At 51.7% G+C, this 254,742-nt stretch overlaps 1 protein-coding gene and 2 long non-coding RNA genes across 4 annotated transcripts; 1 reads left to right on the forward strand and 2 right to left on the reverse strand.

The window, feature by feature from the left end:
• Window positions 1–41,606: 41,606 nt before the first annotated feature.
• Window positions 41,607–45,067, reverse strand: LOC147598082 (uncharacterized). Its single transcript, XR_015260910.1, has 2 exons — window positions 42,519–45,067; window positions 41,607–42,421 (listed from the first exon to the last, which is right to left on the reverse strand). It is a non-coding gene; the product is annotated as an uncharacterized LOC147598082 (long non-coding RNA).
• Window positions 45,068–45,443: 376 nt separating this feature from the next.
• On the reverse strand, window positions 45,444–159,310 carry GRIK3 (glutamate ionotropic receptor kainate type subunit 3). 2 transcript variants are annotated; one of them, XM_086764890.1, is made up of 16 exons: window positions 159,151–159,310; window positions 96,220–96,396; window positions 94,844–95,101; window positions 93,332–93,513; window positions 89,134–89,187; window positions 85,287–85,460; window positions 82,874–83,017; window positions 79,462–79,569; window positions 75,571–75,684; window positions 71,084–71,287; window positions 62,415–62,638; window positions 57,150–57,268; window positions 54,222–54,439; window positions 47,247–47,469; window positions 46,758–47,008; window positions 45,444–45,721 (listed from the first exon to the last, which is right to left on the reverse strand). In XM_086764890.1, the coding sequence occupies exons 1-16, from the start codon at window positions 159,263–159,265 to the stop codon at window positions 45,527–45,529; spliced, it is 2,760 nt and encodes a 919-aa protein (XP_086621016.1). In that variant the 5' UTR covers window positions 159,266–159,310; the 3' UTR covers window positions 45,444–45,526. The 2 variants fall into 2 exon arrangements, with proteins under 2 accessions (XP_086621016.1, XP_086621015.1); XM_086764889.1 differs by having other exon boundaries at window positions 93,332–93,576.
• On the forward strand, window positions 138,659–143,759 carry LOC147598083 (uncharacterized). Its single transcript, XR_015260932.1, has 2 exons — window positions 138,659–138,789; window positions 142,869–143,759. It is a non-coding gene; the product is annotated as an uncharacterized LOC147598083 (long non-coding RNA).
• Window positions 159,311–254,742: the final 95,432 nt, after the last annotated feature.

Here is a 254,742-nt window from a genome sequence, read left to right on the forward strand (position 1 = left end):
GGTGAGGTCCTCCGCAGCCGGGTCACTGACGCAGTGAATCAACTCCGCAGCCAAGGAAACCCCCCTCCCCGAGCGCCCCTGCTCAGCCAGGCAGGTGACATGAGGATCTCTCCCCAGGAGAGGACCCGTGCACGTCCCAGGCGCTGGCAGCACAGGTCCGCAGCCCAGACGGGGTGAACTTAGGGGCTCCATCAGTCTTCTCTGCTTCTCTTTTGGATCTCTTGAGTTTGTAGCCTCTGAGACAAAATACACCACGATGAGGATTTTTCAGTCAGCTCTAGTCTGAATTGTGGATTTTTGAGAGGTGCTGTCTCTGGACTAAAAATGTTGGGATTGCTGCAGAAATACTTCTGTGAATCCTCTGCCTGCCTTGCGCATGAGAAGACAGTGCCTTTCCTCCTGCACAACTTCTGTCCTTTTCAGCCTCAATCTGTTCCCAGCGTGCTCCGTAATACCCATGTGAAGCAGAATATCCTCTGTAAACACGGAGCCTGCTGTGACGCGTGTCCAGCACGCTGACTTTTCGATTCAACAGAAAATGACAGAGAATTGAATTTAAGATGCTTTGGAGGAATTCCCCGTTCCTTTCCCCTAAGCAGGCCAAGGAATGAAATTTCATTCATCATGCACTCAGTTCAAAGGACCATTTACTGCTGAAGGATTGAGCAAATATAATTTAAGGTTCCACTGTGCATGTGACAGATTTAATTAGTGTACATGGGAGCTCAAAGTTGTTCAGAAAGTGTTTGCATAAAAATAGGCTATGTCTGCAATTTAAACTGGAATAAAGTACTCCAGTTTTGAAGAATTTAATGAGTTGTTGTGTAATGTTCTTTATAAACAGCATCTTGGATAGGAAATTGTATTAGGAAATAAAAACTAGGTTAGTAAATGCAGCTAAATCCAGCCTTACATATCCTCGTGCTTACCATAGCTGTAATTTGTTGTTAATGCCATTCGGTTAATCTGAATGGGAATTGTGCGTCTGCAGTGGCTGTCAGGAGCTGGAGTGAAAATCCCTCATGCTTATTATCTCGTCTCTGCGCTCACTGGAGCATCGCTCCTGTAGCCGGCTGCGACACAGCGGCGTGGGCTGGGACGGGCGGACAAAGCTCCACCTCAGGTGCCTGTTTGCGGGGTCACGCTGGCTCCTCTGGCTCTGCCCTCACCCGCCTTGCTGGGAAAATACTCATGGAGAACCTGTTCTCTTACGGCATCTGGAGAGTTTGTCCTAAAACACTGCAACTTCTTATGCAGAACTGTCAGAAAACTGTTGATCTGTCAGCTCAGAGGCTGGCACAAAGGTAGAAGCTCTGTTTTTGCTGCTGTCTTGTAGAAGTCTGTTTACCACAGTCAAACACTGTTAATAGTAAAACTGCTGGCAACCTGCTTATTACCTGCCAGTGAAGCTGGTGAGGATTCAGGTTGGAGTGAAGTGTGATGACACAGCACACCTTTCTCTGAGGAAAAGAGAAAAGGGCTTGTGAGGGGATCCAGCTGCTGACTCCGCGGGGAGATCAGAGGATTCACAGGCAAACCGGAGGCTGGTGCTCCTAGCAAGGTGCGAATGGAAAGAATGAGCCATGCTCTGCATCTCAGCGTTCCGTAACCTTCAGGTATTGACCGAAGCCAATACTATCTAGCAGGCAGATGATTTTCTTCCGTCTCTCCCTTTGGGCTTCTGCTCCCTTGTGTGACAGGTTGGGAGCTCGGCCCCGTTTGCAGCCGTACTCCGGAAATGAGGATTTCCGAGCAATGCCCTGCTCTGCATGTCCCTGAGCCATAACAGGTCACTCTGTGGTTAAAGGGCACCTCAGCCATCCAGCGCTGAGCATCCACACTTGGAAAATATTTTAGTCTAAAGGAGAAAAACAAAAGGTTTCCTTTCCTCTTCTACCTAGTGCTGCACAGAGAGCAGTCAGCCTGGCTCCCCTGAGCCGTGCCGTGTGCTGGGCTGCCAAACCCCTGTGCGGGGAACAGCGAGGTCCCTGAGGAAGGCTCTGCCCGGTGTCCCTTGTTCCCAGTGTAACTAAAATTGTTAGAATTATGTTCCTTATTCTGTTCCTTCAGCAAACATACTGGCTGTTTATTAAGAGGGAGACCAGAGCATTGGGTATTTGGCTTTTTAAATCTGCTGTCCAGCAGCCTGCGATCACCAGGATGCTGTTTCAGAGCTGGTAGAGCTGGTGGCAGGCGTGGGAGGAAGCTCCGCTTAAATGCGTAGCAGATTTAATTAGCTTCTTTTTTTTTTTTTGTGGGCAGGCTGCATGGATGGGGATGTGTGTTCTGTTCCAATAAACTTGGTTCAATGGAATTTCCATGTTGTGCTTCTCACGTGAAGCCCAGTGACGTACGCCTCACGGAGCTGCAGTTAGTCTTGTGGGAGTGAACGCTGTCATTTCCGACTTGGGAACGTCAGTTGATACCTAGTACCTCTGGAGGTCACTGTAACAAAGACAAAAAAAAAAGATACTGGAAACTGTTTTAAGGTTTTTGTGACTGCAAGTTTTCTGTGTTACAGCATGTGCACGTGTGAGACCCGATCAGTTCGTGCAGATGTTTTAATTGATTTCTGCATGGAGAGGTCTTGATCCCTCAGCCTGTCCTTCCTGTTAATTACAGCAATCACCTACCGTGCCTGCCCAGTTTGAAGGTTTTGCCACTGTTTAGAAATGGAAGGTCTAACCTGGCACTTCACATCCTACTCGTAATGGTTTAACAGATGCTGACCTGTGTGAAACCCCTAAAAGCCCTGATCTTTCCTGGAGAGCGAGGAGATTTTGCTGTAATTATATTCAGTGCTCTTTACACTGACACCAGAACTGTAACGTTGGTTTTTTAGGAGACATAGTCTTAAATGGGAAAAGTCTTAAGGCAAACGAACTCACGATAGCACCTAATCGCATCTCCAATATGTAGTGTTTGCCCCTGAAGTATCAACTGGTCCTTAATAATGTTAAGAGGTGCTGACAAATTGCAGTGTAATTTAACAGCTGCTAATAATTTTTTTTTTTTGTACTATGCAGTAAACCAAGAAGGGGCCTGATTCTCTCAGCATTTAGGCTCTGCTCTGTGCTGCAGGGTGCTCTGAAAGAGCTGGAATGAACAGAGAAGCTCCTGAGGAGCAGGACCCATCCTGTGCGCGTTGGCCAGACGTCAATGCTATTTTTCAAAACAGACTCAAACCTGCATTTTATTGACAATGTTCCTTGAGCCTTGACTTCGGCTTTGGCATAATTGTATTTTGAAAGCTCCCCTTTTAACCTCAGTGGGTTGCTGTATAACAGAAGAAAATCCTAATTCATGACTGATGAAAACATGTTTTCCATGAATAGCTGAATTAACAAGGCCTGTGTATTGATTCTTGTTTATAGATGTACTTCTTGTATTTGGGTTCTCTGCAGTCTAATGAGCCATGAGCTCTGACTTGCAGCCTGGAGCTTTCAGAGCATCCCTCCTTACTCTATCCTTCGCTCCTACGGCTTCTCTGGTGTTTGATAAAAGCCTGGAGCACAAGCTAACTGCTTTCTTTCCGTAGTACCGTTATTATCTCTCTCGCTGCTTTACACAAACATAACTTCTCATGAAGTGAGTTGCAACAGAAGTTTGATATCTCTATTTTGCACCAGATGTGGCTGAAAAAGGCTAGCAAATGAAACGGTTGCGGGAGGGGAGGGCGTGAGAACAGTCCCATAAAGCACAGTTGCATTGCCTGGTTTCCCTAGCAGAGCAAAAATAGCACGGAAGACCTGCGTGCACCCCTGGGTGCGGGTGTAAGGGGCCACTGTTCCCTGTGCAGCCTGACATCTTGCAAGTCTCTGACACTGCAAATGCCCCAGGCTGGGATGTTTGCATTGTGCCTTCCCTACGTGTTGGAGCAAATTCTTGGTGGGATTAGACACGTGAGAGGGACCTGCATTCAGGAGGATGCTTGGTTTCGTGGCTGCGCTGCTGATCTCTGTGGCATCGTTTAGAGAAGGTGGGACGTACAGGAGGTCTGTACGAACGGGGTGTCGGTGCAGCGGATGGATCTCATCTCAGATTAAATAGCATAATATAATGATGTGCGACTGCTGCGGCATCTGAACTTGTGCATGCGTGAGTGTACGGCATCGCTGTGGCACAGGAGACCCTGGGCGAAAGAAGCGTCTGTGTGGTTATCTTGGACACATCTCCCTCCTCTCCTTTCCACGGCATCTCTCCCCCGTGCTGGGGGGAATGCAGATCAGTCCAGGAGCTGCTCCCAGAGCCGCAGAATGCTGCCGCTGTCTCTGCATAGTGAGACAAAGGAGGACAGTGACAAGACCAAGGATACGATGGGGAGAGTGTGGGAAAGCCTGGAGCACTGAATTTGGAAAAAAAAATTGAAATATGCCTACAAATAGTTTCCATTAATATATTGTCTTTTAATGCAGCGTAGACAACTGCAGCATCAGTCAAAAGGTACTATTCTAGGACTTTCTATGACAAATAAGAATTTTTCATTCTGGTGACATGCAGCATGACCTTCAACTCTTAATACCCTAGAATAAAATTTGTCTGAACTTTCCAATTGATGTTACCAGACTGCAGTATAAAGCGTGAAGGCTTCTTGTGATCTGAAGCTTGTGCTCTCCAGTTGTTTATTACCTGAAAAGTACAATGTATATTCCCTGATATGTCAGGATATAGACATTATTTTTTGTTTGATGGCTCAGCTTGACTTTTCAATGACTAAAATTTACATCATGGGCTTTCAGTCATATAAGTTAGTTCTTAGCCAAACTTCAGATGCCTTTGATCTCTGCCCACGGGTTAAGAGCTTTGAGGAGTCTCAAAATTGTTGGTATTCTTAAACAGACAACATATTTTTCTTTAGATTAGACATCGAGGTTACCAAAGCTATCTGCTTTTCAAAGTTATCTGAGCAGCTTTCTCAAGTGCTGGAAGTTTACCCTTGAATATGACAGGTATAAAACGTGTTTTCTGTGTATCTTTCAGTCAAGTGATTGATCTGCTACGTTAGCGCAAGCTTCAGCTTTGTCACCCTGGCACTTGCAGGCTGAGCTACGCGCTCTGTGAGGGGACACGACCCAGTATGAGATTACTAAGGACACCCCTAGGATGGAGTAATCACTGGTCAAAACCTCTGCATCATTTGCAAGTACATGAATTTGGTTTGTATACGAATAAGCACAAAAACGTCCGTAACAGAAAGTGTTTTCAAGGGCAACCACAGAGGAAACACTCCAGCTTGCAACCTGAGTCATGTCTCTTGGCGTCTTCTCTTCAGTGTGTACTAACTTTTCAGAGGCGTTATCAATCAGCTGGTTAAAAGCCCCTGCTAATATTATTTCAACAGATCTGTACGGACAAACAGCAAATACATGAAGAATGTGGTGTGAGCTGGTTTTTGTAGTTTTCCCTTAAATTAATTTTTGAAAAGAATGCAAAAACGATGAAGATACATTGCAGAAGTAGGACAGGGTGGCATACTCATTAACTTTATTCGGGATAGTGATAATTCCTAATGAAGGTAGGCAGGAGAGCAAGGCCGTATCAATTAGTCCCAATAAAGCGTTAAGTATAGATTCTCCTGTGCAGAGTAGATGTGGCAGGAGACACCCTGACGCTGCCTCTTCCTTAAGTGCTTTCTGGAGGAGCTGCTGAAGGAGCCGCATGTTGTCAGCGCGCAGGGAAAGGGCTCTCTTGTGATGCAGAAGCAGGGGTAACGCCGTGGCATTTCCCCTCCCGGGCAGCGCAGAGGCGAGGAGGCAGCGCAGGGCTCGCCGCTGCTCTGCTCCCGGCTGGCAGCCACAGCTGAACCGAGGGGCACTGAGTCCACAACTGCGTGAGATTGCATTTTTGCCTGAAGAGGGTGTTAGCAAAATACAACTTGGCTTGGCAAATCACCAGTTGGTGTGGAATTTGCCGTACCCCGGTTGTGCCACGTGCCGTGTTTGGGGCAGCGTCCTTTGTGTTGTGCACTGTGTGCTGGGTACCAACCAGAGCGAATTTATCTGCAATTTTTTCTTCAAAGAATTGGTCCTGTGTCTCTCAAGCCTCATGCTATTGCTCATTCCCCCAAAAGCAGAAGGGAACTACTGTTAGCTCCAGGATCTGGTTAGTAACCCAATTACTGAATTGCAAGACTCTAATGAGCCCTAAGTATAGAATAACCTCTTTAGTAAGAATAGTCCCAGTACAGAGGAACCGGCATCCGTTCAGTGTGGGGAGATTATCTCCCTTGTTTTGCCTTGTAGTCATTACGTGCAAAAAAAGGAGGAAAAAAACCTCAATAAGAGTTAAACAATGGTCTGAACACCTGCAAAGTTAGGAAATGGTAAATAGCAATTATAGCTTTAAAGGGTGGTTTTTACAGTAGGATTTGAAAATGATTTGTTTGGAAACGAACACTTAAAGAGAAACAAAACTTTCTGCATAGTAACAGAAACAGAATTTTACACAGAAGACAACACTGCGGTATGTGTAACCTTGATGAACCAGGCGGAAACAGACACAGAGCATCCTTCCCTCACCATTTGCTAATGCAGTGCCTGGTCTCGGTGCGGCTGTAACATTAATTCAGGATTTGGGACCTTTTCTCTAAGTCTGCTGGTGCCATGGCAGCAGGTGGCATCGACCTGTTGGGAACCTGGCAGAGTGAATTCCCAGGCAAAGGTGGGGAAAAAAGATATTTTGGAAGTTTGAATGGCAGCTGTCAAATGTGCAACTGAGAGCCGTCTCTCTTTAATTTGCCTCAAGAGATGAGAAATTCCTTGGTGACATTTACTTATGTCTCCAAAGGTGGTAGAGGTTAGGATTTTGGAGACCACTTCTCTGAAGTGCCACAGAATAAGTATTCAATTCTCTTTTCTCCCAGGAGACTCTGGGCATCCTGTTGAAATACCAAGAAGAGAAAAGGAGAAAGGCATAGAAAGGTCGTTAGAAAAACTTAGTGGCATTTAGCAAGAGTAACAGACTTGCGTGAGATGAAATGCTAGCCTTTACACTAATTGTTGCACGTGAAGATCACCAGGAGTATTTTTTTTTTAGAGGACATCTCAGTGAAATGTTGCAGTTCTCATTTGTCAACAGACTTTTACTAAGGGGCTCTTCATGGAGTAAAACGCAGGATGCAACGTTCCTCCTGTATTGCAAGATTGCTAGAGTAGATTAATTCCTTGAAAATGATAACAGGAATTACAAATGCTAATAGGTATCTCCCAAATTACTTAATTGCTAGAAGTGCCCATGGGGAGGAACCTCTGGAGAAAGACTTTTCTTCATGAGTGGTTGTGTGTGGTGTTTCCAGAAGCACAGGGGTTTCCCTGACGAACCTCTGCCGCTCGGTGCTGACACCAAGAGCCTTCTTCCAGAACCAGTGGCATTCGCTGACTTGCAGCTCTGTGCGTTATGAGAGGGCATCTTCATTAGCAGCCCCTGGGAAGAGCAGCTCACCCCAGTGAGTGCCGAAAGCGTACCGAGACCGGCACTGTGGAGTCAGGACTCTGGTTCTGCTCCTGACCCGCTTCTGAAACAGCAGAAAGCTGGGAGCTGCCTGTAGCGGAGATTTGGTTGTTCCTGGGTTTTGTTTGTTTGCTTTTGGAATAACCCTGCTGTTGAATGCTGGGGATGGGTGGCTTTTTGTAAAGAAAACAAACAAACAGGTATTAAAAGAAATTCAGAGGTTTTTTTTTTTTTTTAAATCAGTATTTTAGTGTACCACCCTCCCAAGTCAAGGCGCTCTGTCATGGGTGGAATGTTCCCATACGGGATTATTCCCTGGTGCCAATGTGCTGACTGGCTGAGGGAAGCTTGTTAGGAGGATTTTTCCTGAGTTCCCCCAGCTCTCCTCGTTGGCCCTGTTTGAGGTGGGCAGATCTGGTATGAAGACAAATGCACCTTCAGTGCTGAGGAAGTGCCGGTATCTGCTGAAATAATGAATTGAATTACTGCCACGAGGCTTGTTTCACCTTGCGATGAGCATGTTTAATTATTTGACAGGTTTTGATAGAAAGGACAGCATTTAAGTGTCTGTATACTCTTAGCGTGTGGTTCAATGAACCCATCTTTATGTATTCATGCCTTTGAACGCACGTCTGCCGAGGGACGGTGTTGGGGATAATAGGGTAGGTACAGCGAAACAGAGAATGTTTCAATTGGCGTCTAAAAGGCAGCTGTTTCTGTATGGGATGACAGTGTGAAAGTGCCTCTTAGAATAACCCATGGAAAATGCAAGAGATGAGTTAAATGTGAACCCGGGAGGAAGGTCTTGAAGATTGTGCTTGCAGCAAAAATCTGATCAATTGAGAACAGAAAGCGAAACAATGGTGAAGCCTACCAGCTAAGTAGGTCACCAGTTAACAAGGCAGTGACTCATGCAGAGAGGGAGAATTTAATTTTTAAGCACCAAATCCTGAGTTTGCTTGAAATAAAACATGTATATAAATTTAGCGGCTGGTCAAATAAGATGAAAATATTTTATTTATATTATTTCATTCTACTAGTTGCAATCGATTATGTTTACTTATAGAATGTTCTAATAACTTTTAACATTTAAGTCTTGATTACATACCAATTCTTTGTGTTGCTGCTGTTCATACGCTCCCGGCTCCGGTGAACCAGGAGCTCCTTGAACAATGGCAGCTGTTCCAGGTGGTGCAGCGACACACCGTCTTCCAATTTAAATCACTTAGTATGCGAGCGAATGCTTGGCCGTGAGAAGAGACGCATCGTTTTTCTGCCGGTATTGGTCTGTCTCATTCTTTGGACGCTGGACTGAAATGTCTGGGAGAATGGCCTGGTCTGTGTTGTCTGCAGCCACGGCCCTTCCCGAGCGTGACAAAGCTCGTCCAGCTGGCCTCTGTCCTACCGCCTGGCTTTGCTTCCGCCGGCTGAACGAATGCCACAGCGCTCGTTTCTCTGCGACGCACAGTGATGTGAAGTTGATAGTAGAGTTCTTTGTGCCCTGTCTATTCATAGACGTAATATACAAATATATGTGGTGTGTGAAAAGCATGGTGTATAAAACCACTGATGTATTGCCAGAAAAAGTGGCTGCCCTATCAATTTAAATTGGGATTATATCCTTTACGTAGCTTAAAGGATGTACAAAGTGTAATTAAGGTGACATAATTCAGATCAATGCTTTCCTAACGTATTTGTTACATATGAACAGTCAATATTTTTAATGCATTGCTTTTTCTCCAAGAACAGCCCTGTGTTCACTGAAACCCCAGCTAAAATCTTTCTGGGTTATAATTAGTATTTTATCTTATTGATTAATGGAGAAAGATGTATAAGGCATATCTTAAAATCATTTAGCAATGTGTAACAATAGTGTCTTTGTAATATTTTTAATAATGACACAAAGAACTTACTCTTCCTTCTCAGCTGTCACCACTGGATTTGTGTTAACGAGAGGGAGATTCACTGCCGATCTGTCTGGCTGCAGTTTGCAATTCTGGTCGTCCCTAACCTGAGCAGTGGAGCTGTTTGCAGCTAAGGATTCCGTCATGGAAGGAAGCGCTTAAAAATCATGATAAAACACTAATGTATGGTGTCTAGCCCCACAGTTTTCTTTTGTCTGCTACACAGTTTTGTCTTAGTGGAAAAATATAATCAAATTTTCATACCTGTAACTTTTTTCACAGAGCAATTTTTTTTCTATAGTATTATTTTTAATTGTTATATCTGCCAGCTAGCAGAGGGTCTGAAACAGCCCCTCGCTCTGAAGACACGGGCAGCAAAGCGAAGTTATCGTCCGTGTAAGTCCGGAGGAGAATACCCCAGTGCCCATTTGTCAGGGCGCGCTGTTTTAAAAGTGAACTAAATGGAGGATGCTCCTCTGGTTTACAGAATGATGTATCTTGTTCCTTTTTAGTCCCGAGCTGACTTAAGCCTATGTCATTGCCTCTTAAACAGAATATAAAATGTCCACATGAAGCTGTGCACCGATTTAATCAGAATAGCTCTTCCGAGCTGTTGAATTCTAAATTGCAGCCAGCGACTAAAAGGTGAAATTCTTGCTATTGTGCTTAGTCTTCTGCGTTATCCAGACCAACTTGTTCTCATGAGGTTTTTGAAAGCATCCTTGAGAGATGAGCTCAAATTCTAGCCAGTGAAAGGAATTCAACTAGCAGTAAAATGCTTTATGTCAGGAAAACGTTTGAAAAGAGAGATTTGAACCCTCACCAAGCTGTGTTAGTGGTTGGGAAAAGAGAGGTATCTGAAGAAATCCTTCAGCAGGGAAGGAATGGAACAGGAATCAGTAGAATGTTTTAAACAAAAGCAGAGTAATTTTTCACAAAAACTTCCAAAAAATTTGCATGCAAGCAGCTTCTTATTTGAACCTTTCCAGTCAAATTGATGTCTTGTGTTAGCCAGACCCTGGGCAGATGCTCCACTTGTCTTCCTGGCACACAGCAATGCCAGACTTTCCCAAATCACAGGTTTCTTTCAGTGGTGATCTCTTGCTTTTTCTCCATCACACCTACACTGCCCGACAGCGGCTCCTGCCCAGTACCGCCATCGCTCTTTCCCGGTTTGGTCTGGCAGTTTTGTGGGAGGACAAGGCCCTGTCTCCTGTACGCGGGCACAAAGCTGGAGAGTGCCCTGTCCTGATCCGAGAGCCGTTCCTGCCTGGATCTGCATGGCCAGAGGTGATGCGATGCTGCTTTGGGCCCTTGCAGAGCTTCAGACGGGCACTGTGAAGGTGGGGGCCGTGTTTGCTTTCCCTTCCAGTAGATGTTTTTGCAACTATGTGCTTCTAGGCATTGGTCTAAAATAATGAGATGTATATGAATTTTTAGAGATGGTGTGAATTTTGGATTAATTAAGAATGTAAGTTCCAGGCTCCTTCTTTAGATGTGAGCTCTTATTAATATTTATAAAAACTATTACATATTAATACATTCATAACACATAAGGTATATGGCACTATCAGTTTTAATAGATTTTTTTTTTTTTTTAACATTGTTGTAACTGTGAGGATGTTCTCCTTTGTCCTTCTTAGAGTTGAAAGAGTAACCATGTGGATTTATTCTCCTGATGCTTATACAAGATTTTTTTGAAAAGCCTCCTTTTTAATTACCTTGCTAGCCTATCAATAAAGGGCTGTAGGCAATGTAATTTCAGCTGCAAGTAGTTGCAGTCAGAAAACTCAAGGAGCAAAATGGCTGTAGGTATGACTGAATCCAATATACGGTCCTGGTGATGGAGAACGTGAATGAATGTGGGGCTTGGGCTGCTCTGGAGGTGACCGGTGGAGGTTGGGAAGCCTCCTTAGAAGCACGGCGCTGTCCTGAGAGCAGCGCGGGAGCCTGTGCCACGCGGCACCCCGTGCTGGGCGGGCTCAGCTGGGGCCTTGCCAGCGCCGTGCCCGCTGATGGACCGGCGCAGGGTCTGCTCTGCGTCAGCTGTAAGAGCGGGCAGGGGCTATGGCAGCGTCACTGCCAGGCGGGGAGATGTCTGGCGTGCATTGCACAGCAGAGCCCGTGGTGCAGGAGGGGTGTCCAGCTTGTAACGTGCCTTCTTGCACGCTAGAAATTGCTTTAGACTTGTTAGCTGGAAGTGAGTCACTGTTCTACGGAGGAAAAAGAAGCTTCTATTTTTCAGTCCTTTAGAAAGTGTCTGTTTTAAAAAATAGAGCAACTGAGGTCAGGCGCTCTGGTACCGTGGTTTCCATGCGTGTTGGCACTGGTGTTTGGCTCAGCTTCACCAAGCTCCTTTCTCTGCAGTGATTAGGATTACATACTTTTTGGAAATCTTTTTAGCATTCCTCATTTAAAAGTTAATTTGCTTTCAGAATAACCCAATTAAAGGTGAATCACTCTATAGATGTGCGATTCTGCACTAATTGCTTTATTTGATCATTTTATATTTATAAGGTAAATGCCTTATTTTCTTTCGAAGTGAGCTATCATTGCCTCCCACCTATTGCGTCCCAAGGTCTTTTCCATTTTCTGGCTGGCTATTAGCAATAAAGAATAACGTCATTACGCAGTTGTTCAGGGAATGATGTAATCTGTAAAAGAATCTCACTAAAGCCATCACGTACCGTTTGAAGGGAGGCTGCACGAAGGGCTTGGCAGACTGGTGCGGGGAGCCACGCTTGTCCTGTTTGGCATCACGGGAATGGGATCTTGGATCCTGCTGTGGTACCTGCCGGATCAAAACCCTGGTCCAGGAGATGAGATTAAGACTTCAGTCACTTGAAACTGGTTGTGTGTGGCACTGTAGAGAGATCTGATACCTCTTCCTGGCCTCAGCTGATCAGTGTTCATGCTGAACTTTACCTGTACGCATGATCCCGTGTCCTGGACTGAATTATTTTTCTGGATTGAAATATCTCTCTCTCAGTTTTGCAATAAAGATACATAAGTAGTTAAGGGCAAGCCCCTTTTTTTTTTTTTGTGTTGTTACATGAGTTAAGGATTAATTCTGAATGGGTCCATAGTGGTCTTAAAATAAAAATAACTTTAAAATATTTTGCTATTGGCATATGTTGGCAAGAATAAGCATGAAACCAGGCCTGGGTTTCGGTCAGCCTCGCAGTGCGAGAGCTCTGGCTCTGAATATTCTCAGCGTGTTCGTTAAGCTGTGTTAATATACATCGGTTCTCACAGACAGATTAACACTGAACCACTGCAGTCAGAATGTTTATTAGCTGGGTCAGCTGCAGTAATCTCATTGTAAGTGTGATCGCTCTTGACTGGTTTTACCCAAACCTTTCCTCTCACTCCTGGCTCTCCTTGGAGCACGTTGTTCTGACACTGCACCCGCACCTCCCTTCCAAATGTGTCAGGTCAGAAAAAGAGCGAGCGCGCTTTGAGTCCAGACCGAGGAAGAAAGAAAATCTAAATCTAAAATTTTGAGCAGTTGGGGGTAAAAATGAAACACAGAGTGGGTAAAATGCCAGATTGACTGGTGAAGCAGCTAATGAGCCAGCCTTGGAGAGAGTCGGATGAATACGGCAAGCCTTTTCCATGTGACACTAAAAATACCTATTTCCTTAAAAGACAGCGCAATAAAAGATGATAGCGTGTTTTGAAGCCTGCAGCGAGTTTTCATGGGAGAAAGAGAAAGTTCTATTTTTTAAAATTAAATGAATAAATTAATATTCAGTGAGTTTTCTGGTGATATTTACAACACTGGCACTTGAACTTTTGGTTTATTTATAATTTCAAGGATACTGTAGCCAAATTAGTAATATAAAAATTGCTGTCTTGTAACATTTCAAAGTTGCAGGCAGCACAATCCATCTCTAGCAGAATCCCATCTAACAAGCCAGCAGCAAGAAAAGAAATTGGCACAAATTCAATTCATTCAGGCTGGAAATAATAATGAATTAAGGTGATGGTATTTCTCAATCTTATTTTCACTATGTGAATTGTAATCTTGTCATTATCCTTTATGCCATCCTTAAGATAATTCTGTTCTCCGGGGAGCTTCAAGTATTTCTTGCCAGGTAGCGATGCTAGAAATCCGTGTTACATATCGGCGCGCTGGGCGCCGTGCGATAATTACAGGGGACATACAATCTCATTTAAAAACCTGGGGAGCACCCGCATAACCAGGGAAGGGTGCTGTGCTTGTTATACCGCATGGCAGCTGCTGATGTTGTTGTTACACAGGTGTATTAGATTAAACTGTTTGCTCGTTCCATTATGCATTTCCCTGGTAATCATAACTACGGGCACAGAAAGCTCCTGGGATACGAGCAGGCCTTAAGAAAGTATTGAAATGGGCTTCCGTACCGCCAGCTGTGTTTGAAATAAGAAGCTTTTCTGAGTAATTTCCAAACCCAGTGGACCAGACAGCCAAACGGTGAGACCCCTGAGCCTGCCGAACAGGGAAAGCTTAGGAAGCGCGTTGGAAACTTTTGTTCTTTAGGCTTTGATCCGGCAAAGCGGGGTGTGTTTGGAGAGGCCGGCTCAGGGTCCCTGCTGCCGGGGTCAAAGCCCGGCCCGTTCCCTTCAGCCCCCAGCGAGTGGGGATGGCGGGCGCTGCGCAAGGAGCGGGTTTTGTGACGCAGAGCGGGTGCTTGTGTTCGAGGTGACTGGAAACAGATGGTTTGTAAAACGAACACCTCTGCACCCAGAGCTCCTCGCAGGCAGCAGCGTGGTGTGGGGACCAGCTGGGCAGGGAGACAGGCGGGAGGAACTGACCCAACCCTGGCCTGTCCATAAATAAAACCTTCCTTTGGGGCCAAAACTCTGTCAAACACCGAGTGCTTCTGCAGCCTGGGGCAGATGTTTCGGTGGGGTGTGGAAGGGCAGCTGCTGCCCAACGTGGGCCCTGGCTCTGCTGTGGCCGGAGCCTCGTCCCCTCCCTCACGGCCACTAAAGAGCAGAGTCCAGGGAGCAGGAGCGCGGGTGGGCAGCGCGGTTTGCTCCTCTGGCACGGTGGAAGCTGCCTGCCTGGCTGGAGCCGGGGCGGCACTGGAGGTGGGTGCCTGTCTGTCCATCCCTGCCTTCACCACGCCTGACAGTTCTGTCCCAGCTTAATAATCAGAGGCGCTGGGCTGAGGCAAGGCTTGACAGTGTGATGAAGAGCACATGTTGACATATGTGACAAATTGCTGGAGCAAAGCTGTGGTAATAGCTTGTAATGCAGAGGGAAAATAGAACAAATGCCACCTGGAAGCTGCTGGCAGGGCGGCTGTCCCTGCAGCCCTGGGCTGAGACCCTGCGGGTGCTGCTCCATGCCTGCCCTGGGTCCCCACCGACCGCCAGACCCCCGGCAAACAAGAAACTCCTGCGTCTAGATAGCTGTAAAAATACATGATGGGGAATATCTGTAAGAGCATCAATCTTCATGAGTGAGGAGAGGATGGAGTAGGGGAGTCACAAGTGAGTTATCCTGTCACTCCTGACAAATGAAGATAAATTGTGTGACACTGGCTATTTATTTATGTACTTTGCTGGGTGTGCATATGGGTATGAACAGGAGAAGCAGCCGTGTGTCACACATGTAACTGTGCTGCAAAGGGCTTTTGTGAGGGTGAGCTCTGGGTGGTTGTTGCTGCGTACGGTCAAAGCAGTCAATGGCTTGTCTCCACAGAAAGCTCCAGATGGGAAATTTCTCATTAGTGGGTGAGGGAGGGCAGTGGCTGGAAACAAGCCCTGTAGCTGCAGTGATGGTTTTGGTCCCTCGGGATCCTCATGCGGGGCAGCACGGCAGCTCTGTGCCCTCCTGTGAGGCTGGAATGGGGATGGACCAGTCCCCTTGCCCTTGAAAAAACAAGCAGTGGGTGAAAAAGGGGTGACGTTATAGAAATACTGTTTTTTCTTTGTTAACCAGCTTGCATGCAGGTTTCTGTTGGTTTGCAATTAACCGGCCCCCGGGCAGAGGAAAGATCGTGTTTGCAAACACTGCACTGACATATGGAATTTGATTCCTTTGCTCACAGATACTCAGCCTGGTGGCCTAATACATCACTTGTAGGTGGAGATGAGTGGGTGAGAGAAGGTCTTTTGAATGGATACTGTGCTTGTATGAGTCAGGAGGGGATTTCTGAACACAGAACGAGCACAGGTTTCTGCTGGGGACAGGCTCGGGGAGCAGCAGCGGGGCTGAGCATCCCCAGGAGCGAGGTGCAGGGCTGACGGCTGAGCTGTTTGGCTGTGCTCTGCCTGGGATGACGTTTTTCAGTCTCGTGGTCTCGTGCTGTGCTGCGGTACGTGACACAATAGAGGCTTTCTGCCGAGACCGGCTGGGATGCTTTATAAAACATTTCTGAGCAGAGGGAGTTGATGAGGGAAAAAAGTCTTATAGTTGTGCTGGATCTATGCTCTCAACAGAAATAAATTGATAGAGTTAAACTCCTGTTGTCTCACATCTGAGCAAAAAGCAGCTCCTTTTCTGCAGATTACCCTCTCAGAATTGTAGATGCAAATAACGCTTGTCTCTCGTGTCCTGATTGTTTTCAGCAGCTGACTAGCTGGAGTATAAGCACCCGTCAGAAATGAGCATCTGCATTAGTTGGTGACAAGTTTTGAAAACTGGGCCCATAGCATTATGAGATGTTTTCTCTGCTACAGCGGCGGTGTTAGAGCTTTATCAGTCTTGTGGCAGTGTCAGGAGAACCGATGAACCTGATGGGCTAGTGTTTACCCTGCGGCCTGGGCGCTGCTAGGCTGGGGTTAGCCGTGCTCTTCAGCTGTGGCGTGGCCTTGTAGCCCACCAGCATGGTTACACTTGGTGCTCTTCCCATGCCGGAATGGTGCAGCTGGCTTCGGAGAGCAGAACGCACCACAGCTGAGCTGCGGCTGGGCCACGTCAGAGGGCTGTGCCCCGCAGAGCTTATACTCACGGGTTGTGTTCCTCACCTCGTCTGGAGCATCTGGCACTTAAACTGCATCCTCCCCTAGTCAGCCCTTGGAAAGGCCAGCCGGCCCACGCATGCTGATCTGTCTGCTGTGCCCAGGTTTGTCTCTGTCGCGCCAGGTGGTTCCTCCAGCCGCCCTGCGGGTCAGACAATGTACTCCTGTCCTCGCAGGGGGAAGGAGCTGTTGGTTGCTCTGGGTGCTCAACCCTTCCAGGGGTCCAATCCGAGCCTATGGATCACGGCAGCCTTACAAGCGCCGAGGTGCTCCCGTGCTCAGGCTCTGATCTGAGGCTGTGGATCACAGCGGCCTTACGAGCACCGAGGTGCTCCTGCTCTGGCTTGGCTCCATCACTGCTGTGAGGAGCCGGCAGCATGCGCTGCCTGTGGCGCTTGAAGAGTTTTAACTGTTGGTGGCACTCTGTTTTCGCTTGTAAGGCGCTGCTCTTTTAATAAGAGTTATGTTGATAATCTGTTTCTCTGGCTGTCACGGGACCGCACGTGACTTGCTGCCCACTCAGTAGTGACGTCGCGGCTCCGACGTCACCGCCCGTGTATGGGGGGACATGGTGCTCCCGGCTGAGCTCCCTTTGGCAAGCGCCAATCTGGGGATTGGTTTTGGCTCCGGTTTGGTGAGGGAACCCCAGGCTGGGAGCAGGTCAGTGCGTGGCATTTTGGGTTGGGCAGCCTGAAGGCTTTGGCACAGACCGTGAGCAGGAGAGAGCTCTGAGACTGGAGAAAAACTTAAAAACTGAGGTAAAATGGCAGTGCTGCCACAGCCTGCCTGTGGGGTGTTAGGCAGATCCTCAATTATTCTGACAAAAAATCAGCTATCCATCAAATGAAATGAGACCAAATAACAATAATCCTTATTTTGTTGAATTTGTTAGTTGAAATAATTATTTTCTTAAGTCACATTTGTTTGGATGGAAAGCATAATATAATAGATGGTTTCCCCTGAAAATTTGTATATTTTCTAAAATGTGATGAAAATATTTTCCCCCAGTTCTCCTTAGTCTTTTTTACTTAGTTACATGTGCATATTATGGTCTCATGTGGTGTCTGAAAATTCTCAGCTTCCTTAGTCAAGCAAAAAACCCCTTAGAGCTGACATCGTTGCTGTCAATGAAGAAATTGAAATAAAATGGGAATAAAGCTATTTGAACTCCCAGGTAATATTGATGTGGAACAAATGGGTGTAAACAGGCCAAGAATAAGTTTAGATGAAAAATGAGAAAGAAGAATCGGCCTGTCAGAGGAGACAGAACCTGAAACAGCCTTCCAGAAGACATACAGGGAATTAAAAAAAAAAAAAGCATCAGCTATTATCAAGTGTATCTTCACTTTATACATTACGTGTCAGGATTATGTGGCAGGTCTGAAAGAGATCATAGGAGACTTTTTTTTCCCAGCTGATCTTTCTGGGATGGATCTCTTTGTTTCCCTGAAGCCCACAGCACTGTGAAGAATAAGATCTGTAATTTTGAGATCTGTATTGTTGGAACAAAGCACGGCTAGAGCGTAATCCCTGATGGTTTGCAGTGTTTGCAGCACATATCTAATTGAGGGAGTCCTGAAGATGCAGCATGTACGGGCCTGGGAGAGCGTCACGATGTATCTTTATAGATGCATATTTATTTTCAAATTAACCCTCAGCTCAGTGGGATCCTGCTAATCCTTTTACAAAGGCACGAACCGCTAATCCAAGTCCTGCACTGGGCTTGCTGCTGTTTGAGCAGCTACCTAGATTAGTTTTCATGTTTGAAATGAAAATTGTATTATTTCTATCATGAGTGCAGTTTAAATTGGCAATGACTTTTTACTACTCTGGAGACGCTTCCTGGGAGAGAGCTGGTAGGAAATCTTACTTCCACATTGCTTCCTGAAATAGAAAGCCGTAGCAGATGAGGTAACGTGTCCTTCACCTTCCTGGGATGTGGATTACAGATGGCTTCTGCTTAGGGAACAGTAAAAGGTGTTGTGCTAATACCGTGTCATGACTTTTGCCTGTGGCAGACTGCAAACGGGGACCAAAGCCGGGGAGAGGGACTGGCGTGGTGAGGGCCCGGAACAGCTAACAGGTGACGTGCCGAGGAGGCACGCACGTGGCCCGGGCTGTGTCTGGTGGTTCCCCATTATCTTCCAAAATATGTTGATAAACTGTTATCACTAAATTATCCTCAGTCTGATACAAGCTCCACATCAGTCGGCTGTGAAAGCCATTACTGTCTGTCACGCCGCCTGGCTAATGGAAGGAAACCCTGTTTTCTCCATTAGATTTTGGTTGGATCCCTTTATCTGCCCATTACTTCTCCTGTAACTCCTTCTAATGGAATCGGACTAATACAAAATGACAAAGAATCAGGAAAAAATGACACTGAAATTGAGGGAGCTGTGAAAGCCTGCATTGCCCCTACTTGGCCTTGTTAAGGAATGTGTCTCTGAATGAAAGATTTGTTCCTTCAGTGACTTATCCCACGACCTGGTTTCTTTTGCTTAAAATACAAAAAGTAAATTTTGTTTTGCAATCAATTCAGTAGACAAATGTCATGACACAAAAAAAAAGTTAACTGTGATCAATGCCATAGCTTTCTTGACCCCTTAGTCTTATAAAAAGCACACAGCATGGCTGCCTTATTACTTAGTCTTCTTTTATTAATTTAATCTCGCTGTTCCTCCAGCAATCGTTCCTATCTTAAAAGGGATCCTGCCTTGCTGCAGGAGCGTCGTGCGGGGTGCCATGCCAGGCAGTGCTGCTTCCAGATGTTCCCAGGCGTTTAATGTGAGCTGCTGGGGCTGCCGCCCGGAGCAGGCACCCATCTCCGAGCACGGAGGGAGCAGGCCTGTCTTCGAGGGTGCCGCGGGGCCCAGCTGCGGCTGGCCGACAGCGTGAGGGAGAAATGCACGGCAGGCAGATCTCAGCAGCTGTGATTTACTGTGAGTAACGCATACAGGGTCTGGTAAGAAACGGTTAGGGAATACAGCCTGTGGGGAAGGAGCCCTGCTGTCCTTGTAACAAAACCACTGCCTCTCTTGGCAATCCTTGCCTCTCTGTTTGAGTTTTTTCCTAACATTGCTGGCTGGGGATCTTAAAGATTTAGCACTTCTTTTTTTAATATTCCATGGACACATGAAATGAGAGCAGGCTGTATAATTTTCTTCCCACTCCCCATGTGCAGTCACTGAATTCGTCTTAATTTCCTGCACCAGTGCCCGTGGACTGGGAGGTGGTTTCTGCCACCTGTGAAGTCAATGGTGCTGTTCACAAGCGTGGGTGATTAAAATGGTCAGGCTCCAGCTAGGCACAGGAAAGTGCATTTCTATGTCTGTTCTCAGTATAATGCAGCAAAAAGATGTGGGCTTGTGGATTGGTGCAGAGGGCTGGAGAATGCCTTTAGAAGCCATCACCGTTTTGGTCTGTGAGCATGGGAAGATGTGGCAAAGCAGAGCCCCGGAGAGCAGCTATCAGCAGGCAGAATGGCCAGTTAGCGCCTGTTGGTGCTGGAGCGGGCTGCTGGCCGATCCCGCGGGTCAGTGCGGTGGTGTCCAGACTGCCCTGGGGCCTGCTCTGCTCAGCCGTGTCAATGAAGCCTTTGGGTCCTGGTTCACTGCCCTGTTCAGCATTTTTATTGCGGCAGATGAAAGCTGTGAAGCCTCGAATCCTCCCAAATCCCAGGCCATTGGGCAAGGCTTCCTCGTCCCTGTCCTTTCTGTTCCAGCACTGCTGTCTCCTCTCCCAGTGCCCCACTGCTGTCCTTGGACACTGTTCTCCAGCCGTTCCTGTAGACTGCAGGTTCTTGAAGATGGTAGTTTTGTTCCGTCTCTGGTTTTCACTCTTAGTCTGTTTAGCGTGTGCAGAAAAAAAAGAGACAAAAGAACCTGGGAAATCCCAAACAAAATCAGATGTGAGAAGTGTGCTTCATTTCCAAGGTGCAGTGCTGACCCTGGGAATTTTTCTTGTGCTCACTGATATGCGCTTCTGACTTTGATCTCTAAAGTTTGTCTACATGCTGGCTCTGAACTGACTGCTTTTTCTCTTGTGAATCACTAACAAGCTCTTGCTTCCTTAGCGAAAATGTAATCCTGATCAAAGTTCCCTTCTTTCTCACTTGATCAGAGGAAAAAACCCACTCTGACAAACCAGAGTAGCCCCCGCTTCCTCCCTTTGTGTACCTGATTTCTTCCTTTTACAAACCCTTTTCTCATGCCCCAGTGTATTTGTAGGGATCTCCAGGGCGCTTTGGGTAGGGAGTCAGAACAAGGCTCGTGCAACGCTTGCACGCTGTTTAAATAGGTGTTGGCGCATCGCGGCTAACAGCAGCCACAGCAGGCTGGGGCCGGAGGGACGAGGAACCTTCCCCCTTCCCATTGCGGGAGGACCGCTGCTTCCCTCTTCATCCTCAGGCTGCTCGAGCGCTGAGCGGAGCCCCTTGGTGTGCCTGGGCCCTTGCAGACCGAGCCGCCATCTCCTGAGGAGCGGTGGAATTTAATAGGAATAAATGAAGTAAGTGAAGAGTTTTTCATGGCAATTGAAAGGTCAGCACGGATCACGCTGTGTCATTTGCCTGCTCTTCAAGCATCCTCCTCTGTCTTCTTGTTAGTCCTGGACAGACAAGCCACAAGTGCGTTAGTTCTCTCTCTCCCTCCTTCCCTCCTCCAGCCAGCACCCGCAAGGCCCTGGACCGGCGCTGCTGTAACCAGCTGTACGCTCTCTCTGCTGCAGATATTAATTTTTTGTTTATAGAAAAATCCATAAGGTTTGAGTTATCAAAAGCTGCGTGCACTAGTGGGAAAGACACAAAATCAATGCTGAAATATTGCCTTATTTCATGGCTGCTGTAAATAGCTCTGTTATGATTCTTTAGTAGAGGTAAATTATGGAAGCACCGGAGAGGTCAGCTGAACGTACTTGTTGCAGCCTACACCCCAGCAAGCCCTTCCAGTTTACCTTGTCCCCTTGGGCACTGGCTGACAGGAGGCTGAGGTACCGTAGTTCATGGGTTTGCCATCACCATGTGAGAAAACAGAGCAGCGTGGGCTGAACGCTGTGGGCTCTCGCAGTGCTTTGCTCTGTGTCTGCTGCTGGAGGAGCTAAGCCGGTTCCCTCTGGCGGGATGCTGCCGGTGCCAGCCGTGTCCTGGTGCCAGCCGTATCTGGTCGCTGTGTTCCGCTCTCGGACCCTGCGGGAGCAGAGGGCCCCGCCGGCACAGCCCGCTCCTGCCGTGCAGGGCACCGGCTCGCTGCGGCTGCTTCCCAGGGTTTTCACTTTCCTGGGGGACAGCACGGCCCTGGGAAGGGATTTCATCTTGCATTGCTTCTTACTTTCTCCTTTTCTAAGGTGCGTTTTGGGAAACCTGAGCTTGTAAATGAGGCTTTAAAAAGGTTTTAAAATACCTGTAATTTTTAATGGTTTATTTCTGCTGTTGAATGTAATTATCTCCAGTAGCAGTTCTTTCTAGAATCTATTTAGGTACTTTGGAAAACACTGGCATTTCCCCCACATTCCTGGAAAGCCAAGTCCTGGGTTGGGGTTACTGTGGTAAGCCAGCTGTGTTTCCACCGGCAACAATAATCACTGAAGACAAGAAAAAAATAGCGTTCTAGGATGCCTTGCTTGAGAGTCACAAGGCATTAGGACATCCTGCTCTGCACAGCTCCGTGAAGGTCAGGCAGGCTCGCTCTGCGAGCAGTGTCACTCAGTCCAATCGCATCTGCAAACTCCGGCGTCTGAAGGGCTCCCGAGAGCTGATCGGAGTTTTCCCCGAAGTGCTGCTGCAGCCAGTCGCGTTGCACCGGTATCGCTTCCGTCAATATTTAACTCTGGGTCAACACCGCTTGATGTTTGGCTTAACAGAACTTAATATCTGCCTAATGTCAGCAAAGTTCTAGCAAGTGTACTGCTGCCCTGCCCGATTTCTGTGGGGAAGGGCTCTTTCAGCTGAGGAGCCGCAGAGCGCTGGGCCCTCCCTGCTGTGAGGGGTGGTGAGAAGGAGCCACGGTTCTTGTTGCTTGCAGGCAAGGGCTGCGCGAGCGACTCCATCTCCTGTTCACCCCAGCCAACGGGAGTGCAAACCCAGACTGGCTTACTGGGGCTGTGCTGGTAAGGGCGAGCTGAATACTGGGGGACATGCCTGTCAGCGGCACATAGGACTGATCATAGAATCATAGAACAGTTTGGGTTGGAAGGGACCTTTAAAGCCCATCCAGTCCAACCCCCCTGCCAGGAGCAGGGACATCTCCAACCAGATCAGGTTGCTCAGAGCCTCATCCAACCTGGCCTGGAACGTTTCCAGAGATGGGGCATCCACCGCCTCTCTGGGCAACCTGGGTCAGTGTTCCATAAAAAATAAAAAAATTTTTCCTAATATCTAATTATTCTGATTCACTGGACAGGTTTTGCTCTCAGGAGGATTCCCCGTATCCCCAGCCTGCAGTGGTGCGCTGAGGCTGGTGCAAGCTGCTGGCACGCGGTGAAGGCACGCACCGCTCCTGGCTCCGTCCTCCCCTCGAGCTCCATGCCGTTCCTTCCTCCCTGCAGGCTGTTTCCTTGGGCAGCAGTTAGCCAGTGAAAGTGTTTTCTTTTTATTATGGTTTTAATATTCATGACACGTGCAAATTAGGAAAAAAGGTAATTGTCCCAATTAACACTAAATAGGTTTTTCTCGCACATCTTGAGTAATTTGATGCTTCTGCTTATCTCATAAAAAGTTTCCTAGTGGAACTGCCTCAAACTCAGTGTTCATACAAGAGCCTGCTGAGCTCCTGTAATTAAGCTGTGATTAGCCAGCTATAAATACATGGCTTTGAATACAACACTGCACTCTTAGGGCAACTGGCGATAATAAAGTGATCAGATCAGCGCACACCTAGGGTGCACCGGCAGTGATGAGAAGCTGTCGCCGTTAACGGCAGGTCGGTTGCAGGGGTTCAGTTCCCACAGGCTCTCCTGGAGCCGTGGTTGAGTGCTGGACCGAGGCCACCACCGGTAGAAACCGCTGGCGTGCCCACGGTCCTGCTGCTCTCCAGGCAGGTGCTGGGGGAACCTGCCTCTGCGGTGCCGTATGGAATCGCCTCTCTGCTCGGCTCTTCTGACGGAGCGGTTAACTTGACCTAAAAATTCCTTTGCATGAGGATGACTGGTTCCTGTAGCAGCTGGGTGTCCCTGGCTGTGCAGAAATTCATCCCTAGAAGCTCTACGGATATGTACCTGTGCCGGGAACACGAGGGCTCAGTCTGGATGCCTACAGCTGTTTTTCACTGCCAGATGTCTGGGAAGATCACTCCCACTGAGCACTTGGGACCCTGTGCCACCCTTTCTATTTGCGAGCAGCAGGAGAGCAGTGGTAAATTCACTTTGTGAGGGCGGGGGGCTCAGTGGGCCCCTCTGCTCCCCCGTGACTGGGGAGTCCAACAAGCCAGGTCCTCCTTTCCACCCAGAACAGAGCACGTCTCCTGGGCTGGAAACCCAGGGCCACGAGGTTGTGTTCATTCAGCCAGAGACACCATGTATCTGGTGGCCTCTGGGCCCAACTGCAGCTGTTTGTAATGTCAGGGAACAGCTCTCAAATGAATTAAGGCTGATATTTCATCACACACGTTATTCGGCTAAGGAATAAACTGGAGGAAGCCAGGACGATTCAGTGAAGAAAGCAAGCTGACAGTTCTTGAGTAAATGATTCATTATTCACTTGGCTCTGGCTGTTTAGTGCACTTGCTCCGACTCCCGAACAAAAGTTAGCTCGTTTCAAACCCTGCTGCATTTCCATTTCTCTGCTGTGACTCGACGTGACAGATGAAATGTTCGTGAACACACTTATCTTTGGAATTAGACGTTCTGTCAAATCTGATTCTGTGAACTGCTCGCAGAAAATTTTTATCAGCTGCTAATTTTCATCCCCTTACATCTCAAATACCATTTGTGAGCTTTCAAACTCAATGTTATTTCCGTTCTAAACGCACTTCAGGAAAAGCAGTGTAGGATTATTTGGCAAAAGAGGCCGTTGTCTAAGGCGCTTTGTTCTTAGCAGCCTCTTTCCTCCCTATTACTGTTTGTACTGGGGTTGTTGCTGACTTGGCCCCTTTGGGCCAGGCCCTGGAGAAGCAACGTGCACAGAATCCTGATGTCCCTGAGCGGCGTGGGAGCTCGGTGGTTGCCTTTGGGTGTAGGTGGGTGACCCCGCTGCCCCTTAAATGTGTGAGAGGTGGAAATCCATGGACGGAGGCAAGTGCTGACTCCGTGTGCAAGCCCCAGAGCAGAGCTGCAGCTCCGAGTTAGGCTGCAGTGCTTGAAAATGTTTCCTTCATACCGGCAGAAACATCTGCCTGCCTTTCTTTGGCACACGTGTACCATGCCAAGTCCCTGCTGTTGAGCTGAAGGCAGTTTTTAAGGGGTTGGGAAGTGTCATGGGTTTTGTAGGGTTTGACACACTGTCATGGAGGTGTTCCAGTGGATGTGAATGAGGAAGCAAATGGGGAAATTTGAACCTTCAGAGGACTGTGCAGGTGCAAAGAGTGGCGTGAAAAGAAGTGCGGCACCAGGGAGGGAATTGGCAGAGCCCATGTGTAGATGGAGGGGGAGAAATGGAGAGGTGGAAGAGAAAACCATGTAAACATTATGCAAGATCAGAACTGAACACAATATCCAAACAAAGATGATGATCCCAAACAAAATTTGGAAAAAGGAAAAAGATTTGGAAAGGGGTCTGCACTCTGAGCTCTGTGATGCGCAGGCAAACGTGGTGTGTTCCACACCAGCCCCTAAAAATTGGTGAAAATACCTGTGAACAATTAGATCCGAGCTGCTAGGAGGAGACTTCACTCCGAGGGTTGTGAATGCATCCCACATCTTTGCAACAACGCTCGCTTGCTGTTCTAGCCTCAGGTAGTGCGAGAAAAACCACAGAGTGCCAGCAAGTGTTAGCTTGGGTTTGGGTTGTTTTGCACAAAGAGCTGTGTCCGTGTACGTGCTTATTCAGACTGGAGGAAACACACGGTGTAGAAGGAAAAGTCTCCTTTCATTGCCGATTTCTCCATCTGTTTTCTGTCTTTGCTTTGTTCGCTTGCAGTACTGCGTGGGTGCTTGTTGGAAGAAGGGCGTTCCAGAGCTGTTGCACAGCTTTCCTTGGTAAACATGATTTGATAGTCACTTCAAGTAGGGCTTTTGCAGTAATTCTCACATTTCATTCCTTTATGCTCTGCCAATCTAGCTGAGTCCTGCTGCTCCTCTTTGTCCCTCTGCTATTCCAGTCCAACCCTGCCCCCCACGTGAATGCACAGAGAAGTATTTTTTCCAATTTAAAGCTGTGCAATTTTTATTTGTAGCTGTAAGTGGGTCCATTAGTGCCGGTCAGAGGAAAGCTGAAGAATATTTGGCAGATAATTGGATATGGGTCCATCAGAAGGTCTCGATGCGGAGCCTGCTGCACTGTGTGCTGGTGAAACATCTGTGTAAATAGCTCTGCAGCTGAGGTTTCATTAGAACTGCCCATCACGACAGTCCTCCTAAAGCACTAAATGCACCAGAGACTCCTCTGTGTCTCCCAAAATAGCAAGCTCTCCACTTAGCGAGCCCTGTACTAAAACTGGGGTCGTCTCATTTAAATGTTCCCAGCTATAGGCATGACCTGAGATTCTCTGTTGTAACGTGCTGAGCTATCAAAGCCTCGCTCTTCATAGCGTCTCATTAGTCTTGGGAGAGGCGAGGCTGGGGAATGCATCCAGCTGTGCCCCTGAGCTGAGTATATAATTTTCCAGCCACATCTGGAAAGAGGGAGATGTGTAATTGGATGCAAATGGTCATCTGTCACAGTGCAAAATGTTATTTTCAGTAGGGTTTTCTTTGGAAAAAAGAGCATACCTTTGGATGAGAGGAGATAGTGTTTGTTGAACTGAGCCAACAAAGTCAGATATAATCTGACTTCTTCCCCAACTCTGTTCAAATTCTGCTCATTTTCAGCCTAGCGTACCCATACGGTGTTTGTGGGGCCCCTCGCTACGGCCTCATGCCTGACCCTGTTTTCCCCACGCGTTTGCCAGCCATGCAGGTGCCCAGCTCCGCTGTTCACCCTGCTCCTCTCAGCTTGTGCCTGCTGATGGCTTGAGATGCTTCTGCATCTTGAGGTTTGTCATGGCCTAATGCTCACTGCAGCTCAGGACTTGCTTCTAGGAGTTACATCCTGTTTATTTAAGTGAGTGTCAGAGGATCAGAGCGGTCTTTGAACCAAGGCAACGAACTTCCCCGTGTAGTCTCTTGAAAACATTTAACGCTGAGAGAAGATGCCAAACAGAACGCAGCTGATTGAACCCCTTCTGCCTGATGCTGCTCTGCATGTCTTGCGTAGGGCACAGTAAGTTCCTCCTGGGTCTCCATCACCGGTCTGTTACAGTCTGGCCGTACCAGACTGTCCTTTGGTCTTCCTAAGGCGTCAGCTCTTTGACAGTCATCCATCGGGATGGGTCGCTCTGCTCTTGTCACTGTCTCCGTACAGCGCGGGAGCGTGCCATGCAGACGGGATCCCACCTCATTGTCCATCACCAAACACTGCCCATGATTGTGATGTGAGCCTCGGCTGTGGAGGAGGGGTGTGGGGTTCCATCCCTGCTGGGTAATCTCTAGGGGATGTTATTGAAGATTATTGTTGTGTCACTAAGATCAAGTTGGAGGACTTGCTGTTTGCTTGCCGAGATGTGCGTTGGTGCTGTACGGGATGAATACCAACGGAGCAGGGAGTTTTCAGACATGCAGATTTGTTTTGTGAATCATCATCTGTTCCTTCTGTGTGCCACTTAAACTGCCTGTTGTTATGCAAATCTGGTAATGTGTTTGAGTGCTCTCCAGAGATTTCAAATGGCATCTAATCTGGTGAGTAGATCCATTCTGCAAGAGACCTGTGTAACGTATTCAGCTAAAGATGAAATACCGGTATTCTATGCATTTGACTGGAGACAGAAGCTGTTTTATCCCATTCCCCAGGCATTACGATGCTCTTACTGACCTGAAACCCATGTAACTACCAGGAAGAAGAATAAACACAAATAAATGTGAACAAGCATGTGCAGCATATTTACAGCTCCTGCTAGTGTCTGCGTCAGAGTCACTGCCAACTGTGAACTCACCTGTTCTTGTGAATTAAGCATGGCTGGGTTGAGTCTGTACCTGGATGAGAAACTCTGGGAACCATCGCTGGTGACTCAGTAGATGGCAGTGCTCTTCCTTTCCGAGCAAATCCGTCCTGATGTCCAGAAACTTCTGGAGCCCAGCTGCCAGCACAACCCACTCAAACTTTCTCAAACTTTAGACCCAAGTTCCTCACCAGGACATCACGTCCGGGCTGTGCTGAAGTGCTGTATGTGTTTGCTTAGCATCCTTAAGCTGTGTCTCTCCATCTGCATCACTGCATTCATCCAGGTTTTCATTGCTTTGTGCGCAGATCACTGAAACAGCTCATCCACAGTTGCTGGTCAAGGTGATCTTGCTCTGCTGTAGCCATTATTTTATGGCTCATAGCATCTTCTGTCTGCTCCCCGCTTTCCCCTTGCACGGAGTTCAGTGTATCGGCTTCACGTGCCCACTCTTGTCCCCGCTCCTCCTGCAGCTCTTCCTTCAGGGTCAGGTCAGCCCCTGCTTCTGTTTGGCTGAGGATGCTGGATTCAGTCAGTTACTTGTTTGGTTTGCAAACACGGAGTTTTTCCTGGTGCTGCACCTCACGACTAACAAGAGCTCTGTGTTTTCCTCTGGAGTCCCTGTCCCAGCCTGCCCTGGGCAGGGCGATGCCCGGGATGCCCGCAGGAGCGGGGTTGTCCCAGCGTGCCCACGCGCCGTGGCCGGTTCCTCTCTGGCATCCTCCCGTCTGTCTGCTGCCTTCTCCCTTGGTTGCAGGGTGTCCGATAGCAAAGTGATGCGTTTCTGTTCCGTGTTTGATTAATGTAATTACTTTCTTGCAAATAAGTGTTTTTACTGGCTAAACTTAAAAGCTGCACGCATCCTCTTGGAATGTTCCTTATTGCCAGCCAAGATGAAAAATGACAACACAGCCGTTTTTGATCAAATGGCACATTTAGTTTCTGTTAGTTGATACAAATGTTTCTGGGGTTTTTTAGCGCTACATTAGAATTAGCTTGAGGGAAATTAACCTAAAACAATCTTACTGAAATAAAAAATGTTAATTTAAAAAGTCTCTATGTTTTGACTGTAAAAATAAATTTAAAAGGCAAATGTCTTCAACAAAGCAGCAGAAGTGTTTGAATAACTTTGATATACATTAAACAATGTATCAAATTAATCTTTCATTTGAAGACTATAAATATGATAAAATTCATAATCGTCATTCCCCCCGTCATCGCGTGTTCTAGCAGTGCAGAGTTGGCACGGTTCCCGTCTCCTGCGTCTGCGTGGCCGCGGGATCGCCCGGCCGAGGGGGCCCGGGTGGGCACGGCGTGCCTTGGAGACGCCGCAGAAAGCCCCCCGCTTCCCCGCCATCGCTTCCGTCCCTTCTTCGTGCCCCGGAACCGGCCCGCGCGCCGTTTCGGTGTTCCTTGTCAGGTGACAGATTTCAGGAGAGCATTAGTAATTAGGAACTGCGCTCTCATCAAGGGAAATAATTAGTGAGAATGCATGCGGTTTACAAAAGCAGTTCAATTAAAGAGAGTAACAAGCTTTTTACGGCAACAAAGGAAGGGCTAAGGAGACCTCAGTGAGTAAATAAAGCTGTAATCAGTGTGATCAATTTAAAATCTCAGGAAGGCAGGAATTGGATTGATTTCCAGAAGTCTAATACGTCTCATGGGACCACAGAAGAAATCGTTCCACGTTTTAGGGGGAATATGAAGTCTCACTAATTGTGAACAACAAGACAAAGAAACAAACTGACAAATGTTATTTTGCTGTAAATTTCTTTGGAAACACAGATTTTGCGTAGTGTTTTCTTCATGAGGCTCATACAAAAATCTGTGTTGCCTGGCTAAAATGAAATTAAAGGAAGGTTGAGAAATGGATTGGCTGGCATTTTACCCAAGATCCGTAAAAACCTCCTTCGTCTGAGGGCAGTATCACTTCTCCTACATCTGAAATCTGGCTTTCCTCCGTGGTTGGTTCTGGGATACAACAAACCCTGAACAGCTGGGCAAGAGCTTGGGCTGTAAATTGTAACCAGCTTTAACTTAGTTCATTTCCCACAGGTGACTGATGGCTTTATGGTGCTTTAATACACTTCATAATAATTTACAGCAGATATTTAGCACATCTATAAAATCTCTTTCACAATGTACTGGGGAAGGAAAAGCAGTACAACTGTTCTTCTGGCTTTTGGTTGAGTTGCGAACTGTTGACAGGTGAATCTGAAAAACAAGCCGTTCCTGGGGGTAGAGGACAGGGTGCTGGGTTCCCGCAGGCACAACGGTGTGGGCGTGCTGTGTCTGGGCAGCCCTTGGCGTACGCAGGGTTGGAGCGTCTTTTCCCAGGGCAGGGCAGGTCCTGATCGGTGAATCAGAAGATTTCGATTCAGCTGCGTGGTCTGTATTTGCGTGGCACCCCAAGATGTGCGTCGGAGGTGTTTGCTGCGGGATTTCACTTCTCTGTTAAAATTGCGAACGTGCAGTGAGTGCTGACGAGCAGACAGCGTGGCAGGGAAAGAACAGGCCGTTACCCAGCGGTCCCTCTGTCGCTGCCGGGCAGGAACAAGTCTGCTCTCGGACACCTTCTACAGACCTGGGCATTTCTGTAACCGCAGCTTTACCTGACAGGGGCCCAACTGCCGGTAAGGATAAGGCCGTAAGAAATTACTGTGCTCGACACAGCCGTTCAGTTCTCAGGGATGCTGTTGTTTCTGAATTAATTTCAACCCCCACCTCAGTCTTTATCCTTAAATTCCCTGCTTATTCCTCTCCCTCTGTTTCTTGCCGTAAAAATGCCCCATTTCCTTCTAAACCCAGGTGTCTCTCCTCCTTCAGGACCTTGCGAGGGGCCCTGCGGTCTCCTTGTGCTTTAGTGAAAAGAAAGAGTGTGACCAAGCGTTGGAACGGTGTCTGTACAGGAGTGGTTCGAGGTCTCCACCTTCACAGGGGCTTCACTGTGCTCCTCGTTATTGAACCTCTTTGCGTATAGGGAACCTTTGTTTATGGAGATTTCCAAATTTTCTCTGGTTAGATCCAGACAGGCTTAGTGCTGAAACCTGTCTGTGAGGCTAGGAAACGTCTTGATGATGTTTCAGTCTAGAATTGTCACCACTGTCCTAAGACAGACAATTCTCGAGTCTGCTTTTGCTACAGAACACAGGGATTTAATTATTTTCTTTGATTAGCATTTTTTATTCTTTTTCATTTTCCTAGCATTTCCAGTATGCTCAACTTTTCTGCTCGGTATTTTTCAATGGAAAAAGAAAAATCATTTGAGTGTCTTAAAATTGATGACTTACACAATTCTCACTGAATAAGCACCTCTGATTACTGGATCTTTCGCTTCAGGCAAGGCGGTGCGTCGCAGAGAGGTTCTGAGCAGTTAAGTGTACAAATCCAACAGCCCACTCCGTTCCCCTCATCTCGCAGAGCCGCGAAACCTTGGTGTGCATCCAGCGCGTTAGCTAGGCAAAACCTCCTTCTCGGAAATGCAGGTTGGTTTCTTCTAAACCAATTATGTTTCTCAAAGTCTCCTCTTGCTAAATGTGGTAAAATTGTCTCAGCTGAAGAAAACAAATACTCCAGCGCTGTGTGCTGTGTATCTCTTGTGGCACCCCGGAGAGAGATGTGGTGTTGAGAGCAAACATCTGAACAGGTAGAAGCAAACATACCCTAATTAAAAATCCAACTGGATTTGCAGAGAGTTCTGATGTGGTCCTGGCAGCTGCCGGAGACACGGCAAGCTGAAATCCGGTGGGTGGGCAGTTGCATGAGCGGAGTGTAGACGGCTGCAGAAGTGATGGTATGTGACAGGGCTTGTGTCAGTGCCTGCTGGAGAGCCTCCGGCCCCGCTCTGGTCAGACAAAGGTCGGTCTCCAGTTGGGAAACCTGATAAAAACTTGCAGGAGAAGCAGGATTCTAAAACTTACTGGTGTTGCCTGGACAGGATACAGCTGTTGAAAACAGTGTGCCCAGGCAATCCCAGATTGCGTACGAGTACACGGCATCTACCAAAAAACTGCGGTGTGCTGCATAGACATCCAGCCAGACCTGCGACGAGGACTGCTCCATCAGCCCCGGGCCCTGCCGTGGGCAGCGTCTCCTCAGCGAGCCGGTGTTCACACGTGCTCACCCGTGCTGCGGTGCTGGCGCTCAGCCGGTGCCACGAGCACACACCAGACCCTCGCAGCTCCCCACGGCCGGCGAAGAGCCGCTGCTGCTCTTCCACGCGAGATGGACCAGGGTGTAACAGACTCCGTCAAATACTGAAACGGCTTGAAAGGGAATTTCAGTTTGTACTTCTGCAGGTTTTGGATTGTTTTCCCCCCAACTCCCTGTGGTATTATGAATGATTTTTCAAATTTAAGCTTACTGTTTATGTGAACCTTGTCTGTGAACTCTGCGGTACCTGCTATCGTAATGTGAAGGCTAGCAGGACAAATAAATGCTGAACGCCGGGGAGCACCTGCAGCCTGGATGAAAAATCGGAGGTGATAGGGCTATTCCAGCAAGTTCAAATTCCAGCCAGCCTCTTTGCAGCAGAGGAAAATGCTATTGCAACACCTCCCCATGCTGTTCATTTGCACTGGAGAAGGATCAGCGTTCGCATTAAGTTCTCCAAAGTTTCGATAACCTTATTTCCCCTGAGGGAGTTTTCAGGCAGGATAATGTATAGCCCGTTGTTGTACGTTCCGAACTCCATTTGCGAGAGATCAGTATTTTATTGCCAGACTAGCATTTAAAAATTGCTCTCTATTTTCTTAGCGTTGTGGGAATTTACAGCCCCCAGAGTGGAAAGAAAAGGATTTTTTTTTATAAGATTTTTATCTATTAGTTTTGATAGGAATCTTTACCCCACAGATTAATCTTGCTAGTTACAAAAAGTAGTTATGGAAAGTGCCCGGCTTGCTCCTGCGGAGGTGACGTAGGTGAAGCTCGTGGCGTGTGGCCTGGTTCCCCAGGCGCAGGATGGCTTTTCTGGAGTTGCAGGCACACGGCTTCAGAAACGCCTGCTGATTTGAGCGCCCGGCCACCGGCATCGCGAGGCCCCGCAGTTCCAAAGGCGAGTGCTCAGCTTTTCCTAAAAATAGGATCTCTTTGAGGCGTTTCAAGTTTCTTCCTTTATTCCTGTCTTTAGCCATCCTTTAGCAGTGGCGGGGGCCAGCCAGGCATTGTACTCTGGTACCTCCCTCTGGGCTGCCTTTTGATTGACGATACAGTGCCTTCAGATCCCTGCTGCACCTCTTTGCTCGTTCCTGCCATCCCGTCAGTCCCTGCAGAGCTGCTGTTCATCCAGAATCAGCCAGATGATGTGCCCCAGAAGCTGGAATTACCTCCTCCTTCTCATCCTCCTCGCGTCCCCAGCTGCCACCTTTGCGCCGGCCGTGCTCCTTGCCCTGACGTGATCTTGGAACTTAACTGCGAGCCGCTCTCTCTAACCCGGGATTTCAGAGGGCCGGCGGTCTCCAGGGCTTTTCAGCCATGCCTTGGCGAGGTCGGGGAGCCCCAGCGTGTGAGCGGCTGCGGTCCTGCCAGGCGGTGCAGCACGTGCTGGGTGCCTGCTGCCGTCGGGGCTGCGCTGGGAGCCATCTGCGTGCTGCCTGCGGCCGCTGGCTGGGCTCTGACTGCCCACTTCAGAAAGGACATCAGCTTGCCCACTGAGTTTTCCACTTGTTCTTTATGTGTCGAAGTGGCCATCAAAATGTCTCCTGTTCGCCGGTCTCCTGAAGGATCGAGCCTTTGGTGCAGGTCACAGACATCATTCTGGGGATAGCGGTTTGGGCTGCGTGCCACTCCAGCACAGCTGTGGTCTGAGATCCTGGAAATGCACGGGCTGCTTTCCTGAAGCATTAACAGAGAAGCTCGCTAATTGCTGCTAATTAATCCTGTATAGGGTTTATCATGTTTATGAGCAGATGAAGTATAACTTTCTTCTCCTCCTTGACAACCAGAGAACATTTAAGCTTTTTGTGTGGCTTGTTACATCGTCACATTTCAAACCTCACAGTTACCAAAATACTTAGCAATTAGCTTACATCCCTGTGATGCCTGATAACTATATGGGTTTGTTTTTTTTCTAGTCCTGTACTACTCCATGTGTTTTTATGTCATATGGCAAATTAATTCATTTTAATTTCTAGATTTTTCTCTGCATACTGTGAGTCATGGTCCCTGGAAGGCTGGTCGCTGGTCTCTCTGCCCCCGTGAGGTGACATTTCCGTGCCTGCGCACACTCATGCGTGTTCCCGGTGAGCGTGAAGCTGCCGCCACGACCGGCTCTGCCGTACGGCACACGAGGAGGTCTGGCAGCTGGTGGCCACTACACCGCCTTGTGCTGAAGGAGCTCCCAGGCTTTTAAGCTCCCTCAGACTCCCCTGACCCTTTCCATGCTGGGAGCGGTGTCAGTGCCCGTGCACACCGCAGCCGCGTCGTGTTCCCGGCGGTTGCAGGCTGTTCTGTCTGTGACTGTCAGTTGTACGTCACTGCCTGGAGGTGCCTCTGCTCAGCTTTGGAGCCGATTCCAAGAAGAATCTCTTTTATGCTCTGAGGAGCTTGGATAAAACACCGCTAACCAGAGTTTTGAGCCTGCTTGTGCGCAGCTGTGCTGTGGCTGGGAAAGAGCTGCTGGTGCTGGGGATCTGCCCAGTAAAAGCCTCTTCTGAGTCCCGATGCCAGCGCTGGTGGTGCGGTTAGACTGTTGGTGCTGCTGAAACAAACTGAGTTCTGAGGTTTTCTTGCTCTTAGTAAATAGAGGGTATAGACATGATTTTCTTTAGCATTTTATGACCTTATCTTCCTGTCTGCTTGCAAGGAAAACAACCTCTTTAAGAAGTGTTTTAGTGCAGCCCTTCTCCCCGCAAAGCTCCCTTCTTCTAAACTGGCCGTGGAACAGCAGCGCTGGCTCTGCGAACGTCATGGTACTTGTTGCTCTGGACAGCAACACCCGATACATGGATCTTCCTTTCCCTCCAGGGGTAATGACAGCTTAAAAATGCCCCGTCCTGCCTCCACTTCCTGCATTTGGCAGATTTTGGGTAGTTTACATAATTTGGCAGTGATTCTCTGTCTAAACCATGTCCAACATTTCATGCAATAAACTTAATGGACTTTTCCGTCTTTGAACAGCTGAATTCTTTCTGAGCAGCTGCTCTTGGGTTATTGATGGCCTAATTAGAGCACTGCCTTGGGCCTGCCACCAGCCTAGGAACGACTTTTTTACATATTCCAACGTGTAACAGAAACAAAGCGTTTCCAAATGATGATGCTGAGAGGAAGGGAGCACCCACGGCTTGGATTGCAGTGGTGCAGACGTGGAGCCCGGGGAGGATGAAACGGCCAGCGCAGGGAGAGCCATCGCGGCCGCTGACAGGCGAGGTCCTGGCTTCTGCTCGGGACGCGTGCCGAGACGTCGGCCAGCCTGGCAGAAATACTTCTGAGCGACTTCGTGCAAAATTTTTGTCTTTTTAGGGTGGAGCACTGTGTGGAGAGGCCGAGCCATCGGTCCGTGGGTCCCTGCATCCCTGGCAGGGAAAGTGGCATTTCTCTCACCGCAACATTTTGAGGAAATCAAAATGATTTTAGATTGTTTTAAAATTTTCATTGGAGGCTTTGTAATGAAAATTATCCTCCCCCCCCCCCCCCCCCCCAGCCAATAATATTGCCCTTTCCACGCAGTTTTGGTTTTTATTTCATCAATCATCCTTGCTTGGTAGCTCATTTCAAGAGTGCCATGACAGCTTTCTTGGGTGTGAAAATTGAAATTTCAGTTCTTACGCTTGCATACAGCAGTCACCTGGCATGTGTCCATCCGTGAGTTAGTCCAGACTGTCTCATTAGACCTCAATTGTGAGGGGAATAAAAATTCCAGCTCTACCTTCTGGGACCATTCTGCAGCATCCACTTAAATTGCTCTGTGCTAGAAAACATCTGGGATTGTAAATTTGTTTACCAGACCTTTCTAACCATCAACATCCACTGGGAAAAAAAGCCTAAAGGGAGCACGAACAAATGCAAGTTTTCAAAAATCTCGGATTTAACATTCATGGCTATTTAAATAGTTCTTTAAGTCCAAGTTGGAGTGCTCGAACCTCGCAGAGCAGGCCCGCGTTTTGCAGACGAGGGTAGAAGAGGTGAGAGGGAGGGAAGGAGCCGTGCTCAGCTACTCTGGGAGGGCCGGCTCCTCCGGGGAGCTGCTTGGAGCGCAGGCTTTGAGATAATCGCGGGTCTGTGTTTGCAATGCCAGAGGGCTGCTCTTTCCAAACTGCTTTTAAACCCAACGTGCCCATGGTGGGTACTGTAAGTCCTGTTAGAAATAAATAAATAAAACCACCAACAAGCGCTTCAGCGTCAGGATCTCAGACGGTTTTGTTTGTGTTCTTTTCATTTGCCTGGGTAATCGAATTTGTTGGAATTAGGGGTTTGTCTGGATAATAACATTTTCTAACCCTCTGGAACAGAAGAGGGCTGTGGTGAATACCGATGTATGGAGCGCTGTATTGATTGGAATAAACTGGCCCCAGATAGCATCAATTACCCACTTCTGATGGATGTTTGCTCGCTGGCTGCCAGGCTTGGATTGCACAGTATTAGCCGCCATGTCCGCCTGCTAGAAATGCTCGACAGAACCCGGGCCTCCGCCTCTGCTGGGCTCCCTGGCAGGCGGGGAGCCCCGCGGCACAGCGGTGCCGGGGGAGCGGGCGCCTGGCATCCCCGCTAAAGCGAGCGGCGGGCCTGCGCGTGAGTCAGTCCGCGTGTGACAGCAGCGGTCTGCCTGCATGTCTGTGGCCGCGCCGCCTGGCTAATTGTCTCTTTCCTATTAGTCTTTGGTGATTACTAAAGTCAGACGCTGGCGGATCGCTGGTGACAGGAGCAAGGGCACTGGTACTGGTCTGCAGAGCCCTTTAAAGACTGGTCCCCGCCTGGCTCTCCAGCGTGAGGGTGGGCAGGCAGATGCCGAGCAGTGGCCGTAGTTTGTAGGTAGTGTGGTGACAGCTGAGCTGGGTTGTATCTGAGCCAAATCCTGCCCTGCTAGTGGTTAAGGATCTGTACTGTAGGTTGTTTGTGTTCGTGTATAGCTCTCTGTAGAGGAAAAAAATTCAGGCTGTATTTAATTTTCCCAGTTTCTCTATGGTTGTTCAGCCCAGAAGCCGTTTGGGTGGTGTTCCCTCGTGCTCAGGTGTCCGGTGTGTCCAGGCTGGATCCGTACAGCCCTGGCAGCTCTGCATGCACTGGTGACCCCACCACATTCACACCAAATTCCCAACAAGGAGGGGAGCAGGGACCCCGCCATCCCCATGGGCTTGCTCCCTGTGCTGGGGAGTCTCTCCCCATCCACGAGCAGCCAGGGACAGCTGATCCTGGCAGGCTCGGAGCCTTCCAGGAGATTTGGGGTTAGAGAAACAGTGTTTTGTGCCGTGGTAACACCAGGGCAGCAAGGCAACACAGACATTTAGACACGTGTGTACGAACAAGCTAGAAAAGCCAGCAGGGCTCTGGGGTGTGATTACGTTGCAGTGCATCAAGAGGACTAGAATTCACGCTAAAAGACAAACAGTTCCCGTGGTATTACCTATTGTAGCTGCGTGATCGTCTGCAGGATAGATTGGGATTAGCGTTGTAGTAACAACTTGCTGCCTCACGCCCAGCTACTCAAGCTTTTGTGCGCTGAAGGAGTCCTCCCCCACCCCGCGCTGTGCCCGTCTGCGCAGACAGGAGTGGCAGCGCCGTTAATGTGGCATAAGCAGCTAAAGAAGATGTATTTATGCCCCTTCATTTGCAATTGATAATCTCAAGAGTGAGAGGCTGGTAATAAATTTTCTCACTGGGGCTTCTCTCCCTCTGCAGCCCGCGCGGCAGAAGGGAATAGACAGCTCATTTACATAAGATAATGAAACCGCAGCAAAACAGTGAAATTGCAAAGCAACTTTGTTTTAATAATGACAGATGCTTCTTAAATACTTTAATTATGTCTCAGAGCAGTTTTAGCTAGGCCACAAAAAGGGAGAGCAATACTGCTGAAATACTGGAGATTAGCTGCGTTGGCTTTCCACAGCTCGAAGTTCCTCTAAACCAAAACTTTTCTGCTTTGCTCAAACGCTTTCCTGGCTCAGGGAATGCCTGGTTTTGGGTCCTGAGAGAGGAGAGCCGAGTCCTCGCAGGCCGATAACCAGCCCCAGCGTGGGGTGGCCTGGGCTGCAGGCAGTGAGGTCCCAGGCCCTCGCTGGGCAGTGGGACAGCGTTTGCTGGAGCTCTGAGCAGGAGGGACGCCAGCTCGGACAGGTCCATGTCCCACAGACACTGGGGTGCTGCCATCTCTTGTGCTGGCCCACCTGAATTTTTGGAGGCAGCTGGGAGCAGCGCGGCTCTCCGGTGGGTTTGCTATGGGGGCCCTGCTCTGCTCCCCGGCCCCGCTGGCTCTCGCCGCAGGACAACGTGGGGGTACCCCGTGGGCTGGGTCCCCTTGGCACCCCAGCCCTTCTGCTCCCTGGCACTGAGGAGCGCAGGGGGCTGCCTCCGACGCTGTAAAAATGGTGCAAATCTCCCTGGTTAATGATAGGCACAAAAACAATAGCGTAAGCAGCAGCCTAAACCTCTCTGAGCAAAATTCACTGTCAAAGTGCAGCAGACAGCTTGCTATGGAGAAGCAGTGAATGGTGCGTCCAACAAAGCATGGGGAGAAAGATAAACATGTTAATGGGAAAAAATCCATAATGTGAGTAAACAGCATGCATGTAGAAAATGGAAAGAAATTCAGGGCAGCAGGGGAGGATGAAAATAATCTACTGAAGGGTAAAAAGCCCTAAAAGGATAAGATAGTCTGTGCCTGAAATCTTTCTGCAGCATGCTTTCGGTCATTTTTGCAATGATTCATCTCGCTCTGTACTCTGCCATGTGCCCCTTTCCTCTTGTAATGATCCCCCTCTCCCTTCTGCTGGAGGTGGTGTCCTGGTTCCGCCCGCATCCCATTAACGCCCGCAAAAAGGAGCCCCCCAGGCCTGGCACGCCTTTCTCTGGGGCTGTGAGCTGCATCCCAGTCACTTTGCTCATCTACAAAACCCATTTTGAGGCACATTATGTACAGAGCCCATATGTTCCTCCCGCGCTGCCAAAAGAGTTCCTGTTTACCACGATCATGCTTTCAGTCGGTGTTCAGCGTGTACTAAACAGCACCGCTGATACTACTCAAAACAAAAGGTGTCAGCACCCTGGCTGCCCCAGAAAATTGCTCAGCACTTCCAGCTCTGAAGACGTCCCTGAGCACCACCGTCTCCAGCTCCGCTGCTCCTGCTCGCTCAGTCTGGCGGCGGGGCCCGATTCTGTGCCAGTCCTGAGCCGGCCGTGCTCTCTGAAGGCCATCGCCTTCGTGCGTCGGGGAAGAGCAGCATGGGGAAAGTTGTTCTTAGGTTGGGGCGGGGGATTGCTTTTAAAATTTTTAAAAATGTTTTTAATATCTGGAAATGCAGAGAAAAGCCAAAGCCGTACGTCCATAGGTGCTGGTGCTGTAAACGCCTGGCAGGAGAGCAGCTCCTGTGGGGTGTGAGGAGCAGGCACACAGCCTGTCCCTGTCACCAGACTGCTGGGCTGGCCTGGGCTGGCGTGCCCCTCCGGCACCGGACTCCTGCTCCCCTCCCTTTCCTTGCCCCTCTGGGTAGGACGTGCCTTTCAGTTTTCTGGTGTCTCCTGCTTTGTTTCTTTTCCTCTGTTTACCTGAGCTCCTGTGAGATGCACAGCTTTCCAAGGCAGAATCACAGATTTTTCTCCTTAAAAGTCGAACCTCAGTGTACAACACTGGTTTGGTATTTCAGTTCCTGGCTGAAAATACCAGCTGCAGAAGTTACACAGAAATTTTTGAAAGAAAATGTAACCAAATTCTTCCAAATGTCACAAGCAAGTTTAGATTCGGGCTGGGTGTCCAGCAAAGGCTCAGGGTAGGTTTCGTTTTGTGCCGGCTGCTTTGCCGCGGGCTGGCGAGCTCGCTTTTCTGCTGGGTTTCACCTCTCGTTGACGTTACCTTCTGGTTCTGCAGGGCCCAGCCTGCCCTGTTCCCACTTAGTTCCCCCTGGAGAGGGCAAGGGCTTTGTCAGGGGGAAAGTGATTTTATTAGATGTGGTTACAGCTCTCTGTTTCCGTAGGTGTTACGGGCCTGTAGGTTAACGATGTGTACCCACTTCTCCTGACGTGTGATGAGCGTCTCAGTCTGTTAAACCCACCACGTGGTGCGTTGGCGGAGAAGCTGGATTTCCCTCTGTCCCCATTCCCTCTGTTCCGTCCCCAAATTTTCATTAAGGAAATCAGATGTATTTTGCTGATGAAAACAGCAAACTTGCCTGAGTCCTACCTGAGTGACCGAGTTCTGGTTTGGTTTGAGGGAGGAGGAGAGGGTTGGTGTTCGTGGCTGCTGAGTAGAGAGGAGTCGTGGCGGTTCGTGACCGCTGTCCTTCCCTTCGAGCCGGCCCAGGGCTCCATCAGAGCTCTGACATCCAGGGTCAGGAAAACGCTTGCTTGCAGACGTACAATTACTGCTTTAAAATGGGATTTTGCTGAAAGAATACAAGTTAAAAATCATTCTCTCTGCTGAGCTGGAAATCTGAAATGTCTAAAGGTGCCTGGGTGGAAGAGGGAGGGGGGAGGTTGGGCAGAGGCGCCTCTCACCGTTTCCCAATTCTCTCCTGCTTTTGCCCAGAGGGACTAATTGGTGCTCAAAGGGAACCGATCTCCTTTTTTTTTTGTGAGGGAAATCTGTTGTCTGATTAATTATTCATTTGTAGCATGATTGGCAGCTTTGAGGTGGTGGGTTCCCAGTCAGCAAAGGGTGATCTGCTGACTGACAAGGTTAATTGCTGCCTGGCGTTATTGATGATAATGATTTATGTCGACAATTCCTGGTATTTCTAGCACAGATGGAAGTTTGCCGCGCTGGGTCAGCCGGCGCTGCCCTGTCCTGCCCCATGCTGTCCTCGGCAGCCGGGAGCAGCCGGTCCCTTGCTGCGACCCTTGGCGCACGGAAAGGGATTTCGTTCCCAGAAGCAGATCTCACGTGCTAAGCAATGCAGAACCAGCTTTGCAAAGGCATCAGTCGCTTTTACCTTTTTTCCTCTTCTTCTTTTTGACATGTTCTCTGCATATTGATTGGGGTTCAGAATGTAGAAGTGAGACTCGGCTCTGCTCTGAAAATCCCTCCTCGGAGGCAGCGTCAAAGCTGCCGTTTTCCAGGGGGCTCGAGTGAATAGAGATGAGAAAGATTTATGAGGGTGACCCTTAAAAATGATTAAAATAGGAAGGAATTATCTTTTAAGTCTCAGAATACGGGAAATGGCAACTTCTGGGGATTATTTAATAAATGCACATCCACAGCGCTTCAAACGCTGCCCTTCCACCCCAACCATGTCTCCAGAACGCCGCTCCGCAGCGAAGGAGAGCGGGACTCGCGCGGCAGGGGCCCGGAGCTGGGCGCGCGGTCCCCAGGGCTGTGCTTTGCTCTTCAAGTTTGTTTTATTGTAGCCTCGAATGGCACAATTCCAATCGCTGTCATCGTTCCCATCCTGGAAACCGCAGACATTTTCTCCCTGCCTCGACGTAATAAAGTAGAATCATAAAGATTTCAAACTAATAAACATTGGCCTTTAGGGTGCTTTCAGCTTTTATCAGGCTAATAAGATTTTTGCCGTTCATGGAAAGGGAGAGCAGGTAAACAGAGCTTTTATGAACCTTGCAGCCCGCTGGGGACCCGCGGTCCTGTCGGAGGAGCTCGGGCTCGGGCACTTTTCCGTAATGAAAAGCACACGCAGCCTGCGGGCAAACCACGTTGGGAGAGCGTTTCTGGAGGTGGCTCTTCATGGCGTGTCTGGGCTTAATTATTTCTGTGATACCTAACCTCCCGTAGGTGTAGGAGGACGGGGAGCCTTACGCAGTCGGAGCCTCATCATCCGTCTTCCCCACCCCTGACCGAAGGTGAAGCGAACGGGGATCATTCCTTCCTCTCCTGGGGTTGTGGTGGAGCCCGTCATCACCGCTCCTCAACGCGCACGGATCCCCGCTGGCGATCTTTGCCGTTAGCTGTGAGTTGGGCTTTTTTGTGAGTGATTATCAGGAGAGACGGGGGATGCCGTTAAACAGCTTGGTTTTAGGTATAAAATTTCAACAAGGAGGAAGGGAGTTGTTCAGTATAAACAAGGCATAAACGCTGTAATTTTCTAGAAATTATTTTTTATTTAAAATTTAAAACCATATTACTTCATACAGCAAACTGTGCACTTTGATATATCACAGTGTCTTTAAAAGGAAAATAATCGGAATTTTTTCTTTTTGTTCTTTTTTTTGGAAATTTTATTTACATCAGCCTAGAATGATCAGCAAGTAACACAGTTACTATGAAACCAAAATTGTTACAAAATGTTTACAAAAAACTATATTCATAGAAATTCTGCATGTCCACAAAGGAAAATCCCCTGAATGTCACGGAGACCATTTTTCCTTTTTTTCCACTCTTTTCTGTTTTTTTTTTTCTTTTTCTTTTTTTTTTTTTTTGTCTTTTTTTTGAGAAACATGTCAAAGTAAGGTACAGACAGCAGAGGGCTTGCGACGCCGCTGCCCGGGAAGGCTCCAGCCTGAGCAGCGCCCGGTGACGCCCGCGCAGGGACCCGCCGTCGCGCCCCGCAGTCGCTGGGTGTTGGGGCTCGGGGTCTCCCACAGTTTTGCCACGCGTGGCTCAGGTTGGCGAGCGCTGGGCGACAACTGCCCAAATCTGTGGGGTCTCTTTGCGGCAACCTTCCCAGCGACCACCCGTGCTGGCACCCGACCGAATCCTGCTCCTCAGAAGCACCCACCGAGGGGGAGCAGTGGTTGCCCAGAGCTGGAGCTGGTTCCCCTTTGCGTATTCCATCTCTCTGTGGGTCTGTCCTCTCGACGTCGTACCCAGCACGCACTGTTGGTCCACTCCAAACAGAAAAGCAACCCCAAACCAAGCCACCCGCTTTGCCCCTGCTCTGTCTCACAGGGGAGCTGGAAGGAAAAAGCAAGTGACAATGGGACAGTGAACTGAGGTGACAGCAGTTTAGATACAGTTTCATAGCCCAAATGTGTTTTTTTTCCTCCTTACTTTTTCAGTTCCACTGCCCACCAGGTGAAGAAAGGAACTGATTTAAAGTTGGAAGTCAGATGATTTCTAAGACGTGAGTCATCAGTAGTCACAAACAGGTCCCAAAATAGCTGGCAGAAGGCTTTGAGGCTTTGTCATCAGGTCTGCCCCTCCTGGTCTCCCAACACATGGCTGCTGAGTGTCAGGCTCCTTCCTCCTGCTCTGTGGTCAAACACCCCTGGCCCCCGCGCTCCGCAGGACAAAGGCAAGGAGCACACAGGGTACGTGGGAATAACGGGAGACTCTGGTCTCCGCTGAGCAGCACAGCAGCAGGCTGATTAACGCTGGCGCTGGGTGAGCTGGCCCTGGCTTCAGCAGAAGGCTGAGGTCTGAAACCGGCTCAGCTCACCTCCCCTCGGTTCACGGAGAGCGGGAGCCAGCGGTGGCCCCGGCTGCGTCCCGGGCAGCTCCCCCAGCTCCGGCGGTGTTTTGAGCGGTACAGAACGTTTCCTTGTTGTTCAGTGCCAGACGTTTTAACGACCAAGATTAAAACAAAAAAAAAAAGATAACGTAGATGCACGAAGTGAGCTGCTGTTCCGTGGTGGATTTATGGGCAGTGTGGAGAGGGAAGTGGGAGGGTTTATCTGCAGGGTTTGGTCTCGCTGGCACGTAGCACCAGTGATTCCAGGTGCTGCCTTTTCACTCTGGGACGTTTGTGATAAAATCAAATCAAACTGGTGTCAAAGATGAATAAATGGGGTTTCTGGTATTAGTAATTATTTATTTATTTTTAAAAAATCTGCCAAGAAGCAACATGAGTGCTATTTTCTGCGATATTTTACTCTCTGGATGTTTAAAGCCAGTTTCAGACTTTGTTTTTATCTCTGCCTTAACTGTAAAAATCTCTGAGAGTTTAGAAATCTGCAAGGGAAACAAAATCTACTCTTCTGACAGGGCTAAAGACTTGCAAAGAGATGCAGAAAGAATGTCACCAGCTTTGGGAAGCAGACCCGTACTTCAGTCTATCCTCTGCTGTAGGGGTCTGGTCAGCAATCGATGCCCACTGAGACGGCAGCTTTCACCCCTAACTTGTCATGGTTCTATGAAAAGGTGAAAATTTAACGTGAATTCTTTGCATATCTTTGCTTGAATTAAAATATGACAAATTTCTTTTTTTTTGTTTGTTTGTTTTGGATCATTCTGTTGCTTTTTCACATCATGGAAAAGCAAAATAAGGACAAACGATGTTCTGTGATGGGAGGGGGGGACACACACAGCTATCTCCCTTTGAGCTAATTTGCTAATTCTCATCAGCTCCAAAGATAACCTTCCGAACTGAGCCTCAGCAAGAAACAGGTGGGAGGAAAAAGCCCTGCAGTCAGCTACAAACAGGTTTGTTCCTGTGGGCGTGGAAAGGCCTCACAGCTCGGGGAGGGCAACCGGGGTCAGTTCAGCCGCTGGTTCCCGTGGCGGCTGTGGCACCTCGCTCCGCTCGTGATGCAGAGCCGAGTTTTGGGATGCAGAGCTCGGGCACCGGCTGCTCCGTCGCCACGCTACCCCGCCTGCCCCCCCCAAAGCAGGATTTAGGTGGTGGGGGGCAGGAGGGGTGTCCAGCAGCAGCACGCTCTGCGGCAGGTCGCTGTCATCCTGACGCGTGCGAGGGAAGGAGGTTGCTCTTTTCTTCAACACCCGTGTTTAAACCAGAGCTTTTAAGCACCTTTGCAATACTCTGTGTGATGCTCTGGGTTACAGTGGGCAGAGCCATTTCTGTTTGTTTCATTTTGCAAATTCCCCCGCAGAGCGTCCCCCTGGCCACCCCTGCGGTTCCTGGGGGAGGGATGGAGCCGAGTGACGCTACTCCAGCCTTGCTTTAGGTCAGCAGAGAGGTCTTTGGTAATTCTGACTAAATTATCTGCAGGACCAGCCTTCTGGGCTAAGCAACCTGAAAATAACACAGTTCATGGAAGATTTCTTAAAAACATTTTAGCGTGTGTTTGCTTAAACCACGCGGAGATGCGGCCTGAGGGGCTGCGGTTCACCAGGCGGAACAAGAGGGATGTCGGGCTTGGGTCCCGCAGCGCTGCTTGTCCCAGGCCAGCCCCGGCCCTGCGCACTGAGACTTCACTTTCAGGTCTCTGACGCCACGGGGAGCGTTCAGTCCCAAACCAGACTACAGTCCTCTCCCTGGACCTGGAGATCACGGTGTCACCCTGGGCGCGGGCTGGGGTTTGGTGTGGGACGTGTGGGTAGTGTCGCTTGGAGATGGCAGTGGCTCCCGTGCACGCCGAGCTGTCCCATCCCTGGCCAGGAGTTCGGCTCCGTCCAGGCTTACTCGCCCTCACAGTCAGCTGTGGTGGCTCTGCCGGTGACCGTGTGTGCTGCCTTCTCCCGCCGCAGCCCCGCGTGGACTTCCCGCTGCGGACGGCCACAGCCAGACGGCCGTGAGGTGAAGGGCCGCCGTGCGATGCTTCGAGGGAAGGCACAGCCTTGGCCATCGCGGCGCTTCACAAGTACCTTCCCAAGCATGCTGTGTGCGTCGGCGGGGAATGGGTGCTTGCGCTGGCGGCTGCTCACGCTGCACCTGCAAAGTGTTTCTTTTTATTGCCATGCTGAAGAAGCCTTGCTCGGGGGCTCCTCCTTACCCGCCGAGGGTCGGTTTGGCTCAATTCTGTTTCGCCTCCATGTGTTTTCAGTATGTAAACATCAGACTCCTGGATGGTAGCGTGTTTGGACTCCATGAGGCCTGTAGGATCTAAGCGTTAAAAAAAAAAGGAATGAAAAAAATAACAAAAACAAAACAGAAAAGCCCCAAGACCCATGTTGTAGTCCGTGCTTTGAAGTTCTTCTTCTGTGCCAGTGGTCGATGCAGCTGTGTTGTAAAGGCCTTGTTCTTGAAATGAACCAAACCAGGCTCTTTTTTTTTCTGTTTTTTTTTTTCCTTGTTTTTTAATCCTTTCTTCCCTAGTTAAGAGTGCATCCAGCCTCGTCTGCCGCAGTTCGTCCCCTCCCGCCCCCCCCGTTCCCATTCCCTAGGGAAACACAGGTGTCAATCCAGTGTTGCAGGTCATGTTGTCCTTCCCTGGCAGCCGGCGGTCGTTGAACGTGTGCATGTTGATCACGGCGTCCGTCTTCACCATGACGGGTGGCTGGGGCTTGTGCTTGACCCGCCGCTGGCAGGTGAGCGACAGCCGGATCTCGTCAGCCATGGCGCTGCAGAAGGAGCGCTGGGGACAGCAGGGACAAAAAGCAGCGTTACTCCTGGCAAAGTGTTCTGCTCGCCTCTCCGTGAGCTGCAGGGTGCTGCAACTAGGCTCTGCAGAGGGCAAGCATGGGGTTTAGGCTGCGTTTAAGGCATCAGCTGTGCTCAGCGGGACTTCAGCGATGCACGGGCGTCTGGTTGAACCCTTTTCTTTGGCAAGAATTGTACCTTTGAGACGCTAAAGCCTGCAGAAAGGCAGAGCTACGGGCGGCTGTCGGAGTGGCGATGCTTTGTGTGATCCTTGCTGGGGGTCTGGTAGGTTTATGTGCTGGGAACCAGCGGGCTGTTGGATCCTGCTGGGCTTGCCAGTGGGCAGTTTTCCTTCATCTATCTACTCGGTCACACACGCAGCTTGCTGTGATTTCTGGTTGTGCACGCAAGTGCACTTTCCCCTCACTGCACCATGCCGTGCAAGGAAGAGGGAAAACCATAAAAGCAGCCCTCGTTTCAAGAGCAGTAATCAGCCGCTGCGGGCGAGATGGGCCGTTTGTGTAAGTGTTGTGGAAAGCTGAGGAAATAGCATGAGTTCCTGGTGGACCCTGACCCGTTCCTTGAGGCTCTTTGAACAGGAGTGGGGAAGAGAGATGGAGACTTCATGTGTGTATAGGTTATGGCTGGAATATGCAACGCGGTTGCACATGATAGCGGTGAGCGGATGTAACAGCTCAGAAGGCTCCCTCCCAGGGCCTCTGTCCATAGTTTCATGACTTATGTGTTGACTTTCTCAAAATTACCCCATAAATGTTTGCTAGTCTAGATATTGCAGCAGCAGATGACCCTGATCAGGGTAGACACGATTTGCCCCCTGACCGGAGGCTGTTGGGGCGGGACAGGAGTAATGAGCCTTAGGGGACAGAACTTTGGGGATGCTGCATTTCAGCCCTTGGGGGACCCCCCTGCGGCAGGGGCAGGGCCGAATCCTCCTGCCTGTCTCTGGGGTCAAAGCAAAGTCCCCAAGGGCTGGGCTAGTGGTGGTGCAGGGACACTGAGGAAATCAGTACCTGCTCACGCTCCGCCGTTTTGCGCAGCTTGTAGATGAACTCCACCATGGCCACGAAGACCGATAGCACCAAGCCTGCTGCCAAAACGATGAAAATCCCGCCGATGTTCTGGATGCCCAGAGCGCTGGCCTCCTTGTTCTCATCCTCAGGGCAGCCGTTCCCTCGCCACCACTTCTCTTTCATAACGTGGAGCTTGTCCTCCTCCTGGAGCTGGAGGATGGCGATGGTGATCTTGTCCCTGTACGGTGACCCTGGGGAGGGGGAACACCATTACATGCAGAGGGAAAGTGGGACAAAAATCACGCAAAGCAGGGAGTGTGTCTGCGCTAAGCAGGGCTGTTCCGACCTCTCTTCAACAGGCAGACAATGTAAGCTTTGGTATTTGGAAATTTGCTGCTGGGAGTGGATTATCTTAATCCTATCTGTTGTATTTGTGGTAACTAGCCCCCCTCCTGGGCTACCTACAGAAACCCTATGGCTGTCACTTACCCATGGGAGTCCCAATCCCGTAGCCTTTGGAATCGATGAGCCCCCCGATCTGCGTCAGGTTGCAGTTCCGCTGGGTGATGTATTCGATGGTGGTTGACTCCATCAGCAGGGCGTAATCGGCTGTGAGAGTTCGCTGGATTCCTTCCTCGTTGTTTTTTACCAGTGCTGTGGGTTTGCTGCTCATGAAAGCCCACATTTTTTCAAACGTAGAAATTTTGGATTTCTGGAAAAATGATACACCCCACCCCCAAAATAAGAATTAGTCTTCTAATTGCTGCTCTTGTCTTTACAGTAAATGATAAAATACCAGTTTGAGAACAGATCACTTTTGGAACCGTTACCAATTTGACCTTGTCTTAAATATCTCTCTGCTTTCACTACACAACGTTGTTGGCATCTCGTTGCTGTAAGCAAGAAAGGTTCCAGCACACTTAGCGTTGTACAGACACTCAGCCCAGAGACCTTATCTCTTAGATGGAACTGAACTATTCACTCCCTTCCATGAGGTACAGCAAGACCCTGCCTTGATGTCCTGCAGAACTTGCCAGTGTGACAGGCTATTGGGATATCTGTTTAATTTCCTAACCAGAATTTTGTTTATCCTGTAATGTTTCTGCACAATGAGAGAAGACAGAGAACGTTTCAGAGGGCATGTTTTCCTTTTTGTACACGCTCTATTATATTTTTGTCTTTCCTCAAGCATTGCAAGGAAGCATGTCTCCTCTGAGATATGTGCAACTGCCAAATGAATTTAGCGTATCCACATAAACAGAGGCATAGAAATATTCAAGAAGATTGTCTTACAGCTAAAAATAAACATGGATATTCTTTCACTATCAGCAGGCATTCTGTTAAAAAATGAGGAATTATGTTTTCTACCTTACTATTCACATGAGTGTCTTTTTTTGTCTTTTAGAAAATGTATTGGGTGAGAAGAAATACGGTTATTTGATGTCTTTCCATCACGTTTGAAATATACCATTTATCTATGACCACTTTCTGAATTGTCTCTGTGTAGGTTGTCACAAAAGACATAACTGGCTTTAGTCTAGGAAGACTCCCCAGGAAAGGCACATCAGCTTTCTTGAAGCACGTCCGTCGCTGGTCGCTGTGTTCCCGTGGGTGAGCGTAGCTCTCATCATCCCAGCTCTACACGTCCAGTTGAGCTCTGGAAAAGCACTTGGATACCGAGGCTTGTGTTCATGCTGCTGCCTGCTCCTTTATGTGCTATTCCTCTTTTCTGCCTAATTTCTTGTTTTTCCTAGGTCTCTTTTTGCCTTCTTATTTTGTAAGAGGCAGCTTAGTCAGCCAAAACCTCCTCCTTCACAACACCACTTAGCGAGAGCCTGAAGCTGGCTGATAAGTTGGAGGGGCTGATAAGTCTTTGTGCATTGCCTTGAATGAGGGTAACCTCACCTGCGGCTGCACGAGGAGTTGCTGCGGCAGAGGCTGTGCTTTCTGGTCTAGCTGTCGTTTATCTCCGTTCGAGGTCTCTGTCCTTCCGTAAGAAAGCAGGAGATGGAGCCCCAGCACATCCCAACTGCTGCTATCACATCTCCCTCTCATTTTTCAATATCACCCAAAACATGCTAGCCTAGTTTCTTCTCATAAAAACTCTATAGATAAGGGTAAATTAGCTAAGAAAAAGTCAGTCCCTCATAATGCTTTATATTTCACATATTTTGCCCGTCTACCTCCTTTTTTCGGCATATTTAACAAAAGTTGGGACGTGACTTAACGCCCCAAAGTTGGTTGGTGTAGCGCAGGGACAAAGGCTGTTCCTCTGTCTTTAACCCTGTGGGCTCATTCTCCTGCCTGAAATAACCACGGACTCATTTCTTCTCCGTTAAAGCCCGTGCTCGTTATAATCCACTTGAACGTGCAGTAGCGGATGTGCCAGAGCAAACTTCATTCAAGAGGCAGGATTATCTCCCTCACTTGAAAATCTGGGCCAGTGCCTGTAAGGTGGATTTGTGGCATCTGTCAAACCTCAAAGAGCAGCAAGAAATGTAGCCTCCAAAAGGATTATTAAATATCTGTGCATTACAATGGGTAATTGAAATGAATAGCGCACTCGACTTGCTGATAACGACTTGTTTAACATTTATATAGTTCACATCAGAGGCCTCTGGGTTCACTGCCCCTCCCTTTCTCTCCTTCTCTTCCTCCATTTAATGCTCCTTGGGTGTTGACACAGAGCTCTTAAACAACATCAGTGTTCTCCCAGTTTAAAGCATAGAGCAAAATAAACTGGCAAAAAATCAATAGGCTGCATTTAGTGAAGCTAATAGGACTTGCATGAGGCATTGTGGCTCTTCAGACAACTTAAATTACATGAGACAGGGCTCTCTGGAAGAGAAAAACACTATTCTCTTCTCTTCTTAAATCACTGCTCCCCGCCAGCTGAAAGGACTTCATTGTGTTTTGAAAAGCCAGGAGGAGTCCAGCTCCCTGGGCTCTGGTTGCGGCCTCCAGCCCCTCAGTGTCCTGGGCCGGGCACCCTCTCCGGCCAGAGCACCTCCAGGTGAGCGCTGGCCACCAGATCACAGCGACCCGGCTTCCTCGCTCCTTGTGAGACAGCCGAAACACAGACACGCCAACCCCGGGCTGAGACCCTCCGCAGAGACGGGCCGTCTCCTGCAGCAGAACGCTGCTGGTTGCAATGGCCTCGTCTTCCCCAGGACAAGGCTGTGGTGGCTCCTTCAGCCAGGGCAGCTCAGGCCTCGGGTGCAGGCAGGGCGGCTCGATGCTCGTCTCAGGTCAAGGCAATCTCAGGCTCTCTCCGTAGTCTAAAACCTGACATCCCTCACTGGGAATTTATTTCTTATTAGTTTCTTTAACTTTGCTAACGCTCCTTTTCCAAGAGAAAATTCACCAACTGCAATTCTCAGCACAGCCCCAGCAGTTTGATAGACCTGGCCGTTTGTTACAAGTCTAATTTAGAAGCAATTGTCAGTCATTGTGAGAGCAGTCATCAATCAAAAATTGCGGGAGTAACCGCGGTGAGGAGCGTACGGTGCCCCAGCTCACACCTAATTCGACTGCTATACATTTTTTCCTGTTAGGGGAAAAGTTGTTCCTTCCTCCCTCTCCTCCTCTCAGAATACTTCAGCCCTGCTGCAAACACGGCCGCTTATTTCATAGAATCATTAGGGTTGGAAGGGACCTTTCAAGTCCATCCAGTCCAACCCCCCTGCCAGGAGCAGGGACATCTCCAACCAGATCAGGTTGCTCACAGCCCCGGCCAACCTGGCCTGGAATGTTTCCAGGGTTGGGGCATCCACCACCTCTCTGGGCAACCTGTTCCAGTGGGAATTTGTGGGAATTTGGATTATGTTACCTGAGAACATACCATACAAATAAGCAAAACCGTCTTCATTAGGCACAATAATTTGTTAGCAGCAATTTAGTAGTCAGTAAAGAGTGCACGTAAGCTGTGGTTATTTTGCTGGACTTTTTTGGTGGACGTTCTGTTTTGCCGGACCTCTGATTTTACAGCTTAAGTAGTTTACCTTAAAAAAATCCTTATTGGCGTTAGTTACTGGTTTGAACTGGTATTTGCTGTGCTGTGGCTAGGTGCAAATTTCTTCTCTATGCAGTCACCATTTACTTGTCTGGACTGCATAAAAGGAATCTGAGTCGGTGGCAGGCAGAGACCCTCCTGTGCCCCTGCATCCTCTGGAGGGTCCCCAGGCCCCCCCTCAGCCGCAACTTTGCTTTGCTGCTGAAGGCAGAGGAAGAGGAACTGCTTGGTTGCTCCAAAGCATTGAGATAAATGGCCTGACACCGCCTTCCTCCTGGCAGAGGAGTTCCAGAGTTGGGAACTCGTGAACATCTGAAAGGATGGAGATCCTCGCTAATAAACGAAGGCGGTGGTTTAACGCTGCTGATCGCTGCAGCCATGGTTCACACCACGGGGGCCGTGTCTCTCTCCTGCTTACACCGCTCCCACCGGTTCACTTGAGTGGAGCTTCTCCTCGTTTTGGTCGGGATAAATAACATCAGAATCTGGCCCGCTGTCCTCTGCATCTTAATAAAACCCCGCGTTAGGACTAAATGAGATGCACACAGGGAAAGCTGCCTGCCAGCCCCCCTGAATGCAGCAATTGCAGTGACACCGGGAACGCCTCTAAATTCATTCTTTGGAGTCACAGCTCAGAAGCTGCCGTTAATAACCGATGCTTCAAGAGCAGTCACCCAAATAAATTAATGGAATAGTTTAGAGGAGCCGCTGCGAGGCACCTTGCCAAGACATAGACGCTTTTTTATCAGTGAAATTGGCAAGAAAGTAACTTTCAGGCTTAAGATTTTCAATTCCAGCCTGTATGAAAAAATAAATTGATTTTCACCAACTGAAGATACTTACTCCTGCGGACTTAACATTTCTGTACAAGAGAATATATGTGTACACACGTACACGTGCTTCCACACTCGTACTCCAGACTGCCTGTTAAACCCGGCGTTTGTTCAGAGCCAGCATCCTTTGCAAGGTGTGAAGGCCTCCTGGCGTGATTTATCATGACCACTAGATGCTCTTCCTAAATTAATTGATCTGTGCTTATTCCTGTAACTCGATCTGCATTGCCAGGGAATAAATAGCTTCTCAGAATTTCTTATCATGAAGTCAAAATCGACCAATACGGTCGGTAAAACTCTCTTCTGCTTCCCATTTGCTGTAGCTGGATGGTTCAACTGCACAGGCAAAAAAAAATGGTGGGAGCACGATCGCTCGCTGTGGGTCTGCCCCAGAGATGTGTTTGGCTTGGTTCACAGGGACCTTCTGCAGTCGTGGCCCGGGGGTCAGCGTACGTGGTTTGCAGCTGCATTGACGCGGGGAAGCGGAGGAGCGAGTGCCTGATGTTGAATATAACTACTCGGGAACAGTCACGCAAGGAGCACGGTGCGATCTGGGCTAAGTCCTAGTGTACAATCCACAAATTGGGTACAGTCCCCGTCGGGACGCTGCCGTCAGCCTTTTGTCCCAGCAATGGCAGTGCCGTTTGGCAAAGACCCCGCCGAGGGGTGGGAGAAGCCCTGGCTCTCCCACTTTGTCTGTACACGGAGGAGAAGCGAACACAGCCTCCCACACGGGCACTCTCGCTGCTCTGGTAACGGAAAGGCTTGTCAGCAGGAGCATCCCTGAAAACTCATCTCCAAACAACAATAATAATAAAAAGGAAAATAATACTGCATCAATAAACTCTGCCAAATGGCCGTTAGAAGCCTGAAGAATGATTCTGATGGATAATGATATGAAACAATAAATGTACTGTGTTCTTGATTTTTAAAAAAGGCAGTTTCCTTTTATTCCCATGTAAAACTCTTACTGGAAAGAGCAGTTAAACACAGCAGTAAAAGTCTGTCTTTTCCTGGTAGCTCTTCTGGGTTTATATCGCTTTTGGAAGGTAATGCCATGCATCTGACCACGCCAGAGACAGAACTGCATGCACCAGCTCCGCTGCAGAAAGCAAGCTAACCAGCAGCACCCTGCTCTCTGTGCACCGTTCTCGTTTCCCAGAATTAATTAACGATCCGACCAAACCAAATGCTCCACGTTTCTTTACCAGTCTGTGTGGCTGCCTGACAAAGGGAGCATGGGGATTCAGAAAGTACAGTGGTTCCTTAACCAAGTCATAGCCAAGGCAAGCTGCAGAAGAATGGTGCTGTTCCTTGTTGGTAGAATTCAGCACGTTGGCTTCCTTTAACGAGTCTTGGCAATTAAACTGCTGACGGCCTGCTCTCGCTGCCTTTACCCCATGCCTATTCAAATTATTGCAGTATTCCAGGCATAACCTGTTTTTCAATGCATGAACTATGTTTGTCGCACTTTGGCCCGTATATTTCCTTCCGAATTAGGGTGACGGGAGGGAAGGAACGTTCTCCAGCGCCGCTGGCAGCAGAGGTGGGGGGGGGCAGCCCCCATCTGCAGCCGGAGGCTCTGCCCTGTCCGCGCTGCCGTTGCCTGGCTGATGAAGGGCCCAGGGAGAGCATCTCCAGCGGCCTCGGTCGCGCGCTGCAGCCAGGCCTGAGCGCTGACCGGCGTGCCCGGGGACCACGCGCTCCAAACCCTGCCTGCCCTGAACACGGCTTTTTGAGGTCATCGATGAATTTAAATTCCTCTCCAAGCCAGGGTGATCATTCCTTAGATTAATCACCCCTCATTTCTGTTCCTTTATTCTCTCTCTCTTTTTTAAAAAGTGTTTTTTCTTGGCCAGCTGTGGTTGCAAAGGTCTTTTTAAGTCTCTCAGTTTCTTTCAGTTTTTGAGGCAATAGCAAAATCTGAATGCTCTTAGCACCTCCTCTGCGGTATTGGCTAACTTCTGACATTAATTATGCCTTAAAGAGAAGAAATTAATGTAATTTGATTTTGATTCATTGGTGGTGTTACCTTGCACTGGGTTTCAGAGGTTAATAAAACTTGACTACATTAGCATGAATACCTGAAGGACAAGAAAGATACGTCTGCTGTAAAAAACACTGGTCAGGGAGGGCACTTTGCAACATCTGTCCAGGTTTAGGAGTTATTTGTTCTGTCCTCTGTCCCCGATGGCTGGCGGGGTCAGGCTCGAGGGCTCTGGGGAGCTGTTATTGCAGAGACAAGGAAGGAGGTGTGATGGGCAAGATGTGGAAATGGGGAAGATACTTTAGGGAACGTAAGATTTTTCTGTAGGGCTTTAATGTAAGATCCACCTGTCCTGTTGTGCCTAACGTGCTTCATTTTAGGGTGTCTGAGTATTGACTGGGTACAGTCTCTGAACCTGTAAAATCAATATAATTTTGTAATTCTGACTTCAGCTAGCAATGGGGAGAGGGGAAATTAGCCACAATGTGAATCGAGGTAAGCTAAATGGACAGGGGTCAACATCTTGGCAGAGATGCGAGACTGAAACAGCCTGCTTGTAAGGAGAACCAGTCTCTGGTTCTTTGTTCTCACTCCTGTTGGCCTGAGAGCATTGCATTTCTGCCTGGTCTTACCTTGAAGAAGGTCATGGTAGCTCCATCCTTCACTGCTCCGTACTCTATTTTTGTCTGCTTTGCCAAGTCATCTGCCGAGTCGATGGGGGATTCCATCCTCTCCACCGTCAGGAAGGCGGCAAGGTTGGCGGTGTAGGACGAGATGATAATTAGGGTGAAGAACCACCATATGCCACCAATGATCCGTGTAGACAGCGCTTTGGGCATCAGCTCGGAGCCTGGGGTGGGCGAGGGGGAAGGAGAAGAAGGGAGGAGGAGACAAACAGAAAGGACCTGTTTAATACATACACGCGTACATTATATACGTACACACGCATGTATCAAGGATTAGGTTTCACTGTCAAAACTGAAACAGCTACGCAATTAAAGCTGACTGGTTTTGAAGCAAATTATCCAGACATCTTGCATGCAAGGAAATCAGTGGGATTTTTGTAGCATTTGCAGAAAAACCCTCTCCCTTTATTGCTGACCTTGGGTGCAGTGCACAATTTACAGGAAACATTCAAAGTGAAGTAATTAACTAGGCTGCTTCTATGAGATTTAAATAGCAAGCCATTTATGAACTTTTAGGAGTGTTTTGTTCTGCTATTTAAAAAGTGCTTTGCTTTTATACGGATTACTTTTCAAAGGACTCACTCTAGGGAATGTGTTCAAATACACAAGGTTTAAAAAAAAATAATAAAAAAAAAATCAAACAGCCAGAGAAAGGAGCTATCAGGGTCCAGTACTTTGAATAGCGGTTAGAAGCAGGGAAGCAGGAGACGTTACAGCACAAAAGGTGTAACAGGTCTGGAATGGCTTTTGTTGGGCAGACATGAAGGACTAGATGGGTTGTGCTATTTTTGTATTTGCCCAAGACAACTTTTAAAGGCAGGAAAGAGCTGTGGGTTTGAAACCACTGCGTTCAGAAGATATATCCAGCCTGGAATTTGCAACAAAGATCGGGCTTTGCAGAGCAATTTGAAGCAGTGTGGCATCAAAGCGTGGCATGGAGCGTTGCTTTCTCCGATCTGAGTGCAGCGAGGAGGCACCGGGAAGCAGAGGAGCCGTGGATGTCGAGGGCCACTTCGCTGCTTCTCCAGCTCCTGCTTCTTTCCCGTTCCATCCCTTGCCCTTTGATGCATGGGATGGTGTGACATCAGTCTAGCTTTGAAATATTTTTCTTCTTAGATGCGGAATAGAGTTAAAAAGAATACAGCTCTTTTCATTTATCAGCATGCGATAAAAGGATGATTCATCCTGCTAAATCCTCTTGCTGGGAACTGTCACTGTCCATCAGGGCAGCCGAGATCTGGGAAGAATTTCCGTCGCCCGCTGCGGCAGGAGGAGCACGGAGCAGCGGGCTGTGCCTGCTGCCGGGCTGGTGCTGCGCTTCCTTCGCTCTCTGGGTATAACCACTGATACATGGTCAATTAAAGTGTGACGAATGTTTGACATTTTCCACTTAATTCTATTCCTGGATGTTCTGCAATTAGATCACAGCTGATTTTCATTCCTTATTCAGAGCTGCTCACAAGCTCCCCCTCTGCTGTCTTCCCATCGGATTTACTCTGCTCATTCCATCTCTGTTCCATTTGCTCTGTTCCCTCCATCTGTGAATGTAATCCCATCCACATCCCATTTCTACGGGGCCTGTCACTGCGGTGTTTTACACCAGCAGCACCGAACACGTTCTGTCTCGCGGGCAGAGCTGCCTGGAGTTGCTCCTCGCCATCCTCTTTGCCCCGGCAGCCCTCGCCCTGCGCCGCAGGAAGCTTCAGGCTGTTTCTCAACGTGCAGAATGACCGGATGAGGATGAGAATGGAGACAGACCAGAGGGCAAGATGCCCCGTCCTCTGTAAACGTTGATTGAAAACAGAGTGAGCCAGGACAGAGATCCTGAAATTAAACAAATCGCTTGAATTAACAGAAATAGGAATTTACAGATTCTGTGGAGTGCTGCTGAGTTTGGTGAATTAAACAGCTGAGGGAGACCGAGGCAGCGTTCCTGCTCGGGACATGGCGGGTGGGTGCTCCTCTGTGCGCCGCTGCAGCGGGACGCGTGCGAACATGCCACTGCTCCATCACCAGCCGCGTGCTTCCTGCTGACAGACTGGGGAGCTGCTCCTTCTGACACCTGCCAGAGCGTGCACGCTTCGTTAGTAGTAATTATTGTTAGCAGTGGCACGTGTGTGCTGGCAGCCAGCTGCAGCTATCGGGGCGAGCGATGAGTCTGGCCCTAGAGCTGTGGGGTGGGCTCTTGGGATGGAGGCTTGGACCCACAGAAAGTACAAATAGAGGCAGGTGTCAAAAGAAAAAGACTGAAAAGCTCCAGCCTGGGCTCCCACAGAAGAAATCAGATGGCTTTCTTGGCAGAAAAGCCCTAGGCCTTTTCCTGGGTGCGCCGGACAGGGCTCGGCGCTGGCGCGCGTCCTCCTCCGTTTCCCCATCCCAGCGGTGCAGGCAAACCCGCTCTGCGCTGGGCGTCTGCGCGGAGATGAAGTTCAAAGTGAGCGAATAACAGCAAACGCAGGCGCCAAGGCTGCAGATCACAGCCGCTTCCCCCCCGGTGAGATCCTGGTTTCATTAGCCTCTTGCTGGCCGTGGCCCCAGCCAGCGGCTGCCTGCCGTGCGGGCAGCTCCCCGGGGAGCGGTCCCTTGGGCACTGCGGCACCGTACGCGCGTCTCCACGGGGAGCAGCGGGCGCCCAGCGCTTCCCAGCACAGCGGGTCCCAGGAGGTGTCGGAGCGCTGCTTCCCCTCTCCCACCCCTCGCTGCCTTGGAGCGGGAGCCAGCAGCTGGTGCTGATGAGCGCTTCTGTGCCTGTTCGGGTGTTTTTATCTCGTTCATCTCACAAACCAAACACATTTTAAATTTAAAAAGCCACGACGAAAGGCCTGCACTGGGGAACCAGCGGGAGGGCGTGTGGGCGGAGGGGCACCCCCGTACCTTGCTGCATCAGTGCTCCCATCCCAAACCAGAAGCTGTTCAAGAGGGTGAAGTTGTTCTCCACGATGTCTGATCCTGGGTTGCAGGGGTGAGCATCGTACCACTCGTATGGGCTGAACCTGCAGCGGCACATGGAAAGCAAGAGCTCGTTAGTTGGGATGTGGCATGCATTTCAGGGGACTCTCCCGCTAGCGCACGTAGGAACCGGGGCGGGATTTAGGGAAGTGAGAAGCAGAACTTTCCACTGCCCTGCCAAGCAGGAATCCTGCAGGGTCAGGGCACCAGCACAGCAGTGGAAATTGGTGCTGGTTTGCTGTGAGCTGCTGCGATGCTTGGCCCCGTTGCAGGTGGTGGGAGAACGCTTACTCCCTGTGGGGACGTAGTTCCATGGACAGCCTGTAGTTCTTGGGGAAAACCGAAGGAATTTTCTACAATCATCTCCCTGCAAGTCCTGCCTAGGGTTGGGAAGCAAGCACTGCTACGAGCGTAGCTCTCTTAGGCGGGATCTGGGGAGGATGCTCAACAGGAGAGCTGCTAATATTTTTAGAGCTGTTTGTTTACATTTTCTAAGAGTCCCAAATTTTGCAAAGATTAAATTAAAAACATAATTGTTATAATTGCTTTTGAACTAAGCATTAATTATCATCTCCGCTTCCTTCTGAAATCCCTGTAGCTTCACAACAGCCCTTTCTCAAAGCCCAGCCCACAGCCTGTATTAGGAGAGATTTCTCTGCAGTTCTCTGCCAGCCGCGCTGCTCCCCAAGGAGATGTCTCGTTGCTTCATTCCACGGGCGCCCTCAGTCAGACAGCTGGATGGGTTTGCAGAAAAGAGCCACAGCTCTCTCCCAGGTTCCCCTCAGCACAAACACTCCCCCCGGCAGGCAGCTGCCGCAGGCTCTGCTCTGCGCAGGCACGCCGTGAGGCTCCGCTCGGAGCCCGACACGCGGGACGTTCCGTGAACACGGAGCCACGGTCCTTGGGCACGCAAAGCAGAGGAGGGGGTCTGTGAGAAAGGTCCCATCGTAGGGTGCAACGCACAGGACTTGTGGTTGTAGAAAAGTTTATCCTGGGTACATCTGTCCCAACCTTTGCTTCTGTTTTCCACATGCAAGATACAGGGGAATGACCTCTCCTTTCCCCTCCCTTTTGCCTTGCCTTTCCGCTGCGGGGACCTCTGCCCACGCTGCATTTGCAGCGTGCAGCACCAGAGCCCTCGCTCAGGCCGCGCCCTGCCAATCCTACCCCTTCGTCCAGTGACACCTGGGCCATCCCTGTTGCCCTCCTCCCTCTGCTTTTTGAAATTAAAAAAAATCAGAAAGGAAAGCAAGAATATGGCTGAATTTAGACCGGACTTTATGAGCTGCGTATTCCTTTAAACTTGCTGTAAAGTTCTGCCGGAGGTGTGTAAATGATGGCGCCTCAGCTCTTTCTGTCCAATGAAGCCAGGGTTCAAGAATTAGATGAAAACTTCCTTGGGCTGCCAATGAAAGAATATGAAACAGGAAGGGAGTTGGTAAGATCAAATGAGCCTGACAAGATGACACGCTGAAGAACTTCAAGGGCTCTGAGTGAAAACCTACTGGTGCTGCTCAAATTACAGAGAAATATTCAGAAAACTGCAAAGCAGCGACAGAATCTTCAGTGCTTGAAAAGCGAGTGGGACCATTAGAGGAACCAGAGGCGTAATGAAGGAAGGAGCGAGCGGAGCTCGTTGACCCCATGCAGCTGGAACCATAATAAATGGGGGTTCAGGATCCACCATGGGCTGGCTTCTCCCTTCCTCAGGTGCAGAATGGGGTCTGAGAAATATTTAATCAAAACCTACGATTATTTCCTTGTCTCTTCTTGGCCTTTTTGGCAGGGCAACAGGGGAGCATTTCAGAGACGATTTAAAGATCTAAGGCAAAATACTTTTGAGTCTAAATTGCACCTCTAAAGAAATTTGTTATGGACGACCCAGTCGTCATTGCAATTAAGATGGATGTCCAACCCACCTGCCCCATTGCGCACCCGGAGGTGATTAGCTGTAATTTGAAGGCCGTGTGAGGCTGAGGACGGATGGCAATTCAAACCAGCCAGCGGCACAGCCCACGTGCAACCTCGCACCAGAGCCACCGGACAAATTACCCCCACGAAGGCCTATGAATTGCTGGTGTTTATGGCTCTTTGGGGGCTAGGGTGGTTAGGGGCAGAGCTCCATCAATAACTAAGACTGATTAAAAGGGGAGATGGATCAAATACATCCTTTTTCTGCCTCTAAATAGTCCCTAAGTTGGTTTTAAGTGGCACTGACCTATGATTATAGCATTGGCAGAGGACTCTGGTGCCTAGTTCAGGAGACTCATGTTTCTGAATTAAGGCTTTGCTATTTTCACCGTGGTTTTCTCCTGAGAATTGAATTTTAAAGGCCTCACTGGGGTCAAAAGCAGATATTGTTTCCATTACCTCTGAATGCAGTAAATATTTTCTTGCTTTCCATCTCTATGTGTTGAAAGATCATTCCTGCAGAACCTTAATTACACCGAATACGTGGTGTTCTTTGAAAGAATAGGAAGACAGAAGAAATGTCAGGAGCAAAACATATGAAAAAGAAACATTTGCAATATTTTATAGGTTCAATTTAATCCGAAAAATAGCTTGATAGAGAAAAACTGTTGTATTACATCATACCTGCTATGATGTAGGGAGATTATGAGGCTCATTTCAGAACAAAACCAGAGACGAAAACACAGTTCTTCGGGTTTCCATCCCTCAACGCCAGGCACAAAGCCCAGCACAGCCAGTGGTTCAGACCCCCTTGCATTTGTTGTGCCGGGGCGGTCACAGAGGGGTGTCAAAGCAGACACCGGGCTCCTGATCGCGACTGTCGTGCGTTTGGCTGCCCACCTCTCTGGGCAGCGAGTGCCCTCCAGCGCCGGGCAGGGCCAGGGGACGTTATCGGTGGTACCTGGCTGGGGTGCCTGGGTGTCCGACTCGGTGGGTGGGGGCAGGCGCTGCGTGCGCGTTGCTGCCGACGGCGGAATGGGCTGCGCCGGGGCCCCCGACACTGGGCAGCCCGGCTGCTCTCTCAACCGAGCGCCTAGATTTTCCTCTTCGCACAGCGGCACTTAAGGAGTTTTCACATCAGGGCCGGTCCTTGTATTTCTTTCAGCCTTCCCTTAGTATTTACTGCAGTGAATTTCACGTGCAGAGACAATTTGTACATTCAGCATGCTTTGAAAGTGAGATCTGGACAATTTGGGCTGGATGCGGCCATCATATGAGTCGGGAAAAATAAACTCATGAACGTAAAATTGTGTTTGAATTGTCATTCCAAGCCGCACAAGCAGTCTAATACTTTATGGCATTAAAGCCGAAGACGTTATGGCTGCAGAGCCCATCTAGCTGTGTTCTGCATGGCTAACAGGACATAAAGCGAAGGAGTTCTATCAGCCATCGCAATATTTTTCCTTTTCGTAATTGCCTTGGGTTCATTTTCCCAGATAAGTATCATATCCTGCTCGGAGCGCCTGGTTCTCTCTCTGACACAAAGCAGAACCGCTGAGGACCTCATCCTGCCCCGCTGGGTCCCCCCCAGCCTTCCCAGGGGCTTCAGCGAGGCAGGACAAAGCCAGCGGCGGGGTTTTGCCGCACTGCCCTGCGTTTTGGGCGGCCCCTGCCTGCCGCCAGCCGCGGGGGTCTGCGAGGCAGAGCTGGCAGGAGGGTGCAGCGATGGGTTAGCGGCAACGTGACTCGTGTCCTCGCGTGAAATAGCAGAGATAACAGGTGCCGCCGTTTCTGTGCGTTACATCTCCTCCTCGTCAGGATGAACGGCGCTTTGCCGTCCCGGGTGACTCGGAGCACTGCTGCTGTCTGCTAGGCTGAGTTTACTTAGCTGCTGTTACGTGTAATTAGGATATTACATCGTAAACTCAGGAAATCATCTCTAAATGCTTCCACGGACCTGAGGGATGTTGAAAATGGCAGATTTGTTGTAACATGAGGGTTAATGGATTCTGGTTGCTGCAGTTTGGTGTTTAATCTTTACTTTGACTATCTGGCTGATGTCAGTGGATTAAACAGAAGCTGGTTTCTGAAGGCGGCTCTGAGGAAGGTCCAGGACAGCGGCCCTTGGGGGAAGGGGGTCTGCACAGAGCCCCAGCCCAAGGTAGGGGGGCAGCAGGGAGGTTTCTGAAGGCACCCCTGGCACAACTTGAACTGGAAGAAATGAGAAACGGGTGTCTAACTGCAGGTTGTGCTTAGGAGACTTCCCCGGGCGCGGTGTTTACACAAAATAGTTAAGCATCCAGCGAGGGCTGTGCGTGGGCAGGGAGGGCTGCCCAGCCGGAGGGAGGAGAGTGCTTTGTTTTGGTTTGAAAAGGTGGAATCACGCATTGAGAGCAGCCCTGGACTGCGTGTCCCGTCAGAGGCTCTGTGAAATTAATAACGCATGCAAATATATGCAAATCCTGCCTTTAAATATAGAGGTTTAAAACATGCTAATTAGATGCATATTAATTTGGTAAACAGCACATTGTCTGATCCGTAGCAACGGGTTCTCTGTTCTTTTGCTGTGGGGAAGGCTTTGTGGGAGCTTTGCTGGTGGAGGGTTCAGAGACAGGAGCTGAAAACGGTGTGGGACACGGGAGCTTTGTGTGCGGGATGGAGCGGAGAGGCTGGGCTTCTGCCTGGAGAAGGTGGGTGAGAAGCGAGCTGACAGGGGCACAAATGGTGAGTGATACAGAGCAGGAAAATTACCCTTCGTTATACCGGGGAGGTGCTAATGAGATGGAAAGGCAACAAAATTTTTAAAATCATAAAAGAAAATGCATTTGAAAATCTGCTAAATCTGTGGAACCGCCTGCCCTGATACGGCAGAAGAGGCTTACGGGTTTGTGTTAATAAAGCAAACAAACACCAGCACGCTTAGTGTGCTAAAGCAGTACAAAGGGTATAACGCAGGCTCTAGCTAGCGAAGAAGGAAGCCAATTTTCCCTGTGGATCACTTATCTTTTGATTTTCACCGTGGGGTTTGCATCACCTCCGCAACCACTCTGTGACACAGGTCCGAAAGGGAACAGGGCACAGGATTTGGGCAGTCGTGAGCAGCCCCGCGGCAAGAGACCAGCCTGCCCTTGGGTAGCGCACCACGAGTAATTCTATCAGTGACATGGCGTTAATGCTGCGGCTCCTGGGTGCTTGGATCCCTGCGACACAGCAGGCAGCAAAACGGATCTGAGCGTGGGGAGCGGGTCTTGTGGCGGGGTGGCACCGGCGTCCCCTTACCTGGCGATGACAAACAGCACACAGCTGACTCCCAGGTAGGCGAGGAGGATGTACATCCAAATGTCAGGAGACAGCGGGTTGAGGAAGGAGAAGACGCTGGGGTTGGTCCCGTTGGGCTTCCGGTACAAGATGCTGACCCCCAGCGTCATGAAGGGCTTGGAGAAGTCTATGGCTTTCTCCCGAACATGGGTGATGGTGAGAGGAGCAACAGCCAGGTCAGCTTTCTGTGTGCAATGCAGAGGGAGGGAGAGAAAGAAGGCATTAGAAACCGAGGCGCTTCTGTCCCCTTAGAAACATCCACAGCGGTCACGCTGCAAAAAAAAAACAACCCCAAAGTGCAGCCCTGGGCTTCCCCTCTCCCTTTGCAGATGGGGTACATCTGCCCTGTGCCCCTGCCAGAGCCGGGCTGGACCTCCTGCCCCCGTCCCGGTGCCCGGCACAGGCTGGACTCCACGTAACTGCTTCGCTTTGGAGTGCATTAGGCACAAGAACACCTGAGGTACGACAGGTGGAATGTGGAACTGATTTCATATGGTCCAGTTATTGCAAATATTTTCCGTCATGTAAACAAAACCCCGTCACGGATGCAGGGTCTCCAGAACACGCTGGGCGAGATCTGGGAAGCGGTGGTGTGGATGTGTTTGCCATCTTTAGGGGAGGTGTTCCAGGGTTAAGTCAGTGGGCTGGAGAGCAAAACGTGGTCAGTTGTTGCTCCCCAGGACTTTCATTGCCTAGATTCTGGGTCGGTGTTAGCTGGCAATACAGCGTGGGTTTGGTTTTTTGGCCTCCCTGTCACTGGTGCTGCCGGAGGAGCAGGTCGCAGAGGGAAGCCGCTCCAGAATGAAGCTGCAGGCAGCAATACTGCAGCAGCCTGAGGTGCAAGGTTCCGTTTCTTTCCCCTCAGTCGACTCATGACACAACCTGCAAGGCTCCTTCAGGGGAAGCTGAGCCGTAGGGTCGGAGTGCTGCTGTTTGGGAGTGGGCAAAACCTCACACGGTGCCCTTCGGCCTTTCTTCCGTGCGTATGGCTGCGAGCCCCACCAAGGGAATGATTCTGCTAATTAGTGGTGGGCTTCGCAGCTTATCATGCTGGAACTGCCCGAGCTGCAGGAGGAATTTCAGCTGAGCGTGTTCTTCATCCTGGCCTCTTGTATGAACTGCGTTTGTTTCTATTATTTCTGTTATTTAGTAATTTCTGTGCTGGATTCGGTACGGCCTCTTCCTGTTGGTTCGGAGCTGCATTAATTCCTCTCACTAAATATTCATTCAGGTTCTTAAAAAACCTCTCAGTAAATACATCCAGGGCTTGGGGTTTGCAGATCACTCTTGTGGTATCCTTGACTTCAGAGGAAATGCAGGCACATTTTGGAAGCTGAGCAGTGCCTCCGCCTGTGCCAGGTGCTTAGCATACCCCTGCAAGATTTATTTAACATCTGGTTTGAAAATTAAAATTCTAAATTAACCATGAGTGATAATTACCTAGAGATATAGTGGATTTGTCATTACTTGCAAACCTTAAATCAGTGTTAGCTGTCCTGCTAGGACATGCTTCATTCCAACAGAAACTACGGGTGCACTGTAGAAATTAGTGAAGTTCTCTGGCCTGGGTTGTGGAGGATCTTGTTTGACCTTGCAAATCTGTGATGAAAGTCAGTGGAATATTTTTAAATATGGGAATCTGGGCCTTTTTCTCTAAGGAGTTTCTACATGAGCCTGTATCCATCACATGCATATATATGTGTGTGATGAAAGGGCCTCCTCTCCCAGAAACCTAGCTTTAGGGGTCCTCAGCAGAAGGCTTTCAGGAATTCTCTAACAAGGGGATAACTATGAGGTTTTTTCTAACATGGTTCTTTAGCTGGGCTCTGCTTAGTTCCCTTTCCTTGTCGCTTTCCGAATGGAAATGTATTTAAAAATCAGCTTGGTACAGAAAGCGTCCATCTCACTCGCTAGCATTTGTCAAAACTTAGAGAAAATCTGTTCCCAGCGAGCCCTTCTGTGCCAGCTCTGGCTGTGGGGACACTGCTGAAAGCTGAAGGACAGTGGGTTTTAGAAGCGGACAGGCAGCGCTGGCTGCCCAGCTTGCGATGGTGCAGTTCTGCGCCTCGGGAGCAGACCCTGCGTCGCGGAGGATGGCCGGCGGATTTGTAGCTCAGCTGCTCTCCCCACGTTACAACACACTTGAGAATTTTGGCTCATCGGTCTCCGAAGTCACAAGGTGGAAATGGCAATAGAAATGCAGCGGCTTAGCTCCTCCATCACTTCTGCGTGGGTGTCCTGACTCAACAGGGAAAACCGAAGGAGATGCGGAAGGATTTGGCTATGGATTTTTCCGAAGGAGAAAACAGATGAGCAGTTCTGTGGTCAGCCCTCGCTAGCAACTGCCTGTCCGAGAGATGCTAAGCCAAATTTGTCAAAATGATACAGCAAGGTAAATAACAGCTCGGCGTTTATGCTTCACTGCAGAAAACAAAGAGAGAGAAATCTGCATGGATGCTCAAGGATCAAAACGCTTTTAGAGCAGAAATAAAATTTTACTGTGTCAGTTCAGCAGCTCCTGTGAGTTGATCACAGCCCCGTGTCCTTGGCAGTAAATGTCACAGGCAGGCGGGACGGAGCGTGTGTCAGGGAGCCCCGTCTGCTGTGGTGTCCTCAGCTATTAAAGGCAGTGCGGGACTGCACTTCGATAGCCTTTTTATCAATGCAGATTTTTCTGAAGGTGGCCTCTAATTAAGGGTTTGCTGACTGGGAGGATCTAAATCAAAACCCACCAAGGGTGACGCTTTCATTTGTCACGCTCTGACATTACAAATCGGGAAGTCAATTATCAAGCCCTGACTGCTTCCTTCCCTCAGCCCCAACTTTTATGCCGTTGCACAGAAAGATGGGTTTTATTAAAAATGAGGAATTCTAGCGAGTGCCAGTGGCTTAAAGGCCCTTATCCAGCAAAACCACTTAAGCGCATGCTTCTGTTTTACTGGAGCTTGCACACCTTCCAAGTCTTATGTATGGTCCTAAGTGTTCTGCTGAACGGAGGCCAAAAGGGTGAATTTTGCCAAGGCAGCTCCGCACCAAATGCAGCCACTTCTCTAACACACCTTGAAGGCTTTGAATCTCCTTACTCACCCAGTGTTACAGCGTTTTCACTTGGGTGGAACTGATGCGAGTTCACTAGGCGTTCAGTGGATGGAGGATCGTATTCTCTGCAGAGATATTTGGCTTTTATCAGAAAATGCTAAGTCTTATCTCCAAGTTCTCAGTTAGCACGGGAACGTGGCCTGCGGGGCAGAACAGCTCTTGCACAGCCACGGCCACTGTGGAAATCCCGCAGCATCCCCCCTCCGCCGGAGGAAAGCTGTGTGTGATGGCCGGTCACAGCAGAGCCCACAAACAGCATAAGCACCAAGATAAATATTTATTCGAGGAAATAAGCTGCCTCGGTGCTTATTTTGCCAATCTGAGTTAGGTATTTACATAAACTAATTACGTGTGTGCCTGAGGCAGGTAAATAGTGCATATTTTACGTATTTACTTGTTATTCAGGTGTCTGTCTGGCAGCACCGACGCTTTCATCCCTCAGCCTCTTCTTCCGCCACCACTGCCCGCGCAGGGACTGCAGCGCTTTTCCGTCCTCCGCTCCCACCGCCCTGCCTCGGGTCCCCTCTCTGCCCTCCTCCCGGCTTCGCTTGCTCGGCTGCGGTGCCCTGCTCCTGCACCCTGTCCCCCCACGGCAGCCCCTCCCCTCTTGCTGGCCAGGGCCAGGAGAACGCGCAGCGCGAGAAGTGATGCTCGGGGAGAGCGAGGTCGTGCCCGGCAGCATCCCTTGGCCTGCCGCCGCCTGCAGCGTGCGCAGGGGGTCAGCGCTAATTGTCTGACTCCGGCTCTTAATGGCTGCTCTTACAATTTCTGTCCTAATTTAGACATAATTTTTGTCAGTGAATTTATTTCAGTGGTGAATTAAGAACGGATGTCGACAGGGAAAACCTAGCGGTAAGCCGAAGAGGAGAAACGAGGCCCATGAAGTCCTGTTGGGCCTCTGGTGATCTTTTCTTTAGGGAAGGTCTGCAGAGAAGGAACTGCCGTTAATTGTACCTGAGGGATGTCAAAGGCTGCAGGATCCCACTGAGAAAGGCTGTATTTTTAGAGAGAAGCCCTGGCCTACGAGTGAGCAAGCCGGGGAGGGAAGGGCAGGTCCAGAGAGACCTAGAGAAGCAAGCAGAGACTCGGGCTCCCAGCGTGCGCTTCAGTATGCTTCCATCACCTGGATCACTGAATATGAGAAATACGAATCCACCCAATTAACGATGCCGAGCACAAAAGGAGAAATTGCAGCCAGCTGTTTTGGCTTATTTCCACCTCCTCCCTAACGCTGAGTTCCTGCAGTGTGGGAACAAGAGACGGAGCACACTTCATCCAGCAAAATTGTTTTTTCCCTGTTCCTGGCCGAGGGACTTCCAAATGAATCCCCAGCTCACGACACTTGAAATAAACACCCACCAGTGCAGGAACATTAATGGGAACGTGGCAATGCGGTGCAATATGTATTGCTGCCAGAATTTACTGTCAATAAATGCCCATTTATTGTGAAAGTGTTAAATCAGCTGTCATAAATCGTCCCTAAGGGTAGATATTACATCTTCTCTATAGTTACCAGTGGCAGGGATTTCCATTAGAAACCCTGTAATTTTTCATACCTTTTTTATTCCCACATGAAGTTGCAGATTGAATAGAAATTTGATATGCACTGTCTCTGCAGAAGACAAGTTTTATTTGTGAACAAGTTTGTGCAAAATGTCCAGAACAGCTCATTCTGCTGGTTTTATGCGATTCTGCCCATAAACAATTGTGAAGATTTGCAGGCATTATTTCGCCAGACAACTAGAACTGATAACTCAGAAGGGATAGGCCACAGCGCAGTGTAGTTTAGCTTGTATCAATAATAATTTCTATGAAAAACCATCAATAGCAGTTCACTGCTGATGGAGGGAGGCGATTTGGCAGTCGCCAGGTTCCCCATTTATTATGGATGCAGGGCACAGGAGCTTCTCTCTGTCACTGGGTGCCCCCACCCTCCCCACGTGCTGGTGCTGGGAGCCAGTTCAGCGTTCACGGCCCGTCTGCAGGACTGGCCAGGGAGAAGGACAGTAAAGAACAGACCGGGGCGAGGAGTCTGGTTCTTCAGGGATGGACTGAATTCCCTCCCAACACGGATCTTTTTGTGATGGAGGACGAGCAGCCGATAACAGGCAGCGGGGCAGGGCTTTTTGCACCTGACTGCGTGAGGCTGTCTTCTCCAGATCTGCTGCTGGGGACCTGGGGGACAGGGTCACGCTGTGAGCTGCTGCAACTGCTGTTGCTTTTCCTGTTTATGCTTAAGGCCAGACTAGAAACAAGGCAATTTTACAAAGGATCACAGCCTCAGGCGCTACTGCCTATGGCCAGGCGTGTCTGGATCACAGAGGACAGAGGAGGGAGGACACTGCGAGACTCCAAAACAAGCCATGGCGCTCGCTGTGTAAACAGCCCGTGCTCCATCACGCGGGCAGTGATTTACACCTTCTGGGGCGGGCACCACCATCCCTGACGCGCTGTACTGATACCTCTACCTGGGCTACCCTGCTGCCGCCTTCGCCCGGCTCCCCCCTGGCTCTATTTCCCGGCCCTGCGGACCGTCCTGAGTGATGGGCTGCCTCTTGCTTCGCCCATCTCCTTTTCACCAAATTTCAGCCTCGGATCCGGCTGTTCCTGGTACAGCATCTGCTGCTCTCACGACTCTCAGACCTCCTGATAACAGTCACCGTTTTAGCCTCTTAGTTCACCTCAGGAGTGCCCTCTCCTCTGCACAGTGAATTCAACCAAGCCCGCATGTCAGCTGGGACCCCAGAGCTGGTGCCTCTCAGCAGTCATAGAATCATAGAATCACGGAAAGGTTTGGGTGGGAAGGGACTGTTAAAGCCCATCCAGTCCAACCCCCCTGCATGGATTAGGGACGTCTCCAACCAGATCAGGTTGCTCAGAGCCCCGGCCAACCTGGCCTGGAATGTTTCCAGGGATGGGGCATCCACCACCTCTCTGGGAAACCTGGGCCAGGGTTCTGCCACTTAACGTGAGTTAAACGGATCTTCAGCATCGCACAGACTTTCTGTGTATGGTTCATCCTGGCCTGGATGCTTGGACCTCACAAAATCCTACCTGCTTTATCCCACCTGAATGGTCCCAGTTCTTTTATGAGAAGGAGATGCTGAATATGGAGGAAAGCCAGCCCAGATATCAAACTCGCAGTGTGGGCAGCCCTGTTTTCATCACTACAACTTTGTTTGAATGCTGTCTCCAACACTTTTCCTACTAGGTGTGAAATAAGTTTGAACTTTCCCATCGCAAAGTGCCAATTAGTTGTTCCTTTCCCCACACGATTCGAAGATGCTTTGCTGCTGAGGAAAGGCCCCATCTGGTTGCAGTTTCACTTTTTAATGCTTTACATAAACACTGCTATAAAAAGCAATGACATGCAGATAAAGAAAATAATGGCTTCATATGGGGTCTGGGCAATGGCTATAAATCACTCCAAGCCGTGCACCCAACCACACCTGTTAGAAAATGGGAGTTCAAACTTGATGCTACAATAAAACTTCTAAAAAGAAGGGATTCAGTCCTTTCCTGTGGCTGCATATTAATTTGCTTTCTAAATAGTTAGCCAAGAAATACTTTAATGCAGGCTGACCATTAATTTTGTGTTACTGAATGAGGTTGTTCCCCATACCGCCTTCTCGGTCCGTCTCTTTTAGCTGACCACAGCTTTGGGAGCGGCTGAAAGCCTCCTGAGAGCCCTGTAACATCTTGCAGGACATTCAGAGTGACACGGTTCAGACTAAATCATGGTCTGGCTTCTGTTCCCTAAATTTTATTTCCTGCTTTGGAGCGATTTACTTCTTCCGATCCCTGCACTACAGATGCTCTGCGGTGAGACCCCAGACTCTGCTGCTGGCAGCGGGTGCGGGAAGGCAGGAGGCCGTGTGCCCGAGCGTGCTGCTGAAGATCGCAGCCTGTGCTCTGCGTCTGTTCGTATCCGTGTCACACACATCACTCGGTGCGGCAAAGCACCGGGCTCTTCTGCCGGGACACTGTCACTTGTCTAACTTAGCAGGGCTGTTGCGTAAGAGACGACGAAATTTGTATTTTGAGCTGTGTGGAGTTTTCTGGAAGCAAAAATAGAAAGGCAGGTTGCACAGCCTGTGGCATGTTCCCCTGTGAGACACGGCGTCCTGCTCCCCCAAGGGCTGTCCTTGCACGCCCTCGCCGTGCTTCCCGCTGCTCCAGGGTGAGCCATCTACAGTGCTCTTCGCAAACTGATTAAGCATCACTTTGTCCCTATCAGGGACATAATGAGTATCATCTGCATTTTACAGTTGGAGGAAGCATTGCACAGAAGCAACTTGTCCAATGTCATTTAGGGCAGAGAAGCCAAATCTGGAAACACAACCTCACCGCGGAGCCCCAGCTCTGCCATTTCACTGCAGACAACGCTCTGTTATCCGTCCTCAGCGCAGCTCGTTTGCTGAACTGACTCACCCGGCAAATACGTTCTTACAAGAACTGCAAGAGCATCACAGCTGCTACGTACAGGGGATTATTTTTGTCTCTTCTCTGCTTAGGCAATGTTTTCAAAACGTAACTGAGAACTGGAGAGGTGGTCCAAGGGCTGCACCACCTGAGCGGGATGTTCAGGAGAAGAGAGCTGCGTTACAGCTCCAGCACTGTCTACGCTGCTGCCTGCGCTGCGGGGATCAGAGAATAATTTTGTCCTGATCTTTTCTTCCGGAGACCTTTTCTGGGAATCCGAGATTCATAAAAACACCAGCTTTCCTCACCTCCCTAACTGGGCTTCTGGGATCACAGGATGTGCTGGAGGCAACATATCTCATTAGGAAGCTGAGCAACCTCTGGCCGCGAGTCGAGGTTTCAGACAAGGTGACTTTTTGGCGGCTGCGAGAGTAAAGCTGCCACCACAGTTTCACTGGTGTTTAATGGGCTTTTAGAAGTGGCCGAGGAAACAAAAGCACAGAGTGCAGCTGCTCTGTCGCAGGGGGAGCTCCATGTCCCAGAAAATTTTAGCAAATAAGCTGTGTTTATTAAAAATAGATATATAAAACTGTCCCCTGCACACCTGCTCTTGCAGTCTGGATCCATCATCTGGATTCAGCTGAGCTGTGTCTGGGGCACGGCTGCAGTCCCCGAGCTGCCTCGGTGTTGTGCCCTGGCCAGTTTGTGGGGGGCAGAGCAGCAGCATCCTCAGGGGATGAGAGGACTCGGGACCCTCGGGAGAGCCAGCGCGCAGCCGGGCCTCAGAGAAGCCTCTTGGCTCCTCTCTGCCTGCCCAGCCTGCGTCGCGTCGGGGGGCCGCGGCCCAGCAGGGAGGGTCTGTGGCTGGAGCCACGGAGCCCATCTGTGAAAATGCCCATTTTCAGAAATTCCAAATGAATATTTGGAAGTGTCAGACAAAGACATATTCTTCTGACAAATCGTGTGACACAGAGCCCGGGCGGGGTTAGGAGCTCGCTGCAGGTATCCCGAGCCAGCGAGCAGCAGGCACCCGTCCCACCCCAGGCAGAAAGCTCCAGGGACAGCCTGGGCACAGCCGCCCCTCCCTGCCGCGGATGGGCCTCACTCACGTGGTCGATGAGCTCCTTGATCATGCCGTTCCACTGCCCCTTCTCGTCCTGCGCGCCGTACTTCCCGTCCTCAACCAGCCGGATCTCGTAGGTGAAGCCCAGGATGATGGCCAGCTCCTTCAGCAGGTCGATGCAGTAGCCCTCAAAGCGGTCGTTCCCGAACAGGGCCGTGTCGGACTTACGGAACATGACAAAGGGCTCTTCCTGCACATGGGAAGGCAAAAAGCCCCGTTAAGGGTCCCAGCTCCCACTGGAGGCAGGGCCGCGGCTGCCGGTCAGCCTCAGCACGAGGCCCAGGCTCTTTAGGTAGGGTTGGCACCGTGACACGCTGGGAATAAATTAACTTTGCGCAGCACATCAGCTAATTGGCAACCTTGTTTACCCCACAAAATTTAATTTTGTCTCTTCTGAGCAGCCAACTGTTTTCCATTTGGTAGGATTTCAGGGAGAAAAATAACCATTTCATGCTCTGAAAATGAAGAGTGTTGAGAAACAATAAAAGGGAGGAGGACAAATTGAACCCCACGTCCCACGTAGCAGAAATGCGGCTGTCCCGCGCTGCGGTACCTGGCGCTCGCTGCAGCGAGCAGGAGCCTGGTGGGTTCAGGACAGGGCGAGGGAGCCGTGCGTGGCTGGTGGCCAGCCCAAAACGTGCCCCATTTCAGCTCGCTGTCCTCTTTACCGGCACTAGCTGATGGGATATGAGGCCCAGAGAGTTTCCGCTGTCTGCTCCGGTTATGGCTGCCGTGGGATGGTTGGGGGGCGTCTTTAATCGCAGCAGTGCCGAGTGCCAGCACAAGTGAAAAAGAAACCTAATAAAGTGCTTCACAGCAGCTTTGCCCTCTGGATCCCTGCCTCGTTAGTGAAGGCTGGCAGGAGAAGTCAGCGAGCACACAGCAAGCTGCACAGCCCCTCAGTGGCTATCCGGCTTGGGCAGTCACCGAGGACGAGGGACACTGGGGAGCCCCGGGCAGAAAACGTGTGGAGGACAGATGGAAATGGCCAAAGATGGTGGGCAGCAGGCAAAAGCTGGAAGGCAGGGGAGGACAGATAGCAGCAGCCGCTAATAGATGGCTCACAGGTACCTGCAAGGCTGCTGTCCTTGCCCGCGGGGTGGCCGGGGACGGGAGGGCTCACGTTTTGCTCTGGCGAGCGAGCCGCGTTGCTGGAGTCCCTGTGGAATGGTGTGGGGATGGGATGGGGGCTTGAAGTTGTGGGAGGGATGGTCTGGAGGCCCAGTTAGAGTTCTGCCGAGATGCTCGGTTTGGTGGGGTGCAGGCACCCTGCCTCGGGTGGGTACGCTGAGGAGATTTGGGACCTGGAGCTGGGCTAGGCCAGCTGGGGGTTGGTGGTCCTTGTCTCCCAGTAGGATCTGCCAGCCCCCACCTCTGGCAGCCCCAGGCGGGCAGGAGGGGCCTGCTTGGCCTGAAAGCCAGGTAGGGAGGGGACGAGAGCGTGCAAAGCTAGGTTTGTTAAGCAAAACTAATAATAGAATGCCTATAGAGTTCAGTTTGGCACGTGCAGCTTGGTTAAATCCTGCTCTCCCTGCCCGCCTCCTCAGCTTTCTTCTCTGGGATTAGTGCTTTGTTTGTGGATCAGCTGAGTCTATGGATCTTGATAGAAATACGCCGCTCCAGAGCAGCCATAAAGCACTATTAATTTTGGGAAGCACTGGAGGGATTACATACATATTTAACAGCCAAGGCACTGAACATTAGGACGCCGCTTGCTTCGGTAATGTATCTCCGGGTCTCAAACATTTCCTAGGGGGTAATTCTGAACTCTGTGAACCACTTATTCACGGACTATTTCACAATTTATTACTGAAAATGGCCAGACATCCAATTCACAAGCTCTCTCGGTTTGCTAATCGATTTCTCAGTGAAGGTGCCCTCAATTTCATAACTTCACAGCTCCCGTATTGCTTGGGGAGAGCGGCGCTGGCTGCTGGGGTAATATTTCTCTTCCAACAAGTCACTGCAATATGAGCAAAAGGGGAAAAAATAACCTTTCATGCTTTTCCTTTTAAAGGTTCCTCCTATGGCTTTTCTACCATCATTTACACCAGTGCGAACATACAATGAGGTGTTGCAAATGCAAATCAAATTTAGGGTTGTATTTTCTTTTTTAGAATCCAGATGTGAAAATGCAATTATTGCCGAACGCGAGCCTAAGCACATCTCCTCCTCCTGCAGGCAAGGGAATTGCAGGGAGCCGTGGTTTCGAGGGAGGTACCCCATGGCATGCGTGCAGGCCCAAGGAATGGCACAATTAATAGGAACTGATATCACCCTTGTGCGTTATGTAATTTGTACGTGCTTGCGGAGTACGAGATGAAAACGCTGCCCCAAAAAAGCATGTCAAAGGCAGGTGGCTGACAGGCCTCCTCCTGGCTCCATCAGTTTGCATTACGCTGTGGTCTTTGAGGTGCAGTGATTATTGCACCCCAGATCCAGGCGTTTCCACAGCTCTGGCCGTGCATCTTACCCCTGACGAGATGCATCCTTTCTGGTTTCCCTCAGTCCTGTCCGTGCAGCTCTCACCGATATTCCAGTCCTGAACTGATCTGTCCCTCAGCCTCACCCACGGCTGGGTGCTTCTCCGGCTCTCCGTGCGGGCAGCCCCGCTGTCCCTCGAGCCTTCTCCCCCGTGCTAGCAGCCGTCCCACCCAAGGAATTTACCCAACGTGCTGCACACGGTTTTAATTAAAGAGAATGGGGGGGTCCAGGACTCGTCATGTAACTCCTGGTGGGTTTTATCCAGCCAGAGTACGGGTTGAATGCGTCCCTTAGAGCTGATCCTGAGCATCTGCCTGGGACTGACTTGATGTGGTTTGTTATTCACATTGCCCTAAAAATTTGCATCTCCTCTGTACGGGTACTGGCAGCACTTTAGGTTACCTTGCTAAAATGAGCTAAACCCGGCATGGCAGGTCTCTCCATTTGGCCTGTTAGAAAAACACTGCCTCAATTTCTGCTTTCTGAACACACCAAGAATACTTAAATCCAAAGGGGAAAAAAAAAGCAAACTGCGTGTGTATCATGCCTGAGCGCACGCACACTGCTGCAAGGGTCTCGCAGAAGCAGTCTGACAATCTGATGCACGTTGAATTGTTAAAGTGCCTTTTGCTCTGCCGCTTCCCTACTCCTGCAGCAGCTCCTGATGCGACGATGCATTTCCATAACCACAGCCAGTGGGGAACCATTGCTGCCGCTGGCTCTGGTAACGCGCGGGGCACAGGGGCACCACCCCGGGCAGGCTCTCCCCTATGCATGACCCATCGCGGTCTCACGGGACTGGCACAGTAGAAAACTTTTGAACTGGGAAGGGAAAGAACTTTTCCAGTCTCCTCTGCACGTGTATTACTGGGCAGTCAATGAGCTAAGCCTGTGCGTGACTCTTGGAGAGAGGGACACAAATATTGTGTGATGAATGGGAAGTTTGTTAGAAGGGGTGACTAATTTGCAGGGAAAGCTGCAGCAGTGTCTGTATTTATCGCGTTCTGCCCGCTTCCATTCAGCTAACTTCTTGGTGAGCGATACCAGCCCTTTGGTTCCAGTCCTCCTCCTGCCCTGGGCCAAGAGTTTCCTTTCTCTGTTCTCCTCTGGGCGCTTCCTTGGTCCCATTCCTTCTATGACACAAACCCCCACCGTCAGGCCATGTCCTTTTGGGAAGGTAAGGACATCACCAGGGATCACGCTGCTCTGGACTGGGAATGCATCCCCAGCTGTCCCTTTATGCTCCCTGAAAATATGGAACACAAAAGGGCCAGGAACTTCCCACAGGCAAAACCGAACCTCAGACCCAATGCTGGGTGGGCTGGCCAAGGGCCGATATTTTTTCTTGCTTCCTGGTGAAGCCATGAGCCTGTGCTTATAGAGAAACCAATGCCACTAGTCGTAATTCATTAGATAGTAAATAAAAATTAATTCTGATCTGATGCCTGCCATCTAATCCAATAGCGAATGTAAGAACAAAATGCAGCGTGGCAGTTGGAGACCTGTTAAGCAACCATAGTTTGCTGGATAACGGCGTTACTCTTAGCTAGTTTGTCAAACATGTACTGATGAGGGGGAAAGAAACACCGTTGTCACAGCTAAGCCAGGGTTTCTGGTTGTCCTTAGTATTTGCGCCCTCCAGCATGCAGGGAGCAGGGCGGACAGGGGACGTGGCCGGGCAGCTGGAGCTGCCGGGATGAACAGCAGCCTCCTGGGCATGGCGAACGCGCGTGGTTCCAGCTGGAACCGTCCGCCACGTGTTGGCTGGCAGCCTGCTTGGGAGCAGTGGCATCGGGGGATGCCGCAGGCCACCTCGGTGCAGGGACAGCGCGGGTCCCTGCCGAGCCCAGCCCGCACGCCGGGGCTCTCTGCGCGCTCGCTTGGCTTTCCGAGGAGCTAGCAGATCCGTACTGGGATGCTGTGAATTGTCAGAGACACAAGGTGTCCCTGAGATTGGCGGGTGGAGGAAAAGGGCTTGCAGTCTCCTACCAGGACAGTAGTGACAATGAGAGATCTGTTGCTCAGCGAGTCTGTGACGTTAGGTCCTCGTCCTTTGGCAATTTCCGTGATGTTCAAACCGTCAGAAGGGCTCCACGCTCCAACCTGAAAGGAAGCAAGCAAACGAACGCGTGAACACCTAGCTTACATTCCTCGCTTGCTCTCAGCATTCTGCTGGCCTGGAAAACTGAGCTTGCTTCTTTCATCTACAGTAAACAGGAGCAAAGCTGAAATTATCATTTTGTATTGCCTAAAGAGGAGATTTGCATTAACCCTTCAGTGGCAGGTCACTCCCACCGCACACGGACAATAAATAATCCCTGTGCTGCCCTCTGATGTCGCTGCGTGAAAGACGACTGCCATGACTGGAATTCAGGGGCTGCACGAACAATTTGCAAATGTACTGCGTAGTGCAGTCAACCTGCGCTGAAGAGTCAGCTCTGGGCAAGGATAAAGCAGAACAAAAGAAAACAACCACAAATATGAGACTGTTTTTTCTTTTATTTACTTCCCCACCAATTTGCTTTGGTGGGGATGATTAAAAATGACTTGACCGGCTCTGCAAATCCCTGGTAGGGACCGCTCCTATCCTCTGCACTGTGGCAAGCCAGATGGATGTTTCTAACGCATCTCGGTCACCCCGGTCATCCCAGGCCCCGGTCATCCCGTCCGGGAAGTCCACCGCAATGGGAGGTCTCAGTCCCGGTAGCAAACCTGAAGCAGCAGACTTGTTTGGGCATGGGCACAGGCACGTGCAGCCACGTTCCTCATCAATTTGAGGTGCTCTGTTTTTCTTAAGCTGCCAATTTTAATCAATTATGGGACTTTGAAGAAGTCTATTGACCAGAAATAGCAAAACATGTTTCTATTTCAGAGAAGTCATGTGGGCAACTCTAAGCCTGTTAACCTGATCTCCGCGGCGCAGGGGAGGCTTCAGAACAAACTCTGAAGGCAACACCGGCTAAAGGACTGTGACGGTGAGATAAAATGTCAGGAAAGCTGGAGGAATATGGGATTGCTGCCAGCAAATGCAGCAGGGTGGCCATACAGCCAGCCTGACAGTGAGAAAAAAGAAAGCCCCACATGGAAATGGGAACAGAACGATCTGTAGGGTCAAACTGTGAGGTGGGACTCAGAGAGAAACCAAAGGCAGGCAGCTCAGGCCCACTGGGGAGCCAAGAACTTCCAATATTTTATTTATTGCTGTTTTTAAGATTCTTCAACCTCTTCAGCAGTCCAAGGAGAGAACTTGGTTTTACTGCATCCCCAAAAAGAGACTTTGTAATGAGCAACGCTGCCTGGCAAAAAAAAAAGGTCATAAATTCTAGAAGAGTTTCCATGAACTTTGTGAAAGGCTTTAAATATTTCAGGTGAAACCTAAGCAATCCCCCATATCTCCCTTCGATCACGCGACGGCTGCAATGTCAAAAGATTATTATTGAGCATGGGAAAAGAGAAGCAAGTTTAAGCAGCCCCTGCTAGCAGCGCTGCCGTCTCCGTTAACGATGCCTTGCTAAGTTTTCTTTAAGAAAATTAAATACATGGCACTTAAGACTGAATTAATGAGTTTAAAATATTAAAAAAGGAAAGATAAAGGAAAAAGAAGTGCATTAGGAGAGCTGTGCAAGTCAGATAGCCAAACTACATGTAATTAGGTTTAGTTAATGCTCCTGTAATCCCTGGAACATCCAGGAGGTATAAGGATCAGGAGTTCAATCCTAAAGCTCAACAAACATAAGCTATTCTACGTAACGCGCAATCCGTATGGGATTTGTTTGTAGTTCGGCGTTTTGTTATTTCAGATTAAGTATTGACAGAAACCCAGCTTCAACAGAGATTTGACATCGATGCTTCAAAACCCCTCTAGAGCTGACAAGAAGCTTTCCAAAAATAATAGTGGGAACGGTGAAATCTCTGAATTGCTGGAGAGAAAAGTTGAATGGCTGTGTGGAGTATGCATCAAGGTTTGGTGGCTTCCTGTGGGCTTTATGTGACACACGATAGCAATAAATCCAGCTGGTGCCAGCTCCTCTCCAGTACCCCTGAGCAGTGTTGGTTTGACAGATAGACGTTGCGGTCGTACTCAAACATTTGGATGCACGTGGTATCCAAGTAGTCGCACATTTTTCTATTTCTCTACCAACACAGCTCTCAGGCAGTCTGTTGGTGCCACTGCACTCCAAAAAGACGTGTTGGTTTTTTTTTTTGGTTAAACTCTATAAACAAAATATTTTGTAATAAAAGAAGTCAAGCTAAATAGATCCTCTCCTGCTCATTTCCTATGAGAGGGGGGCATCTTCCCGGCTCCTCTCCTGCCTCCTTCCTGCTCCAGCTCGGCTGATGGCAGCTGAGACCAAAGGTCGTTGGGTTCATTCGAACTGTTTTCCTCATTCTGTATTTGACACCAAAAAACACCTACTAGAAGAGTGCTGCTGTGACCTTGAGATTTTTTACATGAAGCAAAGAACTACTGCTGTGGTGTGAAAGCGTGGCAACAATTTATTCCAAAGCGAAGGAAGAAGGAACTGTAAAAAAGGGGGATGGGGAAGCCAAGCTGTTTGGTCCCAGGGAGCCTCACCGCGCAGGATCCATCCCCTCCAAACACCGGGTCGATCAAACGGCTGCCTCCCGCCTCCGGGGACTGCCTACCTGCGCTCTTTGATTAATTCCCCAGCCTTAACTGGAAAAGTCATCTGTGCATGTTGGGCGGCTTGCCGCATGGATAATTGCAAAGCCCCTGTCCCTGCTCCGGCTGGCGTTTCCCGCGGCCGCAGAACCTGTCCATGCCCACAGGTCACGGCACGCGCGCGTCCCCAGCTGCCAGCAGGCACCTTGTGCCTGTCGAAAAGCAGACTGCTCTAGAAAGGGATCTGCTGCCCAGGAGCCAACTTTTCTCCTGTAAATCTGCGAGACACGTTTAGCAGAACGGGGACTCGGAATGACTCACAAAAGGGGTCAGGCTGGGAGCCCTGCGTTGTTTGGAGCCCGACGGGAGCGCGGCCCCTGGGCGCTGCTCGCTGCTGGGATCGGCTGTCGGCCGTGCAGGGCTCTGCTCACTTCAGGCCATGCGCTGCTCTCTTTTTTCTTAAACGAACTGATCTCACCTTGAAACCCTGCTCTAGGAGCTGTAATGCTTTGCATATTGCCTTTTTTTAGAAAAAAGGAATTGAAGAAAAGGAAATGAATCCACATGGATTCATTTGCACATTCAGATTTGCACATCAGGGTTGTTTTTCGGTGCCCGGAGATCTGTACTGATGGGGAGGATCTGAGGCTGCAGCCTCTGTGCCCTGTCTCCTCTGGGTGGGCGACAACACGGCCACCGAACCAGACCCCTCCAGCCAGCCAGGCAAAACTGTGCCCGAGGTAACGCAGAGAAGAAATGAACGAAAACGCACAGTGCATCCTCCTCCAAAAGCTAGGCTGGAGTAAGCCAGTGCCGTTTCCAAGCCTCAGGCAATTTTCGTTGTGGGGAATCACACCGAGATGATGCTTGCAAGAGCTGTTGCCCCCTCAGGGAAAAATCAACATTTTGTACGCAAGCCCAGCAAGATGGGGGGTGGGACAGGCTTTATTTCTTCCACCTTTGGCCTGGGCAAGAAGAGGTTAACGGCTGCTCGGGAAGTTTCTTCTGCTTCCACTATCCCAGGAAAGTGCCACAAGCACTTCTGCAGCTGGTAACTGTAATCCCACGCACATCGCTTCGGGGCGAGTGAGTCACGGATGAGACACGGAAAAGGATCTGAGAAACCCCACAAAGTAAATAGCCTTTTATATAAAAACCAGAAAACATGGAAACAATACAACCAGCAACCATTTTCTCTGTTCCCTGAGCATCAGAGTTAGACTAAGCCGTATGCAGGCAAGACAAACCCTGCCTACCTTTTCGAGACCATCTTCTTTGAGGCTGATGATATCCAAATCAAAATCTGTCCGTAAACCGCTGGTTTTATTAAAGACGATGCGTCCCGTTAATCCTTCCCATTGCGCCTGTGGAAGGGAGAAAAAGTAGCAGGGCTGTTACTCGGTATCATAAATAATCTTTTGCCCTCCACTCTATGTTCTTTTAATTAGTCCTTATACTTGTTCTTTCTCCCCAAAGAGCATGATTAATTAATCATCACCTCCGTCACTGTTCAGACTGCAGACGGAGCTGGAGATTTTCTTAACTCTCTTGCAGTCCTTGCTACAATTTTTGTTTGCACCTTTTGTGTTCACCAGCTGTTGCAGGACATGATGACTCAGGAGAAAACTGCGTGCATTTATCACGGCATCCTTGCGTGCCGCATTTATCCTTGTGGTACTGATAAATGCTGGGCTGCAGGGAGCCTGCGGTTGGGACAGCTCCAGTCAAGCTCGTAAATAATCCTTTTTTTTGCATGAACCTGCTGATGCCTCCAAGGTGCGTGGAAGCTAAAATGTCCTGAACGCTTCTCTCCCTCCTTTCAGATGGAAAGTGGAGGAGAAGAGGCCAAGAGCTTGTCTGTGCTAGCAGGGTCTGTCATTTGAAACAGAAATCTGGTGGGCAGGGGGTGCGTCAGTACCCCGGTTCAGTTTTTGGCAGTGTAAGCGCAGGGCAGGTGCCCACTGGGGCTGGGGAAGCTCTGTTCCTGGAGAATTTCAGCATTTAACTGGACGAGGTCCTGCACAGCCCGATCTGGCTTGGGAGCAGGAGCTGGGGGTAAGGATGTCCAGATCAGTTTAAACCAAAATTACACTATGACGCTGTTTCTTTTCCACTGTACGCTTTGCAGCACCACCAGAATTAACATCTCTGGTTTAGGAGGTGAGAGAGCCCCAAGCATCAGGCGCTGGCTGTGTCAGCAGAGCAGGTGCTCAGGCCAGTGTGGTGTACGGTGCCTGCTCTGCCCAGGGACGGTGCTGAGATGTGCTGGAGGCATCCGTCCCGAGGAGGACGCTCCCGTAAGAGTGCCGGGCTGCTGACATGGGTAGTTACTTTGCAGTTGCATCTCAGCCGTGGGAGAGCTGGGACCTGGGTTCTGTCCCCCGAGCGGTTCAGCGCGCTCCTTACTGATGAATGTGCTTCCTCTGGGGGCGGGGGAGCTTGAAATATCCTAGCGCGATGAAGGTGCTGTAATGTATTCTCAGGGGGTATGAGTGGCATATTTATCAGTAAATACGCTCCTTTGGCTCTTCCTCATTAATTCCTGAGGAGTAATGACAGCCTCTTCCCAGCCTCGCCACCCTTGAGTTTTGGGGAAGGCTGTGCTCCGTTTGCTCATTTTGGCATGCGGGTGGTTTGCCCGTGGGACGTGCAGCCTGCGGAGCCCCCGGCAGCCAGGGAAAACACAGTGTGTTTAACGTGCCTGACTGGAGCGAACACGGCTGTGTGCCGAGCCCCGCAGCTCCTGTGGGGCTGACGGGCTGCGCGGCATCGCCGCGGCCCCCGATGGGCTCTGACCCGCTGGCGTCGGCCCCATCTCTGCAGGCAAACTCCAGGCGCTGCAGTCCTGGGCTCTGGGCAGGCTGTGGCTGCAGAGGAGCCTGTCCCCTCGCCTCCAGCCCGTGCCCTTGGCCCTGTCCCCCAACTTCCCTGGGAGCCCTGACGGCACACGGGGTGAGGGTGGCCTCTGTGGGGCTGGCAGGGCCACCACCCGGCCCCTTTGCCCCTCGGCAGGTGGGAACGAGCGGGGCTTCCCCCCAGCAGCGACAGCTCCGCAGCGGCCGGGTGCAGCGGGCGCCATGGCCTGCACGCGCATGAAGGGCGAGCGGTGCCGACGTCTGTGGGGAGCCTGGGGCCGAGGGAGCGGGTGTCCGCGGCGAGGCACCCCTCCGCGCGCCGCTTTGTCTTTGCGGGAGTTTAGCGAGACCAGTTACCGTGTGTTCTGATTGCAGTGGGGAAGAAGCTTTTCCCTGCAACGAGCTGACGCCGTGCCAGACAGGGAAACAACAGGCAGGCACCGGAGTGTGAGGCTCAGGGTAATTTGCAAAAGGAGCCAACCAAACAAATTATTTACACTCCCTTTTGGCAGCCAGCTGGAGCAGCTTTCTGCAGAAGTGAACAAAACACGAAAAAGGAGAGAGAGAGAGGGAGGCAGAGAGAGGAGAGATACCATCTTCAGTGCCTATTAAGAAAAAAAGTTCGCTCTCTCTCTGCCATGGGAATCGTTCCTCCTTTCTCCTCCCCTGTGTCCGTGCGCTGCGTGCAGCTCGCGCAGCAGCTGGGGTGGGCTCTCGCTGCCCGTCTCTGCCTGCGTTCGGGGTCTGCCGGGGTCTGCGGGCGATACTGGAGCACAAATCACAGTAACGAGCAACAGCGGGCTGCTGCTCTTTTCTATTTAAAAACTTCAGGGGATTTTATACCCAGCCTTGTAAATGGGGCCCACTCACGTATCCCGTCCTGCAGCCGGTTTTGTAACTTCCCTTGTGAAGAGCCACAGACATGGAAGTTTAAAAAGGCCTTAGGGTAAATAAGTTTTTTTCTCACAGAGACATATCTGGTGGGGTTTGCAGTGTCTCTCTGCAGCTCTGCCTTCATTTTTTAATTATGTGAGGGCTCCTTTTTGCAGAGAGAGCAGAACCCGGGGCGTGAGTGCAGGGGTGGGTGCGTGGGGGCTCTGACGGGTGGGCTGGCCGCTCGCTGCCGCTCCCCTGTGCCGCGCTCCCCCGGTGAGCTCACGGCTCCTAACGCCTATGGGTTGAACCTGCTTGCATGGCTAAGCAAGATGCAAACAAACAAATACGTGGGCTGAACAGGGGGAAATCATAATGACTGAAAACAGAGAAGGAACGAAGCTGCATCCTCGCTCCCCTGGCTCCCCGCTTGCTAAATCCACCACCCTGCCAAAGCCGTTCGTCAGCGCAGGGCAGAGACGCGCGGCGCTGCCAGCTTTGCCGCTGGGATTCAGCGGCACTGAATGCCCTTTGTGCGCCCCAGAGCAAATGTTCCTGTAAAAGGCAAATAGCTATCGCTCTGCTAAGAAACGGCCTCGGAGAGAGCGGTCCAGCTGCTCGTGACGCAAGAGGCGGCCAGGGCAGGTCTCAGTGACAGCATGGAGGTTTCAGCTTGGCTTGGATGTTTTGGCATGGCTGCAGGGATGTTATTTTGAAGGCAAAGACAGGAATTTTCCTTTCTGGGTGCGCTCAGCAGCCTGGTGTGTATCAGTGCTTCCATCCAGATGTACCTCCCCAGGCGGGGGGATTTTTTATGACCCCGTACCTGCCAAGCCTCTGCCACGTGCCCCCCTACCTGCGCGCGGAGCAGCTGCGCAGCTCCTGCTGGGGACGGTTTGCTTTAGCAGGGAGCAACGACGGGTGCAAATCACACTTTTACCTCTTTTATAAAATTCATGAAGCGGCCACCGAACCTCCAGGCTTTGTGCCGATGGCACTGCAGGGAGTTCACGGTCATCTGAGGGGCGCGCTGGTAGCAGACGGAGACCACGTGCACCGCGTCGTACAGCAGGGCAGCGTCTGTCTAAAGTAAAGGGGAACAGCATTTGTGTTGATAGCGGTTCCGGAGCAGGGGAGCATTCAGACAGCAGCGCGGCGGGTAGCCGTAACGTGTCGCAGGAACCCCCTCTGAGTTACCCCCTGCCCAACGCCCGCCGGACCCGAGGGATTCACTGCCCCGGTCCGTGGCCGACCATCCCACCTCCTGGGTGTGTGAGCCCGCAAACAGCGCTCCGAGGGCACGGCTGGGCTCTCCAGGGATTCACGGGCATCTCAAGAGATTGCCGTAAAAACAAACCAGCTACAAACCTCCAGGCTGACCTCCATGGAAACACGTCCTCTGAACATGTAGCTCTGCACACGACAGCGCCTCGCGAGCGTGTTTTTCTGTTATGTGGCTCGTTAGACTAAAATGTCACAGTTTTGTCTTAAAACCAGAGATTGTGAAAATGTCATTTGTCTATGTGCATCTATTCTGGTTATTTCTAGTGCGCTTACTGCCGTGTTGTCAAACAAGGAAGCTAGCTGGTTTTAAATGTAGAAGATAGTAACAGAATTTTCTTACTTAGTCTGTTTTGTCTGGGTCTAAAAAAGCCTATATGAGAATATGTTATCCACACTATTTTATACATGGGGAAATAAGAAACAGAGATGTTTGTCTGTGGGCATGGAATTTTCCAAAATGACCCAAACTGCCACTGAATTCAGGACCTCACAGATTTGTAACATCTTCCCACGTTTCAGTGATTTGAACTAGGGAGAATTCTTTTTTTTTTTTCCTCCCATATAACGTGATGGTTTTAGATTCAATTTGAGATGCCCCATCTCACCTCCAAGTACTGATGAAGAGAACTGGATTTATTTTTCACTCTGATATGGTAAGCCCTCCTTGTGAAAATACGTTATTTGCTGGCTTCAGAAAGCTACAAACCAGATGTGAGCATAGCAGCAGCGTAATAAAACACAATAAACCAAAATAAAACAGCAAACAACTGGACAAATGTCTAACAGGACGTGGCCAGGGAGAAAATCCTCCAACGCTGGCAGCCATCCCCGTCACCTTCCCGTCCTGCAGCACCCGAGCATGAAGAGCAGGCACCCGACCTGCGCCCCTGGGCTTGGATTTAGGGCAGCAGGGATGAGGTTTTGTAAATTTGGGGCTGAGGGAGAGGGAGTAAGAGAATACGTCCAAGCAATTTTGTGGTGAATTACACACCGTAATGCCCAGCTGAGATGAGGGCCCGGCTGGGACAGACACCAGGCAAACACAAAGAAGAGGCAGGATCCCCTCTGAAGAAGCAAACGGGGGCCGGGAGAGGGGGCAGCGGTGGTGGAGGGAGCCCAGCACCACGGCAGGCAATGCGATGCTGCGGTTGCGGGCAACGCTGCAGAAAAGCAGAGGGCTAAAGGAGAATGATGGGGCTCTCCTCTAAATAGATAAAAAAAAAACACAAAACAGGAGGGATAGAAGGAGCCATTTCAAGGTGAAAGTCTGGGAGGCTTTGCCACTTGTGGAGGGAGTTCTGGCATATCTAAAGGGAGAGGGAAGGCGGGAGCCAGTCAGCAATTACGGGGGTCGGAGACAGCCTCGCGGGAAGACAGATGGGCGAGCAGGTGCGGTACCTTCCGAGCAGTAACTCAGCAGAGCGGAGCTGCCATCACACCCTAAAAGGAGTCATCAAAGCTGCAGCAAAGCCCATCTCTGGGCATAGCTTTGGCTGTTTCTCCCTCCATCAACCTCAGTGAATTGCCTGGCCCAGGCCAGCCACGTGCTGTGCTCCCGGCCCCTGCGCTGCTCTGGGGCTGGGGCGCACGCAGCCCGTCCCCGTCCGGGTCGGCGGGTGCTCGCTGCAGGGGCACAGCACCCAGCTGACGGGACCTCCCTCTCCTTGTTCCCAGCATGAGATAGCCAGGGTGCTTCCCCACCGTGCTCAGCCCTTTCTGGACTGGAAAGCTTTGAATTTTGCTGGTTCTGGGGGCAGCTTTTCCTTGGCAAGAAGGGAGGGAAGGAGCACAGTCTCTCAAAATTATCAAATCTGTTGCAGCTGGGCCTGCAAAAGGAGCGTGTTAACCTAGAACTGGGCTGCAAGGGATTAACCAGCCGAGCTCGCCACATTTGAGGGAAAGTTGTTGAAGAATGCAAGTACCTACCGTGGGAGATACCATGGGATGAGTTATTACTAGTACAACAACCCATAACGATAACGTTTAGCCCTTAATGAGTGTTCCTGCCTTCCCTACGGCTCTGGTCTGCTCCGCAGACTTCACCCTTGCTTTGTTTAAACTTCTCATACCATCATGACGCCGTCGAGCAGGCCCAGCTCCGCCTTGGGCGCCGACTGCAGCCTCTCCATGGACCACTTCTCGATGATGGAGGACACGTGTGGGTTCTCCACGTTGAGGATCCGGAAGCCGGTCAGGTTCACTCCAGAGTAGCGATATGGTTCTAGGTCTAATGCATAAAGATCCTTAAAAGAGAGAAACCAGTTTAAACATTTTGTTTAGCTTCGTTTTGTTTGTCTTTTCTGCATCGGTTCGTGTCTGTGTTTGAAGTGAGAGGGCAGAGCCCGCAGAAGGTGGGGGGTGGGACGATGCCCTCATTAATTTGATGGATTGTACTGTGTGGCCATCAGTCACTGCTTGCAGAGACTCGTAGGTGTCAGTGGAATCTGGGTGTCGTGTGTGCAGGTTCACCCACGCAGAGCAGAGGGAAACTCCTGCCAAAGAGGCAAGTGAATGGCGGGGAAAAAAACAGAATCGCTGTCTGTAACCGTGAAAAAAAGAGGCTTGCGACCAAGGGGGAGGGGACACGGCAGAGTTCCTGTCTCCGAAGCTCCCTGGGGCCTTTCCGTAAAGGATTTGCTGTGAGTGCTGAAGCAGGCAGGGCGCTGCAGACGACAGAGTAACTCTGGCTACAGAATGCCAATTTGCAGACGGCTATCAAAGAGGAACTAAGACGCGTTTCTTGACATTACGACCAGCCTACACAGTCTGCAAGTGAATGAGAGTGCCCTTTATGCGATTTAAAACCCCGCAGCCAGGCAGCCCTCAGCTCTGCTGGCAGCCAGCCCGCCAGCATCACTTGGCAGCGGCGAGAGAGGGGCGTTCGGAAGCCTCTGCGAATGCGCTGCTTTAATGCGTCTCTTGGCTCTGCCGCGCGTCTAAATATTAACTTCAGCTCAGGATTAACTTCACTGCTCGGTGACTAGTCTGAGTGGTCTGGGGCTAGACAGCACGGCAAGAGCTGATCTGCTCAGCAGAAACCCATGTGGTGGAGCACGGCAGTTGGGAGGGGACTTCATTAATGGGAATAATTTGTTGGATGGGACATATTTAATGAGAGTTTATCCTGAACAATTTCTGCGAGTGTTCAACGGTAGTGAAAATGCGGAGAGACGGAAAGGCAACACTGCTGTCTTCTGTGATGGAGGGCGGGCGATGAATATGGGAACGATGTCCATTGCTCTCACAAGGGATTAAAAAAAGGAGTTTAAATACAGCGTGAGACGATGCGGTTGTCACTGCTTTGTATAATGTGACTGTGCTGCAGGACACAGCCACACCGTGGGTTCACCCAGACACGGCGTCTGTCAGCAGCGAGCTCTGTTCTGCCCACGGGGGAGCTGGAAAAGCACTGGTCCTAAAACACCGCCCTAAGCAAAGCATAACAAAATCAGCACTTGCCAGCCACTGAGGCTTCATTCACAGTGGGAGAGCTAGGAACCCTTACAGCTGTTTTGCTTTAATAAGCTTTGGGGGTTTGATCTTTTCCGTAAGCGCTGCCCTCTGACGTTGCAGCCCCGAGGCTCGCTGCTGATGGATGCCGTGTTGTAATCTGCAGGTGCGGCCGGCGACCGAGTCATTAATCACACCCGCAACAGAGTTCAGGGTCTTTGTTGTTTGTTGGTGGTTTGGTTTGATTTTTTTCTGAAACACTGCAAGTACAAACCTCCACGGTTCGTTAAAGGGCATTGTGAAAACCAGGCCATAATGGTGACTTTTAAATGACTTGCGGTTAAGGGCAAATGCAGTTGTTTAACCTCAGACGGATGCTTCTGTCATCTGGATGCGAGGGCGTGCAGCGGTCCCCTGCCCGACCCACTGTAACAGATTTATTTTTTCAGGATTCATAACTTTTTGTCAGACACTTCAGTTTGCACTCTGGAAGTTGCTGTGGGGAAATAGAGAAGTAATTTTTGGTTGCAAAAAGCAGATCATTTCCCTCTCAGAATGTGACCGTACGTGACGGATCTGATCCTCTGAGCTCCAGAGCGTGTGGTCTCCATCGCGCAGCTGTCACACCGCCAGCCCTGGCCACCTTTCAGATCCTGCCACTATTTTGGGTGCCCTCCCTGTCCTGCTGCTCTCCACTGCTTTCACCAAGTGCCTGTAGAAGCCAACGTCCCATCAGGTCCCCTCTTGGTTCCAGTTTAAATCTCAGCCGCAACCTCATTTATCATTTCCTGGGATTAGAGGATAATTAAGAATACAAGCCGAGTGTCAGAACATGGAGAGGTGTGTGTGGAATTGCCGTATCAGTATCTTCTGGATTTTCTGCTCCTGCGCAGCCCAAAATTGAAACATCTGGTTCTATTTTCCACCTCATCTGCATTCCTTCTCACTCATTATTCTCTGTACAGGAGATTAGTTCTCCCCTCCATCCTGCTATCTTTAGTAAGGTTTTATTCTTGGTGTTTCTGTGCAGCTCTTTCTCTTTCTTGCGCATGCTCTCCCACCTCCCCAGTGGAAATCCCCAGCTTTGGATCATCACTGGTAAGAGGCAATTCAGAGGTCTGACCCTCACCAGATCCGGCATCATCAGTCATGAGTACGTTCGTGTCATGAGCCTCAGGTACTTTGAGTTTAACAAGAGTACCGGATTATCAGCGCCACTGGAACACTGGACTGGTTTGGTTCAGCAGGAGAAGGCAGGCGGGGTGTGTAATTTCTGTTTTCGTCGACTCAAAGCACGGGAAGAGATTCCTGCTTCTGCCTGGCTGTAAGCGGCAGAAGGGACAGCAGGGAAACTTCGGTATTTGCAGGGACTCATTTTTGCAAGCTGCTGAGAAACTCCTAGAAGTGTTGACTTTCGGGGGGCTGTCGCTGCGCGGGACTTTGCGGGATGTACAAGCTGCATGCGCGTTAGGCGGAGTTCCTCCTCCGGCAGGAAAGGCTGACGGGGCTCTGCGTGCCGAAGCCGGTGAACTGTAGTCTTGCTGCCTAGCAAAATGTGGAAGCATTTCACGCCGAGTGTTGATACGCTGTTCTCGGTATTGACTAGGGACCTTTTAGAAACGTTCAGTATAACATAATAGACTAATTCATTAGCACCCCATGGGCCTCGTACTGGAGAAGCTGAAGCACATGCATTGCAAGCTAGGAAAACATTGCCTTAAGGAATGACAGATTAAAATATCTTTCCCATGATATAACTGTTATTTCAGGAAAGTGGCATTAATTGTGATTGCTTATCTATTAATTTATTATAATTCTTCTTTCCCTACCTCCAGGCTGTACCTACACATGAAATGTACTCTAGGCTCAGCTGGGGCTGATTAATAGGAGGTTATCTGGGAAATGCTTAAAGCTGCCTGGAATAGATAATGGCAGCAGGGGTAATTAAAATGTCTTTTGCATTTGAAAAATAAATTCTGCAGTTTTTAAGGGTTAGTTTAGTCTGTTTCTTTCCTAAAGGCAAAAAGATAAATTGGATTTTCAAAATCACACAAAATTCAACAGTGTACTAGACAATCGCATTTCCTAAACGGAACAAAAGTGGCATGCCGAAAAACCCCAAACCACAATGCCTCCTGGAGTCGGAGGAGAACTGGCCCGTGTTTAATGAGTGTGGAGTTAATTTCAAGCTGAGCTCTTCTCATGCAAAATAAACCTGCAGTACTGAACTATTGACCACAGCAGGGCTGCTCCTGGCCCGCAGGGGAGAGCGGGATGAACACACAGACACATTCCCAGCTCCCGCTGAAACTCGGTCCCATCAAATCCTGTCTGAGGGACTACCCGGGGCCTGCCCCGGCCGGGACACCCAGCCCGCTCCCCTGCCCCTCAGCCTCCCGCCTCCTCGCTTTGCGTTCCGGCTCGGCAGCGAGCAGAAAAGCTGTTCGCACAGACTGGATACGTTACCAGAGTGGTGAAGATGAAGTGGTAGTATTCTGTCATCATTCCCATCGCCATGGCCTTGAGGAGAGGAAGGAAAGGAGGTTAGTGAGAGCGGATACAAGACTGTAACAACAGTCATGCGACATCAACCCCGACAGAGCTGATCTGGTAAATGAGGCAGGCCCGGAGCGCAGAAGCTGGGTGCTGGAGCAGTCCTGTGAAGCGGTTAAGCACGTGCTTAGCCAGCCAGAGGCGTGTGCTTAAATGCTGAGCTGAACTGCGCTCCTCGAACCTTTCCGAAAGGCCCGCAGAGGCCGGTGGCATTTCTGGGTGTTGCTGCACCACAGAAAGCTGGGGCACCAGCTGCGGCACGTCACTGTGCTCACGGTCACACAAAACCTTCCAGGGCCGCAGGCTTGCCTCTGTCGGCACGGCTGGGAGAAGGGGAGTTGCCTTTCCTTCTCAAACACCCAAAAACGAGTGACGGTACGTAAACCTGTGCAGAATGACCATAAATCAGCCTGTCCCTACGGTTACAAGTCCATGTACTGGCTAAGAAGCTAAGTAAAAGGCTTTTTATTTCTTACATGTGTATTGCTGGTGCTCTGCATTGCCCCCCTTCAGTGTCCATTCGTGTAACGAGTGCATATCGTGCTCTTGTCCGTGTGTCCCTCCTTCCTGTGCACAACAGTAACGCAGTGCTTGGTTTAGACATGGTTCAGTAAAAGCAGAGGCACAGGGATGGGGAGCGGGGACATCTCCCATCCCTCACCCCTTGGAGATCGCCATCCGGACCTGAGGGCTCTTGGCCAGCCCGAGCTCTGGGTGTGCCAGTCCCGACACGAAGGATGGTTTGTGCAGATTGCTGGGATGTGCATAACTGAGCAGCGGAGAGAACATGCTGTTCTGTCAGGTTTGTCAGAGGATGGCTGTGTGCTGAAGGGACCTCGGCTGGGTGACCTTGTCCAGGCCCTGCACAACGCGAGGGGAACACGTCTCTGGCTATGGGAAGGGTCACCTTGAAGTCGGTGGTTGGCTAAAAGAAAGAGATAGCCATGTTTTTGACTGTGGTGCTTACTCTATGAGCGTGTTTTCTGGAGAAAACACATGCAAGAGCACTTCAAAATCTCCAGCAATGGGAAAGCGACTTCAAGTTCCCCTGGGAAATGTTTTCTTCCCTGTTTTTTGCTAAAATTACTAGGGCAGAATTTATCTCTGAGGAAGGAAGTGACAGTTTGAAAAGAAGTGAGATGTCAAAATCAAGGGAAAAGAAAAGGATCTAGATTACAAGCCTAGATACTGTGACTCTCGAGCGTGACTGCGCCCCGTGCTCCTGGCCTGGCAGCACCCGTGAGAAAGCCTGGCTGCTGTCTTGGTGCGGCAGCGCCGGCCGTCCCCTCCTCCCTGCCTGGCCCACGGTCTGCAGGGAACGATACCTCCGTGTGTGAAGCATCAATTAGATGATGTGATACCGATCGAGAGTAAATCGTGAGATTCCAGTTCAGATTCTACAGCTGGATCAGCGGGAGATGAGAAGTCCAGACCTGCCGTAAGAAGCAAGCCCCAGCTTCCCGGTACTGGAAGCCCGTGTGCAGGATACATCTGAGTTTGTGGGGAAATGAATAAATAATAAACCTGGTGGATAAGCTGCAGGCAATCACCAGGATGAGAATGGGAGCTCCATTAAAGTTAAGACAGGCACATCTGTGCGCTGCAGAGAGCAGCAACTGTTCGGAGACAGCTGCCAAGGAGAGCAGAGGAGCTGGGAAGCCGGAGAACAGATGTAAAGCATTAACAAGTGACCAAAAATGAGCAAGGCCAGCGAAGCCGGGGTAGGATGGGAAGGCCTTGGGAGCAGCCCTAGCTCTGTGATAGGTTTCTGCAATGATTTGTTTGTCCAAGAGGGTAAGATAATGAATGGTTTGATGTCTCAGTCGCTCCAAGGAATCCAGACTGGAGCAGCATGTGGCAATATCATCTGCACATCTTTGTGCCAGCTCTTGTGTTGTTATTCATGGATTACTAATCCATGAGGGTTTTTTACAAATCCAGTTTAAAAATACTGCCCAGATTGTCAGTGAAGCGCCTTGCTACTGTGTGCTGTGGGAGCATTTTACCTTAAATCACTTGGGAGCAAGGTCTGGGCTGGCTTGATGCAGCGTGCTTAGTCAGAGCTGCTTTCGTGAGCCTAGGCTAGAGATGCTCAAACCATTTTGTGTTACCTAAAGATGCACAGTTAGAATCAGTACCAAGGGGTGGAAATTTTAGCACGAGTCTTGAGAGAAGCTTTTTGCCATCCATCAGTGCTGCACTGGGGTGGGCATTCCTCCCGTGTAGCTACCAAAATGTTACAAAAGGCAAATAACAGCAGTAAAATAGGAATGTTACTCTTTCTGGGATAAAGAGAAGACTGGGCCATTCTTCCCTGACGGTTTTTGTAGTTCAGTTTTTTTTTTCTGTGTGTTTTCCTGTGTTCTTCTAATGCTGCAAAGCGAAAGCAGACTCCTCTCCTGAGAAGGTTTTGGCTTTCCCCAGCTCACGAATGTCCAAGGCAGAGCTTGAGGAGGGCAGAGTGGAGGAGGGATTTGGAACCCTGTTTTTCTGTCCTGTCCTATGGAAAAGCAAAAAGCTCTTTCACACGCGAAGGTGGCACCTCTAGGTGTGCGTTTCTTGGTACAGGTAGAAAAGCTGGGAAAAGATGAGGTTTCTGAGCTTCCTAATTCTTCAGCCAATGCGGGTGTCAGCAGCGGGAGAGACAGGGGCGTCGCGGCCGGCGCTGCTCGGAGCCTCCCCGGGGTCACACAGCGGCGCGTGCGAGTGTGCCGAGGCCAGTGGGGATGTGGTTTGGGTTTGCGTGCCTCCCCAAACTCTGAAAGTATTTAACAGTTTTTCCCTGAGTAAAAGTACACTATATAATATTGCTAAGCTGAAATCCATGGCTTTGGGTCCTGAAAAACCCAGCGCACACACAAACCCAGCCAGAATGCCTTAGAAAGGCTTCCTTCCCCCCAGTTCCCCCTCTCCTCCATCTTCCTCACTCTGCGCGCACAGTGACGAGCAGAGCAGATGGCACAATAAACTATAATAAACTGCATAATAAGTGAACAGCACCAAACACAGCCAGCATGTAAAATAATAGGCAGGAGACAATGAGTCTCTTTCATGGCTTTCTTTAATAATCCCTCCCAGGCTTTCCGATTTCTCTGAGCACTTCCCTTCAGTTTGCATCAAGCAGGCTGCGAGAGAACTCTCGATGTGCTGGCTTTCGCAGCCCTTCAGGGGATTTATTTAATCTATGTGTTAGCATCGTGCTGGGCTGATATGAGCAACACTTCCACCAGCTGGGTTTTAGCATTCTTTGTGAGAGCGTTTTCCTCTCCCTCCTATTGACCCTGAAACCGAAAGGCACTTGGAAATGAGTTGGAGCTGGGGTGAGCAGCAAACCTTCTGGTCTGTGAAAAATGCCAGTGGCGGAACTCGAGGAGAAGGGAGAGAGACCAAACAAATGGAAAATCACTGACATCTGGCTTAAAGTCCAAGAACTGCACACGGTGCTCAGGAAGGGACGAGGATGCTGTCCCTGCCCGGCCGGCCCGGGCCTGGCTGCTCGCAGCGAGACGCAGGATGGCGTGTACGACTCGGAAGACAGCTAACCGAAACGAAGCCAACCAAAACCCTGCCCTGCATGGCGTGTATTTGCAAACCTGGGGGCATGACGCAGCGCAGGGGGGAAAGAAGACATTTAAAATCAGCAAGCATGAAAAGCTCATATGGGGCTAAATGAGCAGTGACAGAAGTGGCCCAGAGCATGGTCCTGGCTGATGCCCTGGCTGAGCACGCGGAGCGAACGCGGCTCCGGACGGCTGCGGGTGGAGGGCAGAGGGCTGGGGCTGCACTGCCGCAGAGAAGCGGGACAGGAGCCTGGCCACAGCACTGCGTTCAGCACCGCGCTTGGCGCTTTCTCCTCCCTTGACATTTATTTGTTTTTAACGACAGTCGCTTTTTGATACTTCCAGTTTTTTCAGTGCAAATGACATTTTCTATAGAAATCCAATGAAGAAATGCATGTGTTGTAGCTTTTAGTGTAGCTGTGTGTTGTGGACAGAGGGAAAGCTGCGAGTCTGCACCCCTCTCTATGGGGCTCTCCCTGCAACACGGCCACCCCGTACCCGTGGGTCCCTCGCTGGCCACTTCTGCTTTGCCCCCGTCGCCCTCCGCTCACCTGCTTGAGGATCTGAGCCGCCATCAGGTGGCTGCAGTCGAAGATGATGCGGAATTCCCTGCCCCGCTTCATCTCCTTCAGCAGCGGGCGGGCGTCGTCGGTGTCCAGCGGGAGCTGGCGGATTTTCAGCCGGATATTGTACCTTGACGGGGCCATGATGAGCTCCTGCAGCCGTATCAGGCCTTCAGGCGTGGCACAAAGACAAACCCACAGTGTTACAGGACAGCTTGCCTTTGCCCTGCAGGCTGGGCATCACAGCAAGTTATTTCTTCCTATATTATTTTATGGAATTCAATCAAGACTTCCCTCCCTCCCTCACATGGCCACTGCTAAAGGCGTATCAAAGCCAAAGTGGCATGTGTCAATCATTAAAACCCCAGATATCTCTAGAGCAGTTGTTCTAAGGCAGGACGGCTTTTGGTGTTTCCCTGCTGCCCCTGCATCCAGCTATGGTCCCTAGGAAGAGAATGGCAGATTGGTCCTCAACTTTGACATCTCTGGGATCACGGCGTTTTTTCTTAAGCAGATATGCCCTTGAGAAAGGACAGAATGTGATAATGAGCTATACAACAAATCAGAATCTGCAGTATTTACCATACACAGCAGCAAAAGAGAAAAATGAATATGCGCTTAGATTTATGAATAGCATATTTCATAATGGTCACTTAATCACAACCTGTAACTTTCTTACTACCCTTAGAGTTAATTTATTTTTTATGCAGAAGGTACAAAGCCATGCTGGATGCAGCTGAGCAGGAATTATTGGTATCTAATGCTTCAGGAAGAAATTCAGCAGATGCCTGTTGCAAGGAGGAAAAGAGAAGCATGTCCCTCAGCATCGTGGAAGAAATACATTAGAATACTCCATGATGGGAACATACTGTGACCCACATTTGCAAAACAGGAACGTCAAACTGTGTTCTCATCAGCCCTCCCCTAAAGAAACCATTTGGTTTAGTGGAATTAGGTTGGACAGGCTATCCAATGTGTCTTTTGTTTTGGGTTTTTTTTTTTAAATCTGTAGTGCTGTGCAGTGCTTTGCTTTGTTTAACCATCAACAGCTTGCTTTATGTGAAAAACTTTGTCAGCTATGCTTTATAGAATTAGCCAGAAAACAAAAAACTTTCCAGAACTGCTTTTGCTTTTAGCTGGGAAACTGCACCCGCAACGGCAGCCACGGACCAAGGTCTTTGCTGGGGTAGACGGGCACCGCAGCGCCAAACGCAGCCGAGCTGAGCCAGATCACACCCGCGGACAATGGATCCTCCCCTTGACGCTCCGTCAGCTGGGGTGGTGCTGAGGGCTGCCCACTTTCTAAGCGCTTTGTGCATGAAATGCTTCAGTAAGGATCCCAGGGCCTTCTACAATGCTGGCCTGAATGCTTGGGAACCGGCACGGATCCCTGCGTGGGCTGTCATTCTGCCCCTAAAACGTTCATTAGAAAAGTCCCTAAATGGGACCCACAACAAAAACTCTCCTGGATTCCCCCGTTAAAGCCCCTCCTTTACCTACCTGTACTGTCATCGTAGACCACAGTGGCTGACCTCCATTTCAAATACTGCACCAGGTCCAGAATGGCATGGCTAAGAGAAGCGTAGTCGGGATACAGGTTGACATAGAAAGTGTCCTTGTTATCCAAAGGGTGGTGCTTCCATCGGAGCTGTATGTGAGGGACTTCCAGGGCGTTGCAGATAGACTGGACGGCATTGGTACAGGAGCCTTGGGAAGGTCCGAATATTGCTACGACCCCCAGAGCGAGCTGGTCACAGGCTGGAAAAGAAGGGGAGGGAAGGGAAGGATGCTGGCAGTAAAGTACAGGGCGCCTCTGCGGAAGGGGTGGGCGTCGGGGCAGCCGTGGGGGCACAAACGGCTTCCTGACCTGGGCCGTGGAGCAGGGGACGGACAGACAGACGTGCTTCTTGGCACTAACAGCAGCATAGATATCAGGGAATTACAACAGTGAGGAGAGGCAGAGGAGGAATTCTGGCAGACGGGGGTCTGGACCAGTGGTTAGAAGCCCAGGGACGTTTCCAGAGGAGGGAATAACGGTTACGGTGTGTTAGAAACGGCTGAGCCTCCGCGGTTATAAAAGAAATACCCGGAGATGATCAGAATCACCCTGACAAATATATCTTTCCATCAATTTTAACAGATTTTATTTTCCTGCAAAGTAATGCCTTTCATAGCTTTGTTCAAGCTTTCACTGAGAAATGAAAACAAACAACTGCATTTGGGGCTGCATTTCTCGGGAGGGGAGGGAAGTGCCCAGCAGCCCCGCACGGAGCCGGGCCAGGCAGAGGTCTGAGGAAACCTCCACCACAAACCAGTCTTAGAACAGGACAGCTGGGGGCGGGTAATTCGCCTGTCAGCAGACATCCCCTCTCTCCGGGGACACCCCTGGTATAACTGCGAGCTCCAGCAGCAGGTTTTGTTTCTCCCGAAACAGAAGCAAACTCAATAAGCCCTCAGGTCACCAGCCCCACAGCCTTTGCTGCGTGCTCCCATTTCTTCCCTCCCCTTCAGTAATTTCAGTGGGCTGCTGCTATCCGATCATAAAAACTGTCTGGCTGTTAGGAAGAGAACAGCATTTCCACACCAGGGATGTGAAAACTGCCCGGGATACAGTAACACAAACAAAGGCATGGCCTACAGACCTTCGCTCAGGATTAGAAGCAAACGCTGAAAGGAGTGTTGTGAGGTTTGCAGAGGCAAAAAAGAATAATTGTTCCCCTTACATTAAAATGCCTCCGGAAGGTCAGCTCCTGGAGGACCTCTCATCTAGATCACCGACTAGAGCAGGACAAAATGAGCTGCTGGGTCTCAAGCCAAAAGTGCCTTTTTAAAAGGAAAAAATGGCCACAAAGCTGCCAAGTGCACTGTGCTCTTACCTTTCTTAGTTGCTTCAAAGCTGTCGTGGAAGTGTATCCTCTGAATGTCGTAGGTTAGTGTTGTGTTAGGCAACAACGTTCTGTTTCTATTAATAATATTGGCAGAAAATCTGAAGGCTTGCTCCTCAGCGCTCATCACCTGGGTGTTGGGGCCATCTGCGTACTCGAAGATTCCTCCTGCGAGACAAGACAAAACCAGCATTGAGCCAGATAAAGTCTGGTTATTAATCTTACGTAGCGAGGACGAGAAAACTCTTGGACAGAGCTGTGACATTCGCAGGCTGACCAAGACTTGCTCCCAGGACGTCTCCTGGACTGAGATAAAGACATGACAACATTTGGGGGTTTGTTACATGCTGGTCCGTGGACGTGTTCGGATGCCAGCCTTGGAGGGCAATAGGGGACAAATTTGAAGTATTGGAATGTTGTTATGAGACAGATGAGTGGCTTCCCACACCACTTGAGGAGCAGACCTTGGGGAGTGCGGCCAGGCTGTGGAGATGCTCTGGGTCTGTGCTCTGAGGAGCGGCTGCGGCGCGAAGCTGGCGCTGCCCTTCGCTGCGGGCCGCACCGGGCCCTCCCTGCCTCCTCCGCCCCTCTCCAAGTCCTCGTGCAGAAGGCAGGCAGTGCAGCACTGCTGCTTGCTATTTTTAGTGCCATTTTTAGTCCCCTTCTCATCTTTTATTGTTCCTCATGTTTAGTTATCCAAGTTCTTAATTCAGACCAGCAGAGACTTCTGAGTTTGCCTTCCCTACAGCTTATCTGCTCAATAATGCACGTCCTGAATGCACGCTTTCGCGTGTTCCAGGGTTGTTAATGCCATTGCACCTCCCCAAGGGCAACAAGCTCATGTCACAGTATCGCTGGGTTTCTTGGCTCTGTATCTGTGAGGCTTGTCCTCGGTTCCCCACTGACAGCCGCTCTAATTGCAGTGACTCAGTGCCGGCGTAAATTATGTAATTGCATCTCCGTGTCTCCGAGATGTAGGCACCGTCCTGTGCCCCTTACAGAACCAGGGAAAGACACAGAAACCTTGCTCTAGCTTATTAAAAAGTAAACCAAAATAATTAATGGATGAACGAGATAAGCAAGTGCAATTGGTAACAGATGGTCTCTGGGTTCATTAGCAATAGGAAAATCTTCCTCTTCAATTTAAGGTAGACCTAAAATGTTTTCTTACAGACAGCAGATGTCTTCTCAGCCCTCCTAATTTTCAAGCAACTGCATGAATCCTCCTCCAGCAGCCAGAACACATTATCTGTGGTTTTTGTGGCAATTTGGTGTAAGCCAAGAGTGCCAGTTTGGCGAGAGCCGAGCTGGCATTCCTGCTGACAGCCACGTTCTGCACCTCCTCGCAAGAACCCGACCAAAGATATGGACGGGGCGAACCACAGTAGCCATTCTGGGAGACTTTCACCGCAAGGCTGCACAGAAAGCTGCAGAACGCTAACTGTTCTGCTCCCCATGATCCCAGCAAGTCGCTTCCCTCCTCTTTCCCTGTAGACTTTGTGTCCCTGGTTGTAAAGTGAGCGTGGTAGTTAATTGACATCCATGAACATCCGAAAATGTTTGAGCTGTTCACTGCGTGTCTCTGGTACAGAAAAATATTACTGATCTCAGTACTAACTTGGGTAACAGGAGGAAGAATAAAGAAAAAGAGGCTGAACGTTCATTCTGGAGAGCCATTTCGGTCCCGCACGACCTTCAAGCAAGTCACTTATGCCCAGATTTTAAATCTAGAATGCCTAGCAGTGTAGGCAGGAGCCTAGCAAAAATGTCCAAGTGCCTCATTCTCACTGGATCATGCCAAAACATTTGGTTTTTTTTGCTTGTGCAAGGAAAAATATTCATCTGTATGAAAGTTTGCCCATGTTTGTAGCTCAGTCTAAGTTTTTTAGGGCAGAGAAAGTTCATATACAATATCAGATCAGAAACCACGAACAAAACTAAAATGAGGGTGAGATTCATTCCTGTCTTTCTATTCAAAGCTTTACTGTCCGGAACATTTTACAAAGGATTTTTTGTTTTCTAGCATCATCCTGAAGTGATAACTGGGTTCACGTTACATTGATTATTAACTAGCTGACATTAGGCTTTGTCTTAGCCCAGAGCTTTCAGGGTTGCGTTGGAGCATGTCTTGTTATGATAGAGTGTAGAAGGACTGGGTATGTGGATTATTGGTGTTTGATCCCAAATAAATTCATGTTCCAGACATCCAACTGGATATAATAGGCTTTTTGACAGAAAAGAATTTTCTGTGCAGCCACCCAATACCTTGAATTTAGTGCCAGGCAAAGGGAAAGCAGGCAGACAGAAGTAACGGATTTCTGGTTATGCTGCTGGGAGCCGAGTGTCGTGGGACAACGTGGTACCTGCTGCAGTTGCTGCGGTGTTGAAGAGCAGCCACCACATCCCACAGCCTGCTCTTTCCTCAGAAACCCAGGGGATGGAGAGCGCCTGAGGGCAGATCTGAGCACAGCCTCGTCCCGCCGGCAGCGGCTCCCCGCTCCCAGAGATGCCGTGCTGCCGTCCCTCTTGGCTGGTGCGCCTCTCCTTCAGAGATGTTCATTCTGATCATTATTTAAAGAGCCTAATAACCAGCTTGAAACAGCTGATTAATGCATAATCTTCATCGTGATTACATAGCATAACTGGCATTAATTTGAAAAGCCAGCTAATTATGAAAATAATTGTTGCAGCTTTTTCATTTGAGCAAAATGGAGAACATCAGCTTGTGCAGTTGAGAGGCTGAGGGATGTGACATCAGCTGGCTGATGCCCGGGCTGGGGGGGACCCCATGCCTCCCTGAACCCTCAATGGGAATGATGAAGCAATGCAAAGCTGGGCAATCTGCTGCAAAGCGTTTGGACAAACAAACTTGGTCAGCAATCCCTGTGCTCCCCAGAGTGATCGCGTGTGGCTCTTACAGCAGTAACCTCACTGTGACTTCACTCTTAGAAAAACAGAAAGTCAATGGGCTATAAAAAATCAACAACAAACCAGTTTCCACTTTTATATACTACCTATAGACAAGTTTCATCTGAGATAGTAAAGCTAAGGGTCCTTTAGTGTTACTGTCTGTCTCTAAATCACTTCTGCCTCCGCCCTGTTTTTGAAGTTACTCCGAATGTTTTGGAGGTTGATGGATGCTGCTCACTTGACCTGGTGCCAACAGCCCTTTCCCAGCATTGCCTCTGCCCGTTCAGGTCCCAGCGTCCCCTTTCTTCTTTCTTTACCTCCCGTAGCTTTGCAGACAGATAAAAGACGGCCGTGCTGAGGTCTGTCACGCTTTGTAATGTCCTCCTGAGTTTCGTGAGAGTACTCACTGCCTAATTTATCCGGGAACGGACTGCGCTGCTTCCTTGACCAGTCAATACAGCCCACAGACTCCCTCCTGCAACGCCAGGTGTTGTTCAACAATCCTGAGGTTTAACAGCTTCTGGTTGAGTTTGGTTGGATATATATTTTTCCTTTAAAACCTTTTTTTTTTTTTTATGCCATATTTGTGCAGCCTTTAGTGCAATGGGGTCCAGGTTTGGGAATCAGCCTGGTAGGGATCCCTCAGCACAAGCTGTCGAGAGCTTCTCAGGCAGGACAGGACCAAACGCTATCAACCGTTATCACTTACTGTTACATGGGTTTTGATGGAGTAATGCATTATTACATCTGACTTCTTGGATTTTAATATAAATTACCAAGCAGATTAAATTATTATTCAGTTGTCTTTTACCTTTAAAGCAGGCTAATTGCTCTCCAGAGAATGTCAATCAGCATATGGGAAAACACACTAATTAGAATCAACTTCACATCTTATTATTTTATGTTATTTCATTTGATGACCACTGATGTTGCTGCTGCTGAGGTGGGGAGGTTTAAAAATTCAAAATGAGAATCCAAAGGGAACACCTGAAACTCTCCTTTGGATCTAGACCAGAAGAGCAATAGCGGGGCCGGGCCGCGGGAAGGAGACTGGCGCTGCTCATGAAGGGAGGTTCAGCTGCAAAACACGGGGGATCTCACTCCAACTGAGTAGCAGATCAGTCTCTCTGTTCAGAGTAAAATCTGGATCCCACAAACGCCCCTAACCCCACTGATGTCAATCAGAACAGGCCTGAGCCTGCCTGCATCAAGCAGAGACGCGCTGCGCTCCTCCCATCTCCAGGGAGACCTTTGGAGTGGCCCTGGGAGGGAGCCAGAAAGAAGCCTGGTCAATGGGATGGGAATCCTTTTCCCATGCTCTTGCTTATCCCGAGCCATGGCTGCGCAGGCTGAACGCAGTCGGAGTTATTTTTAGCTCTGTTGAAAGCTAAGTCAAGAAAGTCAAAGTATTTTAGGTTTTCACTTTCTCCCCTCTTCCCCTTTTTAACAAAACAAACAGCTTCATTCTCGGAAATGAAATTCCAGCAGCCCTCAGTGTGTGGTGTGATTTCTTCTATTTTACTCCTTATAAAATCACGGAGTTACTTAGCTTTGAAGAACAACTATTTCTGATAACACTTTTCTCTCCCCCGCTGACAGTGTTGTTAACACATTGAGACAGCTTTCTGACAGTCTCTTTCCATGTGACATCCTGGAAGAAAAACTTGTTTTGAAATCACTCTACTGAGGATGGAGCCAGCCTGAGCTCCTCCGGGGACGTGAGAGCTCCTGCCTCCATCTCAAAGACCTTCCGTGCCCCAAGATCTGTATTTTATGTATTTTTTTTTTTCTGAGATCACAAAACATCTTTCTTGTGGAACAGCCAGCAGTGCTGGCTGTGGCACAGCAATTTGTCCTCTTCTGACGGGCTCTGTTTTGGGGATGGTACTAGCAAACGTGCCGCAGCACTTAGTGCCCGTTCCTGCAGGATGCTGCTCGGCAGCTCCCCGAGGCAGGAGGATGCGAGACCCCTTCCTCGCAAGACGTGCCTCCCCCGGGAAGGCTCTGAGAACTGATGCTTCTGCTTTCCTGACCAGTCCAGTGGAGAGAACGTCACTGTCATGGTCCAGGTCATTCCAGGGCTCAGTTTTATACTGATAAAGAGAAATGAGATAACACTGGCGGGAAGCAAAAGAAAATTCTCAGGAGCACAGGATTGTGCGCTGGGAATGGAGCTCAAACTCCCGGAGACTGACCAGCAGCATGGGACACTTACAGGCTCAGATGCAGTAATACTGCCGTGAAAGTAGCAAAATCCAGAAGGCAATAAATATCACTCAGAAAAAAAAAAAAAGGAAAAGCAATGACAGATTTGTTCACAAGAAGTCTCTCCTTGCCCTTTCCCCCAAGCAGCCGCTACTATAAAATGCTCCACAAGTAAATGGAGCTGAAGCTGGAGCTGGTCCCTCGTTCAGCCAGGCGTCGAGCGGAGCCCTCGGATCTGATGTGGATGCCAGCTGGTGTTCTCCAGCAGAAACAACATCATCCTGTAAGCTGACGAGTGAGGAGGGCACTGCTGAGCAGTGCTGGGGCTCCCACCCTTCGGTGCCTGTCCCATCCAGAGCCCCCTTTCCCACCCAGGATGGCCTTGCACCCCGGCGATGCGCGGTGGAGCCCTCTGCCCTGATCCTCCACAGGCTCCCGTTGGAGCTGCAGCGGCCCCGGGTGCAATCTCTGCGGCAGGACCGTAGACCGGCTCAATGCAAAGGCAGTAAACAGAACTTGTAAACTTATTGAAACAAACCTTCTGGGAAGGAGCTGAAAATAATTTTTTGGGTCTGTCAATGTGTTTCTGATTTTGACGGAACAACGGCGCGGCAGGATCTGAGTTCCTGTCCCCTTAAACTGCTGCTGATCATGCATCAGCCCTGTCACTTCAGTGTGGCACTGCTTAATGTGATGCAGCGCAGCCACGTATCCAAAGCAATTTCAGGCTTTGTAAACACGCATCATGCAAGAGAGCCCCTGCGCAGGAATCTGCTGCTGCTGCTCACGGGCCCAAGCTGTCCCCTGCCCAGGGAGGCTGCTCTCTCTCTGGATGCTAATTGCTAAAAAGCCTGGAGGAGGATCTGACTCGGGACGCAGGAAGAGGATTAACCTCAGAGCCGGTGCGTCCGGACTGCTTATGCTCACACGCTGGCTGTATTCATTACGCATCTCTCTTATAAGAATTAAAAAGGAGCTGGGCCTGTCCCTGAGCAGACAAACATTACTCCCCTGGCAGTTTCTTCGGCTCTCAGGACCGGGGTGTTTCCCTCTCTGAGGGACGCAGGGTGCGGACTGACAAAGCCCGTGATGTCCCTGCCCAGCTGGAAGCTTCCCCCGCGTCCACGATACCCTTACGGCGAGAGGGAGCGAGGCGGGGGCTCAGCGCAGCCCCTCTGAGATCTGCCTGCCCGCTCGGGTAGCCTGGCTGGAGGCTTCCTGGATGTCCCAGCTTGGATTGCTGGATTTGCTCCCTGATGCCCTTCAGAAGAAGGCAGACATGTTGCATGAGCCTCCCGGGAGCTCAGAGGAGGGAGAGACACAGGGGACCCACCAGTCCCCAATGTGGCCAGGAGCTGCCAGTCTCCCCAAAACAGTCAGAAGCAAATGTGAAAATTCAGATTTCTAACTCTATCGGCAGCCCCGAGGCCGATTTCGGAGGGGCTCCCAGGTGCCCACCCACAGCCTGGCTCCCCCAGTGCCTTTCTGGGGCATCCCGGGGACCCCCCAACCGCTGGCGGGACGAGCTGGCGTACCGAGGAACGCTCCCAGCGCTTCGGATTCCACCGCATTTGGCAGCGTAACGAAAGGCCAGGTACCTGCTGAGTAATGCCAAGGAAATGAATTCAAGCAGAAAATCAGATACGCGATTCTGTGTGTCCCGCAAGGAGGGATTTTCCCGCCTGCCAGGACAGAAAGCCTGCCGCAGCAGGTTGATCCACTCCCAGGAGACGGCGTCTCCCTCTTTTCTTGTTTTGATACTGAATATGCAAAATCCTATTTCATTTGCAGTGTATTAGGCACTTCACGTCACAGGGGGTGACATTCTTCTCCTGCGTGTAAGCTCTTTAACAGATGAGCAGTCAAGTGGCAAAGAAATACATTATTAATGTTTCTGGTTAAATTAACTGATTAAAACCACTGTAGCTAAAGTGTACGTATCAGCACTTTACTCGCACTAAATGAGAAATTAATGGAATATGGCGCCTTGTTTTTGTAATGAAAAGTAGATGGGAAAGGTCTGGAAACACCCCGTTCGGCCCGTGGGCCCCACGGGTTTGGTTTGTTCAGCACGCGCGTTTGCGTCCCCGCCGGCGTCCGGGCGCGGGCCCGGCTCGTCCCCGCGGGGCTGGGGCACGGCTGGCCGCGCGTGCAGGGGTTGCAGCTTCTAGGAACAAACTTCTCCTCGTTCGCAGCTCCTGCTCGCCTGGCCTAATTGGCGATGTTTCCTCCGCCATTTCTTTGAACAAGCTGTTCTGGTGTTGCGTGTTTTACATCTGAGAAAGAGCATTTACCACAGCCGCGGTGCGTAACCCCGACGAAGGGAGCGGATCAAAGCGCTAATCTGAGATCAAAGGCCTTCAGCAGTGCTCCAGCAGAAATAAATTAAGTTAGCAACAGATTTCTTAATGATATTTACATTTTTAATTTGCATAATACATGATTAGAATGAAATGGGCTTTTTATTTTTTAAGCAGGCTCAATTAATTAAAAGAAAAGCAGCATCATAATCTCGTAGGAGTCGGTTCCCATCAAGATACGGCAACAAAAATGCCAAGAAACTTTAAATTTACCGTATAGGCAGCTCGCAGCACGAGGCAGGTCTCCCCTGACCAGCGAGTTGCAGCCCGAGAAGCCCCCGAGGCGCAGAGCCACCCGAAGGTGCCCAGTGACACCCGTCCCACCGGGTTCCCTTGGGCTGGCTGGGACGGGCTCCCGCCGGCTCCACGGTTTTATTTGAGTGGGCTTATTTCTCTGGAACAGGGAGATCTTGCGAGCTTTCGGTTCCTCACATTTGAATCGTTCTCACTGTCAGATACCTCACCTTGGGCTCGCTTTGATTAATTAGCAGCTCAGATTTTTTTTATGCGGGGGTTGCCACAAGTACGGACTGAAGGCGCCGTACTGATTTGTGCCTCCGCTGTACGACCCCGCGGTGCTGGGGAGGAACGGCCGCGCTGGACCGTGCCCACCGGCGCGGGTCGGGTCCGGTGCCCGGACCCAGGAGAAGCGGCTGAGGGAGGGGAGCCCGCCGGGCTTTCACCTGCTCTGAGCGATGAGAGGCTCCCTCCCCAAACCCTGCTGAGACTGTGGGAACTCAGCAAACGTGTCCTGGAAATCGCCGATGACTGAATAAATCAGGCGTACTTGGGTGTCATCTTTATGACCGTGCTTGGGGCTATAAGGATGTTTTAAACTGCAATATATGGAAGAAAAAAAAACGTTTGAAAGCTTAAAATTATTAAGGCTCTATAATACAGGGTTTAGGCAACCCAGCTGTAAGTATATTTTTCTATTGTGTTTTATTGGCCTGCAGTGTAATGTAGTGTTGGATGTGATGTCCATCTGGCGCACAGCTCGAGCGAAATACGAAGCAGAGAAGCAAGGCTGCAACTGAAATAAATCCATTTCTTGACTGAAATAAAGCCTGTGATTGACTGGGCTGGTAAGAAAACCTGCAGGGTGATAAAACACTTCAGGTTTGTCTGTATTACGTGCCACGCAGCTCAGCGCTGGCGCCGTGTCTCCCTGCCCACGCTCCCGCGTTTCGGACCCGGCCTGGCACCGCCGCGCAGTGATGAGCGACGGGTGCTGCAGCAGAGCCACCGCCCGGGCGGGCAGGCTTCCCAGTGCACACTGGGTCCGACTGGTTAATTTGTGAAAATTCACTGCAAACCGAATACAGGGCGTTGAAAATTGAAAATGCTTTTTTTTTGCGCTCTTCCCAACAGCGGCTCAGCCTCCAGCGCGGCTTGGCTGGCCCTGGGTTGTTATGTTCTCTGTCCATTTTCCTTCCCTACTCTGTTTTACTTGGAAATGGAAATACACCTGGTATAAATATTAAATAGAAGGTGTCCTGCAATCAAATGAAGTCTCACATAAAAATTCAACCCAATTAAAATTACAATTATTGCATGTTAATTAAATTCTTCTTAAATATTCATTGCTAAGCCCCTGCTAATAAATGTTAATATCCACCTGGCATGTAGCATATAATATTAGACTTCAGACATCTAAATTAAATCCTATACTTCATTTACAGTGTAACCAAATACCAGCAGTCAACTGATTGTTTCTCATTCTTGTGTTGATGCTTCCAAAAATCAGGGCTTTAAATAAGATGATGCGCTGAATAGCAAATGCAATTCTACAAATATTATGACATATTGTTTATCATCTGCCCTAAATATTTAACAGTTCAGTTTTACAAGTTTTTTATGCCACATGCTGAGAATTTGCTCCTGATAGACGCTGAATTTGATTGACAAAATGGATTCCGTTCAGGGGCTGGCAACCCCAAACCCTCGTCGGGGTCTTTGCTGTTAGTGTCCTCTGGTTGTTTCCCCTCTTAAAAGAAAGCAGAGAGAGGGAAAAAGCCCACAGAGTTCTCTAGAAAAAAATTGTTTCTGCTTAATCCCATCTACTCTCTACAGAAAAGCCTTTATGTAGGAGAAGGTCAAAGGTCTGTAATAGATTTCAACAGGTTTCCAAGAGGTGCGCGGTGCAGAGAGGAGGGCAGGGCCCCGCGTGATTGAAGTGCCGGGTGCTGCTGGTGCTCAGCCGCCAAAGATGTAATTGGGAGATTGGGACGCCTGTTTCAGCCTTTTTATCTTCCTGGTTTAATGTTGTTAAATAGAGAGAAAAACCAGACTTGGCCAGGCTGTGGTGCTTGTGCACGCTGGGAGCGGGAGGTGGCGGGGAGCAGGGGGGCTCCCAGACGGGTTTGGGGGGCTGCGTTGGGATGTGCCTGACCCGCGGCCCGTGCTCCCCGTCCTGCTCCGGGCCGTGCTGGGGAACATGACTTCAGAGCCCGTTTTTGGTGAGATGGGTTTTTCCCTGTCGATTCCTAAATGGTGACTCCTCGCAGCCCGAGCGGGGATGCAGGACCGAGAGGTGTTTCTGGCAGCGCAGGCAGACCCCAGAGCATCCCGGGGAGAGGGCGGCCGCTGCCTCTGCACGATGCGGTGTTTAGCGAGAAAAAACAGCTCAGGATTTTTTAGATATTCCTTCAGAATCTACCTTGACTAGCATCTTTCATGGTGGGAAAGATCTGCCTAGGGTAGGCATTTTGTAAATGTGCGATGTTCACGATTTTTTATGAATGGTTATTTTTCCTTCCTTCCTTTTTTTTCCCCGATTTCTTAATTGTCAATTCTGAATGACCAGGGTAATTACAGCTGAAAGATTTGCTGACTTAAAAGCAGCACTTTATTCCAGGGAATGAAAGAAAAAAAGGGAAAGACAAAAGGGTCTGCTCTGAAAAATGCTTTCATTATTTTCCTGTCATCTGTACTCTCCATTTACAAACAGCTACACACAGAGCAGGAGATGCAAAGGGATACGCTGGAACTACCCGGCAGCTCGACTGCAAAGGATTTCCAAATTCCCCTAAATGATCAAAATCAACCATTAAAAATCTTTTCCCTCTCGTAAAAGAAAACGATGCACATGAAAGAGCAGCTTGCGTGGAGCCGTGCCGGGTGCCGTTGGCAGAGCGCACCGCTCGCTCTGGGTCCGGGTGAGCGTGGCTGCAGCGCAGGGTCCCGGCCTGTGCCCCAACCACGCTTCCGCTCTCCGGCCTCCCCGCCAGCCGCCCCCGCGCCCGGAGAGGTGGCGAGCAGCAGTGCCACGTACGCCGTGTCCCTACGCAGAGCGGGGAGCGGCGACCCGACCGTCACACTGACAGAGCTGAATGCGTTTCAGTATGAACTGAACCGAAGATGTGCTAATGAAGCTGAATATTCATTATTGTGACTAAACAGACGAAGTGAATCACAAATTAAAGAGGATAAATTATTAGTTTGGCTGCTCAGAAAAGGGAAAATTTGAAGACCGTTCCAATTATAGAGGAGGTGGAATAGGAAAACTTTATTAGTAGATTCAAATCTGATTAGAAATGCGTGTTAGTCACGGCATGGAGCTTCACACCGCTGTCACCAACGACAGTGGATGTCGCCGTGCCGCTGGTCTGCTCGGCAGTGACCCGACCACTTCATTGTTCACACCAAACCCCAAAGCGTTGATGTTTCCACGATTTATCATCATGATCACTGTTTATTTAATGCTCAGGACACTGTTTCCTCAACTACAGCATTATGAATTACCAAGGATTATGTGTTCAGGGGCTGCTATTGATTCATGCGGAGCTAATTAATGAGCTCCATCAGCCAGTCATAAACATGAGCAATAGCACATGCCTCGTTAGCACAAACGAGGAAACAGGGAGCAGGGAGGGTGGGGGCAGGTCTCTGGAATGGTTGATGGGATGGTATCTCCTGACTGAAGTAAAACTTCGGCTACAAACTCTTCAGGCAGTGAAAAGCAGCACCTGCCTGCGGTCACACAGCTGGGTCATTGCTTCCCTCCCACTGCCCTGGCCCGGGTGGGGATTTCTGCTGTCCTGGGGCAGCTGCGGCCCCTTTCTGAGCGGTGGGAGAGGCTGGGGAGCTGGAGGAGCGATCGGAGCGTAAAACAGACCTGTAGCTCTAAGGTATGTTTGTTGAACTTTATTTAAATTAAAAGGTTTTGTTATCTGGAGTGTCTCCTGTAGGTGCTACAGGAATTAGCATGTTCCTCCAACCCTGGAGCACGGCATGGCTAAAGAGGTCTTTGTAGGAGTCTGGTTTTGGCCGGGCACTTGGTAAAGACTGGGAAGGTGGATCGGGTCTGGGAGGTTCCCCTGCTGCCAGGAGCAGAGCCTTGCTGCTGTCAGAGCACAGCGGGGCTCCGGGCGGAGATCTTGTCCCTCTGTGTTGCTCTCAGCTCTAGGTCTGTGGTACCCAGAGTAAGAAGTTGCAGATGAGTCTGTGAAAGATAAACAGACTGGCTTCCTGTGGGATGTTAAATAACCCCTGACTTCATTGCTTTCTTCTAGAATAGGGGTTTTTTTTTAATGCCATTTTGCTCATTTTGAGTGAGTTGGTATCTCTTGTGTAATGATTGATTGGTGTAAACTAAACTGGGAGCTATAAACTGAGAGTAGCATGAATTAAATGGAAAAATATTTTATGTAAGTTAGGAAAGGAAGGGATACTTATGAGTGGGAGATGTGAAGGAGCTTAAAATGCAGCTTAGCTGAATTTGACTTTAATTAAAAAGCATCCTCAAGGAAGAGATTTCTGCCAGGAAAGCTTGAGGAGTGAAGGTTTCCTATTTCCCACCCTATTTATAAACCAGCGAAGAGGAGCTGGTGTTCCTCCTCTCCGCAGTGGGTCTCCAGTAAGCAGATTGTCTGTGGGGAAACCACATGAGGTTGGGCACAACAATCCTCCCCCTCTCCCTCCTGTGCGAGGGACGAGCGGCCGTGGAGCAGTCTGGTGATGGTTACTGCTGCCGCGCCGGGGCCGTAAATCTGAGCTGGGGACAGGGTCCCTGACTCATCCTCTAATTTACAGGTGGCTGGTGCTGAATTCAAGTGATATCTTCAGTTTCAAAGAGCTAAGTGAGGGAAAACAAGATGAACAAGGGAACAGTCCGTCTGAAAGCAAACTGGGAGTGGCTGCTGCAGGCGTATACCCTACTGTAGTGCTGAGCATCGCTGGTTTATGCATCGCTTTCTTCTTGATGCCTGTAATATATTTAAAGGCTATTTGGAAAAGGTATTTCTAGCATCTTCTAGCCCAGCAGTAAGTGGGACTCTGCTAGGTAGCAGCATGTGAATCTGATGAACTGAAGTGTGGGGTCACTGCCACGCGCCCTGCACGAAATCCTGAGTTAAGCTACTGCAGATGCGTCGGTGCCGGTGATGTCGCGAGGGTGGCTGGGGGAACCTGCGCTGATCGCGCTCTAGAGATTTTCTGTTGCTTGCAACTGTACCCCCTGCCCTGCGCCGCTCAGCACAGCTGCAGAGGTGAGCACGGGATGGCAGCGAGGTGCGCAGGCGCTGCAGGGCTGTGGTGGCTGGCGAGCGTGCTGTTGTGGCAGGGCTCCGTAAGCACCAGTGCCGCTCTACGAGCAAAGCTGATGCCCAGCGAGCTGGGGGCGCGGGGAGGGGTTTGGTGTTGCGCGTGTCCTGCTCTCTGCCGGGGTCTTCTAAAGCTGGAGTTGCAGCTCAGCTGCTCTGCCAGGGTGAGGTGTGTACAGTCCGTGCGCTTCATGGGATTCCCCTCATTAAAATCAGCTAGTAACATCTTGGGGCTATAATAATGAAAATACACGAGTTAGCATTGGAAATCAATAGTGTTGCTTCTGGTCGAGCTGTGGACCTTGCTGCTGAAATGTAGAAACAATGCAGAAAAGATCTGAAATTAAAACATAAAGGGAGATAAAAGGCTTCCTCATGCTGGTGTGCTCTTCCCTTTCTCTCCCCCATTGCTGTGCAAGTGCAGGGGTGGGTGCAGCCCGTGCCCCCGCAGAGCGGGGGCAGGATAGATCTCTAGGCTTTGCTCAGCTCCCTCATCGGCAGCTACTGACAAGAAATGCAGTGTGAATTATTTTACTTCTTAAATACTGTTTATGGAGATATTTCAAGGCCTGACCTAAGTCACATCTCACCAGACAATGAGTTGGAGTAACACTACTGCTTGGCGTTTCACTCAGCTTTGGAGTGTAAAGAGAATACTAGAGCTTTATAGTCTGAAGAGAAATCCCAGACACCAGCTAGAAGGCAAGGGGAAAAAAGACGTGATTTGTAAATCTTGCAGATGGTGGGATTAAGGCGCGGACAGATGATTCTCTGTGCAAGATCAGCAGCGAGCCCTGGGTGCCCCCGTGCCACGCGAGCGCTCTCCCCCCGCCTTGCCGGCAGGCCTGGGTGACTCGCCGGCTGCAGCTCTGGGCCGTGCAGCACCTGCCTGTCCCCTCCTGCCAGACGAGAGCCGCTTCGGTGCCCACAACGCGTGGAGACATGTGCTCTCGTCCCAGGGAGCAAACCAGCTCGGTGTAACGGCATGTGGCAGCTGCTTTGGGCTTCACCCCACAGGCCCTCCCCGCTCCCCGAGGACAGGACCGAGCTCGGCTGGCTGAGGACTACGGCAAGATGTGACAACTGTCTGCATCTGTTTAGAAAGCATCAGCTCTTATTTGCACAGGTCCCGGGAGGGTGAGCAGAGATGGCGAAGATCAGATGGAAATTTTAGGCTGGACTTCAGAAAGAGCTTCCTTGCCGCAAAGCCAACAGACTGAAGGCACAGCCTCTGAGGATGGAAATCTTCCTGATGCTGCAGATAAACTCCCATTGCTGTCCCCCTGCTCTGGCTTTCTCCTGGCCTGTGTCCTCAGGAATGTCCTGCCAAAGACCTTGCAGGATAAATCAGGCTCCTGGGAACCACTACAGCCAGGAAAAACTGATTTCAGTTGACAGACAATCCTAAATAGCAGTGAGTGTGCTGCAGTAGTTGTGACAGGCTCAGGAGCAGTGCTTCAATTTAGACGTTCATCTCAGCAGAGCTGCGTAGGGAGGGCGATGGAACAAGAAACCTGCAGGGCAGCAGAGTCCTGCTTCTTCCCTGGAGACTAGGCAGTGTCCTGGCCTTCTGGAGAAGTCATTTCAGATGCACCAGGTGCACCACAACTATTAAATAAACCAGCTTTCCCAGTTGCCTCTCTCTAAACCGACTGTGAGAGGATTAACCTACAGGCCAAGCTGGCCAACTGGCCACTGGGTCACAAAGTAGGGGGATGGTTGGGAGCTCTAAGAACTGCTGCTTCTTCTCTGGCATCCTCTCCTCCTGCAAAGCTCCAGCTCAGATCTCTCCTCTTTCTCCCCTGGGCTTTCAAGCCGCGTACAACGAGCATCGCTTTCCTGTTTGATGGTCTGCGTTTGCCGGCAGGAGGGCAGCTTCTGCCGGCGTGGCTCCCGCTCTGACCCGCAGCCAGTTCCCCTTGCTCTTCATCTCCTGTATCACCCCCGGCTGAAATCTGCCTGGAAATCAGGGGGGCTGCAGACAGATCCTGCCGGACGGAGGGCACGGGCAGGCCAGCAGCTCGTGCTGCTGACCCCCGTCCTCGGCTTTCCTTTGGGGCTAGGCGGCCGGCTGCCTCCCCTCTCGCTCCTGTCCCTGCAGCTTCTCAGCCCTTTGCAGGGGACGGGGACCACGGGGGCTGTCTGGGGAGGGGTACCTATTTTAAAAAATAATCTGTCGCTTTGCAGTGAAAGAAACCCTCACTTTTATGTTGGAAAGGAAAGGAATGTTCTGTTAAATGTTCTCCTGGTATGTTGTAGAGCAAACGAAAGGAGGTGTCTGGAAGCCATGCTGTAATGACCTGTGATGCTTTGCCACCTAGGAAAGCACTTGGAAAATCACTGGGTGGGGAAAAAAAAAAAATCTTAGTTTACCCTGCAGGAACCCTGGGTTTTATGCCGCTCTTCAGTTAGCGTGAGGAGCTTTAGGACACGGAAAGCTCCACTCGGCTGAAGAAAGGACAAATGTTCCCAGGGTGGAAATTTGCTCCGCTTACTGTTATTAGTAAATTTATAGCTCCCTTCCTCGTGTTATCTGTGACCTGCCAGCAGTGACTAAAAACTCAAGGTCCCCATCAGCCAGGTCTCATCCTGCTTGCTGGAGGTGGGCTCTCAGAGGGGGCTTTGCTCTCCTCTGGCTGGAGATGGAGGGCCTGCGTTAGCAGGCTGCAGCGGTGCGGCTGGGGGATGGAGGCGGTGAAAGCTTTCCCCAAATGACAGGCACGATGCAGCGATGTGAAGATTTTCTGAGCTTTTCTGCTTTTCTCAGATGAAACAGCAGTGGGAACTGGGAATAGAACTGGTGCCACGTTAGCACATCCGAGCTGGAGGGGATCCCGTCGTGCTCGTGAAATGCAGCAGGGCCCTTCCGCGGGCTGCGAGGTGTTTCTTGCCTTTGAGGAGAGGTAAATATGGAAGAAGCTGTGCTTAATATTAAATGCCTCCACTTCAGGGGTGTTTCCTGAGGAAAAATGACTGAGAGCATTGAGGATATGATACAAGGGGAAGCTATCGACTGAGAGAGCGAAATAGCGCTCTTGCTCAGTGCTGCCGGCTCTGGCACTGAGCTGGTTTGCAGCTTTTCTCTCTCAAACAAAGCTTTTGGGTGCTGGCGCAATCCTGTCAGATGTGCGTGGGTCCGGTAACGGCAGGGTCTTTGTACACATGGACAGGTGACTGGGTAGCAGCATAATGAGTTGGGAAGGGGCTGGTTTTGTCACTGAAAGAGTTAGAAAATGCATCAGAACTTCTGGAACTTAATCCAGACTGAAGTGCTGAAATCTGGGGAAAATGCACAGAGTAGCAGAAATCGTATTTTCTTGCCTGCTTCTCAGCAGGAGTGATCTGACTCCTGAGGACGCAGAAAACCAGAGCGAGGGTTTGGCGTTTGTCCGTCTCCGCTTAGCCCAGGCGAGCCGTGCCCAACCCCAGCTTGACGGAGCAGGTCCTGGTCTCGTCGCTCCCGGCCGTGCCGGCGGGTCCGGAGGAGCACTCGGCAGGCTGCCGGGAGAGCTGCCGCCCTGCTCCCCTCCCAGGCTTCCGCACAAAAGCGACTTGCAAATCCTCCTCTGCAAAGCCTGTGCTGTAACCTCGTGGTACCCTACCACGCTCACTTCAGAGATTTAATTGCCATCATCCTTTTCTGTGTTGTAGTAATGAAGTGCTCGCTTCCCCAATAAACAGGAGTTAGTCTGGGTGCATTCAAGCTCTGTGTTCAGGTTTTTTTTTTTTATTTGGGAGGCTCTTCCTCAAGCATTCATGTTGAACTAACAAATTTTCATTAATGCTTTCAAATGGAGATGAAAATGATGTGTTATCCTGGCGATGTCAGGCTTGATGAAACCAAAAATCCCCCTGGTTCAACCTCTGCTCCTTCTGCTCTGTGTGGCTGAGCCTCGGTGCAGTAATGGTATTGCAGTGCCCTCTGAGAGGAGCACAGAAACCCTAACTGGATTAGCACGCTGAACTGTGTATTCCAGCTGGGCTTTCTTCGCTCACAGGAGCTTCTCTGCACTTCATTCATTACTGTGCTGCTAAAACAAGTGAATGGGTTTGAAATGTAAGTTTGGTCTTTCTATTTTTCTTCACCTAAGCAGGCATACAACTATTTATTTCCTCCTGTGAGTAATCCAGACACAAATCCTAGGAGCAGCCAGGTTAATCTCTTTGGCAATTGAAGCTGGTCAATAGAATCCAATGGAAGCGTGAACATATTGGATTGGGCAGCGGAGATAACCCACTCCTTATTTTCTTTATCCCTTAATGAAGGGATGGCTCGCCGGCACTCTCGTTTTGAGGATCGCCTTGCTAGCGCAGTCAGCCCAGCGGTTTGGGAGCTGTCGGGGCAGCGGCTTTGGCCGCTGAGGATGCAGCAGCTCCCGCTTCATGCGTGTCCCTGGGCAGCCGCTCTGTGGGGACCACGAGGACATGTCCCCATCAGCTGGTGGCCCAGCTCTGCTGTGTAGGGATGGGGCAGTTATGATGATGGGGCATGAGTGAAGTGCGTGCTAATGAGATGTGTGCAGCCACATGCCTGTTTCGGTGGTGGTTTTTCCTTCTGCGCAGATTTTCCTGTTAAAAATGCTATTTTTGGCTTCCTTTTCCAGAACTCACAAGCATGTATTTTTGATCTCTCAAATATATCTTGCTCACAAATCTGAAACATGTTCTTACAGAGTACATTGCATGAACGTAAGAAACTTATTTTTTCCTTTAGAGTGCTTCAAATAATCCTTGCTTGTTAAGTGCCAAAACAAAGATAGGTAGAGGTGTAGTTCTGCAGGAGGAACGTAAGGTAAAGGTCGCAGGGAGGATGTATGAAGGTTGCCCATGGAGCTAAAGGGATAAATGCAAATGCCTTTCTTAATTTCTCTCATCCTCTTGATGCTCACCCACCACCGGTGGAAATAATGCAGCCTTTTCTGTGGGGGGCGGGGGAAGCATCTTAGCTGTGCTTAATCTCCTTCTGCAAATTTTCATTTTTTAAAGTAGTATCAGATACTAATAACTAAGCCTTTTCCTGGTTTAATAATAAGGAATCTTCCCAATGTCAAAAGCAGTACTAGAAACGACGGGGCCAATTAACTCCCACAGTTTTCCTGTGACCTTTGAAGTCTGCACTGAGATAGACTTAGTATAAATAGACTGAAATAATATTGAAGGATGACGGTGGTTTCTTCAGGTTAGAAGCAAAAAAAAGACTTTCCTTAAACAAACACGGCAAGTGTGTGCGGAAAGGTCGGCAAACGGAGTCCCACAGCCAATGCAGAGAGGCTGGTATTCAAAACCCACCCCGTTTCAAAGCCGAACGCCGCCGTGATGGGTGAAATCCCTTCAGCAGTATCCTCGGGTGCATCCATGGGGAGTTTTTTCTGTGGAGCAGCCAGTTATCTCTGGGAAGTCAGGCGTCGGGAAGGGGAACAGCGGTCGTAGGCTTTGCAGCTTCTGGCAGGATGAGTGCCTTGCTCCAGTGGTGCCTGTGGGTCTCTTCACTCGGTCTCGGAGATGCCAGTTCCGCCTCCGGATCCCCCCGCGGTTGATCTGTTTGTTGGGTGCCTTGCAGAGCAGCCCCTGCATGTCCCCTGCTCCCTGGGTGCTCGGCCAGGCAGCACCGGGGTGAATGCCACGAGAGCCCTGAAAATGCCCTGTCCTCGCTCTGGTTGTTCCTGTTGGTCTGTGAGCTCCTCCGAACGTCTCCTCCCTGCTCTCCGGGCCCAGTCCTCCCAGAAGGATGAGAGGTTTCTGCAGGGAGAAGGTCTGTTGGGAAATAGTGCTGGGAGCTCTGCTGAAGTCCATGTAACCCTGGGTATCTCGGTTGGAGCCCTTCTTCCCCAGCCGCGGAGAAAGGATGCAAGTGTTTTCCCACAGTCAGGAGCGTTGGGATCTCCGCTGGCCCTGGGTTGTCCCCTCAAAGCTCCCCCACCGAACGGGGTCCAGCCCTCATCTGTGTTACGGCTGCAGCTTGGGCAACACGCGGCACCTCCCAGGCTTTGCCCTCTGGTTGTGTTTTGCGCCGGCTCTCTCAGACCAAGGCAAAGTGTAGGAGCAAACGCTCAAGGTATCGGCCGCCTGCTCCCCGGCCTGTGGTGGGGTTGACCAAGCCCAGGACAGCCCTCCACCACAGCAAAGCTTTGTTCTGCGTGTGTCACCGCTGTCCATGTGCTGCCCATCCTGAGTAACGAGGAGGCATTTTGGGGCAGAGCACCAGGGTCTTGGCTCAATTACCAGATTACAATGTATTTGTGCTTAAATTAATGTGGCTCCATTTTCCTCCCGTTACAGAAACTTGGTTAAAACACCACTGAATGTTGCAGACATCTAACAGGTTCTCTAGTAAGTGGCTCTGACTTTATGGACTGATTAATAACCACAAGCTGGATTGAAGGTCATGGTGTTACGTTCTCCACGGGTGTATAAAAATAAACCCGTAAGATGTCCTTTCAGTATTTCTGTGCAGGCATTGTGCAGAGAGCCCAGAGCATAAACATGGCCATAAAATCATCGTAACATCGCACAGCTCAATGACAATATATTGTCTAATTATGGAAGGCTCAAAGACATCCTCCAGAAGATATAAAGTGGAAATGTAGGCCTATGGATGGATCCAAGATGAATTCTGAGGAAACTGGGTGAAAGAAATGGGCATCAATGAGTAGCACAGAAATAAGGACTTGAGGAAATTCAGCCAGGGGTTTGTCTATATAACTAGGAAGCAGCTAAAACAACAGACCAAAAGGGAAACATAAAGCTGGAATGGGGTAATAAATCTCTGCCCTCATCAAAGAAGAGACAGTTCTATTGGAAAATAAAAACAACATTCTAGAACACAACAGAGTGGAATTTATAGTCCAATTAAAAATGCACAGCTAAAAAAAGAAAGCCTCAAATACTTTTGTTCTTGCTTGAGGTAGAATACAGTGAGAACACAGCATGTCTGGGGGAAACAGGGCTGGTGGAAGCTGCAAGAGAATAATAGCTTGCACGTGCAATTGATGAAGGACTGCTCTCTGTCCCCGAGGCGTGCTGCAAGGTCAGGCTGCTCCAGAGCTGCTGCTTCCCCTGGACTTTGGTTCGTTTGCTCTACACCAGTTGAACGTCTGGCTCTGGTGCTCCAGCCTGAGGTCGAGAGACCACGAGAAATGGAGATGGCGTGAGGTGGTCTCACCTGTGCTGTGCCTTCGCTTGGGGTTTAGAGAGGACAGCTGTACTGTACGCTACGGGATTGTGTGGGAATCTTGTAGATGTGATTTAAACCTGTCACTTTGAAGCTATTGAGAGATGGAGCTGGAGACTGGGGACAGGATGGAGGCTTGTTCCTGGGGTGGCATCCGTGGAGGAAGCCGGGACAGGAGAGGAGCAGCCCTGTGGCTCTCATGCCAGGAGGAAATGCTGTGCCGTAGCACTAACGTGGCTACAGACCTACCGCAACAGCCCACGGCTCAGTGACAACAGCCTGTCTAATTAGAGAGGCCACAGAGACGTCTTCAGGCATCATCTGAACCAGAAACGCAGATCCGAAGATGAGTCTCTAACTCCCAGAGAACATGGAAAAGGGAGAGAAACGCTGACGTGCTGCACAGGAGGACGCTTCCCTCCCTCGGCTGACACTCTGTCGTCAGCGGGGAGTGGAGAGGGGCCCCTAAAGTGCTTCAGTGGGGATGGAGCATCCATGCATCGACACAGGGAGAGGGAGAGCAGAGCAAACACCGCTGTTACTGCAAACGCTCCTGAAAGCTCAGGGTAGCTTCTGCATGAGCGACAGAAGCCGCAGTAGCCACACAAACCATCTGGAGCTCCCTGTGGGGATTCAATAAACTTCCTCAAATTGCTTTAGACGTTTCCCGCTCTCTCCGCTCATTTTATGCACAGGGTTTAGCGAGACACCGTTTCCTATTCAAACACCACTTGTCACTTATATTTGGGCCATTTTTCTTCTCCCTGCCAATACGTTGTGTTTTGGCTCTGGAGCCTCTCGTGTCCTTCCCGGTGCCGGCTCTCGGCACAGAGGGGCTGCGCACCTTGGCGCAGGTCACGCAGCTCAGAGCAAGGCGCGGTCGGCCCCGTCGCGCCGTGAGGTTACGCAACCTCCCCTTGGGCTGTCGCAGCAATAAGGCGATGATTGCTGGTGCGTTTGTGCACCAGGGACGTGACTCAGCTGCCTGCCCCCTTCTTTCCTCTCAGGCAGAATCGCCGTCTTTTTTTCTTTTTGCTCTTCCCCAGCTCCCGTCCCGCTCCGTCCTGCCTGGGCTCCAGCCCCGCTGCAGTGCAGGCGGCGGTGCCAGCAGCACCAGCTGGTGACCACGTTTCTGTCTGTCTGCTGCTTATCAGGAGTCAGGCCGCAGACGCTCGCGCTCCAGCAGTGAATTATGATATAAAAATAAGCATAGGCCTGATTATTGGCTTTGTCTGCTTTTTGCAAACAGATGCTCCATTGTTTATTGAGCCTGTTCTCTAAATCCACTGACACGTACATGGTATTTTAGATTTGCAGGCACTCTTATATCTTAATTTTTAAAGTGCACCCTTTAAAATGCCCGGCAGATGCATTTTGCGTGTTGTTGTGACCTCCTCCCACAGGAATGGAGTTAGCAGTGACCCACGGCCAGAAGAGCTTTGTTTCTCAACCCTACCAGAAAAGCAGATCCCACCGCAACCTCCATCTAAAGAAAGCATAGACATGTATACGGCTATCTTCCCTCGCTGATGTTTGGGATTCGTCTCAAGGAAGGAGGAACTTTGTTGTGCTGGAGCTGACCCCCGGCTCAGAGTCTGGTTGTTTTCTTTTAGAAAGAATATGAAAAAACCCTGAAGGAACAGTCATTAATCACTGATCACTCTGGCTCGCAAGATATAGAAAACTGGACTCTCAGGAAGTTGCCCAGCACATGTTCTCTGCTCTGTTAGGTGACCACATAGGTTCTTTGGGTGCCTATATAGACTTAATTTGCTCAAAAAACAGTCTTCTGTGAATATAAAAGCTCTCAGGATGATAAAATCAGCTTGCTGTGAAATGCCGTCCCTTGTCTATTTGCAGACATGGCGTATACATGGCAGGCAGATTCATTTGAAAAATCAGTTTTACATAGGGAATATTTTGAAATATTACGCCTACCAGAGTTGTTATGCACACATTGGATAGAAAAGAACCCCTGCCTGTTCATCATGCTATTTGTAACATTTTCAAATCTCAGCCCTGTCCCGTCTGCCAGTATTGCGGGAGTGTGTCCTGAATAAGGGGATTTAGTGAAGCTCTGCAGTACTCAGCAATTTCCGCTCCCACGGATACAGAGGAAGAATTTTCCTCATGCCCCTTGTCATTTCAGGTTTCATTTCTGAAGAAACTTAAGGGAAAACTCAGCCCAAATTACTCTGTATTTGCCTCCCATCAGAGCAAAATTATATGACCGCTTTTACTTGATTTCTGCACGAAACCCCGTTTCTCCGTCACGCACTTTTTGTATGTATCCTACTTAATAAGAAGGAAATGCAGGTGCTTGAAAGGGTAAAACTCAGCCTTGAATCCCTGGCTCTGGGCAAGTGTGGCTTGCATTCAGCTTTCCAGCCAGCGGAGTGGCGGGAGGACGTCTCCTTTCTGAAGCCATTTCGCTCCAGTTGGAGCTCGCCCTGCACCGGCTCTTCCTCGGCTGCTGCGGGCAGCCAGCGAGGCTGCAAATAACCAAGACTTTTTCTGAGCACCTGCATTTCCAGTGGGCTTTAATGGAAAGGCAACAATAATTGCTGCCTGAAAGTTCTGATGCTGCATAGAAATGACAAAGGTTTCTGCTGCGGTGCCAGGGGACGCATGTGCAGAAGAGCCTGTCTGAATGGAAAAAGCCCGCACAAGAAATACAGACCTAGGCCAGATGCTCTCTGCTGATGGTGCCCAGTCTAGGTTTGTTCTGCTTCTAAAATAATAATAGAGCAAATTTTCTAAGCATTTTAGTGACAGACATCTCTTCCCCGAGTTCTTCAAAGGAAAAAGCTCCTTTTTTCAGACCTCGCTGGGGTCGCTTAGGCTACAGCACAACAACGCTACATGGCTTTCAACAGCATTTTCAATTAGCACCAAAGTCTAATGAGAGTACATAATCACAGGTATTCGACTGCCACGGGACTGGTAGGAGACGCAGACTTCAAATGCAGTATCTTCAGAAAGCTGGCTAAAAAAAAAGCTTTTTATGAATATTAGTCCAATACGTGCGTTTTCCCTTGAGCGTTTTGCCAAGGGGACGATATTTAGTTAATTCTGCCAGAAGGAGAAACCGCTCTGCCCCATGAGGACTGAGACTGGTCCCAAAAAGCAGAAGTCAAATGGGAAGCGTGGTGAGCAGCAGCAGGCAGAGCTTGGCTCTGCCCAGCCGTGCGCGTAACGCACATCTGAATAACGAACCGGTGCAGAAGCCGTTCTGCCATGGGGGACCTGGTAAACAGCCAGCTAAAGAGGATGTTGTCCCCCGGTAGCTGAGACTTGCGATTATTTTTAATTTTTAATGTCTTGCTTTGTTCTTGCATCGCATATGCACAGCCCGAATCCGGCCTTCGATCGATAACCTGCCAATCTTCCACCCGTCTTTCATCCGGCAGATCTCCGCCTGCCTTACATCGGTTTTGTCGGTGCCGAGAGAAAGGCCGGAGACCGCGGGGAAGCAGATCGCTTACCCCTGGGGTCAGCCTGGGCCTTGCTTCTCAGCTGGGCTGCGTATACTTGCTGTTCATTTTTTCCGCATTAGTGCATCTTTATGATTGCATTTACATTCGTTGTTTTGAAGCGTGCTTCGGGCGCTCGGCGGGGTACGCTGTTAGACAAGGTCATGCCCCGGGATGATTGAATCCATTATGCAAGTGGGATGCAGCGAGCGAGGAGGAGGGAAGGGCAGGTGAGGGGGCATCGCCAAGGATTTGCACAAATAAAACTCTGAGGTGCTTTGGAAACCTTGCTGGTGATCGGTGTGTTCCAGGCATCGCAGGATGGGCTCTCCCGGTATCGGAGCGCTCGTGCTGCCCGTGGCCGCGCAGGACTGCGGTGGGGCTCCGTGCAGAGCCCCTTCGAGCCACCCGTTGCTGCCTGATCCCTTCTGCATCCCAGCCCCGGCCTCGTCCTTCGGGAGGCCTTGGAGCAATCGTCCCCTTTGTTTCTTGCCTTGGGTCTGAAGGAGCTTGACTTTCATAAACCGGACTGAAGTGCTGCAAGCGGTGTGCAGATCTGCGGTGACCGCTGAGCACAGCTGGTGGGCTCCTAGTGCCTGGGAGCAACTGGCTTAGGGGGGACGTTTTTGGCTCCTCTAAACAGCCACGAGTCACCTGAGTCTGGGGCCTCTTTTGTTGCTTTTGATAGCCAGGAAAAAAGTCAGTGCAAATTCAATAGGGACTGGAATTTGGAAGTTATGTATTAGGTCTGTGCTCTAGAAAAGCAAGTAAAGAGGAGGAACGAGTGGTAAGGCACTGGAACGGCCTGCCCAGGGAGGTGGTGGAGTCTCCATCCCTGGCAGTGTTCAAGAGGCGGCTTGATGAGAAGCTACAAGATATGGTTTAGTAGCTGTGGCAGCAATGGTAGTGGGAAGACGGTTGGACTAGATGATCTTATAGGTCCCATCCAACCATGTGATTCTATGATTCTATGAAAGATTATTGTTAAGTGTCCGTATAGCATGGACTATCCGAGAGTGAGTTCGCCTGGCTGATTCAATTGGAAATAATGTTTTCAAAAACAAGATGCATCTGTTCTCACCTCTCCTAATGAAATTATTTAGCACCCTACTATTATACTGTTTCAAGAAATAAGATTCACTGGACGATAAAAAGGACACAAACAATTGATGCAGGCAGAGGAAGTGTGTATGGAGCGGCAGCAGTCACCTGAGCAGCTGTGCAATTCCTCTCAACTCCTCTTTATAACAGAAGCACTGACTGATTTAAAAATGTGCTGGCTTCTGTTTTACTGACAGTCAGCTAAAGACAGCACAGTGTTTAGAGTTCTTGGCTCAGGAACGTGTAGGATGTGTTACGTCCCAGTGATGGGAAGGGTTGGGCAGAGTGGGGAGAAGGATTAAACCAAATAAAGAAGATATTTCTTAATAATAGAAGATATTTCTTAATTAATAGCCCTTTAGTCCCTTCTCTTCCAGAACCAAATTTCTGTTTCCTGTCTCCAAAGGCATGGTGGGGCTGACATGTTCAGATACCCGCTGTAAAAAATACCCCTTCATCCCTTGCTCCTGAAATTGTGTGAGCTCTCTACCCATGTAGCTCCCCAAGGTGATGTCTTCTCTAGGCAGGCTGCAGAGTTAGGCTTATAGGTTTGGGTTTGGTTTATTTTCCTTTTTCCCCCACCTAAAATTTGACGGGAAAGCAAGAAATGCCAAACTCCACCATAATACCCATGACCTGTGCCATGCACCCCTCCCAGTGCACCTTAGCAGCTTCTGTGCCTTTTCACCACCCTCCCAAGTGCCTTCTCGTGTTAATTTATGCTGGTCATCTCCTCTGGCTCCACACAGCTCTGCCCCCGTTCACGCTAACGCTAAAATCCAACATGGAATAAGAGAGAAGGCTGTATCACCCGAATGATATTAAGTCAGATTTATGTGACAACTGTTTTCCATGAAAATGTGTTGAGAGGCATTACATTAGCGCTACCGCTAAATGCTTCGTTAATTGACTTTCCTGTCGGCTCTGCCAGGCTTACATTAGCTGGTTCATCTGTGTCTCTCTCCAACGCTGCTGTCTCCTCGACTTCGGGAAGTTCCCAGCTCTTACATGGTTTGTTAGAATCAGCCCATCATCTCCCAGCCCTGCTCTTGGCCGGCACCGGCAGCCTCGGGAAAGCTTTTCTGGGTGTTGAGGCTCTCCTAACAACCACAGTCCCCCTCCAGTACCAGTGGGAAGAAATACACTTCGGCATCCCCCAGTGATGCTAGATAGCACTCTTCTTTTCATGTAAAGATCAGAAAATAGGCATTAATCCTTTCTCTGTATTCTTTTGCACTGTTAACAACAGTTACATCATATTAATCTACTAATGTCCTATCGATTTATTACCATTCTGTAGGATTTCACCTGTTCTCCCCTGCCTTGCTAACCATAGATATTTTACCAGGATGTTTTTAGATTTTTCTTATACATTTTCTACTTTGCATAACTTCTAATTTATTTTTATTGTTGCCAATTTCATATTTTTCCTTTATGTTTTTTGTGTTTTGTTTCTGGCTTTATAATTTCATAGCTGGCTTCAGTTCAGCAGTAAACAGGGATGGGCTCCCAGCCAAAGCTATCTTCTTCTCTCATTTGCCAAAGAACATGTATCTCTACTCTGGTAAATTCTCCGGAGAGCCTGGTCACAGCATCCTCCTCCCAAGGGCGAGAGGTGGTGAGGGCTTCCCGGGAGCTGCCAGCCGGGACTCCGGTGCCAGCTCTGCGGTAAGCAGGTGCCTGGAACCAGAAAGTTCCTCAGAAAGATGGACCGACTCGGTGCGGGGCATCTCAGGCCCCTCGGAGCAACACCATGCCACAGCTGTGTTTTACACTGTCGGGATCCCAAGTGCTGCACTGCAGTGAAGGGGCTTTTCAGCTCCTTTTGGGCGAGGTCTTTTCCCGGCATGCTCGTCCTTTGCTCAACAGCCCGGATACGGCTCAGAGTAGAAAGATGCTCCTTGGTTGACACAAAGAAGTAGCTGCTTCTGGGGCTCTGAAGCACCACACCCAGACACTTCTGAACAGGTTTTTCCTTTGGTCAGACAGGAATCGAGCTCCCGTGGGTGGCTGGCCAGCCTGGCTCCAGGTTTTGCGTGTGCCTGAGCTGACACCCGCGAGCGCGTTTGCCCCGTCCCCACGGAGCAGGCAGCCGTGCGGCGCGGGCTCCGCCGATGGGGAGCGGCTGTCAGAGCCTGACTTACGGCAACGAGGGCAGTGCGCAGAGCGTCGGCTGGCAACGCAGCGCTCCCACCGCAGCATATGTCCTCCTGCCACTCAGCATCAGCCGCTCCTTGCTAATGGCAATTATCGGTGCTTTCATCTGCGCCGCTGATTGAACTGCTGCACGACTCCCACCGCGCTGTGGCCCGCGAGGGAACGCGCAGCCGGCGAGGAGCCGCCGGCACAGCCTGCAGCGAGAGGCTTCCCCGCGCTGGCTGCAGCGGGGTCCTGTTTCCCAGGTCCTCTCCAGACCTGGTCCTGGGTTAGCGGAGGGCTCATCAGTTGGGGTCCAGTTTCTCCTCTTTTAAAGCTCTTCCAGGATGGCAGCAGCATTTCCCGTTGTTTAGTGGGAGCTGCAGAAAGCTTTTCAACAACCATGGTAAACTCAAAGTACTGGGATTTAAAACCAGCGGTCATGGGGGTCCTGATGTATCTGGCTAAGAGAAGGCTGCATTTTCTTTCCTCTCTGCAAGCCCTCTCCAGCAGTGCCGTTCTGAATAACGCACCGGTTCCTAGAATCTCAGGCACAGGCTGAGATTGCAGTGTTTTTAAGACATAATGAAAAAGGTAGTTTTGCCAGCCTCCCTGCAATCTTCATCATTGGGGACGCATTTTGTGCAATTTTCAGTACTAGCTATAATCACGCTCCCAGAGATGATAGCACGCTGCTGTATTGCCAGGAGTTCTTTGAACCCTGCGATGCTTTGGGCTGCCCAAGAAAAGGAAAGAAGAAGGGAGTGAACCACATAGGTGCCGTCTCTGCTGGAGCTGCTCACGCATAAAGCCTGTGTGCTGCGAGCACAGCGTGCCGTCTAGGCAAAGCTGGCCTAGTACCCAGATCTGAGTCTCTGCTCATGAGATGAGGGGCTTAAAACACCAGAGATCAAAGGTGAATGACTCCCCAGAATCTGTTAGCACGCAGAACATATGTCCTGTGAAAGGGACACCGATGTGTCCCTGGCGACGTGCTGCGGTCTCTCACTCCTCTGCCATGCTGTCGCTTCAGGGGAGAGACCACAGCACTGAAATTATGATGATCGTCACAATAATTTTGGCAGGATTAGTTGCTACTCAATGGAAGGGACGCGGGGTTCATACGATGTCCAGCGCATTAGCCTTTGAAAGCCTGATGGGACTTGGAAGAGCTTCAAGATTGCCAGGCACTTTGTAGCCCGCGCTTTGTCTGTGCTGGATTTGTTGCCACCCAGGGCAGAGGGGGAAGCGGAACAGGCTTTACGGAGGGGATAAGGGCTGGAGCAAGAGGTGTGGGTCTGTGTGGGTGCTGCTCCTTCCCCCTGCTCCCGGGAATCCCTGTCAGGGCAGGTGCAGAGCCTGGCTCGGCGTGGGTCGGGAGGGCATAGGATCAGGGCTGCAGCGCGGATCTCCAGCTGCGGTCAGCAGAACCCTGCAGCAGCTGCACGAAGCAGCCATGCTCTCGCCGGCCACTTTCCCTCACCCCATCGAGAGACCTGGGCTCGTGCGAGGTGATGTCCCAGAGTTGTGGGACAGGAACAGAGAAGAGTTGTGAGGAGCGTGTTGCTGACGTCCGAATGCGTGGCTGTACGGGGCGTTAATAACAGGACAGTGCTCCCGACAAAGGCTCCTCAGTCTGAGAGCTCCCAGCAGCCAAGCTGGTTGGAATGAGCTCCATCTACTGACACAGCAGCTCTGTCAAGGGCAACGCTGACTTGAAGGAGGCTGCGTTTCGCTCCCCAGCTGGCTGTACTGGGTGAGCGGGATGCTGAGGGGTCACGCTGAATAGTGCGGGGTCTGTGATGCGCTTGCAGCAGCAGCTGATGGAAGGAGAGTGCAAAGTTGTGTTACTGGTAAAATGGAGACGGGAGTCTGGGCAGCAGCCTCCGCCGTGCTCGTGAAACAAAAACATGCCTCTTGCACTGTGTGCCAGCAGCCATTACCCAGAAAGCAACTAATCTGCAGAGAGGGCCGTGAGGAGAGTGCAGCTCAAAGATGGGGCTCTGCACAGCGAACCCGCGATCGTTCACTTCGTCAGCGCGTCTCCGTCACAGCCTCGCTGCCTCGTGTTCCTGGTGTTCCGGCTCACGATACGTATTGCAGGCAACAGGATGCAAACAAGCTGTAGTGATCAACCAGACGATGTTAGGGGTTTCAAGGAAAACAAATGAAAATGTCAAACCTGTTAGGCTTTGGAGGGCTTTCACCAGACGGTGGGCAGGAGAGACGCCGGGAGGTTGTTTAAAGACAGGAGCCAGGGGGAAATTGCTCTCACAGCGGTGACATTCTGGTGTTGACGCCCTGATGAGCACTGCTCACTCTGCTTTTTATAGATCACAAAAGAAAAGAAAGGATCATGTGATGCTCCATTTATGAACCCACTCAAAAAGCAGGGGCTCAAAACTTGGCTCAGTCATCTTAAGTTCAGCCTTGATGGTGTCTGTGCTGTAGCTCTGAGTGCCTGAACAAAGAGCCAGAAGAGGGTCGGAGAAACACACTCAGCTGTCCAAGGCCTGGGGCCTCTTATCGCCGTGTTTACCTGTGCGAGGGCAGCGCAGGACACTTACACCTCGGGAAGGCAGTGTCTTACACCCGGTTTGCATCTCTCCAGTGCAGATCTCTACTCCAGAGCGGAACAGCAGGTCAACTGCCTGCGCTGCCTCTGCGGGCTTCTCCTCGGCTGAAGCACCGCGTGAGCGAGGAGCTGCTGCACGCTGAATTGCCTGAAAGCGTGGGAGGAGGAATGAATACCAGGAGTCTCAGGAACTTTAAATATTATGGGGACATAGTTGTTCTCCTCTCTGAGGGCACTGTGCACTTAAGAGGTCAGGAAAGGGTTGCTGACGGGGATTCTGCAGTTAAGGGCCATTTCATGCTGCATGTAACTCAGGCTTTTGCTCGACTAAAACGTGCGTACGTGATAGAAGTCTTTTCTTGTGTTTATTGTACATGTAAGCTGTTGGTTTGTACTGTGTTGAATAAGAGACAGCTTTACTAGGAAGCTTTTTGTTAGACCGAAACCAGTGCACCGGGGAAGGACGCGTACAATGATGCTCCTGCCTCTGCGGTCCCGCCTGCCGCCCCCCACCCCGGGCGGCTTCGCACCGGGGACAGGGAGCAAAGGATCGGGCCCAGGGCGTCTGGTGCAGCAGCCCTATCCCTCCTTCGCTCGCCACCACCCTGCGATTACTCCCCCGTGCCAAGGAGGCGTCTGACGGCTCTGCCAAGAGCTGTTTGGCAAACACAGTGTTGATAGACTGGGAGAGCAGATATCAGATCTGCAATATGGCCCAGCTCAGACGGTAAGCAAACAAACCATTGCGCCCCCCGACTCTTGCTCAGCGTGTTGAGTCTCCCCTCCGTCTCCTGTACCAGAAGTGCCGGTGCCCGGCAGTTGCTTTGGCGACAGGGGCTGTGCGGGACGGCCGAGGGGTCCGCAGCTCCCCCAGCCAGCCTCCCCGCTGCGGGCGGCCTGCGGTCAGAGCCAGCAGCTCCAGTGAGGTTTGACGAGAGCTGAGGGGCAGGTTTGTTTTTGCGGCTCTTTCAGGCTACCAGGATTCCCTAATGGTTACAGCCACTCTGTTAACATACAAGTGATGGGTTCTCATCCTACAGATGCAGAAACATTTTGCCTGCCCTATTTTTCCTCTTATCTGAGAGGAGGCCAGGCTAATACAGCACAGGGTCTGCAAAGCAGCATCACAGCCATTAACTAACATACGAAAATGCTATGATTCCTTCTGTCTGTATCTCCTACCCTGGGCTGAGGCTCCCGGCGTCGCTGCCCCGCCTGCTCTCAGTAACCCACTGCCCAAGGTTTGTCCAGGCAGGATGGAGCAGAGGAGCGGTGACGTCTTCTCAGTCCCTGGGCCAGCGAGGAGCGGATCTGCTTCCCTCCGTGCTGAACTGACAGCTGAGATACCGCGCTTCGGGAAGTCTGAAGGAAGGGGTGGGTTCCTGCGGCTGTTCTCCAGCCTCTGGCTTTGTGAGGTGCCATGCGCCGTCTTCCCTGCCGCTCTTTCCTCCGTCTGCTTCGTGGGGCTCCCGCCCTCCCTTTCCTTCTCCTGCCTTTATCTTTCTCAGCTTTTTACACTAGCAGCTCTCCACACCCACCACTGCCTTTCACCCCGTGTTTGTAAAGCCCCCCTTGCGATGGGGCCCTTTTGATGTCAGAGCCTCCGCGCTGTCCCTGTCCCCGCGCTGGCAGGCGCGTGCTGCTGCGAGTCGGGAGCATCTCTGTTGCAGCGAGACACGGCGAGCAGGGCTCTGCCACAGGTGGTCTCCTCTTTCATCTCGGAGCCGTCCTCCCTCTGCTCCGTGCTCCCGGCACAGGCAGCAGCGAGCTGCACGTGCGGTGTAATCAAAGCAGCAAACAGACAGGGAGACGGCAGATACAGCGAGCAGTACAAAGGGCAAGACAAAAATAAAGAGTCTGATCCAGACACTCAGGTATAAGATGACAAAAACATCAACAGCACGCTAGTGCCTGTAAATGAATTGCAACCCAGCAGCCGGGCGCGCAGGGCTGACGGGGGAATGACAGCTCCTCTCATCATCTTTTCAATTACCTGCTGAACACCGGCCCTTGCAGACGGCGGCGAAGTCACTGGCCCCTTACGGAAAGCGGCTGACGGATCAGCAGCTGCCCCTTCCCTTGGAAGAGGTGAAGAATAAGGACCAGCTTAGAAGGGTCCTGAGCCCCCAGTCAATCCCCAGTGGTACCCATTGCTCCCGTTGCACGAGGGCAGGAGGGGGATGGCGTGCTCCTCGCCATGCGCCCCTGCCCCATCGGGCGCTCCGGCGGGGCTGCACGCCACCCCGCCGCATCCACCCCCAGCACCTGGAGCCCAGGATTTCCATCCTGCCAGTGGGGAAAGGGCTTTCCCAGCGCTTTATGCCAAATTCATATTGACACACGTGCCCTCCCCTGCCGCCTGCGTGAGGGAAGGGAGCCGGAGTGCACATCGAACTCCGGCTACCCGGGGGCAGCTGCGTGGCTTTGGGTTGGATAAAAAGCATATCTTTTATGGAGAAATCCCAAAGGAGCGGAGCTCCTGGCCCCTCTCGCTGCACCGGAAAATGGAGGCAGTTGCGGAGCCACGGCGGCTGCAGAGCCGCTGGGGCCGGGGGGGAGCGAGCGGAGGTGGGCTCCGCGGGCTGGAAAAGCGAAGCAGGGCAACAAAAACTTTGGTCACATAAAAAGTCGTAACGTTCACCTTATAAAACACACAAACTCAGTGATTTAAAGGGGGGAAAACTACTATTTGTTTCCAAATTTACAGGCAATAATACTTGATTTAGATCCCTGTCTTCCTTCTGTATAGACTGCAGTATAATTTAAAGGACAATAAAGTCTGGGACCATAATACAATCACCGCAATAAATCAGGCTAGCTACCACTACTCAGAACAGAAATTATTAATCTGTGTTCCAAATGATATGCCTGCATATTGCGTATTTTAGCTGTTTATGCAGCAAGCTGAGATAGCACTTTCCCCCGTTATTATTTTTTACTTTTGCAATGAAATACTGTCTCCTCCTACCAAAGGGGCATTTATTACCCAGTATATATGGGGGCAGCCTAGTGTGTTGCGCACACAGAGCATCTAATATCAGCACAGGACTTTACAACGCACCGCCGCGCCGGTCTCTTCTAGGACGTTCTCGATGCTGAGGGCACTATTTCATCGCCAGCTGGGAGCGCGGGCACCGGGCAGCTGTGGGGAACGGGACGGTGCTGGCCGGAGAGTCTGTCTGCGGGCTGGGACCCAGTAATGCCATCAGTGCCGCTCCCAGTGCCGGCCGCTGCCCCGGGAACGCCCAGGACGCGTTCTCCTCTCCCGGGGAGCGCTTGCGCCTTTTGCGTTACAGCCCATCAGTGGTTTTGGCAAAGTGGATTTACAACGCTACGATAGAATGCAACTTTTGAACACTCAAATTTGGGGGATTTTTAATAATACAAGGGAGAGGGGTCTGTTAAATTTTGAGGGACAAAACATGTGTTTTCATGAAAAAGTACTGATAAACTTTGACTCATTTTCAGTGGGTGTTTTAGGCCCCGGATCAGCGTGCTGATGCGCTGCCGGGGTGGGTGTGCCTGTAGCAGGTTTCCAGCGCGGTCCGGCCGCTCTGTCCGGCGCGCTCGGGCTCTGCGGTGACGAAGGGCACCCGTGTCCCAACAGGAGCGCACGGAGAGGGTCGGCACTTGTCCCGCGCACAGAGCTGCTGCCAGGCAGGCACGTTGTCATTTTCTGATTGCGCTCTGACAGTTGGCAGTTTGAGCAAGAGTGATCCACCCAAAGCAACAAGAGCAAGAGCGAGGCTTCTCAATTGTCTTCCCCTTGGACAGAAAGGGATGAAGTGCAGTAGCCTGTGGTCCTGCCGACGCCAGGCGCAGCTCGCGTGCTCCGCTGGCCTTGCCGGGGTGGCAGGGCGAGCACCGCTACGCATGTCTCCCTTTCTTTTTTGTAAAGTTGCGGTCGTCACCAGGAATTTCCCCATCGCTGCGGGCTCAGTTAAGCCCAAAAAGACATCCCAGGGAGCACGCAGGAGGCAGTCGCCTTTTCAGACCCCTCTCCCATTAGCTCTGAAGCAATGGGCTGAAAATCCTGAGATTTTTAAATCTCTTAAGGTTGGGGACCGGATCTTTACCCTGATTTGATCATACAAGGTCTACCTTCCGCTAATAAAAATAATGAGAATTGTATTTTCTGTTAAAGAGCGATGAGATTGGCCCTTGAAGTAGAGAACACCCCCATCTGGGGCCTTAATCGGAATGCAAAATATTGTGAGCTTCGTGTTTAAAATTAGCAGAGTTGCCAGCTCTTCTGAAATCCCTGGGATTTCATGAGGGGATAACGTACTGCTGTCGTGGGCAAACCCACTCACAGCTACACTCCGGATTTTGTCTGTGTTATCGAGGGATTCGCATCATTTTCATTTACAGGAGTGATCTGTTTTCATCTGGAGTGAAACATTTAGATGTTAAACATCAGTTTTAACGAACTCCTCAGAACTACTTAAAAACTTGTGGTTTTAATAAAGGACAACTTATTTGTTAAACACACAGCATATTTTTTAAAAAATGTGCAGCCTCCCACGTTGTCTGCAAACCACGTTCTGTCTGAAGCAAAGGGCTGAAAGTTACATTTGTACATAATGAAATATTCAGCACCGAAATTTTCCCCAGGAATGTCCCCATCTGCTGCTAGATTTTCTGCTTCATGCTAATTATTAAATATATCTGAACAGAAATAAATAATAGATCTCCTTTAAAGAAGCAGAAGGAAAATTTAATGAGTGTTTGGGGGTCGGGTGCGTTTGTGCCTTTGAAGTCGCGGTAGCCGCAGCGCATCCTGAGCCGCGCGCATCGTCCTCCCCGTCAGCGAAAGCCAAGCTCTGCGGAGAGCGGCACCGCCGGCTCCCAGACCAGCACCGCACTGCTCCGCCGTGGCTTTGGCAGCCGTTTGCTTTTGTCCCCTCTCATGGGCAACCACGCTTTTTCTCCAAACCCAGTCCTCGGCTAATAAACACGACGTTTTGTAGCTATTCTCGAGCAAACGGCGAGACCTAGAGCTGCGCTGAGACAGCCTGGCCCTTGAGAAAGCCCAGTCCCCCCAAAGCCACATCAAACCCCAACTGGAAGAGCTCCTTGACCATTTTGCTTCCTTGTGAGCTAATTTTGTGCCTTCACTGGAAGCTATGTTCAGGAATCATGGCAGCGTTTAGTTCACAACACATCTCGCAATGAGATGCCCTTTCTTGGGCATCTTTTTTGTATCGCGGAGCCTTCTGCCCCAGCCAGGGCCGGCACGAGGCCGCCCTGCAGCACAGTGCTGCCGAGGCCCCGGTGCGGTTCCCGTCGCTGCGGGCTGCACAGCTCTGAACTCCTCGGCAATCTTTATTTAGCACAAGGAGCCTGAGGCTTCTCTGATGCCGCTTTGGTAGAGTGTGACAGGGTCTTGTGACCCTGGGTCTTGTGAGCTGCGGGCTGAGCGCCGGGACACGGGACGGTCCTCCTCGAGGGAGCATCTGGGGAATGTGACCTCTTTTCTCCCCGCACGTTAAAAACCGTAGTGAAATTGTAAGTGGGAAAAGAGGGAAATAGGAAGGAATGACAGTGTTATATTACAGACAGAGGAAATGTTTTGAAGAAGTAAGAATGAGGAAATTGCTATTTCCAATGTAAGTATTGATGCAACAACAAGGAATCGTTGCCTGTTTTCAACAGTGAACCTGTGCCGAGACGTTTGCCTGCAGGACCCGCCACCACCATCCCCTCCCGCGTTACACACCAGTTCCAGGTGCGTCAAGCCCGCTCCTTTGGGATCGTGCCCTTTTCAGTGATTCCTGGTGACTCCAGGAACAGCAATAAAAAGTGTCAGTAACACCATTCCTTACACGAGGCCTCGCATCACCAGCTAATCCGTTCCCTGCCGTGGTGCTGCCCTGTGGCGCGCTGACCCCGTCCTTACACTCCATCCATTTTCCCTCTTCTTGCCAGAAGACAACGTGTCCCTAATAGCGCAAAGTGCTGCAGAAGTGTTAATGAAACACGTTGCAACTGTAAAGTAGGAAGAAATCAGTTACTATAAATTGTGTTTCAATTTCCTTATTACCAATTAGACTACGGGAGTCAAACAGGTCATATTTGTATGCAGCTCGTCAGGAACAAGCTTTCACAGTTAAAATAACAAGAGCAGGAGCTGTTTAATTGTTTACTCTGCCCTTCTCGAGGGAAGGGGTTGGTGCTCAGGCACGGCGAGCGGGAAAGGTCTGGTTGGGGATGGAGATGCTCGGTGGTGGCTGGCTGGCTGGGGACTCCTCATCAGCCACAGCCATAAATATCCCTGTTCTCAAATAGGGAACCTCTTCCAGCAATTAAATATTCCCACTTCCAGGAAGATTGTCTTCATCCATAATTTATAGCCCATGTGTTTCGTGTTACAGGGTGGTTTTAAAAATCTACAGAAAGGCGTCTTGATGACAAATTTTGAAGTTAAGTACAAATCCTGTTTGCACCTACCCTCTTTATGCCATAGGAACTTTCTGAGAAGGAAAAGTGAGAGCACAAATTGTCAGGAAGATTAAAAGATGTCTGTAAATAAGGTTTGATTCATCCTTCCATCATTCTTGGAAGAAATGCATTGAACTGTACTCTAGAGCTTGCTGTTCACAAGGCTTTCAGATGAAACCTCGAAACACTTAAAATCTGTATGTTTCTGGTAGAAACTGCAGGTCAAATGGTTGTGCTGAAAGAAAGTATTTTTGGTTTGTCACCTGGGCAAAAATCTCCTTTGATTTTTTTTACAAAACATATTCCTGATGTGGAGATGAATGGTAACTGTGTGGTAGAACAATTTGGGATCCCTTAGCAGGAAAGGCTGTGCGTGTGTCTGATCTCCTTCCACGCGGTGACGGGGGAGATGAAAGCTTTGTCTTCTCGTATGCTGGAATATTTCATTTTCCTCACATCTGTTTTCCCCAATTTATTCCAAGTGACAATGGAATTAACATATATAATGGCAAGCAAAAATCTGACTTAAAATGCTTTCCAAAAACTTTCTGTCCAAAAGATTCAGTTCTGTCCCTTTCAATTAGCTTTTCGGTTTTCTCTGAGTTAATTGCAAAGTTGTCATTGTGACAGTCTGTTGTGAAAAGAGGGAAAGAAAAGATTGAGCCAGAAGCCGAAGGGTGTAAATTATTCAGAGATGTCATGCATTTCTCAGGAGGACCCAGGTGATGTCTGTTCATGCCCAAGAACTCAGGAGACCCAGAGAGAACCTGGGAGCAAATCCAGGCCTTGCCGTGACATCCCGATCTGAGATGACGTTTGGTCCATTAGCAGGCCGTCGTACCTGTGTCCTGCAGAAACAGCGCGGACACCTCGTGCATATTTAAAACTGCTTCTCTGCATCACTCCTCTTCCCCTGAGCCCAAACCCCCTTGGGTGCCCTCCGCCTTCACCCTCCCTGCTCAACCCTGCACCTTCCCCGCTGCAGAGCTTGGGTTTGGTGAGCAAAGCGTCGGTGGCTCCGGGGCCAGGGAAAGCCACCGGCCGGCGGGGAGCTGCCGGGGTGGGAGGAAGCTCTGCCAGCCCCAGGGAGCTGGTTTGCCATGGCTCGGGGACATCACTGAGTTCCCCGAGGAGCCATTTGTGATGAAAATGCACGGTAGGAAACTGCATCTATGCCCTGAGGATTTAAAATGGAAGCGTCTAGAGGAGGAAGGGACAAGGGACGGAGAGGAGAGCCGCAGGGACGGGGACCGGGACCGTGGCCTGCCGCCTGGCACCGAGCTCTGCCCAGCCTGGTGCCAGGGACAGCGTGGCCAAAGGGACCCAAACCCGGTAAAGCAGAGCAGGCAAGATGCGAGCCGGCCGGTGCGGCGAGGAGAACGCGTGCAGGGACAGCGGGGAGCCCCGGCTGCGGCTCGAGCGGAGCCTGCACGTCTCAGTGGCCAGGTACCGGAAGGCTCCGTCCCCCATCTTTCACAGGTGACCTGGCGAGGCAAGCGCAGGGCAGCGTTCCTATTGCAGCACAAACCAATGCGTTATGTCTTTGTTATGCTAATGTCCCAGCCCTGCACAATTTAAATAGCACTTCCAGAAAAATTAAGTATGTTCATTGACACAGTGAAATGTTTTCACCCTCCATGTAACCTTCACAGTTTCTGTACAAAATCTATCAGTCAGTAAACTATTCATCTGCGAATGCTTACCAATTATTATGCTAATGTATTACAATACATTACAGTGAATTCTTTCTAAATGCCAGGAAATGCAGCTGTCTGGCAACCCACCTCGCCTTTATTACGGAGCTATCAATAAACAGCGCAGCGTTTGCAACTGGATTTTGACTGCTTTGTCAGAACTGTGCAAAAAATTCCTTATCGTTTAACATGAGGAAGAAATTCAGGAATGGAAGTGGTGTAATGTATTCTCCCTGCAGCAGACTCGAGAAGGGCACACAAATCCAAAGCAGACAGCTGTTGCATGGGTTTGCATCGAGCCAATTTGTGCGTGAATGTTACGGCACGCGGCACAGAGAGAGCACCGTCGTCCGTGGGAGCCAAGGCATGTACGCTATGATGTGTCGCGGCTCCGTAAGTCCTAGCTCTCTTTTGGAACCCAGTGATACTGAAACCTAGACTAGCATATGTAGACTGCATCTGGAGATACCAGGTTATAGATGGAGTCTAGCATATTAATAGTCCACACTGAGATGATTCCTCCCACAGATCACAGGAGCTGCTTCCAGGTACCAAAAGGAACTCTCTCCTTTGTTGCCTGGTAGAGGAAATATTCAATATTAATCTAAATTTGGCTGTACTCTAAATCACTGAGGAATGATATGATAAAAATCTTAATTTATTATCTAGAATTACTATCTCTTGTTGAAAAGGTGAAATTGCTTGGTCTGTGTATTTTAAATTTCATTGCATTTTTAACGCGCTGCCCGTGCTGAGGGGCGTGTGCAGAACAGCGACCAGCACCTCGGTTTGCTTTCGCAGCGGCGCTTTGCGTTCCCTCTCCTGGGAACGTGTGCAGGGCCACGTACCGGCAATCGCAGTGCTCTGCCGCACGCTGGTGTGTAGGCTTACGTAAATGTACACACTTGGTATTTTTAAACATTTGCAATTGCATAATACTGCAATGAATTCATTTATTCCTCTGTAGCACGACACAGAATATTGGAGAGGGACTGTGCACGCGTTAGCGGTGCTAAAATCCTGCTCCTGACGCTCCGGCTGAGGAGCCCCGGCGCTTTGCTGCCTGTCCCGAGAGGACGCTGCCTGTCCCGCGCGCCCCGCCAGGCCTGGCCGCACGCTGGGCGCTGTCGGAGGCGATAATCACACCCTCAGAGGGAGCGAAATGGCCAGTTTCTCAGAGGAGGTAGTGCCCAGGGCCACCAGATGGCAGGGAGGTGGTGAACGGAGCAGAGCAGAGCAGGCGCACGGTGCTTGCCACGTAAGCAGATCCGCTCCCTGCGTACCAGCTCCACCATTGCAGCCAGCCCTGCCTCCCAGCTCCCAGGTGCCCAGCCCTGGGGATGTCAGAGCATCTCCTCCTCCTCCTCCCTGTGCCTCGAAACCTGCCCAGCAGGATGGGTCAGTGCGGCTTTTTGGTCCAGGGCCAGTCTCGGTGTTGCCTGGTCTTCATCACTGGCAGATTCCTAGACGCGTGGCACGCGGCTTGCTGCAGCGAGGAGCTGTAGTGGAGCCTTTCTGCAGCAGCCTGCCTCTCTGTCGGCCCCGTGGCTCATTAGCTACCTAGCCTTTTAAAATGAAGGTGAGTTGTCTCGGTACGGCAGATGTTTGGGAATTTTTAATTGAAAATGCACAGAAAAGTAAATGCCGCTAGAGGCATCCATCAAAACTTCTCTGGTTCCCATATTTGTCTTTTATCAGAAGCTAATATCCATGAATTTGGTTATGAGAGTCATAATGTTATAATTATTTCATTTAATACTCTAATTATCCCTCGTGATTAATCCTGACCATAACAGAAATGTCTGTGAGTCTGGAAGGCATGTTCCAATAGATTTTGCATTATGAATGTTAATTTGAGTTAACAAGTAGGATAGCTAGAGGAAAAGAAACCAAAGAGCACGAGGACTTTTAGCTTCTGAGCAAGCACAGGGTTTTTCCCTGTCTGTTTTTGCTAGTAACTGGGCCAGCTGGCGTGGGTTCTGTGACTTTGGAAAATCGGGTCCGTAGGCGGAGGCTGCGCAGGAGACACGCGTGGTGGGTGAGAGCTGGACGGGCTTTGGGCAGGCCCGTGTCCAAGCGTTGCGTCAGCGAGTACAACGCCGCTGCTCACACGTGTTCGTATCGTCATGTCCAGGGACAAACGGTGAGCCCAGCGGTGGTGCGGATGTTCTCTTGCCTCTCCCTGCTCCCACTGTCCAGTTTTAGACGGATGCAGTGTGGGGCGTGCACCCGGCCAGGCGGTATTTCGATGCGTACTTGGCAGCTGGCTGATCCCACCGTATACCCCATTTCCTGTTGTTCTCAGCTACAAAGTCACACTCAAAGAAGGTTCAAGTATCTTCAGTTCTTAAGTATCTTCCATGTCTTTGTCGGTAGACCCCGTGCAGCCGCAGTGCACCGCTGTGAATAGAAGAGCAAAAGCCTTTTCATAATATCTGGTCTGCGAGCCTAAGGACCTCGTCAATGAGCTTCGTTGCCATCAGATGGGTATTGGCTGTGTATGCACAACTATCTGTTTGCACACCTTTACACCGTAGTGGTGCCGAGCTGAAAAACTGCCGTCTAGGTCAACCCTAAACCAGCACCGAGTCTGGCATTTCTGTTACTCCTTGCTGCAGAGGCAGCAGCAAATGCTGTGCTCGGAGCCGTGCACGTGCTCGGGCTCTTTCTCAAACAAGTGTGCATTCACACGCACACCCGGACACACACGTGCCCTCACAAACTCTGCGTGCCTGCCTCCAGCGATCGGCCATCTGCGCCTTTATGTACGGGGAGGGGAAACATATGGACAGAGGGGGCTCGTGCGGCTGGCACAGGCTTCTGTGATCCTTACGGAAAGGCCTTCCTATACCGCAGATCTTTAAGCAGCGCCGTGTCAGAAAGAGCCTGTGGTATCTTCACCTCACGGCTGTACACAGACCTCGGCTCAGAACGCAGAAATGAGGGAGCGGAGCAACGCCTGCCCTTGTCGTCTCCGCGCAGGGACGGGGCAGAGCCAGCCCGGCCCGTCTCGCCTGCATTCATCACCGGGCCCTGCTGCTCCACCTCCGTAGGGTCAAAGCAAACACTACATAGATTTTTTCTTTATATACACAAGCTACGAGGTTGCAGAAAGTAGCCTTTCAAAGTGAGGAATTATTGCCGGCTCCTGGCTTCTACATCCATCTGTCAAAATAACTGCTGACACAGGGCGAAGTCTTTGGCCGCGCACGCACTGAAAGATGCCGAGCAAGAGAAACACGTGTGTGATGGGTACATTTCACTGCACAGAGATGTTGCTGTGGCCTCTATATTCGCATCACCAAACCAGTCAGTCTTTGAGAAGCCAGGAACCCTAAAGGTGATGCTTCTGCTCAGAGCTCCAGCGCTTTGCCGTCCCCATGGTTTTCTGCTCCGGAAGGCTGGTGAAACTTGAGCGCTGCGGGACCAGGCTCTTCCTCCAGCTGGGGCTGAGCTGTACGTGAGGTTCTCACTCCCTTACTCGCCACTGCTTAGAAGCCATCGCTGCTCAGAGATAAACTGAGTTGCTAGTGGTGGCAACTGTTTTGTACACATGTACTCCCCTTATTTTAACAGATGCCCACAATTCTCTCAAATCCATTTGCTTTGGTTGTTTCCAAAAGAGCTGAGAAGCTGGGTGCCTCCACCTTCCCTGGGCGCTGTCGGAACTGGTTGGGAGCTGTGGGATCTCCGGCAGAGAAGGCTCCCAGCTCTGTGCTGGCGGAGCAGAGAGGGCAGAGCATCACCCTCATCCTCGCGTGTGGCATGTGAAATGGGCTGACCCCCCTCACCCTGCGCGGCTGGCGAAGATGACTGAGGATGAAGTAACTGCTAGGCTGTGAGCGGCTGACTGACCTGCCTCTGGGAGAGCTCTCGTTTAGAGCCACGCTGATGTACCCACTGCGCGCAGGGAGCAGAGGCCGGCCAAGATTAGCTTTGTTTTGCAATGCAAGTTACCAGCGCTAGACAAATTAAATTACCAACATTTACTAAACAGCATAAACCACCTGTGTACACAAACTCACTTTTCCCTTAAACAAAGGAACAGCTGGCAGTGCCTCACTCCCAGCAGTTTGCAAATACTGCTCTTTAAATATTTCTTCAGGTGCTCTCAGATCTTCGCAAGTTGGTGCCTCTAAAGCTGGGTACTCAAATTAGACAGGGATGGAGCTGGCTGCCTAATTTTAGGTCCTGGGAAGTGAAAGATGGAGCCAAATGTGGCAAAGCCTCCTTTGGAGGAGGAAGCCAGGCTGGGGCAGGACCTCCTGGGCGTTCTGTGTCACCCAGGCGGCTGGGGGCAAACGGGGAATCGCCCCAGGGCTGTGGTATAGATAGGGAAATGAACGTTGCCTGGTTGCTTCCCTGCTAGTCCCTAGCCCACGCGTTTGTTCCCAGTTCAGTTCACCTCGTAGTAAGTCTGGATTTGCCACCTAGCTGCGCTAAGCCCGAGTTTCTGGCAGGCTTGCTGCACCACACCTGAGCACCGCGTGCCCCTGGCCTTCCCCTGCCCACCTCCAGCAGCACTTTTCTCCCTCAGATGGGTTCCAGATCTGCCCACCTCTCGTCTCCGGGAGACAAATGTTGAGCTGGAGCGGCTGTGCCTTTCCCCGGCACTCTGCTGAGTCCGGGGTCGGTGGAGAAGGTGGTGCCTTTCTGGGTGGGCACGCTGTGGTGAGATCTCCTCGTTAGCCCAGACACAGCCTGTTAGCGAGCCAGAAGGAGATCCAGATGTTGAGCAGCTGCAGAGGGCAGGCACAGCCACAGGGTGCAGCAGGCGGGGTGGGAAGAGGGCTCTTCCGCAAGAACAAACGGGCAGTTTCTCTTCTCTTCCCATTTGCATTCGGCGTGCTGCAAAGGTGGCTGCAGCGCTGCGGCCTTCAGCTGTCAGGAAGATGATCTCAACTCTGCTGAAAAGTTCACATCCGACAAAATACTTCTGCTGGCTGTGGCGAGTATCCTTGGGCTCGCGAAATGCTCGGGAGCAGGGAAGGACGAGTGGAGGCCCTTGCCGTGCTTTAGGGCGAGGTTAAGGATGCGCTGCGCGGCACCAACCAGGGATGTGCCGTTAGTCATTCTTCAGATGAGGTTTCCCAGAAGGAGCAAGCCTCATCCTCTGTGAGCAGAGCCAGCCCCTCGACGGCTCCTCGAAAGCTGTTTCGGTGTTTTATTTTAAGGAGCTACGGTGAGGAACACACAGCGGGCTGCAAGGGCACAAGCGCCGTCCCCGGGGTGACCCTCATCCCCAGCGCGGGCTCCTGGAGATGACCTCCTCGAAAAAGCTGCTCCAGCCTCATCCGGAGCCCGGTGAAGGAGCTGCAACCTGGCGCTGTCAGGGGGGAGACGCTCGCATGGCGCCTGCGGCCCCGTCTTACTGGGCAGGACCGGGGAGCTCCAGGAGCACGGCAGGGCCCCGTGCCCCATGCACAGGCCGGCCCCGCGGGCCGCTGGGCCCTGGTGTGATTAACAAGCGCGGTTGACTTTGCGCCAGCGTCAGCCCCATTTGCAGAGCGGTGACTGTCAGGAGAGCCAAGTCTCCTTTTTCTGTGTCTCTGGCAGCCAATTACTCATTTCCAGTGCGACAGTCTGCTCTTAGTTTGGCAGTTAGGGGCTTGTTGGAGGAAATAATGCAGCAATGTCCTCTTAGTGGGAGTCCCAAAACCAATATTCTAAGAGACAGGAGAAAATTAATGCGAAAATGTGGTGTTTGCAAGCCCCCGTCGCTGCCCATGCTTGAAGGACTGGCTATTAACACCTGGGCAATAACAAGATCTTTCTCAGAAGATTTTTTTTTAAATGGCATCGAGGATGATATTGAAGAGCATGAAAATAATTTTATTAATCTGCTGTCTCCTTGAAACATTTCTGAAACGTGTAAAGTGTTACTTTCACTGCAGTGTACTTTTCCATCGCAAAGTGAAAATCAAAGTGCAGAACAACACGAAACGCAGAGATCCTTACTACATGGAATAATGAGGCTATAAAACCAAACAATAAAGTTAAATAATTTACCATAAATATCTGAAGCTCTCAGATTATTCTCTACATTAGCTGCCTATGTTTAAAATGATCTTTGCATTCACCATGTCACAGATGGCAACATCAGACAAGAGAGTCCTTGACAAAATCTCGCTGTAATTATTCCTTCCACAGCTGCAGTTATTTTAATGCCTTTTCAGTTAAGCTGAAAGAGACGCACACATTTTATAAATAAGGGCTTTTAACCGGTTTGACAATGAAGCATTTGAAACGTACAGTGCGAAAAAAAAAAAACCAACCCAAAAACTTTCACTGCATCTTGAAACCTGGGAGAGCAACTGTGCCGACTGAGAGCAGGGAGACAACTGCTCTTTCTGCAGCAATATTTGGCAATTAAAGCTAAAATTATGCTGATTGTAATGGCCTGAGATAGTAACTTTTGGAGTTGCTCAGACACGGTCCAACAATTGGTTTTATTTTGGCTAGCAGCTCGCAGAGTCCTAACTCCACTGAGAAACTCAAGGACTGACGGGCAGCTCTGAGGTGGATTTCCAGGAGAGGAGTCCAGCCTGAGCAGGGCTCCGTGCTGCTCGAGACCAGAGTGTTCAGCTGCAGTCCGAGTTTGGTTGGCTTTTCTTGTTTGCTTTGTTTTTTTCCAAATTGATTTAAATCACCATGGCAAGTCCTCCTCCCTCAGGAACACCATGAAGCGTTACCCTCTCCTACCCCTAGAAGAGCTGGTTACCAAGCTGGCCAGCAGCGGCTTAGCTGCCTGCGGCATCCGCAGAGCCCGTGCGCTGCACGCCCGTCCCCGCTGAAGGTGCCCAGGAAATGAGCCCTGGGAGAGGCCGTGTCCCTGGGAGTCTGGCTCTCCTCAGCCCCAGTTTCTCAGCCTGGTGACTAACGCGTGTTCCCCGGGCGCTCGGTCACGCTCCCTCTTGCCCACCGTTCCCATTTCTCCCGCAGATGGTGATGCCCTTGATCAGGCTGTCGCCCTCCTGCCATAGGGGCGATTCCACTCGGGAAGCGGCTCCGAACCCCCGACGTATTTAGGCACCTAAATAAAAGCAGGCTCATTCTGGAGTGCTCCTGCGTGTTGTAATTCTCATCTCTCGGAGGAGTTAGGGAGTTTGGGAGACATCTGAAAATACAGCTAGGGACTCCACACAGCCATGAAAACTTGAGCTGAAGCACCAAAATTTTGGTTCCTGGAGTTTGTGGAAGGATGCCAGCTCGCAGAGCTCCGTGTGACCAGCACTGGTGCTTCAAGATCTCTTGAAAGCCCTCAAAACACCTCTCCCCTAAATCTATGTTTCAGGAGTTTGGATAAGTGGCCGTATTTTTTAAAGCTCTGAACACTCTACAGCTCTTGTGAAAAACAAAAGCAGCCGAATCCTCCTTAAGTGAAGTTCCCCGCTCCCAGCAAACCGCAGCTGCTTTTCCCTCCCCCCCGTAAGCTGTCTGCGAGTTTAAAAGAAACGTGTGGAGACGCAACTAAAGTGATGGTAGCCGTACTGGGAGGAGATTTTCCCATTTAAAGCAAATAAAGAACAATGAAAGAATGGAAAATCGGCAGGAGGTTTTTCCCGGCGAGCTTTGACGTACAGACAAGACGTCGTGGTCTCCGACGCTTGCAGACGGGGGAAGCCTGGTTAATGACGGTTATCGTCGGGGAGGCCTGGCTTTTATGCTCAGCACTGAAAGGCACCAGCCCTCAAAGTATCCTGCGTTATACAATAACAGATTGTGTGCAGTTAGCCTCAGAAAACAAATGTGCTCTCTCTTACATAAGGTTATGGAGCATCCATCACTGGCTGGCGCTGAATCCCGCACAGCACCGGCGTATGTTAATTAGCAATACGTGAAATCTAAACGTTATTTTAAAGGAGTTGGAACAACAGAAAAAAACGGAGTGGACGTTCATATTTCGCTTTCACTTTGAAGCGTCTTTTCTCCCTGACGGAGGTCCGCAGAGAGCAGTCGGCTCAGCCCCGCGGCGCTGGCGGGACGGGCAGTCACCCTGGGCTTCCCTCGCACCCTCGCTGCGTCACTCGCCGCTCGTGGGACCGGGACAGCTCCCTGCCAAACCCGCTGCTGATCTTCTGACTAGATTGAGGCTGCAAATGAAATGCAACTGTCGAGCTGAAATGGGGAAAATGGGATTTTTTATGAGACAGAGTGGGCGCTGTGTTAATGGGCTGCTCATAAACCATGGCTTGCCTCAAAATCCTCTGCAAAATCCAAAGAGCTGCCACACCATGGATCTCTCTGTACTTATTTTATCTGCCTACAAAAGGAAACAAGGGCATCAATTCTCTCTAGCAGCAATGACACCTCGGTTGTAAATCCGCTGTGGTTCGCTAGACACGGCGGAGCAGGACGGGGCGAGGACCCCCTGATGCGGCGCCCAGGCTGCGTAAACCCGTGAGACCCCCGCCTCCGGCAGCCCTTGGGTTGGGGGCAGAGGGTGGTTACACACCGAAGGGCAGCTCTGCACACAGAAATCGAGGTGAAAATGCCTTTTCCTCCAGTGTCGTTTGTTGCTCTCGCAACTGGCCAGCCCTCACCTCGGGGGGCTGCACAGAAGGGACGGGGGTCAGGGGAAACAGGGACCACCGGCTTTCCATGGAATTCAGTAGCATTTACTCTTGCTCACGTCCTGCCCGCCACATGCACAATGGGAACAGTATTTTCCTTCAGCATTTTGCCTAGGGCTAGGGCTGGGACCTGACCTGAGGCTCCTGGATGCCAATCTCTTATCCTGCCGTTATTTTTTTTTGCGCCGTGCTGTAGTGTCAGGCACACAATTAAGAGCTATATTTAAGCACTTGAATAAACAAACAAACTTCATCCTTGAAACAGTCGAGCATGCCTCGTGGGTTCCCCATATTCCTCAGTTTTGACTCTCAGGCTGATAATTAAAAACAAAAAAAAATCACTTATACAAATTAACATCACATCATGCTGTGGAGCTAGCACAAAGCTCTTGTCACTTCCTATTTCAAACACGCTTGGTTTGACGGGGGCTTGGATTTTATTTTTTTTTTAAAGGGAGGCAGAGAGAAGTCACTTGGCTGGATGGCAAGCAGCTGTCTTCAGACGGATGTCCTGAGGGGTGTCTCTGGTGTAGGCTGCCCGTGAAAGCCTGGCGCAGGACAAGGATAACGATACGGGCACGTCACTGCCAGCGCCAGCTCCCCAGCTGCAGGAGAGAGCAGGGCAGGGCGCTGTTCGGACACCGGCAGGGAGGCAGCCGCGCAGGGTTTCCGAGGTTCCCACAAACACCGCGCAGTATTTTGGCCTTGGGTGCAGCTTCCACCATTGCTCCTTCGCACCAGGAATCCTGGCCAAAAGGGGCCACAAAGATGGTGGTGTCTCCTGCAGCGTGCTGGCCTGGCGCTCTGTCCTACGGCCGCGACAAAGCCGGAGCTGCTGCTTCTGAGGAGCATCCCTGACCCGCGTGGGCCCCAGGGAGCGTTCCAGGCCCTGGAGAGCTCTGCTGTCCGGAAGCGTGAAGTGTCCATGGCCCAACCTCTCTCTGCTGCAGCCCGGGATCAACGCCGGCCCGTCTGGGAAGGAGCTCGCCCCGTCCTGCCTCCCCCAGCCCCCACGGACAGCCCCAGCGCCCAGCCGAAGCTCAGCCCCGCGCAGCCAGCGCGCCTGCTCCGGCACACGTTTGGCACCAGCTAACGCGCAGAATCCTTGATTGTATGGATCTGGCTGGGGAGCCAAATGATCGGGAGCTTATTATAGCCTCCTTTTTAATTAAGTGTCTCAAATAGGGGTTTAATTGGGATGTAATAGCACACACTATTGTACGTTAGTTAAATACCAAGGGATTATTAAGAGTATGTTTTTAAGGCTTCACAGTCCCATATTGAGTAAACAGTTGTTAAATTTCAATAAATAACTTAGTAAATCTACATTAAATAAGCAGTTAAGCATATTTAGGATACTCGCTTTTTCCGGAATGACTCCAGTCAGAGTCCCGGGTTGTAATCTCAGTATTTCGCTGGTTTAATAGGGCGGTGCCTGCTCATACCTACTTGCTGCCTCAAAGACCGTGCCGTGGTGCGGAAATCTCCGCCATTTACGTCCGCGTGTCGCAGGCTTTCAAACCCTCGCCGTTACAGCAGCCCAGAGAAGCGGGGAGCGCGCTCAGCCCTATTTCACGAGTACAGAATTAAGGCGCAGAAGAGCAAAGTCATTTGTTCAAAGCCATGTGGGGAGTCTAACAGAGCAGAAGAGGAGCTAATGAAAGATCAAAAAACACTTTTCTAGAAATAAGACTTTGAAAATCTGTAAAGGAAACGCAGCTCTAACAAATCGCTGTATTACGATCAAAAATGCAACTAGTCGTGTGCTGGTTTTGTCACCGACATTGGTGATGAACATACAAACGTCCCACCATCCCCAAAACCTAAGGAACGTTTCCATCCATTTGCTACCGGTGTCCAGGGAATTCCCGATGGGGGCAGAGGGACAGCCGGAGGGACAGCCCCAGGCCGGCCACCGAGCTCTGGGCCCTGCGATGCACCAGGAGGGTCTTCCTCAGACAGCGCCTCAGAAACTACGGGCACGATCCGCCCGGCAGCCATGGCAGTGAGGCATTTAGGGCTCACTTGACCTTCGTGCTAAGGTTGATCTTGAGCTCCCTGCTGCTCTCGGCAGCCCAGGATGGAAAGGGGAGAGCTGGGCCCTTGGGGTGACGCTAGCGCCAGCGGCCGGCCCTGAGCGACTGCGGCACGGGAGCAGGGGGATGCGCAGAGCTGCTGCTCGGGGCTCCGAGCCCCCGCAGACCTGCGCTGGCTGGCTGCGGCGGGGAGGCCGGGAAGTCTCAAAGCTCTTGCCCCTGTCCCACCTTCTCATCGGAGCTGCCCAGAGCTCCCTGCTCCTTTTCTCCTCCTATAAAGGAACCTGAATGCCAGTGCTCGTTTCTGAAGTAAGTCCCTTCCATTTCTCCGCACTGTTGAACAGGTAATGCTAATGAGGAAGCCGAGAAATCGGGAATCTTCAACCAAGTGCGCTGTAAAATTAATGGGAAGCTACTGAGGAACATCAATAACCCCAGCTCCTCGTTAGAGGTAGTTAGCACCATTAAAGCAATCCGGAGATAAACCTGCCCAGGCACCACCAGCCATTCTACCCCTGAAATCCATCACTGTCATGTAGTTTTTGTCAGCTGAAATCAAAGGACGGTTAACCCTTTAACATCCCGGTGATTCAGAAATGATTATTGTTATTATAAATCAAAAGTGATGGCTTAACTGGTCGCAAAAAATGTATGTATAAAACTGAAATGAAGTAGCATAGCCGCAAAGGAAAAATCATTAGCTCCCCAGTGGGTTTACAAGTAATTTGCTAGCAATAAAAATGCAAAAACACATTTTGGTGTGTAATGATCATAAATAATCTGTGGACAAGAATTCTTTCCAGGACTCACAAGTCCACTCCCTTAATGGCAAGTTTTATTGCCTCGGTTTCTCTGTGTTTTCTTTCAAAACGCTGCTGTCACAACAATTTACGAATTACCGTCCTGTTGGCATAAACTTTCATCGTTCATATGGAAATAGGTTTCCCCACAAACACTCCCAGAGCACAGAGAGCCATGTAACCCCATAGCTTGACCTTAATAACGCAGTCAAAACCCGGCGCTCAGCCTCCTGGGCCGGTACAGGATACCGCTCACCAGGCCGGGAGCCGTGCTCCCACACCCACCCGTCCGAGCGGGGCAGGCAGCGCGGTGTGCGCCCAGCAGTGCCGTCACCGGGCCGGTGGCACCTCGCAGGAGCTTTCGGGGACACGGAACATACTGGGAACTGCTGGGTTTGTTTCCCAGCACTGGCAATAAGCGACAATCCCAGCCAGCTGCTGAGGAAGCCTGTGAAAGGAGTTTTTTTCTTAAAATAGGAGAAAGTACAGCAGTTCAAGATTTAAGCTGTATTAATTTCTCCCCTCCGCTTTTGAGGCCAGAGGGTGAAGAGCGGCGTTCGGCATCCCAAGCGCAGAAGGCATGCGGGGAGCTGCCACGCGAGGGGCCCGGGGCTGTCACCGGGGCAGACCGCGCGGCATCGCTTCTGCCGCGGGACGTCCCCAGCGAGGCTGCGGGAGCGCGGGGCGCTGAGCCGCTGCTTCGGGCAGAGGAGGAAAGAGGGTGAAAGTTAATTAGGTTAGAATTGCCTCCAAAAAGTCCTACAACAAAATGCACATTCATCACGTAAAGATGAGGATAGGCAAATCGGGCCGGGTTTCAGATTTTGGTGTGCTATTGCTCTCCCTCTAACTGGGGGAAATGGATCCAGCAACTGGAATTGCCCCACTCAACAGAGGAAGTTACACTGCAGACAGGAAAATATTTAATGTTTTTCCTCAAATCACCACCGCCATTTCTTTAATGTGTAAGAAAATGAAGTAAATGTGGATATAACTCTCTTTCTGCTGACCATTTCCTAAATAGATGGGCCCAGGTACAAAGTTGGTTCTGTCTGTCGAAACGCACCGCTGGGATTGCAGGGAGCTGCTGGAAGAACACAGGGTTGATTCTGCGCGACACTTTCATTTATAACTTTAATCTTAAGTGAAGCTGATAATCTGTGCAAAGACAAGCTCCACATTTTAAAAAATATTATCGGCTTATCTGAGATCCCGCACCATGCTTTCTGGATAACCCTTTCCCCGTGGTGTCGATGAATAGGAAAAGAAACTAAAGGTCCTATTTCCATTCCAATATTATGAGCCCAGCCTAGATATCACCCTGAAGCTAAACGTCCAAGGACTCGTTTTGAATTTCTTCTAAGTAAAGATGACAAAAACCGATCTTGCAGAAATAAAAATTCCTAAGAAGAAAAGTGCATAAAATGAGGAAGAAAATGGTTTTCTTTCCCTATAAAGGAAGAACAGATCTTTAAGATTTTATAGACCAGAAATTTAAAACAAGAACCTCTTTTTTACAGGTCCCTGTTTCAACTTAAAATGGTAATAGCATTACTGCGAAAAAAAAAAATGGAATAGTGATGGCATCCCGAGCTGCGGGAGGTGCAGGTCTCTGCGGCCAGCTCTGGTGAGGCTGCGGCTCTGCAGAGCTGGGGGGCAGGGGAGAGGGACGAGGGATCGGAGGATTTTCCCGTGGCTTCTCCTCTCCCCTCCGCTCATCCCAGGTGCGTGCCTGCCCCCGGGTTTGCAAACTGCGGTTTGAGGTGCCGAGCGCAGGCGTTAAAAGCGCCTTGCGGGAAAGGTGGTGCGGAGGGGAAGCAGGATGCCAGCCCTCAGCCCGCTTCCGCACCCTGGGAACTCCACCGGGCTTTGCCACATCGCCAGATTTCTCATCTCCAGTTAAGTTTTCAACTGCTGATGCGATGGTTCAAATCAGGAAAATCCTGCCTCCGTGCCAGACAGTGAAAACTGGAAGTAATTAAGGCAAAATCTTCCTTCAACAGAAAGTACTGAACATGTGGAGATAGCATAATCATCAGTGTTTCCGCCATCGAAAGCCCACAAAACAAAAAATTGGATTTTAAATGGAGCACAGAGAACAGTGACCTATATCTAAAACTTATCTTGACCTCAAAAAGTAATGCCTTTTTGTCTCCAATTCTGCCGCTAATTACAAATGCTGAATTCTGAACATTCACTTTTGAGAAAGATGCATTGCTGGATTGTTTGAGAAATCCAACAACAGCAAAGGTGCCGTGAAGTTTTTCTCTTCGTACAGACAGTCACTTGCTAAAGTTCCCAGGCCTGTTCTCAGAGGCAGTTTTCTGCCCCGGCTCTTCTTCCTCACCTAAACTACCTATAAGCTTCAGGCGTGGCAATTTTGATTCCTCTTGCTTCCTCCCGCAGTTAGTTCTCTAGACCAACCCTCTCCTGACTCACAGAGGACAGCCACACTCTCTTCCATTTACTCAAGTCCTTGCACTGGACAAGACCCACGTAAGGGACTGGGAATTCACCGTCCTTCACCGGGGGCGAGCCCACCTGCGCTGGGCACGGGCCGTGGCAGAGCACGGGCAGCAGAGCGGGACAGAGATCCCAAATTAGATTAACAAGAATTTAAGCAGCCTAGAATGCAAAGCAGAGCCAGAGACCAGGGCAAAAGTGACCCGAAGCGTGATTTGCAGTGAATGTCTTTTTCTCTCATAAATAGGAGACACTCTGGGATGATTATCCACCCAGATTTATCTCTGCAGCTCCGTGTGTATCCTTCTGTGCTTAGAAATGTCTCACTGCCCTTTGCATTATTGCATTGCCCTTTACATTCCTACCGCATAAACCTCTCAAGTACTGTAAAACTTACAAGGTGTAATATAATGTCGTGATTTCCTTTTACACACCATAAACAAAAGTCACTGAAAAAGGAGCATAGAAAGGGAGACGTTATTTGGCCTGACAACAATACAGGATGAAAATATGTATACAAGTACACATCCATGCACTCTCGTGCGCTTCAAATCCCAGGCTGGATTGGTTATCTGGCATTGATGGATCACTTCAATGTATTACATAGATAAGGAAATTGATTATTCAATAAATCACTGTCTGCCCTAAGAATCCAGTGTTAAAAAAGAAGGAGAAAACGGTATAAATCTGTCTTGCACATGCAAAGAAAAAGCTTATATTTTTAAGGTTAATCATATGTACTTTTTGCTGCACATCCCATGAAGGAACAACGCCCTGCATTTCTGCGGTGCTGAATGACCACGTTTCCTTCCCAGAGCTCTCTAGAAGGGACCCTTCCTCACAGGGCCACTCTGGCCGTTCCCGGCAAGGGAACCCCCCAGAAGATCACCGGAGAGGAAGAAAGTGCCCCAGAATGCTGCGGCACACAGGAGGGTGCCCGGCGGCTCTGCTGGGTGCAGCCTGCCGCGAGCTGGGCTCGGGACTGGGGAGCACCCGCACCGTCGGCGCAGGGAGGGCGGGAACCTGCCCGTGCCCACCAGCCTCGGCAGGCACCCGGGCGACTGGGTGCGGAGGGAGAGCAGAGCAGAGGGAGCGGGAGCATCACAAGAATTGGAGCAAAAAGGGAGAACAGAGGAAAATAAAAATGAAAAATGGAACATTTGGGACTTAGAGAAACCATCTACCTTCTGCTTCCGAAGGAAAGGAGCAGAACTAGGTGAAGTCAGAGGCTTCTAAAAAACTCAGGCAAAGCATGTTGTTGAAATGCCTCATGGCAGTGCTAGTAAATAACAGCAAAAGCGAAGCTAACCGACATGCTTTAGAGAGGAGATACCTAACGGCTGGGTGCGTCCTCTGGGGAAACGCATCTGAAATGGTCTGTGATAACCCTCCTGAAACGGGTATCTGGAGGAGGGAATACAAATATTCCTGCAAATTATGGCCATGATACTGCCGAGCTGAGTTATTTCTAAAAATCTCCAGGTCACATCCTGATGCCTAGCGTTCCTGTGGCTCCCGAGTGCTCCAATCTGTGTGAGTGAACACGGTGTTTGCCGAGGGTCCTACGGGTCTGCCACCGCCCCGGGAGGCCGATACCCGGATTCGCGGGAACCCGCCTTCTTGCCCAAGAAACTCTGCTGCCCGCGCTGGGAAGTAGAAGGCAAAGACGGCAATGAGAGAGTAGCGGATGCTGAGCTCTTCACGGGTACTTTGTCTTTCCTTCTCCAGCACAGAGGACCCCGACCCTGTCACTGCTCATGCTGCGGTGCGATGTCACCCGAACGGCAGCAGCCCCTGGTGCACTGTCACTACTCTTTCCGTGTATATAAAAACACAAATGGTTAGAGAAACTGTCAGGAAACAATCTTGATCTCCTCTAATTTTTACTTGAAAGCGTATACCAGCCACCCTTGTGCAGAGAGATTAATAATTCCTCTCCAGTGAGGCATGAATCAGAGCGATTCGGACCGAGCAGCACCTGTTTGGCTAAAGAAATCCTTTCTTTACGCGACAATGAAAACAGCCATCTTTTTTTCAAACTCCCAGACACCGTAGCCATACAGACACACACATTATTCTTCTCTGACAACTTAAAGGCCAACTTTCCAGCAGAGCAGCTCCCTTTGGCAGGCATCATTCCGCCTTCGCAGTGCGGCTCCGTACGCGGAGAGCAAAGCCGGAGGTGCAGGGGTAGCGTGCGCTGCTCCCAAAGCCACGTCGGTGCCCGTCCTCCATCTGAAAATGGATGTGCTGTGGCCATTTGCTCCGTTCACACCAAAACCAGCCCCGTTTCCAACGCCCACCTGCTGCTGCAGCCAGGGAAAGCTTCCCGCAGCCCGAGCACCCGGGCGGGCGCGGTGTCTCGCAGGGGGTGGAATTTGAAATCACGGCTGTGAATCCTTCTGAGCGCTTGGAATTCCCGCAAAACTACCCAACGAGTCTAACACGTCAGTCCCAATAGACAGCCGTAACTCAGCTAAATTTGTGGGTTATACCAGATTTTATTTACTGCTTCATCCTGGGAGATAAGTACGAGCTGTCAGCCATCTATTCATTAAAGCGGGGGAAAGCCGCCCACAGCTGACGCTGTTCTCTCACCAAACCCTTCCGCGTCTTTATTTGAGTTTGGATTTTGCAGTACCAGCTCTGTTATTTTAAGAGCGGCTGATGTTCCTGTTCACCTGGGAACCGGCGAGGCCAAAGAGCTGGCCCGTCCACCTCTCAGGCCCCAGTTTGAAGGAAGGACATGCTGCAGCGACCCAACGTCATCGAACGGCTGCTGTGGTGTGATGAATGCTCCTGAAGCTCCCGTTTGCAGATGTCAAGGGTGGAAGGCTGATTTCAATCACTCACTTGCAAAAGCCCTTGTAAGGCGCTCGGTGCTCTGGTACCTGGGAATCCGGACACCCCGTGGTGGAGATCCCTGGGTGCCCAGTTTCCAGAGTGATGAGCAAAGTGCAAGTCCCAAGAACTCATCTGAATGGTTCTGTGATTTTAAGTCTTTGTTTATTCCTTTGATATCAGCTGGTTTATCTGTCTGCTTAAAACCTTGCCTGAACAGGGATGGTTTTCTGGCTCAGTAACTCCACAGACCGAACTCCTAATCCGAGGTGCAAATACTCTTTATTTTGGTGTGCTCTTTAGACTTCAGTGAAAGGCCAGGCTGTCCTTCAGAGATAAAAATGCAAGCTGGGAGCTTTTTCTCCAGCTGGGGGTGCATCTTTGGTGCATCAGTTCCTGGCAGCGCTGAGGGCTGAGCCAGGCACCAAGCGGAGCCTCCACAGACCTTCACGGGCAGCACTGGTGTCCGGAGCAAGGCGGAGGAGCATCTCCCACTGCCTGGACCATGGGTGTGCCCGGAGCTGGCAGGGGGGCTGGCAGGGGCAGGACAGCTCCCTTTGCTCCCACGGTGCGATACTCAAGTGAGCCATCTCATACCAAAGCTGTGCTCTCGCCCAGGCAGCTGGCAAAATGTGTTACAGCATCTTCCAGGCTGCCTGGGAGAGCATTTACCTGCAAATCTAAAGGGCACAGACAGGAGCAAATTGCAGCTGAGAACCAGAGCCCTGTTCCCAAAATCTCCTGTGCCCAGGTCTGTCTGGTTTATCACCGTCGTGCGGTTAGTGACTTTTCATGGGAGCCATCGCTGTGCAGTCTCTCTCCTCCTCATGCCAGGCTGCAGTCTCCCCCTTTAGGGAACTTCTCATCAAGAAGCCAGAAATCTTGTATTTCCTTTTCCCTCCTCTTTTCCTGTTGCACTGTTAAGCATTGTGGCAGATTTATTCCACCGCTCTCACAGCGTCCTCTTCATCTCAGTACTTTAACCTCTGTGATCACCAAGGAAACCCTCTCTTCCCCTCGGGTGCCTTGGTACCTGAGGCTGCACAGCGCGCTGCTCTGCCCGGCTCGGGCTGTCCAGCTCCCCTTTCCTGCATCCCCACCAAGGTGCCGGTTGCTCCCTCACCACTTCCTGATGCTGATTTTTATTCCATGAATTTGACCCCGGGCTGAGGGGTGTAGGTTGTTTGCTGGGGCACAGCAACAAAATCCAAGCTCTGACCAGGTCCCTGGGCTAAAATATGAAATACTACAGGTACAGCAAGGTTGCCAGTGGCCGGTGTTTGCTTTCCTCTCCGTATTTACATGGCTGCAGAAAGTGAATGATTTGCTGAGCAGGGGGAGGCTCAGAGCAGCACTGGGGATTGCCTCTGACGCGTGGGTACCCCACGCTCTCCTCAGCGGTGTTTGCCACCAAACGGCATTTTCCTGATTACCTTCCAGAACTAACGGAGCAGTTGCATCCCTACTTGTGTGTTCATGCACGATGTCTTGCTGCAGACTTAAAGCGCAAGGACCGACGCTGCTGAACACGCAGGGGACGCCCGACACAGCGAGCGTCTCGTGGTGCCAGCCTGGGAGATGACACTGCAAAGTCGGAGGGAGATTCCCTGCGGGGTGACATGGCAAGGCGGGGGGCGGGGGGGTGGGCAGCCACAAAGAGAGCTGGTGCTGGAGCAAAGACAGGGCACTGAACTGAGCCTTCCACCTGCTTCTAGAGCTCTTGCTTGTAGTAAGGACCTGCATCTATTTTAGGCTTTATTATCAGTGATCAATACCAGCACGTTATCCCTGTTTTTACCCACCGCATCTGAATCCCCTCTACATCAGCCCAAAGCGAGACAATCCCAGCTGGTAAAACAAGCTTGGGTCTCCGACGGGCCCAGAGCCCCGGTATTCCCTGCTGGAGTGTCAGGATCCCCCATGCAGGTACAGCAACTGTGGCTCTCATGGCTCCAGGACAACCAGCACGCCTCATTTCACATCTGTTCCCTCGGGCAGCATCGCCGTGGCGAGGTTGTTATCCCCGTGTTCAGCCCTCAGCTCCTCTCCAACATTTGCCTCTCTCCCCCCGCCCGTGGAGTTCGGATGCTTTCAACTCGTTATCTGCCTCGCCCAGAGCCTTCCACCAGCCTGTCTTCTAAGTATGCAAAGGGAAAAAAGAAGTCTAGACGGCATCCTATTAAACCTCCAGCCAAAATGAGGGGAAGGAGATTGCACGGCAGAGCTGCTGGAGAAACGCACGACATTGGATTACGAGGCTTAACGCTTGCTACAAACAGGCTGCGCGGCGGCGGGGTTTATTTGATATTGTGTCTCCGTGAGAGACTCCAGCGTCGGAGCTGTTCTAGCAGAGCTACTCCACACAAACGCCTGGCACTCGGGGATGCTCGCTAAGGCAAGGACGCGGCGTTCGGGGCAGGTGGAGGGAGGTGGCCGCAGCACGGGGCAGGGTGAGGCACCGTGCTCCTCTGCTGCGCCTCGACGCTTCTGCCCTCGTGCTGACTGCAGGTGAGAGAAGGGAAAACCCGATTTCGTTTAGGATTGCTAATTTAGTGAAGCTGCAGCACGTCATTTACCAGGACGGGAGAGACCCAACCTTGCTGGGGATTGAATTACTTTCAGGATTGTTCTGTGCATGACTGCGTCATTGAAGGCTTTACAGAAATCTTTTCATAATATCAACCTTTGTTCAGTTTCCTCAATAAAAACATCCCGAGATGGAGAAATGAAGCCTGAGGCGGTGGCAGTGGATTTGCACCCGCCGGTGATGCAGCGTGGCCCGAGCAGGCGGCTCTCCCTGCGCAGGCGCGTGTCCCCCGGCGCGGCAGCAGTGCCAGGCGCGCGGCAGAGCCGCCGTGGCCGTCCGAGCGCACGGAGTCCACGCAAGGCTCCATCACCACCCAGGTTCTGGGTAAATCTGCCGCCTCCAGCCCACGGGGGACGTCGACGCGCTGGCGTGTGCGGTCGGGGGAGTGCGCCCGCCCTGAGGAAGCAGCCCCGCACTAAGTAGGTCTGTTTATTTTGGTGCTACTCCTGCCCTATGATGAATGAGGGTCTATTTTTTTTTCTCGTTTGTGGTTTGATCTTAATTTCCTGTATGAAGTTCTCAAGAGGATGCCAAGATCAAATAATTAGACTATTCTGTGATAAAGAGGTAACATTGTTATTCAAATGTATTCAGAATTAATTTACCACCAAAACAATTTACACTGCCACCCTTATATCCTGCTGAATTACTAGAACACGTTATCTGACACACAAAGCATCTCATGACCTGAAATAACTTTATCAACCGTTAAATGCGTGAGCAGTGGGTGCACGGCCACAGAAAAACACGTGAAAATGCAGGAGAAGCCACAAGAGCAATCGAGCGATTTAAACCCAGGAAAAACGAAACAAACAAACAAAAAAATAGCACCGTACTTGCAACAGCGAACACGCAGGAAGCAGGATCCTGCAGCAGCCTGCCTGGCCCCAGGAGGATCGGGGGCCGGATGCTCATCGCAGGCGTCGTGCGAGATGCCATCGGCACGGCCGCAGCTCCCCACCCGCAGCGCGCGGGGCTCCGTCCCAGCCCGCTCCCGGCCCTCGGCTGCGTGCGCCTGGGCCAGGGGAACCCGACTCTGCCTTCTGCCTGCTTGACCTCCAAACTGGGGCGCAGAGGGCAGGGAAGGTGCCCCCGGTCAGGGTTTCTGAGCCTGCAGACTGGTCTCGGGGGCTGTGAAGCCGTCTCTGGAGCTCTTTGCTCCGGGGAGGGGGAAGCGTATCGATCGCAGTTCCCGTTCTGCCTGCTCCTGCCCCACCACCTTGCATCACCTCGCAGCCACGGAGAGAAATCTCTCATTGCTTCGCACGTGTGACCCCCGGACCCCCAGGGGAGGCTCCAGCCGCGGGCAAAGACTCCCTGCAGCTCCTCAGAGGAAAAGGATAACAAGGCGAGTCTGGGCCAGCGCGCGCCCCGTTTGCTAGGGGAGAAGCCCCCACCCACGGGTCAGTGGGTGCAGGTGGGCCCCTTGCACACCCACTGCCACCCACAGCTGGAGTGCGGCCACCCTGCCACCCCTCCCCGAAGGCAGCGGCCAAACCTGCGGCGAGCTGCAGCTCAACGGCAAACACTGGAGCTGCCTTCCTGAGGAGCCACGCACCCCGGAACCACGCAGCTCCCAGCCCTCTGGGCGCTGCCTTTTCCAGCCGGGAAAAGCCTGCTTTTGCCTTTATTTTTAAAAATAAAACTGCTTTTGCAGAGTGTGGGAAGGTGATTTCAAAATAAAATTCCAGGCAGGCATAATAAGCCTCAGAAAAGCCAATCACACAGAGGAGGATAATTATCCACAGAATTTGTTTTCTGAGTATTTATGTAAAATAATCAATGATTTTTTTTTCCCACACAGACTCCAATCCAATTTGATTGTCTTTTCTGTGTTTCTTGCAAATCGTACAAACAATCGATGCCCTGACCCCTTCTCTGCACAAACACCGCTTAGAAAGAGACTATGAGAAATAAAACCCGATGAATTCCTCCGTGCAGGACTGTTTGCTTAAAAGCTTAGCTGGAGCCCAGTCCTGCTCACAGCGACTTCAGTGACACAAGAGGGGCACTGTCAAACACGCCTGAAGTATAATTATTGCCACAAATATCAGCGGGAATATAACCTTAGCAAAACAACCCAGAACAAGAGCGAGAACCCGGAGGTGAAGGTGATTCCTTGTAAAATGCAGAAAACAAAATGAAACCCTCCCAGGCACAGAGCCCTTCTGCAGAGGAGGGGCAAGGGGTGTGGGGGTCCCAGGCACAGGGCAGGCTGGGGACCCTGCCCACCACCCCCCACCGGTGACGGGGTGACACGCGCTGCTTGCGCCGGGGGCCAAGGGAAACGACGGCAGCGGGGCTGCACCGTGCTGGTGCCAGCCCCTCAGCAGCACCTGAATACAAACCAACCCACTAATCAACAAATGCAAGCGCTAAAATTGGATTGACGGCTCCTGTGGTCTATTTTTTACAATTCCGTATTAATCTCCAATCGCTGGCATCCATCTGATCTGCACGTATATGTTGCTAACACATCATCCATCAAAATAATCGCTCCGAGTAATTTCTGATGATGCTTCAGCAAAGCACGGCAATTGAAACCGGTCTGCTGCGCAACGCCAGCCCGTCAGGCGCCACGTGCCACGCCGCTTCCAGTCATCCCGCGCTGCTTTGTCAGGGCCGGTGCCATCGGGCTCCACAAAATGGCATCAAGCTCTCGGCTGGCACTTGGAAGGGGTGCTACCGCTGCTTTTTAATCTAAGAGAAAGGTTAGATAACTAGGCTATCTACCCTAGCTTCATCATCTTGCACTCAGCTCAGTGCAGCCCTTAATAAGAGGTGCAATCTCACCCATCTCATCCGCAGGAATCGCCGACTGCTCTCCGTCATGGTGGCGTAAATACGGAGTAACGCCGCTCACACCGTTACGGGTGTCTGTCGTTACACTGGGGTAACGCGGCGCTGGATCGAGCACCGTGCGCGTGCGGCAGAGCTGGTGGTGTTCTCTGATACAGCGTTTCCAAATATTTAACAGATTGCGTAATAATTGAACAGCTGTTGAATAAGCATCAGATACAAATTCCTACTTAATAAAAAAAATCCAGCAATGAGGCACAGATTTCCTTTGTACGTGTATATGTATAGATTATGTGTAGATTAAATATTTATATTTTACTCCTGAGAGAAAGAGCGCTTTTGGCTCTTCCTTCCCTTTCTTAGATCTCTCCCTGTATTTATTTTAATAGCTTCACAGGAAAACAAGAGAGCATTGAAAAGTTACCTGTTTTCTCTCTGGTTTGATTTACAGTTCTAAAACAATACTTATTTGAGTGTTCTCCACGACTTGGCGTAACCTAATAATTAAAAGAATTACTTGAGAGCCAGGGCAGCTTTGCACAAATTAATGCAGGGGCAAAAAGCTGCAATTTTTTAGAGGGCTGAAAAAGAGATCAAAATTCTGCCAGCTTTAGCTGAGAGTGAAGGTAAACATAGATCTCCCTGCAGCTCTGTTTAAAGCCTTTTTCTGATCTTTAAGTTTCTTATTTTACTGATCAAGAAAGAGGCTGAACGAGGTGCAGGGCGCCGGGGTGTTTCTCAGCATGTCGGCCCGCGGAAGGCGGCGCTGGCAGAGGCGGTGTTCCCCCAGACTGCAGGGGTTTGCGGCAGCCCAGCCCTGTGCCCCCCGCGCCTGGGGCGGCCTCCAAGCTGAGCCGCGAGCTGCGGGCCAAGGGAGCAGAGCCGCAGCAATCCCGAGTGATTTCGGTGAAGGGCCGGCAGCGGTGTCTGTGTTGAAAGCTCCTCTGTCCTTTTGTGCAATTGCTTTGTGCCCTGTCTAGAAAATCCATTTTCAGGACAGCTGAGGCACCTGGACCTGAACGTCTCCACAGGGAAACCCCGGGCCTGCACAGCTCCCCCGAGCCACGCTGGCATTCCCGGGGGTCTCCGCAGCCCCCACCCTGACGACTCAGCTCCTTCCCCTGCATCCACCTGCGCAGCAGCAGCCCCTCACACGCCGCCTCCGGAGCCCCAGCCTGGCACCGCGCTGGGCCTGGCCACCAAGAATCAGCCCTGCTGCTGCCAAGCCGAAAGCAGGGAGAGCTGCAAGCCCAGCACCCCGCCTGCGACAGCCCCCCCAGGCACACGGCTCACGGTCCCGACGGGATCTGCGCCCTGGGAGCCGTTGGGTGCTGGCGGTGGGGCCAGGCTGTGGGAGTCAGGGCGCTGGCGAAGCCCGGCGTGCCCCAGCCCAGCTCTCCCGGGAGCGGGTTTCTGTTGCAGAACACATTTCCAGCTGTCCCCGGCTGCGGCTGAGCAGCTTGGCTCTGGCAAAAGTTTGCAGGCGGCAGGCCCCAGCGGCCGCCCGTTAACCTCTCCCACCAGCCCTCCTGGCACGGCAGCGCACAGGACCGCGTCTGCCTGGGTGCCTGGTTCGCAGAAGCCCAGGGCAGAGCAGATGTTCACGCTGCAGGAACCGAGCCCTTGCCCGCGAGAGGCTCTGGGCCACGCCGCCGCTCGAAACCGTTCTGGAGGTGACAGCGTTTCGCTTCAGAAAGCGGCTGTCTCCCAGGACGAGCATTTTTCTCTTGCTGGCTTTCACATTGCTGCTGTGCAGTTGCACTGGGATAAATAAGACCCATTTTTTTCCACTTGTAAATATTCACAAATCTATTCAGTTTTCACTAGTTTCTCTGGGTTAGAATTTGGTCCCTGAAAAGACGAGTAAACCTGTCCTTATAATTTTTACTGAGCAGCCAGCAAATCCCTGGGAATGTGTACCGATGGCGAAGTACAGAGATGTAACAGAGAATCAGTGCTGTTCTTTACATGACATGCTTAAAACAAGTATCTCGTTTAATTAGAAAAAGAAAGATCGTAGACTCTTTCCCAAGCTGTTATCTGTGCAATTACTTTATGTAACATTATTAAAAATTCATTTTCCCCAGAACCTCAGTGATTTAATGGAACACGCCTGGCCCTCAGCAGCGGCTGCGGCGTAGCTAGCCCGCTGGCACCCTCCGGGCAGCGGGGCTCTGTGCCGCAGCCCCCCGGGCTGCCTGCGCCTTGTGCCGGCCACCCCTGGCCCGGGGTCAGAGCACCTCTGCACAGCACCCCTAATGCAGCAGGCTCAACACCCCTCCGCACAGCGGCACAGCACCCTCTTTGCACTGGCACAGCATCCCCGTCTCCAGGGGCACAGCAGCTCGTCTCGCACCAGGCACCGCAGCCCTCCTTGTAGCAGGCTCAGCATCCCCCCTCTCCGGGGGCTCAGCATCCCTCCTCTCCGGGGGTCCAGCATCTCCCCTCTCCGGAGACACAGCATCCCCCCTCTCCGGGGGCTCAGCATCCCTCCTTTCCGGGGACACAGCATCCCCCTCTCCGGGGGCTCAGCATCCCTCCTTTCCGGGGACACAGCATCCCCCATCTCCGGAGACACAGCATCCCCCCTCTCCGGGGGCTCAGCATCCCTCCTTTCCGGGGACACAGTATCCCCCATCTCCAGGGACACAGCATCTCTCCTCTCCGGGGACACAGCATCCCCCCTCTCTGGGGGTCCAGTATCCCCCCTCTCCGGGGACACAGCATCCCCCCCTCTCTGGGGGTCCAGCATCCCTCCTCTCCGGGAACACAGCATCCCCCCTCTCTGGGGGTCCAGCATCCCCCCTCTCTAGGGACAGAGCATCACCCCATCTCTGGGGGCTCAGCACCCCGTCTCCTCTTTGCACGATGCCCAGCACCCCCATTGCACCGTGCCCGGGACGGCTGCTCGCACCGGGCGTGCTTCCCCCTTGGCAGCGGCGCGGCACCACTCTGCGCTGGGACCCAGCCCCGCACCGGCACCCAGCCCCGCACCGCCCCGCACCGGGACACAGCTCCGCGCCGGGACCCAGCCCCGCACTGCCCCGCACCGGTACCCAGTCCCCGGATCCAGCCCCGCACTGGGACTCGGCCCCGCGCCCGCCGGCAGCCGCCTGCCCGGCACCGGGCATCCCCCCCACCCCCCCCCCCCACCGCCCCGGCGCCTCGTCCCGAACTTGGCGCGGCCGGTGCCCGCGGGTGGCGGCGGCCTTACCGATCCGGATGACGTGCGGCATCCCGTGCGAGCAGTGGCCCCAGAAGCCGCCGACCAGGAGCGCTGCCCAGTATTCCCAGAGCACGCCGCGCAGAGCCGGCCAGAGATGGGGCATCGTTGGGGAGGGCGCGGGCCGGGGCGGCCCTACGGCCCCAGGGGCAGCGCGGGGGCGGGCGGCTGCTGCCCGGGGCTCAGGCGGAGCGGGCGGCGGGCGCCGAGGCCGGACCGCTCATGGCACATCTTAGTGCGGCCGCGCCGGGCCGGCCCCCGCACAGCTCCGCGCCGGGCCGAGCCGTGCGGGACCGAGCCGTGCCGAGCCGAGCTGAGCCGAGCCGTGCCAAGCCGAGTCGTGCGGGACCGAGCCGTGCCAAGCCGAGTCGTGCGGGACCGAGCCCAGCCGAGCCGTGCGGGACTGACCCCAGCCGAGCCGTGCGGGGCGGTGCGCTGCCGGTGCCGGTCGGGCGGCACCTGCGGAGCCGGGGCTGCCGGTGCGCCCGCAGGAGCGGCTCTGTCCCCTCCTACCGCTGATGCGCGGCTCGCGCAAAGCCCCGGAGTGGAGCGTGCACACACACACACACACACACACACTGACACACTCACACCCCCCCACACACCCCCCCGACACCCGCCCGCTCCCCCGGGGCGAGGGCAGGGCCGGCGCGGGTCCCGCACGTCGGCGGACGCGGGGCTGGGGGCGGCGGGGACGGCGGCGCGGGGGTCCCGGGGGTCCCAGTGGCCCTCTGCCCCCTGCAGACCCCGGTGTCCCCCGGGGGTCCCGCTGTCCCCTACGGCCCCCGGGATCCCGCTGTCCCCGCCGCCGGGCGCCGGGCCAGGCGGGGCAGCATCGCTCGGCCCGGGGCCGGCGGGCGGGTAGCGGGTACCGGATACTGGGGCGGCGGGAGCGGGGGTGCCGGGGAGCGGGCGGCCGGCCGGTGTTTAACGACCTCGGTGGCAGAGACAAAGGGCCGCCGGATAAGTAGGCTGCTTTGTCAACTCGCTGGGCTAGACTGAGGCGAATTTATTTTTTCTCATTTAAATAATTTGATCTGTTCCATCATTTCCAATCGCTCCCATTTGCCAGCTGTCTGATAACTACATCGCCTGGAACATCGGCAAGGCAAATCTTTAATTTTCTTACAAACATACTATTACTCCCTATCTGTTCATCTTTTAAATTTTCCTTGTCGGTCGCTTTCCCCAGCAGCGAGCTCGGCGCTGTGAGAAAAGCCGATGGCTGTCCTGCGCTCAGGCAACCGCCCCAGACCAGCCTCCCTTTGCCTGGATGTGAGAACTGGAGGAGGGGACGCACCCAAATCATTATCGGTCTAGAACGCAAAGGGAAGCTCCCAGCGAGCACACCGCAGCGGTGAGGCAGACCCGCGGGGATCCCCTGCATGCCCAGGTCCGATCCCCGGCTGCCTCCGTGCGGTGGGAGCAGCTGGGCATTGGCCGGGGTGTCTGCCAGCTGCCGTCATCGCGGAACTGTTAGGAAAGGCTGGCAGAGTCTTCGGGATCTGGGGCGGTAACCTGGGGTGATGGGAAGGCACCCTGAGCGTGACCGGGGCTCCCAGCATTATGTCATGCTGGAGGAGACTTTTTCTTACTGCCCCCCAAGAGTCAACCCAGAGAGGCAAAGGCACCGCTCAGCATCCTCAAAGCGCCGTGCGGCTTGGGCTCAGAGGGGATCTGTTCAGTGTGGGCAGGCTGAGGCCCCGACGCCCAGCAGGAAATCTTACCTGTGTCAGAGGGAGTTACAGAAAAGGGCGTCTCATGATAAGGGTATTTTTATCCCTCCTGACACCAAAAAGGATAAGATTTAGCAAAAGGGCACGGAAGAAATTTTCTTTACTTATTGCTTAAATGAAGGACAGCAGTTTCTGTGAACTCGTTATAGAATTAAATGTCACAACCTGGTGAATCTCTGCACCTGCAGATAAAGAAGCCCCACAAACCAACTGGGAGGGACAGGGCAGAGAGGGCTCTTTCTTCTGTGCCTGGTCTTTACTCTTTGCAGACTCCAGCATGTAGAGAAGAGGGTTTGATTTTCAGAGACTCTGGACAAGAGGTTCGGATTTTGTGGACTGCTCAAGTTAAAATGTAGCTAGGATGACACATGTTTGCTGGAGTCAGGATGCTGCTTCCTGCCTTTTTGTTGGCACCAGTAAGACTCTAACCTTTGCTTCAGCCCCTGGATCCTACTGCGGTGCCAGCACAGAGAGTTTATTTATTTGATTAGAATCTGATGGGTGGCTGGAGGTCGTGAGCGGTCCTTGTCGTGTATGTAGGTCAGAGAAGAAGCCCGCGCTGCTCCGAAGGGCAGGACAGGAGCAGTCGTTTCTCAGAAGCTGGATACCAAACCAAACCAAAGTGGATGAGCCCAGACACAGGCAGAGGCGTGCTCTGTAGCTGCAGGTCTCCTTGCCTGAGATTTGTGTGGCCTTTCCTTCCCGAAGCAATGGGAGTGCATGTAGCAGATCATGGCTGTGCTTCCTTTCCCTTGTATTCCCAAGTTCCCGTGCCATCCCGCAGCCCTGTCCCTTTCATGTGGCTCAGCAGCGTCCTGCTGCCCCCCAAGGGGCTCCCAAGTGGCTCCATGTCCTGGTTGAAAAGAGGGTATTTTGGAGACTACTTTTGGATGTGGCACCATAGTTACTTTAGATTTCCCCCCTGCCCCCCAAAGACTGCTTGACCTTGTGCGTTACCTGTGGGTACGCAGCCCTGGGGCCCACACCTGCAAGCAATGGCCTTTACTGGGCAGGCCAGACCCCCTCAGCTGTGGTGGAGCTGGGCCGTTAGCATGTAATTACAGCAAAGACAAAATGGCTGCAGGGAAGAGAATCTGCCTGCTACACCAGGGGAGCGCTTCGTGGGACCGGGGCTCCGTCCCAGCGCCGCTGTGCGGGTGAGTGCCGCGACCCAGGCTGGAGCGTGGCCGTGGGCGGCCAGCCGTGCCCTGGGAGGGGGCGAGGGGCGGACGGGGTCTTGCTCAGGAACTGGTGGCTGTTGCCTTGCTGAAGGACAGAGGTAGCAGCAGGGCTTTGGTGTTCCTCCGTGATCTGTTACAGTGATGCTAAAAATATAAGGGATTTGCCCGGTTCACAACTGCTGTGAAAATAGCTTTAATGCTGTAATTCATCTTTTCACCCGGTATCGCTTGGTGCAAATTCTCTGCTGTGTTTATAACGTGGGAGCATGGAAGTCATTTGGTTATTCCTGGTTTGTTGTGAGGGTATTTGGCTGTGTGAGACTTTCTTGCTGCCTCTTTTTGCAGGGAGTACCTGTGGTATTTAGAGCTCCATTTGTTACACAGATAGGACTCTGACATTCACATGCATTTTATTTTTTTATATACATAAAAATTTCAGTTCTCTCACCTACAAATAAAGCTGTGTATTTATGGATGTTCTAAAGACTATGAATGTAAGACATTTTATTCTTGAGTATGAAAAGGAGCTGCTTGCAAAAGTGGAAAAAATGTTGGAATTATTAGTATCTGGGGAAAAATGGTGATTGACAAAGGACCTTTTCAAATAAGATTCATGCTTCAGAGCAGCAGCAGAAGTATGAGCCTTGCAGAAAGAGACATATGCATTTCTATAGCTATGGCATTTTTCTGTGCTAATGAAGAAAAAGGGGCTTCGCTTTATTTCTTTAATGATATCTAAACCGGTTCGTTTGGATTAGCGACATCCACATGCATTTTGTTTAGATTTATATGCGTCAGGTGTAACGTAACTACAATCGATGTGAGTGATGAGGCCCAGCGCTCCCATTACCGAGATTCATGTGCGGGAGTCGTCTCCTAAAATCCCGGAGAGAACGTACAGCGGGGCTGGAAACGCGGATTGCTGGGACTGGAGTGCCCTCTACTGAAACCGGCCCAGCCAGCCTCAGCTGTGGCACCCAGCAGCTTGATTGATGGGCTGCTAAATTAAATTTAAGCCAGCGGGTCACGGGTTCACCCGTTATGAAGAATCCCTCCTTTCTTTCCTCTCCCGTCTCCTTGTGCGCTCGTTTCATCTCCCTTCTCCTAACGCTCTGATTTTAACGCTGGCTCCGCGTGTGCCGCAATATTTTATTTTTTTGAAATGGCCCGTTTAGATACAGTAAGGATTCCTTCCAAAATAATTGGGAGCTGTACGTGCAGCGCCCCCGGGGAGAAGGCGGCGTGGCCCCGAAGGGTTTGGGGTCTGTTGAGGGCTTCGTCGCTGCAAGAGGCACCGAGGCCTCGCCAGCGGCCGGGACGGGTGATGGTGCCGCCCGCGCTCTGGGAGCTCTTGTGAAAGCAGACAGCAAGAAACCACGCTTGTCCCCACAAGCTTACTGTAATTTTATGTTCTGTTTTGCTTGTTGTGGAGGGGAAAAATTTCTACTTCCCACTCAGCATTTAATCCGTAATGGGAAAAGCGCTGTGTTTCCCGTGCTTCGCTCACAGCCCAAATCAGGGGTTTATCTCGCTGCAGCGCCGCGATGCTCCGCTCTCGGGGCCAGGGGCTGAGGAAGGGGCCAGAAACCACCCGCATCTTGTACGACATATTGCGGGACAGATGATGGGAACGTCTGGAGGCTTCCTGCTGCTTAAATTTTTATCAGGCTTATTCTAAACAGTTCCGTGCAGGCTTGCCGGGGCGGCGCGTTGCGCGGAACGGTCGGCTCTGTAGGCCCTCACAGGCGGAGCGGGCAGGGAAACGCGTTTTTTTTTTTTTTTTCCTGCGGTCTGTGTTACAGAGCAATGCTCCTAGAAGAGTTGTTGCTGCACTACGCTGCATATATTTGTGTTGGAACATACTGTGGTGTAATAGCTGGTTTGAAATGTATCCAGTTCTGCTGAATATATTATTGTGAAAGTCAGGCAAACGCCCTGGGAGAACGCGAGCTCCTGTCAAACCGGAGCAGAAACGCTCTGCAGAAGCTGCGAGAGCGAGAAGGGAGCTGGTACCGCGTGCTGCGCTCCTGCTCTCGTACAGGGTGTTTGCGGGGGGCTAACGCTGTGGGAAAACTGATCAGAGCCGCATGTGGGGTCCATGTGTCTGAACAGATCGAAACGTGCTTCGCTCCCGGCTGTGGAGCAGTTGGCATTGCCCACCGCTGTGCGAGCCCCCTCTGTGCTGTGGGTGCAAGGGCCGGGTGCCCGGCTGGGCTCTGAACGGGCTGGAGGCTTTGTCCCCGGTGTCCCCTGGCTGGCAGGAGACAGAAACCGGCTCTTCCTTCACCTGGGAGGTGTTTGCATCACCAGTTCCTTCACCACCACCCATCCAGCCAGGTCCTCAGCACCCCGGGGCAGGCCTGGGGCGTGAGACGAGGGCTGTGCCGGTGCTGGGAGAGCCAGCACGTGGCCCTGGGTGAAATGGTGACGACTGGAGATGTTTGCCAGCCTGTCCTGCTTGGAGCTGGTTTGACTAAGGCTGATGGAGACTCTTCAAGTGAGAAAAGAGCAAGGGGAGGAATCTGGATTTTATAGTTACCAGTTATGGCGCAGTGTTCCTTGTCCAAAGGTCCTCCCCGGCTCACAGCGGTGTTGCGTACCCGGCAGGAACCCAGCTGCTTCCTTACAGCAGCACCCAGCCACTGTCACAGGGGGATACCGGCCCCTTGGGGGTCTGGTTGCTTTTGCTCGAGAGGGGACATCAGAAGCACGGGACCCTCGGGTGGCGTTGGGTGGTGGGAGGTCGTGGGAGGTGGTCCAGCCACCCCGGTGCCCATGCTGGGGTGGCCACATCCGTGCCAGCTCTCGTATCGAACCCCACGCAGTGGGACCCTCGCTGGGCACCTCCGCAGCGGGGGCTCCTTTGATCAGCCGCTGCTTTTGAAGCGATCTCGGTTTTGAACCCAGAGGTGGGCTGGTACTTGCCGAGAGACCAGGCTGCGCGCCTCCCAGCACCGCTCCGGCAGAGCCACCCAAGGTGGCAGGAACTTGGGAGATGCCAAGAGCCACCCGGCATTTTGGAGGCGACGTGAGCAGAGGGTGAAAGCATCCCATGGGCGTGCGGAGCTGCGTGTGCCCCGGCTGCTCCTCAGCCTTGTACAGCAGCAGGCGAGTTTGTACGATTGCAGCGTGTCTTACAGGCTGAAAAGGGCAAGAGGGAACAAATGAGTGAGACAGGCTGGCTTAAATTATTATCTTTATCACACCATGTGTTCATCCCGTGCCAGGAGAAGCTGTTTTGGCCAGTCAGCTCCGTCAAGTGCTCCCTTTTCTCTGCTGCAGTATAATTTTTTGAACTAGGCTGAGTGGAAATACGTATTTGTGTCAGGGAGCCTTTGCATATATTTTTCATCCCCTTTCTGCAGAGGTAGGAAATAATTTATTTTTTTTTCCCCAAAAAAAAAAAAAGCCCTCTATCTTTAGGATTGGTGGGAGAAGCCATTTGCAACTGATGGGTGTAAATTATGTCTGCTTAGTCAGACAAGAAAATTAAAGCCTGCAGAATTAGACTCTGCTTGCAATTATCTTTACATGGAACCAGTTTACAAAAAAAAAATTTGGTATGACCCTTGGCTTTCTGATAAATTCTCAGGCGATTTATTTTCAACCTGCCAGCCTCAGAGTGTGGTTCATTGTACGCATCCCGGGAAGGGCGTCTCCGTTTTCCTCCTGCAGAAGTTTACCAACTGGCTGAGCAGAAGGCTGGTCCCCTGCCAGCCCGCGAGCGCACGGGGCACTTCGCTACCCACATGGCTAATTACCCGTGCAAAGATTTGGAATGAGTTGTTAATACCTTCCCTTTCTCTATACATGCAAAGGGCAAGAAAAGAGCACGTTATTTTGAATGCCTGTTAAAATCAGGCTTCACTGGAGTTATGCTGGGAATTAATTTGGCCAGCTGCAGCCAGTCTTTTTTTTTTCCCAGTCTCCTTGCAAACTCGGGGCTGTTTCCAGCTCACAGCAAATTTCTCTGTTGTTCCAGCACATTCGGAGAAAGTTGAAGTGCTGGGTGGGGAAGCTGTGACGGGGTCTGGCCGTTCCTGTCTGGAATGAACTAAGGCATGACTAGGCATCGCTTCTCGGTGATGTCCCGGGGGATAAGGAGGTTCCTGGCACAGGATCTCCAGGAGAAAGCAGCTTTCCCGTAGCAGTGAGCGTTGACCATGGATGAAATGCCGTGGGAGACTGAGGTGTGTTAAATGCGGAGGAAAACATACATGTCTGGGGAGAGAGCATCCCGGGCCTGAGCTCCTGTGTGATCCCACCTTTGGGAAGGGGCGCAGGGGGTGGGAGAAGGAGGAGGTGCCACGTGCTCGGCAGAGACCTGGGGGGCTGGGATTCTCCGTGTGTTCATCTGGCGCCTGCGTGTCTGAACTCTGAGGCGTTACCTGGGCCCCCCGAACGTTTCCGTACAATTCCAGCTTAAAACCCCAGGCTTTACCTCTTTACCTCATACTTTTCCCACTGTCCTGCCTGAGTAATGCATTGGTACCTGATGAGCCCGTGCATCGTCCTGACCGTTCCCTGCCTCTTGCTGCTGCGGGCTGTGGCGAGCCCAGCGCCTGCGCGTCACACGGGGCAGCGACTCGGAGACCGCTCGCAAAGATTCCTGCGCAGGTTTTCAAAGCTTCTACCTGCAACCAAATTGTGATCCAGTGAAAACCGTACTGCCTGTCTCCAAGCGTGACTGCAGGGATATCGGCGATCTGAGAGGGAAAACGTCTCCATCGGCCGCTGTCGGCAGCGCCGGGGGTCGTGAGCTGCGAGGAGAGCGATCTGCACCACGCCTCCGTAGCGGGGATCTCCGGTGGCCTTGTTTTAGGCTAATGGGAGACTCCTTTTGAACACCGGTGCTAAACCAGACCGTTGTGCCGGTTAAATACTTGTTATTCGTGGCTGTCAGTGCCTGGGCACGAGGTTAATTTTGGCACTTTTCAGCTTAGCAAGCAATGAACAGCTTCATGTTTTATCCTGTCAGAAGGGATTGTGCGGCGTGTAGTATTTATGGATTGAAAGGGGAGCGTGGGAGGTTTCCCACGTGCGTCGCGGTCATATTCACAAGGAGAGAGAAATGCTGCTTTTTATTATCTTCTAAAAATCTGATGTTTATTTGGGATTTTAAAGGTGTTACGGAAAGAGAGAAAATGAATTTCAGGAGATAGGAAACAAATTGGTTTTTGACATGTAACTGGTAAGATGCTGTCTGGTTTTCCCAGTTCTTCCAAGCTGCTCCAGTGATGGACGCGCTGCTGGGGCGGTTGTACCGGTGCTGCCGGGACGCTGCCTCTCCGGTGGGAGAAAAAAGAAGAATATTTTTAAGCAGGTCTTAGTACAAGTAAAACAGAACTGATGTGGCTTTATTTCAGACAGCGTACGCCAAATCTTCAGTAAATTGTATCTCTGCTCCGCGCGGCCTTCCGCTCCGTGGTGGGAACATGACTTGCATATTGAAACCCGATGTGGAAAAACCTGAGGAAATGTAACGAGCCTCTCCTCACAGCTTATTTCCATCATTGTCTATGGAAGCTTTTGCTTTTTTTTTTTAAATGTAAAGAAAAAACCAGAACTGTGTCCATTAAACGTTAGCTGTTTAAGGTGTTTGTATGTAGAGAAGTATTTTGCTTTTTTTAACATATAAGAGCAAAAACTGAATTACTCTGCAAAACTGTATTTTTGTGTTGTAAGCCTTCCCTGAGGGAAGGGAGAGCAAGGTCTTGCAGAAATTGTGTATTCTGCACAGTTTTTGTTTGGTAAAAATTCTGCCTTTTATTTTACCCCCGAGGCGCTTCAGTGCAGGTAAGACTCTGCTTGTGGCGATGCCTCCGTTGTCCCGGGATGCGGGGAGGCTGACTGTGTGGCTGCTTTTAATAAATAAAAGCTAAAATCACACAAAATCAATTTATTAGCGCTTGTATGCACGCCGTACCTTAGGGAACAGGGAAGTCAGGTGCCTTTATGTTTGGATTGGGAGTGAATATATATATATATATATTCCCAATTCTCTTTCCCATATTTTGGTGCGATACAGTCTGGAAGCAGGCAAGAGCGAAGTGTTCCGGCTCTGCCCTCCCTGCTGTGGCCCGGAGAGACACAGTTACGTACCCTCGTGTGAGCTGTTAAAGATCAAGTAAGGAGCGGTTTGACTGGAGATTGAATATAAAGATACCCATTTATGAATTAGAAAAAAAAAAAAGAAGAGAGAACCCTCCAAGTAGATTAGAGTCTTGCAGAACTGACTAATGAATCAGCTGCTGGCAAAGCGCGGCAGCCTTGTCTGCCGCTCTGAAGGGGCTAAGGAGAAGTTTAATAATGCTTTACAACTCGGAGGCTGAAGTGAAGAGGAAGCAGAGAGAGCTGCGCGCCCTCAACGGGAGTGAGCGCAAGCCATGGCCGCAGCGAGAGCCGGCGGTGGGAGCGGTGAGCCCGGGGACGCCCGCTCCGCCTTGGTGCTTCCAGCTGTAGGAAGAGTAGCCCATGAAACAGGGACTGACTTTGGGCTGAGTGCGCCCGACTGAAGCAGGGAGATGCTGTAGGCATCTGGGATTAAAGGGAAAAGCCTGGAGCTTTGCTCGTACGCGGTTGCTCGTTACTTGTCTTGCGGTAATGAGCAGCAACATGCTGGCACCGTCACAGACCAGTGCTCCAGCAGCCCGCGTGCCGCTGGAGGAGCTTAGAGCCACACGCCGGGAAATGAGACGATGGATGCGTAACTTTCTGTATAACTTTAGTTTGTTAGCTTAGACCGAGTACTTTTCTGAGGCATAGACTGCCTTTTAGTGCTGGGCTCTCAAGACGGGGATGGAGGGACGTTCATCTCTGGGCAAAATGGGAGTGCGGTGATGGGTCAGCTGTGGTCTGCAGTGGGGATGAGCTTGGGAAGAAAAAGCTCCTGGAGTTTCCTGGGAAAGACTCGCCCTTTATGGCAACCAGTAAAGTAAATATTCTGGGAATTGTGCTCTTCTGGAAAAAGCCAAAATGCACCTCATCCTACTCTCTGCAATTTGTTAGTTAGCTGGAAGTGACTAATGAGCCATCAAAGCCTCTGGGAAGCGTTCCTTGGAGAGAAAGCTGCCGCGGTGCTGTGCCGCTCCTGTGACTGGAGGTTCTCCTGCAGTTAGGGAAGAGTCCGTAGCGTTGCTTGCTCGCTCCCTAACTCGCATCGAAGCACAATCCACCTTTTGTATGGCCTCCTAGCAGAGGCTTATGGTCTGTCTTTCAGGCACAGGATAACAGTGGGAACACATTTACTTTCCGAAACAAAAGGCTTTGGTGAACTTGGCTTGTGTTCACGTGCGGTGGTGATGCAACCAGGAGGTGCTTAATAGGACAGGCTGGAGTTCTGATCCGGCCCTTTCTGGGCAATGAACTATACATGCATTGGGGGTCCTTGCAAATACACAGCAGAAGTGGGGTCTGTGATTACTAAAAGGCCAGATCCTTACTGGTTTGTTGCCTGACTCTGCATTACACTGCTGGGGAAAACGGACCTTACGGGACCGGTGCAGCTACCACTAGATAAGTGATGTCATTCACCTCAGCAGCAACCTATTTCTTTTATTGGGTGTATGCTTTTACCAGCCGAGTCCTAGGGGTGGGGAGATGGGGGATTAATTGCTGGCTCAGGGAGTAAACAGCTCTAGGTGAAGTCAAGGGTGATCAACCTCAGCTAGACAGTCATTTCCCAGGAGATGCTGTATGCCAAGGGTACCTCTTGCTATAAATTGCTTTGGATGTTTGGATATAGACCTCTTATAAACTCGAACACTGCACAGGATGCTCGTGTCCTCGTGCTGCCGTCATGCCCTCAATCACTTGAGTTCTTCAAGGTCATAGGAGGAGCCTGTAGTAATCCAGAATTAATCCAGTGTGTTCGACTACCATGTTTTATCTCATCTTTGCACCCGCTTTTCCGAATGCTTTTTCTGTCCTGGCCCGCGGGGCGCTCCCAGGTCTGACACCGCCCTGATGCATCACCGGCACCTTGAGCAATACGCAGAGGCAAATGGGTTGTTTTTGCAGCGTGCGCTCCGAACCTGCTGAAACACAAGGAGCACGGTGCTGAGAGCCCGCTGGCAAGCAATGCACTCAGGCTGCTGTTAAAAACAGCAGAACAAGTTTAATCTCTGGATGCCAAGCAAGTTTGCATTGTCAGCATTGTTTGATCCAAGTTTTAAAGGCAAAATTGAAATCGTTCTTTACCAGGCTCAACACATTGATCTCTAGGAAAGAGCACTTGTAAATAACCTCCTCGAGAATGTGTCGCCCTCTTTCTCCTCCAAACCCTGCTCCCCTGTGAGGAGCGCGATCTCCGAGGATGCTCCAAAGGCAAGAAGGAGAACAAGCAGAAATGGCTTCGGGGAATTTCTCTCTCATTCCTCTTTCTTCAGTCCGCCACGGCATGCACACATCACATGCTCCAGATCACAAGCCATTAATAAGCAAAAATACTGACACTCTCCTTTCCCCATTCCCAAAAAGAGTTGACTTGCTTTCCTGAATGGTGATCTTCTCCAGCACTGAAGAAGGCGCTGATCAGCACAGGTTGTAGACCCATGGACGGCAGACAGACGGACTGTTCGGCGCCTGCAGAGGCCGGCTCACAACCGAGAAGCCGAGGGTTCGTTGGATTCGGGTGCAGGGTCTGTGTCCCGACTGCTGACGGGATGACTCGTAATGCATCATCCCTGTTCTCCCCCTCTTTGGACTCGTGATGTTCTGTGTCCCGCTTCAGTGAGGTCTCTTTCGTGCTTCCTGTAACTGGAAGTGATCTCCTCCATGTTTGTTACATGCTGCATGTTGGTTTTGTTTCCGGCAGTGCCTGCAGACAGCCCCAAGGGCTCAGTTCTTCCTCCCTTATTCAGATCAAGAATTTTTCTTTTTTTTTTTACAATGTGAAATAAGAGGGATGAGGCACAACCTCTGCACTCTTTGTCAATTATTTGCCATGACAGACCACTTAAGTAGAGTTTAATCGACGCTTCCCTTCTGTCTAGCAGCAGTCCCAACTGCCACCACCCCCTGTTCTCCAAATCCTTGTCCCTTTTGTACGCGCCGAGGAAACCCAGACTTGTGGGCAGCGCGTCCCTCCTTGGGCCGTGCTCCATGCCAGCAGCCGCAGAAGGGAACCATCGCCCGGCCTTCGGCGTGATGCCGCGGGGATGGGCTCAGGCGTGGCGGTCTGGATGCAGGTTTACCTTCCCCTTGGCGGTGATCAAATGCCGTCCGCGTTCCACTTGTGCCAGCACACAGCCTTTGGGGGAGAACGGATGACCCCCATCTCTCAGGATCGATAGGACATTTTTTTGAAATATAGAATCATAGAATGGTTTGGGTTGGAAGGGACCTTCAAAGCCCACCCAGTCCAATCCCCCTGCAAGGAGCAGGGACATCTCCAGCCAGATCAGGTTCCTCAGAGCCTCATCCAGCCTGGCCTGGAACGTTTCCAGGGATGGGGCTTCTACCACCTTTCTGGGCAACCTGGGACAGTGTTCTGTAACTCGCATTGTAAAAATTTTTTTCCTAATTTCCAATCTAAATATCTTAATCTGAAAAGGAAAAGCAGCTGATGTTAGACTTGCTCTAAGCACGGGAGTGCCCTGGCAGGGTTAGATATATTTAGGGCATCTAACTGCCAGAGAATTATAAAGCTTTTTTTTTTTTTTTTTTTTCTTCACCAGGTGAGACATAATGATTGCTCTCAGCATTTGTAAACCGCACTGAAAATGGCGAAGTTTGTAATTTGGAGAGTTAAAAATTGTTATTTTTGAATTAGCTGGCAGTAAAATTTCAGATGGAAATGGCTCGTGGGGGTGTGCATCCCGTCTGCGCAGCGTGCTGGTGTGATTTCCATGGACGTCTGTAGGAGCTGCTGTGAGTGACGGGACCTCACGTGGGATTTGGTCCAGTGAGATGCTGAGCGCTTCGGATTTGATCTTCAAGTATCTTTTGACTTCAATAAGTTGGTTCATTAGCTTCAAGTGAAGAACATGTTGAAATGCCTTGCAGAACTGAACCCAGCCAATGTGATTTTAAAATTAGATGTATTTCCAGGGGGGTTTTTTAGGTTTATTGGATTTTTAACACGTTTGAAGGGATACTCTGGCAGTTGCTATGACCTACTTCAGAGACTGGGCGAGTCTATCCAGTGGCTCTGTGTCAACTAACAGTGTCTTTCTAAATACGTACACTTCCACTTGAATGTCATCTTCCTGTAAGGAAAAGAAATAAATCAGTGTTATGTAATTGGGGCAAATTCACAGGAAAAGCATCTTGAACAGTGACAGGCATCTAATTCATGCTCTCCTCTGAATGAGGATGCTTCCTCTCTCGCCCTGCTGACCTGGTACGGACACATCTGACGAGGGACAGAGCCAGGGCCGTGCTCATTGAGGGTTTTCGGTGGTGACGCGTCATGTTTGATCCCGTGGTGTTCCAAAATGAATGTATCCTAGGGACAAATCTAAGCAAAGCTGTGTGTATTTCAAAGTGAAAGTGATAATGGTGCATTTTCAGATCAAAATCTCAACGCAAAATGCAGTGAGGCTGTTCCCGCGAGGGCCGAGCAGCTCCTGCCGCAGTCGGACCCACTCCAGAGGCTGCCAGGCTCTGCGTGCTGGGCGAGGAACCGGGCTCGCTCCGAGCTCCATCTCTCCAGGCTGCCTGCGCGTGGCCCGAAGTGGGGGCTGATGAAGGTCACCTTGCCTCCTGTGGCTCCCGATCCCCCTCACTGTGTCTACTGGGACGCTTTTCTGGAAGCCATGCGGAGACGGGCGGCGAAGTGCCCCGTGATTGTGTAGCTGTGGCTCCGTCACCTACAGATCGGCGCGGGCAGAGCTAGGAGAACGCAAGAAGGAGATGAATAAGGAGAACGCATGATTTGGAAACAAAATGAAGTCATGTTTAATGAAGCGCTTCAAAAATAGCTTTGTCGTTTTTACCCACAAAGGAAGTTATTGTGGTGAAATTACATTATCATCTCGTGCTGGTTTTAAAAACCGAGCTGTGCCTCCTGGGGAAAAGCGACTGTCGAAAGCTCTTTGTTTTTCCTTGAAGAAACAATGCTGTGAGGGTGTGTGTTTTCAGTCAATGAGGGCTCATAACTATTGGATCAGAAAAGTTTCGGAGCCAGCAACAAACTGAAGGCATTAATAACCATTTATTTCCAGTCAATGAAATTGATCAGCAAATTCAGTTTATTTCTGAATGATCATCATAAAAAAGTGGAAAGCAAACCGATATTTAAAGATGTACCTGCAAGCGATAATACGTGACTGCAGCAGAGAAAGGGCTGGATGGCGTAACGGATCATTCGTAATTGTCAACCAAATTGCAGAGCTGGTATTGAGCTTTAAAAATGGGCCATGAGAAGCATTTCTTATTGATCGTTTCTAACGAAACAAAATCATAAGGCTGCCTTAAAGAGCTGGGAACAGGCTGCAATTGATTCTCTTTCTTTTTGAGCAAATTCCAGTAGCATATGAGATTTTATTTTAATTTAGGATTTATTCATGCTTTTTCTTTCTCTTCTTCTTTCTGTTACTGTAGGAGAGGTGGGGAGGCGAGGGAGCTGAACTGAAACTTGGGGAAAGCTTATGCCAAAGGGCACAGGCTCTACTGAAACGGGATGTTTCACAGAGTCTCTAGAGAAGGGAAGAAAATTAAAATAAATCCAGAGTCCAATATGAATTTTACAGGCTGGAGGCTATGGATTTTTGGCAGGTACGCAGGGTGTGCTACCACCAGCTTCCCAAATAATTTCTGCTCCTCTGCCAGATATTTAAATTATAGACAATTCTCGCTCGCTGTCCTTCCTCTGCAGTGAAGATGCTGTCATTGAACCTTTTCCTTGTGGAATGTTAGACCCATATTTGCAAACACAGTACTCCCTAGCTCAGATGTGTGGTTCCCCAAATGATGGATAGGCTTTTACACGAAAATGCCCTTATCTTCACCAGGACGGTGCTGCTGTAGGTGTTGGCTTCACGGGGATGCGTTGGCCATGTGCTGTCAGTCGGTCCTTGTTCCCAGTGCCCGGCTGGGTGAAGCGGGCAGGCGCGATGCTGTGAGCGATCGTTTCTGTGTCGCGTGAGCACTGTCGTGAAATGTAAACGTGGTGGGACTTCACCTGACCCTGTGGTCCTCGCTTTGGCCCTTGGCGTGCGGCGCAGAGGGAGATTTCTCCCGGGAAGGCTTGTACCTCACGTGAACTCAGGAGAAACATTTGAGCTGGGGGAGTTTCCGTGTGCGTGGCGTTACTGCTTCCACCGGTGTGGTTCCTTTCATGTGCTTTCTTCTAAACAGATCTACTTGCTCTTCCATCCCTCCACTGCTAGATAATAAATACACAGCCCCTCACCCGTGAAGGTTACACGTCGGTTCTTCCTTCTCAAAGCCGCCGGCGAAGCTTGCAAGACCCACTATTACTTAAGGTCCTTCTGACCTGAGAAGGAGATGTAACCACCCTTCACAGGTGAGGAGCTCTGAGGAGATTAATTTTGCATTATTCTACACTAAACTGGTTCACTTGAAGTTTTCAGTGCCCGCTGTTAGGACGAGGTAGGTGGGACAAGGAAGACCCGCTGCCCTCTCTGCCGTGGGCTGGTCTGTGTACCCGCCGACGTGCCCGGCACAAGGATGCTAATTCCCTGGACCGTGGAGTGATTCCCCACTGCTGCCGCCCACGGTGGAGGCACTGCGGTGCTGGAGACGCCAACCGCGCTCCTGGGCTGGGACCTGGCAGCGTTTGCCGAGTACAGGACAGGAGTTAACCTGGGCCAGGCCCTGCTTCTGCTTTCGTAGCCTCCTGCAAGCACTCCGTAAGGCTGGAGGGACGTGCACAGCCACGGTGTTTGGGATGAACAAAACCAAACAAACCCCAGCGCCAAAAACGTGAAACAAGTGCCAGTTATTTTAGGCAAACTTTGAAAGTGTTTATGTTTTTCCTTTATAAAATACTTATCTTCTGCCCATGAAAATATGATGTGAAACCAGAATTTTTTTTTTTTCCCCAGCAGGGCAATCTGGCCCCAGTTCAGGGGAGCCAATTGCATCTGCCATCATACTGGTTATCAGAGATGTACACTGGGGCCAGGATGGCTGTTGCGTGGTGCCATATCCAGGGCTGATGCTCAGGGTGTCTGTGGGTATCAAATTCCAAGTAAATAAGGCAAATCCAGAATAATGTCTACGTGTTTCTGTTCTCTCTTCAGCTCAGCCCTCCGGAGGAGCAGGCTTCTCCGAAAGCAGTGATTTGTAGGGGTTTGATGTTCAGATCCTCCTCTTAAGGCAACAGTAAAGATTCAAAACTGCAAAACAATTGCCGGATCAAAATTCCTTACAAATACGTCAAGGCCTGAAGCTGCTGCGAGTTGGTCAGATTTACATATATCATCTGGCTAAACAATTTGAGCTAAATGGATTAGCGTGTTACGCTTCTGATGCAACGATCCTTGAATATACCACGGCCTCGTGCCAGGGTGGTTGTGAGAGGGGGAAAATCCTTGTTTGCTGCCAGTGACATTCAAGTGACAATGAAAGCAGAAAAGCACCTGGAGGTGTTGCTTTTATAGATGTTTTTGAAAAAATTCAAGATGTTGGATTCTTATCATGAGCCAAGGAGGGAAAAGCGTTGGCGGGTGGCTGGGGTCTGCGCCGAGCCCTTTGTGGGGGGACGGACGCGTGGCAGCTGCTGCAGGACTGGCTTCAGCTCTCGTGGTTTATGCAGACACCACCAAGTCAGGCTCTGGTCCTGATACCAAACATAAGGAGCATTTGCAGGTGCGAAGGTCAAGCATGTACTTCTGTGCGTGGTGAATATGAATGATGATGTGTGAGATCTGGGCCTGAAGGATGCTCGTTTGCAATTTAAAAATACATAAATAACACTTGTTGAGCTTTCATGCACATCATTGCATTGGCATTGCGTGTCCCAGATGTCGCAGGTAAACACCTCTACGTGTAGACATTGGGTTTGGATTGATTTGTTTTGTGATTCAGATAAAGGGGTGAGTGATGGGTGTGCGGGTGGGACTTACCCTAAAGTAACATTCACAGCACTGCATCCCTAAGTGGCTGGAAGAACCTGTTTCTGTTTAATTTCATCTAAAGGAGCAACTCCTTCGAGCGATAGTTATACCCGTACGGGACACACCCTGACCCGCCGCGCGCCGTTTATACCCACCGGCATCTGAACCCTCCCTAGGCTGGGAGCAGGCAACCTTGGCCTCAGACAACGTTTCGTTTGGAGAAGACGAAATGCACGGATTTAAATTGTGTCTCTTAATTGTGAGGTTTGGAGGGGGGATGCGTTTTGCCCCCTGAAGCTGGTGCTGGCAGACGAGCTCTGGGCCAGCCTGCGCGGTAGCCGTGTAAACACCGCTGACTGGCAGCTCGCTTCTCCTTACAGTTTTATTTTACACAGAGGTTTCTGCAGAAATGTTCTCCTTTCAGCACTGTAACTTTAATACATTTTATAGGGAGCTCTTATGTGTCTATAAAGAAGCAGTGGTGCCGGCGTTAGGCGAGGCTGTAAGCGTGATGGAGAGTGTGGCAGCAGCTCTGGGGCCAGCTCCGGTTTTGGCGGAGCAGACTTGGTGCGGTGAAGAGCGCCGGGGTCTCTCAGCTGGCGCGGGGCCGGCTCCCGCACCTGCTCCCCTATAGACAGGCTGGCTCCTGCAGATCTGTCAGGAAGAAGAGAGAAATCTCTAGGTTTTCCAAGCACTTGCGCGATGTTTTTGGCTCCGGGAAGAACGTGCGTGGACTTGAGCCAGCGCGTGCGTGGCCGGAAGGGCTCGGGTGTGCGCTGCGGGGCCCGGCCATGCTCCGCGCTCCCACTCGGGCTGGTGGTAAACGCATTGATGTTCCTGTGGTTATCGCGGCCCTGGCATCTAGGCAGATATGGAGATACCACACAGCGTCAGCGCAGCAGTCTATTAGCATAAATTACTGATGAATTCACCTAAAAAGCCAAGTCCCAGCTCCATGATTAGAAATAGTGACAGAACTTCAAAGGGGCAATAGGCGTGATTTATTTTGAAGATAATTTCAAGCACTGAAGGATCTTGCTTATGCTGCTTTCCTTGGTATTCTGCATAATCTGCTGTGTCCAGCTAAGATTAGATAAAAGGAAAAGCAGGATCATTTTTCCTTTCCAACGTTAACTGTTTTGCTTCTCCTTACCCAGTGATGGGGTCTTAGATCTTCACGCACAGAATGCTCCTCTTGGCTCCGGACTTCACTTCCAGTTAACACTTCTGGGGTGTTTTGGTTTTGTTTTTGTTTTTCCTGCGTTGTGCTGCTCCTGGTTAGGTTGGCGTTAGCAGTACGACCACTTCAGTCTGCTCCCACACCAGTAACTCGCTCCGGGCTGTCGCACGAGACGCAGTGACAGCACGTTTGCTGGCGGAGCGGCTGGGGCAGTGATAACTCCTTGCAAAGCTTCTGCAGGCTGGTCTGGAGTGATGATTAGTTGGGCTTTACTTGCACTCGGGTGTTCCGCAACGCTTTTTTTGGATCCCGTGTGTGGTTAGAAATCCTGGCGGCATAAAGGAGCCTGCCCAGTGGGTCCGTTGCTTTGGCTGTGCTGGGCCTCCGCAGCGGCAGGGCTGGGCGAAGAGGAGGGAGCGCAACGCCAGCATCCGGCACAACGAGCACAGGGTGTGTCTGTTGGTTTGTTTTTTTCCCCCTGAAAAGAAATGGCTGATCCCTTTGAAGTTCAAAACCAAGCAAACCCAACTTTTGGCGATGATCAAACCTTGGCTCGGAGCGCTCTCTGCGTTGCCTGCGCGCGAAACCCAGCCGCTCCCGCAGCGCGCGGGCCGCTGCATCCTCCCTGCTCGTTTTCTTTTGTGTTGTTGGTGGTAGCGGAGGGAGGATCGATGCTTTTGGTGTCAAGGCAAGACAATGTGCGTTATTGCCGTGATATCGACAGCTCGGCTGCTTTCCTTGTATCGTCTGTACTTCATTTTTGAAAAGTGCTGTAATTATCCCCTAGTAGTCATTTCAGGAATGGTGCACAAATTGAAAAGAAATCAAAATGGGTACACCTGATTGCAAAGAAAACACTTTAAATATTGAACAATTTTTCTAAAGGCCTAAATTTTCTATTTGCCTCAGCACTTTAGCGTTTGTGCCGCCATTTCACATGAGCTTTAACAATGGACACTTTACATTGAGGGTGTTTAGACTAAGAAAAAAATGAAGGGTTCATCCCCCAAACCCTTTCTCACTGTTTTGCATCTCTCCTTCCCTGTACTCCCAGACAATTAATAAACCCCTTACGTGTGTCTCTCTCCCCCCACGATCCATGCAGGCTTTCCCACCCTAATTGCCAGCCTAGCTTTCATTAAGCCGACAGCAGACTTCTGATCTGCTTCTTTGGAAGAGCTTTGCGTTCAGCATTTGAACGAACTCGTTCCCTGTTTACAAGAATTACATCAAAATAAGGCTTCTGGAAAAGAAAATGCAGCTTAGCAAAATAAAAAATTGTGCAAAGCCCCCAGAGAACAAATTCATATCCATTTCAGCAGTAATAATAATAATAATAAATAGTATGAGACAGACTGGCTTGGCAGTGCCGGGATGCAGTGAGAACGTAGCGTTCCCCGCCTCTTGGGTGCCTCTGGTAACGGCCCCACGTCCACAGGGTCAGAGCTTCGTATGAAATCTTTTGGAAAATTTGTCAACCCGAAACCAGCTCCTTAGGCTTTGTATTCAAATAACTCAATAAAGCTTTATGCGGAACACGGAGTAAGGATGGAGCGCGGCGCAGCAGCCCCGAGCGGAAGGACGATCCGTGGGCAAGTGATTCCCGGCACTGGTTTGTGGTGAGCGCAAAACCACGGGGACGCTTTCAGCTCTGGGGTGAGGAAGTGCTGCCTGTTTTCCCCAGCTGCCCTCTTGTGTTATACGCAGACCCTGTTGCTTAGAGAAAAATCAATTTAGGAGCGGACAAAAGCTGAGGAGAACCGCAGCAGTTAATTAATAGCGCTGTGTCTTGTGCAGTTGACTCCAACAGCCGACTCCGCTATCGGAGCTAATTGGGAAGTCAGTCCTGATTGTACCCTACAGAACGCGCTCATGTTAATAAGTGATTTCTGTATGCAAGGGCAGTTTTAATTCAATTTCCAGTACTTTATTTTGACTAGCGAGCCCAATATTCTTGAAGCATCAAAACAATCTTTGTAGCTGTGTAACAGAAGCATGAGGATGTCATTAAAAACAGACCCGGCTTGATCTGGATGCAGGCAAAACAACTCCAGAAGTTATCCCAGTTATTCTGGGGGAAAGGAGCTGCGTTCCCTCAGGATGAAAGGGTTTATTTGAGAGCAGTTAAAAGGCAGGGTTGGTCCCAGGCGAAGGGGAGGCTGCCTAGGGATCCTCCCCGAAGTGAATTGCTGAAAATCTGGCTGTCGATTTGGAGAGCCTGCACACAGCTGGCGGGCGTAGCCCCTGAACTCGCACAGAGCCGAGCTGCCTTTAGGAAGGAGAGGGTGGGAGCAGCACTATGCCATGCGATGCCTTCCTATTCTGGAGAGTTTGGGTTTGGAGGTCATCCCATGGAGAGGCAGCCAGTGACGTTGTTGGGCAGCTGGTGTGAAATGAAGGGAAATAGTTGTGTTCAGAGTATGGAGATCTTTGCTGTTGGACGCTGTAGAGCTGGAGTACGAAACTAACGGTGCGGGGGGTGGAGTAGGTCCGTGGGTAGCGGATGACGTTGGCAACCCCATCAACAAGGAAATTTCTGAATCTCTGCCAAATCTAGAGGGGTAAAGAGTGGAAAATGTCACTCTGTACCGGACACCTTCTACACTCTCTCCATAAATCCACTTCAGCTACTACTGCAAATAGTAGTAGCTGGAAATGTTCAAGGCCAGGTTGGCCGGGGCTCTGAGCAACCTGATCCGGTTGGAGATGTCCCTGCTCCTTGCAGGGGAGTTGGACTAGATGACCTTTGAAGGTTCCTTCCCACCCAAACCATTCCATGATTCTACGATAGGATTGCTAGGACTATGATTTAGCGCTTTGTTATTGGGGGTTTTGTTTGTTGTTGGTTGTTTTGTTTTTTAAATGTTGTGGAAATGACACTAACGACATCTATGGAGAGTCCATGTTACATCGTTCAAAGCCGTGTCTCTTTGGGTTTGAAAGAGCAGTGAACGAGTAGAACAAAAAAAATTGACTTTTGTGTTAGGTCATTGGTACTGCGATTCTCCGCATTCCTTTGATATTTTGGGCGAGTTGTTTGTTTTTCTTTGTGGAGTGCCTCTTGGATTTAAGCAAGAGCAGGGCTGTTCAGTGGCTTTTCTTTCCCCAGCAGTGCCTTAGTAAAAGAGAAGAGGAATGTCAGGCACGTTAATTCCACAGTCTTGTGGGATGAGATGCTTTTTCCACTGGAAAACAGTTAAGGAATTTGGGCTTAAATTTCTTTGCTCTGAAATGCTTGTCCGGCAGCATCCCCGTATCCTTACAGAGCGAAGCGGGTGCCTCTGGGATCCCTCTGCCCCGCCAACTGCACATCGTGCCTTTAATTTTAGGGTTAAGGCAGTAAAAGCAGGTCAGGCTGAAGCGCTTTGTAGGTTAACACTGCCTTCGTTTATGAAGTGGTGGAGCAAAACCCTAGAGGTCTGAGAAGTCGATGAAGAATCTTCATTTCTCCCGGTGTTTTTCTTGCCGCTGTAAAACCGAGTTTGCATCAATCATCAACAGCTGTGCAGTTTTCCCAGAAGGTCACCGTGCAACGAACATGCAACACAAACTATTTCTGCATATTTTTTAAAAAAAGAGATATTTTTCTCTCTGCATGCAATTTTTAAGAAGCAGGGAGAAACGAGCCATAAAGTTTCCTTTTATAGATGTAGAAGACAGCAGCGGAGTGTGCTAACGTGAGCGAGGAAAACCCAAGGTGACATTTAATTCTAGCGATAATAAGCTATGGCAAAACTCCTCTTATTAAAAAGACCTAAGGCAGAAACGTTCGGCTGGTATATTCTGGAGCAGAGACCCCGCAAGAAGCAAGGGGAGACGGGCTGAGACACCTTTGGCAAGATTCAGAGCGCCAGGCTTTAATTTTAGGGATGAAAAATTTGAGCACCTCTGCTAAGCGATAAATGAATAATGCCCGTTACAGCAAGACGGAGCTGTTCTGCTTCTCAGGATCGCACAACAGAAATTCTGCCCTGGACGAGGCAAGACTGCTGCTGGGGCTTGGTGAGGGCTGGGGTAGGGCTGCAGCCCCTGGAAGAACGTTCTCCAGCTCACGTGCCCTGAGCATCCCTGCCTCTCGCAGCGTGCGTGAGCTTTCGGAGGTGACTTCCAACACCAGAAAGGCAGGGAGGGCCGGAACCTTGCCCGGGTGCCGCTGCCCCAGGTCTGAGCCACTGACCAGTCTCGAGGGGCCTGTCTGGCCAAATTATCTTCCGTACTTCGGGATACAGGATCTGCCACCTCTCATCTGAAAACCTCGCAGCCTCTGGATTGGGGGAAAAGCTGAGTCAGAACTTGAGTTGACAGGTAAAAAGCATCCAGGGTGAAGTATTTTCTGTAGCAGATGACTGGCCAGCAGGCCTGTACCTCACCTCAGCCTTATTTTGCAGAAATGCCCATTGAAACCCCAACTACAGAGTGTGAAAAGACAGAATTTGTTTGCTTTTATAGGCGTAGGGGTGAAGCATTGTAATTGTCGCCTTGCACTCCGCTCCAGTGCACAGTGGTGCGACCGCTGGAGATGGGGGGCTGTCGATGGAGAGGGCTTTGCGTAACACCCTCCCTCCTCCAAATAACAGCTCTGAGTGTGGAGCCCGGCTCTGCCCCTCTTGCTGCCGTCTCTCACGAGTTTCTTTTAATTTGCTTAAGTTCTCATGATGGAGTGCTGTCAACTGGCCCATTGCGGAGAAGGTCCGCAGCACTGGTGTGCTGGCAGGCTCCAGGTGTGTTTGCTAATATAGATGCCTCCAGTTACACATAAAATAGATCTAAAAGCTCTGGTATGGCTGCTGCGTGGAAAGAAACGGGCCGTTTCTGCCGTCTCTCTGCGCGTATTTCTCTGTCAAGCAATCCTGTGACAGTGCAGGTGCTTTGCATGACGATGTCAAACCTGATTCCTTTCTGTTCCATCTCTGCGGTATGTTGGTGCCGTAGGACCTCTCACTGCCCTTCAGCGTAGGAAGGAAGATGCTGCTGGCACCTGTGATAAGGGACCTGTGCAGTAATCGCGGTCACTAACGGGCCAGACGGGTGCTTGAATACCGAACAGCTGCTCCCGGTCATTGCTGCAGTGTTTGCTTTCCGGATCTGCTCTGCTGCCGCGCCGCCTGCTTGGGGGTGAGAGGGCCCTGCAAAACCGTCGGTCCCATCAGGGCATTCCTCACCTGGCTCCGTGGCTGTAGAGAAGCCGGTGACACCCATGGTACTTGTGGCAGGATGCTCCAGCTGCGTCGGGTGTGATTTTCATATCGGGCTCAGCGAGCGTGCCTCTGTGCCCGGGAGCACTGCTGACGCGCTAACGCAGCACCACGAGGCGGGGGGTGGGAGCCGGCTCCCTTCCGTGGGCTGGCAGAAACGAATGGGGCAGCACCTCTGGCCCCCAGGAAGCCCTTCCTTCCCCAGTCCCACTGGAATGGGGGAGCAGCTCCTGCCTGGCTGCCCTTGGAGCCAGGAACAGGAGAGCAGGATGAAGCACTCCCAAATCTGTCGCTGAATCTATCTTATCCAGCGGGATCAAAGCAAGGATGCCAGGCCTGGACTGTGTCTCTGGTTTTCAAACCTTAAGCTGCTTTATAGCAAGTCTGTGAACGTAAGTAGAAGGCAGCAACGGGCTGCTGACCGGCAACGTCTTGGTTCCTGGCTGTCCGTGGAGCCAGAGCCTTCCCTGCCAGCGTGGCTGTGGATATAAATAGATGCAGCGAGTCGAGGGGATGTGAGTGGGTTATACAAGGAGCCTCAGCACTCACAGGAGCCAAAAATACCTACAGAAATGATGGGCAGCCGGAATGACATTTGCAGGATGCTGCTAATGGCCAAAAATTGCTGCCATGTTGAACAGAGCCCCTGACACAGAATGAATCATCCTGTCCTGCCAGCACGGGGACTCGCGCTCGTGAGTTCAGAAAATGGTGGCCCCTCCATCGCGCTGTGCGTTTGCTGCTCGCTCCCCGGTGCTTTTCTGCCTGAGGAGGGATGAGGATCAGCAGACAAAAGGTTTCCAGCATTTCATGGCATCCTCGGCCTCGCAGCTCAGATTTCAGGTCAACGTTATTTTCCTCTTCCACTTTGCACAATGACAGGAGAACTGATCGCGCTCACCTTAGCGAGGAAGCGAATCCTTCCATTGTTGCAGTATAATAAGGAACAATAATTCGTGGAGAGAGTGTGAGAGACAGTTTTTGTGAAATGCTCCCATTTTGTATATAAACCTATCTCTCTTTTTCAATCCTAAATGGCCCTTGTATTGAAAGCCCAGAGGATGAGCTGTCTCCACTCAGTGTGAAAGCTGCAAAGAAATAGACACTGTCCAGAATTGTTCATCCTCCGGGAGAGGGGACGTTTTTCTCTAGGCATGTTTTTAACTATGTCTTGCCGCAAAGCTGCGATGATTTTGTGGTTACAGGATTGGGACTGAGGGTACTGAGCGTCTCGCCTGGCTCGATCCCGGAGCCCGGCTGGCCTTGGGTTTGTCGTGCTGTGCTGCGTGCCGGGCCCCGACCCGTCAAACGCACGGGGTCCCGGGCGCTGCCAGGGCGTGCGCAGCGTGGGTGGCTGCGGGGACGCGCCGAGTGTGGATCTGTGTGTGGAGGGGCAAAGCCCAGCCTCCGCAGCCGGGGCAGCCTTAGGCAGCAAACGGGTTGTTCCTCCCCTCTCTTCCGCTGGATCATGGATCCTCTCAGCCGTTTCTTCGATGCAGGAGCCTAAGAAGGTTCAAGCGCCGCTTAGGGAAGGGGTTACTAAATTATTGCTGTCTTAAAGTGCGTGTCTAGCACGTTCTCCTTATTCTGGCAGTGACCTCGGGGAGCGTCACACAGTTGCAGATCAGGCAGGTGCTGCTGGAGGACCGAGCTGAGGACAGGTGCAGTCGGTACGCTGGTGGGGGAGGGCAGGATCAAAACCCCGCGGAGACAGCCCGCTGCTCTCTGAGCAATCCTTGGCCAAATCCTGCCACGCTCCCTCTGTGCGTTAAAGATGGCGCTGGAGGCAGGGGTGAGGCAGGGCTGCTGAGGTGTGGAGCTCCCGTTTGGGAACCGGGAGAGTCACAGTCACGGCTGAAAACTTGTCACTGGTGTTTGAATAACTCAGTTCTTTTAAAAAAAAAAAAAAACCAAACCCCACCATGCTGCCCCTGGGCTCTGTCCGTGAGACGCTATCGGGTGCGAAGGCTGCTCCTTTCCAAAGCACCGAGCCGACGTGCTGGCTCAAGTCACCCTGTAGACAGAGGCACCTGGACCGCGCGTGCTCACGCACCGACCGGGATGGGGTTTGGTGGTCCTGATGTGCTCCGAGCTGGAAATCACTCGTGGTGTTTGAGCAGAACAAGCGGCAGCTGGGGCTTGGGCAGGACGCGCTTCCCTGCAGTCCTGTGCTGAGCTTCCGCTGTCTGTAGTTTTTGGAGATGTGGCTCTGCGACAGCGTGTTTGCTCAGGACGAGGGGCAGCGGTCACCGCGTGCTCACCCGCTCGGGACGGCACGCGTCTGCCGCAACGGGATGCGTGGTCTGTTGGAGGGAGCATGTGCAACACGAGGAGAAGGCCAGGCAGGGTTCTGTTAGTTGGGGCTTGTCTGGTGTTTGGCTGACTCTAAAATGTTCTTCAAAAATCCTAAAATAAATGTAAGGATGGGAATTTCCACCCACCTGGCAAGCAGGGAGCTGTGTCGCAAGGAGGAGAACTGCCTCCCTGAGACGCAGCTCTGTAAACTCCAATATCCTGTTTATTTTCCTCTAATTTGGAGTGTTGAAATGACAATGGGCTCCCTTGTTTGTGCCCTTACCTTTGCCTGAACCCCTTTAGAGTGAAAATCAGCGACGTGTCCCTGCCTGCTTCCAACCCTGGGCTCCACCAGATAAGTATTAGCAGTTGCATGACTCAAATGTATTAATTGTTGCATTAAATTATATGGTATTACTCAAAAAGAATCTTAATTTACTTTTCCTACAACTGTGTTCCACTTAATTTTTAATTGGATCTGACAGCAAAAATTTAAATCAAGTGCTGCGTCTTGGCTCTGAGAGGACCGAGTACGTAATGAATGCGCTGGAGTGATCAGGACAGCGTGCGGCACCAACGCTCGTTAAACGTAGGCAGCGGCTGAGCCGTGGACAGTAATTATCCCTTCTCTCCCACCCAGCTGCAATTCACGGAGGAAGAGCTGAACCGAGCTGTGGGGCTGGGCTGGCCGACGCGCCGCGAGCCGAGCCTGGGCGGGTTTAACGGAGGGCCGGTAACGACGTCCCGGCAAAATCACGCTCCTGGTAGCAAACGAAGGAAAAGTAGGTGAGAAAGCAGGCTTCGATCATTGTCGTTTAGACAGTAACGCGGGCAGGGAGGGAACCAACAGCAATTTGCAGCAGCACAGCGAGCATGTAACCGCATCTTCAGTTGGAAGAGACGGTAAGAGCGTTTTCCAGGCGATTGCAGCGTTGCTGAGCTTCCCCAAATGAAGGAGCATCTCCCAAAGTAGGCCAGGTAGCAGCGTGGTTTCGGCTCAGCGTTTCCCAGAACTGATCTGCATTGAGGAGATTGGGTCCTGGAGATAAAGGACTGCTAATTAGGAGAGCTGGGCTCATTAAGGGAAAAACAAAACACTAAACCCTAGCAAGCCACAGCTCTGTAAATCGCAGCGATATACTGGGGGGAGTTCAGGGAGCCACGCGAGCTGTTAAAAATCCTGATGGAAACGCTGCGCTTCTCCTCCTCTCCTGCGCCATTGAGCGCGTGGCGTTTGGGGTGCGTTAAGCTGCTGGAAATACCGATGGCCACTCTTCCTGCCGCGCGGGACGGCGCACGCGCGGGTGCGTGCTCGCGCGTTTCCCTCCTCGGCGCTCGTTCCGTGAGCAGGCGTGAAAGGGCTTTGCCTTTTCCCAAAGCAGCGCGCATTGCTGCGTGTCTTCTAACAGGCAAAGCAAGACCTGTATAAATTCCTAAGGGCTGCACTAATCTATCTTTTTCCCTGAGAAGCTGGTATTAATAGGGAGTGTCACCAACTATGAATTTTATTGTAGTGATATTCATTATGCGTGATATACAGAGAGAAAACGTGATGCAGACAGTGCAATGAATTGTTGCAAAGACCAGAGCTAAATGGAAATAAATTAAGCGTGCTTAATGTAGCTTCTGTAGCAGGTACAAAAAACTGTCCAAAAATGTTGATATAGAAAAGGTTTCCAAGGCACAAATGGAGATATAAACACAGAAAAAGGAAAAAATAAATTCATTTTGATGCACAGAGACACATCCTTTGCCGTGCGTTTAGAAGAGGGCTGCAGAAAGCAAATATTCCTTCTGTTCTAGAAATTTGCAGAACCAGGATAATTGCTACCTGTGGTTGCTGTGGGAACCAGAACTTTTTAATTCCGGATTTTAAGCGCATAAAGTCTCAGCCAAATGTGCCATATTAATGTGACTGCTGTCATATTACAGGAAATCAGCCAATTTGTGGTTAATGTAAACACCTTGGATGGGGAGAATTTTGTAAAAGCAGAGAATTGATTGGTGGCTTTTTCCTCTAAGACTGGGATTTGGCAGCTGGGCTGGAGCCATGGGGTTTGTTCAAAGGCAGAGCTGTTTGAGCCAAAAATTGCCTTTTTGCGTACAAGGAGCAGAGGGGTGCGCTCTGCTCGGGCTGCGGGTCCCTTCGCGGGGCAGGGCGCTCCTCGGTGGGTCGTGTCCCCCCGGGGTGATACAGGACATCCCTGCACCGGAGACGTCCAGCCCTTCCCTCACGGCGGTTTTCGCGTCCCAGCGAGCTGCTCCCGCGTCCCAGCTCCGTGCCTCCCGTGGGCTGCAGCTGAGGGAGCCGGGGCCGTGGCACTGCAGTAGGGACTGTGACCCTCGCGCTGGGTACCACTCACTTGCTTTATTTTCCTCTCCGTTAACAACAGGAAAAGCAGCGGAGAGGTAGATTAGGGGCTTGGCTGTTGCCAGCCTTCCAGAAGGAGCCAGGACTGGTAACAGCCCCTCGGCAGGGGATGTTTTTGCGAGGGAGAGGAGCCGGCGGCAATGCAGCGAGGAGCAGGTTGGTTTGGAAGAGCAGAAGCACCGCAGAGCCCCATGGCCCCGCTCCGGGGTGTTGGTGGTGACCCCTGGCACAGCTTGCACCTGCGGGTCCACAGCAGAGGTGATGCTGGGAGCATCCTCCAAAGTGCACGCGGGACCAAGAGCCTGAGAGAGTTTTATTTATTATTTGACTGGAAGAAAGTAATCAGGATAAAAGGGCTCCTTGGTTAATAATTCAGTCTTGGTGTCTGGTGGTTTTTCATGTGTGCATCGATTGTTGGGGCTTGTCAGCCTCCTCGCGTAGCCGGCTCCGCACCTGCGGCGAGCGCAGGGATGCGCGCTGGGCTTCGGGTGCCCGCTGCCAAGCTGGGCAGCGTGATGCGGGGCGACGCGGGTCGCCGGGTTTGCACAGCCGTTTCTGACCCCCTGAGGACACAGCCCAAAACCACCGCGAATATATCTGTCTCTAGCGTCGCTGCCATGGGAGAGTTTGATTTATTTATTTTTTTTTTAAGGGGGAGGCTGTGTAGGCTTAGGTCAAAACCCCCACCAAGGCAGAGCGGGGAGGAGGATCACGGCAGCGTGATGCCCAGCACCAGCCAGAAATCCCAGCAGCAGCGCACTGGCTGGAGCCCTCGTCAGGAAATATTACCTGGAATGCAAAGACGGCTCCAGCTAAGACACGTCTGCAGTGATATTTTATTGATGGTGTAGGACCCTTAAGGCGATTTCGTTCCATCCTATCAAGAAGGATTTTGGCTTTGTTCCCCTGGATGCCATTGTTTCCTGGCTGCCACGCTGCCTAAAAAAGTCCTTCTGATTTCTTTTGTGCACTGCTCCAAGCTGCTGGAATAATCGCTTTAGAATTTGGGTTTGGGCTTCTAGAAGAAGCTAGAAGGCACAGAGCAATTTAGCCAAAACCAGTATCCTGTGCATCAACATTGCATTTATTATTTTTATAAGCAACGCTTAGGACTTGCTGTGTTGGCACATCTACGCTGTGTTTTAGCAACTCTCTCTAACTGGCATTTCGAAAGACCCAAATATTCCTGTGTAAAAACTTACTATGGCAAGCATAGGATGGCTTCTGCTTCCGAGTTCTCCAAGGATTTTGCGAAGCGCAGTGGGAATGGGGGTTATTGAGCACGAATGGGACAAATGAGAGGGAGCACTTGGCTGCGCCTGGAACTCTGACACGGAAAATACAGAAAATCAGCGACGTTTAAACCAGAAGTGAAGAGGGTGCCGATGGAAACTGAGGCACGGCTGCGCTGGGGGGGTGGGACCAGCGGCATGTCGGGCCCAGTTACGAGCTGTCGGCACAAAGTGGTTCTAGATGCTAGGAGGACATTTGGAAAGTACCGTGTGTTATTTCACGTTCTTTATGTAAGCAAGGGTTAAAAAGTGCAACACACTTAAGAATTTTTTTTTAATTTGCAGAGCTTTGCGATAGGTATTTTATAGAGAGAGTAAAACTGCTGGGCTATTTGGTATTTTTTCTTATACTTCCCAAGTCTCGAGCGTACGCGGTTGGCGAAGCGCTTCGCTCCAGCCAGGCGTTTCGAAGGGAACGTGGTGCTGCTGGGTCACGTGCGCACCATGCGTTCGCATCCGCGGCGCCGAAGGCCGGGCTCTGCCTTGGTGGAAGCCCATCGCTGCTGGAGCTGTGGAGTAACGTGCGCTGCCCCGTGAAGGCTCTACTCGGCTCTCTGAGCCCTGGTTCCAGTGACTGGTGAAGAATCCAGTGCCCACTCGTATTGCAATGCCTCCTACTAGGCTGGACGGGAAAGATTTTAGGCTCGTAAGTGCATAAGCAGACAATGAAAATTCCTGGTGTATCGGTAATACATCAGTGTTTGCAGAAATAGCAGGAATTATCCTAGTAAAACAGCAATATTGTTTTCTCAGCATCATGCTAAGCAAAGAGTGCTTTTACCTGCTTTGAATAAACATTCTCACTTTGAAAGGAAATAAGTCTGAATTTTCATGATTGCTTATGAAGAATCTTATGGTACAATTAAAACACTGGTTTTTAATTAATCTTACTGAGAAATGATTGGCTGTTTGTTGAGCAAAGGCAGTAACAATGAAGCTTGGTGTTGCTCTCTTTTGGGTATTTCCGTTGTCCAGGGAGGGAAGGGTGATGGCACGCCTGCAAACCCGACTCCACGCCGGCACAGGCGGCAGCGGGTGCGCGGGGTCGGGCTGCCAGCGCGGGCGCTGCTGGCACCGCTGGTGCGATGGGCGCTGGCCCCTCCCTGGGGCTGGCTGGAAACCCTCCGTCGTCTTCCAAAAACATCAGGGGAAGAGTTTCCCCAGGCTGTTCCTTCTGGACAGAAGCAATTGCTCAAAGCAGGAACGTTTCCGACAGGAGCCGGGAGGGTTTCGTGCTCTGTCCCCTACGGCCGCAGGACGAGGAGCAGCAAACCTGCCCGTGCCCTGAAAATTAAAAGTAGAGGTTTATACCGAGATGGCTATGGCTAGAAGTTAGATGTGTTGAGTCAAAATGGCTTTTTCATTTCAAACATCTTTACTGCAGAATTTTAAGAAACTCAGACTCGATGTTTCCTTTAACGCTTTCGTTAAACACTTTTCTTTAAAAACAGGTTTGGGGCCAAAGCAAATCTAACCAGCTTGGGTTTGGAAATCTGGTTTGGATTTTAAACCTGTGACAGTACAACTCTTTCCAAATTCCAATTAACTAGAGTTTTTTCTTAGCATTTTTTTTTTCCTACATAAGCTTCTATTCTCTATGCATTTTTAATAAGCTTTATCCTGGGAAAACATGAGAGCGCTAACTGCAAGTGAAAAGAAGAAAGGCAGTTGCTGCGTAGCTCTGCAAATCTGTTAAGTACTGGAAAGCTCACAGCAAAAAGCAAAGCAATGAAGAGATCTTCACTCTGTTCTTATTAGGAACTGTGAATGAAGATAAAACCTTTTCACAAACCTCATCTGGCTGAAAAAAACGCGGAGTAACAGCACGAGATGAACCCGTGACAGCGCTCATATGCGTTGCCGATAGCGGAATAAACAGCAGAAGACCTCTGTGTCCTTTTTCTCTTCCGAAACCGCAGAGCGCTGAGCTGCGGGACTGACGGATCCCTCGAGGAGGAGGGGAGAGTGCGCCGAGCAGCGCAAAGCGCTGAAAGCACAGAGGAGCTGAAAAACCACACAAACCCAGATTGTTAAGGAGAAAGTAGTTATACAGATGATCTTTCCAGAATGTATGTTTTTTTTTTTTTTTTTTGGAGAACAGATGGGCGCAGGGCTCCCAGCAGACAGGTTTCTGTCTCCAGTCCATGTTTCCAAGGCTGATGGGAGCGTGGCAGTGACTCAGGCGGCACAGAGCAGGGGCGGCTGCTGGGGGCTGAGCCCGCGGGTCCCTGCGCGGCCACGGCCACCGCGGCCGGTCAGAGCATCCCTGGGGCGCTGCTGGGCTGCAGGCCAGGAGCCACGGTGAGGGGCCAGACCCCCTTGGTGACCCTCGCCAAGCCCCAGCGCTTGCTGCGGTTGCTCGCCAGCTGCCACCCCGCGCACGCAGCGCTCCAGTCCCCAGGCACAGCTCGGCCCCCCAGCCTTTGGAAGCGATGCTCCAGGGCTATCAAACACCCCATTCTCCGGCAGGACCCTCCCCAGGACCCAATCCTGCAGCTGCTGCGGTGGCGATGCTGCCCTGGGACCGAGGAGGTGCTGGGTGTCCCTGTGGAGATGGGGGCGAGGGGCAGAGCCCCGCAGGGATGGGGGACAGGGTAGGGTCTGTGCTAGCAGATGCATGCCAGGGCTGCCCAGCCTCCCACCCTCGTGTTTTCCTTCCCACCTGTTGTGTTTTGGAAATACGAAGAAATAATATTTGGGTGTTTAAATGAAATACACTCCTCATTTGAGACTAGGCATTTGTAATAGCTGGCTGAGCCTCCCGAGCAGCACGCAGGGTGTTTGCTGTTTGCGTGCATTGGCACCTGCGTTCGTTTACCTGCAATTACACAATTCCAGAAGTTTCCCTCAAATTGCGTTTGCCGTTTGCTGCTGCTGCCTTTTAGCGCCTGCTGTCCTGAGAGCCCTGCTGCCTCTGCCCTCGTCTCTCTTGCTGAATGTGGGGTGCTGGAGCCGAGCCCCCCAGGTTGCCCCAATCGTCCTGAGGCCGTGCTGCGGGGGTCCCGTGCCCGGGTGAAGCCTTCACCCCGTGCAGAAGGGTGCGGGACGCCGTGACGGGGCGTGGGTGCGTCCCACTTGGCTCCCCAGCCATCCCAGTAAGTGGCCGGTCCTGCGGGCATTCCCAGTGCCGGGAGCAGCTGGGCCAGGACGAGGTGCTGAGCAGCCCTTTCCCTGTCAGAGCTCATCAGCGTCAGACACGCTAACGGGGAGCACCAAACCTATTTAAAAGCTACATTTACCACTTGGCTGATTCCATTACCTTGTCTAATATCCAGGTGTCACATTTCCTCTCCAAATGCCTGTTTTAATGCTTTCCTGGCCGGCGTGGCTCAGCCGTGTGACAGGGGTGCTCCTGCCATCCATCCGCTGCCCCGCGGGACCCAGGAGCTGCCAGGCGGAGAGAGGGGACCCGTGGGGCAGCGCTGGGGCGTTGGGACCCGAAGAGGAAAGCAGATGCTCAGCTGGGTGCTCCAGGGATGGGAATGCCTTAGCTGAGCTGGGTGTGACACTGCCAGACCCCCTGTCCCCGCGGTCACCGAGCTGATGGGGGACAGGCTGAAGTCCCTCAGGTTTCTGAGTTTTTCCCTGGACCAGGTCCGTGTGTGCTGACCGGCAAAGGTTTTCCAGCTGATGGCCCCTGGATGGGAAGCAACCACTTGGTTATTTCCGAGACTTAAGGACTGAGTGCATTGGGTTTCTAACATCTTTGCGTAGTCTCCATTATCACTGAATTATGCATGATCACTTTCACTACAGGAATGGATTTTAAACTCTTTGCATTTGTTTTGTGAGGGAGACCCCTATCCCTGCCTTCTTTGTGCTGTAGGTGGGCAGACTGCTGCCTTCTGCCGCCTCTGCAGATGCCACACGGACAGGGGACGTGGCAGCCAGGGCTCCACCAAGGACTGCGGTTCCTTGGCTCGGTGCCTCATCGCGGCGCTGCTCTTTGTGTCTGAAGACAGCGTGCGTCGCCCGGAGCCGGGCCGCTGCCTCTCCCAGTGCCGTTTCCCCCCAGGCGAGCATCCGCCCGCTGCCGGCGAGGTCTCCTCCACGTAACCGGCTGCTCCTCTTCCAGGGTGGCTGGGTGTCTGGGATCACCTGGAACAATGAATTTCTGGTTTGCAGTAACTCTTGTTTTAGAGCAGCTATTTTTGCAGGGATTCAGGTGCTTAGCGAAAAGTAAATATCATCTGTGCTGCTCACCCGGTTTCCCGCACCGGGGCTCTGCCATGAGTGACTTCATGCAAGCACAAAAAGCCAATGTGAGGTGTATGTACCGTACAAGTTCTGCCATGGGACTGGAATAGGCTTTATGGTGCTAAAATGAAATTTTTAAGTCACAGCTAGCACTTCCACTGTGCTGGATTTCACCCAAAGCGAAAAAAAAATATTTTTTCAGCAAAAGAAACGCTATGCACATAGCTCCTTGAGCTTCAGCTCTTCTCTGTACTTGAAAAGCTGAAATTCCTTTCTTAGCTTTTTCTCTTCTTCTGTTTTGCTTCCCCTTTGGGCCCTCAATCTCCCAGATCTGCAGTCATATCAGCAAATGTATTGAGAATTAGAAGGAAACCTTATCTTCAGGACTTGCTGATATTTTCTGTTCTTGGTACATGAGTGCCAGAAAAAAACCAACCCTGTGAGTCTGCAACCTGCACTCAAGCTGTCCTAGAGGGATCTGAAGTTTTAGGGAGTTCTGAAGCTCCTTTCTAGGTATCGTAAGTCAGGCATCAAACATCACCTGTCATTTTTACTCTTTTATTTTGTGTCCGTGCTGCCGTACGTGTAACCGGTCGTGGTTTTATCTGTAGCTACAGTTTTATGGAACAAGATTAAGGGTGTAATTGCTTTCTTTGATTCTTAACAAGATCAAACCGAATGACAGAAATACCGGTGAAGGGTTTCATAAAACGCTGGCTTATTTGAACAGATGCATGTATCTACCTCGCAGTTAAAAGGAGCGCTGGCTGCAGGGCGATGCTCTGCGAAGGAAGAACAGACTGCGTCTCCAGAAACTGATGCTGATAAACAAATTTGATCAGAGCGTGGGTTTTTCTCCCACGTGTTTTTCTGTGGATCAGAGCCGGCACACGCACAAAAGCGTTGGGACAACCGATGGCCCAGGGGCAACACGGCAGCTCGGGGGCCCCCAGGCTGGGTGGGCGAGGTGGCCGCGGTCCCACAGCGCGGGGCTCCGTCGCTCTGCGTGCCCGGCGGGCTGAGGGCGGCTGCTCCAACGGCTGGAGTACATCTGACGGAGAGCTGCGGGCTCTTCCCCGTGCCTCGCCTCGGTCGTGTCCTCGCTTGGCCTGGCTGTGTAAGGTGAACCAGGGCAGGCAAACCAACGGGCATCAGTCTGCTCAGAGCGAACGCAGGGGTAACGGAGCAACGACGTTTAAGCGCGACACCTCATCGGCAGCGTAACGGGGCTGGCGTCTGATCTCGCACCACGCGAGTATTTAAGCTGTTGCATTGCTGTATAATTTCGCCTTGCCTTACGTGTGATCCCGTGGCTCTAATGCGAACTAAATGAGTGATTAAAACTATGGAGCTCTCTGTTAGTCTGAAAGGCAAGAGGAGTCTGCAGAGGGGTTCAGCTCGTTGCGTGTGCAGACGGAGGAGCCGGCAGCGGAGCTGTGGAAGTGTTTTGTGCCGTACCCGCGTCCGGAATGTGAGATTGCTGGGCAGAGATCCTGCTGGAGGGACATGGGGCAGGAGGATTTAAGGCTATTAAGGACAAAAAATGGAGCTAAGCATTTGTGTTTTTACAAAAAAAAAAAAAATCTGTTGGGATACTGTCTGGATTGCTTTGTGGTACCTTCCCCGACCCTGTCCGAGGAATAAACGCGGTGCCTCCACCACACAGCAGAGGTTGTTACCACGAGGGTCCCAGCGCAGGGTTTGGGTGGCCGGGGGCTCACCAAGGGTAGCACCCTCGGGCTGGTCCGCGCAGAGCTTCGTGGAGCAGGCACAGGCAGTCGGACACCTCCGGGCTCCTCCCGGAGCCATGTGCCGGGAAAAATCCCCCTCGCTTCAGACGGAGAGTTTGTTAGCTGGGCACTGGTGGACGCGTTCTTCATGGATGCTGCTGCCGTGGGTACGTGAAGTGTCCTGGAGCTTCTGCAAGGCTGCACGGCCGGGTCACTGCGACAGCAGGTGTCATGAACTTAGCAGAAAGGTACTGAAAAAAAGTGTTAAAATATTGGAGGAATACAAAAAAGGTACCTTGTCTGGTCCACCTTAAACACAAATATTCCAACAAACAGAAGAAGAGGAGCGTGACGATGGGCTGTAGAAGGAAGCAGCAGTTTTGGGTGCAGGTGCAGAAACGAACAGAAGGGAAGGTGCAGGATTTTGTTTTCCTCTTCTCTGAAATATCTTCTGTTCCTCTGAGATATGGGAACGATAAGTCTCTGAGAAAGAAAAACCTTCTTCTTGGTGACCTTATGGATTTAAGATCTATTTCTAAACCAAATTTTCATAAAAAACCTGCCACACGCAATCTCCAGATTAAACCTCATTTTATTTTCAGACAGGCATGACCTTTCCCAGCTTTGGATATCAAATATCACAAAACCTGCTGCAATTTAAGCCGAGGATTTTACATTTAAACAAATGTAACTTAAAAGCAAAGCTAACTTCCCAGCAGAACCCGGGGGAACGCGGGGCTGGGCCGGAGGAAGCTCGTGGCGAATGCTCGCGTGGGTTGGACCCGCGGGCTGGTCCGCAAGCGACGGCTGTTGGGCGTGGGCAGGGTCCTCGGCTCTTAGCTGGAAGGCAGCAGCTTTGCCTGGCAGTTTGGTCTGCTCTCGGTCGCTGAGCAGCGTACGGTGCTGGAAAAGGGGAGAAGTGCGTTCAGCAGAATCGTTCGCAGTGGGTCGGCCAGTGCCATCGCGGTGGCCGCGGGACAGGACCGGGATGGGCGGGCAGCCACTGGTGATGATTTTTGTAAAGAGAGAACAGAAAATAACGACACTCAGTGTGAGAATGCTGTTTTTGATACGCTTATGTTCACCGAAAGGCGTGTCGTTATGGGGGGGAATGCGCCGACATCAGCAGATTTCACCTCTGCCTTCCCTCTGCTGGGAAATGCGGTTCTGGTTGTAAAACAAAGTTTCCCTGCTTTGCGAGAACTTCAGACTTCAGCAGGGTTTTTCCATCCTTCCCTTTTCAGCTGGAAATGCCTTTCGGTTAACAAATGCTTTGCGACAACAAATCGATGGTGTTCTGTGTAACAGAATTAACTCCACTTGCACAGCCGCTGCTTTGCTCTTTGATTACTGTCGAGAACCCATCTCTTCGCGGGTGAAATGAAGGATCTCGGCTCGTTAGCATGTGCCTTACTAGATGCCATTTATCAGCAGAAGGAAGGTAAAACCTCTGGAAGGGGTAGAGGCAGTTTAGTTGAATGTGAACGTTAAACACAGAGAAATAGCGCTGGACAAGGCTGGGAGGAAGTAAATAATCTTGGTTTGAACTGGGAAGGCAATTTTGGGTGCTTTCCCAGGGCTTTGCTCTGTTATTTTTTTGTTGTTGTTGTTGTTTTGCACTTGAAATTTCATGAGAATTAAATGGCTCATCTGATTTCTAGTATTCCTACTTCAATAGCTGGATCCTAAATACTTCTCCAAAGAGCAGTTGTCGTATTTGCGCTACGAGCGTATAGTTACAGACTTCTCAAAGATGTGGGCGAAAGAAATCGCTGCTGCGGACGGAGCTGGGGACAGCGGGTTCGGCAGCAGGGGCTTCACCTTGCGCGGGCGTGCGATGCCACGCTTGTTTTCTGCTGTAGGCGAAAGCTCAAAAGCGAGGGTTGCTCGTGGCCAAAGGTTGGGTGAAGCCACTGACGAGGGAAGCGTCGAGGGGCTGCTCCAGCTGCCGGCAGCGCAAGGAGGGAGGGAGATGAAACATGGAAAAGGGAATTGTGGAGCATCAGACGGAATATTTCTACCTGTATGGATCCAGAGGTAGGGCCGGCCCGGCAGTGGTGGGAGGCGTTGGGAGAGCAGCGCCGCGGGGCGGGGTAGCAACGTGCCCGCTCTGAGGGCCGCAGCCGCTCCTCGCCGGGCTGCGCGGGTGCTGCAGAGCCCCGAGGGACTCGGCTCACCTCCGGGCTGTCCTGCCCCGGCCGTCCAGCCCTGAATCGTGGTCTCCGTCTCAGGTTTGTCACGGTGCCGCTCACCCCCATCCACCCACCCACCCACAGAGCCAGTCTTCCTCCCTGGTACCTCCCTGCTTCGGAGCCTGCAATTCTGATGTAGCTGGGTAATTTCAGCAAAAACGAAGATGTCTGAAGGCAGCCGGTCCCACTGTTGCTCCCCAAGGCTGCCCAACTGGCTCCCCTGCCCACTTCTGTAGTGCCACAGTCGCGGGTGCGAGGTCTGACCAGACTGAAACGCCCCACAAAGTCCAGGCAAACCCCAAATTTCCCATCACATCTATTCAGGCCACAGAAGCGAGTTGCCATGGAGATGTGCTGAGCGTGAGCACGATGCTGGAGCGATGGAGTCTCACAGCCAGAGGCATCTGTTAATCTTATTTTTATCAATTTTTAAAGAGGGTCTGATGGTGGTATCTCCCCCAGCTTCCTCTCATCTCTTGCAAACGCTTGGCATTTGCACTTTATGGAGAGCACAGGCTTCAGCCACTTTGAAAATGAACCTTAACGAACATGAAGTGCCGGCGTGGGGGACATGTGCTGTGAGGGATGGAATTGAGTAGCAGGGAGCTGCCACCTTTGACATACAGCTCTGCCTTTAATGAGGGGGAGATTGACAGCCCAGGACAGAGGGAAAGGGAAGATGTGCCTTTGCCTTCACCTCGGGCGGTCACAGCGAAGCCGGGGCCAAGAGCCAGGTCAGGAGGAGGAAACAGAGCTTTTATTCCTGAAACTCTGACTCAGTGGCCATCTGCAAATGGAGCTTTTAATTGGCTTTGCTTTCCCCCCGTTCTGGGTGCGTTGGCTCCGGCGCCTGCGCGCGCGTTCCCTGAGGAGATGGGTTGGTGGGTCCCAGGGTCCCGGTGAGGGCTGGCTCCGGGCGGGACAGCTGCTGGGGTCCCCAGTGTTGAGACATGAGGGGAGGCCGGCCAGAGGTGCCGCTTTCGTGTAACGCGGGTAACGCGTGCCTCGGCAGAGAGGCGTTGGACGCGCGTCGGCATTTTGAAGTCCTCGCACAATAGGTGCTGTAGGAGCATAGAGATGCAGAGTAGTAACAGTGTTCTGAGGAAGAAATAATTGTTTAATACAAAGTGGATATCTGTGTTTTCCTCATTTTTTAACCTGGTTTTATTTAGCTAAGTGCCATACAAGTCTCAACAACGGGAAAATTTCTACTTCAGCTCCAAGCAGACAAAAGCGAGCACGGCTGGCTCGGAAGTAAATCACGGCGAGCTCCGCTGAGGCTGTTATAAGTCACTTTAAAAATGACACAGAGAACCACACAGGGCGTGAGCCAAAAACGGTGTGGGGAGGGGGAATAAAGCAAAGTTATGGTCCTTATCACTCACAAAGTACGCTTTCCACAGAGATTCCCAAGAAGAATAGCCCTGAACACCTTGCTGCGAATCCGACAGATGATACGGTGATGTTATTACTCGCGTGTTGTCGTGATTTTCAGCATCATGATGGTGCTTGAAGATGTTGATTGGGCTCTGGCCTCGTTAAACGGCACAAATGTGCAATGAAAAGCTGGCCTCCCTGGAAAGTCTCATGCCTTGAGCAGGTGCAGAAGGCTTTAGGAGCGGAGATGAAGGCAGCAATAAAGCAGATGTGGTTTTTAGGGAATTGGTTTCCGTCCAAACAGGACTGCGCTGAGCTGGGCGCAGTCTTTATTTCACGGACGTAACCACGATCACGGCAAGGAATTATTCTTTCCTCGTAAAAAACGAGGGTCTGCAGCAAAGGACTATCCTTTGAAGCGGTGTCAAGATCGGTACCCAGGCAGGGAGAGACTGCAGCCAGCCAAAGCTCTGCCTCTCCTCAGCTGCTGTGGGCTGTGGCCGTCCCCTCCGAGCCCGGGACGCGGCAGCGGTGGCGGGCAGTGCTGGGCCTCGGCGCCGTGTTACCAAACCGTAACGTGGTGCTTCGGCAATTAGCGCCCGCTGAGCCCTGATGACCGTTCCGCAGGGTCAGGATAACCTGGGCTGAGAGCGTGGGTCTGTGAAGGGGGCTCTGCGCCGTGCCCGCACCCCGAGCACCCTGTCTGCAGCATTTCTGTGTCTTTGCTCGCAGCTGTATGCGAAAGCGTCTCTGGAACACATAACGCAGAATGATGAGAGTCGTTTGCCTGACTATTATCTAATCGTGGAGCTAAGCTGAGCTGTGTGATGATCTGGGTACGTTTTTTACACGAGTAATCTGCAAAGGAGATGGTCTACATAAATGTCACCTGATTTTGTTCTGATTTAATCCCCTTTATTTATTGCGCTGTTGTACCTGTTTATTATTTTCAATTTCTCTCCCTGGCATTTTACCTCGCTGCACCTGCCACTCCTGATCCCGCATCAGGAGCGAGGACAAGGGAGCACCTTCGCGTCGTTCTCTGCTTTGGTAGGAGAGTAAGAGAGGGAACACACAGAAAATAGATGCCAGGAAAGCTGCACGCGCTTGTTCTAAAAATACCGCTACAGCTCCTCGCAGCGCTGGCAGCAAAGCGGCCTGGAGGCAGCGGCCGTGCCCTGGCCCCGGGCTGGCGATGGCTGTACGGATGTCGGGACCCCGTTTCCCGGCCCCGTGCACGCCTCACCCGGAATGCTGGGTGCTGGTGTGCAGTGCGAGAGCTGCTGCTCGCACCGGTGGGCGTCCCGCACCGGGAGCGCGGCCGGGGCTGGCGCATCTCCCTGCCCTCATCCAGAGCGGAAAATCTCCACCAGCCCCAGAGGCGTTGGCAGTCGGGACGGTGCGACTTGGGATCTGCTGTCCTGCACCGGATGGTCCCGGGGCTGCGGAGCAGGCGAGCTGCTCCGTGGGCTGGCACCGTACCTGCGGCATCCCGCACGGGGCTGGGAGAGAGCTCGCTTCTCCCCAGGTTGTCCAGCTCCGGTGCGACAGCACAGCAGAGGGGCAACCGGCTTGGCTCCTGGACACGCGGCTTGCCAGAGGCTCTCTGGGGTAGCCCATCGCAGCGGCCTCAAAGGGCGTTTGGGGGTGCAGGGCCTCCTTCCTGCTGTGGTCTCGGGGCGCCGGCTGCCACTGCACCCCGGGATGAGGACGTTCCCCCGGACCGCGGAGGCGGCTCCACTCTGAGCAACGCTTGCTGTTGGCAATTTATCAGATGTAATTATGCCAATTAGCCCACGCGTGCAGCTCAGGCTCCAGGAAGGCTTTACAACCTGATGATATATCTCTGCTGGGCAGAGAGGCACAAACCTTTTCCTCAGATTATTGCGAACTAATCAGCCTGGGTGATAAGTTTATAATTTAGCACACAGCTCCGTAGTTTCGTTATAAACGCCCCACTTTGTTGCTGTTTTACTTGCCCTGCTTTGCAGGACTGCTATCAATCCTCATTCAAATCAAAGCCCTTTTCACACAAGCTCCAGTGAAGTGGAATTTGCTGCAAAATAAGGTGTTATTAACCCTGCTCCGCTCTTCCCGGCGAGGAACGAGCCCTGCCACTGAAACCATTCCTCACCGATGAACCCTGCTTAAGCAGCGATTAGCAGACCTTCCCGCAGCAAGAAGAACGCGGAACCTGCGACCTTTCCAGCTCTTAGCTGCAGTGACTTGTAATATGTAAGAGTGTTTTCTATTCCTCTTCCCAGAATTTCAGCAAACAGTGATTTTTATAGCTCCTCTCATCAGAGCGTCGCTTTTTGGCTTCTCCGTTTGCGTTTACTTTGCTTCTCCCCTCCTCCTTGGATGAATTCGGGGGCCAGCTCGGAGCCCACCCGACACCCCAAAATCCCACCCTGCGGCGCCGGGCGCTCCCCCCCTGCAGCCCCGGTGACCCTGGCGTTGGATCAGCCAGCGCCGTACTGGCCGTGCCGCGTCTCCACCGGCGCCTCCGGAGCTGGCGCCGGCCCCGGGGCAGACGCGCCGGTGCGCGGTGTTCGCTGCGGGGTTTACCCCAAAATAACGAGAGGCGCTGGGGGTTTGAACCGACCGAGGTTCTGGGGGTTTATCTGCGCAGGGAGCCTGCCGCCGCTCCGTAGCGCTAGCTGAAAAATAGAAGCGTTGGTGCGTGGAAAAACATTTGTAATTTTAAAATTCTGCCCGTTTCAGAAAGCTAAAAAAGAAGCGGCATTTTTATTTTAAGATTTGTCAGGGTTTTGTTGATGATGATTTCCCTCTCTTGCTACAGTCTAACAGAAAATGAATAAATGCTTTCTCCTGCCTTTTTCTCCTACTCAGTAACTTCTAAATTTGTAGGAAAAAAAAAAGAAAATGTGATGAGAAACTCTCCTTTTTCTTCCTCTAACCTTATCCATTGTCAGGTATTCTTTCAGTAATAATCAGAGGGGAAAATTAGGGAGAGCGATATCAAATTACAGACTTTTTTTTTTTTTTTTTTCCCCCAAAAATCCAAAAGTAAAAGAAAATGCTAATTTCTGCCAAAGCACCTTCATCTCCCTTGGCTTCGTATCCTCATCTGCCGAAGGGAGCTTTAATTCCTGACAGTGCCAGAGTTTCCGCAGGGCGTGACGGGTGCCTGACGGTGGATGCCCGGGTGGCGTGGGCGCAGGGCGGGCAGATGCGCGAAACCAGGCAGCGCGCAGGAGCCGTTGGGATCTGTGATGGGAACGGCCGAGCGCCCGCGTCCGCTCGTACAGGCACGTGAACACGCCCCAAAGCCCACCCGACCCTCCCGGCACAGGTACGGGCTGTTTCACGGTTTTTTTGATAGTTTTGAGCTGACGGAGCTTGTGGGTTTTGTACGGGTAAGTTGCCAGCAGATCTGGCTGAGGAGAGCTGTGTCAGCTGAGGATTCTGAGCAACGTTCTGCGGAGAACGGCTTGCATCAGAGCAAAGAACTAACAGCTGTAATTACTAGCTTTAAAAATTCTAAAAGTTCGAAATGAAAAGAAAATTTCAGCATAAACCAGAAATCTGCATTGTAGGTATTGACACAGTCCTCACCCTCATACATTGTCATAAACAAGGATGTGATAATTAGATACTTTTTAATGGACAAAATTATTTTATTTGCTTCTTTGCCAGTTTTCATGAGCCCATCAGTCACTCCCTGCACAGATAAGATTTCTTGTGTTCACTGACAGGATAAATTATATGGTTCTCATCCAGCAAATCAGCGTTACTGTGCAACGTTATCTCCTGCAAAGCGATGACTGAGAAAATCATAAATTCTGTCCAGGTTTATTAGAGCTGTCTTTTATTCGCATATTTATTTTATCCCAAGCCGCGGTGCATTTTTTCCCCTAATTATTAATCATATTAATAAGGGTGGGAGGATGTGGCTTTCTGTGAAACACCGCTGCAGCGATGCTCGGGTGTTCATGGCCTTTTCATCAGAGGGTGCTGTGAGGTCTGCCCACGGCGATGCTGCGGGGATAACGCGGTGACAAATCCGGTGTGGAGCGGGCAGCCATCCTCCTCACCTGAGCAGGTGCTGAGCATCCACGGCGTACTCAGCATCACCGTGCCTTTGGCGTGGCCTGGGAGCCCTTTGGGACCTTCCAGAATCAGAGGTCACTGTTTTAGAAAATCTCAATTATGGGGGATGATTTATTAATTGTTGGCTTTAGGGATGAGCAACCTCATCACTGGCCTGGCCGCGCCCTCCCGACGCCCCTGCGGGAGCTGGTTCAGAGCCGGGTGACGGAGCCAGAAATCGCTGTCTCGTCAGGATGAGGGTTTCTGTCAAGCAAAACGTTGCTCGGGCCGAGCGCAGGGAGCTGTAACCTGGGCGGGTGAAACGTTGCCCTCGCAGAGCACAGGACGGTGCCGCCCGCGGCACCCCTGTGCTTCCCATGACGGCGGAGGAGCCGATGCCTCCTGTTGCGCATCTGCTCCAGCGTTCTGCCGGGCGCGGTGCGGCACTCGCATCAAGTGGAAACCACGCAGAACGCGTTGACTGGGTGAGCCGCTGGCTGCGTGGGGGTCCGCGGCGTTTCTCACGTCGCCTGCCCAGAGTACGGTTGGTGGAATCCAGCATCGTTTTATCCTCCCAGACTCATCAAAAGCTCTGCGAAATGAGGCTGAATACATGGGCTGGGGTGAGCAAGGCTGAATTATTGTTGAAGTTATTGATTGAAGAGTGGGAGAAATACCATTACAGTCCTGGATCTCCTTTTATTCTGTTAGAGAGAGAGAGGAAACAATGTTGGGTTTTTTTTTTTTTTTAAACTGAGTTGATAAATAATTGTTTGTGACTTTTTTTACCTTCTCTGATGATGGCGTTATGTAGCTCTGAGGCATTTTGGAAGGAGTGCAGCTTTCATGGCCTGTGGAAGGGTAGAAGCTTTCAGACTATCAGCTTGGTTAATGTGAAAAGGAGGAGCGTGGATGCCTCTAAATAAAAGAAAATCTCTTTTAGCAGACACAGAGGACAGGAGCGATGGGAATCGCTTGCCAAACACAGGCACAGGTTAGACCCTGCAGCCAAGAGACTTGTGAATTCTGGTGTCCTTACCCGGTTTCTGCAAGGGCTCCGCATTGGGGTGCACTCAGCGTCCCCGGAAATGCTGGAGGGGCTGCGGCACCCCTGAGGTGCCACGCGTCTGGCACCCAGGTACCGTGGGGTCCGACGCCTCTGAGCTCCCTCGGGCTATGGACCCCCTCTCAAAGGACAGCCCGATGCCGAGAGAGCGAAGGGTTCGGCGCGTCCATCCCCTCTGCTCCCCTCATCCAGCCGTGCACAGCTCCTGCAACCCTTTCCTCATTCGTACTTTTGATATGAAAAAATACAATTACTTCTAATTATGTTGTGCTCCCACCTCTTTGTAAGCTGAGGATGACGCCAACACTGTATTTCAAAGAAACGGTGCAGGGAAACAATTTGTAAGGTGTAGTTTATCCAGCAGAAGTTTTCCTCTACAGAGATTTCTGTGAAGGAGCGGATTATTTACTCCTTTGTTCGGTCGTGTTGAACTGATGAGTAAGCAGCTGGGACAGACCAGGTTTATTGAATGTTCACAGATTTTCATTTTATTTGATGCTCGGGTTCTGGGACGGGCAGCCCGGGTACCACGAGGTTGTTTCTTTTCCCTGCTTGGTCTCCTGACACTTTCAAGGAAGCTCTGCTTTTTCCAGCACAAGTGAGATTAATTTCGTAATGAAATTAAACTTTCATGTTGTGGCAAAAATTTACTTTTCAATAACATAACTCAGAAAAGAACTGAATTTTCTTATTTCATCATTTCCCACGTAGTGAACAGTGGAACCATTTACTGTGATTAAATTAATCGCTGAGCAGAAATTTGCCTGTAATAGTCTGTCGCCAAAGCAGTCGCTAATGATTTTAAGCATTTTACTCTGGGGGTCAGCAATTTCTCACCCCTTCAGCCTGGAGTGAAGGGGCTGTCAGGCTCCTTGTGGCAAAGCCCGCCTCGTTAGATGAGAGTGCGGAATATTTTAAGGATGCCAGGGTTATAACAGGTCAGAACATTTTAATGGCAAAAAGCCGGGGAGGCACAGGAGATCGGTGACGCTCCCAACTCAAAGCGTGGCCTGGCCGGCGGCGCAGCCTCGCCGGCTCTCTGCACCCTGGCACGCGTGCCACGCGTCGGCCGTGAGCCGTGCGTGCCTTGTCTCTGCGCCAGCCGTGCCGCCCTGCCAGCTCCGTTGGCTGCTTGGGCCTTTGGTTTGCTCGGGCAGCATCGGGCCGGGGCTCCGGGGCACGGAGGCGTGCGGGGCCGGGGTGCGATGGCGGGATGGGCGGCGGGGACCTGGGACGGATCCACCTGGGCTGCTTCTTGCAGTCTCTCCCGTGGGTAGAGCCAGCACTGTGAACATGAGACACAAAGACCTGTCATCCCATTTTTGAGGAATAATGTTCTCTTGCTTCTTCTAACTGGTGTAGTTGGAGATAAAATTGTTTCTCGGAAACGAGCGCAAGATCTGAACCAACATTCCCTGAGAAAATGAATTCTGCAGCTAATTTCCCAATGTACAGATTGACCTGAACAGTAAATGAATGATAGGAACTATGAGGAGCACCTGGGTTTTCACTGAGTTCCAGCTTCAGCTGCTTCGCCGCGTCCTTATCCCGTACGGACGGAGAGCACGGCCCTGCTGCCGCAGCGCGGGGAGCTCAAGGGCTGGGGGGAGCGTGCTGACCCACGGGCTGGCTTGCTTTTGTAGGCACTCTGTACCGACTAGTCATTTACCAAGATAACGAACATTAAAAAAAAAAAAAAAAAAAAAACCAACAAAAAAACCCACAAACATTGCACGTGGACAAGAGGAAGCAGACTTGGAGCTCTGCTCTTGGCTCTCCTCGGAGCTGCCCGGCTCCGACACCTCGGGCACGACTGCGTCGCGCGGAGTTCGCGGGTGGGTGCTGGAGAAGCGATCGCTTCACACGCAGGCTTTTGAGGTACAAAAATAATGTCACTGCGTCTCTCATTATCCACTTCATCAATCTCAAACTGTCGCCTAATGACACTCACCCACTCTTCCTCCTCCCTGGCAAAGTGAAATAGCGATCAGCTGCTGTCAGCCGAGGGTACCGGTTCTGCTGAGCTGCGTACCGGGGGGAGATGCACGCCACGAGGAACGGCCTTGGGAGCAGGCACGACGTGATTCCCGGTCCCACAGATGGGTCCTGGCTTGGCTTTGGGGGATCTTGGTGCTTTGAGGTGGGGGCTCTGCTCCCAGAGCCAGGGGAGGGGAGGGGCTGGTGGAGGGCGAGGGCGGCCAGGCAGTGTTGGGTGGGAGCACGGGGAGGTGTCGAGCTGGTGCAACCCCAGTTGCTAAGGAAGCAAATCGCATCTTCTTGCTCCCGTGTCAGGCCACCCTGGGAGTCGGGGTTTGAGGATCAAAGTGGTGCCTGGCCTTGATCTGGGCCACCAGCATGAATTTTGGCAGCGCAAAACCAAACCTGTGGGTTTTCAGTCCCAGGTGAGACTCAAAACCGTGCAGGGACCCAGACGGGAGGAGGATGGGATTTGTGCTCTGCCTGCCCCAAGGCTCTGCGTGCTGATGGATCTGCCCATCCGCGGCAGGGAAATCCACAGCCGCTTGTGCCCATCTTGGCAACAGGTTTTCTGCCTGGTGCTTTATCTGCTTTGTCCGTAGAGACCGTGAGCTCCTGGGAGGGGTGGCAGGCCCTGGCTGGGGGTTACACAGCGCGTAACACAAAGGAGCATCCTCTCCGTTGGCATCTCTAAGGTGGAAGAGGTTTGTACCACACCCCCGCGCATCTCTCGCAGACGCGCGTACCCAGGCTGTCGGTCGCACGGCTCGGTGCAGGGTCAGGAGCCGCCGGTGCTGGCAGAGGCGGGCGTTGCTCTGCAATCACTGCTTTCCCGCGTGGCAGCCGGTACCCACGAGAGACCGGACGCGTGGAGCGGTGCTTGGGTACGGAGCAGAGCGCGCTGCGGGACAGGGGGGCGATGCCGGGGCAGGTGGTGCTGTCATCGGCAGGGATCACCCCCTCTGCTCTACGGGGGGGACGGCGTGGGCAGGTGGGGCACGGCCGTCCGTACCAGGCGCCTGTCAGTAGGAAGGTTCATCACAGCTCTAGTACCCGGCAGGCCCGGGATGAACCTCTCTGTGCCTCAGCTGCGCGCTGGCTAAATCCGGGGTGTGTGAGGGCGTCGCGTCTCAGCGGGACGGGACAGCCGGGATAACAAAGAGGAGAAGTCCCACAATACAACGCGTTTACTCAGCTGAAGGGAATAAGTCATTCTCTAACTCAGGAGAGAATTGTGAAGGTCATTGCATTAAGTTAGAAATAAATCGTTACATATTTTATTGTTTCCCAAACCTTGCTTATATTATTATTATTACCTGTGTGGCATGTTTTCTTAGTACGAAGTGCCTGATCTCTTGATGCTTCGTTATTTCGCTAGATTTACATGACTCACCATAAAAATAATTATTTTAAAGTAAGTAGCCAATCATTAAATCTCTGGATACTAATAGTGCAGGATTAACGCAGCATTAATGGGAATGCAATATGCCATTATTGTGGCAGGGAAGCACGCTGTGACTGAATGAAGAGCTGGGGGGCAGCGAGGAGGATACGCTAGTACATCTGAAAAAATGGAGATGCTTCAGAAGCAGCCGAGGGACACTCACTGCGAAGGGTAGCAGGTGTTTCCCAGAGTCCCAGAAGCCAACATTTCGTGATTTCCAATGCGTTCCTGGCTGAACGCAGGGTCTGGCGTGAAAGGGAGCTGTCTGGAGGAGAAATGGCTTCTCTGAATTCCCTGGACCTGGAGGCTTGCACCCTGGAAACTGCCCGTGGAGCGGGAGCAGCTCTCTGCAGGCGAAAAAAATGCAGTATTTTCATCGTCATAAAGCGCTCACCTCTTGATTCAGTCCCTAATGTCGTCTCCCATCATCATGTACTCCCCATTGTTCTGGAGCATAATCAAAATTTCAAAGGGCTTGGATGAAGCTGATCGAAGATGGATGGGGAATGTTTTTCTCCCCCGACAATAGGCGTTGTTAAGGCTTTTGTGTGCAGCTCCTTGGCTCCTGAGAAATGAGCGCGTAATCTCCATCTTTACATGCAAAGGAAATAGAAAATCCATACCGGCCATTTTAAACCCTATAGATTTCAAAAGCTTTATTCGCCTGGGGGTGCTGAGCAAAATGCCAGTGCCCTGTTGAAAGGCGGGCACACCGCTCCCCCCCGTATTTAGGGGCGCACCGCGGGGTGGAGGGGCTCGCTGATGGGACCCTTCAGCGCTTGCAATGGCTGGGGTGACGGGGACACTGTTTACGGGATCCGCTCTTCCTCGGGAGCAGCCGGGGCACCCCGGAGCCCGTCCTGCGGAATCGAGTGGGGTCTCCAGCCCTTATGCATTTGGCAGGCTTTGAAGCCAGGGGGGAGAAATCCAAAATCCTTTGAAAGCATCCCTTGGTGTCGGTGGCTGTTCTTGAGGCATCGGTCCCTCGCAGGCAGATGCTCTGAGCTGGTGACTGCTGCTGCTCGCAGGCTGGGCGTGGTGTGGGATGGGAGCTTGTTCCCTCCAGAGTCTGTCAAACTCCAACATGCATGTTCTTGGGAAAATTTAATTGTTAAAAGAAACCGATCAGTGGCACCATTTCATTGGCCTGTTTAGGTAACAGGTGAATTGTTCTGGATAGGAATATGGGTCTCTATTTAAATAAAATTCTTATAGTAAAATAATAAAAACTGAGGAAGAGAAAGAAAATTTTCATCAGTTTGGTTGTTATGAGAAAATTACTTAATAAAAATTAGAAAATAAAGTGCAAGGATCAATTCTTAAAACCTTTCCTAATGCTTTAGGTAAGTAGCGTAGAGTTTTCTTTCCTTTCTGTTTATATTTAGATCAACCTTGTGCTACAGAGGTAAAATAATTTTGCTTAATTTTAGAAGCCCCTTAATTTCTTCATTACTTCGCTAGCATTGCTCACCAGCCCCACGGCCTTCAAGCCCAAGACGGTTGACTAAAGATAAATTAGAGCCCCTGCTTCCTTTGTCTGCTTTAATGAGTGGCTGCCATTGCCCTTGAGATGCTTCCAGGACTGTGAGCTCTTAAATGCCTGTTTCCAATAAGAAAGATATAATTTTAGTTTCTGATCTTTAAAGATTAATTACATAGTCGCCCCTCTGCAGATCCTCAGCTTCCTTCCCCTTGTTTGCAATTCCATGCTTTAAAATAGTGAAGGCGGGGGGCGAGGCTGGCTCCCGTCCCCCACCAAAACCGCGGGATCCTTCCTCGCCGCCGGCCGGTGGGACTGGGAGAGGGGTGTGAGAACGCTGGTGGCCGGGTCCGCCGCGGGCTCTCGGGGTTTTATTCTTTCTTGTGATTTGCGAATCGTCTGAACACGCGGCTCCAGGTGCACGCGGGTTTCACAAGGCAGTAGTCCGTGTTAAACACGTCAACACGATGTGTGTTAAGCAACTTTAATGCTCAAGATGGTGCGTTTTTAACAATTATTTTAAAAATATTAATGCTTTGCGTTCGGCAACCTTCAGCTCACTCCTGGATACGCGCATTTGCCGCTGGTTGGTTGATTTCAGCGGTTTCAGTATTATAGCAAACCCAGGACATTCACATCGTATTCCTTGCATGTCTGTGGCATGAAAGGAGCAACCCCGGTTTAAAAGATAATTTTCAGCGTTCCTTCGTGACCGACCAGCTGGAAAGAAATATTTTAAATCAGAATAATGAGGTTCCTACACGTGAGTTGCCGTTGCTGTGGCTTTGGTGGGAATCCATCGGGACGTTTCCTCTGGCCTCGCTGCTCTGCCCCAGCAGCACCCGGCACCCCTCGCTCGCTGGTTTTGCTCCCAGAACACGAACCACAAAGCTGGTTATCGGCTCCTGCCCTGTCAGCGTGGTGGCACTGGGGCAGGGAGAGGAGTGGAGCAAACTGGGAGTGCTCCCACCTGCGCTGTTTGAAGGAACGGGTCCTGGAAACCCCCGGCGCCGTGACCTTCCTTCTCCAGCTGCGAGAGCAATGAAAAGTCTGGGAGAAGTAGCAGCTCCTTCAAAAGGACCACTTGGCTGGCCGTAATAACAGTCATCAGGGAAGGAGCGAGGGAGAGATGCCACCGGCTGCTGGTGAGTCACACTGGATAATTGCTGTGGTCTGAAGCTGGCTGAAGAATTTTCCATGAGTTTTGAGGGATGGGATCCGTAAGGCCGGGCAGCCCCCAGAATCAGCAGTTGCCACCACCCAAGGGCCTTGCTGACCACCCTGTTGCGCGTGGGCCACGCTGGGATAAAGCCTGGACGAGCCCTGGTCCATCGACAGCGCCAGGCCGCGGAGGATGAGGGGAGGCGCCCGCCCGCAGCACCCCTTTCCCAGGAGGTGGGAGGACATTCTGAGCCTGCAGCGGGACAAAGAGGGAAGCGGCCATGCTGTGCGATGCACTAATGAAAGGATCCCTTGGGTTTCTCCCTGCCGAGCATCAGGACTTCATGAGTGCAGGAGGACGTGGCAGAGACATGGTGGGATGGTGGCTGGATGCGGGTGCAGTCCCGGCGAGGGGAGCGATGGGCGCTCAGGGTGCTGCAGCCCAAGGCTGAGTTCGGACTTGATGAAAACAGCGTTCTCTTAATTTTGTTCAGGGTAAAAACGTTACTGCTCCTCCTGGGGAAAAACAGGTAACTGAAAGGAAGGATTGTGAGTTTCTACGGAAAGACTAGTCAGTCTTCACAGGTTTTACACGTTGCCTTCTGCCTTTCCTTTCCCTACAGAAATAGCTCTTACCCAGCACGTGGGAACGGCATCACAAAAGATAAGCTGCCTGCAGCTGGCGTAGACTGGCCGCTTTGCTGGCGAGTGAATCCGTTGTGGCGGTTGGACCTCCCCACAGAGCCGTCCCGGCAGCAGCTCTGCGTGCTCCGGACGTCGCGGTGCGGCCGCAGCCGTGGCCGCCAGCCTGGCACGGGGAGCAGTAGGTGTTGTGACAGCCCGATCCAAGGGAAAACACCACGTACAGTGCGGGAGGCTAAAAATAGGGGATGTTTCTCCATCTGTTCTGCTTGCGTTAGGAGCGCGGAAAGCAAACGAGGCGTGAACCGCTCTGCCTGGCTGCGGGTGACGGGGCAGGAGGAGGGACGGGGAAGGAGCCGCGGTGCTGGGCAGGATGTGCCCGTCAGCCCACGGGAATGGTGGGGCGGATGTCATTTCAACACGTTGGCCCAAAGGGCTTGTCAGTGAAACAGGCCCCCGGCCAAAACTCTGGGCCAGCTGCGCTGAAGGCCCCTTTGGGGGCTGTGCCCTCTTTTAAAGTCACCTCTGGAAGGGGTGGACAGGATGAGATGTGCAAATACCCAGAGCCGTGGGAGAAGCGGGATAATAGATGTGGTTATTTTTATGAATGATAGGCAGGAGCCGTGATTTCCATGGGTGAGACTATAAAATATGCCAATTCCTCGCAAACCCACCAAATAAATCTACGTTCTGTATACAACTTAATTTCAACTTCATAGCTGAAATGTATGTGTTTATTCCTGGGAGTAAGCACTATTTGTAGTTTCCAGTACAATGCAGCTCATAATTTTTTCACACCTCTTGGAGCAGGTGACAGCTTGCTTGCAAAGCCTTATTCATTCTCACACTGTGCACAAAGAACACATCAGAATAAGGCTGAAGGGTCTGTCCCCATCCCCAAAACTCTCCTCCGTGGCCGGTAGTAGGCAGGGACGCCGTGCGGCAGCGAGCCCTGCAGCCAGCCCGATGCTCGTGGGCGACAAGGCGAGAAGCCCTCACTCTATAATTTCCTCTTGGACAGAGCCTCTTTTTACTTAATTGCAGGAAGGATTGTTATGCTAATTGCTGTTTTGCAGCGAGTTAATTCTGCGGTGTTGGACGTCTAAATCCAGCTCCCCACGCTGTGCGGGCGGCGTTGCCGGACTCAGGGGATGTTCCTTTGCCTGGCAGGGACCCCCTCCAGCCCCCGGTCCCCCGGCCGGTATCGCTGAGCATCTGCCCCGTCGCCGTGGTGCCGATGCCGGCTTCTTGCTCTGTCCGGGTGCGGGGAGGCAAGGCCCGGGATTCAAGATCCTCGCTGAGTGGTCTTTGAAACCCCCTAAGCTGTAATATTCTTTGATGTGCCGTAATTGCATTTAGTCAAGTTTTCGGTGTATTTTAATGGTATTGATTGTTAATAACAAAGCTGTGGCTGCTTAATGCTGAAAGATGATTCATTGTCAGTGGGAGCAGAAACTCCAGGGGCAAAGTATTATTTTTGACATGCAGTAATTTCTTCTAGCAGGATTTTCTTAATTTTTTTTTTTTTTTTTTTCAAATCTGTTTTGGAGGCTGATGAGTGGGCGGGTTCCTGGGCGCGTCAGGACCCGCTAGCCGGGGAGCTGGGAGGAGAGCGGGACGCGTTGCTCAGACCTGGGAAGAGCCTTTGCGATTTGCGTGGAAATCCTGAGGAGGCGGAGGGAGGGCGGCGGGCAGCGCCGGGCGGTGAGGCGGCCAAGGTCACGCCGTCGGGTGCCGGGGAGATGGCTGGGCTGCTGAGCAGCTTTCGGCTCCGGCGTGAACTTGAACCGCTCTGATAGCGTAGGTGTGTGTGTTTTCCATCTCTGCGGTGAGGTGCGATGCGAGAGGCCTCGCGGGGACTTGTCACATAAACACCAGTAAAGAAAAGCCGACAGTTCCCTCATCCCGCATTTCCCTGCGTGTGTTCTCTTTGTTGGGTAGTCCTCACCATTAACAAAACAGACATTCCTGATCAGATTTTAGCTTGCAGATTACTTATGTACAATGCAAATTGTATTAAAATGTAGTATACTTTTTCAGATTAGATTTTTTTTGAGGGGGATATGCCCTTCAGCTGTAAATGCATTTCAGTCACACTGAGAAGATGAAAGAGCCTGAGCCACTATATTACTTTAAGTAATCAGGCTTGAGGCTAAAGGTGGCTTTCTTTTAGCTGACAAATAGAAGGGATAAATAACCTGGACACTAAAAGTTGCATTAGGCAAATAAACATTTCCACAAGAATTATGTGTGACGTTCAAGGGAATGCAAATAAACTTTGACTTATGGGAAGCTATCAAACCTCTCAGAGAATTAAATAAGGGAAAATCATTATGTAGCATTTGCAGCAGCTATTAAAGACGGTCCGTTCTCTCAGGCACTCCTGTAAATAAGGTGTTTGTAACCCAGCGGGCGCCGTGTCCATCCAGTACCTGGTTCTGGGCGTAGTGAGCAGCTCGATTTCATTCAAAATGCCTTTTAATTGCGAGGAAGGAGGTTTCCCATGCATCTGCGTCCCCTCTGAATGCCTGAGTGCGGTGGGGGGCCTGTCCCCATTGGGACTGTTCACCCAAGCCACCACGTAGACCAGGTCTCTACCGGGCTCCCTGCGCCGTGTTCCAGCACCGTTCACGCTGCCGCGGAGCATCGCGGCTGCGCCGGCGTCGACGAGTTGGTGTGTTGGCTATTGGAGGGGAGGACGCGGTGGTGTTCAGCTCTGTGGGACAGAAGCAGCCCCTCTGGTTTTAACTGAACTCTCGGAGGGCGAGGCGCGGCGACAGCTCCGTGCCGTCGCAATGGGGGCTGCGGCCGCGCACTGGGGGTGCTGAACCGCAGTTCCCGCGGGAGAGAGGACGGTATTTCATTTATAGCTCTGGGATACCTGGAGGTACTGGGTGCGATGGAGATTCCACTGCAGGACTTGGCACACGAGCACGTCTGATGGTAATAATAACTGCCAATCGCGCAGCCCTGCTGCGGAGCAGAAATAGGTGCGCTCCGAGCACGTCGCTCTCCGCTGCGGCAGCAGATTGCACGGGCAAAGCGGGACGAACAGAGAAAATTTCAACTTGAAACTAAAACACAGTTTCTGAGACCAGCAAATGTAGCTCTGCAGAAAATGCACCAGTCAAGGTGGCATAAATAGCACCCAGCGTTGACTCTGAGGACAAAAAGCCCCTTTTAAACTATGCTCGAACTTTTCTGTAAGTGATTTACGTGCTGGTGAAAACTTGGCAGAGGCAGCAGCGGGTTTGCCAGGCTGCAGGTTCACGAGTGCTTGTGGAGGGCACGACACCCTCATTTCTTAATTCCAATTAGAAGAAGTTAATCAAATAAATTAATGATGATGGCAACATCCAGCGAAGTGAGCACCCCCGGGGGCGCGGCCGCGGCAGAACGCCACCGTAATGTTCAGTCCTAGCACCAAACGCTGTGTTTTTCAATTTAGCAGGTGATACTTGTGTTAGTTACGTATCGGATGTGCTGCGCTGCGCTCTCTGGGTGGTTTCTGTCAGCAGCAGCAGTAGCATTTTGCCAGTTACAGGAGAAGGCCATTTTTCTGAGAGCACTTTCTATTTACTGATCCAGTGAAGCAGCATTGGGATCAAAATCACCTTCTGAAAAGTAATTGATATAATCAGCTACACAGAGCTCTGCGTTCGCGATAAAAGTTTTCTCTAGCAAGACACTGGATTAACAGGAGTTCAGCCCCTGAACAGAGGAGCATCGGGAGGAATTCCTTCTTCCCTCCTTCTCCTCTGGTTGATGTTTCCTCCGGCATCTCCAGGTAACGTTAGTGCCCTCCTGCCGCGCGTCGGAGTGATGAAAGAAGCAATCTTCCCCCATCAAGAAGACAGCCTGTTGGGTTTCTGACATCCTCCTGCAGTGCCGGGGCTCTAGCCCCTTTCCCCCCACCGTGGCAGCAGCCCCAGCCCCAGTGCCATGGGCACGAAGCCGTCGTGGCCCCGCGCAGCAGGGACGGTTGTGTGGATGCACAGGAGAGCTGGGATCCCCAGGCGGAGGCATCCTGCAAAACGAACACTGCTCTCGTGGGACAGCGGTGCCGCCTTGGGGTCACTCACCCCTCTCTGCCACCATCCCCGTGCGGTCGGATACTGTGGAAAACTGGAAAACTGGCTGTCTGATGCACTTCACTCATCTCACCATTGGCAAATGCTTGGATGAAGGCAGCGCTGCGTTCACTGATAGGAAACCCAGGCAGAAAACGTGAGCAGCCGCTGACCACGCAGCAGAAATCCCTGCAGCATCCCCACAGCATCCCTGCGGTACCCAGGCCCCCGGGGAAACGGGTCTCCCAGGGATGCTGCAGGCTGGCGAGTGTGCCAGCGCCTTCTGTGACTTGGCAGTGGGGAAAGAACAAGACGCTCGTTGGAAATGTCATGGAGGGAGGGACAAAGGAGCAAATGCTGCAGAGAGTTAAACTCGAGCTGTCACCTTCACTTTCTCCTTGCCACAGCCCAAGCGCAGCTTCTGTCTGCGAGCAAAGAGTCGTTGCGCTCCGAAACCTGCTAGAAAGGGCAGAGGTCGGCAGCGAGGGTGTTTCAAGCGCTCTCCCTGCTTTGAAAGGCTGCAGAGAGCACCAGGGGATGGAGCAGAGCTGCAGAATGAAAGGAGGCGGCCGCTGCTCTGAGTTGTCCCCATGCGCCGCTGGCTCCAGCGCGGGCGAGGGCTCCGGGAAGCCTTTTCTTGACTCGGTGCATGCTGCGCTCGTGCTCCGCTTTGCCAGGGCTGGAGGAACGTGGTCTGGTTGCTAGCTGATCGCTATTTATTTTCCCCGTGTGTGGGGTGAAAAGGTTCTGTGCCACAAAACTCTGCTCTAGAGATAGCTTTAAATTAATCAATTAGGAAAAACGAGCTGTGTGATGTAAAACGTCCTTGCTCCATGCATGTCTTTTGAACTATTAGTTCTCTTGAGGAGATTAATTACGAGCGTACAGAGCTAATGCCCTTTTAATAGAATCAGTTATTCAGTTTTAAGGAGTCCCGGGTACCGAGTGCGCTGGCATTAGCTATTCATTGTGCAAGTTCCAGATCAAACGAGAGGATAAAGCCGAGCGGGGAAGGGCTCTCCACGCCCGGAGAGCTGCGCTGCGCGGGCTGATCTGATGCGAGTCGCAGGCTGGGAGCTGCTTTAATGGTCTCCTCTGCATGTGATCCCAGAAACTGGCTTTTAACCTGCGGTAGAAAGGGTTGTTTACAAAGAGCATACATTTGCATCTCAGCTAAATCTCCTTGGCTTAATGAAACTTGGAGATGAGCGCTTGGCATCGCCTCGCTGCTGGGTTACAGACACATTCCTGCCCGGATCCTGCGCAGCTTTCTCCTTCTCTGCCTTCTCACTCTGACTCAGAGTCATCTTTTTTTTTTAGTGTCCACAATTTTAGGTGCCCGTTTTAAGGTATTTTATTCTTTCCAGAATATGTGAAGTCTCTCTAGGACGCTTTCAGAAAGGCATCCTTTGGGAAGCAGACGTTATGAGTTGGGTGGTGATGTGAGAGGGAAAAATGGGCCCTTGGCTTGGGTCTCTGATTAATAAACCACCTTTCTTGAATGGATTCAACCCAGAAAGCGAGTTTGCAGTCTGGCCCAAAACGCAGGCTTCCTGGTGAGTCAATACATACTTTTTTGCAGGCTGGTCTACTCAGGCTTATCAATTATGGATCTAACCGGTAGCACAGCTTTCTCTATATGGCAGCCAGATCTATCTCCAATGTTATTCTTTTTCCATGGTAGAAACAAAACATTTACTAAACTGAAGAACATTCATTAGCAGACGATGGAAATGACCCAGTATTTTGGTTTCCCACTTGCCTAATTAGTTTTTGCAGATTAGCAAATAGAACAGCTGAACAATCAATTGGACATATTAATCAGGCCTATTTTGGAAGCTTTAAATAGAGAATATGTTTCATCTCTTCTTTCATTTAGGATATAATGGCTCGTAAATGGACACAGACAACATAAATTACATCCTTTAACGAGATGAGAGGAGAAAATGGTGAATCTAAATTACGAAAGCGAGAGCACTCATTGGCAGCTCATTGGGCTCCAGCCTCTCAAGCTCATGAGCGAGGGATGCGGAGCCCCAGCCTCATTGCTCGACTCAGGACGAGCATCGCCCCCACACCATGGTCGCTCTTTCCCCCTTGGACCCAGCAGTGAGGGCTGTACAGACCGTCAGCGAGCTTCGTCTCCCTCTCAGGGAATGCAACCAGTGGTAGGGAGAAGAGCCAGGAGGTGAACAAGAGAGACCCGACGGGACGGGAGGTTTGGATAACTGTACCATGAACGGATTCTGGCCGAAACGTCCAGGTCTGCGCCTCTAGCATGAGAAAGCTCACTCTCTACACAGGAATGGATTTCTGTGGCAGCATCCCTGCTAGATCTGCTCCCAGCTGCTTTCGTGGACGCTGGGGAATAGGCAGGCATGGCTTATATTGCTCTGACACGTTTCTTATAAAAACCAATAGCATCCTAGTCAGGTTCGGTGGCAGCTGCAAGTGGGGAGGAGGTTTGGGATACTTCGTTCTGTGTGTGGCCGTGGCACCAGCAGACTGTTCTTTGAACGGCAGAGTGGGCGAGCAGGACAGTCTGATGGTCACTGTGCAGCTCAGTCAAACTCAGAGCGGGGTCCCTGGCTCAGGCAGGAGGGAGGAGAAGCGGACCATGACGGCGTGCCCGCAGCCGCCAGGAGAGCTCTGGCAATCAAAGCAGCAAGGTCAGAGCAGAGAGAGATCTTTTGCAGCTGAAAACCTCTTCTGTCTGATCCTGAACGTTGCGGCTTACTCATATCCGAGCAGTGGTGCTGTATGAAGGTGTGAGGCAGACACATAGGTACCTTTGGTACATTATTCCTATTTGCAAAGGTTCAATAAAAAATGTGTGGGATGTTGCGAATTATTTCTACCATCCTTCTTGCAATGAAGTTAACAGCTGACTGCATTCAAATACATCAGTTGTATAAATTCATAGGGCATTTTCATGTTTCAATCTAGTTATGTATTTCTAGTTGACCAAACATGTTCAAATTACCATTAACTGCAATCCTATCACTTGGTTCACTGAGCAGAAAGGCAATATCTGTGTTTTAACCACTGCGGAACTGGAGCCGGAGGCAGAGGGAGAGGGGTTGGTGCAGAGGAAGGCGATGCGAGGGAGAGGGAAGGGGAGCAGGGGTCTGAGCTCTCTCCTGGCACGGTGAACGCACCGTCGTGTTTTGAGACCCGAGCTCCCCGGGGCTGTGCCGCCTTGTGCCGATAGTGACCTGCGTCCCTGCGATGCTCAGCCCGTGGCTCATCCCCTCTCCTGGCCCTGCAAGGACTTTGCTCCCACCCCGACTGGCTTGCAGCAGGTTTCGTCCGTCTGTCCCCAGTCAGGCAGGGAAGTCCCTGGGCACTCTGTACCGCAGCCCTGCCCCGTCGTCCACGGGACTCCCAGTCCCGGCCATCGTGCCCCTCTGCACCCGCGGGAGCCGCAGCACCGAGCGGGATCACAGCAGCCTCTCGGATCCGCTCGCATCAATCCGGCTTTCTGTGCTGGAAACAACCACCTCCGGTCAGGGGCTGCAGCGCCGGGCTCTCGGGCCGAGGCGGCGGAGGGCTCCGGCCGCAGTCCCCACGGCAAGGCTCAGCTGTGCCAGTCTCTCTCCCCCTTTTCTCAGCCAGACCACTCCTCACGAGCTGTACGTGAGGATGCGCCACGTTTTCCCTCGGCTGCTGTGATGCTCTTAGCGAATCCCGCTTTGCCAACTGCTGCTTGGGTGTAAACGTACAAATGGGCTGGAAAACAGCTTTTCCTGAAGAGATTAACATAATCAGGAATAAGCCCCAAAAGCCAATTAAGAGGAAGACAAGGGTCTGTAAGCCGAGGCCTGTTAAGTAGCAGGGAATAAGAAGGCGTCAAAGGCAGCGGCCCCCGGCGACGCGGTCGCAGCGGTGCTGGGGGCGGCTGGGTGGTCTCTGCCTCGCGCCGCTGGCCTCTCTGCGGTTCAGCGCCGTGCCCGGCCTCAGGCGATGTGGGGACGCGTCTCCCGGTATTCCTTTCCTGGCTGTAGCTGCTGTGTTGGCCCCTGTCCGGATGGTGGAGGGCTGTAAATGCTTTTATGAGCTGCCTCTTTCCCCAACATCCTTCCGAGGGTCCCACTGCGCTGCGGGGTGAATTATTTGATGTGCCACGTAGGATTTTAGAGCTGCTGCATCTCACAGCAGCAAAGCCTAAATGAGCCTCTCCTGTGGATAAATGCCTCTGCAACGCTGGGTCTGACCCTCAGATCGCCTCTGCTTTCCAGAAAGTCGTTTCTTTTCTTCACGCTTGCAGGAGCTTGTTTAACCCTCACCCTCTGCCGTCCTGCCAGCTTTGCGTCCTTTGCCAGGCCGATGCATCTCTTAGACGTGAAATGTTTTATCAGCTTGTACGCGCGTGCCCTCACGGCAGCGGTGCCAGTCCGTCCCTTACGGAGAGCGTCCCTCGCTGGGGCTGGCCCGCGGCCGTGCCCGATCCCGGGGACGGGTCGGGTGCAAGGGCAGCAGCAGCGGCGCTGACGCCTGTGCGCGGTTCACGGGGGTTCCCGCACGTTTCGCGGTGTTTATGTGGGTGGAGCGGCCGTGGCGAAGCGCAGCCCTTGCTGCAGCGAGCCCAGCCCGTAACAGAGAAATGACATTCCTGGCTCTTTCTGAGCTTTACGAGGCCAAAGAAAAGGAAGGAGAAATGGATGGAAATGAATGTTAAAAATCTCAGCACGGAGCGCGTTTGAGATGGGTCTGAATGCTGTTTCAAGGAAAACGAGACATGGGCTGAAGTCAACGTGAACAACGTAGAAATTACCTTAAAAATTCACATTATTTTAACGAACATAATGTGGGAGAGGCTTTTTTAACCTGCGGTTTTGCCTGACTTCCCTAGCTCTGCAGGAGCAGCTCACCTCTGCTGCTGGCAGCCCTGGGCACTTTTCATGGCAGAGAGCAGGTTTTTGGTGTGTTATTAGTCAAAACTCTCTTTTTAGCGGTAACGCAACTCTATGCTAAGCAGAAGCGCTCCAGCTCGGCTGGGACTCCTCCGGTGTGAAATAAAACCCCGCTCCTATGGCACGAGCGTGCAGAATGCATTTGAAACCGGTGGCGGTGTCTCGGGGCAGAGGAGCGTGTCCCGAAACGCAGACCTGGGTGGGACGGGGCGGGGAGGGAGATGTGTGGATGTGGATGTTGGTGACAGCGGCGGAGGTGAGCCGAGGCGGATCAGACCGACTCGTGTGTTTCTGATTCCCGCGTAAAGCACTCTCGAAAAGCTGGAGTAACAAAAAAATAAATAAAGGAAACATTCCAAACTCCTGCAAACTCCCCAAATTGCACTCCTGGTTTTTAACACCCCATCTGCTGGCTGGTGCTAAAAAATTAATTTAGAGCAGCTGATGGCAAAACGCGTGTCTGGAGCGCAGCGTTGGCTGGATGTGCCCGGCTGCGGCGAGGGGCGGCTCAGCGCCGTCCCACCGGGCAGGACGCTGCTGGCACTGGGAGGGCACGGCGGAGCCGGATGGATGGGGCAAGTTAGAGCTTAAGCCTGTGGGAGTCAGGCCAGCCCCACAGCTTTTTTGGGGTATTTTGGAAGAGCAGGAGCGAGTTGATGAGCTCTGGAACAAAAGCGCACCGTCTGATGCAAAATTTAACTTCAGGTCAGCTGGAAGGCTTTCCAGCACCTGGCTGAGGCTCCGCAGCATAAAACACGTTCATCAGAAAGCATTTCACCTTGATAATGTTCTCTTGTGTCGTTTCTGGCAACCGGCTAAGATGCACCATTATAGTTATTTTTGGAAACCAGTTTAATACGGGCTTTTCTCTCGTTTGTTGGCAAGTGGTATATCCCTCCCAAGAGACTGCTGCCTTTCATTGCAGGGACCATAATCAGATTCTTCATGTATTTGTAATTACCTAGGAAGAAGCTATAAATATAATGAAAATGCCAATGCATCCTAAAGGTACCAGTACTTACTTTCAGAGAAATCAATTATCTGTGAAAATGAGATCAAATAAATAACGTTCTCCTGGAATATCTGATATAACTCATCATTCCAGAGAGTTTAAGACTAGGGAGGATGACTAGACCGTGTATAACATGGGCCATCAGATCTCGCCCAGCTGTGTGTCCATGGAGCCACATCTCCTGTGCGGCTCACTAAAGCCTAACCGGTGTTTGGGTTGGGCTCCTCTTCCAGTGTGGAGAGCATGCTCCTTCCCTGGGCAGAGCCTTCGCGTGGCATGAGGACATCCATCTCTTTTCTGCCTGGTGCGAACGTTTCCCCTCGTTCTCCTTCCATCTGTCGCCTTGTTTCGTGGACACTGCCTGGGAGCCGCTGGCCGCATCCGCAGGTGAGTGTCAAAGCCCAGGGAACCGACGGGAAAAGCCGCTTGGCAAGAAGTGTTCGCTGTCATTCTTGCTCCCGCGTCTCGCCTTTCGGGAAAGGGAAAAAAGGACCAAGCTGCTTTCGTTTTAATTAGTGTCTAGTCTGTGTTACAACTTGACGTGTTCATTTAATTTTGTTTGCAGTATACGTGTAGAGGAGAATGATAATGTAATATAGTAATGATCGTTCCTGAGACAGTCACTTATTCAAAATATTACTCCTGTTTAATCAGCGCAGTTGAGTGATTTATTGACTTGCATAACCAGTCCTGCCTGGCGTTCCACTGTAATTAAAACAACTGCGTTCCCAGAGTCCATCTGCAGGTAATAAATTGTAAAAAAACCACGTCAGGGCAACATTAATACTGGTGATTCGCACGTGCGATGGTCGAGTCCCTCCGAGCTCATCCTCTCTCGGCGGGTGGTCAGGCGGGAGCTGCGGGACCGGGGCGTCCCGGGAGGCTTTGGGAACAAACCCGGGCGCTTGAGCCATGTCCAGCTGAACCAGAGAGGTGCGTTTAGGGCTTCTGGGAGTGCTCTTAGGGGATAAGACAGCGGTTTTGTCGAATAGAGTTGCCCAGCATCATCTTAATTTTTGGAGGGAGGTCAGCGTGAGGAGGAACTCGGCGCCGCTCAGTCTGGAGCAGAGCAGACCCCAAAGCCGGGGCAGCAGCTGAGGAACCCGAGTCAGCCGCTCGCTTCATTCCAGGCCTTGGCACGAGTCCGTGAATTCGCAGCCTCGGAGGCAGAAGGCGACGGTGACACAAGTGTTTGAAATATGATGAGTGAATCCGATTCTCCTGGCTGAGCCGTAAGGAACGTGAAGGCCAAGGTCGTGCTCTGCCCCCCGTTCTGCCTCCCCATCGACACCTGCCCGAGCTCCCGCCGGCTCCCTGCCGCCCGCTGCGTCGGACTGTCCTGGACCCACTGATAATTTCACTTGTATTATCAGAAGGTTTGTGGAAATCAGTTTCTTTTTCTTGAGTCAAATTCCAACAACCAAAACTCAGAAGTATTCTAAAAGAAATGTAGTGGAAGATGTCAGCTTGTCGTTGAGAAAAGAACAACTGTCAAAACCCAAAGATTTCCTGCCAAAACCCCCTGAAAAATGTTGGCTGAAAACTGCAGGGAGAGAGAAGCCAGTCCAAAAGAGTCAGTTTGGGTGTTGTCAGCCTTTTTTTGACAAAAATTCTAAATATTTTGAAGAAAGGGGACGGCTTCCAGGAATTTCTGTTTTCAGCAGCTCTATTTTCTGTGAGTTCTGACCCAGAATTCCCCACCGAGAGCCATGCTGGTGCCCTGACCTGCTGGGGTGCCGGCACCCGAACCCACGAGGGCTGTGCGGGAGAAGGTCCTTCTGCATTTCAGCGGAGCTCGGCTGCTCCTCACCGCCGGGACGCGGCCCCGGGGCCCTCCCTGAGAAAGGGCAGCCGAGGGATTAGAGAAGAGGGTCTTCAGTTCTGCTTCCATTTCTGGTTTTTTATTGGTATGATATTTTTTCCTCTGATTTACCCAGTGCTGATTTTCAGGCGTTGTGGAAAAAGGGTGTCTTGAGTCTGGTTTTGGCCTGAGTCACTCTTAGCTTAGCGCTGCCAATGCCAAGCACCGTGCGGAGCCTGCGTGTGTTGATGAGCATCATCTCAGACCCAGAGATGAGCGTGGGAGGGAGCGATCCGGGCAGCTCGCGGCTTTGCAGCAGCCCACAGACTGGTGCGGGCCCCGGAAGGATGCTCGGAGCTGCTGCCCGGCGTTGGCCACAACGGTACCCCACTGCCGGCTGGGGAGGAGGCGTATGGGAGAGGTAAATGCATTCCTGCTGAGGAAATGGAAAGCAGAAAGCAGCTGCTTGCAGTGAAATCAGCAGCCCCAGGCAGCTGGCTCTGGGAGAAGGCTGGGGGCGAGGCAGGAAAAGGGCACAAGGTGCTGCAGGGCAGAGAAAATCAGCTGGATGACACTCGACTCGCACCCGAGGCTCTTATCCCTGTGCTGAAGTGTTGTGATGCTATTAAAATGCTGGGAAAGGGCTTAGCGCTCCCCCCCCCCGCCTTTGCTGCGTCGCGCTGGGCGTGTTGAGCTGTAGCGGCGTGAGACCAGCGCGTCGCGTGGGAAGATCTTCACATCCAGCATAAACCAGCCCCGCAGGACCGCAGGGCCCCGACGGAGGGGTGTCCCACGGCTGGAACGGCGATGCGTGGCAGAGCCGGGATGGGAGCTGGGAGTCCACTGCCCGTGCAGGCAGAGCCTCGTCCCGCTGTGCTGGGCTTGGCAGCCCTTGGAGCCTATTTCATGCTTGGGGAGCTTGACGAACGGAGTGATTTATCGCTCCTGGGTGTGGTTTTCACTGCTGCTGAGGGCTGTGTGTGCCACTCCAGCAGTGGGGTAACCCAGCGTAAGCTGTGTTCAGAAACATCTGGGGGTTCCATTTTTAAGTTAAAGCCGTAGCTGATGAACCGTGCTGTGAGGAAAAGAAACGGGAGCTTGAAGGGCAGCAAAAGGTATGAAACACCAACGGTTTCCCTGCAGGGATCCATCCCAGGGAGGAGGCGCTGGGAGCACACGGAGCCATCGCAGCCGCCGGGCACAGGGGGTCAGAGGAAAATGTCGCTAAAAGCCTGTCAGCAGCCTGCCTGCTCTTAGGGCTGCTCCATCGCTCCTGAAACTGCCAGAGCAAGGGCACCGCGTCGAGACGGAACGTCATGTTTCAGCCACGGGTCACGGCCACAGCAGCTCTTACGTGGGAAGCGGCTGCGTGCCCGGCCTGGATGTGTGACTGGGTCGGGGGCAGAGCTGGTGCCACCGCAGCTGTGCTGGACCCCGTGCCACGCGATGCCCCAGCTTGGTCCTTCCAGGCGTGTCCCTGCCTCACACGCACGGCCTCGGCACGCTGCCGGCGCACAAGGACGGAGCAAGAGACTCTCGAAGCCAGCTGCTCTGTGGCTAACACGCCTCTTGCTTCTTGGAGGCTGTATGATTTAGCACCCAGGTGGGTGAATAATATTTATTTCTCCCTGCCACGCAGCATGGCTGCATTGGCGCTGCACACATCAGCATGCCGCTGGTCAGCCCGCACCAGCGCACCCATCCAGTTTCTCCAGCAGCCCCTGGGCAGGGAGCGGGGCTCCTGGAAAGCAGAGTTTGCAAGGGCTCAGCATCCGGGAGGGAAAGTTCTTCCTGCCTGTAAATTATTCCCTGCTGAAGACGCCGCCCTGGCTCTTTGTTGGAGCGCAGCGGGCGTGGGGCAGCGGGCCGAGGAGAGCCACTCCCCGCGGCGACGCGAGCGGGTGAGCTCGGAGCCCCTTCCCCAGCTTGCTGCCCTCGGGCAGAGCACCCACCTCCCTCCCGCTCGCAAGATGCGATTGCCACCTACAGTCCCCGCTCCCGCACTTCTGCTCGGTGGCGGGAGGCTCCCCGCAGCGCAGCGTGGCTCGCTCTGCACTGGGCTGTGACGGGCAGGCGAAGCCGCAGCGTTGCAGCAATTTTTGGGCCTTTCCTCGGAGGAACCTCCTGCCGCTGCCCGGGCATGGCCTGGGATGAGCAGGGAAATCCAGCTGGAGCAAGCAAAGCCCAGTGGGTTTGTTTGTCCCAGCCTGGGAAGAGAGCCAGGGCCGGTGGGAGAGAGGAGCCGGGGAGCGCAGGTCCCGTGCCGTGTTCCCGGCCGCCTGTGGGACCCCGCGATCCCTCAGCATCCCACCACCGTGTCCCGGCAGCAGAGCCTGCAGCCCCCTGCAGCAGCCCAGAGACCCGCCGGGACCGGGGGTGCCTCTGCTTCGTTATTATTGATTATTTGCATTGACTTTGATTGCAACGTGTCGCTTCTGTGACGTGGGTGACTAAAGTGGAAAGGACTCATCCGACATGTCAGCCGAGCCCGTTTCCTCTGGATGCAGCGGAGACGCCAACACTGAGCCCCTCGGCATCTACCGTGGCCGCTCTGCTCTCGCCGCAGCGGTACCGGCTGGGCGGACCCCCCCGGGCTGGGACCCTGCGCCGGAGCCCACGGCTGCGGTCAGATAAACCCCCCAGCAGCTTTGGTTGCCAGCTCCTGGAGAGGCGTAAACAGGGAGAGTCAGAGACAATTTGTTCAATCTGTCCTGACCCCCATCAGTTCCCAAATATTCCAGAGTATTTGAGGCACAGATCAGCAGAAAATTTCAGATTCAGGTCATAAAAAAACAAATCAAGTCTGCGCTGAAGTGGAAATTCCTTTCGTAGAGGGGAAGAGAAGTTGCGCGGATCTCTGCTGCTCCCGAGTATTTACATTGCTGAGCCCCGCGGTCAGGCGCTCAGCGCTGCAGAGTTTGGTTTAATTAGTATTTAATCTTTAGTTCGAGGCTGTAAAAGAAAGGAAGATTCGCGTGCTGGGTTTCATTTTGGTGAGCAGCGCTGTGCTGTGGGGCAGGGGACAATCTCCTCCAAAGGGTGGGGGGCACTGCTGGGGTCCCTGGGTGACCCCGGCCCTTTGCACCGTCCCGCGGACCCGCGTATTTTCCTCCTGGTGTGTTCCCCTGCTCCGGTGTGCGATGTGTGCGGCGCCTGGTGCTGCCCCGGCAGCCTGTTTACCCTGCCTGGGCAGCGCAGCCCTGTCCGCACCCGTGATTACAAATTAGCAGCCTCATCCTAAGTATCTTTTTTGCGTCTAAATCCGATTTTTAATCCATCTTTACCAGCTGCTCCTGCTGCTGCCCTTTGCCATTTCTTTGGCATGCGACTTATGCTGGATAAAAAAAAAAAAAAATCTGTCTAATTTTCTCCAATGTCAAACATCCTTTCAGCTGGAGAGAGTGTTTTATGTGTTCTGCAATACGAGGGGAGCTCTGCCAGCGTAGCCGTCTCTTCTTTTCCTTGGGATTTACTGACTACGAGCGAGGTCCTGCTCTAATCTCCTCTCACACCCTGTTTCTTTCCCTAAGAACCACTAAGCTCCTTGAGTCCCAGTATCATCTCCGTTATGGGCAGAGCTCTTCGCTGGCTTACGCCCCGTTCAATCCCATTGAAGTGCGGGGCAGGGCTGCGCATCCAAATCAGCACAGATTTTTTTTTTTTTTTTTTTGCCTTGAATAGCCTGCTTTATGCACACTCTGGGGAAGAGAACCAGCCTCGCTAAAGACTGAAATCCGCCTAAAAAGGACTTAAATATTTCAGATAAATCGTACTAATGGTAAATCTAGCTATTCACTCCCGGCTCATCGTACACAGGATTTGACCCTTTATTATGTTAATGCAAGCGTGCAGTGGATGCCGTTCCCAGTCCCGTTTGGCTTCTCCGTTGCTGCTGTTGTCTGCCGGTATCCCCAGCCCCTCCGCTCCCCCAGCTCCAGCCTTGCCTGTGGCGGAGCGCTCGCCCCTTGTACTGGGAGGGGACAGTTGGGGGGTCTTTGCCCCTGGGGATGGGGAGGGCCTGGGGGAAGCCTGGCTGCGAGCGCCAGCGCGGGGTTGGTGTCACCAGCAGCCAGTCCCTGGGGCGTGGGGTTTGGCTGAACCGCTGTGGATCTCTCCTAGCGAAAGGGGAGAGAGGGGAGAAATTATCCCGCTGGTTTGGGGCGCTGCAGATGGCAGCCGGTGTCCTTGTCCTGCCGTTCTCTTCCGGCTGCGGGTGGGTTTCCGGGTGGCGCCGTGCGATTTCTGCCGTGCCCCTCCGTGGCTCCGGGGCACTCACAAGGCTGTACCTGGCGTGTGTGTGCGGACAGAAGCCTCAGCCTCTGCAGCAAATCGCTCTGGGTACGCGTGACTCCACGTTTCGAGTCAGACAGAGCAATATCCCTGGGATCTGAGCTAGGAGACGGCAAAAAATTACATCAGGGTCTTACTAAAGAAAGAAAAGCAAGAATGTAAGAAGCCTCAGCAATCGTTCTGGAGAAACGTATGTTTTGGCATCCCTCCCTCCAGCCTGTCTGGGGCTCGTCGGCAGCTGACAAGCAGTAAATGAAATGGGCAGACGTTGTCAGCGGCTGCGGGAGCGCCGGTCTCGTTCTTCCTCTGTCGCTCAGCGCCGCCAGCCTGAATGGAAGGTGCAAAGCAAAAACCTCTGCGTCGCTCCCGTCCTGCCCCGCTGCTGCGGAGGGGAACACGGGGCCGGCGATTGCCCCTGGGGATGGCCCAGGGGACGTCCATCCTCTCACAACTTTATCCGCAGGCTTAGCAAAGCCCACGGGGCGTTACGTGGCTCACAGGTTTCTTGGGGGTCTTTGGGGTACCAAAGTTAGAGGTTTCTGAGGACATTTCTGCTCTCTCTGTGGGAAGCACGTTCCCGTTCCTGCTGGAGCCGTGCGCGCCATCAGCGGATGCTGCCGCAGGAGCACGGGCGGTGGGAGCAGATCTGGACCCCGAACGGGCTCCCGTGGAAAGCAGCCGTGCGAGGCTCGGCTGCCAGCGAGGTGTTTGCCGGTGAGCCCCTCGCAGCCGGAGCGAGGCCTTGCGTCCCAGCCCCAGCCATCCACCCGGGCTGTTAGCCGCTCGCTCTGGAGCCGGGTTGCCTTCCCTGATTGCTGATTTAGATTTTTCCTGTCATCCCACACAGTGGAATCAGGGAAAATAAAATTACAGACTTATTCACTCCTTTTGTACAACTGATGTGCTGATTACCTGTCAATCAAGGAATTGCATTAACATCTGACAGTGTGTGCATAACAATTACCCCCATCAAATTAAGGAAACCTTTCACACTCAGAGGCAGAGAGAGGGAGGAAATTCAATCAGCGTAATTAGTTCAATCAGAAAAGAACTTCTTTTCATCAAGAAGGGGAAAAATGTACAGCAAAAGCGGGGTAGGAGACAGGTATCTCTCAAGGCTGAGGGGTTGGCTCACGCGCATAGCGCAGCAGTGCCTGGGCGAGGGCTGGACTCCCAGCCGTGGGCGCCGAGGCCTCGCCGGGCTCCGTGCTTCCTCCTCACCCGAGTTCCTCCTCTCCTGGCTCCCGAAATCCTTTTCTGTAGTTCCTGGGCGAGCTCCTTCCTGGAGGCTCTGTGCCCTGGCTCTCCCTGCCCACATGTGGGGTGGTGAAGCGGGAGGACGTGGGTTCCCAGCACCCCGCCAGCGCTCCCTCACCTCCGCGCCCCGAAACAGCAGCTGGAGGCGGCTGGTGCGCGGGGATGCGGAGGCTGCCTCGGCTTTGTGGGACCCGAGCGGCATGGAGGCGGTGCGCTCTCACGGGAGGATTTGTTTCGTATTCCCTGGGCGGGCGAGGGGGATTATTAATGCTAATTATTAACAGCAGAAACAAGCGAGAGGAAGAAAAGCTCAATTAGCCGCAATGCAAATGAAGCTGGACTAGCGCTGCTGAGCGATAGCGAGCATGCTGCCGGCCTCTCTCTGCTGTGTGAGCTGAAGTGGGATGTACGTGGTGCCAGGGCTGGGCTGGCATCGCCGCCCTCCTCTCTGATGTTCGAAGTGAAACCCATCGGCATCACCCGCCTGCTGCGGGAGGGACGGGGTAGAGGGGCCAGGGAAGCCTGGGGTGCTGGGTCTATCCCTTCTGCCGTTGCCCTCCGTTAAACACAGCGACTAACGGCGTCTGGTAGGTGGTCCCTGAGGCTGAAGGTGCCAGAACCTGAGGTGGGACTTGAGGTGGTTTTATCCAGCGATCTGAGAAACGGAACGCATCCAGAACAAGAAGGCGAAGGGACGTGGCATTTCCTGACTTAATTCTCAGCACAGCTAGCGAAAGCCAGCGGAGTGACAAAAGGAAGCTCTCGCAGTAGAGTATGAGACAGGCACGTGTGCCAGATGACTCCTGAATTTGTGCTTAGTTAATTATTTTGTAATTAAATTCAAGTTGAAAGGTAAGTTGTTCCTGCCACCGAGACAGCAGCTCTGTGGGAGCGAGCTGTAGCGAGGTCAGGTACTCGGGGCGTCTTTGCTCCGCATGCTGTGAAGGTTTTACCCAAAAGAGGCCTTTCGTATGGGCAGGTCCCTTTGAGCATCGGCTGTGAACCGATTCGGAGCGTGGTGCCGGGGGCCAGCTGCCCTGAGAGCATCTGAGTCGCCCCGGGGTTTGTGTGGCGTTTATCGTGTCTGGGCTCGCTGTGCTCTCGTGCTGTTTTAGGAAGACCCCAGTGTTGGAGGTGAACGTTAAAGCAGTTGGGAGTGGGACGATGATTCCCACACTGGGGACGTTTTTAGAGGAGTTACTGCAGAATGAGGCCCAAGTCTCGCACACTGGCACAAGCAGAGTGGGGCTCAAACCTGGGAGTGAACAGGATCCTAGCAAGTCCTCACTGCGAACGCTGGTAACAGGAGAGATTTTCAACTTTAACGACAATTATGGTGAGGCTAGGTTGCTGGAGAGGATGTGCGATTTTTGATTTCTAAGAATAGTGTAAATAAGCATCTCCAGGACCGGCGTAGCAGCGCTGCTCTTCCCTCGGGCAGGCAAGTGGCCCCTCGCGGCGTGTTTTCCTGTAGCTCTGTGATGTGCTCCTTATTAGTTTTCCCATCTCAGCCCCATTCTAGGATCAGACCCAGCTTTGCAGAACCGTGCAGAAGACAGGAAGGGCCCGATCCCTGTCCGCCAGCCCTCCTGAGCAGCAGATTAATCCGAGAGAACAGGAACCCGCAGCAGGAGGGACGCGGAGGGGTGCGGGTAGCCGTGGCCCATGCCTGTGCCTGTTCTCTCCGAGTGCAAGTGGGTGGTACGGAGTCAGGTTAATTTTCTTTTCCCAAAATATGGTCTGTAAATGAATAAGCAAGTAAATAAAGCAGTCCTCTCTCAGCAGCCTTCCTGCCATCTGCTCACCATTACCAGCTGGCACCCACCCCTTGGTTTAGATCCCTTTCGTTCCAGAGGATGCAAAGCATCCTGCAGACTTTGGGCGATGTTTGGCTCTCACTTGCACCTGCGCGTGTCCAGAATAACTCCGAGCCGACTTTGTCCTGTAAAAAAAACTGATCTGAAGGGTTATTTAGCTGTCCACAGAAAGGCAGACATCCCTGGCAAGCCACGTAGCAGGAGCCTGGGCCTCCGAGGGAGGTGGCGAGCATCAGGCTGCTGTGGGGACCTGCTCTCTCCCCAAATCCCACCGCCTGGCACCGCGCAGGGCTGTGCTGCAGAGATTCCCTTCTGAGAATTCCCTCAAAGAATTCCCCTTCTGCCAGGCACAAGATGGGTGGTTTTTCCCCAGCAAGCTTAGGTCTGCACAAGATGTGTGTCTCGGCTCTACGGCCAGAGGCAGACAAGGAGGAGCAGAGTGAGAAATTAGGAAAAAACTGTGAACAGATGTCAGGCAGAATAACAAGGAACGTACGGAAGGCCCACCAGGATATATTGACGAGGCAAAAAAAAGCACTGGGCTCACTCAAGCAACAGCTGCCGTCCCGGAGGGAAAGGCACAGGGAGGAGGAAGGAGCCTGCGCGGGATCGGGCCGTCGACAGAGAAACTTCAGCAATGCGAGTTGTCCTCCCGCGGGGACGCCCGCTCGCAGGCACGCCTGCTGCTCTGCCGCGGTTGCGCGGCAACGTGGCATTAGGATGCATGATTTAAACATCTTGGCTCCGGTGCTCCCACTTACTTATCCTGCAGACTGGGGAGATGGAGATGGGTTTCCCTCTCCTTCCACCTCATCTGTGGCTGCAGACAGAGAGGCAGGAGGGCAAAGTCTCTGGACAGGACAGCTCAGAAAAGGGGCAGAAATTCCTTACATAGTGATAAAATCAGTAATAGGATTCTCCTGCTTTGGCTCGTTTCCCTAACCTTGGCTGGAGTGAAAACTTTATTGCGTGAGTGGCTTGGGTGAGTCTTGGTAGAAACTGGAAGCCCCGTCGCAAAGAAGAGCTGCATCGGTCCCACTGCGCTGGCTCCCGTGCCAGGAGGGGGATTCGTTAGAACAGCACCGCTGGCGGGGACGCTGCTTCCCGGCTGCCTGGGCGCTGTCCCGCTCTCCTGGAGCTTCGTGGGATGGATGGGCGTGGAGCTGGGAGCCAGCGTGTCCCCGGCAGCGCCCTTGGCCATCGCAGCTCGCTCAGCTGTTGAGGTTTCACCCACGGGCAGCGAGGTTCCTGCGTGGACAGAGCCCCAGCGCCCCGCACAGCACCCGCGGCACCGTGTCCTGGCTCCGGCTCGCAGCGCGGAGGGGCGCGTGAACGTGGGGTGGGAGGAGGTGAAAACCTCTTGAAATACCCCAAAGGGAAGCTTGTTTATTTAGTCCTAAGAGGAAAGATCAAAAGGTGTTTTTTGTCATTAGCACATCTTAAAATAGGTGCAGGGGGAGAGAGCTGAGCCTGTCACTCAGCACATGAAAGGCTGAAAAATCTCTTTGTCTGCCTTACAAATTGAAGTGTAAAGATTGGAGGTGACTGCGGGTCACAGGTAACGTTCCAGAGCCAGGTAACGTTCCAGAGCAAGCATCCTGTGCCACTCGTGAAAGGGACACCAGTGGCTGTAAACGAGTAAACGAGCCTGGGTTTAGCCCATCAGACCGCAAATCTCTGTGTTCCTGCTGCTGCCGCTCATTGAGCAGATGGGCCTGAAAACGCTCCCTAGAAATTATTCCGGTTTAGGTAAGAAAATCACCTCCAAGAGTCAGAATCGGGTCCCTTGTGAGAAAGAGGGGCGTGGGTGTGGGCAGGGGACACTCAGCCCTGGGGCAGCCCCGTGCGTGGCCTGAGCCTGGCCCCGTCTCTCTGTCCCCATCCCTGCTTTAAACCTGCAACGTTTTTTCGAGGAAATACTTCTTGTAGGTGATAACGTTGATATTTAAGAGTGTTTCTTTTTAAAGATATCTTTAAGCAAAATGAAGCTTTAGCTGTGATTCATTCCCACTTGACAATCAAGCAGACACACACGGGCGCAGAAGTTTCTGCATATATATATGCACACATAGACACACACATATCTGCTCCAAATTGGAAAGCAATCAATTCGGAGATTCATTTAATGCTGCATTGCACAAGTTTGATAGCTGGGTTGGTTAATTGCCGCACTAATAACACCCTTCGTCGAAGAGACTTATAGGCAAAAAATGAAAAAAAAAGCCTAAAAAATTAAAATGGCAATAAATACAAACTCCTGCTGTACATCGCCTAACATTTTTTTAAAACCAGCATCTAAATAGCAAATTAGCTGACAGTGAGAAAAATAATATTTCAAATTCTATTCCCTATTCTAGCAGTTCTAAAAACTCAACAATTTTTTATAATTAAGAAACTTTCCAAGCAATGAGCACCTCACGCACACCCTTGTGTGCTGGTGTCCTGGAACCCTCAGCGGCTGAGGGGCCGCTTTTCGGCAAAAAATGGGACTTGGTTGTCACTGCTGCAGGTCATGGGCGGGAAAGGACCTGGGAAGGGACCTGGGAAGGGACTTGGGAAGGGACCTAGGAAGGGACCTGTCCAGGGATGTTCCCGGGGGACTGCAGGGCCCTGGAAACGCTGGGCAGGACCCCTCGCTTTTCAGCGGATAACCACGGATCCCACGGGCGAGTGCTGTTGTTCGGCTTGGTGAAAACACTCGTACTTGCTCGGAAGCGATGGGAAGCGAGTGCCCAGGTCTGTCTGGGTGATACAAAGGGATGCGAGCGGCTCCTCTCCAGAGCGGACGAGGGCAGGTCTGCGCCGGCGGAAGGGACTGAGACCCCAGCGTGGTTTCCAGTAAGGGCTGGGGCTGCACTGGAGCTGCGTGTTTGCAGCAGGTGAGGGAGTGGGGCCTCCTCAGCCCCCTCACCACCGCTGATGGGTTCGTTAGCGTGTCCTCGCCACATGGAGCGGGACGCGGCGTCGCTCCCGTCTGCCGCCGGCAAGGTCGTGGGCTGCGGACCCGGGGCTGCCATTCACAGTGCCGCCGAGAGCGCAGGCGAAACCTATCAGAACGTAGGTAATTTGATTAGAAATTAATTGGCCTACATCAGAGCTTTAAAAATCTAACAGATTTGCTGCTGATAAAATTAAAATTAGAAACGGAATTGATTAGCCCGTGCCAGCAAAGGAACCAAAATGTCAAAGGCACCAGCTGCACATTTGCATGTGGTACTTAACAAAGTTCTTACCAAAGCGGGTGAGAGATGTTTGACATTTCCATCATTTCTGCAATTCTAATGTATCTTTTATTGATATTAATTAAAAAATACAAGGGAATAATGAAGTGTGAAATGAGAGAAGGGAGTTTGGCCATTCCAGCCCGGCAGCTGGCAGAGCGCGGTTCCCGCTCTGCCGTTGAGAGGAGCGCTCGGTGTTGGGCTGTTCCTCCTTCGCCTGCCCTGGGGCAGGGCCGGTGCGAGCGCCGGGTGCTGCCCCGTTTGCGGGGGCAGGTGCTGTGCGGGCATCCCCCGCGTCCTCTCCTGCGTCGCCCAAGGGCTGAGCTACGGCGCGGCAGCAGCGGGCGGATGGAGCGGTGCTGGCGGGCAGCGGCCGGGGCGCGTTGTGCCGTGTCCTTCTCCACACAGAGGTGCGACCGGGACAGCCGGCTGCGTTACGGCGTGGCACGGGGAGGAGTTACAGCCTTAACGTGAAAATCGCGGGGTGACGCTCCCCGACCTTGCGGTGCGGGCGTTGGACGGGGCGGCCGCTGCGAAGGGCTCTTTGGCCTGGTTGCCCTCACCCTGCGAGAGAGGCGTCGACTGCTCCGCGTAAAGCAAACTGGTGAGGGCTGGGCTTTGTGAGCGCTGAGAGAAGGAAAAGCGTTGCGTTGTCCACCCCGAAATCCAGACAGCACAGAAAAGATGATTAAACGTCACTCGCATTTCCTTCCTTCCCGCTTGCTTTCCGTGCGCAAGGCAGCGGGGAGCGCGGACGTTTGATGTTGTTTGGCCCGGCTCTTTCCTCACGGAGCGGGGCTTTGCAGATAAAGCCTTGTCCCGTAGTTGCGGTGGGGACGGGATCCCGGTGCGCACGCGCGTTGGTGCATCCCGCTGGCGTGCGCGCTGCGTGTTGCTGTACGCGTGTCTCTGCGTGTGCTCCGTGCGTACACACGAGCCTTCGCGTGCGCAGGCGAGTTTCCCGGTAAGCGCGTGTAGGTGCGTTAGCGCAGGCGAGGGGACGAGGGGCCCGCCTCCCTGGGGCCCGTGTTTTGAACAGACAGAGTGAATAAATCACTTGATTGACTGGCTGGCTTTCACTGGCTGGCCACGTGTCGTTTTTATGCTTATCACGGTGAAAAAAAGCCTGCATGTGGAGTGTAAACCCTGGGTGAAGTTTTAATTGGGAAGTTATTTTGAAACATTTTCTTCTGTAATTTATTTTACCTTGGGGACTTGTTACTGTGGGAGAATCTTACCAGGTTTATGCAAAGGTTTCTGCCATCGTCTGTTGGGTTATTTTAATTTTAGTTTCACAGTGAGATATTCAGGAATATTGTGAATAAATAGTTGTAAAGATTCCACATAAAGCAATGAGAAATTATTAAAACTTTCACCAAAGGGTGAAAGAGTTGGGTTTGGGTTTTTTTTAATGAGTGTTCCAAAAGTTATTGTCCGACCCTTGAATGCAGGAGTGTTTCCAGTGCCCTCTGAAAGCCGGCCCAGGACTGGGTGCTGGTGACGTGTTGCGCAGCGGAGCTCAGCGAGTGCTGCCGGTGCCAATCGCTGCCGTGCCCATCGCTGCCGTGCCCATCGCTGCCGTGCCCATCGCCTCTGTGCAGCTCCCGGCCCCGTGCCCACACCCTGGGTGCTCGGCAGCCTCTGCTCCGCTGCGGGCCGGGGCTGGCAGCATCCCGGGCAGCCGAGCCCTGGCACCCCGGGGCCGCTGGCCTCTCCCCTCTCCTCCCCAGCTCTCCGCAGTCACCAGCCATGGTTCGCTTCCTATCTGTACCTACAGCGTAAAATTATCAACGTCAGGTAGAAAGCTTAGTTCTCTTAGAGCGAAGGTGGAGGAAAGCCTATAAATTTTGCAGCTTGTGTCTGAAAATACGAAGGACAACTTAAAATTCCCTTTTAAAAAAAATCCTTCCTGCTTCATGAATCCGAATGGCAAGTGTGTGGTAATGAGAGAGACGAGCCTCTGGCTCTTGGCTGTGATCGTTCTCTGACTGCAATATTAGCAACAGCTTAAACGCGACCGTTGTTAGTTGATGTGACACTGAATTAGAAGGTTCACGCTTCATATTAAAGATTGGCTTATTGAGGGTAGGGGAAATGTGATTCTGCAGGTCAGAATTACCCTCAGCAGATCTGTCGATTAAATTGTGCCCTGCCCCGCGGTTCATTAGGATGCGGTTCGTTAGGATGCCGCCCGGGCGAGGTCCCAGGGGACGGCATGGGAAAAGCCTCTGTGCTCGAAGAGCTGCATCTGCTCAAAATCTTCAAACTAGCCACTGGAAGTGTGAAAAAAAGTGGAATATTCCCTCGTGTCGGGGTTGTTTCGCTGGGGAGCAGAGGTTCTGTAGGGTGACACTGCTGGGCTGCGGCCCCTACGCAGCCGGGGGAAGGAGAGGGGTCCTGTCCCGGCCCCACGCTGCCCCGCCAAAAATCCCTGGCCTGGCAAAGCCTCCTGCGGCAGCGAGAGCCGAAACCCGAGGCTGAGCGTCTGCGTCGGCGCCCGCTCGGCAGCTTACGTGGGAGCCAGCGCGCGGCGCTGGGGGAGCGGAGCACAGAAATCAATTGTCATTTTATGATCCGAGCAGCGCTGGGTTTCATCCTGCAGTGCATTTACTGGATATCGCTTTTACTTAGTTGTGTTATGGGCTTTGGGAAATATGAGGCATTATTTCTTTTTAACGCTAATAAGTAAATCGGTGCTGGCTGAAGGCCTGTTGAGGTGACAAGCGAGCTGTCAGCTTCCCGCAGGGAAAGGTCCCAAGTTGTTCGGATGGCTCCTGGGGCTTTTACCCTTGGGAACAGACTTACTGGGAATAAGCTAAGGATAACCAGAGAAACCTCAGCGCGGCACTCTCCCCTGGAAGCCGAGGACCCGATTGCATCCACCCGCAATTAAAAGCCCGCGCCAGCGCCAACCGTTTGAAGTCTGTGCTATAATGCTTCTAAAATTACCAAACCTCACTGTACCTAGGAAGTAGCCATTATCAGAAGCTATTTTTATTGCCATGGAAACAGAAAGATAACAGAGGAACGTCCGGTCGCATCTCTCCACTGAAGGAGGCAGATCCGTACCGTGGGGGTGGCGCGTTCGTGTCTGAGGCGGCCGCGATCACCGCGGGCCCTGAGTGGGGCTGCAAGAGGCCAGGAGGGTGAGGAGTTCACGTGTACACGTATGTTGTGTGTGAATACGTATACACAAATGCATATGGGAACATCTGGAAAAGTACAGTTTGGTATAAAACCGCCAGAACCATCTACTTGTGGCCAAACCCTAAATTCTGTTTTTCCAGACTCATAGGTGGTGTAAGACTGAATCATGCAAAAAAACAGAGCAGAAAGGAAAGCCAGGCTAAGAGGAGAAAGGGGTGTTTTCCTGAGGGAATGTGGGAAATCGGTGGGTCCAGCTCTCCTGGGGCCAGGGTTTAATGTCCCCGCAGCGCGGAGGTCAGTGCTTGGCAGGGCTGTGAAGGACAAAGAAAATGATATTTTCATTCTGGCTCCAGAGCTGGGGATTCGGGGAATTAAAATGTGTCAGCTGCTCTCTCCTTTTCTCTTCTTTTTTTTTTTTTTTAAAACAGCACAATTTATGGCCATGGCCGTGAGGGAGCAATTGCCTTTTGCTCAGGCAGAGACCGACCGCACGTGTTTTCTGTCATGGTCCGGATCTGGGTCCCGGGCAGAGCGATGCTCGATGACCCTGAGCCAGGACAGGGAGGCAGGGGTCTGCAGGCGTGAAGGATGCTTCAGCCCTGCCGCCACCCGCAGTCCTCCCTGCCAGGACAGCTGGGTGGTTTGATGCTTTATTCACACAGAAGTACGCGTTCCTCCTCCCTGACACGGGTGGGAAGAGCTTTGTCAGAAACAGCTGCTTCCCAGTGAAGCCTTTGCAGGAATCCCAGGTGCTGGACGATCGTGCCGCTCCTCCAGCGTATTCTCCTCCTCTGTCCTGGGGCTGAGGTCGGGGAACACATCCCCAAAGCAGAGGAGCAAGCGGCTCGGTCTCCTCTGCGCGCTGCCGCCCTTCCCCAAGAAGGAGCGAGATGGTCAGATGAAGGGACGTCCCCAGCCCACCCGGGGTTTCCTCCGCGCCGAGGGTCCGCTGCTGGCGCGGCGGGCTGAAGGGCTGCTCCGGCGACTTTCGGTCGGTTTGAAAGGACTCTGATTTACACATTTCCTATGCTGTTGGTCAATATTTACGTGTGATGTAAAAAAAAAAAATGAAAGGGCAGCCGTGCGTAGGCTTGCCTTAGTGTGTCTGCGCCGTGTCAGCCTTAAAATCCCCATTAAGCTTTCACAATGTTGAAATAGGAGCAATAAATAATGGCATGGCTTTTTAAAAGTAAGAAATAAAGCAGAAGTATGGAAATAAGCCAGTGATGGATTTGCAGCCCTCAGAATATACAAGATTGTATCACGCAGGATTATCGCCACGCAGTTGGAAGCAGAGGGGGAATGTTAAATGAGAAATCCTTGCAGGTGCTCGTACCTTGTGTGTGGGGTCCTGTACGTGTGAATTCCTGTCTGCAGACACGTCAACAGTTCAGACCAACGCGGTCACTCCATCACTGGTGAGGCACCCGTAACCCGGGTCTTTGGAGCGATCTCGGCGTTGTCGTCGGGCTTGGGCACGCACTGCTGATCTGGGAGAGAACAAAGGGGGAGAACAAAGCTGTGTGAATGAATCCCTGCTATCTCACTACAACGGCGGACTAGAGAAATAATTAAGAAATAATTGAGCATTAATGTGAAGTGAAACCTTTCGATGGTCTTGGCGTTCGAGGTTCCCTTTCTTCCATAAATACAGCAAACAAAGTCCCTAATAATTTCATTTCAATGAAATTGCAATGCTCCCTTTAGAAAATTTTCAGATCTTTAACATTTAACAAAATTATATTCTTTTTTATTTGAAATTATTTTCTAAGTTCATCAAAAAAATAATGAATAATCTCAATCCATCTGAAGCTGAATTTTTTTGAGTACTGCATTCATCAGATAAACATCCCTCAGCTCTATGCAGGCATTTTAGCTTTTCTCCGAGCTGTTAGAAAACCTCCTGTTACTGCAGGCACGAGAAACCGAGTCCCCTCCCGTCCCACCCCAGAGGCAGTGCTGGCTTCTGAAGCTTTTTTATTAAATTACCGCGGCGGCGTGGCAATCCAAAGACCTGTACAGGGTTTATAATGGACAAATGTGGACTGGGTATTCAGGTTTATTGCCTTCTGAAAATGAATCTCCGAGTCAAAAAGGCGACTGCCTGGTCCAGAGCTATTGGAACGTACCCGGGGTCATCAAAGAGGAAAGGTGGGATCGCCAAAATAATGGGAGAACGGAAGCAACCCTGCAGCACTCCTACCGCAAGCGGGATTGGGGCCGTCCGTGTCGTTCACCCTCCGTGTGAGGCCGCCCCGACGTGCCCCATTTAATTAAGGAAAAGGTTGTTGGAGGAGATTCTGACATTTAGGCTCTGCTTCGTGAAAAGAGCACCGACATCGGCTGTTTCCAGGTTCAGACGAAACTCCCCGTACTTCCCAAGAGGAAAGCAAAATAGAGACCTGGCTGGTCTGCAGGGGCACTGAAGACCTGCAGCTCCTAACGAGCTGTGAAGAGCAGGCTGCTGGCGTTTTCTAAATAATCTGTTAATCCTAGAAGATGGGAAGAGCGATCAGGTTAAATGTGCAGAAAGCACATCCACGTACCAAAGGCACTGGCTATGGAGCAGCTGCATTATCAAGAGCCGTAATCTTAAGGATCTTCTCCAACCTAAATGATTCTGTATAAGCCATCCGGTCTTAAATGTGCCGCTTTGTTTTCCAGCAAGAAGACAGGCCCAGGAGCTGTGAGAGAAGCCAGGCTCTCCAGAGATGATCAGGCTAACTCATCCCGTGCTGCCTGTTGAAATGGATTACGTTTTGCTGATGAGGTGAAATTAAAGCAAGATTTCATATGTAGCTAAAGCACCCTATAGGATGCTGAAACCACATTATAAGAAACCTTTATTCTAGGTTTATCCGTGCAGCCTGCCTCCGACACATATCGCGGTGGGACATCTGTGTTGCTGTCGCCCCGTTAGCCCCAGCCCTCTGCCCCGCCTGCACCCCAAATTGCTCCCTCTCCCTCAGATTTGGGCTGCAAAACTCAAAGGCAAGGAGGTGGAGCAGGGCTTGGAGGGGATGCGAGGCCGGGGGACGCAGGAGCAGCTGCTCCTGAAAGGCTCTGGAGGCAGGGAGCTGTGCCGTCCAGCTCCTGCGGAGCCCTCTCTGTAAAAGAGAGAGGTAATGAAATTTAATTAGAACTTCCACAAAGTGTGCAGAGCTGTAAATAAGGGCCTCAGTGTGCTGCTCCACCTACACCTTCATCCTCTTCTCATCTCAGGCGCGCTCGTCTGCAAGACCCATCGCGGAGTGTTTTGGGGTCTGACTTTCCCCAGGATTTCGAGGCGCCCAATTTACGCTCCTTTGAAGCAAGAGATCTGCCCGAACTCTAATTTATACTTTTTAATCAGGGCACCAAAGTGTGAGAGAGCTCCAGGGAAACATGTCCCTTTAAAAACAAAGTTATTGCTTTAATAAACAAGGGAGGAAGGCAGTAATGGACTGGGGAGCTTCCCCTGGTTAAAAATTTAGTAATCAAGCCCTGCTCTTAATGAAACTGGAGATTAGTCCTAGGGAACAGAAACTCATTTCTCAGTAAGGCAGTCACGACTGGTGATGTGAACGCGGGGAAACGCAAACGGCACGGCGACGTCCCGCTGGCGTGGAGGTTCCTCGCCTGCCGGAAGCTGCTGGTCTCTCCTGGTGCCCCTGTGCCCCTGCCCCAGCTGGAGACTGGTCCACAGCCATGGCACGGGTCAGAGCAGTTTGTCATCATTAACTAATTAATTAGCTGCTGTGCGAAGCAGAACCGCAAGCTCCAGTTACAGCAGGCGCTCTAGGCTCCATGCAGCACAGATTCTTGAAGAGATGCCGCTTTCCTGCTGCCTTTGGGCGCGGGCTGACGCTGCTCTCCAGGCTGTCGACAGCGGTATTCCGGTAAAAGTTTGCAAGAAGCCGGAATGAAAGGCAGCGAAGCCGTCGGTGAAGGGTTGCACAGCCGGGCTGCCACCTGCACCCAGCCATGTCCCAGCCATGGCTCTGGGAGCGGCCGGTGGCGCGAATGGACGTCTGCCAGCCGCAGTGATCCTGGCGAGGCTTCTCTGTGAACTCAGGGGTGCCTCATCCCTCCGGCCGTGCCCACCGCCAAACCAGGGTGCTCTCTTACCGCAGCCGTTAGTGCTCTTCCCTCCGTCCTGCCTTCTCTCTTTCAAACAGGAGTCTGCTCGTTAATAATTAAGGAGTGAGCCAACCATAATGAGCAATAAGAGTACAAACTAGCAGGCTTTGCCCAAAAGGAAGAGGACCAGTCTTCTGTGTTTAACTCGGGCGTGTGGTAAAGCTTTCCTCACCGAGTGATTTAAGATATTGTCCCTCGATGGCTTGCTTTGTTTATGGAAGGTAAAACGTGTCATCGTCATCTGCCTCCCGCCCCTGTCCCTGCTTGCTGGAGCTTGCTTTGTCAGCTGGCCAGCGACTCACCTCAGGTCCTGGACAAGCGAGGGGGCTCTGGGGTTCCCTTCAGACCCCACTCCCTGCCAGCAAAGCGGTGCCGGGTGCCCGGTGGTGCATCCTCCACCCTTGCGCTGGAGCAAGGAGGGCAGGAGGGCCCTGCCAGGGGCAGGAGGCCGTGACTACCGGAGGGAATGGCACAAGGGTGTAGAAGAGGACCTGTGGCCCAGGACCTGGGCTTATTCCAGGCTTACCGGGGCTCTGGTGGGAGAAACAGGTCCCGGGTCGAGCAGAACCAGCACTAATCCAGGACTAACCATCTCCCCAGCCCCGTGAGCGCTCGGTCTGGGGCTGTGTCTGTTGGTAACCGGACTGATCGATGTGCCCCACGGGCACGGGCAACCCCACGAGTGTTGCTGCACAGTCCGGGGGCTTCCGGGGGGTAAGGCACAGCTGAAGCAAAGCCAACGTCTTGAACTGTTTCCAATATTTAGGCTGAGCCTGGATGTGACTTCCCCATCGAGAGGGAGAATCGCGTCCTGTGCAGCCGGGGTTTGCGGTGGGGCAGGCATTAAATTATTCATTACGTTCTCCCACTGGGTTTCTAGCTTTGCAGCGATGTGGTAGTTTCATTTTGGCTTCAGGCGGCTGGCGGGAGCGCCGTGCTGGGGGCGAGGGGACAAGCCCGAGACACTTGGTCTCTCAAAGGCCACCAAGGATGTATTTCAAACCCACCAAGCACCCACTTTGGAAGCAGGACTGATAAAGAAAGCCTCGCCGGTCCTGCAGTCGGTGCCATCAAGGTTGTGGCAGCCCTACCAGCATCTGTCCTCTGGGGACGGGGCGTTTCGGGGTGCTCGCGGGCCGGGGCAGCGCTCCTTCAGACACTGCCTCTCTCAGAGCTGTGTTTCCGAGCTGCCGGCTGCCTCGCAAGGGCATTGCGGCACAGGGGGCCGCATCACTCCCGGCAGTGCCCGAGGGCTCGCCCCAGGCTGCCGGTGGCCGCTGCGACGCTGGGCCCCCTCCCCAGCACGTGCCGTCTGTCCGTCGGCAGTGGGAGATGTGGGAGCAGCCGTGCCGGTGGGCGGCGAGTGCCTGGCCACGGTCTATCCGGGCCTGGAGACATGCAGGCTCCCAGAGAGGAGTTTAATTGCTGCCATTTGCCTTTCGGTTGTGATTTATTGCTCCCTGCCTTTTCCCAGTTGGAACAGGAACTGGGGCTTTAGGAAGGGTTTTTAGCGGAATCCGAGCATAAACTTGGGGGACTTTAAAGTTGCACTTTTATTTTCCTTTCTCTTGTTACTGGAATAAGCTCCAGAGTGAAATAGAAAGCGTGGTGGGAAGCCTTTCATAGCTTGGCTTCCTCGAACGACACCCTGTAACTTGGAGAAACGACAGCGACTTGCAAAATGCAGCAATTTCCATCATGAATTTGAAGGATGAAGTGCACAGAGATCCTGGTTTCTGGGAGTTAAATTGATTTACAGCGTATTCGTAGCAGCTGTCCTGCTCCTTCACTGCCCTTCCTTCTCTCTGCGCACAGAAGTGATGGAGATCCCCATCGCTGTTTCCTGGTTTTTAATTGTAGTGTAATTTCCTCCCAGAACGTACAGACCTGCCTTTCCATGCTCTGGCCGTGCAGCACAGCATCTCCCGTCCCTCCAAGCATCCCGTTCCTCCGTGCATCCCGTGAAAGTCCTCGCGGCCAGGGCACATGGCCAGGTCAGGGCCGAGAGAGCGAAGGGGCTTCTCAGCTGCCCTCCCCTCCCCTCCCCGCTACGGCCAGACCACTCGGGACAGGGATGCCGGTGGTGTTAGTGGCACGCAGGGGAGGCAGGCGGGTGCTGTCCTCACCTCCCCATGCCCGTTGCATGACATTGCCACACTTGGCGCCAGGTCAAGCATGGCACAAGCCTCGCCATACTCCGAACTTTCCGAAGTAGCTCCCCCGCCCTTGTGCCCGTCTCTGACCCTGGCTTCCCAGGCAAAAGCCCTGCCCGCCCAGGGCTGGCCCCTCCAGCCCCATCACTGCCACCGTGGCCCCAGCCGCGTCCGGCTGTGATGCAGGCGAGCTTGGTTCGTCAGGGCATGGCGTCCCAGCCGGCAGAGCCGAGGATGGGTGCCACGCGGCTCAGCTCACCCTCTCCGGCGGGCGCAGGGGCGCAGGCGAGCTCCTCTCTTCACTCCCCCCTCTTACGGCCGATTTCTGAAGATGCCTGTGTCCTGTCTAACTTTGATCTAGGTAATGGCTCTGAACTCTCGTTAAATCTCATTTCGTGTTGTGCCTTTCATGGTTCCTTGTCATCTTGTTTATTCTGCTGCATACTTTGAAGTCCCTAAGCCGAATGGCTGCCCGTTGTACCTCGCTGCGTGGTAGGCTCCAGCGCTGTAGATGAGCCTCATTATTTTTTAAGAGCACATTCGCAGAACTACAGTAAGTCTGTCCTAGTACAAAGGACCCCCAAACACCCTGAGAAGCGAGGGGCAGCGGTGGGAGCCTCGGCGCCAGCCGGGTGCTGTGCAGCTGCACCGGTGACGGTGACAGCGCCTGCTCCGGTGACACTCGCAGCCTGTGGTGCTCGATGACGCCCCAGTGACTTAGTGAAGGGAAAGCTGGTGCTTGGCATCAGGGCTTCTAGAAACCAGCAATAATGGAAACAGAACCAGTGATACCAGCATCCTTCGTTTCTCTTGCGTTCCAGTTAGCTGATGAAGCCATCAGGTCGCTAGGAACAGCCCTGTTTCAGGCAACAGGAGTGTGACTGCCTCTCCATTCTGCTTTTCAGCTTCTCACCCCTCTGTTCATACTTAAGGGCGTAATTCTCTGTCGTATCTCGCTTGGCAGCATGTCAGCAGCCTGTGCCAGGCAAAGTGGGAAGTGAGACTCAAGGATTTCCTTTACACATTCACTTCTGTTTAAAATATTCTCGGTATTCACTGGATTGTTTTGCATTTGCCCTTGAAAATGCTTTTTGTGCAGAATTCCCTCACCCGTCTCTGCCTACCTGGCCTGAATCTGCGCGGAGCCGGACACGAGGCCCGGCTGCTCTCTGAGCGGCTCCGGGCTGTGTTCAAGCAGCAGGTGACAACCCGAGGGCAGCATCCCGTGGAGCGCGCACAACGATGAGACAAACGAAGTGGGAAGGGGTTTTTTTCCAAGACAAGTTAGTATAAAAAGCATTTATTCATTCTTTATAGTCCATTACAGGTGAAACGAAGCTTTTCTGCTCAGAGTTCAGATGCTTGGGATTCTTTCTGAAAGCGCTACGAGCTCTTCCAGCTAATTTTGGAAAGGAGATATATTCACATTGCTCCTGCTGCGCTTTGTTGTGTCCCGAAAGGCTGACAATCTGCTTTCAGAAATTGCAGGCAAAATGCTAGTAAACCCAAATAAAATGATCGTTATTGTCAGGCAGGCGGCGCTCGCTGCAGGCCCGGTGCAGGTGAGCAGTCGCGAAGCCGCTCTGCGGTACCGAACGATGCTGGCATGCGCCGAGAGCCGCATCGCACCGCGTCGGAGGAGGCTGCAGCCACCGAAGCGGCTGTGCTGTGCTCCGCTCGCTGCCGCACCGGGCACCCAGCACCCTGCCACCAGCGCTGCCTGGACCCAGAGCCGGGCGCTGGCAGCCCCGTCCGTACTGCACCCACGCCACTCGTCCCCGGCTGCTGGCACACGCTCTCCCGCTGCAATCTCTCTCCCTATTTCAGGGTGTTTTCTGCCAGGTCGCCCCGTCCTCCCACTGCGGCACAGATTCTGCGCTTCCCTGCCGGGAAACCGGGCTGGCCTGATGCCGTCACCCGGGTGCTGGGCGACCGCGCGCCCGTTTGGCGTCGGCGTTGTGACAGGGCCTGCCGGTCCCTCGTGCTTACTGCCAAGGCGTTCTGCTTTAACGCCGCTGCGCCGTATAGATATATATTACTCCTGCTTTAAGCGGTTTAATGAATCCGAGCCTTTAGGGAAAATTAACAGTGTATTAACACTGCATCTGAAAAATTAAAGGAATAGGCAAGCAAATTTCTTTTTATTGACTTTTAGTGAGCCATTTAATCCAAACATCTCGTTAACTGCAATATAACTATACTATATAATGGCTTTTGCAATAAGAACAATTAGCTTTGCAATTAGCATAAGAGTGAGCGCTCTGCAACTGCCTGCAATTGGCAGTGGGCCCATTAAAAATGTGTCCTGTGGAGAAAAAATAATAGCGTTTCAGACGGGTGGATTGAAGCCGTTTGATTTTAAGCACCAATAATATTTCTTCTATTGATCCAATGTCCCGGATGATATAGGGGTAGGGAGGGAAGGTTTGCTGCTCAGGGGGAACTTCTTTCTCCTCTGTCGTTGGCACGGCATCGATCGGCTTGGTTGGCAGGGTGAGCCGTGGAGTCCCGCCGTAATTAGCCCATCCCGTTAACGCTCGGCCCGTGTGACCACCTGCAGCGGTGCCATGGGGTGCCTGGGCTGGCAGGCGACACCAGCTCCGGTGCGGGGACGGAGCACCCGCTGCTGGCACCCTGCTCGTCCCGGGGGGCTCCGGCCAGGGACAGTGTCCCTGTGGCTGCCCTCCGGTCCATTTCTGGGAGAATATTCGCCAGAGATTGCTCTGAGGTGCAGGATGAAACAGCGATCCCTCACCCGTGTAAGGGTCCCCTGCCTCTGCCTGGAGCTTCTCCTGCTTGGAAAACTGAAGGCAACAAGGTGTGACATCTCAGGCTATTGAATAAATAATAACCATCCAAAATGTCAGCGTTTAGGTTTTATTTAAATCTCCTAGCCAACAACACTAACTTAAACTTTATGATGCACCGTTAGAGCCTGTGAGAGCGTTCTGCCTGCCAAACAGCGTGTTCCGCGAAAACTGATATCATCTGCTCGTTATCCGCAGCACCGCCTCGCAGTGGTGCTTTATTGATTTTATGCACAATCACAGTAAAAAGCCTTTTTTTCCCCCCCCTCTCGTATCTTTTTATGATTCTGGAGGATTTGTTTCCGCTCATCTGTCATTTTTCACCCACTCATATCTTGGCTGTTTTATAATGGTAAAAAAAAAAACCAACCCACTATTGATTTGCTCAGCCGCATTAACAAACACGAGGCTGACGAGGAGAGGAGGTGGTGACAACCACCACGAGCTACGTGGACGGACAGATCTCCTTGGCACGAAGCCGGCGCCTCCCAACAGAGGCTCGCTGCCCACGGCACGTGCCGCACCGGCGGTGAACGCTCCCTGCTAAGCCGGCAGCGGGATTTCCTCAGCCCGGGTGCGATGTTCCTGAGCTCAGATTTTGGGAGGGGGCTGTTAGCTAAGAGGGGCTGTTGGCCTCGTCTGCCCGTTCACCTTGCTGCACCTTCAAATAATTACCTAAAAATTGTTTTGCTTCTGTACTTCAAGGGCATTTTGTGTTGGGTTTTTCCTCAGTAACTGATGTTTTTACTTTAATTAAGCAGCTTGCGTGAGGTTGTGGTGAAGCAATGTCGACGGTGCAAAGTGCTCCTCTCCCGCGTGCCCTCTCCTCGGCAGGCGTTGGCCGCGTCCCGCCCGTGGCAGGACATCACGTGTCGGAGGACAGGGCAGCGAGGAGGAGCGCGGTGGGGAGGCACTGGCCCGCGAAGGAGGAATCTGCTCTCCGCTGAGGCAGGTCTGTCGCTGATGGCTGGGTCTGTGCCTCCCCAGAACTGCCAGGCATCCCGGGACAGGGCACGGCTCTCCCAGAGCGGCCCAGGGGGTGTGAGGGGAACCGGTGGGTGGCGCAGAGGGGTCACAGCGTGGCTCCGGTTCGGCCATCGGGTGTTTTAACCCATCTTTCCCACGCAGGCGAGCATCCTCCCTGCTCACGCCCGCGCTCTGCTCGGGGGGCTGGAGCCCAGGGCCCCTGCACCGCTGCTCTCCTTCCTTGTGGTGTGCTCCATCTCCAGCAATAATCTAAAGTCAATTTGCTGTACCAATTGAGAATATTCCCTTTTGATGAATGCCTGTTTGCCTTTAATTTGTTACAAGACTATGAGACTTAAAGGAAATGTTCAGCTGTCGGGAAAGTGCGCTCTTAAGACACATTTGTGAACTTTGGTGTCAATTACTAAGGCATTTTAGACTCTCTTCGAACTCGCAGCATTGTCTGCGCTGGCTTTTCTCTCTCACACACATTTTCTAATGCAGCAGGCTGAGTATTTTACATTTAGGAAGCCTACCTGTGCCCTGGTGAGATTCAGATCCTTTGAAATGTCACTTGCCATATGATGATGAACTGCATTCAAACGAAGAGCTTTTCTCCCAGATCTGTCGTGCCAGACCTTTGCACTTCACAGGACGCCAGAAGAGCCCCTCGTTTAAATGCCAGTGATAATCCCATCCCTGCCCAATGAGGCACCTGCTTCGTTTTAAGCAGTTGATCAGGTCGTGGACTTGCCCAGGGCCGGTAGCACATCTCCAGCAGCGCCCGCCGCGTCGGGGTCCCGGTGTGGCCGTTGGTCCCCGCAGCATCGGGGCGTGCTGGGCTGGGAGGCCGGGTAGCATCAGCAGAGTCGTTAATCTCGGCTTAAGGCCCTTCTTGCACTCAGGCAAACTTGTCCAGTTCCCAGCGTTCTCCTTCGTCGTGGAGAGGCTCCCTCGGGGAGCGTTCAGTCTTCGTAGCCTGGAAAGGGGGTATTTTTCTCTGCGATGTCCTGTGTTTGTAGGTCTGATTCACTGTCTTCCCTGGGATCCGTGCCTGGCCCAGCTCCCATCGGCTGAGGAGACCTGGCGACGCCAAGGGGCTGGGCTGGAACCTGCTGGAGTTTGAGTCCCTTTCATCCGCTCTGCCTGCCAGAAGCTTTGAAGCATCAGAGCAAAACAGTGTCACGGGGGGAGGAGGCTGAACTGAAGTACAGAGAAGCGAGTAGAAGGAAACTTTCCAGGAGAAGGGAGGGGAGAGCTGCTGGCACCCTGCCTGCCCGGAGCTGAGCGAGCGTTCCCTGCCCTGGCTGAGGTCTGTACGTCTTTGAGAAGAGCACAAATTCAGCAAGATGCAGCTCTGACTGCTTTTGCAGGGCAAGCTGGAGCACAATGTCTGGTCCCAAAACAGGAATGTTTTTTCTGCTCTTCCACTGCAACTTTGCTTCTGCTTTCCTTGAAAGAAGGCAAGGATGTAGAGGGGGGAAAAATCTCTTTGCATTTCTGAGAGTTATGAAATAATCATGTGGTGTTTCCCTTCATCACTACTAATCACAAGAGCAAGCTCTCACAACGAATTAGTTTGCACTAAACCTTCGTAAATCTCTGAAGCCACGGATGAGAGATTGCAGAACTGGAGTTTATGACTTTTAAGTTCAATTCATTACCTCAAATTAGCGTCAAACGGCACAGCCTTGTAAGCAGAGCTCTCCCGTGGAGAGCAGCCCCTGACCTGAGCTGTTCAAACCCATCAGCTGGGATGGGATCGGTCAGAGCAGGTTTGGAGGAGAGCAAGGCTAGAGAGGAGCAGTTCGTGTTGGATCGCATTAAAAATAGCATCTTCTCTCCTGCTAGAACGTATCAGTGCGTTATTAGGCAAAACAGGTTTTGGCATTGATTTATCATCCTCTTTGGAAAGACATTTTGCTGTGCTGTTCCATTTAAACTGAGTTTACCAGCCCATGCACGGGCTGTGTCCCTCCAGCACGGCCGTGCATCGCGAGCCGGGCGGCGAGGGAGGACGGAAAGCTGCTGTGAAAGCTCCCGTGGTGCATGGTCTTGTCTCCCTGGCAGGAGCAGAAGAGGGGCAGGCAGATTCTGGATAACCTTATTATTATTATTATTTGCACCTATCAGGAAAAAAAAAAAAAAAGTCTGTTGCAGCCTGAAAACATCAGAGGAAGGAGCTGCTGACAGGGATGGTGGCTCCCGCTCCCCTGCTCCTGGGGGAAGATGTATGAATAAATTATTACGACTCCAAGAGCAGTGGAAACTTCAGAAATAACTTCTGAAACTGATGACTGCGAAATTTCAATAATATCACTGCAGGGTGCTGGAAGGAATCGGGGCAGTGGGAAACCCAGCGCCAGGGCACCGCAGGCTCTAAGCCCTGGCATTAGAGAAGAAGCACGGGGCCCTGAATCCATCCGGATGAGACAGGGAAACGGAGGCTCCCAGGTACCCAGAGGATCTCGCTGTCTGGTTTGGGAAAACTCAGGGCAGGATTTCCATCAGGATTCCAAGGCCAGGTTGTTTCCATGTTGCTTGTTCACTTGCCTTTGCATTATTAAATCCTGGAGAAATTCTCCTTGTGACGCTCCTCAGCCAAAGAACATCCCCAGTGCAGCACCCTCACCCGCTGCCACGGAGCAGCCGCAATAGGAGCGTGCAGGGGAGCTCAGAGCATTGGGGAGACACAGTCTCTGACTACCTTTGCTCATTTTTGCAGGAATCGGACGTGAACTATCACATCTCTTTCTGAGAGCCCTTTCTTAAACTTCAGCAGCCCTGAAGGTGCCTCCTCCCAGGCTTTGCACGCGGCGTCGCTGCCTCCAGCAGCCGGGGCGGCACGCGGGTGATCCGTCGTGCCCGCTCCATCGCCGCAGGTCGCAGAAGGAGCCGGAGAGAGGCCCAGGCAGGCGCCCGTTGGTGGAGCGCTGGGTGCCACCGAGCCTGCCAGGACCACCGCGGTCCCCCCAGCCCTTCCCGAGGGGCGAGAGGAGCACGCTGAGGACACGGCCAGCTCCAGCAGCCGGGGCACACGCCGCGGAGCACGCTCTGCCCCCCTCCCTGTGCCGCCAGCCCGTCTGCGCAGGCAGCTCATCGCTCAGCACACAATCCAGATTTATTTATGTGTGCACAACAGAGGGAAATGGCTTTGCTGCTGGGACCAATCCTTCAGTCTAATGCCTCTCACTCCATTGTAACTGTGTTTCATGACCTTCTCGGGGATTTTCAGGTTTTTCATTTGAAGGAAGGAGAGCTGTAGAGAGAAGGACATGAGAATAAAGGACAGAGCTCTCTGCTTTCCATTCAATGCAGAGTGACTTAGGCAGGAAAGGAAAACTCATGAGTGATGATGATACACAGTTTAGGTCTTGGCTGCACCCAGTGATTCTGGCTTTGTGTTTTTTTTCATGCAGAGGTCACCTACTTGAGCATCTTCTGCTCGTGCAGTCAGCCTGCCAACACGCCGCCGTCGCTCCAGCCCCTGCGCAACAGGAGCGGGGCTGATCCCGCCGCCCGGCGCAGCCAGAGCTCCTTTCCCTCATTTCCAGGGAGACCTGGGATTTATCAATGGCAGAGGGAGAATCGGGGTGCAGGAGGGCTGGGCAAAGGGCCCCGGCTCCTCCAGACCACATTCACCGAAAGCCTTTCCAAAGGAGCCCACGCAGGCAGGGAGGCCGCTACAGCTCGGCGCTGCCCTGCTCCGGTGTGCTCGCTCAGCCTGAACTGAAGGCCAAGCCGGTTTGGGGATTGCCCGGCCTCTCCTCTGCGCATTCAATCAAGTGATGCTCCAGTGAGCCAGAAACCGAACCGCAAAAGCCATTAGATCTCAGCAACGACGCGACCAGACTCATTGCTCTCAGCCCACAGACAGTGCTGCCTCCCCGGACAGGCCCGCGGCTTCCTCTCTCAATCTTGTTTTCATCCATTTTTCATCGCCCTGGCAGTGCTGGGATGCAGCTGCATCACAGCCACCCCAGGAACACGGCTGCTGCGGGTTTTTCCGCTTGGGTTTTGAGCGGGCTGGAGTGGGAAAGGTGTGCATGGCCTCCTGCCCCGGGCACAAGTTTTTGGGTGGGCTCCTGGTCCCTGCCCTGGATGGGGGTACCAAGGACCAGGTTGGGTGGCTCCCAGGGCTGGTCCCCAAGTGCCCCCTCCTCCTCCCAGCCCAGGCGCGTCCGCCAGCGCCCACCCTGCGCCGCGCAGCCAGGAGGGCAGCAGGGGGTCGGGAGCCGAATTCCCTGCTGCCTGCCTGCGTGAGGGCACGCCTCCCCACGGTAGGGGTACAGTAACAGTCTGTTAATTGTGCCTTTTAATTAGATAACGAATATTCATATTTCAGTAATGACTCTGCTGCTCGTTCTGCGTTGAGCTCCTCATGCTGGAGTGACGCAGCCTTTACCCGTTTGCTCGCTCCTAATGAACAACCACTTAGGATTTTAAAAAGTGGAGGATGTCTTTCTGAGTTAATTAGCTTGAAATTAGCTTAATCACAGCTCATTTAAACTTATCTAAACAACAGCACGAGGAACTCTAGGAAAACTTGGGCTCAGCCTTACTCAGCCTTCTGCCCTGAGATCCCGGCTGGCCGGGGATGCCAGCATCCAGTCCCGCTCCAGCTCCACTGGTGCTGCCCTGACCTGGCCACACGCGGCCCCGGACCTCGGTCTCCCCGTCCGGATGCTGGGGCTGCGCTCGGATGTGGCTCGGCAGAAAAGGCAGGGGAAAGCTGGGGATTGCAGCAGGGTGGAGAGGATTATTCTACACGGGACTGAGCAGCCGGGAGAGCCCAGGGAGGAGCAGGGACCCCGTGGGGCACGGGGGAGGACACGGGCTGGGAAGAGCCCCAAGGAGAGAGCCCCAGGGCTGGGACCGGGGCAGCTGCCCACACTGGGTCGCCCGTGCCAAGGGAGAGTCCCGTGCTGGAGCCCAAAGCAGAGATGGCTTTCATTAGTGTGTTGTTTTCTTTGTAACTCGTTTCCCAATTCCGTACCGCTCGTGAGGTGCCACAGATCCATTTACTGCACCCGCGGACAAGGAATTTCACTGCCTGTCTGACGGTGATGAGCCTGAAGACAGTCATCCCTGGCTGGGCTTTGAAAAAAATGAAAATAAAAACACTTTACACCTAATTTTTTTCACTTCCCTTTGTCTTAGGACCCCTCCTTCATCAGAAGGGTTAACCCTACCACGACTCAAACCCCACCGCTCCCCATGGAGAGAAGAGACAGCTTTTGCTACTGTCCCTTAACGAGCATTTCGGGTGTTGGAGGGGAAGAACATCATTCTCCTAACAACAGAAAGGATGAATTCTCTCTTCTAGAGATAAAAACGAAGCTGGATTCCCTGCTTTTGAAATATAAGCCGGGCTTATGCACAGGGCTACTCCAGGCAAGCTCCACCAGCAGCGAGGGTGCTCAGCAGGACGATGCCTTTTTGGCGGTGAAGGGATGCACCCAGCAGCGGCTGCAATGAGGTGTCCCCTCAGCTTCCCTCCTCCCAGTTCCTCCTGCGAGATGCTGCAGGCCTCCTCACCCGTTGCACACAGCCCACAGACACAAGAAGCGAAGCGTTTTACGCCTTTCTGTGTCGGATTGATTTGCATGTTAATTGTATGTGACCTGTTGACTTCAGCTCATGCAGGATCCACCCCACAATTAGTTTCCTTAACTGCTCTGTCTCCTGCAATAGCTGTTGAGAATAATGAATTAACCCCGAATTTGATCCTGAACAGAGAAACTTCACGCTGGAACAAGTTTATTATTTCATGTGCTTTTCAGAGTTCTTGAACTCGATGTTAAGATCTAATCAATTGAACATCTGGGTTTCCTGGAGGCTGAGGCAGGATCATACAATATTTACACCAATATTCTGAGATCAAAGACGGCTGTGGGTCTTGGAAAAAACCTCCATGCAGAGGGATAAAATGGAGCGGAGGAAACCAGAGCTGAAATCCAAGTCCTGCCCTGTCCTGTCCAGCCAGAGCCCAGCTCCGGGAGGGCACGAAGCCTCCGGGCAGGGACGTGAGCATCATCGAAAGGGCACGAGAGAGGCAGTGGTATTTTCTTTCTTCAAAAAGAGTAGATCACATTGCCAGACAGCTCCTGACGAAAAGTTCCTATTGCTATCAACATTTGGAGCTGGCAGCTGTATTGGTAAGGTCTTCTCTCCCCTCCCAGCGAGTAAACGTCCCTGCCCGAGGACTGGGCAGCGCTGCCTTCCCGGGACAGAGGGGCTGGCAGCCCTTAAACGCCCACTCTGCTGTTGGGTAAGGAAGGTTTAGGGCAGTGCTGAGAGGTTGGTGAGGCCCAGGGTTTCTGTGTTTCACACAAGGTCAGGACGTCTCGGTCAGGATGTGCTGGGGAGCGGGCGGAGCACGCAGGGCCAGGGCGGTGCAGGGAGGGATCCACTTGGTCCTGGGATCGACTTGGCCCAGTGCGGAGAGTGATGGCACGCTGCGGGAGTCTGTTCATTCCTGTGCTCCCTCCCCAAACTGCCACGTTTCCAATCTGCCCTCAGCTCCCACTTTAGAGAGGAAAGAAGACCCTTTAATGCCAAATTTCAGCTTGCAGAGCAAGTTCCGCAGCAAATTCCCCTTGCGAGCGCCCCAGAGCTGCATGGTAGCGGGAGATGCTGATGGCATTGCCAGCCCGGCTGCCGTTATAAATACGGAGGAGAGCGGAGAAAGGTGAAACCAGAAACCCTCAGAGATCTCATTAGCGGGAAGCATCCTCCAACTGATGCCTTATGGTTGTCAAACCCAGGTCTGCTCAGGCATTCGACCCGGAGCACAGAGAAATGCGTACCCTGCGCACAGAGGGGAGCACAGCGGCCGGGCCGGCCGGGGGATGCAGTTACCCCTGGTGAGAGGGGTCTGGCCTGCAGCTTTTCCCCGCACATACGCTGAGCTGTGCTGCCAGCCCGCTGCCTGTCTCCTCGCTGCAGAGACGGAAAACTACCGGTCTGTACCCGCCGCAGAGCAGGGGCTGGGATCTTCTTGCCTTTCAGCTCAAAAGCATTTCCACCTCCTCCCTGCTCCCCACCCAAGGGAAGCAGAAATTCGGGCACGGCCATCTCGGCACGTGGGTCACAGATATGAATAACAGGGGTTATTTGTGTTTGCTGGCTCAGAAAATAGCTCTCCCAGCCCCTCACACGTCTCTCCCGCCTGGTGCTGGGGGAGCGGGTGGCGGTTTGGGACCGGCAGCGGGAGATGCCCGCTCCTCGGATGGGGCATGCGCTTCCCCGCGGCAGAGCCAGAACAGGGACCCCCGGCTCCCAGGGCAGGGGCTGCGCCTGCAGACGGAGGGTGGCCGTGTTTTATTCTGCCACGCACGTTTGCTGCTGATGGAATCAGAGCGGGAGCCCGGGAGGCCCCCGTTTGCAGCCGCCTTACGCCGGGCTGAGGCGTGTTCTGCCCGAGGATGAGGAGCAGCTCACCCAGGTAGCTCTCTAATTGCAGGTTTGCTGCAGGAACGGATTATTTCCACCGTGCTGGTACTTAACAGAAGCAGCTCCCTTCAGAGACGCTCTTATTTCCCCTATAATGAAAAATTGAAGTACTATTTAGGGCCTGTTTTACCACTTTCATATTTGTGCAACTCTCATTAGCAACAGGAGGAAGCATTGTGCTGCGCTTGGAGTGGAAGTGACTCCGGTGTTTTTAAATCAGACACAATACAGAAATACTTCAGGGCTCCTTCAGACAGAAAGAAACGCCGCTCTAGCCCCTGCAATGAGATACCCGGTCCCTCTGGCTTAGTCATTTAGTCTGCAGTTAGCAACAAGGTGAATTTTAATTCCTGCCCGTGTTTTTTCTTTTTTCAGGCCCGCTGCTCTTTGCGTCTGTGCTGGTTTCTGAGAACAGTGCCAGCCATATGGTGCCTCCAGCGCTGGGACTGCAGCCGTGGGCTAACAGATGCAAAACGGCCCAAGACAATAGATTTAAAAGTTTGCCTTCGCACTTTTGAGGAGTTAGAAGAGCTCCCTAACACAACAACATGAAATATTCAGCCAATTAAACATAGGTGGAGTATATAAAGGCCAGTCCTTCTGGAAATTATTTCTTCTGGGGGCCTTTTTGAGGACACTTTGGAGGCACAGCTCCAAAACCACATCTGCAGGATGCTAAGCGATAGGGGCTGCGCGAGAGCCGCTGGAAGCTCCGTCATGGATCCTTTTAGGAATTGCCCTCACAATGTCTGTGGGAGCCAGGGCAGACAGGGCCCGGAGCAAGGCGAGGGGTGAGAGGGCACCCTGGGGTCTTTCTGTTCCCTTGTTTTGAAATTCCCAGACTCTCTCTTGCGTTTTCCCACCCAGAAGCTGGCCTTGCCAGCGACATGCGACTGGGGTCTGCAGAGTCCTGCCTCATCCCGGCAGGCAAGTCCCATTTCCCAAGAAGAGCTACTGGCTCAAAATGACAGTAACAAAGTGAAAATTAGGCTTTAGGGATAATGCTTCCGGCTCCTGCAAAGAGCAGAATTGGTAGAGAACAAGTCAAAACAGCTCCCAACCCGTGTCAACGCTCAGCCGAGACCTCCCCAGCACTTGGCTTCTCCTCCCGCTCTTGCGGGCAGGCTGCTTCCCGGCCCCTCGGCTCACCCCTGCCCGAGGGAAAGGAGAGAACTTGGAAAGCAGGAGCGGAGGTGGTCCCCGGGACGGTCTGCTCGGGGTCATTGCTTCCAGTGCACGGCCTGAGCTGAGCAGAGCCAATAGTGCTCCTTAGAAAAGACATTAAAACGTGAGTTACAAATGGCTGCGGAGTTCCACAAACATCACTTCCATCGAACTGTTATTCATTTATTGATTTGTATTAAACAAGTAGATAAATACTTAATCTGAACAGCAGCAGCGCTCTCATCATCAAGTGAATTAGTGTTTAAAGTGTTTGGCTCATCAGCAGCTTTACTGCACTTTGTCGCTGTTCCCAGCGCTGCCAGCCAAACCCTTTAATTAACGGGCATCCTCGGGAACGGCGATCGGCTGGGCTCCCCAGGCTGCAGAACCGGGCAGAGCTGCAGCGGAGCCCCAGCCTCCTTCACCAAGGGTTTCTGTGGGGAGGGGGACACAGCCCCTCTGCCCTCTCGGTCACCCCACGCCAGCGCTGCCCGGTCAGGGCCCATGGTTTTGGGCAGTTGTGCTCCAGTTGGGGCTGGAGCCAGAGGAGCTGGGGGCGAGTGCTGCATCCCCTCCATCACGTTGCTGCTGGGCTGGTCGCTCGGGGAAGGCTGGTCACCCTCCAGCCCACGCTTTTTTCCCAGCTCTGCTGCTGCACGCGCTGTTAATCGGCAGCTGTGGCAGGGCTGGTGGCTTCCACCCTGCCAGCCTGCGCTCGGTGCGGACAGCGGTGGCTGACCGCCGCTCTCGCCCGGAACTGTGCAGCCACCATTACCCCGATACCCAGAAAACGAGCCA

The sequence above is a fragment of the Chlamydotis macqueenii genome, chromosome 22 (genome assembly GCF_036417535.1).
Source record: "Chlamydotis macqueenii isolate bChlMac1 chromosome 22, bChlMac1.mat, whole genome shotgun sequence".
In the NCBI taxonomy this organism is placed as follows: domain Eukaryota; kingdom Metazoa; phylum Chordata; class Aves; order Otidiformes; family Otididae; genus Chlamydotis; species Chlamydotis macqueenii.

What these genes read in the sequence shown, in the direction of transcription:
- GRIK3 (XM_086764889.1), bottom strand. Translation starts at nt 159,265, where the DNA reads ATGCCCCATCTCTGGCCGGCTCTGCGCGGCGTGCTCTGGGAATACTGG. An exon ending in ACTTCATCTTCACCACTCTG is followed by an intron (nt 85,461 to 89,133) that starts GTAACGTATCCA and finishes CTCTCTTTTAAG; the next exon opens with GATCTTTATGCATTAGACCT. An exon ending in GTGCTGTTTGTCATCGCCAG is followed by an intron (nt 57,269 to 62,414) that starts GTAAGGGGACGC and finishes GTGCCGCTGCAG; the next exon opens with GTTCAGCCCATACGAGTGGT.